The sequence below is a fragment of the Polyodon spathula genome, chromosome 9 (genome assembly GCF_017654505.1).
Source record: "Polyodon spathula isolate WHYD16114869_AA chromosome 9, ASM1765450v1, whole genome shotgun sequence".
NCBI classification, from domain to species: domain Eukaryota; kingdom Metazoa; phylum Chordata; class Actinopteri; order Acipenseriformes; family Polyodontidae; genus Polyodon; species Polyodon spathula.
This window is the reverse complement of record NC_054542.1, coordinates 40,799,309-41,023,196: the sequence shown is the minus strand read 5'-3', so window position 1 is coordinate 41,023,196 and position 223,888 is coordinate 40,799,309. Positions and strand designations below refer to the sequence as shown.

The 223,888-nt window shown below is 38.5% G+C and overlaps 14 protein-coding genes and 1 non-coding gene across 28 annotated transcripts; 7 read left to right on the top strand and 8 right to left on the bottom strand.

Annotated features, from left to right (window-relative positions):
* Nucleotides 1-1,137: 1,137 nt before the first annotated feature.
* On the bottom strand, nt 1,138-14,891 carry LOC121320853 (coiled-coil domain-containing protein 81-like). Its single transcript, XM_041259567.1, has 15 exons — nt 14,263-14,891; nt 13,310-13,371; nt 12,610-12,763; nt 11,820-12,076; nt 11,131-11,213; nt 10,736-10,845; nt 10,326-10,443; nt 8,672-8,798; nt 6,653-6,799; nt 6,237-6,341; nt 5,546-5,715; nt 4,300-4,378; nt 2,657-2,883; nt 2,312-2,437; nt 1,138-2,156 (listed from the first exon to the last, which is right to left on the bottom strand). The coding sequence occupies exons 1-15, from the start codon at nt 14,339-14,341 to the stop codon at nt 2,018-2,020; spliced, it is 1,983 nt and encodes a 660-aa protein (XP_041115501.1). The 5' UTR covers nt 14,342-14,891; the 3' UTR covers nt 1,138-2,017.
* Nucleotides 14,892-16,250: 1,359 nt separating this feature from the next.
* On the bottom strand, nt 16,251-22,462 carry LOC121320852 (protein Hikeshi-like). Its single transcript, XM_041259566.1, has 5 exons — nt 22,245-22,462; nt 18,766-19,003; nt 17,943-18,094; nt 17,467-17,585; nt 16,251-16,560 (listed from the first exon to the last, which is right to left on the bottom strand). Exons 1-5 carry the CDS (start codon nt 22,272-22,274, stop codon nt 16,506-16,508), a joined length of 594 nt encoding a protein of 197 aa, XP_041115500.1. The 5' UTR covers nt 22,275-22,462; the 3' UTR covers nt 16,251-16,505.
* Nucleotides 22,463-23,486: 1,024 nt separating this feature from the next.
* LOC121320851 (polycomb protein eed) lies at nt 23,487-29,986 on the bottom strand. Its single transcript, XM_041259564.1, has 12 exons — nt 29,834-29,986; nt 28,679-28,831; nt 28,325-28,417; nt 28,117-28,182; nt 27,731-27,856; nt 27,351-27,432; nt 27,108-27,199; nt 26,487-26,620; nt 25,443-25,548; nt 24,929-25,087; nt 24,435-24,508; nt 23,487-23,823 (listed from the first exon to the last, which is right to left on the bottom strand). Exons 1-12 carry the CDS (start codon nt 29,933-29,935, stop codon nt 23,697-23,699), a joined length of 1,314 nt encoding a protein of 437 aa, XP_041115498.1. The 5' UTR covers nt 29,936-29,986; the 3' UTR covers nt 23,487-23,696.
* A 30,491-nt stretch (nt 29,987-60,477) lies between these two features.
* Nucleotides 60,478-68,818, bottom strand: LOC121320850 (NF-kappa-B inhibitor zeta-like). Its single transcript, XM_041259563.1, has 12 exons — nt 68,499-68,818; nt 67,043-67,179; nt 66,575-66,611; nt 65,947-66,041; nt 65,205-65,836; nt 64,739-64,844; nt 64,148-64,294; nt 63,483-63,546; nt 62,932-63,101; nt 62,587-62,697; nt 62,308-62,475; nt 60,478-62,195 (listed from the first exon to the last, which is right to left on the bottom strand). Exons 1-12 carry the CDS (start codon nt 68,731-68,733, stop codon nt 62,142-62,144), a joined length of 1,956 nt encoding a protein of 651 aa, XP_041115497.1. The 5' UTR covers nt 68,734-68,818; the 3' UTR covers nt 60,478-62,141.
* An 8,021-nt stretch (nt 68,819-76,839) lies between these two features.
* On the bottom strand, nt 76,840-92,968 carry nxpe3 (neurexophilin and PC-esterase domain family, member 3). 6 transcript variants are annotated; one of them, XM_041259557.1, is made up of 7 exons: nt 92,813-92,968; nt 92,170-92,325; nt 90,841-91,035; nt 83,071-83,840; nt 80,029-80,114; nt 79,396-79,608; nt 76,840-79,203 (listed from the first exon to the last, which is right to left on the bottom strand). In XM_041259557.1, exons 3-7 carry the CDS (start codon nt 90,931-90,933, stop codon nt 78,650-78,652), a joined length of 1,716 nt encoding a protein of 571 aa, XP_041115491.1. In that variant the 5' UTR covers nt 90,934-91,035; nt 92,170-92,325; nt 92,813-92,968; the 3' UTR covers nt 76,840-78,649. The 6 variants fall into 6 exon arrangements, with proteins under 6 accessions (XP_041115491.1, XP_041115494.1, XP_041115495.1 ...); XM_041259560.1 differs by having other exon boundaries at nt 92,170-92,264; XM_041259561.1 differs by lacking the exon at nt 92,813-92,968 and adding an exon at nt 92,617-92,690 and having other exon boundaries at nt 92,170-92,264.
* A 2,825-nt stretch (nt 92,969-95,793) lies between these two features.
* Nucleotides 95,794-103,641, bottom strand: LOC121320847 (centrosomal protein of 97 kDa-like). 2 transcript variants are annotated; one of them, XM_041259553.1, is made up of 11 exons: nt 103,530-103,641; nt 102,069-102,211; nt 101,651-101,809; nt 100,781-100,882; nt 100,203-100,316; nt 99,592-99,758; nt 99,193-99,357; nt 98,550-98,680; nt 97,761-98,391; nt 97,305-97,380; nt 95,794-96,921 (listed from the first exon to the last, which is right to left on the bottom strand). In XM_041259553.1, exons 1-11 carry the CDS (start codon nt 103,585-103,587, stop codon nt 96,262-96,264), a joined length of 2,406 nt encoding a protein of 801 aa, XP_041115487.1. In that variant the 5' UTR covers nt 103,588-103,641; the 3' UTR covers nt 95,794-96,261. The 2 variants fall into 2 exon arrangements, with proteins under 2 accessions (XP_041115487.1, XP_041115488.1); XM_041259554.1 differs by lacking the exon at nt 103,530-103,641 and adding an exon at nt 103,004-103,230.
* A 96-nt stretch (nt 103,642-103,737) lies between these two features.
* Nucleotides 103,738-108,280, top strand: LOC121320848 (60S ribosomal protein L24). Its single transcript, XM_041259556.1, has 6 exons — nt 103,738-103,825; nt 103,953-104,028; nt 106,152-106,262; nt 106,850-106,986; nt 107,333-107,396; nt 108,152-108,280. The coding sequence occupies exons 1-6, from the start codon at nt 103,821-103,823 to the stop codon at nt 108,230-108,232; spliced, it is 474 nt and encodes a 157-aa protein (XP_041115490.1). The 5' UTR covers nt 103,738-103,820; the 3' UTR covers nt 108,233-108,280.
* LOC121321380 lies at nt 107,650-107,719 on the top strand. Its single transcript, XR_005950933.1, has one exon. It is a non-coding gene; the product is annotated as a small nucleolar RNA SNORD2 (small nucleolar RNA).
* Nucleotides 108,281-110,403: 2,123 nt separating the features above from the next.
* Nucleotides 110,404-111,712, top strand: LOC121321099 (isocitrate dehydrogenase [NAD] subunit gamma, mitochondrial-like). The gene has a single exon (XM_041260006.1). It carries the CDS (start codon nt 110,404-110,406, stop codon nt 111,460-111,462), a length of 1,059 nt encoding a protein of 352 aa, XP_041115940.1. The 3' UTR covers nt 111,463-111,712.
* A 792-nt stretch (nt 111,713-112,504) lies between these two features.
* LOC121320845 (zinc finger and BTB domain-containing protein 11-like) lies at nt 112,505-122,181 on the top strand. Its single transcript, XM_041259551.1, has 11 exons — nt 112,505-113,015; nt 114,220-114,461; nt 114,855-115,086; nt 115,401-116,323; nt 116,731-116,913; nt 117,636-117,893; nt 118,278-118,422; nt 118,822-118,939; nt 119,408-119,566; nt 120,661-120,836; nt 121,198-122,181. Exons 1-11 carry the CDS (start codon nt 112,706-112,708, stop codon nt 121,734-121,736), a joined length of 3,285 nt encoding a protein of 1,094 aa, XP_041115485.1. The 5' UTR covers nt 112,505-112,705; the 3' UTR covers nt 121,737-122,181.
* A 1,252-nt stretch (nt 122,182-123,433) lies between these two features.
* LOC121320846 (PEST proteolytic signal-containing nuclear protein-like) lies at nt 123,434-128,171 on the bottom strand. The gene is made up of 5 exons (XM_041259552.1): nt 128,071-128,171; nt 125,848-126,068; nt 125,306-125,380; nt 125,003-125,058; nt 123,434-124,072 (listed from the first exon to the last, which is right to left on the bottom strand). Exons 1-5 carry the CDS (start codon nt 128,114-128,116, stop codon nt 123,952-123,954), a joined length of 519 nt encoding a protein of 172 aa, XP_041115486.1. The 5' UTR covers nt 128,117-128,171; the 3' UTR covers nt 123,434-123,951.
* A 2,333-nt stretch (nt 128,172-130,504) lies between these two features.
* LOC121320844 (tRNA methyltransferase 10 homolog C-like) lies at nt 130,505-132,763 on the bottom strand. Its single transcript, XM_041259550.1, has 2 exons — nt 132,669-132,763; nt 130,505-132,003 (listed from the first exon to the last, which is right to left on the bottom strand). Exon 2 carries the CDS (start codon nt 131,975-131,977, stop codon nt 130,604-130,606), a length of 1,374 nt encoding a protein of 457 aa, XP_041115484.1. The 5' UTR covers nt 131,978-132,003; nt 132,669-132,763; the 3' UTR covers nt 130,505-130,603.
* A 222-nt stretch (nt 132,764-132,985) lies between these two features.
* LOC121320843 (thioredoxin-like protein 4B) lies at nt 132,986-134,312 on the top strand. The gene is made up of 3 exons (XM_041259549.1): nt 132,986-133,215; nt 133,727-133,780; nt 133,931-134,312. Exons 1-3 carry the CDS (start codon nt 133,066-133,068, stop codon nt 133,988-133,990), a joined length of 264 nt encoding a protein of 87 aa, XP_041115483.1. The 5' UTR covers nt 132,986-133,065; the 3' UTR covers nt 133,991-134,312.
* A 5,538-nt stretch (nt 134,313-139,850) lies between these two features.
* senp7b (SUMO specific peptidase 7b) lies at nt 139,851-170,342 on the top strand. Of its 8 annotated transcripts, none has more exons than XM_041259541.1 (23): nt 139,851-140,230; nt 141,861-141,934; nt 142,189-142,311; nt 142,777-142,892; nt 147,672-147,872; nt 149,805-149,911; nt 151,040-151,236; nt 151,755-152,112; nt 153,408-153,595; nt 154,205-154,351; nt 157,170-157,203; nt 158,486-158,671; nt 159,192-159,460; nt 164,431-164,561; nt 164,918-165,034; nt 165,654-165,773; nt 166,741-166,833; nt 167,495-167,697; nt 168,373-168,431; nt 168,646-168,689; nt 169,002-169,070; nt 169,592-169,742; nt 170,073-170,341. In XM_041259541.1, the coding sequence occupies exons 2-23, from the start codon at nt 141,875-141,877 to the stop codon at nt 170,202-170,204; spliced, it is 3,105 nt and encodes a 1,034-aa protein (XP_041115475.1). In that variant the 5' UTR covers nt 139,851-140,230; nt 141,861-141,874; the 3' UTR covers nt 170,205-170,341. The 8 variants fall into 8 exon arrangements, with proteins under 8 accessions (XP_041115475.1, XP_041115478.1, XP_041115477.1 ...); XM_041259544.1 differs by lacking the exon at nt 139,851-140,230 and adding an exon at nt 140,845-141,220 and having other exon boundaries at nt 151,755-152,031; nt 170,073-170,342; XM_041259543.1 differs by lacking the exon at nt 139,851-140,230 and adding an exon at nt 140,847-141,220 and having other exon boundaries at nt 164,434-164,561.
* A 4,920-nt stretch (nt 170,343-175,262) lies between these two features.
* On the top strand, nt 175,263-201,997 carry LOC121321098 (interphotoreceptor matrix proteoglycan 2-like). Its single transcript, XM_041260005.1, has 15 exons — nt 175,263-175,512; nt 178,240-178,406; nt 185,252-185,413; nt 186,318-186,376; nt 187,105-187,125; nt 187,892-188,145; nt 192,393-192,587; nt 192,864-195,442; nt 196,221-196,440; nt 197,463-197,673; nt 198,216-198,404; nt 199,272-199,494; nt 199,936-200,015; nt 200,697-200,765; nt 201,402-201,997. The coding sequence occupies exons 1-14, from the start codon at nt 175,263-175,265 to the stop codon at nt 200,734-200,736; spliced, it is 4,650 nt and encodes a 1,549-aa protein (XP_041115939.1). The 3' UTR covers nt 200,737-200,765; nt 201,402-201,997.
* The last annotated feature ends 21,891 nt before the right edge of the window (nt 201,998-223,888 follow it).

Genomic DNA, 223,888 nt, shown 5'->3' with positions numbered 1-223,888 from the left:
TTGTGTAACAAGGTTAAGAAAATTAAACACCTAGCCGAGCGTGTGTCTTCAGTGCATTCCTGTCAGTATAAATAAGTAAAAGACCAGAGAAGGGCCCATTTAATTCTTATTTAAGCTCAGTCTGCTATGTCCTCAGACCACAAACCAAGGTAAGGTAAAGTTGTTTTTTCCCACAGTCATGACAACCGCAGTCAAACTGAATAGCCATAACTTCGAGTCATTTTTTTACAAGTTTGTTTTTGTTATAGATGATTAGGTTTCCTAGTTGATGATTATTCTATAATTCATACAAATCTCTAAAATGTTTGTGTTTGTTACTGCTGTATCTATGTACTGTTATATGATTTTTCCATACAATGATTCCAGACACACATCAATAGCATCCAGTCTGTAGGCAGAGAGAGGGGTCTACTGGATGAGAACACCATCAGAGTAAGAAATGGGCTGAAATCAGGCTGTGACTTGAACTCAGCCAACAGTGGCATTGTTACACGAGAGCAGTTAAATAGAAAATACCAGGCTACTAGTTTACTCCCAGTTTCCTTTTTGAATGTTGTGCATAAAGTCTTTGGAGCAGGGAATAGTTTTTAAAAAGCACAATCAATGATGAAGTGAAAATCTCTAACAGGTCTCGAGCATCCTATATTCTCACAGCTGGGTGCTATATTGCCCTTTTTAAAATACAATTAAAAAATACAGTAAAAACAGTCAATCTCAAAATAGGGCTTCAGACTATGGCTGTTCATTTATATACAGTATGTATACTAGAATTTAATTTTATGACCCGAACCTTAGCATTTAATTACCAAGAATTATTACTGGGAAACCAATAAACTCTAATCATTATTATGTCACGGCCCCATTGGAACCTATAGCAACAATTACAGTTATGTGTAGATCTGACCCTCAGAATATCAATGACAAAAAATTTGAAATGATTAAACCACAACAGAATCTACATAAACAGATTAAATACGTCAACACATCAGCTTTTTGTCTTTTTTTTTTTTTTAAATACAGATTTAATGACTTCTGTTTCTAAATGTTTGGATGCTATCACTAATCAATTTGCGAGTGTATTTTTTCTTGTACTCTTTATATGACAGACACAACTCAGTTTGCTTACAGGCCTGACACAACAAAGAGTGACGAGAAATACACTGTCAACTTGATTAGAGGTAGCCACCGAACACTTCTAAACATACATTAACATGCACGGACAAGCAGGTCTTCGGCTCTAAACCCCATTGAGATGGTATGGCACGAACTGAAGAGGTTTGTGAGGAATGAATGGAAACCAACCAGCAAGGAGCAGCTAGTGGACAGGAGCAAGCATTTCTGACTGATGCACCTCAGTGTTGCCAGCTGTAATCGCTACATCCAATAACGGTGGTCTGTCCGGACATTAAGATAAATGGGTACAATAATCAATCAATCAATCTTTATTTTGTACAGCGCCTTTCATAGTGGACCAATAAGGTACTGCCGTGTTGGTTGCAAGCAATAACAATGGACTTGTGAATGTAATACCTAATATCTTGCTTACTGTAAATGTCTGATTTGATCAAAAAAAGTTAAGTCTGTTCATGGAAATGTTTGTTGTAGGCTGCTGAGAAGTTAAACAAAAATACAAGCCTATACTGCTTTAGTCACATTTATTGTATTTTAACATTAGTTCAATGATTCCAGTTCACTACGCAAACAGAACAGAATATTTTCTTCAAATCACCATGACTCCGTGGGATAATTATAGAAACTGATTAATTAAACTTTGAACATAATCTAAAAAATCCAGTCATCTGGAGAGTGTATTTTCTTGAGCGCCAAAATAATTGCATACTATTTGTAAACATAAAAAAAGCTAACCAGAAATAATTAAAAAAAAGAAAACCTTTGAATTTCACCAATAAATCAACACTAGAAATATTATGATCATGATTAACACAAAACATTGGGTTGGTATAAATCATCAGAAACTGTAATAAAGGGGAAGGGGTTATTTATTACTAGAATTGTTTTAAATCATTAACCGTGATCCCGGGATGTATCTGGATTCCATCCAGATATTGGATTCTCCGCAGTTGGTTGTGCGGCGTTTGCACCTATAGCAGCGTCCGTATTTTTGACATTGCTCCAATAACAGATGGCTACCAGACCTGGGGAAGAAAAACCAGTGAACCACATTAAGATGCAAACAGTACATTGGTATGGTGCCACATTTATGGCTAATCAAAACAGTATCCTGAGACTTCACCTGAAGCACAGAAAATGCTTGTTAAAGAAGTTACCACCATGGCCTATAAATTCTTACTTTCTGAACTGCTCCTCCTCCAAATCTCGTTGCCGCTTGGCCTCAGCGGTCTTAGCCCACGTCTCCTCCAGTGATGCCCGCCAGCTGCGCAGCTTGTCATAGTGAGCGACGCGGTCTGCAATCAGCCTGTGCAGATCAGCAGCACACAGGTAAGGAAAGCACTAGATTAATCAACATGAATGCACAATCCTTTTCACTATTAGATAATTTACAAATGTGGTTCACTCTCAGCTAAGCCATGTCTGCAATGGTATATAAGGACCTTCCACTTTTTCTCTAACCTCCATATTTTTTGACAGGTAAGTTTGTCCAAGGGGCTGAAGGTCCCTCCAATGATTCACTTACTCTTTCCTGTTTCTCTCAAGCATGTCCTGCTCTTTCTTCTGCTCCACAATGCGGTTAAGCAAGGCATCCCTCCTCTTCTTGGCAGACACCTCCAGCTGGTACCGATAAAGCTCGTGGGCACGTCGCCTCTGCTCCAGCAGCTTCTCGTCTGTCCAAACGGTGCTGCCAAAGATGGGATCCTCCAAGTTTGGCTCAACAGAGGGCAAACCATGAGCTTTTGTCTTCACCTACAGAAAAGCCAAGGGGCAGGGAAGAGTTGAGGTATGAGCAGCAGAAACACTACTTCTGAATCACAGCTTATTCTGATACCTTCTACCTAAGCCCCAAACCAGCTTTCAAGGTACAAGAAAGCAGACCCCTCCTGTGGTCCTCTTTTTGTTGTTTCCAGCATAAGTAAACTTTCAGTGGGGAGAAATGACCATTTAGTGCAGAATACATTAGTAGTCACAATGTTCAAACCAGTCCGGTTTCCTCTGTCACGGAGCAATTCGTCCATTACTGATTAACTGTGCTGTAACTACACTGAAGCTGCAATCCAGAATCACAATGATTAGTGACACACGAAACAGTTTAAGATGCTGTAAAAATGATCCCTGAAAGTAAATTAGCATACTCGTTTGTAACAGTCTTTCTAATATTAAAACATTTCTGTGACGTCACCCTCTGATCTTTTGATCGATTAATTATACAAATCTTCTAACTAAAAGTGGCTGAGTGGCTTTGAGGAGAAGGGGAGTGCGGGGCAGATATATTGTTGATTAACGAATCCACAGTTAGTGCTACAAATCCATAGAAAACTGCTGATTGGTGAACAAAACAAAAAACATTTTGCGCAACAATCATTTCGGCAATTAGTTAATTACAGTATTACACATTTCCAACGTAACACTTAAAGGGCTTGCAATGTCAGTTTAGCATTTCATATTGTTTGCTAAAAGTAATACATTTATTAACATAATGTAATAAAACATTTTTATAATTACAAATTGTGACAAAGCTTTTTTACTTCTAGTATAAGTATACTTATAGTATCAGGACGGCACCTATGTTTTTATTTGTTCCGCAGTCTCCGTTTTCCAGTGGGAAATGGCTTCTTTTAACAAGCAATGCAAAACTAAAATAAATCCAAGTCCTGTTCTGGAGCGCTAACTTCAGTCAGACCGCTAATCCGGTTTACTGACTTCAAATATCTTATTCACATATCACAGACTTAATATACTTTATTTTAACATGCACCGTATTCACTGACCTTATTGAACTGCAATAGTGACCACCAATGATATACTGTACATTGCCTTAAATCAGGGAAGACCAGTCAGTCATGGCGGGCCTGTCAACCCCAGGATTAACAGGTGAAATGAAATAATCAACTGCTAGAGTGGAGGTTTAATTGGCTCAATTCAACCATTTAGAACAGGGTTGGAACAAGACCAAGACTGGATCAGCCAACCCTGCCTATGTTTATCAAGTTGTGTATAATTACACTACATTCTTCCATATAGAAACATTCTGTGCGAAGAGCCGCTCAGGGTTTAAACTGAACATGGTGACTGTACAACAGGGATGAAAGTGTTAGAATTTCTGGTTGTTTTTTAAGAAAGCCCCTGTGTCTTTATCAATAACATTCAAATAGGTATTAATACCTGAGCATCCAATGCCTTTTGGTAGTTCATGGTTTTTTCAGCTTTATTCCTTAAATGCTGCTCTGTTTGGGCTGCTAAACTGAAAGAAACACAAAGAAAGTCTAAGCACATTTTCCCTCAATAAGACTTTACATATTACTGTGTTTCACCTTCTAATAAACATTTCTAGAACACAACATAACAATGTGCAACAAGGTGTGGTAAAACCACAGAAACACACCCCAGTGCTGTATCACCCCTCCATTTCAACCAGAAGAGTGCACTCTGAACAGTGCTGTATCACCACCCATTTCACCAGATTGAGTGCATTCTGAACAGTGCTGTATCACCCCTCCATTTCAACAGATTGAGTGCACTCTGATCAGTGCTGTATCACCACTCCATTTCAACAGATTGAGTGCACTCTGATCAGTGCTGTATCACCACTCCATTTCAACAGATTGACCAGAATGAGTACACTTTGAAAAACTCTTTCATGCCTTTTGTAATTGTTCCCAAGATAAGCACAATTTGGGGAAAAAACATTTCAGACATTTCTAGAGATTATTCTCTAGAATAATACAAAACATCCAAGATTTCTTCCTGCTTGGTTTAACCACATATGGCTACCCACATATTCAGTGCCACATCAATATCATCATCAATTTATGCCAAAAAACATATTTGAAATCCAACAAATCCCCTGATATACTGTATGTTAATACTACAGGATGACAAAGGAAGATGGCAGGCTTTATTACAAAATGGAAACCTCTCCTACATTATTTTCTTGATGTTAAAAAAATGATCTGAAGCTTCTATTTGAGTGTAAACAATGATCATTAAATGAACAAACCCAATATCTGCAGGATTTACTATATTATTGTAACGCTGCTGTTGTACAATCCTGTTTAGAATCATTATTATTGTTCACTGACTCGGTTTCAGTCAATTCCTATCGTAGGATGTGCTGTTTTATGTTATATTTTAAATAATTTAGGTAAGCAAGCTACCCCTGCAAAACATAAAACAAAAAACTAACTGCAAATGGAAACCCTGTAAAGTGTGGCTCGAGCACACTGGTAGGACAGAGCTTGCGCGTGCGTGTGTGTGTGTGTGTGCATGCGTGCGTGTGTGTGCGTTTAGTTTACAGTGAGCTGTCCTTTTCTGTATTACTTTGTTGACAACTAGAGAATTTTGTCCTCTCCATGTTGATTGTCTGTAATCTGCATTATGTATAAGCATGTATTAAAGAAATCTGTCTCACTCCTCTGCTAGCTGTGTTAGTTCGAGTCGGTCCAGAGACTCTTGGTCTTGTTTACTCTTGGCCTCTTTCTCTTTTTTCGCCTCTACTTGCAGGGACAGGCTCTGCTTGTACTCCTCCTGTCTGGGGAAGCGGCACAGCGTCCCGGGCCTCTTAGGGAAGATGTAGGAGCTCTGGAGGTAGAAACGAGACACGTCTGAGGGCAAATAATACAGACGTGAAAATTCCCTGAAACGGCTCATCATTCCAGCCTTACAAGCGGCTGAAGAGGAAGTTTCTCCACCAAAGCAAGCTTCAACCATGACATCCCATAATAACTCAGACTCCACCGCTATACATTCCATGATCGCCTAGTTACCACACTGCAGCAAATGAGTAGCAACTCTTTTAGGCACAGGCAGAGTTTACAGAGCCGTCCAAGATAGAACAGAGTTTGAAACTTTAAACAAATCACCATCAGAAGAAAAAGGTAACGTATTTGTTTATTGTCAGTTTCAATCATGAGCACATTTTTATCACATACCTAGTGATATGAGAACATAAGAAAATTTACGAACGAGAGGAGGCCATTTGGCCCATCTAAGCTCTGGTTCCTAGTAGCTGATTGAGCACAGAACTATGTTAATTTGGGCCTTAAGGATCCAAAACATGCAACTGATCAACTAATATTGTGAGTGAAAACATTTGACCTTACACTGAATGTAGGTTTTGCAGTTTTACTGGCTTTGATTGCTTCAGAGACTCCCAAATTGTAGGCTGCACTCTTCTTATTGTTTTCTCTTGCTGCCAGCATGTCATTCTGAGAATAAAGAAATGTGCAATGAGAATAGGTTAGTGAATTTGAGTGCAAGTCCAAGTCCTTAATTTTGCACCCAATCAACCAGCAGTACTGCACAGTCCATGAAAGCAGTCTTACAGGGAAGCATACAGGTCCACTGCAGCTGATAATTGTAACTCGGTTCAAAAGAATCACATCAAATGCATCCATAACTTTAAATAATCAACCATAAGAGTAGTACTAAAAAAAAACTTGGTAATAAAACGTATGCAGCAACATTGCAAAACGACAAAATACGGCCTCTAAATGTCCCATTGAATGCTTGTTCCAACCTGTTTCTTATCTAGGTAAGCCTGGTCTTTTAGTTGCTGGTACTGCATCAGCACTCTCTCTTCATCCTCTTGCTGACGCTTCCTCTCTTCGTGGAAATACACTGGCACATTCCTCCGGGCTCTCTGCATGCACAGGTAGCATAGCTCCTGCACAACACAAGAGCAGCCAGTCAGCACCCTCTCACAGCTTCACATAGCCCCAACCAAGCCTAACACCCTCCCTGAGATACAAGACCTGTTCTGCAAAGTTTTGTTCGGATTATGCAACACAGCATTTGTATAAACTGAACAGATATTAGAAGCCAAATTATTCAAAACTGCTGTTGCACATAAACTGTGTTTATTCAAATCTTGATCCCCTTAATGCCTGAATATAACCCTGTGTTCCACTGTATTAATTATCCAGTGTTTTTTTTGTTTATTGTTTTTTGTTTTTCAGAAAGGGCATGAAGCTTTTCTGTGCAAATAAACAATATTCACAGGGAATATGGGGCCTATGTTAGGTGGAGGTTGGTGGACACTGTAGACTATCCAAAGTATACCTAAATACTCAGAAAAGGCTTGCTTCCATCATACACCAATGTAGAGTACTGGTTGACAGTGGGGCTATAATCCCATGCCATGATGTCAGAGCCATGGCTGACTCACACCAGCTGATCACAACCAACCTGGAAATACTAGCTGCTCTCAAACCTGGGGGCAACAATTTTGCTGCAGAGGTAAAACAGATCTTTCCATTGGCATCCAAGTAGGAAACAGATATGGGATCCAGCCATTATTGTCCGGATTCCCAAAGACAAATCACATGCACTGAAGTTCTTTTCATTTATCAGCAATTCACCAGGTTTTCCCTGGGTGTGGATTTAAATATAAAAAGTGGGGTTTTGATTATTTGTATCAGTAGTTCAAAAGTGTTGTGGTAGAAAAGCTATGTTTCTGCAGCTTCAGAAGTGCACAACAGTTCAGCCAGCAGACTGTTACATAGCCACAATAAATACAGCCACGTCACAAGCACACACAGTGACCCAACACAAGCACGGATCCACATGTTTTAAAATCAGCACCGCTATAGTGGTCTCTCTCAAGGGCTGGGGCAGAGAAAACTAAAAGAAGGGATCACAGTGGCGCTGTCAAAAACAATGGGCTTCCAAAACAATGTTTTTTCAGTTCGGGAGTTTGCAGATTATCAAGATGAGCTGAGATGGGAAATCTGAGACGTGATGGGCAATATTTGCATCCACATTTCAAGTGCTTGTACATAACCGCTTTTTTTTCTTTTTTCTGCTGGATTTGCAAAAAAAAAACACCAACAAAACTAGGTATCATGGCTAAAATGGCTTAATTCTTACATTGCACAAAGGGTCAAATACTGTAACAGCTTCATTATTTTAAAATACTGTTTCATTGAATCTTGAAGTCAGATCTGAATTTTCCGCATGGCTGGTCTAGATTACTAAAAGAACAATCTGGCTGTAGTCTATACTGTTGATACACATTATTAATTAGATTTTCATGCATTTAATCTACCACAAAGCCTTCTTTTAAAACAAACAATGTCTTCCTGTTTCATGTTTAATTCTTTTTTTTTTTTTGGGGGGGGGGGGGGGGGGGGGGGGGGGGGGGGGGGTGGGGGGGGGGGGGGGGGGGGGGGGGGGGGGGGGGGGGGGGGGGGGGGGGGGGGGGGGGGGGGGGGTGGGGGGGTATAGTCGCAATAGAAAAGTTAAGAAATAATGTGCATTATACAGACAGGAAAGTATGTACAGTAGTTAACTGTGTAGATGCAATATTTCATTCCATCCAAACTGTAAATTGACTTAACATACTAGAAACAGCTGACAAACAGTACAGCTACAGTAAAAAGGTAATTTAAAGAACCCCAAGTAGGCAACCACACTTTCTATTCTCTTTGCAAAATGTTCATATTCTTTTCAGTCACTGTATTTTCATCTAGTTTCAGAATTTATGTTTTCATAACGATTAATGATCGAATGAAAGGCTTTCAGTGCTGCTTTGGTATACCTGTCCTGCTCTGCAGTGGTCAGCACAGGCAGTGACTGGGGTGCTCACTGCTCGTTTCGACGGGGGAGGCGTGCTCCCCTGCTGTTCTGTGTCATTGACTGCAGGAGGTGGGACTGGAGAGATCAGCCTGGGAAAAAATGAGACACGCAAATTCATTTGACCCATATCCTACACAGACTCAAATATGGCAATTCAGCTGTCATCAGAAGTGAAGTGAACTGTTTTACTGGTTACAAAACACTGCAACTTTGAAAATCCTCTTTGAGCTTTACAGTACATTATTCTTGTACTGGAATTATTCAGGGAAACAATGAAGTCTCAGTTTCCATCATGGTTGAAATTAAGAGGGCAGGGCAGGGAGGGTAGGTGCAAGTTGCTGGACTGTTTGCATTTTGCGTAGTCATGGCTGCCCACCCTGGCTCGTACAACTTTAATGAGGGCGGATCAGTCCCTGGGCTAATGACTTTCTCCTCTCACTTTACACAGAACAAAAGCAAGTGTTGAGTAAAGGTCAGGGAGGCACTTTGGAAACATGTGGAGCCTTTCCTGCCACTCCATTAAACATTGATCTGGAACACGTAACAGGAGCCCCAGCCAAGACCTCTTTATGCTTGGATTGTTACTTTCTCTCCTTGCCTGCCATGTGCAGCATAAGAAAACGGATCAGCCTACTGCCTGTCAGTGCTGGCTTTGTTTGCAGGAGCATCGCTTCCATTTAATACCCCCTGAAGAGGCTGTAAAGGATATTTATTGGTGATATTAGAGATGACAGGAAGAGAAAAACAGTAATCAGTTAGATGAGGATTTTACCATTTCCCTTGCCTTTGCTTCATTGCTTTATATTGCATCTGCTGATTGTCTGCACTGTACTCTTTATTACCCCCTGCAGAAGACTATGCCTGGCAACAAGGACAGAGTGGAGGTGAGCGCACTTAAAGACTGATAATGTAACATAATGTAACAGTTCCAGGGACCACTGCAGAGCAGGACAGGTCCCTGCATCTTTGTGCTTTCAGTGGAAAAAGAAACTCAAGCTTTTGAATGTTGATTTCCAAAAACTGACAGTGCTGACTCCACAAACTGAAAGTCCATTTACTTTCCATACCATAACACATGGGGGCGCACTTGCAGAACACTATGCTGGTAGTGGGTACCTAAGAATACAGTACTACTGCACGGTCAAAAACGAGCAATAGACTGTTAAATAAAATACTTATTCCTAGTTTGTTCTACACTCTGGGGAAAGCAAGGACTCATGTCTGTGTACAGTATAGGGGTAGCTGATTCCAGGTGAATATGTACAATAGTCATCTAATGAGTGACTAGCCTGGGGTATTCTTACGATTACAGAGCAAGTATCACCCATATGACCTGAAATCAGCAATTCTGTTTGCCACAAGTATTTTGTATTTAATCCTTATTCAAGCATTCTGCATTCTCAGCTAAATAACTGTTGTTCAGTGTTGTTTCTAAAAAGCTTGTTAGCAAATGCAAGCATTCTCATTTTTTACTTTTTGTTTCATGTTTAACAATTCATTAATTATTTCATGTATTACCAAATGTTGTACATGAGAATGGCCCTAAAATCAAGCCCTGATCTAAATGACTCCACCAGGCTTTGAACATAGCATCCCACATCCATCACAGGGCTTGCCTTTCCACTGGGGCTGTGTTCTTTATGCTCCTCTCCAGATCATCTGGCACACTGATCCCAGTCACTCTTGCTGGTGTCAATGTTTGCCTGGAGGGCAGCTGTCTGTTGCTGAGGGGCTCTGCAACACAAACCAAGCATCTCAGCATTGAACTACATTCTTATATTCATATGTACTATTGTGTTACTAAAGTCTGTATTTGGGTGCTGTTACTGAATATGATGATCACTGAGGGTCAACATATCACCTTTTTTGTGTGTCTTCTATTGTTTCACAGGCAATATTCATTATTAGAGCATAATAATGATTGTGGAATGTATGACAAGCAAGAAGACAAAGTAATTTAAAGGACAGTAAAATGAGATGTTGATGTAGAACGCAGACAGACAGACAGAAGACCCTGGTCACTCACCTCCTTTCACCGGTTCCTCTGTCACCTTTTCTTCTTCTCCTTCCCCTCCTGTGGCCATCTCTTTCCCCTCTTCTGGAACTGTCTCCATTCCCAGCTGCCCCAAATGAATCCTGAGTGGCAAAATACCCAGGATTCCCAGAATGGTGTCACAATTCAAAGACTAACCACAGGTAGCAGTACTGTAGCTACTTTCTTAGACCCTCATGAAAGGGATACAGAGCTTGCTATTTGTCACGCACACATTTGTGTAAAATTGACTTTCCCAGTACAGTATATGTTATACCTATATAGTTTAAAATAAAAGCAATAGATTTTGTGGCGGTGAACATGTAAATGGGGACGTTTAAATAATCAGAAAAGGGTGCAGAATCCCCTTTGCTGAAACAAAAGCTTACCTTGGAAGCAGGACTGTGTTGCTTGTGACTGGCCGTGCCTGTGACTCCCTCGCTGTTAACACAGAATCGCAGGTCCCTGGTCTCTGAGAAAACAAAACGTTTTCTTTTCTGATACTGTCGGGGTGTTGCAACATCTTAAGTCGACACAATAACTCCTTGTCTGCTACGCACTTCTATTAGCTCTATAGGTCTCATATGGGTTTGTATTTAATAGTATGATATAGATTAATACTTAGTTAAAGACATATATTTTTGGTTTCAAGCCACTTGCTTGGTCATTTCCCTTGGAAGGTGACATTTTCCCTACCCCTCCAATGGCTTCTTTCCTGTCATTAACCAATCAGCTGTTGCTTCTATTGCATGCTTTCAGCCAGTAAAGTTCTTTGACCCATAAGACAATGCAGAGTTAAAATGCCCCATGAAGTGCAGGTTTAACAGATATCCTGAAAACAAGGCATAGAAACCGAGAACTTTCTTTAACCTAAACTCGTACATATCATGTATTAAAATGAAAAACAAAAAACATGTTTGCAATAACAAGTAACATTTGAGACCTGTGTAGCCAAAGAAGTGCAAGAATTCTTTTGTTAACTACAATCACTCTTGCTGCTAAAATTGTTACTCAGCTGCTATTCTACACCTTTAACTCATTCCAACAATGAAGTCAAGACGCAACAGCTTAAGCTCACGTTTGAAAGAGCTTTGACCAAGCTGCCGCTACCGTCCATGGAGTTCAGAAAGTCCCGGTAAAACTTCATCTTGACTTTGCCCTCCCGGATAGAGATGACTCCGATGCCGTGGAAATAAAACAGGACGCTCCGCTTGAAGGCGATGGAGCGGGACAGGAGCAGAAGTGTCTCCCGCACACAGCCTTCCACCGTGTCCCGATCGAAAGGGCTCTCCAGGGACAGAGATGTGAAGTTCAGCTGGACCACGGGGACATCACCTGCCGAGGGAAAGGACTTACAAAATCACTGGGTCGCGTCAGGCTTTTACAAGGGAGACTGGATTCATGAAAAAGCCTTTCTTCTATGCAGAATAGGGTTCAAATCCAGCAGTGGTCCCACATTAGTTCTTAGAAGAAAAATAATAAAAAACATTTTTTTTTTTAAACTAAACACTATTTGGAACAGTTTGGCACAAAAAAGCTTTATTTTCAGGGCTGGACAGGGTGTAGTGTTAGAAGGCCCGAAATATACTTATGGAATTTTGCAGGAAGTTAGTGGAATCCCCACCCCTACCATGTCTACATCCAGTAGGACTGGATTGGGGCATTGGGACTTGACTGCTGTTTCTCCATATTAATCTAAATATGTCCTTTTACTCTCATCTACGTAACACAACGAGGCATACAGTAATGCAGTAACATGACAAGTTGTGGAATCCCAATGGAAGTGAATGTCAAGCTTGTCATATAAAACAGACCCATTGCCTAATGTGTTATTCACTGGGCATTGTTTTACAAAGAGGAGGTCTTACCTGCACAGAACAGTTTGGTTTGCTTTAGCCCATGAGTTTGTGCAAATTTTTCAGAAATCAGAAATATGGGTCTCTGAATTAAAATGGTTTTATTTCCCACATCGAGCTTTTGCTGTGAGAATGTAAAGGTCCCCAGTCCTGGAATACTGACACCCTGAAACAGAGATCAAAGGAAAATGATAATGAGGACACCAAACCATGATCAACAATCGTTCAGTAATAAACTATATTCCTAATTCTTCATTTACAGTACAGGAATATCATCAATTTGCAGAAAAGACGTAACCATCCAAAAATCTTGTTGAAACAATAGAGAAATGCTTTTCTACCTGACCATCAGCTCTTTAAATATCTCACTGGTTCACATAATTTAGCTTTTTTTTGGGGGGGGACAATTATAACCAAACAAGTTCTAACTATCTCAGTGCCTTACAAATCCTTCACTCAGTCCCAAAGGTTTGCATGACTAAAGCCCAACCCAAGGCTCTCTGGGTTATATTACTGGCTTGTAGTACATTGCACTGCAAGTAACAGCATAGAATAAAAAGTCTTCTATCAACTTGACTAGTAAAAGCAACAAGATATATTAATAACATAAATCCCCCTGCAAGTGATACATATACTGCTATAATAAATACCATGAATAGTTTAATCAAAGCTGGACAAGCCCCTCATAATGTGTCTTTGTACTGAATCTTACCTTCTGAAGGGACATCTGACGTTCAACAAATGCTGACACATTTGTCCAGATGCTGTCAACATCTAAAAAAAAATACAAATTATAGATGAGGAAAATGATGATATTACCACAATTGGAGAAAATAAATATGTGAAATAATGTATGTTTTGTTTTGTTTGAAAACATACATTCTTATAAATGTTATAATCTGAGACAAACGTACTTGTGCTTTAACGAGTAAGTACATACAATGACAATGCAAATTAATACATTTTGAACAAGGCAAAATATTGCATGAAGATTGTCAACACATTTTTTTCCAGAAATAACACTCCTTTTGTATAAATAATGGTAAATGTGTCCATATATATATATATATATATATATATATATATATATATATATATATATATATATATATATATATATATATATATATATCATCGATATAATCTGCCTTGATACACCCTACAAGTGAAATTCAAAAATTAACCCGAAATATAACTACTTACCAGGCACTATAGTTCCACCATCAGAATCGCAACAAAACGAAATTATCTTTACTAAACTACATGCTTATTGAAAACACAATTGTGTAAATAAATTATTCAAAAATGACTGTGAGAATTGGAGTGGGGGTCAATGATCTGCCTGGTAACCAAAACATTGCGCCCACACTACTGAAAATGCAAAAGACGGGAAAGCATTTTAGAGAATTTATTACTGTTTCTTTATTACTGTAACTGTAATATATATATATATATATATATATATATATATATATATATATATATATATATATATATATATTGTGTGTGTGTGTGTGTGTTGCTGTGCGTATATATTTACAATACTATATAAGGTAATACCAAATAAAACAGAGACCGCTACAGAACAAAGATAGTAATTTGCAAACAAAAACACACAAATAGTTAAACGAACAGCATCGAGACTCATGTGTTATACTCACTCACCATTATCCGAAATTCTAGAGAGAGTTGGGAAAGAACTTTTCCCAGTCTCTAAGTTCCCTGATATGAGCGTTTCAATCATGTTGGAAAAAAAAAAAAAAAAAAAAAAAAACACAATCTATCGGGGATGTGATGTAAATATTTTACATCTGCATTATTGACAATTTGCTTTTTTAGGACTTTCTACCATTAACCCACGATGTGTTCTCTTCCGTTTCAAACCACTCTGGTCCACTGCAGGGATTGCTCTCCGTCCCTGTCTCCAGGGGAGCAACCTCAAACATTTCACTGTTACCATGGGCGACGTCATAATAGAGCCTCCTCCTCCTCCTCTCAGCTACGCCCATATACGAGTGACACAATTGATTTTTTCCTTACAAAGCAGAACGTGTGATACGATGAAATTACAAATTTAAACATTGGATATATTGCACGTTCCAGCAGGCAAGCGCATCACAGACAGCGAAGCAATCCGCACACAGGCGGAGGAAGGGCGCGAACCCAGGACCTCTCGCACTAAAGCACTGCGCCGATACCGCTGTACAAGAGAATACGGTATAATAGTAGAAACTATTATACATTACTATAATAAGCACCATTTTTTTTTTCTGAAACGGGAGATCAATGAATCATAAGCCAGTTTGACAAATTCAGGTTTGTCCTAATAACTAAGAGTCGAGGAAAATACAAGTCGTAATTTATCTGTAGTCACTAAAAAAAAAAAAAAATCATCGTTATGTTTTTATAATAACTTCACAAAATAAATACAATAATAATTAAATAGTAATAGTTAGACAAACGGTTATACATGTTCATGTTATATGTTTACCAACATATATGTAAAAAGTTGTTCTAATGTATAGTTTAATGTATACTAAGTCTACTGGACAGGTTGTTTTAGTTTTTTTTTTTTTGGGGTGCAAATGTGATGCACTTTTTGCTATTGTTGTATAAGTCAATATAAAAATGTAACCGCTAGATGACTGCATTAAGGTGGATCTTTAAATAAAGCACTGCACTTTATTCATAAAGAGAACTGCAGGTTTCTCCTTTATTAGGCATGACTTAAACTAGTCTTAGCAGGGCTCTAAACATTTGAGTAAGCCTTTTATACATGTATAGGGGAACTTTCATCCCTGCTTGTTTATATTCCCTAAAGTATGTTTTAACTGCAGGAATCTGAGCTTCTCATCCCAATAAGACAGTGTACCTGCTTGCCACTATGTAGCATTTTCAGCTGCTGTTTTGAACATGGGTCGACCTTCTAAAATATGTAACTCTATGATTTGATTTGGATGCACTGATAATACATTACATCCTCAAGAATGATTCTATTTCATTAAGAGATTATGTTGTATTTCAGCTTTTAGACAGTTAAGCCCTTTAAAAGGCATTGTGTTACTGAAATAACTCCATCCATCTTTCCTGGAGTTCTTTAACATCTAATGAAAAGATCACATTCTAATGCTTATACATAAGTAAAAAATGTATGTGAACAGGCCAGCAGGCACGTCCATATTTCCATTCAGTTCATGTGATAAGAAACCTATTTGTAGGTGTTTAAAGTACAGTAAGTGTGACATACTCACTGAGGCATGGACACCACGTTAATTCATCTTTTAAATATCAGGGTCAACTATACTCAGCAGTGTTAGTTAAAGGATTAACACGCATAGAAATAGTTCAAATGGGACTAAGTAGGGCATTCTTTCTAGCACTCACTTATGAGTTTGCAGTGCTCTTGACATTGTAACTGCCTGCATCAAAGAACCCATCTATCCACAAATCCTGTATAGCATTCTCACACACGTTCTCCTCTCTAGAACAGGATAGTGTCTCTAACCTGTTCCTCAGGCACACCAGTTAATGGGTGAACAAGCAGCGCAATCTCCATACCACCTATTTGTCAGCAAATAGCCCCGTCGGTGAGGTGTCTGATGGTTTTGTGACCCTATTATAATTGAGAACTAATTTCACATGTACCCACAGTGGATCTGTCTGTTAAGCACCAATGAAGCATACAGAATGTTTAATCCAAATTTATTCCTATAGCAAACAAAAAAAATATAAACCACTTTTTTTTTTTTTTTGCATGAATGACATAATTGTCTTTTGTTGAAAACTAAAATCCCTATGAACTCAGATGCTGAGTGTTAGTGTGTTAGAAATCCAGCCTAGTGATATGGGAAAACAGGATTTAAATACACAAGGTTGTTTTAGACTCTTCATGGTTGTTGAAGGAGATTTTATGACTTCCAAAAATTAGGATTCTGGAAAATTCTTCTCTGAAAGTTTTCATACCTTGGGGGGAAAAAACAACAAAAAAAACCATGCATCAGTAACACAGATTTCCTGCAACTTCGTACAGACAACATTTGAATCCCCATGACCTACTGTGTAACCATTTTATGTGCGTGAAAAAGTATGACACAGACAGATAGTTCCTCCATATATTCCCAGATTCTGATGCTTTATTTGCCAGGCAAAGCAATTTTCTATGGTTTAGTAAGATTTACCTTTAAAAATATATAATTATAGTTATTCATGTTTTTTAAAGGATAACTAATAAATCATAATTGCAACACTGCAATACATCTCATTAGCATATTCCTATTAGGTCAGTCTCTTTACAGCATCTTGCAAATATTGGCAGACTGCCACTGTGCTGCAAAACAGTGTATGACCATACAGTGCACCTCACACTGCCTTTAAGACAACCCACAGAAAGAGTTTAGTAGTTCAGAAATGTCATTTATAGCACTGATGTTGCTTCTGCAGCCCACCTATGAGCCAACAATGATGTGAAAAATGTAAGAGGCGTGTGAAACACCAGGGAGTCCTATTTTAATGACAAATTTATATCCACTACTGTTTAAATCAATTGAATACAATCAATGGTCTATTTGGTAACACTAGCACATTTTTATACATGTAATTAGTTGGTCCCAAGGCAATTCAAAACACAACCATCATTGTGCAAACTATTGGCCTGGATTTTAAAAGGGGGTTATACATTATTACCTGATCATCCTATACAGTGTGTTGATGCTTAGTGGCTTAAATGGCCCCTTTACAATATTACTTTGCACAAGCCTGTCAATTTATTTAGCCTGGGAATAGCTAGCTTCTTGGCTAATTATGTCAACTGGTACAGTATCTCTAAGATACAGTTCTCTAAGATTCTCGTGAGAGGGCTTCACTCTTTACCATTTCAAAATAACACTGGCAGGGATGAACACCTCAGAAGGATTGGGAGTCATCTGAGCTTGCGTCACTGCAAACGACGAAGAAAAATTGTACAAGCTGTCCATCATCTTCTGTGTGAACTACAAGTAAAGGAAGAGTGACACGATTAGTTCAGACCAGCTACAATAAAAAGATTAAAGATGTGTAAAGGAATGATTTTTTCAGCCACCACATCCCTTAATACATACATGCTTCATACTGTATGTTAGAAATTAAATGCTTTACTTCCTAGAAATACAGTAGTTAAATACTTTTTACTATGTCTCACCGCAAAACCAGAACCACTAAATACAGTTTTAGTACATGTTTATAAACATGAGCCTATATGATCATGTTATTCATGTGCTAATGACTAGCATAGAAAAATATTGTTTTGGGGTAAAATATATTATGTTATCACTGTAAACCTTCCTTCCCTTTTTGTTGCCTTTAATTACCTGTGTGAAAGAGTCAACTGTGGATACAGCAGCACTGGCCACTGGGGTCTGCTGCAACAGCTGTTCCAGTGGTTCTATGGACACGCCCACCTGAGCAACAGAGGGAGTCTGCGGAATGCTCATCATTCCAAAGGGATGCTGGCCTCCTTCCCCTGCAGCGAGATCAGAACAAAAGTCTGTCAGCACTTCAATCACATCACTAATTTTTCCAAATTCATGTCGAACGTTAGCAGTTAAAAAAAGGAATGTGGATAATTTATTTATTTAATAGTATGATTTAATTTTGCACTTAAATATAATTACTAATTTATTCACAATCCCCAAAGGTATTTTGTCTGTCATTGAATTTATTAAGTTTCTTGTAGCATTTCTAAATTCAGCTCTACTGGATGCTTAATAGTTATGAATGATTGATTGTGCCCCTACAAGCTTCCTCCCCTTTAAATCTGTTTGCCACTAAATCACTGTGGTGGCCAGGGTGCCCAATCAGTCCTGAAATGAAATAATGTACTACTTTTGGATCTGTATGGTGGTTTACCTGGTTCAATTAAACAATTTAAAACAGGGTTGGAACAATGACCAGGACTGGAAGGGCCAACTTTGATCATCCCAGCTTTGAGACCAATAGGTTTGTATGTACATTATGTGTAGCAGTATGTACAGTACACATTGTAACATGTGTGTGAAATTATATATATGTGTGTTTGTTTGAGAATGTGTACAAAACTGATAAAAAACTGAAGGTACAAGATTGACAATTGTTTCTTCTATAGTTACTCCTACCACACACATGCTTGGCTTAATCAAGATATGTCCCGTTTACCAGACTTCAAGCCTGTAATTTTGAAGATGGCGCTTGGTTTCTCATTGGTGATGAATCCTAAGAGCTGCCACACTGGCAGCCCGCTGGGGTCAGGGTAAGAGAAGTACACAGCTCCTCCCATCCCACCAGGGAAAGGCACAGTCCCCAGCATGAACACCACCACATGGTTAGCAGTCTCGTAGTCAGGGAGGTTGAACACAAACTTGTCCTCTGCAACCTGCTGCACATCTGTCTGCACCTAAAACAAACACGATCTTGGCCAGTCAGGTAAGTCTGCGGTATTGAGTGTGGTTCAGTGGTAAAGCATCTAGCTGAATGAGGGTATATCATATTTATTCATATCTACAGGTAACCAGAGTCAGAGGCAGACAGGTAAGTGGTCCTGCTTCAAGTAATTAACATTAGCTGTATTTAAGTAACATTATAAATGTGGTATTTTAATTAGGTGATTTACTGTTTGTGATTAGTAAAAGGTGAGTGTGGTTAAATTGAACAGATGTTGATTTACAATTTGATTGGTTTCCACACAGCTTGTTGTAGTTGTGTGATCCTACTGAAGTGCATTAAAACTATTGTACTGCTTAAGTATTGCCTTTAGCACTGTTTAGCAGCTGTTAACCAGTTCCCTTGCAAAGTAAGGGTGGAGCCTACTTAAGCTGAGTGAATCTACTACTGGTCAGTCTACAGGCAACCAGAGTCAGAGGCAGAGGCAGATAGTTAATATAATAGACAGCTAGCTTATTTGTGCATCAGCGCACGAAAAAGCCTCTCTACCAGAGCTGGGAGTCTAGCTGTGGGAGTCCAGTGAGGAGAGACCTGTGAGGAGAGGCTGTTGGAGAAAGTCCAAACCTAGCAGCGCTCTGGAAGATGCCAACTACTAGACCGCTCCTGCCCCCACTACTACTGTACCTATCTGTCTCACCTGTCCTGCTATGACTGTCTCTCACATCCCTGTTATTCTGTCCTCTCACTCCCGTCCTCTGTCCTCTCTCCGCTGCGGCTCCCCTAACCCCTCATACCTCTGCCTCTCCCCCACTCTCTCTGGTGCCCCCTGGAACTGTCACTCCTCTGCTAACAAAGCTGATTTCATCTCTGCCTTTACCTCCCATCTCTCTCTCAATTTCCTTGCTCTCACTGAAACCTGGCTCTCTCCTGCTGCCCTGTCCTCTCTCTGCGTCCTGTTCCATACACCACGTCTCACTAGACAGGGAGGTAGGACTGGTCTTCTCCTATCTTCCTCCTTACTCTTTTCTGTCCCCTCTGACCTCTGCTCACTCTCTGTTAACACCTTTGAATTTCATGCTGTACAACTAACCTCTCCATGTCAACTCCTGCTATTTGTATTGTACCGTCCCCCTGGACCTCTCTCTCACTTTCTCAATGCACTCGACATCTCCTCTCCTCCCTCCCCTCTGTCTACCCCAACTGTCCCATTAGGTGATTTCAATATCCATCTCTCCAACCCCACCCACTCTGCCAGATTCTTTCCTCTCCTTCACCACCTCTCACTCCATCCCCTCCTACCCACAAAGCTGGCCATCAACTGGACCTCACCTTCTCCAGGGCCTGCAGCCCCTCCACCCTCTCTGTCACCCCACTGGACCTCTCTGATCACTATTTCATCTCTTTTTTTCTGCCTCTCCCCTCTCTCCCTACTTCACCTACCCCTACTGTCACCTGCCATCCTAACCTCCGCTCTCTCTCCCCCTCTGTCCTTGCCTCCACCACTCTCTCTCACCTCCCTCCTATTGACTCCTTCTCACAACTCTCTGTAGACTATGCTACCTCCACCCTCTTCTCCTCCCTCTGTCCCCTCACCTCCCAACCAATCTGGTTTCTGTTCTGCTCACTTCACTGAAACTGACTCTCTAAACTCTGCCCGTGCTGCTTCTCTCGCCTCTGTCCTAATTAACCTTGATCTCTCTGCTGCCTCTGACACTGTCGATCACTCTATTCTCCTATCTTTTCTCACTGACATGGGAATCTCCGGCACTGCTCTGGCCTGGTTGTCTTCCTACCTCTCTGACCGCACCTACCAGGTAACCTGGCGTTGCACAACCTCCACACCTCACCCTCTCTCAACAGGAGTCCCCCAAGGATCAGTTTTGGTTCCTCTCCCGTTCCCTCTCTACACCCGCTCCCTGGGCTCATCGTATCCTATGGTTTCTCATACCATTTCTATGCTGATGATGCTCAGATCTTCCTCTCCTTCCCCACCCCCCTCCCATATCTCTACCTGTCTGTCTGCTATCTCCTCCTGGATGCACTCTCATCACCTCAAACTCAACCTCTCTAAATCTGACCTCATCTTCCCCCTCCTCTGATCTTCCTCTGGAATCTACCACACTCTCCCACCTCCTTAGCCAAGAACCTTGGAGTAACCCAACCCCTGCCTCTCCTGCTCCCAGCAGATCTCCACTCTAGCAAGCACTTGCCGATTCTTCCTGCAAAACATACAAAGAATCCGACCTTTCCTCATCAAGTACTACACACAACTCCTCGTCCGGGCCCTGGTGCTCTCCCGCCTAGACTACTGCAGCTCCCTCCTGCATCTGCTCCAGCTCATCCAGAACTCCGCTGCTCGCCTAGTGTTCTCTCTGCCTTGCTTCTCCATTGCTCCTCCACTGGCTCATGATCACCGCTCACATCCAGTTCAAGACTCTTGTACTCGCCTACCGATGCCGTGACCAGACTGTACCCAGCTACTTCCACACCCTCATCTCTCCCTACACCCCCACCCGACCTCTCCACCTGCAGAAGACTGGCTGTACACCGCTACACTCCCGCCTCCAGGGCCCGCTCTTTCTCCACCCTTGCCCCGCAGTGGTGGAACGGCCTTCCTACAGATGTAAGTTCTGCCCAGTCCTTGACCACCTTCCAGGGTCTCCTCAGGACACACCTCTTCCCTTCTGGCCAATATAGCACTCTGCCTTTAATGAACTTTAACTTGCACTTATTTGCCCCCTATTTTACTGTATTTAATCCTGTACTTAACCCAATGTGTAGAATCTTGTATTTCACCTGCACTTGTATCTAATCCTGATGTAACAACACTTATCTGCTCTTGAACTGCCCCGATATCAAATCCTACTGTGTTCTGCATTTGCTCTTAGTCTGGTATGAATTGTAAGAACATTATTGATAACTATGCAATATAATACTGTTAGTAATGAGTGAATGTCGCTGAATGCGGATGGATGTACAAAAACAAACGTGACCATACCACAGCTGTAACAAATAGTAGCATGCGATCTGCATCTTACTAAACGTTGTTGTATCACTCATTTTTTTAACACGCCTCTAATTCTAAAACACGAAAACAGCAGTGGACTAGTGGTGTAAACAAGCGGTCATCCTACATACTATCAAAGAGAAAAGTGGATTTAGCTGCCATTTAATAAACTAAAGCATAAACGTTGTTTCACTAAATAAGTACAAAAGCAAACTAGGAAGTTCGACATTGTGACAACTTCACTTACCAATCTACCGGCCACTAAACAACCAAACATGTCTTAAAAGTCGCAGATTCTTGATGATTCGCGGTTTATAAACAGTATCACCACATTCCGAGGCTTTGTTGCGTTTTTTAACATTACATACCACTGGTTATTATTACTATATATATACCATGGTTACAGGCAGCATTGCCCCCATGCTACGTGTTACTGTTCAATGCTTACCCAGAGAGTGCAGAACCTTCTAGATCGTATGAGTCAATGTTAACACGCAGGAAATCAACTCTCAACTCACGGTAACCCAGGAAACAAAATACAGCCTTCACGCTCGGCGTGCAGATGCAGGGAAGAGTGAACATACTGAATGCACACCCATTGTACATTTTGTATTGGTTTCTGAGCAAATGATTACGTTGGACAGTACTACGTGATCTAATTCTCGAATTTAATTTAATTACGTGGCTATGTATCTGGAAATCTCCGTCTATAAGAAAAAAAAGACGCAATTTCTTGACATACATTTATTTTTCATTGATGTGATCGACAATCTGGTTGTTGGGTATGACGAATGTGAAATATCCACTATGAAATGCAAAATATATCTTTTTTAATAAATTGCTGTATTTGCTAAACTGCTTGTCAAGTTTCCACGGTGTATACCGCTCACATCTGACACCCCATGCACTTGCTCGCTTAGAAAACTACAGTAAAAGTAATACAACGTTACAGCTTCGGGATCAGGCTGCAAGTTCAGCTGCGAGACGACCTGTCATATTAAATGAAACCTTTATACTCTATCGAAAAAGTGAGCCATGACTATGACTAGAAGTTTGCTATTTCTGAAACTAACCTATACTGTGGATTTCTTTAATACCCAAGTTAAAACTGAGTTAATAGGGCCCTATTATTTAGCTTCATATAAATAAATGAAACCGGTTGCAATTTAATCATCCAGCTCTTTGGAACTTCAGATTGCCTCCATTTTAAACCTAAACATCAAAGTTTCGTTCACCACTATAGGACTTATTTGGTCTTAGAGAGATCGAGATATACAGTATATTTATGATACACATCCCGTCAGCAAACAAAAGGTTACATTTAAATCTGAACACCAGAAGGTTGTGTGATTGAAGGATAAGTTAATATCCACAACCCAGCTGTAAAACATTTTCAAAAGCGATCAGATGCTATGGAAAGTGGTGGGGGGGGGGGCTTTATTTATTTATTTATTTTTTTAGGTGCCATCAGTAAATACAAAGTTCAATATTAAAAAAATAAAATTTTATTTTAAGCAACAGAGAACAAAAGCAGGAAACAGGACAAGGATAAATGGACCACAAAACAGTGACTGATCTGATGCTTTCTAAAACAGACAGCTAAAAAGGGGCCCAAGTTGTTAAAATACATTGTCGGTAATCTATCAGAAGCGTGAAAACAACTAGCAGTCTCTGTAATACACCAACGAGCAGCAGCCAATCACCGCAGCCGGTCCCAGCGCCAGATGGACGCATCATCACACACAGCAATCAGGATGCTGCTGTCGCGGCTGAAGCTGGTCTGGCGTATGGCTGAGGTGCATTTTGGATAGGTCAAGGTGGTACACCTGTGAAAAAAAGAAAACGGCAGATGCAGGGTTTTTGGATGTGAAAGATAACAGTATAATTAAAACCTTTGTATCCCTTACCTCCCAGCATGGATCTTAGACTAGAACTGGACATAAGGTATGATTTAACATAGCTTTCCCTGCGGAGATTGTCAGTGTATTGCTGTGGTCAGTGCATGAAAATGTAAGTGTTCAACACCAAGCATGTAGGAGAGTAGCTTATTACAAAAGCCACTGCAGTTTCACCTAAAAACATTTCTTAAAACATTGCCTTTTAATGGCAGTCACCGTGGACTGCATGCACAGTATGTGGAATAACTTCTTGAAACAAATTTCCAAATTAAGTTTCAACAAAATGCCAGAAATCATGACTGACAAGTTTCTCTAGGATACATTCATAAAATACAAGTACGGGGGCTAAGTAGTGCAGTAGGCAAAGTCAGTAGCTTGTCATGACTTTTGAATGGTTTTAGATAAATCTAAGGTCACATGTGAAACAAGGTTGATGGTCGCCACCTAGCCTTCATGGGTCACTAGCCGAATCACCACGACAAAATTCTTTAAACCCAGTCTCTGCTTGAGAAGCTCAGTACTAAATGGAAGCTCCTTACTTTGCTTTATGAGGGTCCTCCACCTCCAAGTCCCAAACATACAGCTTCCCAGCTTGATTGCCCAAGGCCAGCATCTGCCAGTAAAAGCAAGAAATGTACCATCAGTCCAGTACTTGTACATGTTATACATAATGCAAATCACCAAGCTATAGGACTATTATATTGAATAGAATTTCATCTCTCAACCATAAATCATTTCAATGGAATGTCTCCTTTAAGACAGGTCTAGCACAGGAATAAGTCTGGTCGTTGCAGCTTTACAATAGAAAATGTTATGTCCGACACTGCAGGAATGGAAATAAATTCCTACTGCATAGCTGTTTCATCCATTCAAGGTTTTAGTCACCGTATATAGGTAACAAGCTCAGGTGTTTTTATTAAACTCACAGCAAAAGCAGGAATGGATCATACAGCTATGCAATAGGAGTCATATTTCCATTCCTACACTGTGAGGTATTCTCACATTTAATGTCTGAAAGCTCAGGATTCTTTACCTTCTGCCAGAAGTCCATGGAGAAGCGCATGTACCAGATATCACACTGACTGTAGTCAAACCTGCCCAGGATTGTCACGTTGGACTCATTGGGTTTGATCCGATCTATGTCATCTTCCATTTTCCCTGGTTTCCAGCACACTATGGCGTTTTCACAAGACTGTGGAGAGGCACGGGATATGAGTAACACTGCAAAACCTCCTCACAGCACCACAACAGTGTTAACAGTTAAGATGAGATTGTTCATTCTTTTATTGGATATCCCAGGAAACTAAGCCAAGGATAACGTAGGTCTGTAGTTCAACATTGTGTCATTTTTCTCTCTGCAAGTTGACAAAACTATTTCAGGCATGTACTGCTTTTCTTACTGGGATAATGAATGGAAATTGTTTCACATAAATATGTAAGGTGTCCTTTTAAAAGTACTGCAATTCCAAGTCTTAATTAAAAAAACATATTTTCCATTAATGGTTGACAATTGAATAAGAATTTGTAATCGTACAAAAAACCTGTACCTTAGAAAGTATTAAATCTCCAAGCCACCGTACACAGTCAACATAGTTTCTGTGGATATCTCTTGTAGAGAAATCAGGAAAATGGATCTTCTGGGAAACAAATGGCCTGTTCAAAGAGACAAATTCATTGTTATTTGTCAAGATAGGACACGAGGTAATGTGAGAGGTGCCCCATATATTCCAGAAAAAGTAATGACTTTCACAATTCATATTTTACTTTTCAAATATTTAATCCAACCAGTAACAGTAAAACATTTTTAAAAAAGTCTCAAGCTAAGGTATAATAATTTAAATAAAAAGGTATAACCACATTAAAAACACCACTTTAGACATCTATCCTAAAAACTCGCTCACTTTCTCTATTCCACACACACAGGCAGGCTCTGGCTCTCAGTCCCCTCACACACAGAGAAGAGAGTGGACTACTACCCCCCTGTGGGGGTGGGGGCACAGCAAGGGCGTCTAGATGACATTGTCCACACCCAACAGCGGCTCACACACACACTACCGAAACTAGGAATATAGTCCCACCCCGGGAAACAATACAGATAATATGAATGCACAGGACCAGATGAAACAAAAGTCTGCCAACCTGAACTGCCTGATAGTCCACAACATATTGAACTTACATTCATAGAGATATTATTTCAATTTGTTCAAGTCCTCGAGTAATAAATTAGTGTGAGTAATTATAATTATTTTGAGTACTTTAACCCACCCCTAGTGTACATCTAGGCTGTAGGGTGAAAGTCTAGCTCCCTAGACTTTTACCCTATAAACTATACTGTATTTACACATTGACCTTACATTGTAACCCTGTACTGCCCTGTAACACCTGTAAATCACCTTGGATAAAGGAGACTGCCAAATAAGTAAGGGCAAAGTACACACACAGCCAGCACCAACAGTCAAGACCAAAACTGCTGGTCCACAGTGTCCTATAAAGCATACGCTACAAATCTACCCTGAACCACAGTGTTATACGAGACAGACCTGCTGCTCACCTATACTGAAACTTTTCCCACAAAGCATGATTGGGATTACCTATTGGTTTTACTGGGGTTATATTCATATGAACCCTTAATGGCTTTCTGCATCCTCTCAGAGTTGATTCTCCACAGTTTGAGAGAGTGGTCCATGCCACAAGACATGATCTTCTCGCCGAGGAGATCAAAGTCCTAGAGAAAAGAGACTTGTTCACAATCAAATACTTTCTAAGCAGAGTAGTTTACATTGCACACACTCATGGAATATGTTGAGACACATACAAGCTGAAGGCTGTTCAATCCTAGCAACACATTGCACATAGCCAGTTCAGGCCGTGTTAAAATGTGCCAATTGTGTGCCACCCTCTGGGTGCTCCCGTCTACAATCGACAATAGAATAGCCTGGACTCAAACCGGCGACCTCAAGGCTATAGGGCGCATTCCTGCACTCCACTCAGAGTGCCTTTACAAGGTGTGCCACTCAGGAGCCGCCTTCAATGTTCTACCTTTTAAGGTACCAGCTGACAACCACTTACAAAATTTCGGAAAGAACTACATTTTATCTGTAGCATAAACACAATAATGTTACAAAACAATAAAGATTTAATTTATTTTAACTTGGATGTAGCTCATTTCCTATGAGAATTATAGAAACGGGCAGAGAAGGGCTGGTACTTACTGCACTGAGGACCTCATCTCGATGCCCCTCCACGCCTCCAAATATTGCAACTAAAGTGTCAGTCTGAATATTCCACAGCCTCACAGCATGATCTGCAGGTAGAACAAAGTCATTAAGGTCAGACCTGATACAACTCCTGATCCTCCCTCCTTGTACTTTTTTAAAAAACCTATATTTAATTTCAGTTTGTACTGCCAACAGAAGACACGGGCATGGAGTTCAGTGCACAAAAACATATTTTACCTTTGCTTACAGAGAGCAGGAGGTTCGGATCTCGAGGGTGAAATTTCAGCTCGTTAATTGCATTTCCGTGTCCTACATAATGCTGTAAAAATGTTAGAGTGTTAAACATGCCCATTTCAATTATTCAGATTTTGTGATTATATACCGATTTCAGACTACATTTTTTTTTTTTAAAAAAGGACAGCAACACAAAAATGAATCATTAAAAATAGCCACTCAAGGAGTAATACAAAAACAATTTCTATTTTTCCAACATTAACACTGGACTGGTTCTGCAGCGTGCGATATCACTGTGGTCTGCTTCAATAGGGTGCACCACATTAGAAACACCAATACTACTTAATTTCAAAAAGCACCAGAGCAAACCCAGAATTGCGCACCTTAATGCACTGCATGGAGATGTGGTTAATTATGCGGATGATGCCCCGAGATCCTGCCACAGCCAGCAGGGGGTGGCTGGTGCTGCTGTCAAAGGTCCAGGCGCAGGTGTAGAAATTCTCATCTGTCTGTACAGCACCCCCATGTCAAGGAGGAATAGTCATCAGCCAACACTCATGAGTCAGCATCACATACCGGCAACAGTAGGAGTTGATGACGAGTGTAAGCTTAGAGGTGATGCTCTTTCTTTTTTCTGCTATAACACTAAGTTACACTCTCTTACAATTCTCTTGGAAAACAGGCTTGAAAAAAAAAAAAGGATTAGATGTATGTTTCATGATTTAATGATTGGCTGTGCTAGCTCCTGTAAACACGACACAAAGGATACATCAGCATCCACATACGACTGCAGTAAGCGGATCTCACCCTGGGAATGGCACTCGTATAATGTAACCTGGAACACAAACAAACAACCCTTATCTATTGCCATCAGCCGGTGTTTTTATACCACATCCTGAAAGTAAGTGGTACCAATCAGAGCCTTGTTGGTACTGTGAGTGTCGCTTTAGAAAACACTGGTTTTACAGGCAACCTACCCTATTACTTCCCACCGTGGCAAACACCAGTGGGTCCCCTTCCTTACTGTGCCAGTTGAACTGCACACCAAATAGAGGCTGCCCATGGTCCTCCTGTAAACAAACAAAATACAATCAACACAAAACACCAGCACGCATATTATTATGCATGCCAGCTTTTTTTTTTTCATTAGGTTGTCTTGGTTCAAATACTTCACAAGATACAAACTGGCAATTAGGATTCAATTTATTGTACTAAAAAGCAAAGCTTTGCCTAGCAGCCATTACAGAGCCGTGTTCTGAAGCATATAATTATTTCTACCTGGCACATAGCATATTACATTTGTCACCTTTAAATTGCCTAGCAAAACTTACTTTGAGGCTGTTGACGCACTTGAAGGAGTATTTACATTTCTTTGACTTCCACTTGCCCTTTCCCCAGCTCTTCCTTCCAGGGGCATTGGGGGTGTTGGTGGGGGTGTCTGGGCGCTCAGTGTTGGTCCCGCTCTCTATACTGACCGCATCATCCTGAGTGCAGAAACGATTTACTCAATAATAATCTGTATATAATATACAGTATAATGTATACTGTATATAACAACTTATAACAATATAATCCTGTTAGAATTCCATAACCCGTTTAAAAAAACTGTGACAGAAATTCTGAAACTACTTCATTGTGTATTATTAAGTGTCAATCAGTGACAGTTATTAGTTTAGACTCACAAATGTTTGATTAACTTAAATAAATTCCATCTCTAGGTTCTGCACATTCTACAATCTCTGAATATATTTTTTTAAGAATGTATTGCTAGTATAACAAAAACACCATGCAAATAAGTTAGTTGAAGGAATGTAAACCAGCTAGATGTTCTTCCGTGTTGCCCTGCAGTGATTTGACATTCTTTTTGTATGAAAGGCGCTATATAAAAGTACTGACTGACCGATTATAAACACATGGGCTACTTGTCAATCCTGAAAAAATAAACCATCACCACTTTGCTTTATGACTCAAACGTGATCAATATAATTAATAATTAGTAAGGCGACTATTAACAGTAATACAAAACATTAACTAATACTTTACACTGCAATTTTTTGTTCAACTTTATGCTATTCCACTGTACTGACATCATAATTGTTAGGTGGGTAAGGCAAAATTCCTGTGTTTTTTTGTTTGTTTTGTTTTTTACAGAAGACGCAATTTACTTTCTTTTGTGAGTTTTTTTGTACAAAAGTGTGAAATCACAACATAACTTTCTGGAAGTACATAAAATAACTAAAATTAAAAAAAATTAAAAAATTATAAATAAAAAAACACCAAAAGTTCGGTCCCAGTACCGGTAAGATCACAACTCACACGCTACCGTGGCAACAGCAAGGCCTCTTTGTTACCAGCGTTTCCCACCTTCTCTCTCAACTTTCTTTTGAGGAGCTGAAATGTAGTATCAGTACTGCCAGCCTTCCCACACCACCGCTTCACCACCTCCAATAAACCACCCTGACACACACCACGAACCCCAGCCTTACGTTTTCGTCCCCTGAAAGATCGGGGTTACTGTTCTCGTCGCTGCTAAGTTTCTGCTTTTTCGCCGGCATCTCGTTTCCCGCCGCGGCTCGGCTCTCAGACATCTTCCCTCATCTTCCTCGTCCTCAAATTTCCCGTCCTGGCCACATTGTCGTAAATCATGTGTTTTACAATGTACCTGCTGGTGACGTAAAAACAATGCCACACTGCCGTAAAGCAAAACTGTCGCAAATAAACACAACTTCAACATGATAACCCTAAATGAAGTCAATAACTTCGTTCGCCACACAAATCAATTTTATATCATTTTTTTTTAAACTACCCATGTTTTGATATTATTACTCCATATCAACAATAGACTAAATAATTATAATCATTTGTCAAAAAAAAGATAAACATACAATTTAATGAAAAATATCAACTGTTTTGCCGCGCATTTCTAAACACGATGTTGGTACATCATTTATTTATCCTTTTCATATGTGTTGTCAGTACATAAGAATAGGTGCATATAGAGCTGTTTAATGTAGAAATAAGACATAATCAAAATTTGAACCCTGTGTTAGAAAAGCAAACTATGAAGGTATGAAACAGAGACTAACAGAAGTAGATTGGAGTAAAATAGAGAAAACACCCACAGAAGAAGGATGGTTATTCTTCAACAATGTAGTACTAGAGGCGCAAAATAATTACATCCCTAAAGTAGACAAATCTAAATGTAAAACTAAATTGCCAAAATGGTTTAATAGCTCAATTAAAAAAAATATTCAGCGAAAAAAGGCACTTTACAGAGCATTAAAAAAGGACCAAAAAGTACACAGAAAGAGTACACAGAACTGCAAACACAAGTCAAAAAGCAAGTTAGAAAGGCCAAGAGAGAAATAGAAATGAACATTGCTAAGGGTGCTAAAACCAATTCCAAAATGTTTTTCCAATATTACAACAGCAAGCGAACATTCAAAGAGGAGATTAAATGTTTAAGAGATAAAAATGGCAAAATCGTAGATAAAAATAGCAAATATATTAAATGATTACTTTTTACAAGTTTTTACAAAGGAAGATACTGACAACATGCCCCACATGTCATCCAGTTCCTATCCAGTTTTAAATAACTTTAGCATAACTGAGGTAGAAGTGTTAAAGGGACTAGGAGCTCTTAAAATAAACAAATCCCCTGGGCCGGATGAGATCCTCCCAGTAGTACTCAAAGAAATGAAAGAAGTAATTTACAAACCGCTAACCAAGATCATGCAGCAGTCTCTTGACACAGGGGTGGTACCGACAGACTAGAAAATTGCAAACGTAATACCGATCCACAAAAAGGGAAACAAAACTGAACCAGGTAACTACAGACCAGTAAGCCTGACTTCTATTATATGCAAACTTATGGAAACTATAATAAGATCCAAAATGGAAAATTACCTATATGGTAACAGGGTCCTGGGAGACAGTCAACATGGTTTTAGGAAAGGGAGATCGTGTCTAACTAACTTGCTTGATTTTTTTGAGGATACAACATCGATAATGGATAATTGCAAAGCATATGACATGGTTTATTTAGATTTCCAGAAAGCTTTTGACAAAGTCCCGCACAAAAGATTAATTCTCAAACTGAATGTAGTTGGGATTCAAGGAAAAGCATGTACATGGATTAGGGAGTGGTTAACATGTAGAAAACAGAAAGTACTGATTAGAGGAAAAACCTCAGAATGGAGCAAGGTAACCAGTGGTGTACCACAGGGATCAGTATTAGGTCCTCTGCTATTCCTAATCTACATTAATAATTTAGATTCTGGTATAGTAAGCAAACTTGTTAAATTTGCAGACGACACAAAAGTAGGAGGAGTGGCAAACACTGTTGCAGCAGCAAAGGTCATTCAAAATGATCTAGACAAGATTCAGAACTGGGCAGACACATGGCAAATGACATTTAATAGAGAAAAGTGTAAGGTACTGCACGCAGGAAATAAAAATGTACATTATAAATATCATATGGGAGATACTGAAATTGGAGAAGGAATCTATGAAAAAGACCTAGAAGTTTTTGTTGACTAAGAAATGTCTTCATCTAGACAATGTGGAGAAGCTATAAAAAAGGCTAACAAGATGCTCGGATACATTGTGAAAAGTGTTGAATTTAAATCAAGGGAAGTAATGTTAAAACTGTACAATGCACTAGTAAGACCTCATCTTGAATATTGTGTGCAGTTCTGGTCACCTCGCTATAAAAAAGATATTGCTGCTCTAGAAAGATTTCCAGATTTTTTGCCCTAAAATATAAAACCTGTCTGTAAGGCTGCCACCATACGCTAGCATAAAATCACCACTAGATGTCAGTAAATGTTAATGAAAATTTGCAGAGGTGTGGAGAGAAGTGACTGGAAGTGGAGAGGAAAGTTAAATTTTTATTTAAAAAAAATAAATAAATACAATGCAGATTTAAAATGTAAATATAAAACCACATATTCAATTGTGTATATATAAAAATATAAAACCTGGCTTTCACATACGACCACTATACACCAGCATAAAATCACCACTAGATGGCAGAACATGTTAATGAAAACTAACTGTTGTAGCAAAACAACGGTTATTACACAAACTTGAATATGTGGTTTGCATTGTATTTTCTTTTTTTATAAAAATTGAACTTTTTTTGTGAAAAACGTCTAGCTAGGAGCCAGTCACTTCCCTCCACAGCTCTGCAAGTCTCTACTTTTTAGTTCAGGGTCTCTCCACAATCTAGAATGTTCTGTGTCAAGGTTTTGTGATGTGGCTGGCCAACTGTCTTTCCAAATGCTAAATTACAGGCTATAACTGAACATAAAGAGGCACGCTTTAAAAAAAAAAAAGCCAAGTACAGTTTGAAAATGCAAACTTTATTGTTTGAAAAATAAATAAATTCAACTAAACATCAACAGGCGCCCATTCCTCTAACGGGACCATTAGGCGGAGATCATGTTACAACTTGGCACCCAGTGACAGAAGTTTGTGAACCAAAATTATTTTCAATATTGAAGAAATTGAGAAAGACTTTTGGTCAAAACATTTGTCACTGAACTTAATACATTTAGCTACATGTACTTTATCTTATGGTGGCTCATTAAAGACTGTAGAGAAACAAATGTGTCATGTTGAGATCAGGAGATAAATTATCTCAGGATCATGACATAACACATGTTTCTTTTATTTTTCCCCATGTCCTCAAAGCCACTATAGTATCAAATGTTTTCTAGCTATGGGTGATAAACTGTTCCATATGCAGTTTATTCTTCTGAGAATAAGGGCTTTCATGGAAACAAGAACATCTGAATACTTATGCCAACAGTTTTATATACACATCATACAGCTGCCAAAACCAAGCATTGCTGATACTCTGAGGCATGTTTACAAGCTGTATTGGTACCCTATACTTTTCATGACTTTAAAATAAAAGAACTCATCAGAATTTAGCCACTTGAGTGGTATATACATAAATGTATATCTGAACAGGTTAGAGCGCATGCCAGTGCTCCCCTTCCACAAGTTACAAACGAGCCAGAGCAGTAGACATGACACACACGTGTGCGTTTAAGGTAAAGGTACTGTGGTAACGCACAAGCTAGCAGGTATAAAGAACAATAAAGGATATATATGGTAAAAAAAAACCTCAACATGGTATGTGCTTGAAAAAGCACGGTGCACTTTTATATTGGAGTACCTGTACATGTAGCGAGGGAGTGGTACAATATATAATCATATCCTCTGAGCACAGTTTCTGATATTGCATTAGCAATTCCATTTTACCGTAACTATGAGTTAAAACCTTGCCCTTTAGTAAGAGAGGGATCGGCGGGGTTGGATCAGTCACACCCAGCACAATGACATCTCATAGGAAGACATGAGAGAACTTGTTTTGACAGTTCATGAAATCCTGTGTCATTTCCTTAGAAACAGAATGCAGGTTTATAAATGTTTTGCACCTTTTCATGTACTGAAAAATGACTTTGCGGTTCCAACCGCTGGGTTAAAAAAAAAAAAAAGGTGCCTGACAGTCAGCTGTGCTAATTCTCTACAAAATGTGAGCCCTGAACCCTCTGGTCTTACAACACAGACCCACAAGCAGAGGCCAGCTGTTATCTGGCTTTCCACCTCGTTTTATTCAGGACACAAACACAATGAATACCACTCTATATATCAAATCAATGAAGTGTACAATAGGGTTAGGTATGGCGGGGTTCAGACTGTGCATGAGGCAACTTTGTAACCCAAAGTATAACTAAGATTGTGTGAACTGGGCTGTAGTTTGCTTTTCTTAACTCTGATTAGCCATCTTTAGCAGGACTCAAAGCTTGTTTTCAATCACAACTTCTTTTTCTGTCTCTCCGTTTTCAGTTGTATACTTTCTGTTTCACAAAAAATGTGGTTTGTAAAACAGTTTTCAGTATTGTTCTCAAAGCCAGTGCCTGAGTGACAAATCAGATTGCAGATACCTACACATAGGTCAAAGGACAAAGTAAAACTCTAATACAGACTATGAAAGAAAAGCTTTGGAAATTGGAGGTTCCGACAGGTCTTGTAAATTATTTCAATGCAGTCTAATAGTTATGGGGTAGCCTAGTGTTCACCAAGCAAACAAGAACCACACAACTAAAAGGAGATGCTGTTCAAAGCTTTTGCACATGTATTGTTTGCTGACACACAATAAACAAGTTTGTGTCTCTTCAATGGGGGGATGCAGCTTCTCCTGACACAGACGAGCTCTCCAGCTGCACAGCTTCTGTTTTATTCTCAACAACCTGCACTTTTATCAACTAATTTGACAGCTTTTATGTCGGTGCCCCTTCACACTAAAATAGTGTGGAATCATTGGCTGTCACAATATATATTATACAATATCTTTCTACAGCCTTCTCCTGATAACAACACAGGTACACGTGAGACCAGAAGAATGGGAGCTGCAGTGCCAGCCAGGCCTCAAGCACAACATAATACTGGGTGTGTAACACTAGGGTCACAGTGCCAACTGGATAAGGAAGAAGGAAGCAAAAACCTAAATCTGTTGACAATGTTATTCTGTTTTCTTAAAATAGTATCTATAGCAATAAGAATTTTTAAATATATATATAATATATATATTATATATATATATTTATATATATATATATATATATATATATATATATATATATATATATATATATATATATATATATATAGATAGATAGATAGATAGATAGATATATATATATGAATGCACGCACCCACACGGCAGACGGCTACCCGGTCACAAGCGTTAATACCCTGTATCTTTCTAAAGGATTTAGGGAAACTCCCTAATAAAAGCTGAACCTCAAAACAATAAGTGTGTGAATATCGTAACTGTTACAGCTGTGTATAATGGGATTTAAAACAGGATTCATTCACTCGCCTTTTCACACGTCTGCCCTTACTCTACACCCACCACAGTCTGACAAGCGACAGATTACTGTATATACATCACCGGGCAATAGTCTCCCTCTGTCATGTGATTGGTTCACATCATTGTCAGTCCCGCCCCTTTTCAAAGGAACGCCCTCCACTTCCACTCCTAACAACAAGGTAAAATGGCTGAATGCAAAAACTGCTGAACGCCATTCTGTGACTTAACAGAAAATGAGTTACAAAACATACTACAAAAGAAAGAAAAAAACTGGTGGTATGAACTTCAAAAACATTTTCTGTTTATTTATGTTATTTAGTTATTTATCAGCTGTATCAGCTATATTTAAATAAAATACTGTAATGCCATAACTAATTCCCTAACATATTTGGCGAATCACACCCATAAAACCTATTTTACTCCAGAAATGTTGGCAATCTGTTGCACTGGTAGTAGTATATTATATGTATAGCACTAAGATATTCGTGACAAAACTGTTTACGTTTTTCAGAACGAAAAACTCATAATGAAAGGCTTGCAAATATTTATGGCTTTACAGTATATAAAGTCATATTTACTATCCAACCTTGCCTCTCTTATTATTTTGACTGATTCATATATTAAATATGTACTGCAGACTCAGCTCATAGTGGCAAATCAAATGCGAGCCCTGAACCGTGTATGTGTGTGTGTGTGTGTGCGTATATATATCTCTCTAAATCAATCATATAACATAATATATTTTAAAAAAGAAGGTATTCTCATGTGACACACTAAATTGATGAGTTTCGTTTGGACTTGACATTTTAGTATGGAAGCCTGTATAATTCAAACAGTATCTGTGTTATAAAAACATACATTCCCTATAATAAAAATGACTTTAGTAAAGTTACTAATTTAATTTACTATAGTTTACTATATACAACAGTATATTCTAAGATACTGTCATGTTACATTATTTTTATATGGGAAGGTCAGGGCTGTGCCAAGAACACTTTTGTGTGTTTGTGTTACTGGTGTACAGATTTCTGTGAGGTAATGCGGTTCAAACGGAACTGCAATTTTAAACAACTCGTGTTTAGCATTTCTGTACACGTAAATGTTAAAGCTGATATGTTATATATACGAACATACATTAATTCGATACCATTCCAAAAAAAAAGGTATTATTTATACAAACCAGAAAATTCCACGCTGTTTCTGGAGCACACTGATTCAAAGGGACATGTTGTTAACTTGTTTGGTTTTGTATTGTAGCTGTGGAATTCCCCTAATTATGTATTGTAAAAGGCTGTACTCTTTCAGTATAGCCAGGAGGGGGCGCCAAACATTTTTAGCAGAGCAATGTTGTTTTTGTAGCTCCAACACCGGCACCCCAGCACCAACCACATTTACAGTAACAATGGGCCGTATTCACTAAGCTTTTACTCATAAGCTATTGAAATAATACAAGTTTTATATTTGTAAAACAGTTCTAGACTTTTGCTGGTGCCTTTGACAACGCCCCAGAACGTATACAGAATCAAACTTTATTTTATTAATAAAAATAGACAGAAAAAAAAAAACATTCTTAAAAAAAAAAGATAATAATAATTAAAAAAAACTCCCAAGTTTGTGGAAAAAGGTTAATACTTGAAACTTCTCCTTGTGACCCCTGGTCCTGCAATCGCCAGTTTTTGGACAGAGGAATAATTAGAAGTAGTGCAAGGAATTCTCAATTGTAATACTTGAACTAAGCAGTATGTATCTATGCCTGTTTGGAGGGCTCATGTAAAATGTACAGGCATTATCTTCAAGCCCACGCTTCTACTCCTGTCAGATGGACAGTGGGTGTGCTTCATGCTGACAGGTCTTCCCAAGCTTACTGACTGGCAGTCCTCTCTTATTAAAGCTGATCGTGGAGATTATTTGGAAAGCACTAGCTGCCCCCAGCTGTAAATTTCCCATTCAAGAGAACTATTGCCAACGTTTTGACAAAAAAAGAAAAACCCAAGAGAGCAAGCAATTGGAATAATGTTGAAATCTTGTAATCTACCATCATGACCAATTGCTGGGTTGTAGGTGGGCTTGCATAATTGTTCATTGCTCTTCTTTGAGAGTTGAAGGAAACACGTGCAAACCTGTTTAGTAAAGTGTATATGAGTGGACTTCATTTCTTGTGACAAATTAAAATGAAATTAAACAAAAGAATGATAGTTCAGAATTTCTACGCGTGACAAAGCATTCAATTAAACAGAGAAGTTGACTAATATGGTGCGTTTCAGTTTTTACAATGCAGTGCACAGAGCTGTGGTTTCAATCTCAGATTAATAAAAGGCAGAGTGAAGTGACACTAAGCCATTCAGAGCTACAGCACTGTGAGTCAGTTATGCCCGGGGGGCGGTATATTAACTAGAAAACATACAATGAACTTGTGTAAAAGTGACTTTGTAAATCCGAAAAAGCAATAGAAACTAATATTTTAACAATTGCCAACTATTGTCCATTTGTTGCCATGGTTGTCCTTTTCAGGGATGGAAAAGATCACATGGCCCGTACTGAAACCTTATTAATTCAATAAATACACTGGAAGCTTTTAGACTGGTCCAGGCTTCCAACAGGAAGTCTGTATGTGGGAATATTAAAATAGGCACAGTTTTGTATTTCTCAGCTCAGAGGGGGAATTCATTAGGTAGTCCAAACTTGTAGACACTTATGGGCTGCGAAACCAGTCCATTGAGTTAAGGATAAGGCTGCCCGCCCATGTTGTATATGGGGACAAAGCAAAAAATTAAGACACGTCCAGGGTTGATATTTAAAAACACCATATAGCAAAATTTAAGGGCCCTATTTTGATGCAAGTAGTCTAAAACTAATAATACAATATGTGTCTCTTTTTTTGTAGATGTACTGTATACAATACAGACTAGATTCTCAAAGTCAGTTACTCTAAATTGTCATTAACAAGTAAAAACAGACCCAATAAAGTTACCACCCCAGAAGTAGACAACTCAAACTGGAGGGGCTTTAACATTATTTATTATTTGTTTTAGGAATGCAAAAATGCACTAATGAAGATTTGGAGTAAATAGCTTTGCAAATGCAGCCCTGCAAGTAGTTAAAACATGCCACAGGTAAAATATTACCAGAGCACATGCTGAGTAAATGTAATTGGAAGTGTATGTATGTTTTCTAAGAAAATCTTGTGACCACTTAGTGAACACTGAGTCATACTGCGGCATTGCTGTATTTTCATTATATCAACCATTATCTCATTATTACACTGTTCAGGCTTACTGATACAATCTGGAAAAAAAACAGGATTAACAGGAACTGTAACCCGATAAAAAAAAGGACAAAACACCACCCATGCATAATTGGTTTTCTAATAGTATTTTCAGCCGATAGTAATGGAAACACAAACTAGGCAGATCTGTAACAAAGACACAATTCCCTCTGGAGCTAATACAAACTATAATGTAATATACAACAAGTAACAGGGTCTGGGTGTTGGATGTATTCATTGTGTTTTTTAGATTGACCATGTATCATGTTTCAGTCATCACAGCTTAGTGGTTTTTTAGAAATATATTGCCCTCAGAATCATGTCTACATCTGGTACACCCGATTGTAACTATTAACCAGCTCCCCTGCAACACTGTGCCACCGGAGGATGTAAAGAAAACCATGCTTTTAAATTAAATGTAATTGACACACAAGCCAGTTTCCTCTTTTACACACAGGAACTCGACAGCAGATGTCAACGAGTTACTGGCCTCTGGAGGACTAAGGCCAGCCTTGCAGGTGACTGCTCTGAGATCATTGGGTGCCTGGCCAACAGGGTTCGCTGTGGCACAATGAGGAGAAACAGTCCCTTCCGGTTTTTTCTCCCTAACATGCAGGGGAGCCAGAACCAATGCAATGCTCCTTTCGGAATCCCCAGCTATAAGACTGGTGACCTCGCTACAGCCAGGAAACGAACCTGTGCCCCCTGCCTGTATGACTCACCCTGCATACCACGGGCTGTGCTTTCACCAGGTGAGCCACCCGGGGTCAGTTGACTTATTTGTCAACGCGGCTCTGAAAAGAGCATGGTGGTGACCGCTAACTCTTTCTGTTTTCAACCCTGCACTTTTTGGTTTCACCTCTACAGTTCACTGCAGGTTCAGTCTCAGGTCTCTGTGGCCATGTGAAAAAAACACAGAGGAGAATGATTTACAGTAACCTGTAAATAATAGCTGTCCTGTGGTTATAATAGAGCAGATTATTCTCCCCAGTGTTTTTCACGTGGCCACAGAGGCCTGAGACTGAACCTGTAGTGAACTGCAGAAATGAAACCAAAAAGTGCAGGGTCATCTCCTGTAAGAACCGCAAGAGAATGTCACCGATGTCATCCCAGTATGAAAGGAATGTTTCTGGGGATGTTCACCATAATGACTCAGCCTGCCTGCAATAGGAAGAATTCTGCATTTTGTGGGGATTTGTAAACATAGGAAATGCAATTCATGCAGTCACCCATATAAAGACTTTTTTTCCCCAGTAACATTTTTTTAATGTTACTTCAGTAAAAAATATTATTAATCAATACAATGCATACATATAAAAAACAACTCATAATTAAGCCTCTATATTGCTTTTTAGACACGTCACAAGGTTACGTGAAGCACGGTCAGCTGACTAGCACTTCAGTTACTGTGTGGTGTTTAGTTGTGGCCATATCTGCATCAATACAGCTCTGCAAATGAGTTTCTGAGAATGGTGTGATGGTGATTACATCTAAAATAATGCTATTTTTAAACCTTCCTGTTTCACAACTTACTTTACAGTAACTTTGTTTGGTGAGCTCGCATTGGCTAGCAATGAACAATCGGCATTTTGACTGATTCTGGCTTGAAAGAGAAGAATCATGAAATCTGCTGTGATATGTCGAGCTGGTTTGAGAAGTGTTGCCAGCGTAAACAGAATATTGATATTAGATGGTTCTTGAACAGTACAGTTGGAAGCATTTGACTGCAATCAGGAAAAGGATACAAAAACGTTCACACTATTGACAACCGGTCACCTAGCATTCAGCAGGTGTTAGAGGCTGAGAGTTTCAACAAATCCAACTGTGACAAGGTGTCAGCCTGCTAATAAATAGAGGCAGAAATGTAAGTTTGGCAGGGATGGAGTTAAATCTATCAGGTGTGGCCATTACCCAATTAGGGAATGGCCTCACCTGTGATTGTTGGCAGGGACAGGTTTAACCCCTGCCAAACTTAGTTATGCCACTATTTACACCAGCAGACTTCCACCGTGCCACACCTACCTGTTTGTTTGGTGTTGGGGTTGCCTACACTTAAGAGTGTTACAATTTCCAACACCCTCAAAAAATATATATGATGTATGTTGTATAAATAAAATACTCAAATCCGCTGAAATGGAGACTGGGACTGAGGGGAATTCATATTTGATTGTACAATACAGTATGCTTGCCCTTGAAACGAGCTAAAAGGAAGTAATGACATTATCTGACAATTAAGTAATGACATAAAAACAGGATCCCCTGACTAAAGTTAATTTCAGTAGGCAGCAGTGGGTTTTAATACAATTTAACTTAATATAGCGCAGCTGTGTGAAGTGTGGTTCTTAAAATATCCCGATGTACAGTAGAAAGAGTCACTGCTGGTTCTGGGAAACACCACCGAATGGAGAAGTGTGCGTGCGTTTTATAGGAAGTAGAGAGCTATAGAATCTATTTAAAGAAGAAAAGGCTCATCTCATCAATGCTGCTACCCTTGGGTCTCTCCAGGGTCTGGGGCAGTTAGACAGGTATGTCTTAAACGGTCTGCCTGTGTTTTACAGTAAAAAAAAAAAAAAAAAAAAAAGGAAGACAGAAGTTTTCACCCTTGATGGAACAAAAAACACCATCTTCTTATTTTTTTCAATTTCAAGCCCCTCTCCCCCTACCACTCCCGATTTGAAACTGGCATGCCGCCTCACTGCTGCAGCCCACTGAAGATCAAGATCCTTTGCTCTAATCTACGCCTAGCCTTTATAATGATCCTTTTCCCATTGGTCACTGTACCTTTAAGCAATGTCTACAGTTCATTTGCACCACCTCCTTGGGGTACTCTGTGGGGCATCTCTCAACTGTGAGGAGGCTGGAGAGCTGGGTAGATGAGTTGGGTGCCTTGAACTGATGGGTTAAATAATACAAGTACTGGCCTCTTACATGTATGTTAAAGAGCTTTGTGATAGTGGTCCACTGTGAAAAGCTCTATATAAAATAAAGATTGATTGATTGATTTATGTTATATAATAGAGCTCAGGAACAAGGCTATGTATGGTCTGAAGCCTTTTACTACTAAAATAAATGTGCTCTGTGCTTGTACCCACAATCCGTGTCTGGATTCTCTGTGATGCCTTCTATCCTCAATTAACATCAAGCCAGCCTGCCCATTATTATGCCTTGTCAGTCACCTGACTAGAAGGGATCATGGAAGTGTGATGAGGTGAACTATCTACCTGGGTGTTATTAGCTACTTGCCTTACAGACATGGATGGCAATGATACAGAATGGGATGATACAGAATGTTCTAACGTTGAATTCAGATTAAACCGAGGTTATGCTAGTGGGATCACAGAACCAACTAAAAGAAATTGTGGGATTACATGAGCTTGACCCTTGCAGTCTCTCATCAAAACATAAACTAGATATTACGTATTTGGGTGTCATCTTTGATCCTGATCTATCATTTGAGACTCATATTAGGAAAGTTACTAAAGTCTCTTTTTACCATTTGAGAAATATACCAATTATTTCCATATCGGATGCTGAGAGACTAATGCATGGCTTTATTTCATCTAGAATTGATTATTGTAATGCACTTTTTTCCAGCTTGCAGCTTGTTCGCATACTGCCACTAGTATTCTGACTAAAACCAGGAAAAGTGAACATATTATCCCTGTTTTGACCTCTTTACATTGGCTCCCTGTGCAGAATAGAATTGATTTTAAGATTTTGCTGTTAACTTACAAGGTCCGTTATGGATTAGCACCTAGTTATTTGCAAGAGTTACTGACCCCGTATCTTTCAAACCACACTCTGAGATCACAGGATGCAGGGCTGCTGGTTTTTCCAAGGGTCAACAAAAGCAACACGGGAGGTAGGGCTTTTTCTTATAGAGCGCCTAAATTATGGAATGTGCTGCCTTCATTTGTCAGGAAAGCTGGGACCGTTACAGTTTTCAAGTCAAGACTAACAACGCACTTTCATAGAATGGCTTTCTTATCTTAGTGGGTTGTAATGTAACTTTAAAATTGCTGCTTTTGTATTATGTGTATACTGTCATTTAAATGCTATAGAAATGTATTATGGTTTGTTCCGTTTTTTACTATGTACTTTACAGTGCTTTGCGATACTTTTGCATGAAAATCGCTACCTAAATGCAATAAATATAAAATATATAATATCCCAAGTCGATTTTCCGTTCAAACACATTGAAGCACAAAGCCCAATGCAGCACTTCCTGTGGGCCCTCAGTCAAAACCGGTAATGCACAGCAGTGTTATCTATCTTGTATCTCTCTTGGCTGGAGCCAATACCTTGCCTCCCTGTCTGCTGTCCTAAATGAGTCGGGCTCCATTTGTTGAGCAAACAGATGTGTATATATACACTGTGTCAAGTTTTCTTTCTACACAGCTGAAGAAGAGCTTTTGTCCTGAAATGAAAGATTTTTTTAATCATTTAAACCATTGTGTACATTGTTTGTCTTCATCCATTTCCGACCCCTGGTGCATTCCTGGTGTCAGTATAGATTGTTTCTCACTCAATTGTGTGTTACCATGTTAGCTGCAGATTCCCAACCTCTATATGACTTTATTTTATGGTGCTGCACAATCAAAGTTACCTCAAACCCTCACAGGTCGGGAGGAAGATTCATCACCAGAACTCATCTTTCTGTCACACCCTCAAATACTAAATTACTGGAAATCAACATTTGCTATTCTTCTGCAGATTAAAACATTATGTTACTTTCCAAAAAAAACCCAAAATCTGCATTTGCCTTTATTCTGCAGATGTTCACTTTGCTTCAGGGACATGCAGTCAGATTTCTTTTCTATTAGATATAAACATTGGAAGGCGAATGCTTGTAAAGGCAGTTAATGTATAACCCAAAGCATATTTTATTGAAAATCATTAACTATGACTTTGGTATAAAATCAGCGTAGTCATACATTTGATAAGGTGTTTCTAAAAACAGAAGTGTTATGTGTGCTCAGCACTGTACATGTTTTCAGACTCTTTCCACAACTATTCAAGTTTGCTAAGTGATGTGAACTGATAAACTAATGAATGTTTTCTGTTCATGCAATAATAAAATAGCCACAAATCTGCAACAAATTCAGTAAACAGATTAGACGTGGGTGCTTTTGTGAACACAATCAAATCAAGAAGCAAGAATGGTGAGAGGAGAATGTCACACTGATATGGGTTAAAACAGTGTGACATTGAAGCAGTTCATTGTTACTGGGCTTGCCAGAATCAATCAAGTCAATATCACTAAATCCTTAAAAGGTGTTGGAAATGCCAATATAAAAGTGTGCCGAAGTAAAAACATAGCCAAAGTGTAATAAAGCACAGTGATAGCATGGTAAAGCATGGATAAGCATTGAAAAGCACATTAATAAACATGACAAATGAGGGGAAACTATGGTAAATGCATAGCATAGCCATGGGAAAACATGGGAAAACTGCACAAATATTATCCATAAATACTGTGGTAAACTTTTATAAGGGTATGTCTTAATCTAGCAGGTTTAGGAGTTTTAGCTCACAGTACTTAGTTTATTTGCACAAGAAGCTGGTGTATTGAGTGTGTACAACATTTCAAATCATTCAGGGCTGCTGTGCTGATCATTAAGAGCAGGGCTCTGAATGAATGAAGAATTTTATAACAGTCACCAGTTTGTTTTAGTTTTTGGTACATCTCAATATTTTATTAAGAGAAAAGGGATTTGAATCAATGCCTGACAGAAATGCCCAAGAAATATCCTTTTTTGTCACTTTTTTAAAATATATTTTTTGCTGCAGTTTTGTGAGTGTCATGCATTTTTGAGGAGGTGATTCATTGTATACCACTGATCTAATTAATATTGTGTATATTTGAAGAGTCAGAAATGGCAAAAATGTTCTTGTGGAGGTACTTGGACAAAACAGTAAAACTGGACAACATGTTTAATAATTCATCAGAAAGAATGTTGCCTCCGTGATTGTGTTTACTCTGAGGTTATACATTAACTAATCCCTTTCACACAATATAATGTGCACTGTGTTGGAAACAGGTTTATCAACTTCACATTCAACCCTCTGAACTCAAATGCTTTTTTGTCCTTAAATTTGCAAGCCAGATGTATATTCCCTGCCTGAGTGATAGAGCCATTTGTAATTAAGTAAGTCTGCATCCCAGTAGATGCAGGATCTAACAAGCCCTTCACAGGACACTAACAGCACAATGTTATTTTCATATGCTGTGTCGACATTCAGTGACTCTTCTCAGAGGTGCTGTATACATGAATGTTTATTCATTTTAAGATCTGGCTGTTGAGTGTTTGCCATTTTGCTAGTGCAATACTTTGCTTGGGGCATATCCTCTTATGTCTATAAGTTCAAACTTTGGCAGTGCAACATTTCACTAGTCATACAGATCATATGAGTACAAAACCTGCCAAATGTTTTAAAGCACAAAGTCAACAGAAACGTTGATGTCATCAGAATACTAGCAAAGAGGATGCAAGCTTTGGTAAGCCAGTCAGCCTGATATTATTCTGTTAGCTTGTTTTCAGAAGCAGCTGATCCTCAGTGCTGGGCTTGGCCTTCGCTTTCAAATGATTTTGCTGCTGTTCTTGGCAGGTACCCAGGTCGTTATTTATTCGTCACTGTAGACACAGTGGTATGCTTGTCTTGACTTTTTTGGTTTGGCCACTTTCTGATTCAGAGCACCAGCCCATTATGATCTATAGCCTTCATACCACTTTTACCTAATGCATGTTCAAAGTTGATGGCAATTAAGAAGCAAGGTGTAGTACAAAAAAGATGGTGTAACAATCACATCTTGTGTGGGTGTAAAAAGAGAAGGGAACTAGGGCATCCCCCTTCAACCATCCTGAAGACTCCAAATAAACAAACAAACTGCCTATAGCAGGGTGTTGCAGCTCCATTAACCTACTAAAACAACATAATCATCTCAACAAATATAACAATATGTATAACATAACATTACTGTCAGTGCCGCATCCAAAAAAACAGACTTGTTGTACACGTGTGTAACAGTGGAGGCTGGGCATGAACTGGCAACCCCACATATTGCAAGCATCTAAACTTCAATGCAAAAGGGCTGGGTTCACTTGCATTCAAAGTTATAGAGCTTTTAACCTCATCTCATCTCACTGATGGGACAAGACAGTACCTGTAACGGCCACGTACCGCTCCCAGTCCTTCACCGCTCTCTTAAAATAGCACTCACTTATGTGAGGTGGTTAACAATTCTGTATAATAGAGTGCTGCGTGTATTTCTTGTATATTTAGCACATATGGTTTTTTGTAAATCCATTAAGTATCCAATGGAGATCTCCCACTCACAACCAGTATTCTGCTATTCCGTTAAACAGTGATGTTGATGCAGTGGTAATATAACTCCTTTGTAGGCTAAATCCCTCGGTTATTGTTTTTATTTTTGGAAAAAAGGAGAAATTGAGTATAAAATTATGTGTTTATAAAGTGGCTATGCTATTATTGTACCACACATGTATTTTAGGACTGCAAGAGATCCTGGCTCTTATAAAAAACAGCATCATACAGGTCTGTTTTGGGGAAGATTGCAGGTGTCTTTACAGGCTTTTATTTGTTATTAATATCATTTTTTTCTAGCTTGACATGTTGGATCACATTTCAATCCAGTGCACATGTAAGGGTGTGGCAGCTGGTTTTCAATTAATCGAAACCAAAATGTATAGGCTTTTATAAAACAGGATGCAGCTGCATTGTAAATATTGCCATTTTAATTCTGAAACGTGAAGTGAAGACGTTGTTAATGGCTGTGGTTTGTGGTCAAAGCAACCAAGTAAGTAATGCTGAGGAAGGTGGAATAAAATATATATATATATATATATATATATATATATATATATATATATATATATATATATATATATATATATATATATATATATATATATATAATGAAATTGGACCCAGACAGACTGGGTCTACAACAGTCTTAATGCTTTTTAAAGAGATTTTTAATGTCTCAGAGTAAAGGTATTTATATATTGCCAGTTAGATTGAAGCCTAAAATGTCTAACGGAAATCGCTTTTACATTTACATCGGAATTGGGTATTATTATGCGTTAATTAGTGTTTTGGGGACACATTCCCTAACAATTAAGCCAAAAATAACCCCCCCGTGTCCAATCTATTATCGGAAAGGATTGATGACAGATTGCCTGTAGCGAAAATGAAATGCAGCTCTTAACCCATAAGCTACGCAATTAATCACAAAAACCCCTGTGTATAGGATTGTTAATTCTGTGTTTTTTTTGGCACAGAATTAACACAACAGATCCAGATTTTAGGATCCACTGCAGTTTTGATAAATGAACACCCAAGACATGTCTAACATTGAGTTGGGTTATAGCATGTCAAATTAGTTTGAACGGCTCACATTTATAACTAGGGAACTTAGTAGTATGTAACTAAACTGATCTAAAGTTAAGCCATCTTAGAATGTAACGGGTTCTGTTTTCAAGAGGTTCATAAATCTGACATTTCCAAGTTCCAGTTAAGTTTTAAAAAGTTTGAGACCATGAATGAAGTTTGTATAAATAGAACCACTTCATTGTTTTTTTCTTGATATCATTGTTCTGCTCCATTGTCCGTTGAGAATGATGTTGTAAAACTGAACCTGCAAGAACATTACTAAAGGAAACTTGCTCATTGTCAGCTTCACTTTTTTTCTTTTAGAATACATGACCATGCCTCTGAGTTACAGAAAGTACATTCATTTTTAAAAATGGCAAACTTGAATTAATCATTCAAAATATCATTTTAAAAATTGTGAATAGTTTTGTGAATAGGAAACATAATGTACTGTAATTTCAGGGCTCAGTTTGTGTGACCATTCCACTGTCTTTCTGTATGACATTTTAGAGTTTTGCATATATTTTTGTTTTTTTGTATTTTATTTATTTTTTATTTTTGAAAATTTGGAATCGCCAATTATTTTTCAGATTTTCTCCACAATTTGAAATGCCCAATTATTTTTATTTCAACCCGGCCCACCGCTGCCACCCCCACGCTAACTCGGGAGAGACAAAGCCGGACACACGTGTCCTCCAAAACGTGCGCCGTCAGCCGTCTGCCTCTTTTCATTCTGCAGGGGTGCCATGCAGCCACCTGGGAGCTACAGCATTGGAGGACCACGCAGCTCTGAACAATTTACAGGCAGGCCCACAGGCGCCTGGCCAGTCTACAGGGGTCTCTGGTGCGCAGTGAGCCGAGGACACCCTGCCTCCCCCACCCAGGCACCGTTCGGCCAATTGTTCGCTGCCCCTGGGAGCTTCCGTCCACAGTCAGAAGTGGAATAGCCTTGACTTGAATCAGCGACCTCCAGATTATAGGATGAATCCTGTACTCCACGCAGAATGCCTTTATCGGACGCGCCACTCGGGTGCGTATATGTTTTTGATAAGGTGGTGTGGAAGGGGTGTGGGTAATTCACTGACTAGGAGACAGACAGGTGTACTTGAAAACACCACACAGGTGCCCAGTTTTATTTACAAACAGTTCTTGCTTTTTCCGGCAGAGGGCACTGTTGACCGTGGGCTGCCTATCAATGATGATAGACAGCACCACGGAAATACCACAGCTGGTACGTGAACAGCAAGTGCACTCGCAGGTGCTCAAAGAAATAATAATGAAAACAGAAGATGAAAAGAACAATGGAAAATATAACAGTAATAAAACTACAAATAAAAGGTGCTGCACTCGGCAGCGTTATCCCGGTCGTCGCTACCTGCACGACCCGGATCACCGTCCTGCTCTGTAGGCTAACTAGCCTGTTCTTTCACAATACATCGGGGTCTGTCCAAGGGTTCCCCCCTCTCTCTGTCTCGCTATGAAACACTTTGTTTCGCCTGATTCCCGGTCTTGGATCAGAGCTTCTGCACTCTCGTTGCGTCTAAGTGGGCAGACCTGAGGAAACAGCAGAGCATTTTTTTATAGGGCTAGCAATCTGCCAAGACTCGCCTCTCAGCCACTCAGAGAGGGGGAAAGTCCACACACCCACTTTGCCACCTCCCCGTGTCACTGCCATGACTCACAGGCGGTTGTTGGACGACTGTCGCCCTCCTCCTGCAGCCCGTGAACACGCCAGCAGAGTCAGCACAGATCTCTCCCTGTTACAGGTGGATATACAATTTTTCCTTGTATCGCAGAAGTATTAAATGTAACCGGATTGCCTGCAGCTCTAGCTATCTGAAGTGTTAGGGTTAGGGTTAGGGTTAGGGTTAGGGTTATCTAGGAATCTGGTCTGTTAAACAAATGTGTCCGTTTTTTGTCCTAGAAAAACAGTTACATTGTCTGACAAAATTACAAAGAAGGGGTCACAAATGGAGATTATATTGTATAAAGGGGCATTCAGAACAGAAAATATGAGCCACCTTTTTACACAGAAAATTGTGGGAGTTTGGAACCAACTCCCCAGCAATGTTGTTGAAGCTGACACCCTGGGATCCTTCAAAAAGCTGCTTGATAAGATTCTGGGATCAATAAGCTACTAACAACCAAACGAGCAAGTTGGGCCGAATGGCCTCCTCTCATTTGTAACCTTTCTTATGTTCTGATTTTCTTAAATAAACATGGTACACCTTGAGCATTTTGTGAGTCTTCTTTTTAAACAATGTTTGGGTATTTTTTGTATTCATTTTGTTTCAGATTAATTACTTGGGACTGTCAAACACCCTTTTGAATTCTTTTGAATTTATTATTTTTTTTCAGTGGATCATGGTCAACCTGGACAATGTTTTATTTTTTATTTTTGGCATCAGTTTGACAAGTTTGCCCCTTTACATCTGCCTATGTTGACTAATTTAGGTTATATAGCCTGAAGATCAATTATTTAGATGAGTAAGTGGTGCTGTTGTTTTATTCCAGAAATGCAATTTTGAAATACAATTTTGATCTAAATATAGAATTTCCTTTTGCATTTGGCATTAGATTGATCTTAGGTTGGCTGTGTCTGGAGTGTTTTTTTTTATCACCTTGTTTATTGAAAACTTGAAGTACCCAAGACTTCGAAGAACTCTGATACTTGTCTGACGTAGATTGCTTTAGTTGCTTTATTTTCCCACTGTTTCCTGATTTGTCCCTGATATATCTACCAACACAGGCCTTCCCTTCTGTTGTTGTTATGGTGATTGAGGTTCATCACATTTGATTAACAGGTATGTCAGTAACATACATCCTCTTCCATGGCTGCAAATTACCACGAAATGCATCAACAGTATTACAGAATAGTAATACCATTGCCTCAGAATGGTATTTCCATGCATGTTCTTGAACAAACAACCCTTATCCATTACATTATTGACCTACAACAAGCAAAGAAGACAGCTGAAAGAGCTTGAACATGAAGGCTGACTGATAAATAAAACCCTTATTATATATTGAAGGTTTGTTGAAGGGTCACTGATAGAGAAAACTTTCATTATGTATTGAAAGTTTGTTGAATGTTCAAGTTGCAGTTATAAAGTAATCAAGCTATGGAGATATAAGGCAAGGCAAAGAACAGAGGGGAAACTTCGTAAGTAGCCTTCTCCAAAACATAATTCTCACCTCATGTGACTGCTGTCTTAGAACTATACAGTGACTTCACTAGCTTACCTTGCCTTCATCGTGACTGGGATATTTACTCTCCAGAATAGCTTCATAATGTGTGATTGTTGGCCATACCAGAGTGTAGCAATAAGCAATATGTTACACAGGATTTTCCTTAATTGATAGTTTATTTCTATTTAGCAAAGCTTACAGTAGGTTGTGTAATGGCTTTCCAGTTCCTGAAATTGAGGGGAATACCAAACATGTTGAACAGGAGTTTATATAAGATGGTGGATGTACAGCAGGGTAGCTAAGCGTTCATGTCACATTGACTTCTGCTCACTGTTAAATGAATTGCACTTCCATTAGTTACTGTACATAGGTCTGAAATGCACAGTTCATGAAGAAATGTTGGTATACACTGCAGAAGCAGCACTTCTCTAAATTTCTCCTGCCAATCAGGAAATCAATAAGTTTCCCAATCCAATAGCTCTTTTGCTGACCACATGATTGAATTGACCAATCAGCAGGTTGGTTAAAATGACATTTTCCATAATTGTTATTTATCTTGTCATGGCTATTGTTAACCTTATCTCTGGTGTCAATGTCAATATAAAAGCTTTAATGCTTTCAAACTGTAGTGCTTGTGAACAGCACCAATTAAATCTGACATCACACAGAAAGGTTATGTCATATCTATGACATTGGCCAAGAGCAGACTTCAGTAGAGATCTTCATTATTATTATTTTTTTTAATATTATTATTATTTTCTTATTTAGCAGATGGCTTTATCCAAAGTGACTTATGGGGACTTGGGTGTTTGAACTGTGCATCAGCTGCAGAGTCACTTACAGCAACGTCTCACCCAAAAGACGGAGCACAAGGAGGTTAAGTGACTTGCTCAGGGTCACACAATGGTTTGAACCAGGGACCTCCTGGTTACAAGCCCTTTAACCACTGGACCACACAGTCTCATGTGGAACCCAGTTGATCACTTTGGACCAGTTGATTCCTTACAGCCCAGTCAGAAGTACAGACACATCGTGCTATGGACTTCCACTAACTAGCATTTCCAGGAGATGGTAAACATTGTGGGAAGCATTTTGGATTCATGGTCCACCATTAGATTCCATCAAAACAAGCTATGTAACCCATACCTATAAAATATATGTAGTAATGCTAAAAGAAACTTATTGACATTTCGACTGTAAAAAAAAAAAAAATTCCATACATTTATTGTAGTCTATTAACAGGGCATGTGCTTCAACTGTGGAGAAAAAAAAAACAAAAACTGATGCACAAAAAACACATTTCACAAAAATTTAAAAAAAAAAAAAAAAAATTGAGCAAAGCTTCCTGTGGTTTGAAGCTGAAGGGCTTCCCCAGTGCTAGGATTCTCCAACAGATGTAGTACTTTCTGAAATTCTGCCATTATGATCGCCTTGTAGGGAAGTAGGAAAGTTTGAGTTTGTTTATCCTTTCCTGCAATACTCCTAAAGTAGCTGCTGGATGAGTTTAACCCTCTTCACCGCCACCGCATGTACCAGTTATGTCCTAATAAAGTGTTTTTCCAGAGCATTCATTGTAAAAGGGAAGTCAAGTTCAAACAATTATAAGTTAGACAAACATCCTGTTTTGCCACAGTTGTTAATTAAAAATTGGAACAATCAGCGTGATAAAAAACGTGATCACCATGATGTGTACCAACAAGGGGACATGAGAGAAAAAATATACATTCTGTGTGCTTGTCTTACTATCTCATCAGATAGATTTCTCATGTGCATGTCTTACTATCTCATCAGCTATATCTTGTGCGCTTGTCTTACTATCTCATCAGATATATCTTGTGCGCTTGTCTTACTATCTCATCAGATCGTGAGATGTGGCCACGAAATAGTAAGACATGCTCAGAAGATATATATTTTTTCTCTCGTGTCCCCTCCCAGGCTCCATGCCAGCAGTATGTACATACTATTGTAAAATAAAAATTTTCAACAAAAATGGAAAAGTTAAGACCTAGATGTCATTAGGAACGCAAATTAGGTTTTAGTATGAATAATCAGGCAAGTGCAACACTATCTGAAAGCATTGCTGTCAGACACAAAAGATTTCTTTAACCAAGTTAGCACCATATTTCATGTTTTAAAATAAAAATACAAAAATGTTTTTGTTTCAAAACTGGACATTTGAGACATTTGAAATTAAGTTTTAGCATCATGACAAAGTGCATTAAAATGACCGTGGATGTTTTAAATGTTTAACTACAAATACCATTGCTACATTCAGAATGATATTCAAATGTTATTGGTTATTATGTTTCCATTTTTTAAAGGTTGAAAAGAACTATGACTGTGGGAAAGGAACCTTTACATTCAACACCTACAAATAAAACATTTGTTTAAAAGTAAAACTTGTAAATTTGCTGGAAAATTCACAACTCTTCCACGGTGAGAAACAACTACTAAAATAAGGATGTGGAGGTATAATAGAAAATCATATCAGAAAGTACAGTACTGTTCCTAATTGTAGTTAAAAAAAGTTAACCATCTTCATTCAATAGTGCTGAGTAAGTTTGTTTTGGGAGGCAGAGTGGTCCAGTGGTTAAAGCCCAGGGCTTGTAACTAGAAGGTCATCGGGTCACCTCTGCCACTGACTGACTTACTGTGTGACCCTGAGCAAATCTTTTAACCTCCTTGTGTTCCATCCTGTGGATGAGATGTTAAATCAATGTCCTATTATAAGTGACTCTGCATTTAATGCACAGTTCACAGCCTACCTCTGTAAAACGCTTTGTGATGGTGGTCCACTATGAAAGGTGCTATATAAAGATATAATTACTGTTGTTGCAACATGTCCCAGGAATTAGTTCTACTAAGCATTAATTAATGAAATACCTATTCAATGCATGAAATCTTATACAAGGGCATTATTAAAAAAAAAAAAACAACAACAGGTAAATTTACAGCATGCTAATGCTGAAAGTACGGTAAACTGCTAAATTACTGATTTACTATAATAGACTTCTATAGGTTGGACCGTGCATTTTTGTTGAACGTCTTTGGAGACACTGTAACATCATTTAAAGTTTGTGAAAAGTGTTGAATTTAAATCAAGGGAAGTAATGTTAAAACTGTACAATGCACTAGTAAGACCTCATCTTGAATATTGTGTGCAGTTCTGGTCACCTCGCTATAAAAAAGATATTGCTGCTCTAGAAAGAGTGCAAAGAAGAGCGACCAGAATTATTCCGGGCTTAAAAGGCATGTCATATGCAGACAGGCTAAAAGAATTGAATCTGTTCAGTCTTGAACAAAGAAGACTACGTGGCGACCTAATTCAAGCATTCAAAATTCTAAAAGGTATTGACAGTGTCGACCCAAGGGACTTTTTCAGCCTGAAAAAAGAAACAAGGACCAGGGGTCACAAATGGAGTTTAGAAAAAGGGGCATTCAGAACAGAAAATAGGAGACACTTTTTTACACAGAGAATTGTGAGGGTCTGGAATCAACTCCCCAGTAATGTTGTTGAAGCTGACACCCTGGGATCCTTCAAGAAGCTGCTTGATGAGATTTTGGGATCAATAAGCTACTAACAACCAAACGAGCAAGATGGGCCGAATGGCCTCCTCTCGTTTGTAAACTTTCTTATGTTCTTATGTTCTAAAGCTAAGCTTATTTAATATCTAACCTTGGTTATCTATGGTCACCTTTAGTCAGATTTCTACAAAACTACAGTAATGTGCTTATGATGCATTCTTACTTGTTGAGCATATCAATTGTAAAAATGATTGTTTGTGTACAGAATGGGTTTTCTCTTATATGAAAACAATTCGTTGTGTCAGCTTTACATTCCACCAACCTCAGTTTGAGTAAAGTACTGCTGTCAAGTTTGGTTTTATACGTTCCTGTATTTTATTCATCTTCAAACCAAATGTACTGTAGCAGTTAATCTATTCTTTTCTTTAACATCTTGAACTGTGTTTTCAGGAACCCAACCCTTTAAATCAAATCTCTTTTTATACTCTAGATAAGAACGACATTTTGATTTTATTCCCAACACAATACAAGCATTAATTGATCCATAGTTTAACTGATCACTTTGGGTAACATTTTACAGTGTGTCTCTAATTACAATGTATTTACATAGTAGTTAATAAATAAATGGGTACTTACACATACAGTAATTACAAGGTCATTATGCACAGTTACTCAATGTGTACATTTTTTTGCATGATGTAACCCTAACCCTTAACCCTCTATTCCTAAATCCAAACCTAATCCTAACCCTAATTCATTTCTGATACAATTGTGTACTTACATATATCGTGCAAAAAGATGTGCACGGTAAGTACATTGTAACTATGCATAATAACGTTGTAAGTATGTGTAAGTACACATGTATGTACTATGTAAGTTCTATGTCAATACACAGTGATTAGACACACTGGATGTAAAGTGTTACCTCACTTTGTCGCTGCTGGAATATGGAACTTTTCACTTTCATCAATAGAAACATTTAGCTGGAATTCCACTCTAGGCCCCATACATCAATAAGCTTTTTAATAGTTTTCGAATTAATGTAATATTGTGACATATAGAGCTAGATTATACAAAAGAGGAAGTTTAAAGAAACTGAAACATAAAAACAGGAAGTTGTGAAATTCATGTCAAAAACCCTTTTTAAATTGTAAAAGACATTCACAATTCAGCTCATTTGAAACTTGAGGATTAAAAAATAACTTTTTAAAGGAAGAGCAGCATGTTTATTTCATGTATTGTTAATATGTTAATGAAAGAAAGCCATACATTTTTTTTCTCTGGGTAAAACGGTGTGGAGAGTTTTTCATGCTCGATGATACATGGTGATTGTTTATTTACAAAATCATAGTTTTTTTTTTTTCATGAGCCACTTGGTATTATTACAGTAGATAAAAGGACAGCACTTTATCTACATTTACAGACTCCGATTAGAACTAGTCATGGATTAGCTAATGATAATTTAGGTAAGAAAACTTAGTCCAAGATTACTACTATCAGGGTGTGTAAAACCAGTTCTTAGTGTCTGTAACTAAACTGTAATTGTAGACCCAGATGTTGTTACACAGTAAATACACAATCACATGTGTAAATACATTCAAACTGTGTTTAAAAGAAGTCAAAAGTTAAAGATGAATGTAATCACTGCTATGTTAAACAGAGTAGTCCATATAGCTTGGGATTAAACTGACCTAGTTTTGTTTTACATGTTATTGCCTTTTATTGTTAAATGATAATAAAAGGCAATATAATATAAATTTAGTTAATCATTATTAACAGTTATTACAGCAAAACCAAAACTGTTAAAGGCTGCTTTATGGGTGTGTCTATAAAGGATGGACTGGGTTAACTTGCTCATCATTGGTGTAAACAGCTTTCCTGGTGCTGAGTGGTACGAAAACCAATTAGGAACCACTTTACTGCTTAGTAAATATCTGGAACTGCCACCCATCGATTTACAGCTTATTAAACCATAGCATCACAATGAAATACAGCTTTATACAGCTATATTCATGCTTGCCAATACAGTGTTCTGATGTTACTACATTTGCATTTACTATATCATTATTTACTATTATTATTTATTTTTTAAGCCTTTATCCAAAACGACTTACAGGTGTTCAGGGCAATACAGGGTTACAATGCAAAATCAATATTTAAATAGTTTCCAGTAAGTGCAAATTATACTACTAAAATACAATATAAAAATAAATGGAACAAGCTGTGATTACAGCAAGATAATCTATGGTAACATAATACGAGTGCAACAGTGCGTCAGCCGAGGATCTAGTAACATGGTGTCAGGCTAGTACAGTACATAGGAGGAGGAGTAGATCAAGAGATCTACAAGTGCTGTCTGAACAGGTGAGTCTTGTCTCAGTCACACCTGGAAAAATCTAAGACAGTTAGCAAGCAATTAGTCTAGTAATCTAAAACAGTTAGCAAGCAATTAATCTAGTAAACTGAAACAATTGATAAACTCATATCTGGTGCCAGGTATTTTGTCACTGAAGGTCATTTGGTAATTGGGCACAGATTTAGGCAATGCCCACATCTGGTGTTCCTTGTAAATGTAGCTTTCCCACCCACAATTATGAGTCTATTTCTTTCTTTCTAACCCCTGGTACTGTATACTACATACAGTGTGGTTTGTGAAATTAGAAATACAAAATAACATATTTGAAAGTGAGACAATATATTTAAATTCACTTTTAACCTTCCAAACAACCACTTTCATTAGAAGGTAAGTAACATGAAACTGCATTTTTTTCCATTACCTAGGAATCATATCTAAAGTAAAAAAAAAAAAAAAAAAAGCACAGTTTTATCATGCTTCTAGATGTTATCACATGTGGTGGTTTAGCATGAGTTTGAATGTTTTCAGTACAGGCATGTAGTAGATAGTAAAACATATATTTGCCTAAAAATTTGCACATTTTGTGTGAATGCAAATGCTAGGAGGAATGTTGAGGGTTACATTATAACTGTTTTAGTTTTTTTTAGACTGACATGAATGGAAACAAACAGAGCTTGTTACGGTCAGAGAGTAGTACAGTAACCAATTGTGAGAGACTGCAACCACCAACATAGGTCCAGATTCAGGCAGATACTGTATGCAAAAAGGTGTTCCATGTGTGGAGGGATGTCAGCTCTGCACAAAGATCAATCCTGATTGCTCAGTGGATGTGAGATAAACACGCAATGCATTCAAGTTTTTCGAGTTTTGATATCCATGCCAAAATCAACTGTATGGTATGTACAGGTAAAGACATCTCTGGAAATCTGTGGACTGTGGAAATAATATACTTTCTATGGTCAACAGACGTCTACAGATTTCAACTCTTCAAAAGAAAGTCCTGTAGAAAGCTTCACTATTCTATGTTATTCTGTCCATTGAAATCCGTTGATTGGTATATAAAGAACCTTGGCTTCTGGCCATAGGGATTCAACAGGGTCACTCCTAGCCTTGTCACTATCGTGGATTTATGCCTTGAAAAACCTTTCCTGGAAGTCATGTTTAACATTACAATGCTATCCACTGTGTCATGTCTGTAGTTGGGGTGATAACACAAATATTAATGCATTGAGTCAATGGGCAGGCAAGTTTTGGCAGCTCCATTACATAATGCCCATTTGCACTTAGAGAGTATACATATACAGTATTATGAATGAAGCTGACTTTTGAGGCTGATTAACTTGCATCAACAACTGCTGCTGCAGTCACTTACAATAGGATCCCGCTGGTTTTGTGTCTCATCTGAAGGACGGAGCACAAGGAGGTTAAGTGACTTGCTCAGGGTCCCACACAGTGAATCAGGGGCTGAGTGGGGATTTGACCCGGGGACCCCCTGCTGTCAAGCCCTTTGATATATCATGTAAAGGAAGAATGAATTGCTACACCCCTCATTCTAAAATGGTAAATTCATGGTAAACTGCAAATGCAGTCTGATACTACTTTCACACGCACACACCCACCCAGACCCATACATTTACTCAGACACACATCTGCCTCAAGAAAAACTACAGCAAAATTCTACATGTTACAGCTGAAGGAGTTCCACTGAGACCAGCTAAGTTCCCCTTTTGTCATCATCTGCGGTGTAAATGAATGCTTACGATATCACTTTATAGATACTACTACTGAGGTTTACTAGCAGAATACATTTTTGTACTTACTAATGTTTTTTTTTTTTATACATAGAATATTATATAGAAGCCGCAGAACACAAGCTGATATCCACTACAAGAAATCAAAGCTTCTACCCACGAGTGGGATTACTGGCCGCTCTGACCTCGAGCGCTCAAAATCTTCTTGTATCATTCAAAGCACCCTATCTAACCAGATATGTCAGCTTGTCCCAGTTTTCCTCTTTCTTGCTTTACTCTCTGTACTACCATGTGCAATTTTATTTTTACCACCCATAATAAAGAGCTAGTTTTTCCGCACCTTTTACTCAGTTCTCAACTGGCTTACTGTTAATTGCAAGTCTGTGGAGACCAGTGGTACAGCATTCCTTCACTTCACATTGGCTCCTTCATGTTTGCTGACACTCTACACATCAAATCATGTTGAACCAACAGAGGAGAAACTGCAATATATTCTTCTCCAGTGTGAGTGGATCTGATTGGGACTGTTGGCTTGCACAGTAAAATATTCTTGTGACAGTACTCTCTAATGGTTCAAGCAAAAAAAAAAAATCAATCACAAAATTCACATGCCAAACAGAAAAGCTGAAGAAAGGCACACATAGCTCATTACCATTCTAGTGTGTTACTCAATAATTATTACTGACTGTGAAATCCTTGTGTATGTTACATGTGTAAATAATGAGTATTGTGGTGGTGGTTTGCTATTTTGGATTGTATATAGTTAAGAATGGTGTGATCTTTACCAGCTGGGGGATGATTGATCCCCTGATTGTTAAAATCACCTGATCCTGATTGATGACCAATTGGCAATCAGTTCATTCAAGTTGATTCCCCTGCAAGGCAGGTAGATATAAAAGGCTGCAACGTGCTTTTGTTCTCAGTATGGTGGAGGCTGGAGCTTACTAACGAGCTCCAGTAGGGGGGTATTTATAGCAGCCAAAAGTCAAACTTTATTGTTGTTTGTTTAATTTTTGCTCTCTTTTGTTAAATAAAAGTACTTAACAGCATTGCTATTTCAATGGCTGTCTGATTTCCTGCCTTTTTGCCTGATCGCTTTTGCAAGCCTTTTACAATGGTATTTAAAATAAGAATGTGGCCCCGACAAGAGATGAGAAAATCACCCTAAAGACATTGGGCTAGATTCACTGAGCATTTATTCCAGTGCATCATTATACCAGGGAAGCAAACCTTACAAATGAAGCAACATATTCAATTATTTCTTTCACATTTTTCAATACCAGGTTTAGTTTTCCTTTTAAAAAAGCAAGCTGAAGTGAAATGCTTATTGAATTTGGCCCATTGTTATAAACAGAGCCTTTAAAACCCCTTTTTTTCATTTGACTAATCCTGCAGAACCTGAATATCTTCCTACCTACCTCACACGTTCTAGTGAATACCACAAACAAACTCACATGAACTCATGGAAACTTAGTGTAACATATCTGATGAATCGAATGTTTAATTTGCATAGCTGTCCATAAAGCATACATCACAAAACCAACAGAGAAAATACCTTCAGAGGGAGGAGGGGCATCTTGCAATACAGAAATGGAACTGTGGTTTGATTACAGAATGGATTGTGTAGGTACAGTATAAGCATAGTGTTTGTTTTTGTTTTGTAATACCTGTCCTCCTAGGTTGCGAGTCGTATATATATATGCATATATATATAATATATATATAATATATATATATATATATATAATATATATATATAGAGAGAGAGAGAGAGAGAGAGAGAGAGAGAGAGAGAGAGAGAGAGAGAGAGAGGATGAGAGCAGCAGTTTTTAGCCAAAACAAAGGATTTCATTTTTTCTTCTTCTTCAGGCATTTTAATTTGGTACTTAATGGGTTAAGCGAGCTAGTAGGATAGTCATGCTTTGCACTCCGTGATGAGACGATATAAGAACTTGATGCCAGTGTTAAAACCAGCAGAATTTGTCTTTTTTTTTTGTTCAATAAAATAGACCACTGGTGCTAAAACGTAGATGATTTTAGTTTGTGTGATTCCTGGCTGCCTGACCAGTCAGCTGTCAAACTGAAAAAAAAAAACGTATCATTGAAATTGCATCCATTACCCTGTTTAACAATATAATTGCCACATTTAACAATATATTAAGAGAACCTGGCTTTATGAAGGCAGTGAATAACTAGCCTGCACTCCTTTTATCCCTAGCTTGCTGTCAGGCTGTTGAAAAATTCTATTATTGCTCAAGAGCCTTAGATTATTACTGTGATGTGTGCCAAAAACTGGATTCCTAGCATCTGACATTCATAATATATAAAAGTCCCTGTTTTATATGTATAGTTAATCCCAGTTCAGTTTACTTAGATGTGGTCATTTCAACAGCAGCCAACAATCGACAGCTCTAATTTATCAGATTAGACACACAATTAAATAACACTGAAGCAGGTTGTAATTCTTGGTAGTACAGAGTAATAGTAAAAGGCATTTTGCACTAGTGAGTGATTGGGAGGTCAATATATTGAGACAGAAATCAGTCTTTTGTTTGTTATCCAGTGGTGGCAACCTTTTCTCCACTGTGCATGATTCAGTGATTCACTGATAGGGACAGAAAAAAAAGTCTACCTCCCTTTTTTCTGTTAAAATAAAATGCTGGTATCGCTAGTAAGCATACCTTAAAATTTCAGTTGACATACTGTAAAGAAGATCACTTCTAAACACAGGTAAGGAACATTGCACAAGAAATAAACAGAGGTGATTAGTTTAGAAATGTCTTTATTGGAATTATGCACAATTAACGACACAAAAATGAGAAACACACACACACACACACACACACATACAGGCTTGTACTGACTGTCTGTCACAATAAAGCCTGGATGAAGAAACATTGTCTACAAGACATACTTAGTCAATTGATGTGAGCTCTGAGTAAACAAACTACACTCTGAAAACTAACCTGACTATTTAAAATAAACCAGGATACGTTTTAAATGAAAACATCCTGCCACGTGCCGCACAAACAATTCAGAGAACCTTAAAGGCATAAATAATATTAATAAAAACACTGAAATCAATTTAATATCCCCCACAAAACCAAGACACATATACACTTAACATGTAAGCTAACAAGTCAAACACTACTTACAATAATCCAACAACAGCAATAGTAAAAATAAATCAATTACCGGTATGCTTTTAAATCTTAAAATGAATTTCCAAAACAATATGTAAATCAAACCTATTAAAAGGCTGAACGATTCATTACATACTGCTCAGTATCTCAGTCCCACTCAGTACCATGGTGAGGGCTTGTTGTCCAAACTAATATGCATTTTCATCAAATACTTGAGTTTACCTATCCGGCATTCTTTAAATAAGCATACTGTTCTGGCTGGTTTCACAGACCCTGATTCGCACTGGTCCTAATGTTACTTTAGGTACGGTATTCCAAGACTAGTCCCAATCTGGCTCAGTGAAACTAGCCCTGACAGTTTTAAGCTCACACTATTAAGATTATTTTCATGTACTGTAACACCCACGTCTAATGCAAATATGTCCTTATAATTCTCTATTAAAATCTTGAATAGGTACATAAAAAAATTAAAATTATACATTTATATCCGTGATGAAGTCCCTTAGATGTTTAAAAATCTGCTCTGTATTGTAAATGACTGCTTGTGTTGGAAACACACTTTGTTTATTCAAGCTAGCATTGTGATGACTGTGCAGCAGTTTGTTTCATTTCATTGTTACATTTTACATTAAATATTCTCCCTTCACTGGATTGCTACTGCATAGGCACAGTAGGTTCAATGATTCTGTATTAAATATGTACAGCATTATCACAACTAACTGTTGTTATTAAAATTCTTAGCAAAAGCAAGTCCGGTTTATCAGCGCGTCACAGTTGTGTCAACCAAATAATAAATGTAAGGGATGGAAGTAAATTGTAATCCTTGACAAAAGTTTCCCATTGTAAATGTGCATGCTTTTCCAATGCTTTTACTATACATTTAGTTTGCAACACAATACTATGCCTCCCTGTGTTTTACCATTCCTGCTTAATCTTTCTTTCGTTCACGAAGCTTTACAATTCTACGCCGTGCTTTTACCATGGCCTTTATTAAGGGAAATGTGGCATGGATTTGCATTTGCGAGATAGCAGTTTGGAACAACTTATCAGACAAAGCTATCTCTGATTCTACTGCAGATCATCTTGACGAACACTGTTATTGCAAGCTGATCAAACCGGGTCCTTGCTTAAATGTATCTCTCCTTTAACACACCAAACACTACACAGTAGTGAACAAAGGCTCATTTGTTTCATAGAAACAACACACATTTGCCTGTGGCAAATGGTTATGGACAAATAAACTGGACTGCCTAACTGACAGTGGTTGTCGACGAAATTCTGGTGGCTCAGAAAGGAGAGCTGCGTGACTTCACTGCTTTCCCCTTCAGAATGCGCCGGACCTGGGGACAGGAGAGAGAATAAGAGCAGGTTACTATCAATGTATCTCTGCTATTGGGTTATGTACTGTAATGCATATCAATGTCTAATAACAAACAGGAATATCCAGTCTACCTGCTCCCCCACAGGCCCATCCGGCACCAGATTTTGGGGCTGCTCGTTCTCCAGGTTCCGGGAGCTGGGGTCAGCCCCCTTCCTCATGAGCAGGCGCACCGCATCCAGCTGAGCCACACGGTTCTGCAGGCTGGCAGCAATGTGGAGAGCCGTGTTTCCATTATACAACTGAGGAGAGAAGGGGAGAGGGGTCAGGATACACAAAGCTAGAAACCCTGAGTTCTGTTATTAACTCTAAACACACTGCAGCAATGCCCTTATGTCTCAGACGCATCGTACCTTTGAATTAACGATTGTGAGGCAGTCAGGCTGGTCTAGGAAGAGCTGAAGCAATTCCAAGTTTGCCTCTTCTGCTGCGATATGCACTGCTGTGCGGCCACTCTTCCTGTCCTGAAATGACATCAAATAAAATACAAAGTTAATAACACCAATACAATCTCCTTGAAGTGACAACTACATCAAACGCTCACTAGGATAATGTAACTGTATATAGTTTCCAAGAGTAGAACTTTTGAAAAACATACGGTATCGAAGCCCCAATGATGTATGATGCAGCTTGAAGCAGTTGCAAGCTGAATGACGTCCATACAGAGGGTTAGGCAGGCTGCTGTGCACCATACTCACCTTAGCATGGATGGTTGCTCCCATCTGAAGGAGAGTCTTGATACAGTCCACCAGCCTCTTGTTCTTGATCAGCAGACCCTGGATGTAGGGAGAACGGGGCTGCAGGGTTTTCTGGAGCTCCTGCACCCCAGCATTGTGGGAGACTACTGCACGGTGCAGCGCTGTCATACCTGAAGCAAAGCAGAGGCATCTTCTTACAATCCCTTCATCACTGAGATTTCACACGGCTGACATGAGGGCCAAAGTGCGAGCTGGAAAAGTGTCTTCAAATAACTTAGCCCTGTAATGTCCAGGCATTTTTTAAACGAGAAAAGCGGCTTTATTTATGTCACTAGATTCTGTTTCTCCCCTGTGCAGCAACACATAATGTATTGCATATGAAAATGGTTTTATTATGAGGCTGGATTTAAAAAATAATATTATAGAGGGGTGGCTAAGCATTCTGTCACGATATGTGATACGGAAATGGGCATTACGGTGGGAATGATCCAGTTTCCTGGTATCAATTTTCTATTTTATATAATGAAAAGTACTGAAAAATAGAAACTCACCATCATAATTTATGGCCTCCAGATCCAGTTGCTGGCCATTTTCAAGGACTCCCTTCTGAATTGCCTGCCAAGACACAAAATAACTCAATGTGAAATCAAAGGTACACTCACTTTGCACTGCATAGTACAGTGAGATCTATGCAGCTATGCACATTCCAATTATTTAAACTACAATATATGAACTCATTTGACTCTCCCCTTCTTGATTTCTAAACATAGGGATTTGTGTGTTCAAACTTATGGAAATACTGTACATTACTGTCTATAATTGTCAAGACAGAATCAAGTTACCCAAGTGGACTGGGGAATGAGGAAAAAATTACAGCTCAGGGATTCATTTTTTATCAATGCAGAGTCAGTGGAAGTTCATCAATCTGCAATCCCTTGCCTTGCCTGCTCAGTGCATGTACAGTAATCCATCCATTAAACAGCAGCGAGCCCCCAATAGGTCAATATCTGCCTATGTACCACTTTTAATTTTTTATTTGTATATATTTTTAGATTTAATAAGGTTGAAAGAGTGACATTTCACTGTTGCATTTTTTATATTACAGTTAGGGAATTGATAATCTTACTATTATTATATGATATTTCGTGGTTGTGGAGTTGAGAATAGCCATTGTGCATTGTAAATCCTATTTAATTTGCATGGTGGCGGTTGTTACCTGGATAGCCTGTGCGTGGCCCTTCTCTGCACACACATGCAGTGGTGTCCTGCCCCAGCAGTCAGCTGTGTTTATCTGTGCACCAAGGCTCAGGAGATCCTGCACAATCAGGTGCTGGTTTGCTGCCACGGCAACCTGCAGGGCACTCTGCAGCAAAAAACAACAAACCATGAAAAACACTCTTATCAACACTCTACAAGGAAGTAAACGCATTTACTGGTAGCGACTCCCCAGTGATGCTTTGCCTTCCAGTAAATTAGTTTATTTGAGGTTAAACTCCATTTTAAGAACTGGTTAAATATTGACCCAGAATTCTGGACTTTGATTTGTTTGTTGCCTTTTTTTTTTTTCAACAGCAGTCCCACACTTTTTTTTTTTTTTTTTACTTGGCCATGGTTTCAATAACTGTAAAATAAAATGATGTTCAAGATCAAACTAAAGCAATAGCCATTTTACATTATTAAGTCACCCCCCCGTCACCCCCCCCCCATTGGGACTACAATGTTTGTCTTACTAAGAACCAAGCTAGAAGAATCAGGACTTGATCAGCAGTGTGTACTGGCAGTAAGATTACAGAGCAGGAGATCTTACCTGGCCATTGTGCTCCTTGACATCCAACATGCCAAACAAAGCCATTTTCCTGGCGAGCACGTAGGACAGTGCTCGTCTTCCTTGGGCCACGGCAATGTGGAGGAACCTGGGAACAAGAGATAAAGCTGTTAGCCTGAGCCAGCTACTAAAAACATTAGCATTAAACTCAATTAAACTCACCGCAGCGCTTGCAGAAAAGTTAGAAACATACCATTGGTATCATTGGCTACACTATTCTGTTACAGCAGCATGTGGTACTGCAATGGATGACATGTGTATTGGTTCATACCAGTGTTGTGTTTAAATGAGAAAATAATGTGGGATCAGTGTGAAAGAGCATGGAATTAATTTTTTTTTTTTTTTTTAATGCATACCTACAATTTTCCATTGCACATGTCCTAATTGTATGGTTTGCACTGGCTTTGCTGTGGGCTTTTGGAAGCAGTTTGTTATTTTGCTTACTTACGTGTCACCGTCAGAGTCTTTGGAGAGAAGATGCTCCCGGGTGATGTTGGCCAACTTCCTGTCCTCCTGCTCAATCTGCCACTGGAAGAACGACACGCCTCCTGGCTCCTGGGGAATCTGGGGACACTTTGAAGGAAGCTGTGGAGCAGAGAAGATTTGGGGGTCTAGCCGGGCGGCTGGGGAAGAGAAGATGCTGGCCATGTTGAGGGAGTTCTGTTGCTCTTCTTGGTTCCCAACCTGGCTTGGAATGTTGAACTTCAGGATATCTGGCTGGGTTGCTGGATAAACAGATGACTGGTCACTGACCAGGCATGGTGAAGTATAGGGGAACTCTTGCATCTGGGCTGAAGAGTAGAAGGGGAACATCTGGGCTGGATCACTGGCTTGGGGTGGGCTGCTAACCTGTGGCTCCATGGAAACTTGCCCCCCATAAGACTCATAATATTGGTCTCTCTGGTGATCCTGTGATGGATTACCCCCATTAAACTGCACTGTTGTCAGGGAAACCTTAGCGGCATTGGCATTGACCATTTGGATGATGTTCAGGATGTTAGGGTTTGCTTCTGAGCTTCTGGGTTCGTTCCTTTGGCCATTGTCCATGGTCTCAATGGATGTGGGCGTTTGGGGGGGTGTCTGGAACATTAAAAAAAACATAAGAGCCATGCTAGGAAAAAGATGGAATGGACTAGGTGAAACAAAGGAATAAAAGTAGGCATACGTTTGCAAAATTAGGGAATAGTTACCAGAAGATGGAACGGAGCAGCTCTTTTGTAACTGAAAGTATCGAACACGCTCTCTGATGCATGTCTCTTTCCTTCACACAGGATCGATTTCAGCTCTGTCAAAACCAAAGTACACAGGTATGTTACCAACACTTAGATAGGGCTCTGAATGCAGACCGCAGTGAGCTATGCTAACCTGCGGAAACACAACGAGGCAACAAGATTCTATATCTCCCGGTTTGTCAATACTAAAAATCTCAGACTACATTTCTAATCTAGAAGTTCTTATCGAAATGTAAGGGAATGCCATTTAAAAAGAATCTGGACAACCTATAAAAATGAATTATGATCTCCACATTTGATCGGTCAACCAAAGACACCACATGAACCCAGAAACAGTACTGTAAAAGTTAAAACATTAAAAAAGACTGAGTATTTTAGCAGCTCTCCTGGCTTATTTCTGGGTTATTTGTTGTTAATATTTCCCAGGTGAAAGGTGTAAAAAATGTATTAACAATGTATACATGCATTAAGTCAACGAAAACAATACAAGTTAGGAACGTGGTAACCCGGTAACAGTCTGAGGTTCTATTTCTCACTTTGTGCACTTGTTATTAAAGCTGTGTATAGCTCGACAATCAATACACACCTTTAAACTTCTCAGGTTCTGCGGTATTCCGCTGCACCTATTCACAAAACAGAACAGGATGGAGTTAGGGCTGATTTTCTCGCTTGTTAATCTATGGAATAGGTTACTGGGTGTCTTAGACTAGTTGACCAATCTAATAAAAAAAAAGTTAACAGTAACTAATAAACAGTACATAGTGCAGAACATACAAATGCTAAAAGAGACATGATACATTCAATGACAAGCGTTTCGACTAGAAGTCTTTTTTAAAGTCTTCAAATGATTAAATATTGAGTTTAGTATGTTTCTTTTAGTATTTCTAATCAAAACATGTATCTAAACTTATCAAAAACAAGAGGAACATCAAATCCTGCCTTTAAGGTCACCAGAACTAGAATGGTCAGCCATTTGTGTACCTGGTGTGTTTAACTGAGGCTTGACCAGTAACGGTGCTTGTGTTATTTGTCCCATTGAATCTCCCCTAGTTACCTGGTTGTGTTCCTGCCGAGGCCTCTGTGATATCTGGTTGCTTCGTTTGTTCATCAAGAGCTCCTTCACTGGGTTTTTCACACGAACTCCCTGGAAGGCTTTGCTCTGCTGCTTCCCACCACCCCTTGGGGACTGACCTGCCAAAACAACAGGGAGAGCAGGATTTAGTACTGGCTGTACTTCACGACGTTCTTCCTAAACCAGCTAAACACAGATTGCTTTCACTTTTTAAAATTTCCATTTTGGACCTTTTTTTTTTTTTTTCAAAACAAAGCTGAAAAAAAAAAAAAAAACTGAACAAATAAATAATTGTCAAGTTTTGTCAGCACCTCAACGAACATACGCCCCCCCCAGCCCCTGCTGTAGAAGAACCTGAAAACAACTGTCAGAATAAATAAACAAATAAAAATCAGTTAACTCAAACCAGCCCTGCCAACTTGCAGTAAAACGTGTGTACATACTGACACCTGCAACAGAGATTAAAAAATAAAAGGACAGGAAATGAGAAATTGAGCTATGAATTCAATACAGACAAGAGTCTCCATCAAGACAAGGGTCACAATATGAGAAATCTGGGTGCTTATGGTGAGGTTAGCAACCCATACATCTGTCTTTAAACGACAGCTACCAGCCAACCTGTATATTTTCACATTAGCTACTGATAAACCTAATAAAGTTCAATACAAATGAGTTCACAGGAGGCTACTGTAATCAGGTGGCTAAAATCACTGGTGAGCCTGAAAACATGACGAGTAAACAACAAAAACGCATACAACTTTCAAGAACTGTTTTAAGGAATGTTTTGTTATGGATTGTTTTATAATAACTGTTTTTTATGAATTAAATCAAGGTTGCAGTTCATGACCCCCCGTTAATCGTTAAGGTTAATTAGTTTAATCGCATTTGCAAAGTTAAATCAAGTTTTGATTTTTATAAAACCCAGCTGTATGTTATTAAAGAAAAAAAAAAAAGAATATTATTTATTCATTTAAATCAAAACACTTTAAACCCATTAGTTAATTTACTATAAAGTCAGTGCAACAAGGACAAATACACGTAATAATAATAATAATAATAATAATAATAATAATAATAATAATAATACAACAATAATAACCTAACCGTGCCTAAAGAAATTTAAAAAAAAGATATATATTATATATATATATATTCTATTATAACATATAGATTATATTATAATATATATATATATCTACACACACATACATACCACATTATTAAAATGTATGCGTGTACTAGTCTATGTACTTATTCATTGGAAATACAGTATCTATTAAATGTACCTGTCTCGTCATGTCGAACGTCTTATACTATAATTATGTAACACAAACTTGTTTATGTGTAAATTAGAAAGTCTGTAATTTATGCCGTACTGTCAACTGTGTTTTTTTTTTTTTTCCCCTCCGGGTGATAGAAATTTGGAAAGTCTGTTTACCGTTTTCAGTGGCTCCGTCTGTACGCGCGTAGCACCCGGCGGAGCTCCGGCTGCTTGAAGAATCCGAGTCGGAATTTGGAGAACAAGGGGAATAGTGAGACTGAGGGGAGCCGGACTGGTCGCTCGACGCGGGGGAGTCCCCATAGAAATAACCCAGATTCATGGGGCTTGTCATCAACCCACATTCGAGGTCCAGCAGGTTCCCACTGTGTTCGGTAATCCTGTCCACTATCATTTTTCAGAGCTTTTTTTGCTTTCCCTAACCTTGTATTTTGGGAGTATATTCTTCAACTCGCTCACTTTGATTCTCAACACTCCAGCAGTCGGGTTCAGTTAAGTGAACTTTAACGATAGAGGTTCTTCTTTCATACTGTGTTTAACCAATTGAAAAGGGGAAGTTTCGGATTGTAGAGACACCATTGGTTACCTCTGACCCAGGGTGGAACCAAAGGGGCGCCTACTGCGGTTCTGGAACGAAATGACTGCTTTACATTCAATACGTAGTGTAAATCATTTTGGGTTTGGCTATTTGCTGTTTATTTATTTATTTATATTGACATATTTCACATTAATGGCTCCTCCTATCTTGCACACAAATACACAGTAGACCGCAAGATAATGGTCCAAAACAAAATCTACCTAATGAAAATTATCATTTTTCCAGGTGTTTTATTCTCTGGCTTGACTCAGAATGAAGTGGTCACAGACTAGGAACACCTGGTCATGCTATTGAAGCAGAATCACTTGGGTCCTGTTTAAGGAACGGGTGAGCTAGTGTTTTTATGTTATTTATTTATTATTATTATTATTATTATTATTATTATTATTATTATTATTATTATTATTATATTCATTAGTTTTTGGTCATTCGTTTTTACAAATTCAACAACCAAACCATGCATCTGCCGGCATGGTATGGTATCACTGAACCATTTAAATCACACACAACAGTCCAACAATTACAAAGGTTACCATTAACACGGAAATAATAATAAAACACATGTATATAAAAAGAAAGCGTGTTGCAAAACCTTGTGTATTGATAAATAATCCCGTTCACATTCCTCGTGCTTTTCTGTACTGGGGTTGATGAACAGTTAATAGCCTTTTCATGTAAAGCTTTCTCTCTCTACCTGTCAGAATAAATACAGGTAGAGAAGACAATTTCAAGGGTATGGTGTTCTAGTGACGCCTTGCGCTAAAATTTGTATCAATGCTATGTACAGTTATTATTATTGAATTCACTGACATATTTATATTGTCCACTTCACTGTCACTACGGAATATTGCGTTGTACAGGGACTCGCGGTCCATATGCCGTACTCACTACCATTACAAACGAAACTCTTTCCTATCCGCAAATGCAATATCCCACTGGCCAGGCATCCTCTCCACAAGTACTACAGTACCAAGCTCACCCCGGGTTGCTCAGTCGGTCGTTATATGCTTAGAGCCAGCCAATATCTTGATTTACAGTCCTTTCCATATACTAATAGTACCGGACTCGGTTGGAAGTTGCATTTTCAATAAATACTCTGCTTTACTAACATGTCAATATTTAATGCATTTACATTTAACGAGACGTGAAAGAAGTACAGAAAAATCAAAGTAAATGGTGTTCACAATACCTTCATTTTGTTGATCAGCTGGTTTTGTTCATGTAAAAATAAACTTTTTGCTTGTGATAAAGCTCTCCCCAACGCTCACTTCACAATAGCTACTGTGCGTGGCTAAATTAATTATTTTCAATCAGATGTTTTTATTAAATCATTTCATTATTTCTGGTAACTGTAACATTTCCCTGTGCTACCAAATCCAACTTTATGGATCTCGTTATTCGCCTTTTTTTTTTAAGCTACTACATTTGTTTAACAAAGGACGGGCCTGTTAATTGTGTCTTTGGAATTTCCCAAGGAACACAACATGCCGGGAAGTGGGGATTCACTGGCTGTGATCAAAACCTGAAACACTCTGCAGTTCCGAGTGAGTCAATCTGGATCAAGACATCTGGCGAGTGTTAAATTCATAATTATGTTAGCGCTCTACATTTTTTTTTTTTTTTTTTGACGCAGATAATGTCCTATATTATTACAAAGTCCCTTAAAAATCACAGGTGCGACTCAAAATAAGGACTTAGGTGGTGCTACATTATTAGCAAATAAAACAAACACACTGTACAAAGGGTCTTTTTTCAAGTTTCTGTGCTTTTTTTTTATCAAGCCTGTTTTTTAAAGGTAGTTTCAAATGGTTTACGTCACCATAAAAAGCGTGTATTCATGATTTATTTTGTATACCGGCATGCCACAAATCGAGCGTATACAATACTGAGAACTTTGTCATGTACACGTTTGGAAACTATAATAAAACTCAATTTAGAAAATTACCTATATGGTAACAGTATCCTGGGAAACAGTCAACATGGTTTTAGGAAAGGGAGATCGTGTCCAATAAACCTGCTTGATTTTTTTGAGGATGAACATCGACAATGGATAATTGCAAAGCATAGGACATGGTTTATTTGCCCGCGGCAGCTGTTCCTAATATTGGTCGTGAACATATTGCTGGCGGGTCGTAGCGTGGGAAAATTAATACAGCTTTAAACACGTTTTCCAACAAAAGCGCCGCAACAGTCAGTTCATTCATGCTGTGCTTAAACGTAATCGACATTTTTTTTTTTTTTCGGAATGGCTTTTGCGATACGATCAACCAATTGAATATCTGCATTGTCTCTGCGGTAGCCCAATCATAAGTTAGCTGGGTGGGACATAAACGTTGTGTCTGTTTCAGGTGCAGGTACCGACTGTAAGTTTAACCAATAGGAGAGTCAAATATCTGCTAAGTTGTACGCAGCTGTCCAATCATAAGCAAGCAGAGGCCGTTCGCGGTATTCTGCATGAAAATTGAAGGCGACTGAGTAGCCAATGGGAAAGTGAAAGATCTGACAGCTGTCCAATCATTCGTCAGCAAAGGCGGGTGTTAGAATGCCTGGTAAGCACTGAATTTCGCCGAATGTTATTGAGAAAAAATAATTCATTTCAGTATTTAGGATTACATTTTCTATCTCTATTTTTTTATTTCACCAGACAAGGGAACATCGTAGTATATTTAATTACGTATCCACTTTCTCTGAATAATTGTACTGGATATAAGCGATCTTTAAAACAGCAGTGTTGACAAATTTGTCAAATTGAAACAAAGCGAGACGCTATGTGCACTTTTATTCACGGTTATCTGTGTAAACATGCTATTTGCATTGCGTATAATACCCCCACTAAAACTCTTAAAAGAAATAAGAAAGTTTACAAATGAGAGGAGGCCATTCGGCCCATCTTGCTCGTTGGTGTGTGTGTGTGTGTGTGTGTGTGTCTATATATATATATATATATATATATATATATATATATATATATATATATATATATATATAATGGCGCGCCATTCAAAATGATCTAGACAGCATTCAGAACTGGGCAGACACGTGGCAAATTACATTTAATAGAGAAAAGTGTAAGGTACTGCACACAGGCAATAAAAATGTGCATTTGAAATATCATATGAGAGATATTGAAATTGAAGAAGGAATCTATGAAAAAGACTTAGGAGTTTATGTTGACTCAAATGTCTTCATCTAGACAATGTGGGGAAACTATAAAAAAAAAAAAAAAAGCCAACAAGATGCTCGGATATATTGTGAAAAGTGTTGAATTTAAATCAAGGGAAGTAATAAAACTACAATGCACTAGTAAGACCTCATCTTGAATATTGTGTTCAGTTCTGGTCACCTCGCTACAAAAAGGATGTTGCTGTTCTAGAAAGAGTGCAAAGAAGAGCGACCAGAATTATTCTTGGTTTAAAAAGCATGTCATATGCACAGGCTAAAATAATTGAATCTATTCAGTTTTGAACAAAGAAGATTATGCGGCAACCTGATTCAAGCATTCAAAATTTTAAAAGGTATTGACAATGTCGACCCAAGGGACTTTTTCGACCTGAAAAAAGAAGCAAGGACCAGGGGTCACAAATGGAGATTAGACAAAGCGGCATTCAGAACAGAAAATAGGAGGCATGTTTTTACACAGAGAATTGTGAGGGCCTGGAACCAACTCCCCAGTAATGTTGTTGAAGCTGACACCCCGGGATCCTTCAAGAAGCTGAGATTCTAGTGAACAGCTACTCACAATCAAGTTTATTGTTGTTTAGCTGGCAATACACAGCTTTGCACTAGGTGAAGCTGGCTTTTCTTACTCACCCTTCACAGAGACTATAAAAGTTATGTATTACTGTGAGTTCAATAAATATAAAACATATTGATAATATATTTAAATATATTATGGGGTATAATAACACATGAAGTACTGGTTCACATGAAGATTTACAACAAAAAGGTTTTATACCTTTTAATAGGATCTGCTGATAATACATTATGAAGACATTTATAATATAGCTTTGTATAAATGTATACCATTAATTGATTTGCAATGTTTGATTGCTATATAATTCATATGTACTTCATCTGGCATTTTCCATCTACAAAAACTTTTATGTTATAAAGGGATTAACAGGGATCAAACATGTTTGAAATATGTTTTAAAGTTGAATAATTCCCGTTAGAAGTGGATTTCAATCACCCCATGCGCCCCCTACGGGTCATTAATGTAATTACAGAGTAAGTGCTTGAAAGGAGTTGCTCTTCCATTCTAGTTGCCTGCCATAGATGCCACCCCAGATCTGCAAAGTGTCTGTATAGAAGAGCCGATGCCATCTAGTGCACAGCTGTTTATTGCCAGCAATGCAAATAGCAACTTGACTTTGACTGAACAAGTTTGGGTTGCAGATGCTCTGAACTCAGGCTAACATCAGCTAAAAAAAAAACAACCAAAAACTATTCTGCAATGGTGGTTCTGTCTAAATTAAACGCTAATGTGTGTTTGACAGCTTTTGACGGTTCTTTTTCGAATAAAATCTGATGATACATATTTGTATTGTACAGAGTTAAAAAAAAAGAACCAATATAAAGTTGAAAATATAAGCTTTCAAGACCACATAGGTCCCTTCATGGGACGTGGAGGATGTCAGTACAATAAACGACATGAAGAATACGTAAACAATGAAAGATAATTATGTGTTAAGCATGATTTACAATGTTGAGTTTATCATCTTGACTAATCTATATCAGATATAAAAATGTGGTTTCATTTCATGTGCTATTTGTATTGACCCCACAACCAGCAGACATGCCAGTTTCATTTTATGAAGTCTTTTAAAATTCTTTAACCTAGTATTGTCACACTTTGTGGTAACCAGCGGTCAAGCACATTGATTGTGCACTTTTTCATACAAATGTGAAACGGCATACTTATACAACTTTAGGTGCTGAACATGTTCTGATACAGTACCAATTGATCAGCACCCCCTGGCGGCCTATACCGCCACCTAGTGACCGACCCAAGCAAGCAATTTACCAGTTGAAGGGTTTTCGTCCATAGTTTCATTACCATACCTCTTCTTCTTCTTCTTCTTCTTCTTTTTTTCACAGCCTTAGTCCCAGACTGTCCTGGGGTCAGCTGCTTTGGTTGCTCTTCTCCTCTTGTCTCTGTCGAGCACATCTTCCTCACTCACTTCACATACCTCCATATCTTTTCTCACACAATCTATCCATCTCTTTCTAGGCCTGTAAGATAAGTGCAGGAGCTGCAAAAGGACAGTGTGTGGCCAGGGATCTGCTCTGACTCACATGGTGAGAACCCCCCTGAAGGTAAAGGGAGGCTGATGCCTAGCCCTGAGGTCGGGGAAGTGAAACTCACTTGACCCCCAGAGACGACGATGCAAAGCCATGTATGAGAAGGTGGAGGAGGGGAGGAGGAGGAAAATGAAATACTAGACAGCGAAGGTGCAAGTGATCAGGGCTTCAATAGAGAATAGGTACTAATTGACAGGAAATTGGAAGCCCCCTGCTGCATGCCCCCTGAACCACGCTCGCTAACATAAAAAGCTTATCTCTCTCAAATTTTGTGCACAAATTTGTTTACGTCCCTGTTAGTGAGTGTTTCTCCTTTGCCACGATAATCCATCCACCTGACAGGTGTGGCATATCAAGCAGCTGATTAAACAGCCATTACACAGGTGCACCTTGTGCTGGGGACAATAAAAGGCCACTCTAAAATGTGCAGTTTTGTCACACAACACAATGCCACAGGTATCTCAAGTTTTGAGGGAGCGTGCAATTGGCATGCTGACTGCAGGAATGTCCACCAGAGCTGTTGTCAGAGAATTGAATGTTCATTTCTCTACCGTAAGCTGCCAGTGAAAACTCCAGTTCGCAAACTGTAACAACTACTTGGGTTTCAGTGTATCTTTTGCATACAGCATTGGCAAGATCTGTGGACAACTGCAGTATTCTGTCATATGAGCTGCAAATTCCAGGTTCAAACATGTTGTCAATCAGTTCACATTTTCTGGTATGTGCATACACCATCATTCCAATGTGGAGTAGGAGTGGTCTGTCCTGACTTTGGTCATGACGCGTATGGTAGATGATGATTTTCGGCGTTGATGTTAGATGCTGTTGTGCCGAATGAGCTGTGCTATGATCAGAGCTTCAGGTCGCACAGGGGTGGCAGTCTGTTTTGTTATGTTTGGACCTTCTAGGAGCATACACAGTAATGCCAGAAGCACTGGTGGAAGAGCTGTATCCTTGCACTGCTGTGAATTTCTCCTTAAGTTGAATTGAAGGAACCCTTTCTCCTTGGTGATTTCCAAACTGTCCAAATCGCAATCTATACATTTTCATCAAATCACATAACTTTAATAGTGGAGTGCCCATCTCTTCTTAAGTTAAGTTCTTCAACGCATATTACAAGTTCTGCAAATGCAATGCTTTTAAACATATCATTCTGCTGAGCTTCGAATGGCTGGTGACTCCATGGCTTTAGCATAGTTATATAATGATACCAAGCACTTCAAATGATATTTCATTTCAATAGCAATCACATCACCTGCACTAAGTTTAGCTAAAAATTTTGGTGTCACTGACCCGGATGGCAGCTGATCTGACCCTACAGTCAAGGTTAAAGGTACTTGCTTGATGTAGCTCTTCAGGTTTTCCAGCTTCATTCCAGAAGAAGCATTTAGTTTCCTCTGTCTGAGTATTGGTACTGTGAGGCCTTTTTTCGACAACGCTTGTTAATTCATTTGACTCACTGCATTTTTGCTTTTGAAGACATGCCGTGGTTTTATTTCATTTGTGGCATTTTCTGAATTTTGATAAAGGAAGGGTAGGGGTTAGGCTTTTGGTAAAATGGTCAATACAGAAACTCGAACTGGAACCTAGAAATCTAAAGGCCAAAATGAGCAGGAAACAGATAATATTATGCAGAGATTTCCGCTTATTTCTGTGATTGTTTTGCTTGCCAATTCAAGAGCTGACTAACTCTTGCTTTACTGATTGCTGTATGATAATCCTCACACTCATGCCAACATTTAGAGCCATCTTGAGGCTTAATTGGATTTTTTTTTTTTTTTATGAAACTATGGTCGAAAAGCATTCAACTGGTAAACGGCTTGCTCAAGTCGGCCACTAGGTGGCAGTATAAGCCGCCAGGGGGGTGCAGATCAATTGGCACTATATCAGAAAATGTTCAGCACCTAAAGTTGTGCAAGTAGGGGCTCCTAAGTGGCGCATCCAGCAAAAAGCACTCTACATGGAGTGCAGGATGTGCCCTATAGCCGCAGGTTCGAGTCCAGGCTATGTCACACCCGGCCATGACCGGGAGTTTCTAGGGGGCGGCACACAATTGGCCGAGCACTGCCCGGGTAGGGAGGGCTTAGGTCGGCAGGGGAATCCATGGCTCACCGCGCATCAGCAACCCTTGTGGCCGTGTGAAAAATGACAGATTGGCAGGAGCACGTTCCAGAGGATGGGTGCTCCAGCCTGTGGGGCAGGGCAGGGCGGTTGCAAGCAATGAGCCGAGAATAAAGATAATAATTGGGCACTCTAAATTGGGGTGAGAACTTTGGTAAAAAATTGGACCCAACTAAATTTTTATAAATAAAGTTGTTCAAGTATGCAAAGTTTCACATTTGTATGAAAAAGTGCACAATCTTGCCCATTTTTTGTGCTTATAAGCTGTACTACAAAGTGTTCTTTCAACTGTTACTGAGAATCAGTATAATTGGAAGTCTCCTAAGCAAGGTTGTTTGTTTTGCATTCTGTAACAATGACATAAAAAAATAAATAAAAAAAAAAAAACTATACATGGTTTAATTTATGTTTAAAAGCATGTTTTTTGATAGTTACAGAACATAGAGAAAAGTTATTTGCTAAGATTAGTTTCCCCAGACGAAAACAGATACAAAACAAAGATTTGAAATACATACAGCTGCATAGATTTGAGGTGTGTGAAAATCAATAGGGCTAGAAAGCAATAGATCACAAGTCGAATTTGTAACCAACTTTTTAAAACCACTCTACAGTGTTGGGAATATGGCATGTGGAATGGGACCTGACCCCATGAAGTCTTTTGCAGTAAAATGTGCAGGAACAGCTGTACCAAATAGGATTAAAGCTATATTTTAAGCAATATGGAACAGTTAACAATTAGAAGTAGAACCATTTGTCAAACAAGCTATTTTATGCCAAACAGCACTACAAGAAACACAATAAAGCCACTTCACTGTTTGTTGGGTGCACTATAATACATAATGGATCAAATCCTCAAAGCTATTTACTCCATATTGTCATTGGCACATTTTGTTGTCAATGTTGAGTTTTTCTGCAAAAATCCTTTGACTACAGCTTTCGATATGAACAGTGATTGTTTGGCATGCAAAGGCATTTTTGTCAAAGTTAAATGGTAATCAGCAGGCACATTATTGTAATCAAAACTTTGTTCTCAGTGGTTTATATCCTACTACTTCACCTGGTAGGCTATTCCATGCATTTCCAACTGGAAGAAAGTGCTTCCTGCCTTCTGTTCTAAACATACCTTTACTCAGCTTCCTCTTCTGCCCTCGTTCTTTTCTCTGTGCTAAATTTGAAGTCGTGTCTTGGGTTCACTTTATCATTACCATTTATGATTTTCTGTCCCCCTGTCTTTTTTTTCTAAGCTGAGGGGTGTCAATATTGTAACCAGTGCTCATGTCATTAAGTCCTGGGATCAGCTTAGTTGCCCTTCTCTGTGCCTTCTCGAGTGATGTATTTTTTGTAGTGAGGTGACCAACACTGCACACAGTATTCTAGGTGGGGTCTAAGTAGGGTACTGTATAATCTTAGTATAACCTCACTAGACTTGTAGTCCACGCTTTTTGCAATATAACCTAACATTCTACTTGCCTTTTCAATTGCCTCACAACATTGGTAAGCTGTGATGATGCCACTACAATCCTGAGATCTGTTTTAAAGTCCTCCTCCCATTTCCAGCCCATTCATTTTACACTTATAATTATATATAATTTAGAATAGAGCAGCTGTTGGTCTGTTTTGTTGGTCACTATGTGCTTCTGTTCAGTATGGCGGTTAAGTGCAGATAAATGTCAGTTTAAAAAACAATTACAAAAAAAAGAATACATTTATTTAATTTATTGAGTTTATATATTGTTTATATATTGTGAACATAACAAAATGTGCCCATAAAAAATGTGTGTGTCAAGTTAGAATTCATTCCAAAAACTTTCTTTGAACAGGCCATAATTCTGCCTTCATTAGAGAAACATGAACTTTGTGATAAACACCATATCATCCCCCTGCCTCAGGTCAACCAACCAAAACTGGACTGGACAGAAATGGGAGCCAGGAAGCAGTTTTAATCAGAGAGAAGCAGCTTTGTGTGGAAAAGACAAGTGAAACTCAGGTTTCCTGGATACAACAAGAAATACATACACAATCCAAGAATAAGGATCTGTCTGTCTTCAGCTTTAATCACTAAAGGACACAATTATTATTTTTGGAAAAGCTAAAGCTAAAAATTGCTCCATGTTTGCTTTTAATTACATGCATTCCTAAAGTCTGCTCCCCGTCATAAAAGGTAACTGAATTTGGCTAAACATGCAGCTAAACTCTGTCCATTAAGTTGGCCTTCAACCACGAGGCCAACATTTAAACCACAGGTCCACATTGGACTTGGGAGCAGGAGTTAGAGTCATAAGTGTCTTTTCTATTTGTGTTTTATGGGGCAAACGTGGGAAAGAAAAACATCAATTTGGTTCTTGACGATGACAGGTGGCGGGTGGAGGGCATGGGGGAGGTAGTGGGCCATGGTCATTTCCCAGGCATCCACCAGGAACACATCCAACCCCTGGAACATGCGACGCAGGACGGTGTCCAGCTGCAGAGAGAACCAGTCACTGTTGTAGAGGCTGTACTCGGGGTCCAAGGCCTGCGGGTTGGCAGTCCTGATGACCACCAGAGTCTCTGGAGCGCGAGCACGCAAGCGCAGCACGGCCTGCCGGATGTGGCGCAGCCGTCTGATGTACATCTGAACGGGAAAGGTGCTGAAGTGGGACCAGATGGTGAAGGCCACCACTACGTCCTTGCCGCCCGTGATGTTATCCAGCTCGTTGGCAATGTAGTGCAGCTCACTGGTCAACACCTTGGAGAAGCGGATAGGCGGGCCGTGGCAGCGGTACTTCAGGAGAATGTTGTGCTCGCTGTCCACTGCCAAGAATGGGCCTACGTTTTGGGGGCTGTTCAGGTTAATCTGCGTAAGGTCTGAAGCAAAGAAGAAAAGGAAATATTCATGATCAATTTCTTCCTCATTTTTTATTTGCTGCTATGTGTGACCTTTATCATTCTCTGTTGCTGTTTCTGCATATCATTAAGTGCCATGCTACTGAAAGGACTCCCTTACAGTTTTCCTTGAGAAGCGAGGTAGGGTGAAAGACACAGGGCCTACAAACACACCTGGAAGGAAGTCAGTCAAGTACTCAAACCACTGGCGCACAGTGGAGTCCCCGAAGAGGTGGACAGCCTTTCCCTGCAGGCACTCTGTGATGGAGGTGTTGTTGAACTGCTGAATCAATCCCGTATTAGACACCCATGCATCTTGGTAATAGAAGCCAGCAGGAGAGAACTTCACAGTGTTGTGGTGTGTTTGTCTTTCCAGTTTAGACTGATCTAGAGGAAAACAAACATTACAAATGAAGAAATGCAAGCAACATGATGAGGCTTTTTGGGTCAAGCTTTGTTCTTTGCGAGCACAAAATAAGTGTACTTATCTGTGAGCATATCAGAGATAACAAAGCAAAATATTTCCTTAAAATCACCATATCATCTCTCAAAACAACATGCATTATCTACAGTGCCGTAATGTAACCAGTCTCATCACACTCAAAGGCACCACTTCAAATTCAACAGCAACAGTTTTCAGAAACATAGTGTTTAAATTTCCAGCAATTTCCTTGTAGTGTATACATTAGCAACATTTGTACCACAACTAATTTTGCTCAATGCCCATTGTACTGTATGCTGGCCTTTAGCAACTTTATATTATATATCTCCGGATAGAACAAAAACATTACCATAGATTGTTGTTACCTGTATCTTTACCTTTATTATCAAGGGGTTCCACAATCACTTCATCTGAGCCCCAAGCCAATATGGGCACTTTGATGTTTACTTTACTGAAAGCAAGGACAAAACAGATTTCAGATTTTAATCTAATTTCCTCACTGATTTCTTTTTTGATAATTTGTTGTAAGATTAATATTATCCCCCTGTTTTTCTACACAAATTGAAATGCCCGGTTAACAATCAGGAGATCCTGCTGTGAAGCCAACTGTCTCTTTTCTACCATGACCCCCAAGCAACGAATGTGAGTAAAGTACTGATTGTAATGTACTGATTGTAAGGTACTGAACTCTTGAGACCTGTGTCCAGAGCCACAGGGGTGGGGGGACGACGACGGACGACTAGATTGTTCTTCTCCCATCCTTAATAAATCATTCATTTACAGTACAAATTGCACAGCTTTTCAGTGTGTTTCGGTCAACTTTGTATTTCTGCTATGACGTGTGTGTCTGCTGCAATATTTAGCCAAGTATCTTCCATTTTCAATGCCCATGAACAGCCAGCGAGCAGCTTTCAGGTCACGACAGCAACAACTCCCCAGGATGATTCTGTGGTGAGTGGAAAGAAGTAGTAATGAACACGTTTAATGCAAAAGGAGAGCAAAGGTTGCAGCTTTACTGAGGACATTAATGTGCCTTGCCTTTATATTTTGTTAATCTCTTAATAGTTTTTATTTGCTTATTTATGCCACCTGCTCTTTTATAAGAATATACAATATTTGTTATAAGAATATACAATATTTGTGTGACACACACACACACACACATATATACAGTTGTATGCAAAAGTTTGGGCACCCCTGGAAAAAATGTATGTTACAGTGAATCTTTCAGTGAACAGAAGTTGACCTGACCACTACATGGTACAAAATTAAACATGACACCTTTCAGCAAATTTTAATACAAGATTACACTTTATTTGCATTTATTACAGATTTAAAATAATAAACAAAATTGAACATGGCGTGTGCAAAAGTTTGGGCACCCTGTCAATTAGTACTTGGTAACACCTCCTTTGGCAGATATAACTGCTTCCAAACGTTTCCTGTAGCCAGCTAAGAGTCTTTCTATTCTTGCCTTTGGAATTTTTTCCCCCACTCTTCCTTGCAGAACTCTTCCAGCTCAGAAAGATTATTAGGTCTCCTTGCATGCACTGCATGTTTGAGATCTCCCCACAGATTTTCAATAATATTCAAGTCTGGGGACTGTGACAGCCATTCCAAAACCTTTCTCCTTCTTTCTTGTAAATATTTAATGGTTGATTTTGAGGTATGTTTTGGATCATTGTCAGACTGACTTTAGGACATTAGCTTCTAGGATTTGTTGATATTTAGTTGAATCCATTCTTCCTTCCACCCGCACAATATTTCCGGTTCCACTGGCTGCCACACAACCCCAAAGCATAAGAGCCACCCCCGTGCTTAACAGTTGGCAAGGTGTTCTTTTCTTGAAATGCTTCACTCTTTTTTCTCCAAACGTACATTATTTGGCTGTAGCCAAGCAGATCAATTTTCATTTCATCAGTCCAAAGCACATTGTTCCAAAAAGCTTCAGGCTTGTCAAGGTTTTCTTTTGCACACTTTAGATGCTGACTTTTGTGATGAGGTCGTAGAAAATGTTTCCTTCTGACAACTCTTGCATGCAGATCCTTGTTGTGTAAGTTACGCTGTACTGTGGACCTGTGAACAACTACTCCAGTGTCAGCTAAACTGTTCTGAAGGTCCTTTGCAGTGACCTGTGGGTTCTGTTGTACAGATCTGACCAGTTTTTGAGCAAGTCTATGTGAAATATTTCTTGGTATTCCAGATCTTGCCTTGACTTTAACCGTTCCATTTAACTTCCATTTCTTCACAGTGTTTCTGAGAGTTGAAATTGTTAGCTGGAAGTGTTTTCAAAGCCTTCTCCTGTTTTGTGAAAGTCAATTATCTTCATTTTCAAGTCCTCAGACATCGGCTTGGAGGAGCCCATGGTTGTTGAAACCAGGCAGAACAACCATCACAGTCTGACGGATTAGAAGGTATGAAGTTACTTCAGAGTAATAGTTCAACACTGGCATTGACTTTACCTGACTAATTGAAGCCCTAACGAGTGAATCAACCTTTCCGGGCCTTAGTAATCATCTTTTTAAGAAGTAATTAAGAATGGTCCAAAAGGGTGTCCAAACTTTTGCACGCTCCATGTTCACTTTTGTTTATTATTTTGAATCTGTAATAAATGCAAATAAATAGTAATCCTGTATTAAAATTTGCAGAAAGGTGTCATGTTTAACTTTGTACCATGTAGCGGTCAGGTCAACTTCTGTTCACTGAAAGATTCATTGTAATATACATTTTTTCCAGGGGTGCCCAAACTTTTGCATACAACTGTGTGTGTGTGTGTGTGTGTGTGTGTGTGTGTGTGTATGTGTATATATATATATATATATATATATATATATATATATATATATATATATATATATATATACACATATGGGCAGCATTCCATCAAGGGGTTTTGTGACATCATAAGCCAGCCTCCACAGAAAACATGGTGCCCCACAATGGTGCAGCTCCTGGCACCGGGTCTGCATATGCTAAAGCCTTGGAAGCCACATTGGGTGGATGACCAGTAGGAGTCGCTGAATAACGATAGATGAACACTCCCTAGTTGATACACCTCCCAAACGCAGCAGTGCCTTTACCCTGTGAGTCACCAGGGACCAACACAGTTGTTAAGTAGGTGCCAAGTTTTACTCTCCTTTAAATTGATCCTCTACGACATTAAATTCAAACACAATGTGGTATAGTAATTGATGATTTTGGACTGAAGGATTTATGTCAACTCTTTGTTAGCTTCATTTTTATTAGATAACACTGTCAATACTTTGCTTCTGTAAACCTTTACATCGGTTCAAATGTTGATTTGACAAAGGTCCCCCTTATGAGAAGACAGAAGAAGCTCAAGAAATAGCCTGCTGTTTCTTAATATTTAATTGACAGCTCAAAATAAATAAATAAAGGGCAGGTACCTCTGAAAAAACAGGCTCTCTCTGCCAGTGAGGAGGTGTTTCAAGTAGCCGCCCTTGCTGTGGTCGACGCGGGTATTGCAGGACAGCAGCTTGGGTTTGTAGCAGAACCAGGGTTCGCCAGTGTGGGGGTCGGTGAAGTTGCAGAGTGGCCGGGGGGAGGAGGGTAGACACAAGTTGCACTCGGTGGTCTCGAAGGAGTCCAGGGAGCAGAAGGTGCTCTTGAAATACACGCGGTCGGGCCGCTCCTCACGCAGCCTCTTTAGCACCTGCACGGCCTCGCTGGGGTGTACCAGGGTGACTGAGACCCGCAGCACGCCGGCCCACAGCAGGACAAAGTACACCGAGTAGAAGCCGTTCTGGTGGTCCACCACTTTGCCGACAGCCCCTGCCTTCAGCTCCGGGGAGTGGATGCGCGCCAGCAGGAAGTCGCCCCCGTGCTGCTTGGCCTTGCCCTGGAAGTCGTACATTCGGACCATCACCTCCAATTGCTCACCCACTCTGAACTGTATGCGGGAGTTGAGGATGAAAAAGGAGCTGGTAAAGGGGCTGGTACTCCACTTGAAGGGGGCGCTCCTCCTGGGGGAGTCGGGCCAGGCGATCAACCCCAGCAGGAGTTTCTCCTCGGTGATCTCATCTTGGCTCCGCTCCTGTGAAGGGTAGCTGCACTGAGACAAGTTCCTGATGCCCCGGTGTGGGCTCCTGGACTGCAAGGCAGTGTTGATGTGGTACTGCAGCTGGTTGAGCGCAGAGACTGTTTTCAAGTTAAGATTCTGATAATGAAGAAGAGACATTAGAAAGTAATAGAGAGCACTCAGGTTCAGACACTAAAGTATGTCACTACAGAGCTAAGAAGTTGTAAAGACAGCTTTTGAGCTGCAGACAGAGCTAAACCCAAGTCATACTTTAATTTACCAGCAATCACAATGCACAATGCTTTTCACAATGTCATTGCATTTTACTGTAGTGACTGGGTGACTGATGTAGGTGGGAAGACATTGTTTTTTTGTTGTAAAAGTGACATGATTTTAAAAGGTTTCATTTTGTTTTTATACCTGCTGACACGTTAAAGGGATTGTGGTGGAGTGTCCCGCCCCTATATACATGTGTGCGCGGTTTAATTATTATTATTATTATTATTATTATTATTATTATGGTTATTATTAGTGTTTTTAGTGTATGTATTTTTGTTTTGTGCGGACAGGCGAAAGCCGTCCGATTTATTATCTGTTGCTTTTCGCCAGTCATAATATAGTCACATGAATGGGGTTAAAATCCCCATTCATAAACACCTCTTGCAGAAGGTGGCCATCTCCCAAGTTTATTCATTGATTAATTGTTGCTAAATCGGGAAGTGGTCACCTTTATAAAAACCTGCAGCTGTCTGCGTCGGGACAGAGTGTCAGAGGAGAGATGTAAGTCTGTAGAAGAGGTAGTTAAAGAGAGTAAACAGTTGCTATACTTGCTGGGATATACACCAAGCAGTGACTGGCAGGGAAATTGAACGCAACAGCAGTCAGTATTTTATTAAACAGAAAACAAATAAAAGATCTCAACAAACAAAATACACAAAACAAAAGGCGCGTTGGCCAAACAAATAAACAAATAATAAACAGCAACAAAACAAGTATTGTGCTGGTGTATCACCCAGCAAATATAGCAATTGTTTACTCTCTTTAAATACCTCTTCTACAGACTTACGTCTCTCCTCTAACACTTCTCTCCGACAGTTGTATTGTGTTTATGTTGTATTGTGTTTGTGGCCGGCCATGCTAGCAAGATGTATGGTTGTGAAGATTATACCATAGACGTAAGACTATAGTCATATTTTAGGTAATGTGTCGCAAGTGACGCTGAATCAGCTAGGCTGGTCAGTAAAAAATTGAATCCTTTTGTATGGAGAATCTCAGTAGCTAAGGCTCATGGTTCATCAACTGATTCAGATTCAGTTATATTGAGTTTGCCCACCGATGATGATAAACAAACTACAAGTTGGGTGCCTGCTAATATGAAAACAGTAAGTTTTGGCCCCCTACTGTATTCTGGATGAATGGCATCCCTTCTAAAATGTCTCTATGTGAGCAGAAAGAAGTGTATAGTAACAATGTGTACAGATCCAGAACTATTGTACATGCTGCAGAAGCAACCCTGACACATAAATTAAAACATAATCCTCTTGTTAAATGTGCATGTAATATGTGCCAAAGCAAGTCATCAGTGACTGGGCCCAGACTTTGTCCGGCATGCAGTCATTTCACTAAACACTGTAGAATCTTGTTTGAATGCAATGATTCTGTAGGTGTTTCTTTCTATCATTTAAATGTAAACCCCAAAAGATATTAAGAGGATTGAATGCATGAGCTGTGAAAGGGTCACTTAGTAAAATGGGCACATCTGGGAAAATTAGAATTAGAATGTAAGGAAGGTGTCCCTACTAAGCGTGTACAAGTGTCTTGTAGGTACGAAGTCAAGGCCATGGCGACTCACACCTGTGATGCGAGACGATGGATTCGAGAGCCTATTGTCGTGTTTGCTGAGCCAACCCGAGTTGAACCTGAGACCGAAGTGGAGTCTTGCTGGGAGCGTGCTGAAACCCTGGACATGGATTGGAGAATTTAAAATGAAATGTATTAATGCAATAATGTGTTATAATCTTTTGTAGTGTTTGTATAATCTTTAGTTTGGAAAATTATGTAAATGTGTAATCAAATGTAATGTTTAATGCTGCTCTAATCAATAACTGAGAAAATCATGCGTTCTTTAGGTATAAAATAATGCAGTAAGAAACTGGTATAATTTAATACATAGCCAGCTTTTGGGCAGTGGCCAGTCTTTGAGCAGTTTCTTATCAAGATGGGCTTGATTCCCAGAATTGAATGCTAAGTTTCTGCAGCACCCTTTTTAGCCTAAGAAAATGTTGTTAAATGTTGAAATAAGGTTTAATATGCTTGCTTTTTACTATAAACTATTTGTGCGTGTAAGACCATATGCTTAACACTGCCTGTTATAATAATATACATGAAATTGTTTCTCGGCAAGATAGGTTCGCATTTAAAATAGTTAATAATCGTGTTCTATAGGGAATAAACTGTTTGGTTTGACTCTGAGTTAAAAGATGATGCAACATAAAGAGATGTTGTTTGAAATATAAAATAAAAAGTTTAAATAAATAATAAAAAATAATTTTAAAAAGAATAGAAGATTGGTTTTAAGAAGGTAAAACTTTATAACTTGCTGTGAGCCTGTCTTAAAGTCGTGCCAGAAAGCGGAGTTCTCTTATCAAACAGCATCAAGGTTAGAGAGTGTCTTCCCACCATAGAAAAATTGGAATAAACCTTGATTATCGCTGGAAATTGGAAAGCTAAGTGCACAGCTAGCGAACTGGTTTTAGCTGGTTTGTGTGCCACTGAAAAAAATAGGAAGTCGTCCGCAGTTCAGCTGAATTCGTGCCGTTAGGAAACTCATAGGACAGAGACATTACAATCTTACACTTAAATAAAAAACAAATAGATTATCCATGAAGAAGAAACTCTATATTAGAAAAACATAAGATGGAAGTTCCCTATAATATCTGTTAAGCACACGCCTGTAAAGAGAGAAGGAAAACTAATTTGAAGAATAGAATGGCATGAGGGAATATATTATTAGACATTAATACATATAATCAGTATAATCATAACTAATAGTGTTGTATATATTTAAAACAACACTCATATATTCAAAATAATATAATTTTCTTTGTTTCACCTAGCTTTTTAGATAGAGGAGGGGTCGAGAAATGAGTGGATGAGATCATGATCGGATGTGTAGACCAGGTGTCGTATCTTGAAAAATTGCTGACACACGGCTCTAAATTTTTAGGATGCTGTGTGCCAAAAAGATAAGGTTGGACTTGATAAAGATTCTCCATGTATTCCTATGGAGACGAATCGTATAAAAACTCACACTTTTCGCAAAGGGGTACCACATTCAAGACCTTTGCTTGACAGGGTGAAGTGGTCCATCACTTGCAGATCTCCACCAGACTGAATCCTTTATTCACACTACTTTTCCTTATAATAGGAGGTAAGCATATTACTAACATTGTTATATCTTACATGTATTGGCTGTATTCCTATAAGGTTTTGAAATTATGTTTTGGTTTTAAGAGAATGTTATATTGAATGAAACTGAAATATAGAAGTGGGTGCTTGTAGACTGCGTGTGTTGGAATTTGGTGGTCTGATCAACCTACCTTTCCAATATTAAAAGCATTTTAATAAACCGAAAGAGCATTGCTCTGATTCGTAAAACTTAAAATGAATGAGTCTTGAGTGTCTTTCTTTAAGATTAAATAAAGGTTATATGAACATGCATACAGCTTGTCCAGTGCTGTACAGTATGTGAAAATCTGCGAGACGCAGCAGACGTGACAAATGACATAATGTGGCGTCTCTGAACTGGGTGTTACATATGTATGTAATATATGTTTGTCTGTTGGCTATTACATGTTGACCTATTTTTGAGTTAGGACAACCTGTTAATAGGAAAATCCTGTTACACAAACTGTCACGAAGTGGGGCAGATGAGGGTATTGGCATAAAACTCTAGTTAAAGTCCATGAGCGCACCAAACAATGTGTAAATTTAAGGTGCAACGGAAAACAAACCATTAATAAAACCTACAAAGTAGAGTAACGTGTCATATTGAAAAATATTTGTAAGAAGTCAGTTTAGAATGAACATTTTATTAATAAATTGCTTGGGGTAGATTGGTTTTGTTTAACCAAAAGATAAAGCAACATTTGGGGAAAGACAGGTGTTTTGACACTATGTGACCTCTACATAAGTATGAGTGGGAACACGTAAACTGTGTTCACGAAATAGCAGAGTGCAGCTCAGACTGTGAAAAAGGACAGGATCTGTCACAGTTTGAGAACTGAAGCCAGCTTCAGTTCAGGAATTAATATAAGGGAGAGGATTAAAATAAAATATGGATCGCAATGACGATGCAGTAGGACTGGAAGCTAGAAGTTTAGCTCAAAGAAGCAGTGTAAGATAATATGCATATAAGGTGCCTGGGCAGTTGTCCAGTGTTAATAGTAGATATTGACGGCACAGCTCACAGCTGCAAAATCACAAGAAGTTTTAGAATAAATATACTTAAATATAATTTGTTGGGAAAGTGGGCAGATGGTCACCGGGAAATTGGATGGGGGATGTTCGACTCAAGAGGCTGAACTAATTGCTCTATTAAAGGCTCTCCTTTTAAATAAACAGGTAAACGTATGTATATATACAGACAGCAGGTATGCATTCGGTTTGCACACGATTACATGGCTACATGGGCCCGAAGGGGGTTCATAACTACTACCGGGAGCCACATTAAGCATCAAGGTTTAGTACAAGCAATATGGGAAGAGGTTAAGGACCGACATGAGAATGGCCTAACCACTGCCATACTAAAGGTTAAAGCACACCAGAAAAATGAATGCAGTCCTGAGCAGTTAAACAATAACAAAGTAGATGCAGCTGCCAAAGAGGGGCTGTTAATGGTAAGGAATGGCAGTTACACAAAATAGATTTACAAATCACAGCTCAACCAGGAGACATTGAAGTACATAAAATACAGCAGGAAGTATTAAATAGTCCTGAACTCAAAACAAAATATGATGCACTGGGATGTGAAATCAACACAGAAGGCATATACAAGGGCCACAGGGGTGTCTCCTTATGAGCTCATGACAGGGAGACAAATGCGACTCCCTATGGACCCCATCCTCATGAGTGATGCACCAATGACACTAGCCTGAGACGCTAAAGTCAAGTTCTTGAAAGAGCTTGGAGAATACCTACAGCTCCTAAAGGAGCTGACTAATGAACAACAACATAAGGTTAACAAAGAAAATGAAAAATGGCCCGCTCAACAGACGGAGTATGAGGTAGGACACAAGGTCATGACCATCCAACATATCCGCACAGGGCTTAGCCCACGATGGAACGGGCCCTATACGGTACTCGTGACCTCTCCCACAAGTGTGTGTATCCAAAAGGACAATCAGGGACAATGGGTGCACAAAATCCAGACTAAACTACACCAAAAGCACCAGGTACGAGGGACAGAGGCCACCATAAAGCACTCCCCCCTTGTACACCATACCACTGAATACTTACAGAGGGTCAAACTGACCACCGACGCAAAACTCCCTACAAGAGGGAGCGTACTGGCAGCAGGACTGGACTTACACAGTGCAGCGGACAGTCACATTCCAGTGGTTGGAAGACAACTGGTATTAACAGAGCTGCAAGCACAGCCCCCACCAGGACATTATCTGAGAGTAGCCCCTAGGTCGGATCTAACTAACAAACATGGAATCACGGTAGGGGCGGGGCTAGTTGACGCCAATTACACTGGAAATATCGGGGTAGTATTGTTCAATCACGGACAACAAGACTTTAGCATAAGAAAGGGAGATAGAATAGCCCAATTAATATGTGAAAGAATATGCTATCTGCAAGTAAGAGAAGTGGAGCAATTAGAAACCACACAAAGAGGGGCTAGTGGATATGGATCTACTGGTAAATAAATCTAAACACCCCACCCCTTTGTATTTTCCTGCATGAATAGATCAGTACACTCGCTCCAGGATGAGCGTCCGGAGCTACGACCAGAATCGGTTCCCACATGGCTAGGGCCATTGAGGGAATACCCATATAATGAAAAATGTGTTAAAACGTATTCCTTCCCTAACGAAACTAACCAAGCACATAATATGATGAACATGTCTAATCGTACAATTTATGTAATGAGATCTCTCTACCCGCAGTGTCAGGGACAAACACAAAATAATCACACTCAGGACCGATTAGTGGCCCTACCCTACCCCTACAAACCCTCCAATCCACACGGGGTATGGCAACTAGGAGTCTACATAGTAAACTCCTCAACAGACCCCAAATGCTTAGCATTCATCGAAGCAAACCACACATGGTGCCCCAATAAAAGTGCAACCGTTACAGGACAGTCATATCGGGGGGGATATGGATGTATAGATCTCCAAGTTGCCCCAAGTGTCCAGAGACAATGCCTCCTCCAAGACATGGTTTAATAGAATTCGGTGAACCCCTAGGGTTAATAGAAAATGTGGTGTGGCACCGAGTTACGGTGCATTGTAATTACTTTATGGATCTGCTCAAAGCAAACTGCTCACAGTTCTCCTTTCGCCGGTCTCACACAGCAGATAATAAATTGGACGGCTTTCGTCCATCCGCACAAAACACAAATACATGCACTACAAATACTAACCATAATAATAATAATAATAAAACAGTGTACACATGTATATAGGGGCGGGACACTCCGCCACAGGGAATTACAAGGAAATATTCATTACCTCATAATTGAACACATATTGCTTTGGTCTCAGATCTAAGTGGGGCTAGTCTAACTGTCTTTAATGGGGGGTCCAATTTGACATAAGTTGTCAACAAATGTACTGTATGTAGAAATCTGCAGTCTATACCTTTCTTGCATGCATTTCTCAAACCAGAACATATCTACAAATGAAAACCCAAACACAGGCACCAAGAATATGCCAGAGATGGAAATAAGACTGCATAGCAGTTTGATCCATTCCTGGTTTTACTATGAGTTTAATAAGACACATCTGAGCTTGTTACCTATACACTGGGGCAAATCAAGCTTGTAGTAAAACTTGGAATGGTTGTAACTGCTATGCAATAGGAGTCTTATTTTAATCCCTGTATGCACACAAACAAAAACAGCTGTACTCACCTCTATGCTCCCGATGTTTCTCAGCAAGAATATGAAACCGGAGAGCACCAGAAACAGAAAGAGAGGTGCACATCTAGCAAGCTTGTTCCACATGGTCGTCTACCTCTACCTCTTCAGCCATCTTATGCTGTGCTACTAGTCACAATGTACATTGACACCAGCAACACCCCCTTCGCTCCAGGGAAACTCATTTTGCTTTAAATAGGAAAAAAACATATGCGAAATTGTAGTAAATTGCTGAAGACAGACACACTGTCACCACAAGCCTTATCGTTTTCTTCTTCCTCTTTTGTATAAGGGTATAGGCATTTGGCAAAAATGTCGCCGTTAATAGGAAATTGTGTGCATGCTCGAAAACAATGTTACCAGCTGTACATTTGGCTGAAAAAAGGTGTCTTCCTATATTAAACTCTAGGCTTTATTTACAGCGTTTACTCCAACTAATCATATGTATTTTGTCAGAACGATGCAGCCAGTTATATATATATATATATATATATATATATATATATATATATATATATATATATATATAATTGAAACAAGATTTTAAACTAGAAATTAGGTATACTGAAGACTAAGTTAAAATCGATAAGGAGTGTTCTATTCGATTTTAAAAATTATATGCAAGGCACGCCATTTTGTTTTGTTATAATGGAAACATTACATTATGTTTTTTATATATTGTTTTATTCCCAGATTGAAATGCTCATAACACTACGACACTCTTATCACCCTGCTGCTGGGTGATTCGCTCATCTTAACGCGATCTGCGAGCAAATGCCAAGCTAATACACCACGCCGTGGAAGAAGCGATGTTGCAATTTATAGACATACAGCCTCTCTATTTAAAACAGTTTCTAAAAATAAAAGGTAACTTTTATTTGTCTACTGATGTCGTTTGTAGGATAAAACGTAAAATTTACGAGGAGATGGCGACATTGTTGTAGATTACTAGGGACCCAAGAAAATCAAGAACGTGCCACGACAACTACACAGCTCCACTACCCGCATTTAGAAACTGCATAGTTTTAAAAAAAAAAAATCTAAGAAAGCGAAAACATTGTAATCTTTTCGTTTTCTTAGATTTTTTTTTTTTTTTTTTAAAGCACGGTGTTGCTCGAGGATAGCAGCAACCAAGCTAAATGACTTGTCCCGTTATTCTCCTCCTCGTCGTCCACTTACCCTGCAACATGTTTTCGCACATTTGTCAAGGGTGTGGTTGTGTAGCCTGCATATCAGCTTTAGTTTTAAAATACCCTACTAGTTTGCATATACACTGCATGCATTGGTCTGCGTATGCTGTCAATAACACAAAGACAAAAATACCACCGGTTTTGGTGTGCTGTGTTTCCGTCTCTCGACCTCTCTGGTGTCTCGGGTTCCTGTCAGACGCAGCTCATCCACGGTGATCTTTGGAGGAACTGCAGAATGCATAGAATTGGCATCAGCGTGTGTGCATGTATGATATTGTCATAGCCACTCCTAAGATTTAAAAAAAACAAACAAACACAACACGTAAACAGTTTCAGAAACATCCATGGGGTTTATAGTTCAGCTGGTCCAAGGAAAAACAGGTCCGTTAAAAATTCATTTTTTACTGCCAAATTATCATTAATGTAGTTAACACTGTCTGAGATTTTTAAGCGGCGTTCACAGAGGCCACTAAAGTTGTCACAATTCACAATTTTATATGGTCAATATTGTTTACAATGTTTCTCTGAAACCAAGGCAAGAACGGGCGTTACTTCACCAGCCGGGTAAGCTAATACTGACTGTGATTCAGAGACCTCTGATTCGATACCCAGGATTTCACCTAAGCTAATGTCAAAAGACTGAACCGTTCGCAAATTACACAACACCAATCTTCACTGTATAACCGCCTGGAAATAAATCTAACAATCAGTGACGTGTGCTTTCCTGTCACCGTCCTTCCTGTTGAAAATACTTTTATTTTTTAAAGAAATCTTACCCAAACCAGTTCTGCAGTCTCTGCGTAACACAGTGGCTATGATGAAATCGAAGGCGTCGAACTAGTCGTATTCTTCAGGTAGAACCAATCGACGAAATGCAAAGCACAAAGGACATTAAGGTTGTGCATTTTCGTCCCGCAGATTCTTGCAGAGCTGTGCAGATCTGTGTAGGCGACCGTTCGCCACTGCCAGCTGCATAATAGCACACGCAGCTCAAGTGAGCTGACTGCAGCCGATCATGCAGCTTTTTTTGTTAATTTGTCTTTATTATTATTAGTCCCACAGGTATTTTACAAAAGTAAATACACTGTAATACAACAGAAGCATGTCTAACACCTAACTAAATAGACCCAGGTGAAGTTAGACACTTACTAATTACTCAAAATCCATGTATTATTGCATTCACTTTATATACAAATCACAAGGCTGGTTCAAGTGATCAAACAGCAATTTCTTAAAATGACAAAGTGACACTGTGGATTTGAGTTCTATTGGGTAATTTCTTCCAGTCCCAGGGGGCAGCAAAAGCAAATGCTTTCCTTCCCATAGTACTTCTCACTGTTGGTACTGTATTTTGAAATACTTGGTGTCACCAACATTTCTTCAGGAATAAACACATTTAAACTCCTGGAAGAGACTGTTTAAATAGGCAAGCAGTTTATTCTTTGCCTCATTAAAAAAAAAGATCTGGTTCCAGTAAAAACTCATTTTGTTCTCAGGTGACAAGTTTAACCTGGTGTTTAAAAATGCAGTGTTTTAATGAATCACACTGAAGAATAAATATAAAAATCCTGTTAAACATTTAATCTATTTTCTTTAACATCACTTTATTTGCAGTTGTGTATATCACATCACCATAATCACGAGTTAGAAACAGGATTTGTTTAGACGGCTTTAATGTGTTTTTCAAATTTAAGCGATGTATCAATGTAAACACGCAAGTATTTAAAACTGTCAACTCTCTCCAAGGGCATATTGTTACTAGTGACAATATCAGTATTCAGTGTTTATAACTCATTTAACTGTGAAGTTTGGCATTAATTAAAACATTCACAAGTAATGATTAGCAGGGATAACAGCGCATTTTGAAGCAAAATATGTTTAAAAAATATAGCCACACTATGACCTGCCTTTGTGTTGCATAACAAGAAGCAATAAAAGAGGCAGCATGTGCCTTTTCAATTAACAAGTCTTTTTCTGTTTTGGGGGGAGGGGAGGACATGTCTATTGAAAGAGTTAGAGGAAAAAAAAAACCTAAAAATTAAATACTTTATTTTAAAATGAGTCCAACTCAAAACTACAAACATTTAAATATGAAGGATTACAAGACAGGTTAACAAAAGCACAGGGCAGAGGTATTGGCACACTTCTGGAAGACCGACACAACAGGAGAGCTCCCATCTCAGAGTAACATCAGAATCTATACTGCTGCAAACCAAGGTGTAAAATCACAAGATTCTGGGCTTACAACTGCAGAAATTAAATGGAAATAAGAACACAGCGACCACCAAGAGCTGGACCACTTTGTTAGCCAACAAACGTAAAAATGACTTCTTACATTACAATGCAGAATGGAAATCTAATAATCAAAACCTCCCCTCCCATTTTTCATAGTATACTTTGGCGTCCAAAAAATGTCTCACAATACTGGCCCATTGAAAATGTTGGTCCATTTTTACACTGTCGTTATCACAAAATGACACAGCCCCAGAAGTCTTATTTCTTTCTTAAACAAAAATAAAAAACAGCAGCACTTTTATTTCATCAATTTAAAGAATTACAACATACAAACGGTAGGGATAATTTTACAGTATGATTGCTTGATTAAAAAAGTATTAAACACTCTGCAGGGCAATATCTGGTCAATCAATCAAATCAAACAGCACCTTAGTCCAAAAGCAGACCATGAAAGCATGCAACAGGGGGTCAAACTAGACCATAGGAATTACAACCTAGAGTGATTATCCCCAGTGTAACGTTTACACTAAACCAGAACAGATTACTGTGACTAGCCCCTTGGTGCTGTAGTTTGTTATTTGTGTCACTCAAACAACACCGGTATCAAGAATGTTTAGACTAAGATTCACTGCAAGCAGGAAGCTCTAAGCTCTAAAATCGGTCCCGATACTGCATTAGCAGTTTTCCTTTAGGATTATAAAGAATCCTTTCTAATGTTCTACCAGAAGTTACAAAAAAGTCTTTAACCTGGAGTCATCCTCAGAATCAGTAAACTTATTGGAGCATTTGGAAAGCGAAACATTTGAAGAGTCATCAATCACATTGATGATAGTATATATTCCACAAGTTGTTTCTAGCAGGTGAGGGTGGATTATTATCTGCATTAATACAGTAATGAGTGAGCGGATCGATATGAGCTCTCCAGTTCATTAAGTGTATCAGTCATTTTCACATCATGCACACACACCGCTAAATACATAAAGTCCTTTTCTTTTACAATAAAAACTGGCTTCTCTGCAAATTACACTTCGTTTTTAGCCACAGTTTAATATGGAAATGCCATGCAATGGTCATGCAATAGTAAAACAGGCAAAACTTCCAGTTCCAGCATTCTGGATGTGCATGAATTGAAGGAGGTTCTTCTCGATACAGACCATTACCAGTTTTAATCTATCGTCAAACTGGGGTGTCCAAGTTATTCTGGAAATAACTGGTATCTAGCTCATTGAGAGGCAGTGAATATATCAGTTTAATTTAAAATGAACACAAAACATGCACAGGTTTGTGTTTTAATTTAGCTTTTTAAATCAATACAGTTGTAAGCATAGGTATAGGAACAATAACAATTCATTTAATCAAAATCACTGCCTCTGCTAATTTTAATATAGTATGTATTCATAATTTTTATATATATAATATATATATATAGCTATCACTATCATTATATATATAATTATATATATCTATATATATATATATATATATATATACTATAATTTCTAAATTACATACATACTATAGTTCAAATGGTATGTAACAGCTGCACTGGCAACGGACATTCATAAGAATGACTATACATTTTTACAGACAATTTAACATCCTCAAGTGCCTTGGGTAGAAAGATTGCACCCCAATTCATGACAATTACTGTCCGTGATTGCCAGCATGCAACACTGTGTGGGAGCCATCGTGAAGGAAAGAGTTTAATGGACAGTTTAGCCTAAAACACTGAGAAGGGTATTGGAATGCAATGTAAACAGAAAGTACAATATATTTTTTTATTTATTATACAGGGTAGCCTTTTAGGCATGTGCGAGTGTAGTCTGAAATGTACAGTTTGTTCACCCCTTAGGCAACAGTTTGAAAATGTTGGCGATTCATTCCCCTTAGTTCTGTGCTTGGTGAGGGGAACAAACTGAAATAAGATAGTTCTAATGGCCCCAGTTATCTATGTTGTATCCATTGAAAGTTACAACTGTGGCAAGCACTTTTACACACCTGCTTCCACTGGCAGGCCTTGCAAGGCTGGCTCCACCCTCCTGTCCTGTACCTCTGGACTGGGAGTTTGGTCAGCCTGCAATACTGCCGATGTCTCTTCAGGAGTAAGAGGAGGACGTGGGGGGGTCTCTCTCACCTCTGCAGAGTTGGGTCTGGGGCTCTCTGTCCTCTCCCCAGCCCAGTCCTCTGCCTCCTCCAGCTGCTGGACAGAATTCAGATATTGCTCAAGTAGGCTGCTGTCCTGTTCACTCTGTGAACTCTCCTTGCTGTTTACCTCCTCGCCCAGTTCTGTGCCTTCCATGTTCTCAGTCTGCCCCTCAGTGAATGGTCGTACAGTCTCTATAGAGGCCCCAGTGCCAGAGCTCAGGCTCTCTTCCGTAGCGCACTGGCTGGAAAGCAGGGTGCGCCTTAGCTGCTCAGGTTCACCCCCACCAGCAGAGGAGTGAAAGCCAGAGTCAGGGAAGGACTGCTCGCAGCAGTGGGATGCTGGTCCTTTGGTGCTGAACGCCAGAGAGGTGTGGGGTTTGGAATCATAGAGATTTGAGGAGGAGAGAATGGATGGAGCCAAAGTGCTGGATGAAGGAATCTCTCGCCGGGAAACAGACTGAAGCTGCTGGTTTACAGACTGCTGCCACTGCTGGAAGTACTGAAGCTATATAAAAAAATAAATAAATAAAAAACAAATAAAAAACACATAAGATGTTACATAAGATTCTTCTACCATATTCAACAGACCTTTGATTTTATACGACCACCAGTGATTTTTACATACATGAAGATACATAATTTAAAAACGAGTGTATGTGAAAATTGGATGATTTTGAAGATAGTATGTTCAGAAATGTATACAAATTAACAACGAATGTTGTAACAGAAAGTAAAATTCAAAGCCTGTCATTTCCTGTTGTGCTTCAGCCAGCATTTACAGTCATGTGAGGCCAAGCCAAACATATCTTAAACAAAGACACATAACAGAAACCTGGATTTGAAAGAGGGGCCAGTAGTTAACATGTCCTAGGATCTATTGTGAAATACCTGTTTCCACATGAACTTTACAGCCTCTTCTTGCACAAGCCTCTGTATTCGCTCTTCTTCATATTCCTTTCTCAGCCTGAAAAATGCAACAGTAAGGCTAGTGTAAATGATCAAGAGATACTGGTGTGGAAAACAAGCTTGTTTATATAAAAAAAAAATGAAACAGTGTTATTCACTGACCTCTGATAATATTATAACTTACTGAAACCATATAGTTAAGTTGGTTAAAATAATCTTGAAATCCATAGATTCTTTTTAGCAATTCTAAATGATGCTGCAATTAAAGAATATATGAATGATGGATGATGTATTAATATATCCCAATGATGGGTAATTTATTGACCCCTTCACTAAAATTACTATAAAAATACAGTGGAATGAGGCAGTATTAAGCTTGCTGTTACAATGGTAAAACTACAGTGGTTTACCAATAACATATTAAATGTATTATCTTACTGTCTTAATTCATCAGACAGGAAAAGAATGTGGTCCTGCATTCTGCGCAGGCGGATTTCAGAGCGAACTTCCTTAGCCCTGGGGTTGAAACGCCTGGTCCAAAAGCCTCGCCAGCATGCCTGAATTCTGACGGCTGCTTCATTCAAACCATGAAGGATACCTTTCTTTTCCTCTTCCTCAGTAACGGTTTTCTCAGACCTCTCTTCAAAGGGCAGCGCTATCTCCAGCAGATTGCTTCCAGTCATAGAGGCTGCAATGTCACAACTGCTGTGACCCTCTTTTGCTGCCTTCCCAACAGTCTGCTTCTCTGTCCAGACTGGCTCCTTAGCCTCACTCACCCCGGTCTCTGCACTATTTCTGAATTGCAGGACTGTAGCATCAAGGTCCTTTTCTGACACCTCTTCCTTTTCAAGCTTCAGCTTGCAGGTAGGTGACAGAGGGGAAGTCACAGGCATGAATGTGGACTCGGAGGACAGGAGGCTGCAGTTCAGCTTGTCCTCGTCCGTCTGGACGTCTTCCAGGTATAAGGGCTCGTTGCGGGATGAAGAGGATCGTGCAATCTGCTCAGCAACATAGGGGTTACCAGCAGACACACTCCTTCCCAACCAGGTGTTGATCTGAGGTATAGGCTCTGAAGCACAAGGTGAAAATAAATAGGATTTTTTAAAGATAATTATTCATTTTGCAAATAAAAAGTGTGCAATGGTATGAGTACCACTCAGTGCCACCATTGCACATAAAGCCCTTTTAGACACTCCTTGATTGTGTGGTCTGGAGGGCAATTCCTACCTCTGTCAGCGGACCCCAGTGGCGTGTGTGTCGGACTGCAGTGCTCGACTGGTTGAACAGGTCGGTTTGGTGTGGATGAGCTGGTTGGACATCCTTTCTGAAACTGCTGCTGCAGCTGTTTCTGATGAAGTCTGGACAATATATATTTATATTTATATACAGATTAACATAATCCACAACAGACCTTTTTTTTCTTCTTTTTTTTTTTTAACCAAATCTGACTCAAACATTTAAGTGTTCATGTAGTGCTACAAAGTAAAAAATGTTGACAATGTTTATTTTAGCCTAACTACATTCTACGATTGAGTGTTTTATAGTTATGGGAGAACACTAAAGTGTCGGGTTATTATTTTAATTTATAATTAATAATCTGAATTATATAAAATTGTAATACTTGAGGAAAGTTGTGTGGAATTTGTTTAGTAGTATTTTTTTTACTCCTATTCTCATCCTTTAACGATAAGAAACAAGACACTTGGACAGCGTAACAGGACAAAAAAAGCAAACACAAATGTCGTTATTCTATGTGTATTTTGGGAAATATTTTCAAATTGGATTTCAAATTGAGCTTTACTTTACAAAAAAAAAAAAAAAATCTGATCTAATAGAATTGCCTGAGGAGCGAATATCTTCACAGTCCCACCTTTGTTTGTTTAGTATCTTCTCCAATTTGGCATCCTCTGCAGACTGCAAGGCAGGGGTGGATGACAGGGGGCAAACTGAAGCCAGGTACTGCACCAGCTGGATGTGATGCCCAGGACGGTACAATCGCCCTTTGCCTTGACTATAGAGCCATTCTGCCTTCAACCTGGAATAAAAAAAATATCAGAATTACCAGTGCCTTGTATTAATATAAAAAAAGAACAGCTTATGAACATGTATTGTTCTCCACTGACGATGCATATCATTGCCTGGGGATATACCGGAGGTGGTTTTTGCACATATATTAATACTTTAATACTTTCCCAATTATATCATGACAGACATCATATCAAGAGGTTTTCACTGACTGAATAATAAGGAGATACTGCCAAATGCATACCCTTCCTTCTGTGACACAATGTAGCCATCTAGGATCTTGAGGCTGAGGCACCAGCTTACTACGTAGGGCCGATAGTCGTACCCAGGAAGGGAGGGAGTAGCCATTACACAGGGGTTGCTCATAATGGACAACTGTTCCAGTTCAGAGAGGGAATTCAGAAAAGAAACCTAGAATAAGAAACATTGGTCCCGTGAAATTCAATTCGAGTTACAATGGCTGAGCTAGAGGGCTCAGAAGATTGGATTTTTACCTCCAACATCTGCTTTTGAAACTCTGTTAAATGTGGTCTAGTTGAATGAACAGTACTTTGTTCACTCTTTTAGTTACTAATAATCTGATGCCATACACTGGGCCAGATTAAAGGAGATAGTGGGCCAGATTAATTAAATATCTAAGTGTACAAGGTGCTTTAACCTTTAAAAATACTGTATATTATTGAAATTCTTTACTGAAACTAACCCTGGTGGTGTGTTCTTTGCCAATTCTACCCTCTGCTGGTGAGAATAAACTACAACGCTACATACATACCACAAAAAGTGATTTTCTAATACTACAGGGATGCATAAAATGTCTTTTTTTTTTGTTTGTTTTTTTTAAATCCAGGGTAATACCTCACTGAGATCACATATTTCATTTTCTGCCAAAGACAGGATGTTCAGCCCTGTAGGCAGATGAATTGGCACAGTGCGCAGGGTTGTTATGATGTTTCCATGAAGCAGGAGAGTCTAGTTAAAGAAGCAACAAGATTAAAGTAACAGATACAGATCAGCATGAATTTAAATCTGAATCCTTGAAATAAAAATACATTTTGAGAAGCTTGGTAATGAAACATGTCTACGTTTTTACAAAAAACATAAAAGACAAACAATTCTGTTTGTGAAAAAATAAAATAAATACACCAATACATAACTAGTGGCAAAAAACTGGCGGTTAATTTTAGGACTGAAAGGTGTACCAAAATTGATTTATACTATTTCATAAGAAGTGGTGAAAACTGTACTTCCCCTGTGCAGAAACACTACTAATAAGGCAAGAACAACAGTATATTAAATGCAAGACAAACTTTATATTTCGCAAAATATTGACCCTTCCATTAAAGTAAATGTCCCATTAAATAATGGTACCTGAACATTACAACAGAACCCCCACTTCTACTCTAGTTTACACAAGGTTACTATAGTGACTTTACCTTTAACGAGGGAAGCTTTGAGAGGTCTCCTATCTGCGAGATGTTGTTGTCAGACAAGTCCAGGTGCTTAAGCGCCACACAGCTGTTTATCTGATCAATTACCTGAAATATAAAAATAGGTCACTTAGCCAGCATGTGATATTTGTAACTGATCGATTACATTGTTTAAGTTGCATTATTCATATTCTTGTTGCTGCAATACGCTAAAAGGTGTAGTGATCCATAAGGGTTAACAAATACATCTGCATTTTGTATTTTGGAAGATTGATACTATGCTTGTATACTCAAGAAGAATGTCATTGACTGACAGGTTGAGTTATCCAACTCTAGCTCGACCTTTACCCACTTGTCCAATCACTGCATACAGCAAGCGGTTAATGAACAAGTCATCTAACTTGTGGAAGGAATACGCAGAGTTAAGTTGTCTGGGATCACTGCAGTGCAGCTGTACAGGAATGACTGAACCCAAGAAAGAAAAGCACTACTTACACAGCTGCATGAATCAAATCAATGCACAACTGTGAACTGTTAGGCTTTAATGTACTGTGTTTGTTTTTTCTTCTCTTGTGTGGAATGCTAGGCGCTGGTGTTTCAAATCTTGTATCTATATATGGTATCACTGAGGTACTCCTTTACAGATTAAAAAAACACCTACACTTATGCTTTAGTTTGATTTAACTTGTTTTTATTGTATTGAAAATTACATTGAAGAAATATATTTCAGAGTTATATTGAAATAGTGTCATTGTTTCAACCTTTTTTATGTTGTCCTTTGGAAATGGATTAATCTTTGACTTTCATGTTAACCTCTCACCTACAAATAAAGCCTCTAAACAAAATATTTCCTTTACATGTTAGCAAGAAAGCTACCTTGATGTTGTTCCCGGCTAAGTTCAGCCACTCCAGATGCCCCAGGTCCTTTAGCCCTTCGACATACCCAATGCTGTTGTTAGGCAAGTTCAGTACCCTGAGGTTCGTCAGTCTGGCTACTCCCATCATCCGCACAAGGCGATTGTTGGCCACAGACAACTGAAAGAAACAGAGTTTACTAAAAATAAGACAGAAAGATTAAAAGCAGAGTCAGTTTCCCTTCATTGTGTCCAATCTGTATTTAACCATGTAGGGAAGAATCTTGTAAAAACACAATTGATAGGAGAGGTTTAAATAGTGCTGAATGACGAGTCCCTGACTATCAGAAAATGAAACAGTCACTGCAGATAAAGAAAATAGAAAAATGGTTTTACAGATTTAGTGGGAGCATTAACCAGCCCCTTCAATCAAGCTGTACCTGCATTAACTCTCTACACTTATCCAGATGCTCCAGCTTTATGATCTGGTTCTTGTCCAGGATCAGTATGTGGGCTCCAGCAGGGCAAGGAAACGCTGGCTCCAGCTTCTGCATTCCCTGGCTTGACAGATCAACCACAGGTCCTGTGCACAGAATAAAAAACAACACATCTGTTTTAGGACATGCAGAAACATAAACAATGGAATTCCAACCACTGAGCCCAGGAAATACGCTTGATTTCCCATAAAGGTCGTCCAGGTTACATGGTTCTTCTCCACTTTTACAAGTACTGTACCTCTACATTTTCAATAATAGCTTGTCTGAACTCACAACCATGATTGCGTCATAAGAATCGCAGCAGATTAACATTTTTGCTTGCGCCTATGTGTTTATTGTGCAACTTCAACCAGCATACACAGGCGTTTTCGTTTTATTTCAGGCATCCACCAGTGTAAATATATCCACAATAACCATCTCACAGTATCTGGACTAATAACGTAGTTCTCCCTGATTGGATAATAAAGAAAACCTGATGTACAGACAGGGTACAGTATTTAAAACCAAATTAACCTGCAGCCAATGAGGTGAATTTCACATTTTTACACGCGTGTTTTGCTTGAAATGTTGCCACTGGTTTCCGTGATATGAGATATAAGATTAACACAACATTGAAGCTAATGAGATATGATTATAACGCTGCTTTAATTATAAATATTATGGTTGATATTCAGCAGTAGGATAAAAGTAACAGTGGCAAGTTTAGGTCAGTTAAAACGGACACAGTTAAACTGTCACAAGTTTGTTCCATCGCATAAACTACGAAGCACGGTCCACAGACGCACTGTCTGTACTTTAAATCTTTGATATTAGTAATCGACAAAATATGTCAATAATAATAATGATAACAATAATAATAGTAATAATACAAGTCTTACCATATTTGTCCACCGTGAGACTCGAAACACCCATTTAAGACTGTTTATCCAGTAATAACTGGTAGTAATTACATTGTTTTCCTATTTCACTGCCCAGTTCACGGTTCTACTTAGTTCAGGCTGCAGGTTAACTTGCTGATGACATTTACGCAACGTTGCTATGCCTGTCAAACAACATTTACACAGGATATATTTTAGTCCAAATGACAGAATCAGACTGTACAGTACCAAACCACATTTGGCCAACTGCCTGTCGCCAGGGAAGCGCAAAAAAAGCATGGGAGCTGTAGTTCTCAACTGAAATCACATCCATTCAATCAAATGATAGTCACATATTAACAAAACTACAACTCCCTTTGCGCATCGCGCGCCATTTGTCTTGCGTATTTCAAAACAAACCAGGGTTACGCTACAAAGTAACACACATTCCGAGTGACCCAGTCCACAACGTTTTAACGATAAACTCGATTTGTGTCATTAACACCATATTTACACAAAACCCTGTGCTGAATGCCCAGTAAGTTACCGCAGTTATCTTCACTCCGTGCCATATTACAGCCTTCTCCCCACTCAGATGCCGCCATACTTCCCGCTTGTATTAACGCCAGGCAACGGGTCTGTCAACGTAACTAGTTACATTAATTTATCACAACATAATTGTAAATCAACACTTATAAAACAACGTAAAATTACTATAATATCGTTTGAGAAAGGAGTTTGTATTTTAATTTAGTGTTAGAATAAATAATTATGTACCGATAGGTACTTGTGCCCGTCCCATGATCCTCTCTTTCTTTTCGCCATCTTACCAGCAGTCATGAAGTGAGTGATTCTGTTTGTTATCCTCAGGCATCGGCGTATAAAATGAATATAGTAACACCCATTAAACAATTCTATGGCATTATGATGTTTCGAAGTTTAATAATTATGTTGTATTTCTTGAATCCAGGGTCGAGCTGTGCAGCTTTAGCGGGTACAAAATCTACCCTGGGCACGGTAGGCGGTACGCCAGGATAGACGGAAAGGTAAAGAGAGACCAGCTTTCTAATCATTTGTTACAGTTTAGAACATTGTTAAAATAATAAAAGCCCAGTAAATATAGACATAATTTAAATTGTTAAAATAATAAAAACCCAGTGAATATCGACATAATTTAATTGCATACAGTGTTTTACGCGCTAGTTTATACTGTGTGAATATACGTGATATACGACTGTCCTTTGCCATGTGTGGAACACGTAAGTTCACCCCCAGTGTGTAAATCTACCAATAGTATTAACGATAAAGCGGCGAAGGAACGTTTCTGTGCGCTTATAGTATACTGATTCCGGATCGTACACCCAGTCCTCAAGTAATTGGTGCTGTTCATTAAAATACTTGTCCTTCTTGGTTGGCTGGTTAGCCAGGAGATCTGCGCTTAAATGGCACATATCTTTAATAATGACAGCACTCCACTGTTACACTTGCGTTGCGAATGTGAATTTTGTCAGAGGTCAAGTACCTGTAACTTTACTTGTTAAGCATTGGTGTATCGTGTTTTAAATTGAATTTCTGCATGGATGTGATGCGGCTTACTGGTGAGGGAATTGTGTAGTGCAGAGTGACATGTACAATGTTTGCTATAAAATTACTTGTTTTAGTTAGTGGTTTGTTTTAGTCTTTCACAACTTATTTTCTTATTGCCGATTGTAAGATGTAACTTGTCATATGGCAGATAACACATTGTTTAATGTTGGCCCTAATTATAATAGTTTGTTCTGATCTGTGCTTTGATAGAGTACCTACTGAGGTGGGGGTAACTAGTTTATGGAGATTTGATCTGTACCATGTATTGCGCACAGGGGTGGACTGTAAACATGACTAGCACTATGCCTGTGCATGAACTGCTAGTCCTTAAATGTCCATGTCATAATTTGTAAGAACATAAAGGCTACCCATGTTGCTCTTTTGGTTGTTAGTAGCTTATTGATTCCAGAATCTCATCAAGTAGCCAGGGTGATAGTTTCAAGAACATTACTAGGGAGTTGGTTACAGACTCCCACAATTCTCTGTGTAAAGTGCCTCCTATTTTCTGATTTTCTGGTTGCTTTTCTTTGCACTCATTCTACAGCAGCAATATCCTTTCTGTAGTGAGGTAACCAGAACTGAACACAGTTCTAGATGAGGTTTTACTAATTCATTGTACGGTTAACATTACTTCGCTTGATTTAAGTGAAACACTTTTCACTATATGCCCATGCATTGTGTTGGTATTTTTTTATAGCGTCCCCACATTGTCTAGATGAAGACATTTGAGTCAAAGTAAACGCCTAGATCTTTTTCATAGATTCCTTCAATTTCAGAATCTCCCATATGGTATTTATAATGCACATTTTTATTGTCTGCATGCAGTACCTTACACTTTTCTATAAAATGTCATTTGCCATGTGTCTGCCCAGTTCTGAGTGCTGTCTAGATCATTTTGAATGACCTTTGCTGCTGCAACGGTGTTTGCCGCCACTCCTACTTTTGTGTCGTCTGCAAATTTAACAAGTTTGCTTACTATACCAGAATCTAAATCATTAATGTAGATTAGGAATAGCAGAGGACCTAATACTGATCCCTGTGGTCCATTTTGCCCCTGTTGCTCCATTTTGAGGTTTCTCCTCTAATCAGTACTTTCTGTTTTCTACATGTTAACCACTCCCTAATCCACATGCATGCATTTCCTTGAATCCCTACAGTGTTCAGTTTGAGAATTAATCTTTTATGCAGGACTTTGTCAAAAGCTTTCTGGAAATCTAAATAAACCATGCCCTATGCTTTGCAATTGTCCGTTGTCGATGTTGCATACTGAAAAAAATCAAGCAGGTTAGTTTGACACGATCTCCCTTTCCTAAAACCATGCTGACTGTCTCTCAGGACACTGTTACCATATAGGACATTTTCCATGTAGATATTTTGTAACTGCTGGGTAACATCACTATAAATTTGAAATTCTAGTGAGTTGGTTGCTTTTATTATTCAAGGTATGGGAAATTGTAGTACACCCTAAAACTATCCTACAGTGTATTATGTGGATTAGAATGCTGCTGTACATGTCGTATTTTTTTCTTATTAATATTAATATATTTCTCTATTTTATATAATTTTATTTTTTTTCTAATAGGTTTTCCAGTTCCTGAATGGAAAATGCGAGGCTGCTTTCCTTTCCAAGAGGAATCCTCGGCAGATCAACTGGACCGTTCTGTACAGGCGCAAGCACAAGAAGGGCCAGTCTGTAAGTGTTTATGTGGCTTGGTTATTGAGCCTGCATGTCCATACAGTGGTGGGGAGTTAGAGAACCCCAGCTGTTCATATAAGGAATACAGTTACTCAACAGTAAATATTATGCTATGTATTTAGAATTGGAAAGAAAGGCTGTTGACCCTTAATCAATAAACCGGATTATGGAGTTTGACTTTGCATCAGCTTATCCTAGTGTACATTAGAAATTAAATTGTTGTCTATTGTAAGATTTTCAGTTACCCTGTGTGTACTGTGATTGCAGATGTACTTCTGATTTGAAAAACATATAACTTACATATTTAGTCTTAGCAATAACACAATGTAAATGAGAAATAGGTAAAAATGTCTGTTATAAGTTACATTTAAAGTTGCTGCTGGGAGGTTCTTGATTAAAACCAAGCAGTTTTGTATTTGTATTTTCAACTTGAGGGGACATTATGTGCACAACTAGAATCTAGTAAAAAAAAAAAAAAAAAAAAAAACCTGTGTGCAACATGATGGAACTGACAGGCAACTCCAGCCCATGTGATGGCTTATCAAACACCATTCCCTAACTATGCCTGTGTTTCTTCATTGTAGGAAGAGGTGCAGAAGAAGCGAACCCGCCGTGCTGTGAAGTTCCAGAGGGCCATCACCGGTGCTTCTTTGGCAGAAATTATGGCTAAAAGAAACCAGAAGCCTGAGGTGCGCAAGGCCCAGAGGGAGCAGGCTATCAGGTGAGAGAGCGCTGAATTTATGCACAGCTTCTGTGTTGGGTGGCGAGTTCACAAGTGACATTTTTGGTTCTGATTACAAACCTGTTCAGGTGAGTGTAAGCTAGAACCAGTGATGTACAAGTTACGGCCATGGAAGTCTCATGTTTTTGGTTCACTTCTGAAATAGGGAAAGCAGCACTGCTACTTTAAACAGTAACGCTGAGCATCTCAACTGTCATACATGTGTGGTCCCAAGTATCTTTGCAACTAACTTATTTTCACAATTAATTTAAAATAGGACTAGAGATTTACTATTGGTTTTGTAAATTAATTTAATTGAATTTAATGTTTGTTTGAATATAAACAGGGCTGCTAAGGACGCTAAGAAGGCCAAGCAGGTAACCAAGAAGACATCTGCCCCAAGTGCTAAGGTAAGATAACTGGAGGTTTCTTTTTTTTTTTTTTTGTGGACCATGTCTCACAAACTGCAATGTAGCTGTGTTAGGGTTAAAGGTTAAGTTTACTTATGCTTGCTGTTACATCACCATCTCGCAACAAAGGACAAAACTTGGACATGGTTTTCCTGATTCTGAATTGACTCAATTTGCAACCACACTCCAATCGTTGCCTGTAAGTGACTCTGCACTGCCTTGGCGAGTCTGCGTCGTACACACAAAACTAAATGAGTGAAATGATGCTTTACCATCTTTCGGGACTGACCTAAAATGGAGACAGCCTTTTCAACTGATCACTCATTTTGGGCTAAGGGGCCTTACTAGATGCCCTCAATATTATGTAATTTCCAGGGCCTTGTCTTTTTGTATAAATTTAAGTGAAACTCAGCTGAGAATAAAATGTAATTCTTCATATTGGCAATGCTGTAGGAGTTAAATTACAAATACCTGTAGATATTAGCTGTGTACTTTTCAGAACCCTAGAGAGAGAGAGAGAGAGAGAATGAATTCTGAAGTGTTCAGTAATCTGTGTAGGCGTACAGTCTTTTTAGTTGGTTCCAGATTTGCAAATGGATACTGGTTAGTTGTTGTTTTTGTTTGTTTTTTCTATTTTCCTCAGTATATTGTTGAAATACCTTCATCTTGTCCATTTCTATAGGCTGACAGTTTGGAAAGAATGCTGTGGATGAATGGGATTTGTGGAACTGAGCATTGTACTTTTCTCTTTGCAGGCTCCAGCTAAGGTGGCACCTAAACAGAAGATCGCCAAGCCCACAAAGGCCCAGCAACCACGTGTTGGTGGAAAACGCTAAACAAAATTAAGTGTCAAGGATCTGTAATAAAAAGTTGACATTTTCAAATACTGTGTCATGAGTATTTATCTGCAAGATGAATAAAACTTTTTAAAGCGGCATGTAGATCTAAGAGTTTTTGCTGCAATGGCAACACGTGCATTTGGACAAGACCTGGTCTAACAGTTTGCCAGTTAAGTTTCTTTTTAGCACTACACTAATGATTGAAGGCCAGTGCATCTTGGGATCTGCTCACAAATGTAACTAATGTAAATTGATATATATTATTACAGACATTGGATATTAGCTGGTACAGCTGATCAATGGGCTATGCTGTGCCACAGTTTTGTGATGTTTGTTTTATTAACATGCATTTAATATACCACTTCTGAGTTTTATGTGAGTCGCAGGCTAAATCCAACACTGGCAACAATATTAATGTTGGAACCTACAATGCATCTTGCTTTATACTGCAAAAAAGGACACTGCTTTACCAATGTTTCCAATAAAGGTCAGCTGCTATGTTACTATTCAATAATACAATGGTAAAAAGCATAGCTGAGAGGACATGTGATTTAAAACCATTGCTTACTAGTGAAGTGCTTCATGCAGTTGCTTGAACCCTTTCTGAAAGTTCACTCAGGACATGTCAGACAGGTAGGTACACAACTTCAATAAGTTGTAGTGTAATGGTGGTAATGGCATTGCTGTGCTGTGTTCCTTGTTAATGAAGGAACTCCCTTATTCAGATACTTTTTGTTAACTCTTGATTATTACATTATCACACCAAAGCAATGCCATTATCCTTTAAATAATTGGTCAGTGCTTTGCTGAAAATGTTTAGTCTTGCAAATGTCCTTACCGTATTGGTTTATAATTTACTCATATGCCCTCAACCAATTGAGCTCCTGATGTAATATATATTTGTTTTCTGACCAGTAAATAAGTTTTAACTCAAACTAGGGGGCTGTTTATTGCAACTAAAACTTTTATAACTAACACCTCTCGCATGATTAAGGCTTAGATCAGAGTTAGTGTTATCCTCATAGCAATAAGCAGTCGGTAAAGTATAGAATTGATCTCCAGGTTTGTGTTTGTTCATCTATCTGTATGTCGCATGTTTTTGCAGTTAGCTGAAGAATTTGTGGTTTATTCTACTATTCTGAGCGTACAGCTTTTATGTTCTGCAACGTCTATCATACAATTTATAGCCGTAGCGGCGTATCTGACATCGTACAATCCCCCAAAACGTTTTACACAGCATATACATCATACACTTAGTCAAATTTAAACTCTTACTGTTATTATATTTTATAAAATGCTCTCCTCATTTCTACACCGAACTCTTAACTTCTTAGGCTCTACGGTTCTACATAATTCTGCGTTCCACCAGACCACCCCCAAATAGAGAATACAGTTTTCACACGAAGTTATAAGCTTGTTAAGTCCCTTTGCTGCTCTTCGATCCATACACATAGTCCTGCTTCTAAAATTATAAATACACACATTCAAGCTTTGTAGGTCAGGAAGCAACATAAGTCCATTTGTTCTTCCAGCTAGCTGCTTTTTTTTTTTTTTTTTTTTACAGAGAAACATTTAACGTTTAATAAATAGTACATCTGTGTTTATATAATGTGTGTGTGTATGTATATATATATAAATATATATATATATATATATATATATATATATATATATATATATATATATATATATATACACACACGATAGCAGACAACATTATGGTTCTAGAAAAAGTACGTTGATACCCATTAATTTAATGTGACTTTTGCAATGCCGCACTGCGAGGGTGGAACAAAAGTAGTACCGTTCACCAGTAAATCTACATTTAAACACTGCATTAAATACTTAAGATTATTTGAAATACAGATGTATTTAATTTATTGAATGCGGTGATGAAAACAAATGGCGTGGTTTAAATACTAACCAAAGCACTGTAGTGATCGTGCGCTGTTTGGTTTTGAACCTTCTGTTTTCCATCTCCTTCACCACGTATATTTGTTTACTTCCAAAGCGCGCCAGTTGGAACTCCGCTAAATGTTAAAATGATACTGCTTTCTAAGCTTGTCGCGCTGTCTAAAAGCTCGCTTCCTTCCAGGGTTTGTTACTTACCTTCTCAGCTCCGAACACATATTTTGTCGGGAAATGTGCCCTCAACACAGCTGGGGCAGATGTTCACTCTGGACTTTTCCAAAGTCGCAGCGTCGCCACCTGCGCAGAAAGGAGGAAGATACCAAGCCACTTTGATCCCGGGTGACGGCATTGGACCGCAGCTCCTTGAACATGTCAGGCAAGTGTTTGTAAAGGCAGCTGTACCTGTAGACTTTGAGATTGTCACCATCAACTCCCGCACTTCAGATGACAAGGAAGTCATGAAGGCCATTGCCTCCCTAGAAAAAAACAGAGTGGGACTGAAGGGCAACATTCAGACAGATCACAACCAGCCCCCCAACCATAAGTCTAAGAACCTCTTACTTAGGACCAAGCTTGACCTTTTCGCCAATGTGATCCACCATAAATGCTTACCAGGGGTTAAAACCCGACACAGCGGCATTGACATAGTTGTAATTAGGGAGAACACTGAGGGGGAGTACTCAAGGCTGGAGCACGAGAGTGTGCCAGGGGTGGTGGAGAGCTTAAAGATTATCACACGATCCAACTCCCTCAGGATTGCCCAGTACGCTTTCGAGCATGCCCGCAAACATGGGAGAAAGAAGGTGACAGCAGTCCACAAGGCAAACATCATGAAACTGGCTGATGGGCTGTTTCTAGAGTGCTGCAGGGAGGTGGCGTCAGGCTTCCCAGATATCAAATTTGAACAGCTGATAGTGGACAACACCACGATGCAGCTGCTCACCAGACCAACTCAGTTTGACATGATGGTCATGCCCAACCTCTACGGCAATGTGGTGAACAGTGTCTGTGCTGGCCTAGTGGGAGGGTCTGGATTGGTAGCTGGAGCCAACTATGGTACAAAATGTGCCGTTTTTGAAAGTGGAACAAGAAACACTGGGAAGAGCCTTGTGAACAAGGACATCGCCAACCCAACAGCTATGCTTCTGGCAAGCTGCCTGATGCTAGACTACCTGGGATTAAAGGAGCACTCCAATATCATAAGAAAAGCCATCATGAGGACCATGGGGGAGCTGAACATTCGTACTTTTGATATCGGGGGCTCTGCTTCCACTCAGGAGGTGATTAACTCCATTCTCCATCAAATAGAAAAATAAAAAACAGGCAAAATCTACCAGGAAAACAGCCCTGAGGATTTCACGAGACAATTCTGTCTTGAAATGCGCTGCACCCAAGAAATAGCTCCTGAATAACGCAGTGGTGGAAAATAAAATGTAGCAATATATGTTTAGGAGTCTGCTGTGCTTATTATTGTGCTTGCTGTAGATTAAAACTCCTGGATAACTGGAGGACCAAGCTTTGCTGAATGCATGTCTTATTTATTTATTTTTTGAATGCCAATTTGGTTGGAAGGGGAAGGTTATTTTGAACCAAAAAACAAAAAAATGGATCAGAAGAAAAATGCATTAAAAGTTTTTTTTTTTTTTTTTTTTTTTATAATACACAACAATAATAGCTATTTTTAGTTTCTTAATTTTTGATTAAGTATTTTTAAATTGTACATCAATAGAAATAAGCAGCAGCATGGCTAGGGTGCATTAATCTGGATTAAATTTTTTTTATTTTTTTTTTTTACAACCTTGAAGAGATTTTGATATTAGACTTTGATTTGCTAAAGATTTTGCAAAATGCAAAACTTCCAAAGCCTTTTGAGATTCAATTCTACAGCATTAAAAAACACACACACACACACACACACACTTTTGTATAGTGTATATGATAACATAGCACTTTGCATTTTTATTGCATGTTTAGCCGCCACAAGCTAGGAAGGCTATCAAAGCTAAATTCAGTGTTATAGTGTGACTTAGACAGTACTGAGAATGAGTTAACAATGCACAAGTTAAACTGACAAGAAAAATCTTACTGCACTGAAGCCTTAGGCCGTGTGTGAATAACAATTTTTGCTGCAATTGTGTATCTTGAATTCACAGGAATAAAACACAATGTACTTTGATTTACCGACACACGAGTAACAAGACACTGCACACAAATTAGAGAACCATGTAACATACATTCCCTGACCCATAAGGTTGGTGTTTTTGCAGATAAAAAGTTCCAAACTTTCCGCTCAACATGGTCCGCCCATCAAACGCAACATCCGCTTGTGCAGCAGCCATTTTGTCTGTTCATGCAAGACTGTCCCGCACGTTCAATAACTGCAGTTCCCCCTTTGAAAACATAACATATATTTAAACATTTTCTCAGCCTTTTAAACCGAATGGAAATAGAAAAAAAGGTTGAAAAAACAATCGTATATTAGAGCAATCAAAATCGTTGCGCTGTATTTGTTTTGCTGTTATTGTTGCTGCTAAAGCGGCGGTTGGGGGTTGGTCAGGCATGTCCAGCGAGGAGAGCTACCTGGCCATCCTGCGCTACCTGACTGATGAACGTGAGCCCTACGCCCCGGGGACAGAGGGAAATGTCAAGCGCAAGATCCGCAAGGCAGCTGCCTGCTACGTTGTGCGGGACGGTACGCTGTACTATCAGCGGCGACAGAAGGGCCGGGAGAAGTTCGCCGAGCTGGAAGTAGTTTTGCAGGCCGGGCGGCGGAGGGGACTGATCGAGGCCGCACACATCACCGCCGGAGGAGAGCACCTCAACCGGCACCAAACCTGGCATCTCATATCGCAGAAGTACTGGTGGAGAGGTGAATTTCGCACCTTAAATTGAAATGTTATTTATTTATGTCATCGTTTAGCCCGAATAATAAACCTACTTTAGTTAATGTAATCAACTGGATTTTTATTTTACTGAAAGCCCTCGCCTGCTCCTCTTTTCTGTATTGTTGTCAAACAGCAAGGTCATACTTCCGATTTTCAGGTTTCAGTTATATTGTACTGTCACCAATAATAATATTAATAATTATAAGTTGCCCTGGCCATCATGTAAATTTGTGGTAATCACGGGCAAACGTGTTTTGTTTTTGTTCGTCTGTGTGGTGTTGTGTACCAATATTTTAAACCATATTTTCTTGCCATTACTGTGATTTGACAAAGCATCCGATCTGATAAACCAACTCAATTATAGAAGATTGACATAGTTTGCAACAAGCTGACATTTTGGTGATGCATAATTTATTTGTTCAAGTACATTTACGTCATGCTTGTCGCCAGGCCTGCTGGCTACAGTGACTTTTTAAAATAGTAAGTTGGGACAGCTGTGGGTGTAGTTTATCTCATGGTATTTGAAACCTGGAATACCCAATTCTCATTCCAATACAAACAGCATGCTATTAATGGTTAAATGTTATGAATGAACAAGTTGTTAATAATGGTACTGTGACAGAAACACCACAATGTGTAAAAAGGAATTGAAATAAAATATATAGGCACAGTTGTTATGTCCTTGTGTTACAGCACTTCCTCTATCAGAGCATCTGGGCTGCAAGGCAGTTTTCAGGCTGTAATCCAAACTCGTACTCAAGGAATTCCTGTTCAAACTGTAGTGCTATCGATCTGCTGTCGATAGAAAGAACAGAATCAGTTTGAAATATCTGTTGATTCTATTTTAGTGGCAGATGGAATCAAGGCATAGGTTTCTGATTGACCAAAGGCCAGGTTTTCATCCTTCATGCTACACCCATATATTGTGTTGTTGCTACAATGTTGTAATTGTGATTCTTTTTAAATCTTATTTAATAAGACACTATATTAGGACATATTTATTGGGTCATAATTTCTGAAGTAGACCAGAGGGGCTGAATAGCCCCCTTGCCTCTATGATTTGCCTTAATACTTGCTTTTTTTATGGAAAACACCCAGCTATAGTCTGCACTATTAGAAATGCTCAGATGTCCAGGCATATTGCGGATACACCACCCTGTTCTGTCTGCCCCCTCCCATTACCTATAGGTATATTAAAGCACGTGAAAGACTATATCAAGGAATGCAGCAGATGCCAGGAAAAGCAGGATCGCACTCGGGTGTGGCCTGATTCTGTACTCCTGGATGATTTCTGTGAGGACAGCAGAACCAAGGAGGATGATGAGGGCGAGGAGGAAGAAGAGGAGATTAGTATCTCTGAGCTGCAGACCAGTGGCAGACCCAGGCCCACCAGAACAGCCAAGCTTGTTTCCAAGCATGAGCTAGTGTTTGTAAGTAAACCTTGTGAGTCAGCCAAGATAAAACTGTCATTTAATGTTTTTCACTATAACATACTCTTATATATACTCTCTTCCTGTTTGAAAGAGCAGTTACCGTGATGCTGGTTATAAATGGCAGTCTTATCCCAGACTTGCCTCATTGTAGTCCCCTCCCATCTCCAAACATTCCTTTCACAAGTCTCTGCAAATAAAGCTCTGCCAGTGAAGTCTAATACACAGACGACTTGTGAATACCAACATGCAGCGAGAGTTCGTTTTTAAAAAGTGATCTCTCAGCAGTGCCATCCTTTTGATTTATCATCTTCATTGCTCTCTTCCCTCAGATAATCTGATGCTCCACTTGTCACGTTGTTTTGTTTTTTTTATATTTATAATTTCTTTTAGGTGGACAGCAAAGGCATTGTAAAGCAGTGCTCTTCGAAGCATGGGCAGGCGATGCTGGACAAGCTGAACTCGCAGAGGCTCAATAATCAGTTCTGTGACATCACATTGCTGATCGAGGGGGAGGAATACAGGGCGCACAAGTCCGTTTTGGCAGCCTGCAGCGCATACTTCAGTGAGCTCTTCATTGAGAAGGGAGCCATCTCCAGCCACGAGGCCGTAGTTGATCTATCAGGTACTTTGGCGCCTCTCAAAATTAAATATCATTTTCATCTGTATGAATGTCAAATTGTAGTTTGCTAAGGAAATCTTCATTTACCAAGATAGAGAGAATCTACAAAAACTGTCACTGTCAAAAAAATCTGTCAGTGTTTTAAAACAGATTTGCTCATCTGTAGATGTTTCATGCCAGGCAAGTAGATACATCTACTAAGCTTTTGCTAATTTGTAATGTCTCCACAGTTTTCTAAGTGGAAGGACCCCCCCCCCCCCCCCCCCCCCCCAAAAAAAAAAAAAACTAATCTGCATTTCTTTTGTCCACCCCCCCAGGCTTCAGCAAATCCAGCTTTCTTCCTCTGTTGGAGTTCGCCTACACTTCCAATCTGTGCTTCAACTTCTGCAGCATGGCTGAGATTGCCACTCTGGCACGCCACCTCCTCATGCTGGAGGTGCTGGAGATATGTGAATTTGTGCACAAACAGGTGGAGGAGAAGAAGCTGACAGTCTATCAAAAGGGGGACGTGCACACCGTTGTATCCTCTGGGGTTGTTCCCGAGGAGCACGAGGCGGCCCAGGCTTTTACAGAGGAGCACATAGAGCCGCAGCCTCCCCAGGAGCATGAGGTGGAAATGCCTGGGAGCAGCGAAGAGGGGCCTTTCCTGGTGACTGTCCAGGACGACGACGATACCTCCGGTGGCATTATTCTTAATGGGGAGACTGTTGCTGCAGTAACCAGACATCAAGCTGACATTCAGACCGTGAGGATAGCAGAGAGTACGACTCTAGCTGCTGTAATCCAAAGCACTGACTGTCCGGCTGCGACTGAAGTCATTCAGGATGACCCCCCAGAAAAAAGCCAAGAGCCTGACGCCATTGTGATAAATATCGAGACAGGCGAGGGTGCCTCAAAAGCCGTGGTGCATTTGGAGGCCAGAGCACCCCCTGTCCTAGAGGAGGAGGAGGAGGGGGCAGAGGAAGTCCAGCAGCCTGTTCCGGTCCCTAAACGGAAGCGCGGCCGTCCGGCCAAGGTGAAGCAGGAGGTGATTGTGGTGGAAGAGGTGGAGACGCCGGATGGTATGGAGGTCGCCGAGGACAGTGCAGGCCTCTGTGACGGAGACACAACAGCGGATGATACATATAAGAGCAGACTGAGGCAGCGCTCCCTGGAGGAAGGGGGCTACGCCCGGCTCCACATGGGCATGGAAAACAAGCTGCAGAACAGGAAGGGGAACCCCCGCTCGGCTGTCCAGAAGGCATGGTTTTACAGTCTTGTTTTTTGTGTTTTTGTGCGTCTGTGTGACAGGTGCGCAGATTAAAAAAAAATAATAAAATTGTGTGAGCTCCAGTTTTTTCCTGGGTCCACAAACCTAATTAAAAGCAGTCCGATCACAAGTTTTACGTAGGTTGAAAATAAAAAATACACACTTGGTGGCCATCTGTTAGCACCAGTTGACTCTAGTTTAGTTTACAGTTTGTAATAAATAGCATGCTTGGATCTGTTCTGTTTATCAATGGCAAGTGGAAAAGTAAACTTGGCTGTTGTATCTTGTTTCCCTTTGAGGGGTCTTCTTTGCAATATGTTACTCTCAATGAATGTGTCACAGAAAATCAGTTATAGCTGTTTCCATGTAGTAATTGAGGAGTTGCTGTCGATTTGTAGGTGGCCCAGCGGCTGGTGAAACGGGGGCGGCTGATGCAGCCTCCCAAGAAGCAGCAAGGAGAACAGGCTGAGTCGACCGAGAGTGAGCACATGTGCTCCGAATGTGGCATGGTCTTTCAGCGCCGGTATGCCCTCATCATGCACACACTGAAGCATGAAAAATCCAGAGGTTATAAATGCACGGTATGTATGGTACACATGTTGTTTAGGAGCGATTTTAACTTATTTCTTGTGATCACTGCTTTGTTCCTTGGTACAAGTAAAACAAAGGCCTTGTCAGAAGTGTATTTTGAAGAAAAAAAGTAATTGCCCTTAATAAATAACACACAAAAGTACTTTTAATTTTGAACCAAATCAAAGAAATTCTTTAAAAGTGCTAAAGTAGGCTAGCTTTGTGTACTGATTGAATAATTAATCATTAAAAATGTTTCCTGATTGTTTAAAGCCACATTCCCCATTCCCCAATTAACGGCATTCCTGCCAGAGTTAAATTCAAAATAATTAGTTTACTAAAACACACTATGCAAATGTGCAAGGCATCACAACAGTTCAAATTACAGAAATGATAATGAAAATACACCTGTGACTGATTTTTAAATAGCACTTACTATGCAAGAAGATCTTACGGTGCTACACAATTTCACACTTTTCAACTTCTGTAGGTTAAAAAGACGTCTGTAGTCCCTTGTGTAAAATGTACACAGAATAGTTTTTCTACAAAGTAAGAACAAGTAATTTTCATTGAGCGTGGTGAATGATGTGTGGGGAGGTTTAGAGCAGGTCAGGGATGGAATATATTTATTGGAAACACTCCAAGGCATGCAGAACACTGACTGGATACCCCTCTGCATATGTGAAGGATTAACAGGTGTAGGAAAGTACTTTTGATGATGTTTCTTCCGTAGCTCTGTAATAAGGATTTCCAGTATGCAGCCTCCCTGCGTGCCCACTTGGCCCGACACAAGCGCAAGAGTGAGACGGCACAGCCCAGCAGCAGGACAACCCCTGAAGCGGATGCAGAGGAAGGGGCAGCAGTGGGGAAGTCCAAGGGCCGAACCAAGAGGGAGTTTGTGTGTGATATCTGTGGGAGGACTCTGCCTAAGCTCTACTCCCTCCGTATACACATGCTGAATCACACAGGCGTCCGGCCGCATACATGCAAGGTACAGCCATCGATATCTCGCTCACATTTTTAATCTCGGAAAAAATATTGTATTCTTGATTGGTTTTGTCTATGTTGTTTTTTTGCCATCCACTATGCTACCAGATAGCAAACTACAGAGTTTAAAAACACTATACTGACAGACACATTTGCCACCATTTTGCTGCTTTTATGGCTTTGCTTTAAACTTTGGCCATATCAATAATACAGACCACATGCTTTGATGTAAGGTCTTTATAATTGGTACTTATTTGTATTTTCCTACTTAGAGGGGTATGGTCCAGTGAACATTAACCGTTTCAATGCCACGTATGTGACACAGTAATTATGTTTTCATTACAAAAAACAGGTAAATTACACCTTCCCTTGTGGTTTTACATTTCAGGTGTGTGGGAAGTCATTTGCCCACAAGCACAGTTTGAAAATGCATAAGGCCCTTCACGATACCTTGAAGCAGTTTCAGTGCACGTTATGTGATAAATCCTTTGTCACCAAGCGCAGCCTCCAGGAGCACATGAGCATCCACACAGGTAAGAGTGCAACAGAGAGCGAAAATAATTGTATTTAAAAAGAATGTAAATATAGCTTTCGTTTTATTTTATATATAATATTATATAATATATATATATATATATATTATATCTATTATAAATATATATATATATATATATTGATATAGTAAAACCCTTTCATTCCATTTCAGCTAAAAACCAGGGTGTACGTCCAGCTAGATCCCATGATGAGATCAAGCTAAATTAAACTCTGTTGATGTAACCTCATGCAGTCTGTTTGGAAGGTTTTTCTATTTTCCAGAAATGCAAACATTGGAAAACAGTACTACTTGTGCACTCATTCTCTGTGACTACAGAAGGTGTACGTACATATTATTGCACTTTACCTTAATACATTTTTGTTGAATTTGGGCACAGGAGAGTCCAAGTACCTGTGCGCCGCATGTGGTAAGTCGTTCCACAGAGCCTCGGGACTGAGCAAGCACTTAAAGAGGCACCAGCCGAAGCCTGAAGTCCGTGGATTCCCGTGTACTCAGTAAGTGTCATTGCAGTATCCCTAAAAAGATGAGTGCTTATCAGAATCAGTGAAACCTCAGTTCATTGGTTACACACACTGGGGTTAGTTAGTTTGCTCTTAACAGTAGCAGATGTAAATTCTGTTCCGACACTCAAAAATGTTTAAAACATGGTTATTGTGTACCAGGTTTAGGTAAAAAAAAAAAAAATCAAATATCCAATGATTCATGTAAAGCTCTATTAAGATCCTCCAGCACTTTGTTCACTGGCACAGATCACGCTGAATGTAATGTTTTTCTACTTAACCTTCCTCCTGCACTTTATCCTCCATAATGTCATAAATTGGTCAGATCATTGAAAATCAAAGACCAGTTTAAAAAATAAATCTGTATGGCAAACTTGAAGCCTTATTACAGCATTAAGTTACACAGTTGCAATGTGTTAGATGTGATACCCTCAGTAGTGAATCAAACTCTCTTGGTAACAGGTGTGATAAAAGCTTCTATGAGGCGAGAGACCTCCAGCAGCACATGAACAAGCACCTGGGCCTAAAGCCGTTCCAGTGTCAGGTGTGTGGGAAGTGCTACAGCTGGAAGAAGGACTGGTACTCCCATGTGAAGTCGCACTCTGTCTCAGAGCCCTACAAGTGAGTAGAACATCTGGTAAAATTGGTTTGTGTTGTACAAACTCGTGTCTCAATTAAAGAATTATAACAATTGTAGTCTAAAGCAGAGGTACACATAACAGTAGCTTGAAACCTTGTTTCAGGAGACTGGGAGACCTAGTTTGAGGCAACTTTGCTGTATCAAACCCAAGTCTCCCCTGGAGTGCCACGCAGTGACCTGAAACCTAGTCTCCTGAAACCAAGTTCCAAACCAGAAAATGGCTTTGTGTTTTCTCAGCTTAAGGGGTAAATAAAAAAAGCTTAACCAGTTCTCAGTTTATAAAGTACTGTAATCCTGAAAACATTGACTGACCTTGTATCGTGAGGTATCGTATAAGTTTCTACCACTTTGACTATTCCAGAAACGCAATATTAATATCCGTGTAAACAAATGATTAGGAATGCTGTCTTTATATAAACTGTTTCTATGGTTAACCCTTAACAGTCCATTTATTCAGCGCTTGTCAGGTGCGTCAGGTCCAATTCATTTCCACATGCGCTGTTTATTTTACAAGCGCTGTTTAAAATCTTTTTTTTTTTCCCCACCCAGAGTAAAACAGGTTTAAAAGGCACTGAATCGCAACAGGACACTCGGTACTGCATCTCCAGCCAAGCCCCCACCCGTTCGCTGTATTTTACACATACCTCTTTACAGACGTGCATACTGATAAATCCTCTCCTGATCACTCGTTTTGTCACCAAACTCCTCAATAATGCGATCCATGTCATTATTCTATTACCATAGAATCTCAAAAAGCACTGCAAATGTCAGTGATTTTTTCTTTGCGCGCATGATGCAGAAGCAGCTGTCTCCTTTGTTTGTGTCCGTGTTATCTCTGTGGTGCACGGGGCTGTCGAATATGCCCATTTTTTTTTTTTTTTTTTTTTTTTCAGCTTCATTCAGGTCCTATCCGTTTCACTCGGCCATTGAAAGGTTTTGTCGGCTTTTTTCATAGAAAAACGACTAGAGACCGCTGCTTTACATCTTAAGACATCGAACTGGAAAGGGAACATTGTATTGTCAGACCTGACATAGCACCGAAAAGGTTAATCTCCTCTTCTAATGGATGTTCCAGGTGCAATGTGTGTGGGAAAGAGTTCTATGAGAAGGCTCTGTTCCGGAGACATGTCAAAAAGGCCACTCATGGCAAGAAGGGCAGAGTGAAGCAGAACCTGGAGCGTGAATGCGAGCACTGTGGTAGGAAGTTCATGCAGCTCCGCGAATACAGGAGACACATGAACAACCACCAGGGTAAGAGACTGGGACAGACCACGGGTGCTTTCATTGGGTGGTGGATCACGTTAGTTGGAGAACCCTTATATTGCAGGTTACCGATCATGTTATAAAGCACACCCGGAAAAAATGCTAAAAATGACAACTGTATTTAGTACATGTAAAATTACTTTGGCACATAAAAAGGGGCAACACAATAACCCTCGTAATACTGTACTAAAGCACAATGAGGTAGGATCTTTGCAGTAACCTGTACACAAATTGGAGTAATTGTATAACTTTTATTCTTTATCTTTTGCTTGTTTTGTTTTTTTGTGCATCCTTTTTCTTTCCCTTTCTAGACTGGACGGTTCTCTAAGTTGCTGTTCTTTTTTTTCAGGCGTGAAGCCCTTTGAGTGTCTGACATGCGGGGTCGCGTGGGCGGACGCTCGCTCACTGAAGCGGCACGTGCGCACGCACACAGGAGAGAGGCCCTACGTGTGCCCGGTCTGCCAGGACGCCTACATTGACGCCCGCACTCTGCGCAAGCACATGACCAAATTCCACAATGACTACATCCCTGGCAAGATCATGCTGGAGAAGGACACGCTGCAGTTCCACAACCAGGGCACACAAGTGGAGCACGCCATCAGCATCATTGCCCCTGACCTGCCTCCCGAGCTGGGGGAACCGAGCGAGGAGCTGGTCAGTGAGGAGATCGAGACCGTCCTGGTTACTGAGGAGACCATTGAGGCCGTTGAAGCAGTGGCCGCCACTGAAGAGTGTGATGCCGTTTCCACCCTATCTGACCAGAGCATCATGCAGGTTGTCAACTACGTCTTGTCCCATCAGACAGGCCCCGCCAAGCTGCCTGAGGTTCCCCCTGAAGCCATTGAAACTGTGGAAGTGGAAGTGGCACATGTTCCAGAGACAGAGTGATATTGAGTGATACACAGCACTCCCAGTGATCAATATTTGTCATGGCTCCTGCAGACCCCATCTCATCTCCAGCTTGAGTTTTATGGCAAGAACAGACATGTGCTTTTGTTCTTTTTCCTTTTGTTTAAGCATAAGACTTGGTATACTAAATTGGGTTTAGCCTTTTGTGTAAGGGGAAAACACCAAACCTGCTTGAAAAGGGTAATGTTGCAATCTGTCAGTGTAAATAGCAAGGTGTTTTTTTTTTTAATTTTAATTTTTTACTTTTCAAACTTGGACAGAGTACAATGACAATACTTAAAGCCGCTTCGTCTGGAGGAAGTCCATCGCCTTGTTTTGACTGTACCTTGTTGGCTCCCTCCTGTATATGGCTGTATCAACCACATAATGTATGTGTGCTTTGTAAACCTGTTGAAGAATAAATGTGTATGAATTATGAAGACCATGCACTTGTTACTAGTCTTCTACCTTGATAAGATCTTTACCTTGAAACAATGGTTTCTAAATAAACCTTGAAAGATTGTAGTTGACTCTTTCTGATATAGGCCTTTTACTTTGTGCTCTTCTAAATAGGATGGTGTTTTGCTCTAGGACTATTACAAACTCAATAGAGAAATTTTGATATCAAAAGTATAAAGCTGTTACAGGTAAAATAAACCCAATATTAAAAGTTAAGATACAATTGCAAAGAGGTAAGTCAGTGCAACTGAATTTCAACAATTTTCCATATTTTATCTCAATTGTATTTAAATTCTGGATTAATTGACAGATACAATGGCATTTTCACTTCCCTGTGCTTATAACTAATCTGGCAATTAAGCCTCATTAGAAAAGACTGTATCCACACAATTTATCCGAAACAGTTTATTTAGCCAACACATTTGAGCCATCTGGAAAACAAAATGGGATGGTCACACACTTGAAGCATTAAAAAAAAAAAAAAAAAAGTACAGCACACAGTATATTTTCTTTTCATATTTAGTTTACATATCCTGTCTTACCTATTTAATAGAAACAAAATGCTATATATAATACCCGATCTCATAAAAAAACAAAAACTAAATAGTGTTGTTAAAGAAAGACCATCATTACCAGCACAATGTTGTACCTACTGACACGTTCTGTAGTTTTACGGCAGGGTAATCTTTGTGTGGTAACCAGAAATCTCAGGATCTCATGTTAAATTAAGACTTAATTAAAAACTAATAATCTAGGAAGTCTTACCTCACATTTCTAAAAACACTACATTGTCACATAAAATATTTTGTTTCTCAATTACATTAAAGCTGATATTTTCAACTGCTGCAAGGATGGTGTACAGCGTCAGCAATGTGTAGGCAGAAATACACCACAGCATCACATTAAAAACATTGAACAGTGCAGGCTAGTGTAGTTCTTGGCAGCTGAACCTTCAAAATGATTGTAGAAAGCAGAACTACACACTATTACACCAGGTAATAACTTCCAATTCAATGAAAGCATTATTTTACAGAACTCATTTTAAGATTGTGGGTTGCTATACAGTAATGAGAGGAATTGCCATGAAAGGGAATGTATAGGAAAGGTAATCAACCTGTTAGTTACTGAACAGGGTAAGGCTTTAGTGAAAACAAACCTTAACCACTGCAAAGTTGTAATACATTACTTTGTTGGCATTTTCAGTAAGTTTTGTTTCATTTTACTATCTTTCATTGTTTAAAAAAAAAAAAAAAAAAACTGCCTGGTTCCAGAATTGTATTCCATGCAATTACACAAAATATAATGTCTCATAATTAAAATGGTCAGTCAAGTGGTTAAAATTTGTTGACATAAAGCAGTAACAAATATTGTAAAACACACTTTTTTCACCTGAAATGGAATACAGCAATGAAATGGTAATTGCTATATAATTAGTCAGATTTTTTCACAGAAACCTGTTATTGGTAATATTTTTTATGAACTGGAATAAGAGTCCCCCAATTTGCATGTATTGTTTTTATCAATTATTATGGTACGAATGTATTATATAGTATTATGCTAGTGTATTATACCTGTGTTCAACAGAAAAAATGAGGCACGCCATTAAAGAAATAATTTAAGGACAGGATATTATAGTTGGTTTATTCTTTTTTATATTTACATTTGTTTTAATGTGATAACTAAACTAAAAAACCCTCTCCCCCCACCTCCCTCAAACCCAACCACACAAAAAAAACAAAAGTTCACAATATGTAATTTATTTATCTGGAGTCCTGTCTAGCTGTTTCTTTTGCTTCCTTTCCCAGAGTTTTTGGTGATCAGAAAAGCCATGCTTGCCCTTGTTAAACGAGTTGGGTCCTGCTGACGTAGGCGTATCCCTACAAAAGAAAATAAAAAATATTAGATCTAGATAGTAACACCGTGACAGACCAAACAAATGATACAATTCGAATGGTTAACATACAGCTGGTGTGGGATAGGGAGGTCATAGGCTCAATTCACTGGTAATGCACACTCACTGGATGGTTTTAAAATATTCACACAAGAGTTAATGCTTATCTTCTAGCATTCCGGACAACATAGCAATTACTGAAATGTTTACATCCAAAAATAACGGCACTTATAACACCAAGCCAGACTTCCAGAGGTTAAAAGCAAACATCATTTTTAATGAGTTGTCTTTCAAATCTTTTTTTTTTTTCCCCCCAGAAGAGACTGAGCAGGCCTATTGGAATACAAGCCACATAAAGCATGGTGGGTGGAATAGTTGTTGCTAGGAGGGATCTGTGACCTTGATTATCATTGAGGTTTATGGTCTTGGATTCCTGCACCCCTTTAATAGTTTATGCAACATGTAAATGTAACTACATCATGCCTTTGTGTGCAGTTGAGTGTGAAACGTCACTACGAGGTACTAATAGGAGTACAGTTGTGGAAACTGTGCCCAGTCTTCTTATGTTTGTCATTTTATTTAGTGTTCAGTGCAAGTTGGTTAGTATAACCAGACATGCAAGCCAGAAAACACCATGAGAGCTTCTGGCTGTTTGCATCAATGTTAGGTAAATAACATGTATGCAAGGTAAATGTACTGATGCATTCTGCAAGCATGGGGTCCAGAAACTTTCCAATAATGAGAAATCACAGGCAAGATTTATTTTCTGGTTCAGTGAAAAATGCCCTTCTCCTCCCCTTTTAAAAAAATTAATAAATAAAAATCAACTTAATTCTGCCTTTAAAATAAAGTGGTGAAACAACAGAACACAGCTCTAACAGCTGAAACCAAGTTTCTTTCTTTTTGTGTGTCATACCTGCCGATGTTTTTCATCCTCATTTTTGCTTCTGGTGGCATCTCTTCTGGTTCACTCTGAGGGGAGATTTTTTAAAAACAGAATACAATTAACCTCTTCCCTACAGTGCGGTGGAGACGGTGCCTATTAATTTGACCTTGGCTCTGGAAACATTTTGGCAAGACATTTAACAATATAAGGCAGCAGTCCTGATATCCGTAGTCTCTGGAATTCTTTATGCACACGGGGGGAATGGAGACAAATACTGCTTTGTGAAATCTCAACACTTATCCAAACAAACTGACATCTCAAGTTCTTACTTACATCTTCATCCTCGTTGAAAACTGCTGCTACTGCAGGTATCTTCGCAGGCAGATTTGGAGCAGCCTCTTTTGGTTTCTAGAATTACACATTTAAAAAATAAAAATGCCATTAATAAAAAAAAGCCCTGCTGGATCCATCAACAAACATTCACACCCACCCACAACTCCATAGGCAAATCCCTCCATCACTGCACTTCTAAAATTAAAGTATCCCTGTTCCTTGTCTCGATTTAATGGCACCCATCTCCCAATGATTATACCGATTATTAAGCTGGTTATGTGGAGTTTATGCTAAGGTTTCTGTGGAGCATTCAAAACAAAACTACAAGCTCTGAAGGATCTCAATCATTACCACAAAATACCCTCTCCTTTCTGCACTCACTTTGCCCTACAGCTCATAAAATGTATGACACAACATAAAGTTATCCCTGACAAATTGAAACTAGATTCAAAACAGGTAGCCAAATAAAAAGCACAACTTAAACCTTTTTTTGTCCCTTGTAAGCATGCAGAAGCAACAGAAAATGAAAAAGCACGACTTACACTGGCTCCCAGTTTGATAGAGATAGGGGCTGGCTTCTTGATCAGCTGACTGCCTGATGGGAATGCTATTTTAGAGACTTTGGCCGGTGCCGGCTGTGAGTTGGAGTCCCCTGCTGCCTCTTTGGCAGATCGCTTGTCCGCGCTCCGGCCTGCGCTCCCCCCTCCATTGCTGGAAGAGACAGTCTTAGTTTTCACACCTTTGCCTCCCTTCTCTTCGGGTCCTGGTGGAGTCGAAACAACTTACCAAGGTGAGCTACTTTATACCGAGCAGGGGAGCCGAAGCAGCAACTTCATTAAGTACCCGTTATAGCGAGGATCTCTGTGCAGCCTTTGCCCTTACTGACTCAGCTGGCTTGTCCACTGTTGGCTAGATACAGTAGATAATACAGCAGCAGCTAAGAACATGTTGCACAGCAAAAGGTTAAATCTAAAAACATAGATGAGGCTGACTCGGCTGAGTAATGCCAAGCCCCACTAACAGCTACGATCTATTAGGACTATATCCCATGTTTCATTGAACCATAGCATAACTGCTGGCTGCACAACACAGCCATGCTCCAGTAACTGGGCTGTGCTTCCAATGACACAAAAAAAATTATAAATTGGGCCAGAAACTCTTGAAAATGTAGCAGTGTACTTCCTTATAAGGCCCTGGAGGTTTGTCTTTATTTTTAACCTGCACCTGCACATTGAGCACTTTAAATGGCATGCCCTGAAAAATGAAACTAGGGCTCAGCCCTGCTAGGATCCCGCTTCCCAATAACATGCATTAGAATAAAACATACTTTACCCTAGCTACTTAAGACAATTTACATTAAATGTACTCCTCTTTTATGACTGAAGCTTAAAAACACCCACCTGATCAAAAGAGCAAATTATAACAAGCTGGTTTATGTGAAGAAAAAATAATAACCCACAGATGCATAATGCGTGGTTATCTGTTTAAAAATGTGGATGGAGGTTACAAATGTGGCTGCAAAATCTGGATGACAACCATGCTGAAACTCAGATGGGCTAAATGTTGTTACTGTTACTGAGCGGTGATGATCGCAATCCTTTGTGTGAAGCTGCAGTGTTGGTACTGGTAAAGCCAAACGCCTATCCCTGCACCTCCACACAGAGTATCAGAACTAATCTGACAGTCTAGGATATGGAAGCCCACAGCTTTCCAATCCCAGCTTCAGTGCTTATCCAAGTAACTTGGCAAGCACACCTATGGGAGTTGCTCAAACCTGAATTTAACAGATCAATGGTCACAATAAACAACTTCATAGCTGTGCAAGCTGCAAGACAAGGTTACATGATGATATATATATATATATATATATATATATATATATATATATATATATATATATATATATATAAGTTCATGTTTGGAACAGAGAGAAAATATTTGTCACAGGATTAATGGTTCGACAACCTTTACCCACGTCCTAGGACTAAGGTATGTGTACAATTGTTTGCAAATGGTTTAGGGGGTAAAAAACCATTCAAAAAAAAAAAAAAAAAAAAAAAAAAAACATAATTCAAAATACCTTATACTGTTTATTGTGGTCGTTGAAACAAAAACGAACTTCATTAAACAGTGGGCAGTCTTTCCAGTTAAGATCACCTAAATTTACTCCAGTCTTATCTAGTAATCACTTTTCCATATAATAACGAAAACACATAGCCTAATCGTTATATATTAATATAGGTCACAATTTGTATCCGATTTTTTTGGCGCTGTACAAATACTAATCATTTAGAGTGCATATTTAATTAAAAAAAAAAACATTGTTTACAATATATAAGGTAGAGCTACGTTATATTAATGCCAGCAGAATATCGGTAAATATAGTTGTTACTCTGCACCTCGAAAAATAAGTGAGACGTGTTTGTTGTGCGACAGTAGCGTATGATTTAGCTTAAATAAATTAACACAGATAAACAAACACTCTCTACGGCTGGCGTGCATTAGTACATATTGCATAATAAATATAAATATACTACAAATATATACATATATTTTTTCAATCCAAGTTTGTCATAATAAAACCAAATATCAAGTAGATTATTACTACGGCCAGGCCTGGTTATGCACACGTCAGTAATTGAATATTTTCTATTATAATGCCGTACAACATTACTTTGCCTAAATGCCTTCGTTTCAGATTCTTTACGCCTAACTTTTCTTTTTTATAATGCCATTTTAACAACAAATAAAATACTTATTTTCACCTCCGTCATTCAAGACACTTTTGCCAGTCTGCTTCTCATCAGCCATCTTCCTTAACAAAAAAAAACCCAGGCACGTCACACCGCCCCCACTCCTCCTTCACCCGACAGAGCAGAGGGAGGTCACGCTTTTTCTTTGTGATGGGGGGAAAAAAACCTGCCAAAAATGAACGATTAACTACAAAAATATTATAATGAAATACATGTGTTTATGTTGATATAAAAGCCTAAGCAATTTAATGTGGTTGCTGGTGGATAGAGCCTATTGAATTAATATTGATTAGTCATTTTATCTAAAGCGTTACATGTAATAATAATAATAATAATAATAATAATAATAATAATAATAATAATAATAATATGTATAGTGTATCTGCATTTATGTAAAAAACAAAATCACAAGATATTTAGCTGGCGTGAAGAAATACATTACAGCTTTCACTCCTTTAAAGATCCATTTTACATGAATATCCTGCAGGTTATTTTATGTTTATGAATAACAGTTTAAAGTCAAGGGTGGTGATGATATTGCTTTAATAAAAATAAACTGTGGGAAGGTCTGGGAAATGTTGCTAAGAAATGACTCTGACTGTGGGTGAAGACAGTTTGACTGTCGAAACGTTAAGTTGTTTTTCAGCTTTTTCTTTTTAATTACTTTATGCCCGGGAACCACATATAATATAAAAAAGATATGTAAAGTTCAGTCGTTGTTTGTGGTTGATGAATGGGAAAGTACAGTGTTTTCTCTATGGCAAGCCAAATGATCATTTAGAGATATCTCTAAATGCGTTTCAAGATATCTTAAATTGAATTGCAGATATCTCAAACAAACTCAATTTCAAAATATCTCAAACTCGGTTCGAGATATCTCAAATTCAATTTCAATTGACTTCATGTCTTGTTTGAGATATCTCAAATTGACTTCTGGTCCTGTTTGAGATATCTAGACTTGACTTCCTGTGAAAAGGCTCTATGTTTTGAATGGACTTCTGGCCCATTTCAAGATATCTCAAACTAGACAGGAAGGTACCTTTTCTTTTTTGGAGGTTTTAATACAGTATACAGAATTTTATTTCCTGGACACCCACGATTACACTATTTGACTAATATTTATTTAAGCGTGCAGTTATTTGTGTTTATTTATTTGGTTCTTTATGATTGATATGGTTTAGTCTTCATGTTAAATTACGTCAAGTAAAATTGTATTTAATTTAAAGGATTCGTATAATGGCTATGGTTTGGGATATGCAAACTTTGTACAGATCACAAACCTATTAAAAAAAAATAAAAATAAAATAATAACTATAAAAAAGAACATGCAGTTACACCAGGTTATTAAGTTTAAAGGGGTAGTGATCCAAAGGATTTTATTAATGGTTACAGAAAATAGCAGGTTATTAAATGTTTTCAGTAAAACAAAAAGAAAATTTGGGGGTGAAATGAAGTACTTTAATGACTTGCTTCCCTGGGCTACAGCAGAGCCTACAGGTAGCAGCAGATTGAGGCTGGTTTAGTTCACGGTGACAGAAGGCAAGGTGGAAACTTGTGTATGTGCAATTGGAATTGCTATTAAGGAATAATAAAATGGAATTCCCATAATCTCTAGTGCACAGAATAGAAAACAGTAGACTACCGTAGCAGAGCAAGGCTTATTTTTATAATGATTACATGCTCATTACGGTTCCACTGAAACTTTACCTTACAATGCCACAAGTGTTTACAACAGCAAATGTAATTTTGAAGATGACCTCAATCAAAATAATTTGCTTTAATCATACAGCAACTTGAACGTTATCCATGGGTGTAACACTGGTTGTCAGAGGACATAACATGTACCGTTCTGATACCTTCTGTATGCTCTGTAAGGAAATCTCTTAAGTTTGATCAGATAACTGGCTGAATGATCACATTCCAGTAATTAACTCGAGGATGTGTCTAGATTGTTTGAGCAAATAGCAACAGATGGGAATGTAGCTCTAGCTAACCTACTAATATTTTGAGTTACAACAGAGATAGCGAGGAGGTTTTCTGCCTGAGAATGTTGATAGGTCAGCAAATCCCTGAAATGGACACTGTGATGTACCCACACTCTTCATATGAAAGTATCAACCATTCAAGACCACTTACCAAGAAGAAAATACAATAGGTTTTCTTGTAAAATAAACTACTTAGGGTGAACACTTTGCACTGGAACATAACTTAGCCTATAGTATATTGAAAACTAAGGAACAATTTGCCAATATTTGTCTTGTCTAGTTTTAATAAAACAATCAACACTTAATCCAGGAAGGGGAGTCCTGACAGCAAATGAAAACAAACCTGATTATTGCCTGGAAAACCTGTGAAGACTCATCAATAATGAACTGATTCAATGAGGAGTCATATTTCTCAAAAACCTGGATACTTCTCATTGATGGAAATACACACTTCCAAATCGTTCAGCCCTCTAAAATTAACATTTATTTATGCATCAAATCACGTTGGCCAACATGTACATCTTGCTTTGAAATGCAACAGATAAGCAAGTTTATTAAGTTCAGTCTTCCTCTTCCCACCAATTCTTCTTCCCCTTGGATTTGCCAGCAGTTTCCCCTGACCTGCTGTCCTTAAGAAGTGTCTGTTGCATTCTGGGATTAAAGGCCTGATGACTGACGAAAGCACCTTGTGTTCTGCTGTTGTCCCTGCGAGCCTCTGCTTTCCCCCAGTGCTTGTGTTGACTTTGCTGAGGCTTGTAAAACCCTTCGTGTTTCCTGCTGGGAACAAAGCGCAGAGCCTTCTCCCAGCTTCCGGTGTCTTTGATTGTCAGTAGAATACGAATCACTTGGTCCAGGGTCAGATTTTTGGCCCCCGAATCCCAGTGTAGGTACTCATCCAATGGGAGCCGGGCAGTGGCTAGATTGAGCCGCTTGGCATTAGCCAGGGAAAGGCCGGTCTGGATGGACTTATCAACCATGGCGCCTACAATGTAGACCTTATCATGGTCAAAAGTCTTTAGCACGTGGGGTGAGTCTGCTGTCAGGTAGACCAGCTTTTCCCTGGGAAACACTTCCTGGTGTGGCCGGTCTGTGGCGCTCACAAGCAGTCTGTCCCAGGCCCCGCTGTAGCGTTTGATAAGTTCCTTGTGATAGGCGGCCTCCACCTTCAAGTTGCAGAAGTGGAGGTGGAAAGGGTCCAGGGCCCTCCGGTTCCAGCCTTCGCACTCCAAGAGCTGGGAGACTGTGTTCTCAATCTCTCTGCGGGTCATATAGCGGTCGTAGCTCATGTCGAACACCAGGGACTGTCCGAATTGCATGGCCTGGGCCGCCCTCCAGTTGTAGAGGGCGTCTATGGAGCGCTGCCAAAACTGGAGCAGGAAGGTGTTCTTCATGCGACTCCCCTCCTCTTCCTCATCCTCCCCGCTGCTCTTAGCATCCTCGGCTCTCTCCTGCTTCTTTTTCTCCTGCTTCTTTTTGCGTGCCTTCTTGTGGCCCTCTTTGAGGGCAAGGTATTTCAGGTACTTCTTTCTGGATGACTTGGTAGACAATTCCTCCAGGGTCTGCAGCTCCTCCTCAGTCATGTTTTCCGGGACCAGCTTGCCAGCCTGTCGCCACATCTCCACCAGCTCCCGCATTGCACCCAGAGGGGAGGCCTCCGTGTTTTCCTCTTCTTGTGTCATCGCTGTGCTGTCGCTTCCAGACTTCATCACTGATTTCCAGAGGTCCAGGTCCAGTTTGTCAGTGCTGGGCAGGGAGGCTGCTTTCCTCAAATGCTGGGCTGTGGACAGCGCACGGCAGGGCGGTGAATGCGGCAACAGCAGGGATTTGAGGCAGCACGTCATCAGCCAGCTCCTCTCCCTCTGCGCAAGGACTGGTGTCTGTTTAATGCACTGCCTCCTGAGAACGTTCACGAGATGCGTGTTTAGGACCCTCATAATGCACTTGTTCTGAAATCAAAAAGCTAGGCAAACAACAAAGAGAGGAATGTGTTCATTGTTTTTTGAAAAACGTATACATGTTTTGGCAAATACATTTTATATTTTTAACTTTTCATTACCAGTATAACTTTATGAAATGACCAGCATCACAACTACAAAGTAACTAAGCACAAGCAGATGCCACAAGTAGAGCTTATTTATTTAATTATTTTACTCAAACTGCCTTTCTGCTGGGAGCGGTTTTCTTTTTTTTTTTTGCATTGAATCGTGAAGTAAGATCTGCGGTCCTCTGTTTTCTGCAGTGGGAGCTGTAGTTCCGGTGTGCAATTATTGTGATACACTATTATTTTAAATAACTACTACATAATACCCGGACTTAGAGACATATCAACAATATGTATCTGTATATCCTGGCTTGACCGAGCACATATAACTGTCAACTGAAACACAATCACCACGTACAACATGATGTTAAACAGAGCACTGCCAAGGAAACGCTACGCGTACCGCTACAGTAAGATTTGTACTATAACTTAACAGAAAAATCATTCCTGATTGAGTAAGTACTGAATCAATGACAGAAAATCCTGACATAACAACAGCAGTATTTACTAGTTTAATTAAAGTCCCGTTTGTTATTAATAATACATTGCATTTGGGGTTATATTCACAACAGTGATACGCCTACCTTTGTTTGGTACATTACATTGATTCAGTTATGACTTGCTCCAGCCATGCTGTCAGCTCCACGAAAAGGTCATAATGATGATTGTGTAACCCGACTTATGTTCCCCCAAAACTAAAGGAATCTGACACCGACGGGACTTTTACAGGATATGTTTATTAAACATACAATATCTTTAGAACCTCGTTTTTTTATCGTCATAATTTTAATTAAACGAACTTACAAAATATGCTTACAAAGAAAAAAATAAACTAAAAATAACTATGTGTTTCCTGCGGGAATGTCTTTTACAACGGTAACTGCATTGCTTCCGGATTTTGAGCAGGCGTGTAAACACGAAACGTGACGCTTGTTTGTAATTGTACTGTTTATAACACATTTGGGTATATCGTATGTATGTATGTGTGTGTTGAGCGGCATGAATTTGTTTCTGCTTAAGCTGCCCTGTAAAAAGGAATTCGATGAGGTGATAAAGAGTGTTGCAGAGAAAGTCTTGGTTCTGAGATTCGGGAGAGATGAAGATTCCGTCTGTATGGAGCTGGATGAGATTGTAAGCGTTTTAATCACTTTAATCAAACACACGATACAATAAATATTAAATCCATGACCTTAAAATAACCAGACTCGAGTCAGCTTGGACAGCACAAGCACTCTGTATTTACCTGAAGAAATCATGTTTCTATATCTAAAGGCAAGACAATGAATTAATTAAAATTCAATCTGTTTTTTGTCCCCAAAGCTTTCAAAGACATTCCATGACCTGGGTAAAATGGCTGGCATCTACCTGGTTGACGTAAACAAGGTGCCAGTGTATACCCAATACTTTGACATCAGCTACATTTCCATTCCACTGTCTTTTTCTTCAATGGCCAGCACATGAAAGTAGATTCAGACTCTGCAGTCCTTCTAGTCCAGTCTGCAACCTCTGAATAAATATCTCTAGAGCCCAGTGGGCAACCCATTCAGGAGGAGGGATGTGTGATCATATTATAATTTTGCCCATCACCTCATTGTCCAGCAGAGTAATGCTATCTTTCCCTCATTCTCTCTATGTAATACAGATTCCAGTGCACTTAGACCCTCAAAATGGTGAAAATCTCCCAAATGCTGCCCTGGTAAGGCCCTGTTTGCTATTGCTCCTGGTGACGATTACAGTGCGTGAAAAGGGCACCTTGTTCTTGGCCTTCAGGGCTCTGGTGAATAATCTGAATACTGACTGTAGGCAGATCCAGGGGGCAGACTCATGACTGTCTGTGTGCCCACAGACACCTGAGGACAGTCCACCTTCACGAAGGTCACGGGGCAGTCAATGGGCCTGGAGCTGATCTCCCACTTGCGGCAGTGCCTCTGGATCCACTCCTGCGTCTTCTTGTCCAACACCTGGTGACACATATTGTGGAGAGAGCCAATAAAGGCCACCGCATAACCTTGTTCTGAACCTCCCGTCGCCGATGAAGCAGGAGGTCCACAAAGACCAATCCCCCCATACCCGTGGGCAATCACAGCAACATGCCTGGCCTCGCATTTGGAAAACAAAATGGTCCCAGATGTACCCACATGCTCTTCTGGAGTGCTGCTGCACCTTTTGGGGATCCGGAAAAACTCTTTGCCTTTAGGATCCACAGAGCTTGGAGAATTTGTACTTGTGTTCTAAGGGTCAGTGCAGTATTCCTCTTCTACTCTGATCTCATGGAAGTTATCATTGGGGTTCATCACAATCACCCCACATGAGTCTCCCAAAGTCTTCTTAATGAAGGGGATTTGGCTGCCTTGCTCTAGCCCTCTGTGAACTATCAGCTTTCTGCTCCACTGTCCAGCACGTATGACTCCCTGGTCTTGGATCAGAACCACCAGGCCTTTCGGGTTGTCTAAAGCCATGGGGCGCATAAAGAAGAGGCTCTTGGGCTCGTTCTCTTTGGCATCCAGAGGAATGCAGACCCTTTGCAGGTGACACTCCCCCTCCAGAAGCCTGTAAACGTGCTCTGTAATGACCTGCCCAAGGGCTTAGTAGCACTGGTGGTTTTTTTGTATTCACCTCTATGGTAGTTAAACACAAAGGCTTCCTGGGTTTCACTGTGTCTCAGCTGGACCTCTTGGTCAAAGTTTGTCAAAGACCTGAATGCGAATAAACAGAAACACACATGAGAAAAATACACATTGCATGACTACAAACATAACACTAGTAATTAAAGGAATACAAAGTGGAGCCCAACTTTTTTTTTTATTTAAATGCAGAAAGCTAACCATTAGGTTACACTGGCTTTGACCTGAAATTAGCCACCCAAGGGAGCCTGGAAAGTTACAAGAAAGTAAGAGACGAAGAGAAGGAGATGGGATACCTTTATTAACAATGTGAAAGAATGTGATGCTGGCACTGAAAGGGTGTCGCCACCAGCCACAATGTACCCATGTTAACATTTAGAAGAGTTTGTTCTAGAACACATTCTATTACTGTGCACCCAGCCCTATTATGTCTCATGAAAAGTAATTGTTTTATAAAATATCAATGAAAGTCTGTCAATAGTCGCAAGAACAAGTTTCATTAATCCAAAGTAATAGCCAAACTGCCAAAAGTTAACAATAAAACATTTAAATTTGTAAAAGTAGTCTTTGCAATATTTACATTTAAAGGATATCTATTAAAAAAAATACAAATGTATTACCCACACTACATGACTTTCTCAGGACTGATTGTTGGAAAAAGTACAAGTTAAGTGGTAGTGGGTCCTAGGGTCAGACCCTGCATGTAATCAAAATTCCATGCAAACCCTCGTTTTGCTTTTTCAACAAATTAAAGGATTTTGAGACTTGTCTCTAAAACTATATTTGTAATTTATGTACAAACTCAGCTTATAAATGAATATGTACTAATCGACTTAAGAAAGTTACAAGCATGAAAACAGATTAACAGTCAATGTAACGTAATGTAATCTCTAATATTTTGGTTATGCAGATTTAATGGGTACATTTTTCTCCCTAATAGGCAGGCAAAAATGTACGTGCAGGCTTGTGTTCCTTCAATCTATGAATGAGACCAATTAAAACGTAACGCAACACAGGTGATCGTGTTGAGAATATTTATTTATTTATTTATCTATTTAGTTTAAGCAAAGACAAGTACACTATTTAGAGGAGACAAACCCAAAACTTACCAGTCTTTCCCCCAAATGGCACTGTGGGGTGTTCTGTCTGTCTTGATTAAAAAAAATAAGTAAAAAATATATATATATATATACTGTGGGGTGTTCTGTCTGTCTTGATTAAAAAAAATAAGTAAAAAATATATATATATATCTATTTGTATTACGTTTATTTTGAGATAACATAAGTCAAAACATATTTTCACAGAATATATCAAAAATGAATTTATTGAAGTGGTGAAGCAGTTACCAAATATACTCTTAAGAAAACAGAAAAAAAAATGAACGACTACCGACTTCCCCACCTTTTATCACTGTTTTGACTGGATACACCCTCTGCAGTTAAACTAATTCACCTGTTTTGTTTGTTTGTTTGTTTGTTTGTTTTTTCCTACCTTCCTCCAAAAACGCAGTCTTGTCTATTTAAATGGGAGTAGTGTCACGTCTGCTGCTTTCACAGATTTTTACGTACTCTTTTTATTCACTCTGCACAAACTCTTAACTCAGGGGAGACGTTAGGAGGACAAAGATGTTATAAACTCTTAATGATTTATGTTCGAGCACTGGACGAGCTTGTATGTATGTCCATATAACCCCTATTTAATCAAGAAAAACACTCAATACTCATTCATCTGAAGTTTTACGAGTCAGAGCAGTGCTCCTTCGCTTTATTAAAATGCTTTTAATATTGGAAAGGTAGTTTGCGCATACCACCAAAATCCATAAACATGCAATAACAATTAACGATTCTAAGTTAGTTGCAAATTCAGCATTAACACTTCAATTGGCAGGATACATCTCCGTGCATCAGTGTAGCCACCGGGCCAGCTATACACGCGGTCTAAAAGCACCCGCTTCTATATTTCAGTTCATTCAATATAACACTCTCTCAATACTAAAATATAGTTTCAATACCTTATAGCAATACAACCAATACATGTGAGATATAATAATGTTGATAATATGCTTACCTCCTATTATAAGGAAAAGTAGCGTGAACAAAGGAATCAGAATTGTCTTGTGGAGATCTACAAATGATGGACCACTTCACTCTGCCACGCAGAGTCTTGATTGTGGTACCTCATTGTAAAAGACTTGAGGCTTCATAGGTTTTTGTCTCCATTGAAATACATGGAGAGACTTAGACACTTCTTATCTTTCTTTGGCACGCAACAGCCTAAAAATTTAGAGCCATATGCCAACAACTTTTTAAAATCTAACACCTGTTCCAAACACTTGACCATGATCTCACTCACTCATTTCTCAACCCCTCCTCTATCTAAAAAGTTTGGTGAAACATAGTTCACAAGACCTTTGCTATTCCTCTATTTTATATGTACATACAAAGAGAATAATGTTTTTTTGAATATATGAGTGTTGTTTAGAATATATAATTATATATATATATGTTGTTTAGAATATATATAATATATTAGTATATATATATCTATATATATATATATATAAGATATATATAGATTATATATATATATATATAGATGATATATAATAACATAATATATGGACCACAAAGATTCATATATTCCCTCATATCATTCTATTTTTCAAATTAGTTTCCTTCTGTCCTTACAGGTGTGTACTTAGCAGCTATTATAGGGAACCTCCATCTTATGTTTTTCTAACATAGAGTTTCTTCTTCATGGATAATCTATTTGTTTTTTATTCAAGTGTAAGACTATAATGTCTCTGTCCTATGAGTTTCTTAACAGCATGAACTCAGCTGAACTGTGGACGACTTCCTATTTTTTCAGCAGCACACAAGCCAGCTAAAACCAGTTTGCTAGTGGCACACCAATCTTCCTACTTTCCAGCGATGATTAATGTTTTTTAGCAATGTTCCCCCTTCTTCTAGGGTGAAAAGATAATTTTCTTCATTACATTTTAACCTTGACGCTATAATCCTTTTGATAAAATAATTCTCGCTCTGCGTGCCAACTATTCCTCCCTTACCAGGCATGGTTTTCTCTAAAAAACAGGCTCACAGAAAGTTCGGGAAGAAAGTTCACATAAAGTTTACCTTTTCAAAACCTATCCTCTACTTTTAAAATTACTTTTCATTATTTGTTTAAGCTTCTTATTTTATATTTCAAACAACATCTCTTTATGCTGCATCATCTTTTTAACTCAGAGTCAAACTAAACAGTTTATTCCCTATAGAACACGATTACTAACTATTTTAAATGTGAACCTATCTTGATGAGAAACAATTTAATGCATATTATTGTAACAGGCAATGTTAAGCATATGGTCTTACATGCACAAATTGTTTATAGTAAAAAGCAAGCATATTATATAAACCCCATTTCAACATTTTCAGCATTTCCTTAGGCTAAAAGGGTGCTATAGAGACTTAGCATTCAATTCTGGGAATCAAGCCCATCTTGATAAGAAACCGCCTAAAAACTGGCAACTTGTATCAAACTATACCAGTTTCTACTGCGTGATTTTATATAGAGAAATACATAATTTTCACATTTATTGATTAGAACAGCATTAAGTGTTACTTTTGATTACACACTTACATAATTTTCCAGACTAAAGATTATACAAACACTACAAAGGATTATAACACATGTTATTGCATTAATATATTTCATTTTTAAATCATCCAGTCCATGTCCAGGGTTTCAGCTCGCTCCCAGCAGGACTCCACTTCGGTCTCAGGTTCAGCTCGGGTTGGCTCAGTGAACATAACAATAGGCCCTTGAATCCATCGTCTCGCATCACAGGTTTGAGTTGCCATGGCCTTGACTTTGTACCTACAAGACACTTGTACACAGTTAGCAGGGACACCTTCCTCACATTCTAATTTTCCCAGATGTGCCCATTTTACTAAGTGACCCTTTCACAACTCATGCATTCAATCCTCTTAATATCTTTGGGTTTACATTTAAATGAGAGAAAGAAACACCTACAGAATCATTGCATTCAAACAAGATTCTACAGTGTTTAGCCAAATGACTGCATGCCAGACAAAGTCTGAGCCCAGTCACTGATGACTTGCTTTGGCACATATTACATGCACAATTAACAAGAGGATTACATTTTAATTGATGTGTCAGGGTTACTTCTGCACCATGTACAATAGTTCTGGATCTGTACACATTGTTACTATACATTTCTTTCTGCTCACACAAGGTCACTTTGCGAGGTATGCCATCCATCCAGAATACTGAAGAAGCCCAAAACTCACTGTTATTCATATTTTCAGGTATCCAATTACTGTTCTGCCTTACATCTTCAATTGGCAGACACAATACAACTGAATCTGAATCAATTGATGAACCATGAGCCTTAGCTACTGAGATTCTCCATACAAAGGAATTCAATGTTTTACTGACCAGCCTAGCTGATTCAGCATTACTTGTGACAGTTGTAACGGTTCCTTGTAATTTAAGTGAAGTGCCCCCTAGTGGTAATCTGATGTGACATCGTTAAATAAATAAATAAATAAATAAAGATAAATAATAACTGTATTTGTTTGTGACCTTCATTTAGTTACACGGAGCTCCCAACTCTGCTACAGCAGCAAGTTTTAACATTTCTGGTTCTAATAATAGGTAAGAAAGTAATTGTTTTTAAAACATCGGTTAATATTTCTCCAATGAGTAACTAGCTAAATTTATATGTAACTTGTTTTTGTCCCCTTAAATTGTATGCTTCTCGCAGGTAATCTGGGTTACTTTCTATTGGTATTGCAACCAATTACCCCAGTACTTTTTTTTGTAACCTAAAAGTGCGATTAATGTGCTTTGATCGTGTTGCCTCAAGTACCAATCCACAAATACGTTTATGAACTGAAAACGCAGTTGGAATTCATAGATTTTATTGGACAGGAAATTCAACCTATTTTGTTGTTGTTGTATTAAAACGTTTTACAGTATTGGCATTTGCATTTGAAAAGACTGCATTTGAAAAATATGACTTAGGCTAAATAATGATGCGTTTTATCACCTACTACTGCCATGTCGTTGTATCTTAATAAAAACGTCAGTCATACAGCTGGGTGTTTATTTGTAAACAAGTTTATACATTTTTATAAATTGACAGAATAACAAAACACACAAACGACGAATGTCTGAAAGAGGTACAGTTCAAAACGTCATTATCAAGCCCATTCGTGACCACCGGAAGAAAGCTTAAAAAGATGACTTCCGGCAAAACCAGGAAGTGATTTTTTTGTGTTATCTGCTTTTGAGAATTTGTTATCGCTGTCTCAAAATACCAAAAAACAAAACAAAAACAAACAAACAAACAAACAAACAAACAACAACAAAAAAAAACCTGCATTTTTTTTTTTTTTTTTTTTTTTCATTTTCGGGCAACTATCATTGAATTCATTTAATTAATTTGCATACAGACACGTGGGGCCGTTGTTGGTGTCTTTTGCGAAACTACATTCGGGTAAGTAGTCGTATTATTTTCATTTCGTATCATAATAAAGCCGCTTGCATTTAAGCTGGATACAGTAGGGTTCATCAGAACATTTTGCATTTTTAAGTGGAGGCATTTACATATTACTTTGGTTGTTAATTACTAATAATTGAAATAATAAATACAAAATTAGGCAGTTTATAATAATAACACCTACCAGTATTTTCAGATGTTATTTGATTTAATGCATTTGTGTGAACTACGGCTTGGTATAATTAATATAGCTTATACGTGTTGTTAAAAGGCCATTTCTGACCTAGTACAGTGCTCCTTTGTTTTTGTTTTATTGTAGACACAAAAAGGCCTCATGAGAAAATGTTTTTCTTTTTTATTAGAATAAGACACGAACCATTATACACGAGAATGTGTTATTTCCAAATGAAAAAAAAACAAATACGTACATATATATTTTTATCGTAGTGGATCTCACCTGTTTACATCTGTACCGATCTTATAAACAACAGAAGGCATCTGGGCAAGTGGTAGAAAGGAAGTACTGTATCTTTAATCTGAATTATCTTTCAGGTCTACAAAAAAAAAAAAAAAAGGTGTTCAGCAATTCATGTAAATACTATATATGAAAAGGAAGCTTTTTATATAGGAAACTTTCAGTAGAGTGCTTTCTGACGTCAGTGACGTTATTGAACATGACGTTTACAGGGAGCTCTAGCAGTTCATTACAGATTACGTTAAACGACATCATTTGCATTTAAATTAAACAGCCAAATGAGCATCATTCCAGTCACAGGGCAATTTGTGTTTCTAGTGTTTAATCTAGACCGTGTACATATAAAAGTACTGCAGTATATATGGGATTTGAAGCAGATTGCTTCAAAGTTGTCCACATTCAGGTAACGGCACTTACATTAAGAATATCTCTCGTTTGACAGGTCAGTAGAGTGCTGCTGATTTTGGTGAACGGGCACTGCGTCTGATTCCTCAAAATCTTCTCCCAATAAGGTTAACCTCTTAACAATCTATATGAACGGAACACTAACAGAAACTCACCAACTGTAACCCCCCCCCCCCCCCCCCAAAAAAAAAAAATTAAAATAAATGAAATAAGTAGATACAGTAAATGCATGTCAAGCCTTTAGTTGCTGGGAACAAATATGCCTTTATTAAAGTGTGTCTGTTGTAGATCTTATAGCTTTTGTCAGCACATGAGAACATAATGTATGTATATATTTTTGTTTTCCATATACTAAGAGTGTATTGGTAGTTGCTACCAATCTTACAGAATGTGAAAAGTAAATGGCATGCCTTGTACAGGTTGATAAACGTGATGCAAAAGTAATGTGTGTTTTTTTGCGCATAAAACGAAACCACCGTTGAGTAGCAAGACACTTATGAAATGCAGGTGGAATCAAGATAAGTTCTACAAGTTTACATAAAGCAAAAAAAAAAAAGAGCCTGTAAGAAGCCAAGAAAAGAAACTATTGTGCACTCATGTTTTAGCTTGTATTGAGATGTAGCATCTTGCTGCGCTAGAGTGTGTTATTTGAAGCTGTAATAAAAATGCAGGGCAGAAACAAAAAGAAACCAGTTTGAAACTCTGATGCCATCCTGCCGCAAATACAATGTCATTTGTTTCCTGCAGTGTTTACTGGTGTCATGGAGCCAAATGGCGTGCTCACTTTGTCTCCAGAACTGGACAAAGCTGAACCCCACAAGGTAAGAGTCTGTGGGAGTGTTGTACTTCTTTTGCAGTTCAATTAACAGGCAGTTATCAATACTTTCAGTCCCCCCCCCCAGGTACCCCCCCCCCCCCCCCCCCCCAAAAAAAAAAAAAAAAAAAAAAAAGATTATACTACAGCGCCAGGGATACTTTGTTTTTGTGTTTTGTTAAAAAAAATGGTTCAATTACTGTACTTTTTTTTAAAGTGCATTTTAATTTATTACAATAATGCAGTTCTAATTTGCTTCAGATGGCAGTAACTTTGAGAATACCTACGAGGAAACCATCTTCAGACTCAAAGTGCCTGCACATGCAGTCTTCTTTGTCATGTCTTTCTAATTCTGGATACGGAAGTGATAACAGCTTAGATAAGGTAGGCTGAAGTTCAGATCTTCCCCGTACTGCAGGGAGGTACATCCTTTACCAACGGGGGGCAGGTGCCACAGCGAATATTGAGAGTGGACATGTGTGGTGTGGAAATTGATGATTTTGTTAACTACACTCATGGTTGTCCTACTACTGTACTATATCAGTGTTTCAGATATGTCAAGTGCTGTTGAGGACCACTGATCTGAACACTTCTTCCTGACAATGTACAGTACGAATCTGATGTACGAAGTACAAAGCTGATGTTTTCTCTCAGGGATGTTTTATTGACCCTTGTTAACATCACTAAATACATAAAAACAGTGGGAGAGGTCTGAGGTTGAACATGTGTTAGTTTTGCGGCGGTGGCATTAAGGTCTGCCGCTCTTTATATCATTTAAATACTGTAGATCCCAATGAAGGGCTTCTAGTCTGTGGCACGGTCAATAATGCAATGTTCTCTGTTAAACAGGCGTGTTGGAGTCAGACCACTAATGATGCCAGAAGGAAAAAAGACTTGCCACCTTTCAACAGAAGTAACATTTTCCTCATTAACCAGGCAGCAAAAGACAGAGCAGCAAGGGCCTGGTAAGAGAGTGGTATTGAAGCTGGCAGTCCCTTGCCACGTTGAGTTTCAGTTTCTCTTTCTCCCTGCAGTCCACTCCTCTTCAGTTGTGTATTTAACTGAGTAGCTGTGGCTGGTCTGCCTTCTCTGAGTACTTACTCAGGGATGGAACTACTTAATTCTATTGCATAGCAGTTTGATCTCCTCCTGGTTTCACTATAAGTTTAAGTTGACACACCAAGCATGTTACCAATACAAAGTGGCTAATAAGGCTTGTATTAAAACCTAAAATGGGTCAAACTGCTATGCAGTAGGAGTCTTATATCCATCCCTGCTTAAGGTTGGTTCATACTTCTGTTGTAGATGAATGCGATACGTCAGGCGCAGACAGCTGTAAAATCTGTGCAGCTTCACTTTGACCATGCAGCAAATGTTAATGTTTTTCAACATTATCTAACCCTATGTGATTTCAGGCAGACGCATGAGAAAAGGCTGTACGACTTTTCAAAAAAGACGCAAGTTGTAAGAGTGTGGGTGCCGTAATTCTGACCTGCCGCACAGGGTCAGAGACCCTCCAATCCGACCAGAAATTAGGTCGGATACTGAAGTATGAACCAACTTTTACTGTTAACTGAGGCAGTTGTAGGCCTACAGTTAAGTTGCTGTCTGTAACCGTAGTAATACATGTTTGTAATAATGTGCATGACAGTCAGGATAGAGAGTGATTTTAAAGTGAAGCAAGAGAAGGAACAGATGAGAAGGAAGTTTAACTTTGTAGGTAGTGGGACACTGACATATCTATGGAGCACACACAAACCTAACAATGTCCAAGATCAGGGTAAAGGTAGGTGACTTCCATTGTCAGCTGTTTGTAATTCATGTTGAATTACCACCTTTTAGCCTCTGAAACTCCTTAACTCTTACAACATTGTATATCAGTGCACACTGTATACAGGTCTGCAGTGTTGTAATAAGACAGCGCTACTAGACTAGACTGTATCTAGTGTTATTGCCCAAAGCAGACCAGTAAAATAATCTAATATACTAATGTGTATATACATGCTTATGTGATGCTGAAGGAGTTAGATGAAGCTTAAAGTTTATCTTGCAGGTTTTTTTTTAATCACTGAAATGGATGCAGCAGTGTTTATTAAGAATATTAGCATTATTATTAAAAAAAAAAAAAAAAAAATGTACAGGCCACTAAAATGTGGATCACGGACCACACCTACCAAAAACACAACCTTCTTGTACCACGTGCCTCATGACGTTTCAAAAGGGAAACAGTTCTTGGCCTGTATGTCTGGCCTACAGGTTTGTGAGATAAAAAAAAATAATAGTAATAATAATAATAATATGGTGAAGACGTGCATGTGCGGGGGTTGCACGAACTCCAGCCTGTCCTTTGTTGCGCACACTTTCTCGACACTGTTTATCTGGGGGGCGATTTACTTGAATATAGCATGGGATTTAGAAGCAAGCAACGAGTCAGGTTGAAGTCAGATGCGGTACCTTCAGTGCGCGTCAAATGAGTGTGTTTTTTTTTTTTTTTATATATCATTGAGATTTTATAGGAAACCACCATGAATACACACAGGTATATAGCATCAAAAGAAACTTATCACTATTATAACATTTATTTTTGGAAAAAAATAAGGTATATACATGATGGACATTAAAGACATGTTTTTGGTTTCTTTTTATTCACTCGATCATTCATCGTTGAGCATGAAATTTGAGTGACCATGAGTGACTGTGACTGAAGCATATGCACTTAATAATCTAATTAGTGAGACAGTTGATTGGACAGTGGATATGGAGTGATTTCAGCTGTTGAATCGAAAGCTTGAATAAAAGCAGTAAAGAAAATCACAGAAAAAAAAAAAACAATATGCCACATCTGTCAAGAGAGCAGCGCCTTCATGCAATCGGCATGTTGGAGGCTGGACTAGGGCAGTGTACTGTGGCTTGCGTGTCTTGGGTGCTCACAACCAGCAATTTCAAACCTGGCGAGATGGTATAACCAGACACATTCTGTCAATGACAAGCCAAGAACTGGGAGACCGAGAGTCACAACACCTGCCCAAGATCGCCAGATCATTTTGTAGCATCTTCGTGATGCCAAATTTTAATCAGCACAGGTTGGGAATCAAAGGGATTACGAAGAGGTTATGATGAAATTAAGGTCATGGTTGTCAGAAAAGCAGATTCATCCAGCAATTATCGTGCTACTAAAAAAATCATGTTACCTTAAACAAAACAGGCGTGGACAAAACAATTACTATTGAACTCCCACTCGGAGGAAATAGTTTTATGGAATGTGGGTTGTCTGTTTCTTAATTTCCTTGCTTACCTAACAAATGAGTTACAGTACTTCATTTACATTACTGTGTTTGAGAGAAACCTACGGTCATATTATCGGCACTTGCTTTTAGAATTATATAGAGACTTTATTGTGTGCGCATCATCGGAATACAAAACATGTAAAGAGTTGTTATGGCATTACCATAGTGGAATATAAACCTGTATTTCTGGATTACAAACAACTACCCAAATTTTACTGCATCAGAAAATTTGTACCACTGATGTAATGGAGAGTAAAGAAACGTTTATTTTTTCCATATTCACTGCTTAAGTTGTCTTATCTGCTTTATACAATGCCGTCTTATCAATCCTTATGTCTAAGTACATTATTGTAATATTTATTATTGTCTTTAAAAAGATTTCACAGTGTCACTGTCAGTGGTCTGCTGTTCTGTGACAGTCTGTGGCCTGTGATCACAGACAAAGTTACAAAAATGGGTATTATAGCTCATAACAGACAATCGCTAAACTAATTACAGAGTACAGATACTGAAGCGTATATTATTGGTAATCAAACATTACAGTTTTGGAACTTGCACTCACCATGCAGTGTTGTCGTTCCGTCACAGGTTTTGGAGGTTCTACAACTCTATTTCTTGTTGATCCCCGCTTAGTTGCTGCCTCTGTTGATCAGTGGGATCCCTCTGCCTCGCCGGCAGGTCAGAAACATAGGGTTGTGGCCCCTGTTCCCTAAAATTCATTGGGTCTTCGACTTCATCTTCTATGTTTTTGGGGGCAGTTGCCATGTGTGTTTAGCTTTTCATACGTAACTTCCGGTTTTACTCCGGCCAGCGTGGTGTTTGAGTGGGTGTGGCCAAACACCACACAAAATCCATCATGTCTTGTTGTTTTAACCGCATAAAAACAATTTTATTTCTATTGATGACATCTATACAGAAATATGTTGGTGTGTTTGACCTGCAAGATACACTTTAATCAAGTATGTCAGTGAAATATATCCTCTCTACAGCTGTAAATACAAAATTAGAGCTATGAGTAAAATGAAAAAGTAGATTACAATGTCCTACATCCACTGTATGCACATGTAGATATGTAAGTTTCTCTCAATACAGTAATTTATTGTACTTGTTACAGCTGAAGTTTGATCATATGCACAAGAGCATGCATTTAGTTTATGCATCTCTGTCAGCAATGCTATACAAAGCACAGCTATAAAAGTCCTGAGCACTGTGTTCTTGGGTTGTGTCATACGCGTCCACTTCCTGGCCCTCTCACAAAGGGAATGTTGTTTCCTTCGATTCCAGCTGTCCCTGACCTTGCCAAAATGCAAGTATTTTTACCTGCCATTCATAGGTCCATTGCTGTACTCTGTTGACGGGGTTAATGACTGTTACAAGTGATCAGAATGCACACAGTTGTGCATAATGAAACTCTGGAATACTGTCATTTATCAGACAGATTTATTTTTCTTGGTTTATTTTTCTGCACAGAAAAGCTGTCTGGTTTTAACAGTTGAGGCAGACATTTATGATGTTAATATTAACAATATATATGAATGCACACATTTTCCACCAGATGGTGCTCTCTCTCTGTGTAGCACAAAGCATTATATACCTTGATATATTAGGTATCTTCTCTGTTCTAAAGCAATGATTGTTGTAAGTATGATCATGGAAGTTGTTGCCACAGAGGTTAACTAGATGAATGGATTGTAGGAAAGGAAATTGGTCATGAAGTACAGTAGGATCTTTTGTTTTGACTAATTAAAGGTAGGAACACTATTTTATACAATTGCAAATACAAGTACAAACTTGGTTACCCAGCAGGAACGGTGGCTTTTTTCTCTAAGCACTTCAGTGTAAGTGAGATAATACCCCTGGTTTGGTCACTGACCTTGCAAACTGTTTTTTGAACTCCTTTTCTACACAGTTGCGCTTCTGCAAGCTGTCTGTTGTCTGAATGCAAGTTTCATAAAAACACACAGTTGGCACACAAACGACCTTTTAATTTCAAGGTACCAGCATAAAATAACCAGAGGGTTAGCATTAGCACCAGAGTAAGAGAAGAAACATGACATACAGTACTTACTAGTTTAGTCCCTGTAGTTTAGATACCAAATTATACTCCTTATCTGCAATGTTATTGCGGTTTTAGCTGATTTTATTTCTGGGAAATTGCACCATTAAACACTGAGTCGCCCAACCAGAAAAAAAGACCTTATCAAGGTCTGTCTTGGGAACTGTTTGTAAACATGGGCATTATTGTATGAGATTCTGTTGTCCAACCTGGTCTGAATGAAATGACAGTTTTTGGTGATGTCATAATTATATATTTTTATAGTTACTATGGTACTATCATTTTGATTGAATCCAGAACTCTGTGGATATAGGTCATTGTGATATAGCTTTTCTTGGTACCAACACGTCTAATGTGTTTACCTCGGCAGTATGTTACTGACATACCTTGTATTTATACAGCAGGAATTCCAAAGTTGCATTGACGGATGTCTTGCTGACTGAAAAAGGGCGACATTATTTAAGCAGACAGCAAAACACTGATTGTAGTTTGACACACACTGACCGATCTGACTCTCAATCACCCTCACCCTCCTCTTCATGTGAGATATCAGAGCAGAGCATTGCACCGACTGCAGCTCGTCAAGCCTCTCCTTCAAAAAGGTATGTGATTTGTTGTCAGTGGCTGCGCAATCTAGTGGGATTGCAAATTTTGCAGTCCAGTGCTTTGCTTGTTTCATACTTGTTGATCTAATATATTTACTAAGAAGTTCGGAGAGGGAATTCCTAGACTGCTATGATGCAATGGAAATTGTACTGCAGCGCATAGCTCGTTTAATATGTTAAACCCACTGGTGTTTACCCCTGGGGGTTATTGACCCTTCAATAAAAATACTTTGTAAAGAGGTCTGTAATGGAGCAGGTGTACAACTTTATTAAAATCTGCTGTTTAGATTAATAAGTATTAACCGTCCGTTGATTTTAGAGATGCCTTAGCTTCAATTCATTTATTTTCAGTATCAGTTGAGTTTGGCTTTATCAGGTCCATGCATATGCATCAGAAAAAGCAAATACTGGGATTTTTCCATACATATGCAGCCTTTCTTATCTGCTTGGAAATGTAACACATGTTCTACCTATCTGTCATAAATTGCCCTAACATCAGTAAACTGACGGTTCGCACCATAAATAGAGTGGTAGTCATATCATCATAACAAACACATCATGTATCAAAACACCTCTTTTGACAGTTCAGTTAATGTAGCCTAGGTAGTTTTTATCAAATTTTAAAACGCTTTAGTCATTTTTGAGAGTTAAGTTTTAATAATATGCCATATATTGCATAGAAATGGGGAATCATATCTTTAATTGTTTAATGAGAACATTTCTATCTCCACCCTCATCACCTACATTAATGAAACTGCACATATCTCTGATTTAAGGCACAGAGATATCAAAGGAAATTTAAAGTAAGATATAGCCGTTTTTGCTGATCACTTGTTACTGTAGGCTATTGTAAGCAGAGCTACAATACCAAGGCACTAGAATGCCATTACTCAGTCTTACTAATCTGTTGTTTTAAATAAATATTTGAACAAAAAAAACGACTTGGTCTGATTGCGCTAAAACTTGCTAAAGACCAACTTTAGCATAAATCCGGGAGTATATGCAAGCTGTCTGTCACACGTACATTTTTGCATAAACTCTGCATGTGCAAAGGAAGATAAGTGACTGACAGATTCAATCCCTGCAGGGAATGCCTCCTTTAGCCTGTCCTTGTCTAAATAAGAAATGATTAATCATTATGAATCAGTTGAAAAAAAAAAAAAAATGAATTGATTGTGTGACACGGGTGTATATAGTGGAGCAGAGGCTATCACCTTTAGCTTGTGTGTAGCTTGTGTTTTCTGAGTTTTGTCTTCCGTGTTTGTCTTGCTCTCCTGTAAAGGGCAGTAAGCCCGTGGTGTTGAAGGGAGATAAGCAAGCAGTTATTTTTGCTGATATGAAGGTACGTTACGATAACCTGCTGCAGTGACGCCAGACCTTCAGTTCTGATGCCCTTTCTTTAATTTAGTCTGCTTATCTGGGAGTACGGCTGGCTTTTTGTTCGGTGGTTTAATATACACTTGTTTAATTTTTAACAGCCTTCCTCTTTCTGTTCCAGTCACAATATGACCTTTCAGTTTTGCCAGCTGTACCTGCTTTTGAGGAGTAGATGGGGAGTTGAAAGGCAGCATTATTGTATATCTTGATTGGAATGATAATGACAATATCGGAGTTACAGAACCAAGAACTGCTAATGGCAGACACTGTAAAATAGTATGTCAAAAAAATAAATAAAAATGCCATTTGAAGCAGCTTAATCCTTACCAGTTTATTCATGGAGTACAATTGGATAAAATGAATTTGTTTAAAAAAAAAAAAAAATATATATATATATATATATATATATATATATATATATATATATATATATATATATATATATATATATATATATATAATTGGGATTTAATTATACAAGTAAATGTGTCAATACAGGATAAAAGTGTGCTTGCTTTTAAATTTATACTGAATGTTTTGGTTTTGTTTCAGGGGACGGCCCAGGAGAGCCTCCGATTCCTTGGTACTTCAGAGGAATGAGAATTTGAAAACAAGATCAGGTTGTTTTCCTCTGAGGAGATCCAATGTGGAATCCAAAGGTTAGCACAGACAGCTGCTTATTTATTGTTCAAGTCATCTTGTACTGTGTGAGCACCCACTGCACTGTATGAGTGTACTGCAGTCCAGCTAGGCAGATCTCAAGGTATCATTTATGTCATCACCAACCACAGTTTGAGAAGTGCCACCACATGCTACTGTGCGTCAGTTTAGCTGAGGTGCTAAGCTTGCTGGACAGCCTTCCTGATGGTTCGGTTCTTTAATTACCCATGGACCATTGTTAAATTCCAGCGCCGCTAGGTAAATAGCACAATAATCCCAGTAATATGTGTCCCATTGACCTGGTTCAAAGTTTTTGTCTTTAAAAAAACAAAACAAAACAAAAAAAACATAAGCAGTTAATGTTTGTGTCTGTTTTGTCGCAATTAAATTGTGAATGTAAAGTTACAGGTAACATATATCTACGCTGTCTCCAATACTCTTTTGTAAATGAATGGAAAGCTCTGTGTCATTTTCCTGGCAAGCGATCTGAGGTAAATAAACAAAAGCAGCTAGCATTGTGGAATTGGAAAGGCTAAAGAGACAGAACTCAGCAGTGAACCCAACACTCTCTTTTGGAGTCCCACTGAGGCGATATGATTGAGCTAAAACCTCTCAAAAAAAAAAAAAGTTTCTCTCTTATTCTTATGCGTTCCTCCAAAAATTGTATCTTCTAAAATAAATGTTTTAAACAACAAAAAAGCTGCCTTTACAATAATCTTTTTTTTTTTTAACAACAAACCCAACCCCCTTCCCAAAATAACAAATCTTTCTTAAGTCTTAGTTGGGCAAACTATTATTCCAGTTGTTGGAAAATGTCTCCGAGTTTATCGGCCAATAAAAATGAAGTGAAGCATAAACAGTAGGTAAAGCACAATCAGCCTTTTCTGTCCAATGAAATTCCAGACTACCATACACTTTCTGAATAAAATACAATATAAATGAATGGATACAAATTGCTGTATTAATAGTTTGCTGTATTAAGTTTCTGTGCAGAAATTGAAGTAGTTATTCAGGTTAACATTATATTCTCTATAGAGTATTGGTTATCCTTATCTAATGAAGTAGAACACCCTTAGTTATATATACAGTGTTAGCCTAAAACGTTTTTCCTGTAACTATTTTGTCAGATTCTCCAGCAACAAGCAAGAGAAAGAGTGAGCAATCCAGTGAAAGTAAAAGGCCCAATGAGAAGTGCAGTGAGACTTCTTTTAGATTCAGTGAACTTCAAGATCCTTCCTCGGAGTGCCACAAGAGGAGAAGATCAGAAAATAGCATTCCTGATACCTCCATTAACATGGATCAAGACCGGACAGTGACTCCACACGTAGGGCTCTCTGCATTATGGGGGGTAGTGGCTTCTGCACACAGCACGAGTGACTTACTCTAGGATAACATTTTAATTAGGAAAATTACCTAGTGGCAGTCAGGTTTCAAGGGGGAGGCGATTTGTGTCCTTTCAGATCAAGTCAAATTTAGAGAACGTGTACAATACAGTACAGAGGAGGTTAAGGAAGAATGGTGTAAACCGACACAAAGGAATACATTTGTTAAGGATTAATTATTATTATTATTATTATTATTATTATTATTATTATTATTATTATTATTATTATTATTTTAAGCAAGTGCACATTTGTGAGAAATAAAATAATTGTAATGGTATAAAACAAGGAAGAAGCTACTCTTCCTGCTACTTATCCTGCAGAATGTTGTTTCCTACTAGTTTTATGCACAATTATTTTTACTTCAAAGTAGGACCCATTGGCAATATAAGGCTTGTATACTATATAGTATATCCATAGATTTTTACTTGCCTATAAAACCGTCACTTTGGTTTTCCAGAAAGAGAGAAAGTACAGCATTGAGGCCACATCACCGAGCAAGAAACAAGAAACTGAGAAGGGGCTCGATGGACAGCGAGCCCTGTGCAAGGAAAGTGTTCTGAAGGAGTCTGTACGAGCTCTGGGGATTGAAAGAAAGAGGCTGTGCTTTGAGCAAGAGGCAGAATCCCATCCCCTCGGACAACAGATGGAAGAACAACCAACCCTGCAAGAAGCAAATGCTCACAGGAAGCATTCTCCCGCAGGCAGCCCAGAGAGTGATGGAGAAAGACCAATGTGTAAAGAGAAATCTATTAGCCTCAGGGCACCGTGTTATATAACTAAGCCCAAGAAGCCCTCATCTTGTTCGATTGAGCCTAGTAAGTAGTATAGGGAAGCACCATTCATTTGAGTGCTGTTCCCTGTGGATTGATCCCCCGATGAACAATAAAAGGGAAATATTATAACCACTATACGTTTTTTCACATATCTGTTTTACATCATGTTAACAAACCATTCTAAGAGCTACATCATTCCCTTTGCACTGTGCCTGCAGCAATGCTTTTATTTCACATAAAACACCAAAGTCTAGTTATCTTCCCACAACTACAGTGTTCTACTCAATCAAAGGTTATTCAGACATGCTTATGACCAATGCTGGAAACCTGTGACTGAAATCTCTTGACATTGCAGCCTGACAAAGCAGGTGGTTGTGTGGCTGGTCCAGGAATTTTTGTCAGCCAAGCACATGGCCAGTGCACAGTGATGAGGATTTGATTTCTAAGGGCATGGATTGCCAATGGCTATTGTGTCCCGAAGTAATTTTGCCTCATTTATCTTCCTAGGGACCTGTAGTAATCAAAAAGCAGTAGGCGTAAGCTCCCAAGAACCCATTGCATAAATCAGCATTGAAACAAAGCCCAACTGAAAGAAATGTTGAACACTGTCCAATGTTTAAATATAAAGGACGATGCAATGTGAGGATAAGTGAACAGTATACATACAGTGCTATGAAAATAATTAGTATGTTTTTTCTAGTTTTTCAGATTACATCACTTTTAAAATGTGATGTACAGTACAGCTTTTGATGCCTAGGCAGGAATGGCACTCGCAATCCAGTTTTGTGTGTTGTTGTTATGCATGTCAGTCTACTCCAGTGGTTCAGAATTAAATAATCTACAGCAGCTTTCCTACTTGGTTGCAGCAGCCCCCCCCTCCCCAACAGAGGTTTCTGCCTTTGTGTTTCTGTCCTTGTTTGACAATGATTCTATTCATGGTAAACTCTTGTGGTATATTACTAAACTAGTGAGATTAATTCTGCCTTCTTGAAAGGTAAATAGTGGTTACTCATGTATTTTGATTTTAAATACATGTCTGTGCAGTCTGATATGATCATTGGCATTTTATTTATATTATTCTACATGGATGACCTTGATACAAATGTCAAAATCTCTTAGAAGTAAAAATGAAAACGGACTTGGCAACAATTTTGTAAAAAGCAACTAAAGATAGAAAGTGTGGAGTTGTATTAATATATTTCTCACTTACAGGGGAGTCTAGATGGCAAGGTTGTTTTGTTCTACACATTAGGATCTCGTGAATATGTATTTTCACCCTCCATTGTAGTCCCTATTGTGCCTTTTGTGAGTAACTGACTCATTTGCTTCCATTCTAGTTGTACTCTCTAGCGATGAAGAGGAAGGAAATGCCTGCCCCACCAGCTCTTCCTCCCTGACTCCCACCATCGGGTGCCTGCGGCTACATGCCAAAAAGACCCCCAACAGCAGAGACTCGGGCACAGCTAGCGAGCCCTCTGGCAGCGAGTCACAGACTGGGAACACAAACGAGAGCAGCGAGGGTCAGGTACAGGACATGCAAGGATTGCTGTTTTCTTTCACTGAAGTTTCTCTCCTGATTACATAGTAGCGAAATCTTAGATACTGCAACCCAGGGATCACCTTGTATGGCAGAGAACATATTACATTCCCAGGAAGATTTCAGTATGACTCAAGTCATTTTCAGTAATGACATGAGTAAAGCTTAAATGGTCATTTGATTAAGTGGTTCCTTTCCTGTGACACAGCAACTTCCACATTGGTTAAGCCTTTTAACTGTTTAGATGCATAAATAATAATTGCCTGCCTTGCCTCCCAGTGGGGGATGCATATCCCTTAATGTACAGATGTCAAACTTTTGAGAACTGCTTATCCAGCTGCTTTGGAGTCATTGTGAGTAATCTGGAGATATGAGTAGATGTCTATCCGTCCACCATTATGTAAATGGCTGTTTAATGTAATACGTGCCAAAACAATCCTAACAGTCTGTCATTTGAAGCCAGTGGGCTGTGTAAATGTGCCTAAATTGTCTGTGTGTGTATTTAATCACTTTGTCTAATATCTCCCAGGAAAAAGAAAAAGATGATGGCTCAGCTTTAGCAAGTTTTTTTTCTGCTCTTTTACTTTTATATGGCAGATGACAGATGTGAGGACAGCCAAGGGTTTAAAGACTCCAGTTCCTTGCAGGAGAGAGAGCACAAAAGAGAGGGATGCCTTGTTAGAACTGAATTTCACTGCTGTACATATGGGAAAAATAAAAGGGGTGGCGCATGGCTGCATTCAAGTAAGTGTACAAAAAGTAGTGTTTATTCCTTGTGATGGGGCAAAGTAATGCCATTCTGCGGTGTTGAGTGTTGCCTGAGAATTGTCCCACTGAAATCCTTGGGCAGCGTCTTGGATCACAAAACTATAATTTTCTGCAAAATCAAGCAGACAGATGGCTTATTATAGTTTTTAAAACTCAACTAATTAAGGTTTTGATAGTTTCAAATATACCGCTGTAACAAAGAAATCATAAGTTCCACACGCAAATTCATTGCCCCTCAGCTCCAAGCTAGTGCCACTGGAAGCACACCCTGTCACTTTGTTTACGCTAGATCAAACCCCAGACAATGCGAAATTGAAGAGTAACACCAGTTTGGTTAGTTCTTTGTGGTACTTCACCAAAGTGGCCATAAGCAGTGCTAGAATGCATGACAAATGCAACTTCAAAAAAATCTGCAGACACCAAAATGTTCTGCTTGATTCTTGTAGATCGAATCCATCTATCTATCATCTATCCAAAAATATCTTTGGGTGATATTTTGGAGAACCCTCCCACATGAGTTATTTCAGCCTAAACTTGGTAGAAATACCAAAAATTCTAATTTCAGAGGGGGTTAATGAGCAGTGGGCGGGGGGCGGGGGGGGCTTGAAAACAAAGGTCTTTCACAAAATTTAGAAGAGGGGTCCCTAAGGTTCTTACAGCAATACTAACATTGTAGGACCCGCATCCCCTACAGGGTAAAGGGTTGGGCTGAAGTTTGAATAAAACTCGTCACTTCCTTCTCGTCTGGCTACTTTCCAAAAGTGAGTTGGGTTCTCCTGATATTTTTTTCTCAAAAGCCCTATTCATTACGAGTTGAATGAGGTGCTACACATGATGGTAGCATCTAAGTTGAGCCCAGAGTGATTTTTCTGGTCAGGGTCACTTAGGTTGACCTTTGCCAGGTCATAGCTCGAAGGGGAAATAAATAAATAAATAAAGGATTAACATTTCTGAACTCGGCTGAACCCAGTTGAATTTTTCTAGCAAAATCTGAGACTGTCGGGCAACAAGTTCCTCTCTTCTGGTTGAGCTGGCGTGGAATGATCCCTATAATCATCATTTTAATCCACAAAAATACACAACATGGCCTGTTTATGCCAGAGCAGGAAAAAGCCTAGTTGATGCTTTTTCTTTTTCTTTTTATATATATATATATAATTTATTTCCATGTCCTCATCCAACCTTTTTTTTTTTTTTATTAGCCAGCTTACATTTCTCTTCCAGTTTATTTTAATAAGCAACATCTGTTTTTCCAGTGTTTTATTTTTATTATTTTATTATTACAGGGACACTGTAGCCTTGTGATGGAATAAATTATTGTAACTGAAAAGCAAAGTAACAATGTTTGTTGCTGCTTTGATTGTGAAATGCAAAGTTTTTTTCTTTTTTTTTTTTTTTTTTTTTGCAGTTAATTGTAAACCATTAATTTCGGTCTACAAATTACGTGCAAAGCTCTAAATAAAGTTTATTCTGTTTTTGTTTATCTTCAAGGTCCACAAGATCACATATGTGGTCACTGTATTACATTTTTTATGCCAAAATTATCCAGGCTCCCCAGCTGGTTTATGGTGCTGGGGGGGGGGGTTACAGGAACATATTGTGGATATCGTGGGGTTCTACATATTTACAATACTGATGGCTGTAATTGTGTATTTACGGCAGTGGTGAAACATTGTATCAAAGCTTCAAAAAAAAAATCTTAGGATGATAAGTAAGAGTTCCTTCAGTCACTGTGGTTGTTTCTAGCAAGTTCTGTTCCACTTAGATTTTCATTTAATAAACACTGTGCACTTTTTGCAAGGCGGTAAATGCTTTGTAAATATGGCTCTATGCATCTCACTTGCATACTTGTTTTAATTAGAAAGTGGCATGGATGATGTATTGATTATTAGAGCTATGCAGATACTTGGTTTTTCTGAGTAATTACCTTTTAAGATATGTTGTTAGGTGTTAATTAAAAGGAATAAAGCACTCCCTAGGTTACCCTTACACAACTCATTTTATCTGCAATTGTGTCTTCATTTTTTTTTTAAAATCATTTTGATATGAAATCATTTAGATTTTACTTTTCTCATTTCCTCAGATAGCGATCAGGTAATGCAAAGGAAAAGTCACATGTAGGTGACAAATCAGTTGCCTTTGTTAGTTTTGTGACTTACCTTCATTGTCAGTTTAGTAAAAGTGTCAGTGCCCCAAGAAAGGAAAATGAGTCTCCAAACGGCTTTTAATTTATTGCCATTAATTGCTAATTTATTATAAAGGTCAGGGAAAGGCAGCTTACCTTGCTGTGAAATTAACCTGTTAATTAATAGGCTTTATTTAGGTTTCATTCAATACCTGTCAACAAAAATGCGTTAAAGGGAAATACTCTGATAAACTGATTACCTCGCAGCCTGGTTGATTACCAGTGTGCCTGTTCAAATAAAATAGACTGCGGTTATTGCTTCCAAACCTAGACCTGTGATGTAATCGCTTACCGCATACAGGCTGCACATAGCAGTCACACTTTTATTACTCCCTGTTAAATACACTCTACTGGCTCTGCTGTGACAGACAAATTCTTCTGAGACAATGCAGTACCTTGCTGCAATTATTGATGGAAAATGTTTTTTCCACATTTTGACATTTTCGATGCCATACAATCTGAAAAAAAAAAAAACATTAAAAAAAACAAGCATCTCCTTATAAAGTTACCAGGCATACTGTATAAATGTGATACTCCCATGTTGTAAATTTTTAAAAATGTTGATGTTGGCTGTTTTTAATATATTCTACTCTTTTCTTTCCTTTGCAGTTTATGGCTGACAGTATTATAATACCTCTGAAAGGTAATTCATATTTATGTATTAATAAATTACAATTGAAATTTAAAACAAACACATGACCGTACATCTGGGTTACTTCCATGTGATGTCTATAGATTGTTTTTTGTATTCAGCGTTAGAGTGAAATGTATATAATCTATCTCATTTTACTGTCAGTTTGGAATCTATCTTGCAATCATTTAAATCCAGTGACAGAATGACGAAGAACAGTTTCAAAGTGGGATTCAATTTAGATATTTAAGGCTTCTACTTTCTTTTTTTTTAATACTTTATATAAACACTCCCATGAATGTTGGTGGAGTACTGTGTTTATTTCACTCATGAGGGTGGCCATCTTCATTCGTGAACTAAGTATGTTCATGAAATATCTGTATACCCCTATTGTAATTTGCAGTTGTTGTGGTCAAAAATAAAGAATAGTCAAATAAAGAACTATGACAAATAATAATGCCTTTTGGAAGAACCAATTTTTATGCTCTGGTAAATTCTTCTAAAAAAGGATGTAATAAAATCACTTGTCCCTTCAAATTTAAATTGTACAAATGACGTGAAACCCTTGATGTACTTAATGTGCAGACTGGCAGTCTGACTAATTTCATAATAAGCATTGTAACATATTGTAGTGATCCTTGGGAGGAAGGGAAGTAATCAGGATAGTGTAGAGTGTGTGTGTGTGTGTGCGTGCAGGGGGTTGGGAAGTTGAACTGGGAGTCGAAAATGAAAATAAAAATGATTGATCGTATTTGTCTTTCCTTACCCTACCCCTTTTTCTCTTTCCCTCTGTGTCTCTGTCTCCCCTAAACACACCCTTCTCTCACACTTATCTTTCTCACCCTTCATCTTGTCTTTCCCGAATCTCCCGGTCTTTTTCGCACACACCCTTATATTCCCTTGCTCCCTCCACCCCTTACGCAGACCTACGCCCCCATGTCCTTCATACCAAACCTGCACCCCAATTCCCCTACACCAACAACATGCACCCCCTGCCCGCACACACCACCATGCAACTCCCTGCACGCACACCACCATGAACCTGAAATGCTCAATATTAGCAGCACATCCGAACCTAAAGTATATCTGTTTTATATTATTAGGATTTATGGTTGTAATTAAACTCCCCTATTACAAGTATCTGTTTCATCAATGTTTCAGAATAGATCTTGGTGAACTGACATTTAGTCCTAAATTCTATACAAAAATGGTTTAAATGTGTGCCTTATATTTTTATTTTAATTAAGGTATAGATTATGTGCTACAGACAGTTCTTCTGTTCTATTCTGTTCAGATTCCGAAGAAGAGTGTCTCTCGTTGTCAGTGGTGATGTCCCAGTTACAGAAATATGGAATATGGAATCAAAGCTGTGGGGAACACCTAAGTGAAACTCACACAGTCATCTTCCTGTGGGTCTCTGGGGCTCAAGCACAGCTGATTCAAAAAGAGTTATCGGCAATCCACCCAGTGGAACAGCCCTGTAAGTGGGGAACACTTTCTCCTTTATTCAGTTATTGTTTTCTTTTTTATTATTATTATTATTTTCAAGTACATTTTTCACAAATTAAACTACAGGGTGCATCAAGTGCATTAGGAGATAGCAGTCTTCAGAATGGATAGAATATCACCAAAGACTAGCCAGCAAGGCTGTACACTAAACATAGTTTTAGCTTTTATGTATGTTTAAGTCTCTTTTTATAAAAAAAATAAAAAAATAAATCAAATCAACTGAATAGGTCACCTGGCATTGTGACAGACTGCTGTGATCTTGGTTTCATGCTGTACTGTGTCCTCCTATCGGAATAAAAAGTGATTACACCTGGCATATTGCATAAATATAAGCTCTAAAAAATAAAATCTAAGTTTATTAGGAAGTGATCTGCGTATGTTTCGTATGCATGTAAATTTTTATTTTGATTTACTTTTTCATGACCACTCAAACTTTGTTAACAACTGTGGCAGGAGATTTATGTAACTGACATGATTTTTTTTTTGCACAGCAAAATTCAGTGAGTTTCTCTTTGTTGAGCTGTGCACAACCCTTGACGAGGAGCAGCAGCAGTTGCTGAAGGAGCTGATGTGTGAAACAGGCAGGAGAAGTGAGATCCCCAGCCTCTGTGCCGCGGTGCCCTGGGAGGAGGGCCACTCTCTGCTCCAGGATGTCTCCAGTGACTGCCCCTTCATCTCCTTGTGCCTGAGCCAGCTGCAGGACCGGGAGCAGGAGGAGAGTGCCCTGACCCTGACCCCGCCCTCCACAGGCTCTCCACAGGTGAGTTAAGCACAGGCTACAGATTGAGAGGATCAGAGACACATGGCACTGAGTTAAGCACTGAAAATTAGGTTGTGTGAAATTTTCTTTTTCTTTCTTTCTTTACTGTTTAAACAAGCTTGTTAGTGACGTTCATCCTTGTTACAGACATAAAATTCAAAATTAGAGCTGTCAGTAACATGAAAAAGTAGATCACCATGACCTACATCCACTGCATGTGCAGGTAAAAATGTAACTTGAAATAAAGATGCATGGACAGATCTACACATACTCTCATGCCTTGTGCTAAAGTGTGTGCATGGAACAAAATAATTACATAATTAAATATTTTCTTGAGGGAGTGGTAATAGCAGTTGAAATGCACAAAGTTACCATTTGAAAGCATTTGTTATCACCGAACACTACAAATGAAAGGAGGTATTTTGCCTGGTTGTATATGTATACATAAAAGGTAAGTACTGTAACTTAAGTATGTTTGTACTGTGCCTAGGTGACTGGATTCAGTTGAATTTCAGTTTACAATTGGTTTGGACAGGTTTGGCCATGTGAACGTGTTTTCTGCATTTTTATGCATGCACAACGAAGCTTCATTGGAAGATTCTCATTAGGATTGCCTTTGGTAACGCCATTATTTAGGCAAGAGGCATGTTTCGTCAATGCAGTTTAGAAATACTTTTGCTTCCTTTTAATTACTGCAGGAATTAGATCGGGATCTCCTCCCAGTCATCTGGAAAACTGCATGGTTTCTGATCTAAGAAAAGGAATAAGCTACATCAGCTATAGTTAAAATAAAGTGCACCGTTTAATCTAATTGAGAGAAAAACAAACTGTTCTGGAGCCAGCTGGCTTAGAGAATTGGGTCAGTGCACACTTCTCATTATTAGTTGGTTAGTTCAGCAAGAAATATGGTTTGTGTTTGTATTAGTGCCTTGTAAAGGGTACCTTTTATGACTGTAAGGAACAGCAAAATCAGATTAAATAATTGACATGTGGCCCAATAAAATGTCAAGTGAGTTGTTTCTCAAGTGCCCTGATTTTAAGAAAGGCATACCTCTGTACTTGATTTCCCCAACCACTAGCAAATGCTAGTGCATGTTTTGGATGGTACACAGAACTTGATACCTCTTCTGGTATTACTGTCACGTTCACAAAATTATATGTGTCGCTATATGACTTGTCAGCAAGTGGTCCCCCCCCCCCCCCCCCCCCCCCCCCTTTTTTTTTTTTAAGGTTCTGTGAATTTTTTTTGTTATTTGCATAAACTTTGTTGTTTCAGAGTTCCTGTCATTACTTGTATGCATTCTTATTTCATTCCAACGGTGAAACTGTAGCAAGGAAAAAAGATGGCAACTCCCATCAACAAAATCCAGATCCGTAGAAGATATTTAATAAAACCGACTTTAAACATGTCTTCATCAGAGCAAATGTTAAAAAGGTGCATCTCGGGTATGTTATACATAGGGGTCTACCTAAATCTCGATTTCGCCAAAGTCGTGAAATTGCGGGGTCTCCGTGAAATTCACCTCTTTTGGGGCCAATGCATACCAGACAAGTACAGAGAGAAAAAAAAGAAACCTTGTTTAGATGAACTGCTGCACAACGCAAGCGACGCAAACTATGTATCTTCCTTCTGTAGAGAGCCCTTTCTATTCCTTAGCTGCCCTGTGTGCATTGCACTGAAACAAAAAACAAACAAACAGAAAATGTGCACAAATAACATTTACAAAAAAAATTCTCCACAGCGGTTGACGTTGGTGTTTACTATTCAAATGACAACAAAGTTTTAATCAGCCTATCTGTGCATCTGTTCTGCTTTCCTGTGACCTGTACTGTGCAGCTGGGGGTGGCACAAAGTTAGTGCTGCATTGTTTGTTTTTTTTAGGTTGCTAAAATCTAGTTTTCAGCATTAGAGGTAAAATAGTACAAATGGACTACAAAGTAAAAAAAGCAAAATGTATTTCGGTGGTTGATCGTGTCAAGATGTTTCCCAAAGAAACTGTACATGCAGGTGGAGGTAATTGTTTTGTTTATCTTAATGTGTCTTTGGAGAAAATACAATCATCGCTATTCAGCTTCAGAATCACACATTAAACAAAAGGCTACTACAGAGGCTGCTGAACAGAACGTAAAATAAACAGTTTTCAGAAGCCAAACTGGAAAGTCAGCCGAGACAAAAAGTATTTCTGTCGGAAAGTTAAGTCAGTACTACAGTGATCTAGCATAGCCACCTCGCTTCAACCTGCTGCTTACTTTTTCTCAGTTGGATCTGTATAACTTGGCAAGGCTTTGTCTTAACTTCCAACCGATTCAATGGATGCAGAGCGTGCAGTCTCAATGTATGGGCAATTCAACTGTAGGGGGATGCTGCGTGCTTAACTTTATCAAATGACAGCACTCTGTTTTAGTAAAAAAGCAGTTAGCACTATTTTTAGGCTTTATAGTGTTCTGAAATACTGTCAACTTTGGTTTATTTAAACATATCCGCAAAATCCTAATTTTATTCCACAACCTACCTGTGAAAAAAACGCAGATTTACAGCGATTGAAGTAAACCCCTAATTATACATACCGCACCTGATAGCAATGGTTAATCATTGGTAATTAAACACATGGTCTTAGAAAGTTTTTACTTATATAAATATTGAAGGATCACCAATTGAAGTATGTAGTACAACAGAATTACATCATAAGTATTTTACATCTTACTTGAAGTAAGTTCTACAATTATGTCACATGTACATTCAATATATTAGATTCCCAATTCATTCACAAATGTTTAATTTAATATAAATCTGGTTACATTCAATAAACACACTTAATAAACAATCATCACAGTGCAACAGAGTCAATTAATCACATATAACATTCGTATATCGCTATATGTCAGACCCTTCGTTTTATAGGTATAGACTCTTTTTTTAATGTTCATCTGGTTCACTCGTTTAAAATGTAACATCATATGTTATTTTTACAGATTGCAGAAACAATTTACATGATCAAGATATAACATAGTTAAGAACATAAGAACATAAGAACATAAGAAAGTTTACAAACGAGAGGAGGCCATTCGGCCCATCTTGCTCGTTTGGTTGTTAGTAGCTTATTGATCCCAAAATCTCATCAAGCAGCTTCTTGAAGGATCCCAGGGTGTCAGCTTCAACAACATTACTGGGGAGTTGATTCCGGACCCTCACAATTCTCTGTGTAAAAAAGTGTCTCCTATTTTCTGTTCTGAATGCCCCTTTTTCTAAACTCCATTTATGACCCCTGGTCCTTGTTTCTTTTTTCAGGCTGAAAAAGTCCCTTGGGTCGACACTGTCAATACCTTTTAGAATTTTGAATGCTTGAATTAGGTCGCCACGTAGTCTTCTTTGTTCAAGACTGAACAGATTCAATTTTTTTAGCCTGTCTGCATATGACATGCCTTTTAAGCCCGGAATAATTCTGGTCGCTCTTCTTTGCACTCTTTCTAGAGCAGCAATATCTTTTTTATAGCGAGGTGACCAGAACTGCACACAATATTCAAGATGAGGTCTTACTAGTGCATTGTACAGTTTTAACATTACTTCCCTTGATTTAAATTCAACACTTTTCACAATGTATCTGAGCATCTTGTTAGCCTTTTTTATAGCTTCCCCACATTGTCTAGATGAAGACATTTCTGAGTCAACAAAAACTCCTAGGTCTTTTTCATAGATTCCTTCTCCAATTTCAATATCTCCCATATGATATTTATAATGTACATTTTTATTTCCTGCGTGCAGTACCTTACACTTTTCTCTTAACCACATCTGTGTTGTACTGTGTATGATCATTGTACATTGGAAAGAAAAGGCAATGTTGCGATGTTAAACCAGTTTTGTCAAGTAAGTATCCCCATGATGTAATTACCAGTGATTAACCATTGTTGCCAGGTGTGGTATGTATAAAATGCTCGAGATGCATCTTTTTAACATTTGCTCTGATGAAGACATGCTTTTGTTGAAACGCGTTAGCAAACACATTTTTGATGTATTCATGTTTTATTAAATAGCTGCTGTGGATCCGGATTTTGTTGATGGGACTTGCTGTCTTTATTTCTTGCTACGGTTTCACCACTGGAAGGTATTTATTTGACACATTTTTCAGTTTTTATTTTTAATTAATTTTCTACAAATTTCTAGAATATTTTTTTCACTTGGAAGTTGTGGGGTAGGGTGAGTAGATAAATGAAAAACAAAACCTATTTTAATGCATTTTAATTCCCGGCAACAATAGGTGACAATTTTGAAAGGGGGTGTAGACTTTCTATAGGCACTGTGTGTGTGTGTGTGTGTGTGTGTGTGTATATATATATATATATATATATACACACACACACACACACAGACAGAGAGACAGACAGACAGAGACACACACACACACACACACAGACTGGAGGGTGGAAAAGAAATATGCAGTTCAGGAGGGGCTAAAAAGTCCTAAAGATTTCTTTGATACAGTCCGTTCCCCACCCCCCCCCCCCAGAATGCCACAGGAGGGAGCCAGAAGAGTTTCACCTGACTGTCCAATCTGTAGACATTATCACCTGCCTGTGATTAGCAGGCAGGTATATAGGATGTCAGAAATGTTTGTTCTAGCCATCCCATAGTAGTTAGGGACTGAAAGCAAGTAATCCATGTGCGAGTTAAAATTTTTCTTTAGTTTATCACCTTTTATTTCTGTAAATATTAAAATTGGCACTTTAAATCTTGTGTCTGGGTCTATTTTAAAGGGGCTTCGAACCTTAAAATCGGTGAATATATTGATCTCCCTCTCTTTCTGTCTCTCTCGCTAAATGGTGGTCTTGTAATTCTAAGCAGAGAACACTGTAATCAATGGACATTAAGTACTATATACCATTAAGTGCCACTGTTAACAGGTCTAACCAGTTGAAACTAAAGTTTGTCAAATTACAGATGAAATGCTGTTGAAAACATACACTTCTTACAGAAGGAATGGACTCAGCCCGCACCCAGCTACACTCTCTGTCACCGGAGAACGACGGATACCTACTCTGTTTCAGTTGGTTTGAGACCAAGCAAGCATTGGAAGGAACACAAGTACACGGGACCATTGACAAAGTTAGTGCTTAACATGGCTCTCTGTTTATTCTTTACAATACTTATATAGGAGATATATTTTTGAAAAAAGTAGGAAAGTAAAATTAATCTTAATCTCTCTCATGTCTAGAAAATCAATGAAACCTGAAAACTGTTTTGGAAAGTAGTAAAGTTTATGTTAAGAGCCTGTACGTGCAATGCAGGTGCGTAATACTTAATTGTATTTACTTGTTTAAATAAGCACACAAAATCGTAAAGTTTAAGTATAGGAGCCAGTTGGCAGGTTCCCAGGAGCTTTTGGCCACTTCCCTAGACAGTGAGTAAACAGAATCAGTCCTAGATAATGTAGTTAGTTTTTTTGTCTATCTCTTTCACAGACTGATTGTGTTCCCTCCCCCTCCTACCAAAGGAGGGATCGCCGTCACCACTGAGGATGTGGAGTGCCTTGACAATGGACAGTTTCTCAATGATGTTATCATTGATTTCTATCTGAAGTAAATATATGCCTTTTTACTAATGCAAGAGTGAGTTATGTATGTGTTTCTGTGTGCTGTCAATTAGCTGGCGAATGGCTATGTGTATGAAAAGGTGGTTGGTGTAGGTTAGACTGAATTCGAGTGATCTGCAAAAAAATACAGTGGTGCCCGTATCAATCAATATTTCAATATTATTTATGTGAAATGTGATTAAGGGGCGAGTGCACCAACATAGATTAAATAAAACTCAGTTTAGTACTAATCTGGGGTTATGCACCACAGAAATATAAATCAGGATTATTAAATCTTGGATTAGGCAGGTGTTGCTGGATTTCTGATTAGCAATTGGTCATTATTTGTAAACGCCATATTTAGTAAATGTAAAAGAAAATGTAAACAAAAAAAAAAGAAGCGTTCAAGCATAAGAAAAGATGACATTCAGTTAATTTTACTCATTAAATACTATTTCTTTGCTCAGGTGATGTTTAAATGAATTATCAAAAAATGACAGTAGGCCTCCCGCGGGCGGGTACTCAAGTCATGCTTTTTTTTTTTTCCCTCCGAATTGACGACCATTATGGGGAAGGGATGAGGAGTATTTCCAGTTGTAATATTGCTGTTTTTCTTGCTCTGGCAGGTATTTAATGATTGAAAAAGTGCCAAATAATGTTGCTGAGCGCACACACATCTTCAGCAGCTTCTTCTACAAGCAGCTGACCAGGAAAGACACCCCAAAAGAGGGGGCGGCAAACATCTCGTAAGAAACTGTCAATGGTAGTTTTCTATCGTTGTGCCATCACAAGAATTCATATGTGAACTCTACACGCACATTTAGATGACAGAAAACACAGAATTAGGGGGGACTTTGTAAAATCTTAAAAGGAGTTGATATAGTTACCATTACTTTAAATGCCGTACAGAGACCAGGACCAGAGGTCACGGTTGGAAATAAAGTGGAAATAGACTTGGGATAGTTGGAGGGGGCTGAGAATATGGAATGGGTTACCAAGTCCTGTTGTTGAGACAGAGTCAAAGTTTTGAGTTCAATTAGCAGCTAGGAACTGGATGAGCTAAGATGGGCCAAATAGCCTGTCATTTGTACATTTTCTTTTGTTCTTATCTAGTGCCTCCTTATTGCTGGGCTTCTCAAACATTTTGAAAAATATTTTTTGATTAACTTTCTTCTCCTGAGGACATTCTTTTTTAATTAAAGTAACAATAAAAGATGTAATTAAAACAGGATGTTTGCATCAAAGAGCTGTGCTCCAGAATAATAAATAAACAAAAAACAGCAGAGCCCAATGGTGAATGAGAAGGTCATTCAGTACAATTCAGGTGTCTGTCCAAACCAACACTGTTGTGTTATGTTGCGGCAGGATTGATTGCTATCTGTTTTCTGTTTTTCGTGATGTCCCATCACAGAATTGGAGTATTACCTGTAACTTCACATTTCTACACAACGGGGAGTATGGGAGTAAAAATATTTGCCCTGTTACTTGGCATACAGATATTCGTTATTACCAAGGCTTTGTAAAATCTGAGTCTAGCACAGTTTCAGTGCACTATGAGGTTTTAAAGGGGAACTTCAACTTTACAATATACATGTTTGTTAACAGTTAATAATCTTGTATTTAATTGCATAGTCCCAGTGGTTGCACTAACTGCCACAATACAGAATTCAAAAAATGAAATATGTTTTGGTAAGACATACCATGTGGTTACAGAGCTCAGCACAGGAGACACCAAAGAGTGAAAACCTGGACTCGCCATATAGATATCTTTGACAAGGATTTCATCTTTGTACCGGTCAATCAGGAGTAAGTATTTCTTAATTTTAATAAAGTTAAACATTAAATATGAGAGAGAGGTTTGCACACACAATGTATTGCACTTAAAAGTATTTCCATGCAGGTCTGATGAACCAGTGCATGTACATTTACTCTGAGATGGTTCATTCACTGCCCAAAAATGTAGAGAATCGAAGTAGAAAATCACCCACTCTGCACTGTATGCTTATATAAGTTGTGTGAAACTATGCAGCAAGAAGTGTCCATCAAAGTAGTCTCCCATGTGTTCCTGGAATGACGTTTGCAGGAATTTAGCACCGGAAAGCACAGCCCTGGTGGCAAGTTGGTATTTATGGATCAAGCCTGCAGATGTGTGTAACAGACGTGCTACCGTGTCCTTCAGCACTGGACGTGGCACATCTGTTTCCACATGAACAATGTCCCTGGGGCTACACTTTGTGGGCTTAGGGTAGCAAAGCACTAATTTTTTGCCCAATCCATACATGCTGTGGGTACTGTATGTTGTACGCTTATAATTTCTGTGCATTTTACTAAGCCAAAATAAAACTTTTAATATGGCAGAATCAAGAGATAGGTGTGATAGTTTGTGAGCAGTTGTAGTTATTAAAAAATGGAGTCACTTGAAGAGAAAATTCCTGCTTCTTAATAATATGTCTTTAATTTCTCGAAGGGCACACTGGTACCTGGTTGTAATTTGTTTTCCTGGGATGGAGAAACCAAAGTATGAGGACAGAAGCAACCAGTGCCCCAGGAAGAATGGAGAGAGGAGCAGTTCAGATGAAGAGGAGGGTACGGCTGGTAGAGCAAAAGCGTTGCATGGATTAATGGAAGGGAGATGTGAAAAAAGTAGCAGCAGTAACCAACAGAAAACAGGTGTGGACAATTTCAACTTGGTCATTACTCTGCTGTTCTCAAGCAGTGTGGGAGTCTGGAGTCCTATTCATAAAGCATTAACATGCTGGTAAATGACTGTTCCACCAGAGCTGCTGCATTTCTTATGAATCTTGCCTCTCTGTATGTTGTGAAGTTCCTTGAAAGCTGAGTATATTTTTGTGTGCAGAACATTTTCTCCTGAGAGAAACACAGCATATATGAAATATGGTATGGCTCTCCTAAGCTTTTGCTCTTGTCCAAAAATTGCACCATGCATTTTGAAATACATTTTGGCCTCACTGTTATAGTAAATTGTTAGCCTCTGTTTTGGGGTATGTGTGGTTTGGACTGAGTTACTGCTTACTGTTACTTATTTGAGCAGACAAACTGTTGCTTTGTGATGCTGTGTGTTACGACAGTACACCACCACAGAAGAGAAAACAATTGAGTGCTTTGAGTACATTTCTTTAATAAGAAATATGTATGCTTGAAAGAAATAAATACAGTGAAGTTTAAATTAACTGGGCTGCTTATTCAAGGTGTGCCTGTCATTCATTTGTGTTTTAATAGAAAGTCATTTGTTCTTTGTGGTTGGAGTGAGTGACAGCTTAACTCATAAGATACGTTCATCAGTATTTATGAAAAACTTTTTTTTTTTTTTTTTTTCTTTTAAAGGTAGTACAGAATTTCCCAAAGCTGCGTCATCAAGCGTGAATAATTTACAAGATTTACCGGTGAATATGAACTTATTTTTGAATAAGTTTCCATTGTAACATCACCAATGGCTCTTGAAGGTTGCCCTGCATGATTATAGTTGCATATTTTTAGTAGATTTAAAGTAACTAAAACATTATCGAAATACGTTATACATACATTTTGTGTGTATGTCTATGTATAACATGCATTCTTATACTGATTTTTATTTTTTAATATGTCTTTGTTTTGTAGGAATGTACACAAAAATACTGTCGAAGAACAAAGGTTTATAAAAGGTGAGCTAATCAAACCATCCGTTTTTACAATGTAGTATATAGTAATGTAGGTAATGGAAAATGCATGATCAGGATGCGTTATAGGACAGGTTGCAGAGCTGCTTGTCCCACGCAGGCTATGAAACAGAGGACAAGTTAGACCCTCTACTCAACATTAAATGATGCATAGGGGCCCTTCTAGGCAGGTAAACTGTTACACAAAACCCTAAAACATTTATCTTGGCTGGCCTTAACATATTTGCTCGAGCAAATGTATTATACCGTTGACTCATAACTGTAAAAACATCCCACCATGTTCTTTTTCCCCTCCAGGCCCTGTATTCTCATAATGGATTCTCTGAAAGTTTCATCACATGAGCGCACAGTCAAACAATTAAGAGAGTAAGTATGAAATCCTTGGGGGTCCCCAAGTAGCTCACCTGGTAAAAGCACAGCTGCGTGGTGTGTAGGGTGAGCCATACAGTCAGAGGAGCACAGGTTCGGGTCCTGGCTGTGCGATAGTCACAGGTCTTTGCAGGTGATTCCGAAAGAAGCATCACATTGGCTCTGGCGCTCCCATAGCTTAGGAAAAAATAATTGGATATTCCAGATTGGGGAGAAAATGTGTCATTGCCTTTCATAATATATTGTTCTTTATGTGCTTATACATTTATGCTTTTTGGCTAGAACTGACTGCAGGGATGTAAGTAAGACCCCCATTGCATAGCAGTTTGATCCATTGCTGGTTTTACTTGGAGTTTAATAGGACACCTGAGCTTGTTAGCTGTACACTATGACTAATCAGGCTCGTAGTGAAACCGCTATGAATTAGAAGTCTTATTTCTATCCCTGGACTGTATGTTGCTTGCACAGGATAATAATGAGTTCTGCCTTTTTAAATCAATGCCACCTTCTTCTGGTAGGTACCTGCAGGTGGAATGGGAAGCCAAGATGGGGACGCCCAGGAGCTTCACATCAGACCAGATGACAGGATCAAACTGCAGAGTACCGTTGCAGGACAACAGCAGTGACTGTGGGATCTATCTACTGCAGTACGTGGAAAGCTTCCTGCAGGTAAAGGCAGGGCTGTGTGTGCTGTGCTGTTTATCTTCTTAGTTACCACAAGTGTGTTGTAAAATCTACTGGATTATCTAGCTGCATGCCAGTTTTGACCTAACCCCATTCAGGTTTTCTTAACCAATAACTAAATCAGGACCTGTCATTGTATCCTCCTCTATCACTATCTATACCACCTATGCCATAATGATTTAGGATGAGTCCAGGTCCTGTTGTACAAACCTACTGTGGTATGAAGGTAAGTCTGATCATTTTAATAGGTAAGGCTGGCTGGAATTCTTTTTACAGCTCTTTTTTTTTTTTTTTTTTGTCGCTCTTGTATTCCAGAATCCCGTAGTCCACTTTGAATTTCCAGTTCAGCTAGAAAGGTGGTTTCCCCGACAGGAGGTAAAGAGAAAACGGGACGGGATTAGAGACTTGATTCTGCATCTCTACAGACAACAGAAGAGCAGCAGCTGATGAATGTGGTGGCTGAACCTTTTGCAGACACTGCACAAGCTTACCAGAAAGCTACTTCTCAGATTTCATTTTGTGCACAAACTGAAATGTGTATAATAGGTATAAATGTTATAAATAAATATTTAGGTAATATATCGGTGTTTTTTTTTTATTTTTGTTTGTTTTTTTTCTTCTGCCTTTTAAGTTTACCAGAAGCTCTTGAATTGTATTTCCTACACCTGTCAGTAGACACAAGTTTCTAAGTATAAGTGGAACTAATTTATTAGGAATGTGTTCCAGGACCCACTGAAGATTTCTAGTCTGGATTTTTGAGAAGCTTATTCGAGACCAGTTTCATAGGTTGCAAGTGGGACCGGACACTCATCATGGACAGTGTCATAAATGATCTTAGAAGGATGCGAGTCCCCTTCCATATGAGAACAAGGCCATCAAACAGAACACACCGATATCCTGTACCATGTTTCTACACACAACACTGTAATTGTAGCTTACAGAATAATTTCATAAAGCTTACCTGTTTTGCACTTACATCATCTAAAAAGATCTGAAATGTGTAATTTTAAAAGAAACCTGATTTGTAGCACACATGTATTTCATTTTAAAACATGACTATCTTGTACTATTTCAAGTTAAAGGAATCTGCAGTTTCTGTGTCTTATTCTCAGGTTATCTGTTTGCACTTCCTGAGTGTAGAGCTTTTATGAAACTATTTTGTTGGCTACGATTACTTTAACATGAGTTTAATGAGGGGAAAAAATGGGAGCATATTCAATCACATTCAAAATATTTGATGTGCTTTCAAAAAATGTTCCTAAAGGGCAGCTTGGTATGGCTAACTTTCTAAAAATGTTGATAAGGAACCTGTCACCTTAGTACAGCTCTGAGAATCCTATCTATAGAACATTTGCTCTGTGTCTGGCAATGTTATGTTATGAGTGTTTTTAACATCCACTTGGGAAGTAATGTAATATTATTCTGAGAGCTCTGCTGAGGCCGTCAGGATGTGATGACAAGAAGAAAGTATTAGTTAACAACTCTGGTATGTACTGCCAGTATCAAATTGCCCTTGTGATCACAAGGTACAAGCTGAAATGTGTACAATGTAATGTATTTTGTCTATAGACCTTTGTTCTATATGTAGGCTAATAAAAATAAAAGGATGGTAGGCTCTGCTTAAAAATCAAATTTCTGCATATACAGTATAACATCAAAATATATAGACAATTGAGAAACAGATGTCCCCTCCATTTGAGTGTTGTTTAAATCTAGATATAGGTGTATTTCAGCATGTAGACTTGCTAAATAGAAACCTGGCAAATATTAGACAAATGTTTTGTAATACTTATGATTGAGCATGTGCAGCTTTTTCAGTAATATATCATTTAATATTTTCTGAATGGAGGGGTCACATTGGGGCCTGAACTACAAAGTGATGGGCAACCACTGTGTTCAAATACAAGTAGCTCTAAATGTGTCACTAAATATGGTGTATAACTACATTCTATGAAGGAACAAAGTGCTAGCTGTGACCAAAAAACTCAGTATTGAATTGACAACATTTTTTCTCAGCAGCAGATGTCATAAGAAAGTACACATCTTGATCCTCTGTTTCAGTTTGACCTTGAGCATAAAGAAGGTTAGAATCAAAGTGGCCTAGCTACTGTAATGTTAAAGCTGCAGTAATGAGAGTCCTCAGTGGTAATATGTCAGAAACATAACTGAAGATCACCCACTTACTGTTTCTTCTGCTGCCTCTTCATGTTTTTACCACTGCAAGTGATACAACATGATTATTTATTGATATCACTGTTGATCACATCTTACAATGTTCTTGCAGGAATAGCACTGGTTTGTCATTCTCAAAATTAAAAGCTTCAGGCATCTTTCACTTGGGGTAACAGCAGCTTTATGAAGAGTAGGAAGACAGAATCCTCATTAGGAAATCACAAATTGACTGCTGTAATGTATTGGGTAGAGAGACTGAGGCTGTCAATAAAGATAAGAGTAAGAAGCTGGGAACATATGGAGGCAGGTAGATTTTAAGGGATTGGGAAGAGATTTTTGCTCACAAAGCCCCCCTCCCCCCAATCTCTTCCTGTTGATATTCAGCACTGCTACTGAAGTATGCCTGTCCAAGACTACAGCAAACATAAAGACCTAAACTGGATCCGCATTGGTTGTGATGAGATTAAACTCTATCAGAATGTGTAGTTTATTTGAAAGTAGTGTGCGAAACGCAAATGTTTAAAGTGGCCTCTGATGCCATTGAAAGCAATTGGTTTAATCTCAACCGTAATGGGCACTTGTTTACGTTTAATGCCACCAAGAATAGTAGAGTCATATTGTAATAAGGAAAGCATTAGCCAGAATGTTTGTCTAATTGCCCTAATGACAGATTCTCATAATTTTCCCTCAAAATTGGTTTATAGTTTGAAGTTTTGGGAAGAAGAATAAGAGGACAGCCATGCACAGCAAATTATGAGCTAAGACTATAAGTAACTAAAGGTTGGTTTGTTCGGTTTATACCTTGGCAGGATAAGCCATCCTTAGACTTTATTAGAACATTTAAAATAATTGGTGCAATCCAATGTGATTCTCCAATGCTATAAAATGTTCTAATGAAATAGTGGATGATTTCATAGGCTAATTGTTTTGATCACATGTTTTGACTAATAGCAAAGTGTCAGACCTCTCTGGATGTTAAGTGCACACTCACATGAGGTGATTGTTTTTATATTGCCTGTAAGTGTATAGCTGACTTGTACATTAAGTCTGTAGAGACGTTATCCACGGTAGGATTCTTCTATTATCATTATCAAAAGCATGGAGTAAGATTCAGTAGAGGGATGTTCCTTATAGAGAGAGATCCAAGTAAAATGGACTAAGTAGAGGGGGTCCTCCTAATAGAAGGAGATCCAGTGAAATTGACTAATTAGAGGGGTGCTCCTAATAGAGAGGGAGATCCAGATAATGTCTAAATTGAAAGGGGTTGACACAGAGTGGTCTTGTTGTCTTTCTGGTCTTTATATTAAACTGGTCGCAAGGAGGCAGCTTGCATAACAATCGGAAAGGGTAGACTGTTCAATGTTCTTTGTGCTGCCATCAAACAGGCTCTGATAATATATTGTAAGAATGGGTTGCACTTGCACAGAAGTGGATCAAATATGTAGGATATCTGCATATCTGCAACAACTTTACGCTTGTCTTATTAGTTTACATACTTTGAGTTTCATTGAAATGAAACAAAAAAACAACAACGATCCAATCAGCGCTCTTTGGAGTAGCCATTTCACCCGAAAAAAGCACACATGGTAATGTTTGCATTGTATTACAATGACAAGGTTAATCACTAAGATGAGCTGGATTGTAAGAGTACCTGTATTACAAACATAACAAGGGTAATATCATGTCTGGCTGTTGGTGTAGGCTTATTTGAACTGGAAAATATTGTGATTTACCTTTTAGAAGTGATTTATAAGTGAACATGTGAGCATGCGTACAACTATACTCTAAATGTTCCCTTTCCTCATCGCCAATGAGTTGACGTGTCTGTTGCCATGCGTGTTGGACAATCATTGTATGTAATTTAAATAAGTCATTGGGTCACCTTTCAACATACTGACCACCATACGAATATCTGACCTGACAGGAACAAGCACAGACATCAGAGAAGGGTTCTGTATATTGGTGAACCTATCATGTTCTGCACTGTTAATTTTAATTATTATTATTATTATTATTATTATTATTATTATTATTATTATTATTATTATTATTAATAATAAGTAGTAATAGTAGTAATACAGTAGTAGTATATCCAGAAGTTCGGAAGTGCACTTAGCAACATTAAATAAAGAAATACAAACTGAAGTTGTTGTTATCGCTATGAAACTTTATTTTGAGTATTCATTGTTCAATGGCACCTTGATTAATAATCTAGCTACTTATCTAAAGCAAACCCAAACGCCCAGCCTCAGGTTTCACTGTACCATGAACGTACTGTCGTGAGACATACTCTCTGAGCATCTATTTCATTGGCATGGGCTCAAATATGATCAATGGTTTACTTCGCAACTACAAACTAGACGGATCACCTGTATTGAATTCAAATGAAACAAGACGTTCAGACGAGTTGAGTGTAGCCAGTGCAACAGCTTTCCACAGATGCATTTTAACAGTCCTGACGCGCGTGTGTGTGTGTGTGTGTGTGTGTGTGTGTGTTTACTATGGAAAACGTAAGCACCAACTTGGATGTATTACACAGGGGAGTCTTGTCACTCCGTATTCCAACAAGTAACACACTCAAAGTTCAGTTACAACAATTACTTAATTGTATTTTAAGCGTCCTTGTGTAATCGGCAGAATTGTTAACTACATGACGAGCTGCTTTAAAGAGATTAGCAAAGGGGATTAAAGTTAAAAAAAAAAGTCCCATATGCATGTGGTACACGCGGAGCTGTCTTTCAGCACCATTGGCGTTACTTTGCATTACCCAAACGCATAGAAATACGCATCAAAGCCAGTGAAACGGTAAGTTATATGAAACATGCATAAATATAGTAATGGACAATGACTAAATGCACCAAATATGCCAACATGATTAAAGTTTAAAAAAATAGATAGGCGATGCTTTATGAACAAGTGCATTAAGCCACTTTATCTTTCATCATCTTCTGTTTATTTATTTTTTCAGGATACAAAATGTTGGATTTTTACTGGAAAAGTTTTCTGAGTGTCTTAATTTTCATCTTAACGAGAGGAAATCATCAAGCCAGCACGGGTATTATTATTATTATTATTATTATTATTATTATTATTATTATTATTATTATTATTATTATTTATTATTTAATAGGTGTGGGTCTACGTATATGCAGTATTATATATTAAAAACACGTTAGATTGTTTTAAAGCTGTAACCTATTGTCAAAGAATACAAATTAATCGTGTTTACATGGACCACAGTCCAGTTTTATAACATCACTTTGAAAATTAAACACAATGCAGTAATTTGTACTTTGGCATGATGACTATATAAATGCTCTCCTAGACTATGCAATGATCTATTCATCTGTTTCAGACACCAGCCCGGGAATACCTGTACAACAGGCACAGCATGGACAGCTCCAGTTGACAGGAATTTTGGAAGGACTTGTTCCATTCCCTGGTTTAAAAGCCACTACGGTGAATAAAAGTGCAAATCCCAGAAGGAAACGCAACGTGTTGTTTCCCAGTGGAGTTAAAGTTTGTCCGCATGAAACTGTTCAACAGGCAATAACAAACCATTTGAAATATTTCAAACTCGGAGGTAAGGGACCAATGCATCTTTTTTTTTGTTGTTGTACAAAATACAATCAATATGGTTAAGATCCTTTGGGGAGATTTGAATCCAAAACCTCTCGATTTATTTATCTTTAAAATTGAATGTAGACCAGTCTGGTTTGCAATGCAATGACATGTGGTACAGGACATGACGATATTATGTGGTTGACGTTGCAAATCCTACAAAACGACACACATACTACATTACTAAGGGAGCACTTAAAATAAGTAACCCACAGTTAGCGTGTTTAAATACTTCATGTATGTAAATTGATTCTTGCATCATCATGTGATTAACTGACTGTTGTAGATAGTGTATTTGTACAATAGGTTTAGGCCTATAAACATTGTTATAGGCCTATATTGTAAACTCATCAATGGAACAGTATCTTAAACTCGGCAATGTAATTTACAACACATTGGAAATTATGTATGTATTACATAATATTATAACTAGGAGCAACAAAGAGATATTGCCAGAATCCTCCCACTGAAAGTATTGCATTGTTCTTTTGTCTATTTATTTTTTTATTTAAAAAGTATAAACAAGCAGGTCCTTGATTTATAAAGAATGCAGTCTTTATTGGTAAGTTAAAGATCAACAATTTGATATGGGCAGTTAAATGGATGTCTTTATTATTGTTTTCTATTAAAGCAAATTTTATGGTCCCATGTTTAGTTATTGTGGCTCCAAGAAACTTTCAGGGTGCTTTGAGGTCCTTTAACAGGAAATGTTGGGAAGAAACAGTAGAGCCGACTGAGGAAATGGTTTTCAGAATGGTTGGTTTTGAGTGAGCTGTTTAGTGTGACGTCACTAGAGTGCACTCCAGTGGCTGAGAATGAAGTTCATTGTTGGCTGGAGCCCTGACATCAGTCAATAGGTGGAAGAGATAAAGCTGATATAAAGGTGCTGGGATAGGGCAGAGTGTTTGGAGGTGAGGATGAACAAGCTATGTCACAGTCAATGCTTTAAGAACTGTATCTTTCCACAGTTAGAAATTGTTATTAACCTTTCTGCAGCTCCAAGCTTCCTGCAATATTTTCTTAAATTGACAAATACTTAAATAGATTAAATATAACTAGGGTAATTGCACTCAACTTAATCATTTAGAAACAGTTTTATAAAATGCAGATCATTTTCCCATTCTCTTTCCCATATGCTACCAGTATATAGCTAATAAAAAGCTTATTTTGTACTGAAAGTAAAATTGTTCTTTTAGGTATAGTCAGGTACACCTGTAAGTATGTGCTCGAGCTACAGGGCTAGTTAATTGTTCTGATATTGTGGGTATAGAGCAGTATCCCCCCCCCCCCCCCCCCCCCCCACACACACACAAATGAAATGGTGCAGGGAATGTGTGTCTTTGTAAAGTAACCTAAAGCTTTCCTTGGTTTAAGTATTTAATATGCTTTACCGTATCCTCTTGGGTCCCTCTATTATAAGAAGAACTGACTTTAATAGTGAAAAATGAGGCCCTGGAGCAGAGGGGCAGTGAAATAGATCTCTCTTTTCCGCCTGAACAAATGAGCTGTGAGAAGTTAAGCACGAGGGATTCACAAACAAAAGTCTTTTGAAACTGTGCTGAATTTCAGTAATACAAACTGCTATATCATTTTATTTGGTGTTAGATTTCACCTCTAAATGGGTGATGTTATTTTCATTCATAAACCGTACAATGCATAATTTGTCAGGTGGGAGAACCTGGAATGAGTGATGTTTAAATGGTTACTATGTCCCAGCAACAAAAGAACTACTGTCTGTGATTGTCATATAGGAATCAGAAATGGATGTGTCCATTTAATTGATCCAGGGACTGCTTAAAGGTTACCATAAGGAGGACATTTGCCCATTAACCCCAGCGAGCCTCACTGTGCACCAGTCATAATTTCATTTAATTAGGAATTAGCCCAACCATGATCCAGCCTCACATTTCTAGTGGCATATGCTGTGAGACAAGAGTAGATGAGCAGGGATTTGAACCCACAACCGCAATATAATACCAATGAAGTGTAGGTGCTGGTAGCGTCAGACATGTGATAGAGTAGTTTCAAAAGTGCAAACCAAGGGACCTATTTTGATGAAAGTGCAAAGGCAAATTATCAGCAGCTACCAACACCAACAAGGCACGAAACCCGACCCACAAGCAGATGAGAAATTGAAGCATATTCAGAAGCTATTGTAAATAAAGATCAGTATATTAGTTCTAGAAACAAAATTGTTATCCCTCTTCTGTAATTATAAGATCTGATACCTTTTTGTTTACACATGAACCCCTGGTTATAAGAATACGACAAGTGATCTGGTACAGACAACATGCTATTCTGAATGGTGTATACCTGTCTGTATTCACTGTCTTCTCTTATCTGAACAAAGAAGACTATGCGGTGACCTGATTCAAGCATTCTGAATTCTAAAAGGTATTGACAATGTCGACCCAAGGGACTTTTTCAACCTGAAAAAAGAAACAAGGACCAGGGGTCACAAATGGAGATTCGAGAATTGGGCAATCAGAACAGAAAATAGGAGGCACTTTTTTACACAGAGAATTGTGAGGGTCTGGAACCAACTCCCCAGTAATGTTGTTGATACCCTGGGATCCTTCAAGAAGCTGCTTGAACAGATTCTGGGATCAATAAGCTACTAACAACCAAACCTGCAAGATGGGCCGAATGGGCTCCTCTCATTTGTAAACGTTCTTATGTTCTTATCTAGTGTGCCAAGAAACTGTGTGGGAGGCGTTTAAGATCTTCTGGGACCGACTGCCTGAATGGGATGAGTACCGGCGCTGGACGAAGCTCTGTGAGGACGGGACCATGAGCGTGTTTGAAATCGGCACCAGCTTCAGTCAGTCTGAGGAGCATCTTCTTCTGGTCCGGAACGTAAGTTTACTTGCCACTATTCTCCATGGTTTACTATAGATGAATTAGAATTATACTCTGTATTTCATTTAGAATTTCTGTAGTATGGGTTTTCAGTCGAGTTCAAAGTGTTTCCAAGATTCTGAGTAATAATGTAAGGATGTAACATACATGGCATCCTCTGTGCATTAATAAAGGCATATGTGCATCTATATCTTCTGGCTGGTTCATACATTTTAAAGTTAAACAAAAAATATGAAAATAGTGCTTTGTATATGCGAATGTATGTAGTTAAATTAAGTCCAATTAAATTCTCTACACATTAGTAATGCTCATTTATTTTTTTCAGCAATTGTCGTTGATATCACAAAACAGGTGAGGAGAGCCCTATATTTGCTCTTTTCCAATAATTGTACTTACCCCGGCAGTGTAATTGAGATTTATTTCAATGTGCTGTCTTTCACCCAGCCCTTGCCCTGATGCTTCCTGCAGGTATGTGAGCCTGACTTTATTTGTTTGTTTTGTTTTTGTGGTTTTAAATGGCATAGATGTCTGTAGTAGCAAAACCAAAAGTAATGCTTTTTTATTAATCCCTTATGTGTATGTAGTAGAGGGTGTTTGACAGTGGCCAAGACAGAGCCATGAGCACAACATAACTGAAAGGCTTTGATTGAATTTATTTCATTTAGAATACAGAACTGATGAAATTCAACAGACATAAAATTGTAATGGTTCTGGCAAGGAATGCACTTTAACCATAGATCAAACCACGTGAACATCAAGCATATTTTAGACTTTTCCAATATCAGATCAAATCTTGAATCCAATATCTAGCATCGTATTTGTCCTTCGATAAACAATACGTCCAATGATCGGCATGGAAAGGATTTCTATCTTACCTTAATACTCTACGCCCCTGCAGTGCTCCAGAGTTCACCCCCTCCTCCCCAGCCTCCAGAGCCTAGCCTCCCCAGAGGTCCTGGCCCCTGGCACAGCAGCAGACACGTGACCTATATTGAAGGGGTTTCTTTTAGATCATTCTTAAAAGTTGGAGTAATGGATTTGTTTATGAAGTACGTGAAAGAAAAACAAATTCCATTAACAAAAGCTCTCAGAAAAATGCAAGTCTGCGTTGTGGGAATCACTTGTTATTGTGGACAAAGAAGGAAAACAAGTTTTGCAAAACCCAAATTTTACATGTCAATTCCATTTGCTCTTGTGTTAAGTTTGTAACACAATCACACATTTACGAGATCATACTTCAGTTCATTTGATTTTCAGATAATGTGTTTATCTTTGCATCTTTTACACAAACATATATTTAATTTTACAGTCCTCTTTGTAGATTAATGGTGGAATAAACACTGTCTGTAGTTCAGCCAGATTTCCAGGTTGAGTAGAAAAAAACACTGCTTTAATACTGTATCTAGTCAGTGCACATACTGAGCTGGGGAAAGGAAAAGCGTGCCTCTGTTTTTTCGGGCCGGGTCAGATCTGGGTCTAATAACGAGAATTTTACATTGGGTTGGGTCCTGTAAATAATTGTTGGTTCGTGGTCGGGTTGATTAATTTGGACCTGTGAAAACCTCCAAATACAGGTGCATTAATGGCATGTAGTTACGTTGTAGTTACGCTGTAGTTACCGTGTATAAATATGTACTTCATGCATTCGGTGATTGTGAGTATGGAACTCGATACATGAACAAGACGTGTAACAGGGTGGAGGCAGGGTGCGAGCCACAAAACCCAGCAAGAGACCATCTAAACCACTTTGCAACAGAGCCAGGCTTCTCTGCAAGTGTAATTATAGAGCTTTTAACCTCTCACAGACAAAGGTTCAGGAAAATGTGGAACAGCAGTCCATACACAACCCTGTCCATTACACATATCTTCAATAAAGTTAATTTCCTGATCATATCATTTTGTTGTAAGTACAGGTATTACATATTGTGACCAATGTGTAAATACAGTGTAGCTGCAGTGTAGTTAATGTACCTGTATTTTAAAGTCTACAGTATCCTCACTTTCTGTAGAACCATATTCTTGTACAGGTCTGTCTGAATAAGTCAAGATGACAAAATATTAAGTAGGAAAGAAAGAATGAATCTGACAGAAAAAGTGGATGAAGAAAAAGGACTTTATATAAATAGAGAGAGAGAGACTGAATGGAATGCAACCAAGTTTAAACTTTTCAGATGGTAGACGTCAGAACTTTAATCCAGTCAACTGGGATCTACGAGGCTCACCTCTATCTGACTGCAACTTATTTATAGGTTAATGCTAATTGATATCCTCCTGAAAGACAAAAACCTACTGCGGTACTTGATTATAGAATCTATGCATTTATACTCCTTCCTGTTTCTGCCACCCTTTTGTGTAATCTCCAGTCATCCCACTAACCTGTGGCATCACTTGTGCAGGTAGGAAAAAAGAGTTAACATCTGGCACACAGAGTTCGCACTGTCGATCCAGCCCCTCAATAGATTCTTGTAGACCAATCCCATTGCACCATGTACAGTGGTAGCCAAAACCAGCTATAAAAATGTCAGAATACGGCGCGGTACTCTCTGCGGTAAAACTGCGCCATGTGCCTTTTAGAAACACTCTGACAAAATGCATGAGTGGCCTCAGTGCTTCATGCTGGTTTGTTTAATGCACTTTCTGCTCCCATTTTCCACCTGTAGTCAGAGGATTGCAAAACTGTGACATGTTTGCATTGTCACACAATGCCAGTATCGGGACAGGTGAATGGCTATCACTGTACAGTGGGGAAATTCACAATGTCGTTCACTCAAAAGAGTAAAGAGAAAAACTCCCTTTGAAGAGTCATTTAATTCAAGGGCTCTTACGTCTGTTTGTAGTTTTGTAACATTAAAGAGTATTTTTCTCTTTTTAGAGAAACAATGTGCACAAGGACACTTTGTAGTGGAAGGGTTTGTGAATTTCCTCCCACGGCCTAAATATGTGCTTGACAGTTACAGCTGTGGCTCGTTTCAGCTTTAAACAGGGTATATGTAGAACTATTAATAATTAGAGAAGGTTGATTATTACTCTACATTTCACCTGTGGGAAAATGATCCTCATCCCTTCAGGGCTTTCTCTACCACATATATACACACACACACACACACACACACACACACATATATATATCTATATATATCCCCATGTGTTTTCTGGGTGGACAATGTTCAATATAATCATCTCTTTATTATTAAAGGACATTATGACCTCTGGCTACTTTTTAACATGTGAAATGTAATAAAAATAACAACAACACAAATAGTCTGTATCTCAACACTATACTTTAAATTTATTAATAAACCTTGTAAATGAATCCAGGGTAGTCTTTCTAAAAGTGGGCATATGTACATTCCTGTTTTTGGAAACCTTGCCTCAACTCTTTTGGATAAAATTGATAAAAACTTAAGCGTATTCTAAAATACTTTTGGAATATGCTCATAATAACAGTGTTGCCCTGGAAAGCCCCTATCAGACCACCACAGCATTACCAGCTATGACAAGAAAATGAATTTGAAACAAATTTCACTGTGATTCAGTATGCCAAAATGTGAAAATGTTGCCATTGCGATACCATTCTACCATTGATCCTTACCTTTGTAACTGCCCCTGGGTTACCATTGCACCTTAGTATAGAGCCCCATTGCGTTGCCATTGTAGTGTCACTGCACTGTTATTGAAATCACTTGCTCAGGGCTTTCAGGAGCTTAGGAGTGCTTTCAGCATGCTTGCCTATGCTTTCTACCATGCTTAAGCTTGGTTTTAAATGTTTTATTTATTATTGCCGTGATGTACAGTAGAATGGCAGAGGCATGGAGCGTCAGACAGAAAATCATGTCATGTCATCTACAGTGGCTGCAATGCAGTTTGCTCTTTGATAGGAAGTCACAGTTGAATGGTGAAGTAGTACAACAGACATCAATCCTTCAGGGTGTGTTTGGAAAATTACCACAATTACAGTACATCCCAGGCTGAGTTACTCCTGGCTTTAGATCCCAACCTGAATTATGAAACAAGCTAAGATGCTCACAGAACCGCCTGTCAGCTATTGAAGTTCATAAAAAAAAAAGATAAATCTGTTGCAAAGTAAAATGTTGGAAATGCATGACCTACATTTCCTATCACAAAACAATTTTGTTCCTTGGTTCATAATTAGTTTGAAAGTCCTCGAGTGGACAGTTTTTTTTTACATTCAGATGAAATCAGAATCCAGAGATCTGATTGTAGTATCACAGGTTTGTTTCTAGAATATTAAATATTGAATGGGCTACAAATAATTCCTAACCTCACAATAAGCCCCCTAGTGGTGACTAAAGAAAGTGACACATTTTTGTTTGCACCCTGAATAGGCCCAATGTTTTTTTTCTCTTTCCAGCACACATCCAACAGCCTCTGCGGCTGAACATGACAATACTACTCAAAGAGGTTGGTGCAAATCTTTTGTTTATTTATAACTTTATTCCACTACAGGTGATCCCAATAGGTTGCTATGATATATTTCCAGTCAAAGTGACAGAGCGTTAGCGCATTCATGGAAAATTTGTCTAGTGAGTGGTCTTGGGTAAACCCCAATAGATTTCCATATAAGAAATGTTTAAGAAAGCACTATTTTTTCACAGAAAAAAATGCTTATTTTACTGTATTTATTGGTCTAAACATAGCGTGGTGCAGCCTGTGCAGTGTGTTCAATCACTGACCAGAAGCAAACTGCCAGGTTCCTCAATGCAATGGAACAGGCAGTGCATCAATAAGGAAAACGTTTGCTGGATTTATTTTTAAGTGATATAAAATATGTATGTTTACTCTGTTCTTTCAGAAATGGGAATTTTCACAGGGAACTACATATTACATGGTAATAGGCACATTTCACAGAAATCTTTGATAACTGTGAACAATATATAGAACTAATTAGTTATAGCGGGGTTGTCTTTTTGCAAAGTAAGTGCTGAAAGAGTGTATATGTATATATATATTTTCTAGTGCCCAAACTGAGTCTTCTCATTTCTGAGCTCTTAAGCACTAGGCCATCTCTGGTCATATATCTTGAGCAATCCCATTTCTGACAGTGGATTTCCTGGAGTCCAGCAGCTATGGCTGACGGAAATAGTTTGTAATCCGGATTAGCGACACTCTCTTGTTGTCGGTGCTGCAGGGTTTGCCTAGCCTGCAGAATGGAGGCGGCTAATAACTTCATGTTTCACCTCAGAGCATTGAGAACAGACCCTCATTTATGGGTCCAGTTATAACCAGGCTGGATGATAAACAAGCTTGAAGAAGCTGTTATAAAAAATAAAAAAAAATTAAAGTGGTTCTAACTAACAGAATAATTTTAGAAATGCTATCTGTAATGCACATGCAATAACTATATAAGTCTCACGTGTGCAATTTGAAAAGAAGCACATGTTATACCAAGAGTGTACTTTCAATGTAAAGAAAGCCCTGAGGGGTGATGACCATTATTCCTCAGGTGAAATGACCCAGGAAGTGCAAGATAATCTGAAAGAATATTTGGCAAAAAGAACCTCGGGTAGTACCACATTTCATGCTTCAAAATGAAAACACATGTTTGCTAAAACACGTTCTTATTTACAAACTACACATTTAAGACCCATATTGTGAATGGTTGTGCAAGATAGGGAACATGTATTGAACTATTTTGTTAGCTGCAATCGCTTGACTATAAACTGTCTAAATCCGATTTTCTATAAAGGAAGTGACTAAATCACGCAACTTAAACGTGTTAGTAATTGTAACACTATTTTCTGTCATAGCATATATCAGTTCAATGAGACAAGGCTGTTTCATTTAAGTCCAATGGCAAGTTATAATAAAATAAATAAATTCACTTGCTTTACAAACAAAGGCAACATATTTGTTTTTACGAGACAGTTCTCAATACGTATTTAGTAACAAAGGTGGACAATCACCCCAGCCAACAAAACAGTATTTGTTTTTCTAGTCAACAAAGGCCCTTAGATCTCAGTCCAGCAAACGCAGCTGAACTAGAAGCAACTGTCTCTTTGGATTTAATGATTCAGTTGGGTGTATCACTACCAGCTCCACTATAATGTGTTTCTGCCCCCAGACGCAGCAGCAAATGTTTCAATCCCGGTGGTCTCCGTTGAAGCAATCCTGCCCAGTGAAGACACTGTAAATGAGGAAAGTAGTGTAAGCATCTGGTTTCATTCTTCATTGACCTTTGTCTAACCATGCAGTTAATGCAATGTAGGAATGGACACACATTTATATGTCAAGTGTGTGGTCACTTTATTAGGACCTGTGCCTAATATAGGGTGGCCCTACCGTTTTGCCCTGCTCACATGACACAATATGGCATAAACTCCACAATATCCTGAAAGGTGTCACCTGGGACATCATTAATATTTCCCCCAGTTGGTGAAGAGAGGTAGGCAGAGGAGCGTGATGATAGATATTCCGTTCAAGCTGGATTAAGATCTGGGGATTTTGGTGTCTGAGGCAGATACCCGGAGTCTGTTCCATTTGTGCAGAATTCTGGCATTATTGTCATGAGAATGGTCGTTGTCACTAGGATACAAGTGTGGCATTGTTGGGGGGACTGGATTGCAGCATTGCTTAAGTAAACTATGACGTTCATACCAGCAGAACGTTCCCCATCACCAGGGTGACGCCAAATCCAATTAGGTAGACAAACAGTTTACCAGCTGGGTCAAAATAAAGTTCCAGCCATAGCAATAGCATTAGATAATGGATATTATTCAATCTTCAAACAAACCAAACAGGACAGTGACTTCTTCCCTGGACCTTGAAGAACAGCCTGTGATCCAGTATGAGGTTCTCCTTGCTGATTCTTGTCCTCTTCTCAGATCACAAACGAGATCGAAGATGTCACAGAGAGGCCAGTGAGGCCAGTTGCAGAGCAGGTGGTGGAGCTCAGTATTCAGCTGACAGGAGAGAGTTACAGCGAGGATCTGGAGAACCCTGACAGCGTCCGCTTCCAGGAACTCACTAAGCACTTCATCTACGAGGTACAGCTTCGCATAAACCCCAAATACTTACAAAACTTATTAAGGGTTTTCAGTCTCAATATTGAGATATTTCAACCATCAGCATATTATTTACCATATTACAAAGTGCAGTTTATAGTTGAACCTGCCTGGTCTGACACTAATAAAGAATAGTCCCATTGCAAACCAATGGTAGGCTATATAGAGACTTTAAAAACCAAAATAACCTTTCCCTTCAGGTTATACAGTATCATACTTGTAATGATTCTGAGGGGTTGCTTTAATATTGAGTTTTAATAATTTTTCTAATGGGACTAATGAATCCCAGGTTATGTTATGCTCAGGCAAAGCAAAAAAGAAAATTCTTTATTATGGTTCATTGAGGACATGGGGAAAAAAAAAAGTATAAAGTATAGGTTCTTAGATATTTTATCTCGTAATCTCGACATGGTTAGATATAGAAAGATCCAGATCGCTGGATATTTTAGAAAAAAATAAATAGAGTAGAATTCAAAAATGATTGAAGAATCAAAGGTAAGTGTTGATATGATGTGTGTCCCAGTGAACAGAGGGTTTGGGTTTTCAATCAGCACACCCACAAGGATGAAGGGAGGATCCAGGGGTATATAAGACTACTGGGAAAGAAGAAGACCCCGGCTCTTTAGACAGCACAACCTGTTTGGAAAGTCATCGAATGATGATGTGATGAGGAAATGCAGAACTGAGCATGCTGCTCCTTCAGGGTTCTTGTGAGAATCTGAGCCGGGATTTGTGCGCACAGCAGGCCAGAATCATTCATGTCAGTCACATCTGCACAGAGCTGTTTGTGAGAGTATTGTGAGTCGTGCAATTATTGGGAACTTCTACAAACTAATGGGTTTTAAACAATAGTCAAATGTTTCCTTTTTTTTTTTCTTCTTCTCAGATTCAAAATGCGTTTCAAAGGTTGCCAGGGTTCAAGAGTGTGAATGTGATTGAATTTAGGTAAGGGATTTTCAATCACCTAGGAACGGCATTTAAGTTAAACGTGAAACAAATATTTGAGTCCTCAACTTCTAGCAGCAGTGTCATGAAATTAAAAAAGCCACTGGTGAGCTATTTAGTTAGTCTGTGTATTTCAAGATCACATCAAAACTAAACAAAATACTGGTCACTAGTCCAGATATGAAATTTAACAGTACTTAGCAGGATTCCAGAAAATCCAGTGTTAACCCCCCCCCCCTCCTTTTCGTTGTTAACATCCTGGCAACTTTTTACACTTAGAACTTTAAAGTCTGTTTCAAAGATTTTTTCGAGGTCTGTCCTCTAAATCACGATAAAAAAAAAAAAAAAAAAAAAAGCCATTAAAAAATAAACATAACAAAAAGTGCTCTGGCTTTTCTGTTCCGTACCACATCGTGGCTCGTTATTGCTGTGTTACCTGTTCGACAGTGTGGCCAATAATCCTTACAAAATTGAAAAGAGCTTTGAAACAGACTTTAAAGTTCTAAGTGTGAAAATTGGCCAGGATGTTAACAATAAAAAGAAAAATGACAGGTATGTTATTTAAACAGCTGTAACAACACGGGGGGACGTGTAACGCTGTATTTTCTGTTACTTACTCTTTAAGGTCCAATGAATATGTGTCTACTTCTGATTAAGTGAAAGTACATCTTGCATGTTGCATGTATATGGTTTGTTTTATAGTTATTCTTTCTTTCTATTCTTTAAAGGCAGACACAGGACCCAGAGAGGTAAGACAGACACTTGGATGAAGCTCATTTGTAACAGGCGATTACTTGCAATGAGAAAGCACAATGAGCAAACAACACAATCAAGCATCCTCTTGTGAAGCGTGTTGTGCTTCGCAATACTGAAAATCGCTTTTTTGGGATTTATGTTAACGAGTTGTGTTATCACAAATGAACCTCGCAACACAACTTCTAATCATTTGCTGAACCTACAATTGCTAATAAAGTTTGGATGTTGGGCAATATTTAAAAAAAAAAAAAATTTCAAAATCCAGAAATGAGAATACATGTTGCCTGAGTGAGACGGAAGCGAAGCTGAATCTCCTGGAGAAAGCTGCAGTAAATACATTAAGAAGGATAACCATGTAATAGGCCTAATATTTATTTAGTTATAAAATGAATGCTGAATAAGATGTGTAATAAAGTGCCAGTGCAGCTTTTCTTCAGTTCAGATACTGTATCAAAAGGGAAAGACAGAAATGGAAGTTGGACTGAGCAATTAAACAACACTGTTACTGTATTTACGGTAGAAATATTGCATGAAACTCTAGTATAGGGAATTGGGGGACATGCTGTAGGAGTATTATAATTGAGAACCTTATAGCAAGGGAGCGCTGTACCTCAAACATTGATTTCTGACACATTGGCAACTTATTAGTTAACTTACTTAGAAATCAACTTCTGCAAAATCAACCCAGAGGTAGGCCATAAAACAAATAAGAAGAGCGCATTCAAATGTAATTTCCTGTTTCTGTGATGTGTCTCACAGTGTTAATGCAGTGGTGGTACATTATGGAGTGATCTTTGAAGTGGGTACTGGGGGAATCAGCAACGAGACCCTGGACTTTATTAACCTGCACTCCAACAAGGTAGAGGAGCCCTACCCAGAGCCAGAAGAGAGCCCCACTGTGGTTTACACCGTCACTGACCTCCGCAATTACATCGCTGAGGCCCTCAGGAAGGAAACCATTATTGGAAATGCAACTTTAGCTGTGGATCTGGACTCTCTTCAGCTTGCAAATGGTAAAGGTCCTTATCGTACTGTAAGGTGAAGTCCTTTCAAGCATGGTGGGATGAGTGAACCCTTTTAGGATACTGGTGTGCATATATTATAGAGAGTCATCTTGTTACCATCTTGTTTATTTTATACATTCTGGCCATGGTATGGATGGACCCTAATAAAGAAAGTGTGTTGCTATCTTGCCAGTGTAAATGGGGAGGTGGAACTATTATGTTAGCATTGAAAATTGCATTATTCAAACATCTGCTCACAGTAACAGCTGTTCAGAATGACTGAGAAAAAAAAAGATAATGCAATTGGAGCCATCGCTCTTGCAACCATGTCGGATTTCTTCTAGATTCCAGAAGCATAAATGAAAGATTACTTACTTGCCCCTTTGTGTGTTTGGCTCCCAGAGGATGGATCTCTTAAGGATTCAGAAACCACAGGCCCAACAGAAGTACTACCAGAAAGAATGGTGAGTGATCTCCAAGTAGGCCTGTGCTCAATAGGATAGACAAAGGGCTGGTGCTTTAACTTACTTGGAAACAAGTGGAATATCTAAAAAAAGACATCTAACCTTTATTATAAGCACGTATTTATAAGCGCAGTGTAATGCGCATGTTTCCATGAATAACAGGTATCTAAGGAGTGTAAGGAGCTTTGTGGTACAAACACGAGGAGGCAGTGCAGAAGGTTGTTTGTTTGGGCCTGTGACTGGGTAGCTGTGTGGTGATGTCAGGCCAGAAGCAGGAACAGAACACAGGCAAGGTACTGCAATGCAAAAAGTGTGGCTTGCGCCGTTTATTTAAATGACAAAAATTAATAAAATATTTAAACAAAACACACTGCTCACAGAGTGAAAATAAAAATTTAAACAAAAACAAATCTCTAACACAAAATACAACAAAACCCAGATCAGGCTGGGCAAACGCCTTCACTGATCCTGTACTTTCGTTTCTTTTTCTCCTCTCCCGCTCCCGTTTCTACTCCAAACACCCACCCTGAATGCAGAGAGCTGCAGGCTTTTATGCAGGTGACCATCTCCAAACTGACAATAAATTAAATAATTAATTAAATAGGGAGATGGCCACCTTCTGCACGAGTTTTTTAATGTGGACTGGTCTTCCCATCCACTCTGCAACACCATACAAAAACAAAACATACGGCTATGCCGTCACATACATTTTTAAATAAATACAAATAAACAATAACATGGCTTTTGCCGTCATTGAAATGCATAATAAATCATAATAATAATTATAACAATAATTATAATAATACAAAACAAATATGCTTTATAGGAGCAGGGCTTAGCCCTGCCCCCTTCTCATGTACAAGGTTCCTAGCCCTGTTACAGGACCCTTGCAATCTCAGTCAAATAAAATAAATATCTGAATTCCATTTATTATATATCTGGCAACAATCTCAGCTGAAGTAAGTTGTTATTCTCTTGTCATGGCAACGGCTTTTTACTGCCTTTCAAATTCTCGGTTTGGTAGGCCAGTCATGCAAAATGTCACGAGTGAGTCACTCGTCGTTCAGTCCACCTTTATGACCTTTATTATGGTAAATGGCATCACCAGTGGAAGAACAATTACTGTAGGGGACCAGCTTTATGAAGCTGCCTGGCACAGTTTCTTCAGTACATTTGTAACTGGGGATGAGAGTGGTCTCGGTTTTACAGAGAAATTGAAAAACATCAAAGATTTTGATAGTGTGGTATAAACATTTTAAATACATTTGCAGTAAACCTATTTATTACAGAGTCAAATATCTCAATATCTTAAGTGAATTTGTCAACATAATGCACACAAGTACACTATATATACAGGAATATATAAATATAAAATAACAAAGGATTTTATTAATTAGTTAGCCTTCAAGGCTTTGTATTTACCTAGTACACATGCCAGCCTCCATACTGTTTCTGTGTACTTGAAAGTGGAATGGGTTGCTTTATAAACAGACATTGAATAAAATATTCAATGTTATTGCTGTCATCAAGGCACTCTTGGAAAACAGATGTTAGCTCTGAAGGTTTTTACCAGAAAGATAAATCATTTTGTAAATCAGCAAAAGTGGTTGTAGAGTTGTTGCCTTAAGCTTCAGAACTCAGGAAACAGGGGCTTTATTGAGAGTATTCAACAGCTTCTATGTTGTGACATAAGGAAATGCTTACACAGCTAAAGACATTAAGGGATTCTTGCCAAATCCCCCTGAAATGGCCACCTGTGGATTCTAAAGGGCACTGTGTGGAACAAAGAGAAAATACAACTGATTAAAAAATTCTTTCCACATACTTCCCAATTTCCAAATCATATAAAGCACTGCTATGAATTCAGCTATCAGGCATGCTTTATATTAGGAATAAGGTCAGCCAAACTGTTAACCTAACCAATTCGTGTCAGTCATTAGAGGAAGATAATTATGCTTTTCTCTTAAAGGCAGAATATTTTGCTTGTATTATTTTGTCACAGGTTTCATTTAAATGGACATTGATAGATGAATGGCTACCTTTGAATGTAAACACCAATCTCTCTTTCCTACGTTCACCTGAAGAAGAGACCTTGAGGTCTTGAAAGCTTGTGATTAGTTATTATTTAGTTAGTCCAATAAAATGTATCACATCTCCTTCTTTTTGTCTATTTAAATGGACCAAATTCCATGATCAACCCCATGTTAAACAGTGTGTGAATGCAATACCCAAAGATCATGTTATGCAACATCCACTCACTTTGTCGAGGTGTCGGAAGAGGGCTTACGCTATTCTTAACCAGGGTTAAACTGTATGACTCTCGGCTTCAGAGAAAGTTTGTTACTTTCTGAATATAGTTCCCAGCATAATTCAGGAACTAGACGTCTACACAATGGCCAAAAGGTTTGCATGACCCTATAGAATTAAGGGTACTCCAGTTTCCTCCCACAGTCCAAAGACATGCTGACTAGGTGAATTGGCCTCTCTAAATTGCCCCTTAGTTGCCCTGAGATGGACTGGCATCCTGTCCAGAGTGTAGTCCTGTGTCTACTGGGTTAGGTCCCAGCTCACCGCAATGCTCTAAAGGATTAATCGAGTTTACCCAAAATGTACAGCAAACAGCAAATGCTATTTGTCCCATATATAAACGGGTGCCCAAAATAAGCCTAGATGATATAAGTGGTAGATACTGTGCTATTATGGCTTCCAGTAGAGTTTTGCGATATGCCTTTGTAGTTTCATTGATTTACTTGATGTCAAATAAAAGATCTAAATCGTGTTCATGTTGTTCTCTTTTAATTGCATTTCAATCCAAAAATTTTAGGTGATGCAAAACTTTTGTCCATAGCAGTATTGCTCATGTAAAGTTACAGCCTCGATTGTCTTGCAGTGTTATAGCCCCTTAAACATCATTTACCAGTATACTCATCATGCTGTTCTTTGTGAGGGTTGTGGGGCTGGTGAGGGGTTTAAGAAGAGAAATTGAGATCCAAATCGCAATGTCTTCATGGACAAAGGGCAGTGGAATTGACCAAAATTGTCTGTCCTAATTTATGTACTCATGATAAAATGCTTTGATGTAGGCAACTCAGTTGCAAATGCTATGTGCTCCGTAATAGAGTTTAAAATTGAACAACATTGGACATTTAAGGTGTTTTATACATTATAATGTCTTAAACAGAAATGTGTACGATAAGATAAAAGAACAAATGCACATTTTAGAGCTTCAGTGATGATATCAGCTAGACCATTGTATTATTCTAGCAGTGAACAAAATGCTTCCATTCTTCTGGTAGGAATCTGTTCTTATATTTCTGATGTTCATTTTGTACATGCTCCTATTGTTTTACTAATGCAACTTTGCTTGTTAGAGGTTTTTAAAACTATGATTAACCTTTGCAAGCTGTTGAAAATTGCCATATTGCTTTTATCTGTTCATGTTTGTGACCCAGCAATGTCTTTGTAGTCGGGGACAGGGGCAGACAAAGGAAACCCTTTGGAAGATTCATTCACCAATGTCCTAGCTTTGATCAACAGCCTGTATGAAAGAGCAGAGGCATATGACATAAATCTGTGGTGTACCATTTCTGCACTATGTAATTTGTAAATGCTGAACATATATATATATATATATATATATATATATATATATATATATATATATATATATATATATATATATTTATTTATTTTTTGTATTTTAGGAGAATATTCTGGGATCCGAGAGACCTCCTAATGGCTCTTCTTTGGAACTGAACAAAAACAACATATTTGTGAATGGTTACACCACAGGTGACATCCACTTTGACAATATGCACGCCAATGACCTGTGGGTGGAGTCACATACTTCTTTTGCTGATAAGAATGATGTCATAGTGCTGGAGGAGAGCCCCACTTCTGCATCCCCGTTACTCACAGACCCAATTACCACAGAGCCCACCTCAGGAGTAGACAGTTCTGTCATTACATCCCGGCCAGGCACAGAGGGTAAGGAGGGCTTTCTTGAAATATCATTTCATTTATTACAGGGCATCACCACTAGCATCCATGACACTTCCAAAGAACTGGCTTATTGTAGGGCTGCTGTAGGGATTAGCATGCAAATTCTGACAATGTCTTCAAAATGTAGAAAAGTTATGATGTGTTTATGAAAGATAAAACAAACCATTATATGTTTGTTATAAATAAATACATTTGATTTGTTTTTATAATCATTATAAGCATTATTCCCTGGCCTAAGCTCTGCTTTTATCTTTTTTGTAGATTCTGAGAATATAGAAGAAGAGGGCTTCCTGTTTATTCTGAAGACACCCACATCCAGTCCAGAGAAGGTAACCCCAAACACTGTGCTCAACATTGAACATCCAACCACTGTTGCTCCATCTCCTGCAACTACCCAAGCTGAAGGACTAGCTGTACCCACATCCGTGACAGGAACCCTGGTAACAGTAGCTCCGGAAAGTGGATTAAGTGAAGGGGCAGAAATCACAGGGTCCTATACCCATACTGCCCTTCCAAACCAGAAACCAGAGGTTCTGCTAAATATAGCAGATGAGATTCCCCTACCTGACAGCACACATTCCACAACAAAACCTGCCTCTGAAAGTGAAAGTGACACTGAAAGTAACACAGACGTACCAGCCATTGTGTCACCCTCACCAGATCCTCCCACATCTTCGTCAGTCGACAAAGCTTTGATTGTTACAACAGAAAGACCAGTGGTGGTCTCTCTGTCACAATATTCCACCACACCTTTTTCTTCAGATGAAGCTTTAGCAGTTGAAACAGAAAGTCCAGTCATAGTGTCTTCATTGCAAGATCCTACCACACCTTCTTCAATGAATGAAGCATTAGAAGTTGAAACTGAAAGTCCAGTCATGGTGTCCCTATCTGACCATCCTACCACGCCTTCTTTATCAGATGAAGCTTTGGTAGTTGCAACAGAAAGTCCAGTCATGATGTCTATGTCTCAAGATCCTATCACACCTTTATCATTTGATGAAGCTTTACTAGCAACAACAGAAAAGACAGCCATTCCAAGCAATCAGTTAGTTGAAGAAGGATCTGGTTCTGGGTTCTTCCACTCTGGACAAGAGCCGGGCCCTGATGTTTGGCCTTGGGTTCCTGTGACACCTGACCTTATTTCCTTGTTAAGTACAAACGAGGAACCCAAAGAGGAGTTCATTCCTGATTACATCATTGATCCCCCAGATTTTGTGGATGAGAATTTTAACGATGTCACGCCAATAACTGATTCATATATTGATTATGAACTGCCAAACATTGTATTTATTGATGACAGAACACTCAGTGAGGACCTAGATATGCAAAAAGAGCTTTTGGACAGAACTATTGCCACTGAGAATATAAGGAATAAGCCTCACTATACCCCCACTGATGTAGCCCCTGTTTTTTTGACAATGGAGACATTAACAGTGGCGCTCTCCATGCAGACCTCAGAGGCCTCTGATAGTTATGACTACTATATGAGTGAGCCAACCATCCCAATCACTGATAATGCTCTCCCTAATGTTCTGGAGGAACACACTACCATAGCTTATGTATTTGAAGGACCATCTACTAGGGGGCAACAATTTGTCACTGTTGGGGATACATTTAGCAATGAGGAATTATTGGAAGTGGTGCCAACAACAGAGCTGACTACTACAGAGAAACTTCCAGCACAGTCAGTCGCCATGGGTCCCATGGTCACCTCACATCCTACTCCAGAGGAACCACTCACAGATCTGTTTAATAGAAAGGAGGAAGAAACAAATTCACCCACTCTTACCCAACCAGTTACAGAGACATCTACATTAGGGATATACATGGGAAACACAATTACAGAAACATTCACAGCTGGGGAAGCCATTGTAGGACAGAGCACAAAGGAGCAACCTCTCATAGCGCCATTCAATGGAGATGAAGACCAAGGCGAACAGGTCACAGTCACAGAATCACCCGTAACAGGCAATCCCACCATCGATATCTCAAAAGAAAATCAACCAGCATTGGATTTGTCTGACGCGCATACTCTTGCTGTAGACTTGACAAGCAAAGAGACACCAGTCATGGAGTTATTTAGCACTGTACAACCCACCACAGAGTCCCCCAAAGATGAATCACTTTTCACTAAACACTCAGCCATTCCACCACCAAATGTAGAATCTGCTACCATGCTGCCTGTGCTAACGGAACCGGCAGCTACATTCCAGTACGTACCTGAACAAACCTCACTGTTCATACCAGATGAAATGCCTACAGCAGATATTGTGTTTGTGGAAATTGCAAATGAGCCAGAGGACATTACTGAGCAACTCGATGTAGCTCATACCCCTAGCCATCCTGTGACAGAAATTTCCATTCATAAAGATGACAGCAATGAAGTGTATCCATTTACTACAATGTCTCCCTTGCTGCAGTCAACTACTGAACCCACTGGTGACCTAATGGTAATATCAGTGTCATCTACTAAGAATCCCACCCAGCCACAGCTACCAGTGATTCCTGATGAAAATGAGGATATCGGTACGGCAGTGCTGGGAATACAGACATACAGACCAGCAAGACAAGACATTACTGACCTTGATCACCCTGACCTGGTCTACCACCACACTGGGGTTAGTCTTATAGAGGAGGAGAGCAGTGGGAAAACAGCAGTTAATGTACATGCTACAGACATGGCAAGTGTGGCCAAGTCTACAAATGGAAACATTACTCTGCCAACACGGGCGCTGGTGGTTTTCTTCAGCCTTAGAGTGACGAACATGATGTTCTCTGAAGATCTGTTTAATAAAAGCTCTCCTGAGTACAAAGCTCTTGAGCAACGATTCCTGGAACTGGTAAGTTAACATCTGCAGCAATGTCTGTCCACATTTAACTGATCAAGTTTATGAAATCTCATCAACAGCCCTTATGTAAACTATTTCTGTGCTTGGTATCTGTCTTTCCATGATGTAACCCCGTCTGTATTTCTGAGGCGTCTCTTCAACAGCTATAAATCAGCTGCAGACTATTTAGGAAGAAAACCTCCAGTAAATGGCTGAGTGCATCTGTATTCAATCAAATATGGGCAGTTTTGGGATAAGTGATTATTATGCTTTTCAACGTTTTTATATACTCAGGATAGACCAAAGTTAGATACAGCATACCGCATCAATTAGTGAGGGAGGCCCTGCAAAATGAACAGATGTGAGGCCTGCAGCACAAGAAGCCCCATGGGGGTTTAAACCAGTATGCTCAAGACTCAGTGTCTTTTAGTAGCAATTAATTGTTTGCTCAGTAAAACATGAGAAACCCATACCCTTTTCTTTATTGCCCTATGTCCTTAATAGTTGTTTGTACAGTATGGTTGCCTTACTTATATGAAGTCTGTATTGTTCTAATAAATATAGCCCAGACTCTTCTGGAAATGGGATATACAGATACAGATATTTTGTGTTTAAGATTACAGTTTTCTACTAGAGTTGGGGTTTCAGATGTGTATTCCACGTTTGCTGCAGTGCTTTTAATGGGAACGTGGTTAACATAAACTGTTTTTGTTATCAAAGGTTTAATAATTGTTAATTCTTGAGAAAACATGGGCTTTTTAAAACTACAAACCATTTGTTTGCTGCACAGCTGGTTCCTTACCTGCAGTCCAACCTCACCAACTTCCAAAACCTTGAGATCCTCAACTTCAGGAATGGCAGCATAGTAGTGAACAGTCGAATGAAGTTTGCTAAGCGGGTACCCCGCAACGTTACAAATGCAGTCTACGTAATTCTGGAGGATTTCTGCAATACTGCCTATCAAACCATGAACCTTGCCATTGACAAATACTCCCTGGATGTGGAGTCGGGTAATACTCACTTCTGTTATCTTAACATTGAAAGGTGTATGCTGCGGCTTGGTTGCTCAACTGCCATGACAGTTTATTGTGATAAAACAGGTATTTTATGTAATGTAAGACTATGCTTTGCAAGCTGACTGTTATCCAATATAGCATTGCTTGTAGATGATTGACTTGTTGTGATGATATGAAATGACAAGCTTACTGATTAATACATTGGATTCCATACAACAATTTTATAGCTATTTATCTATTACTGCTTTGTTTAAAAAAAGTGTTTGTTTGTTTATTTGTTTATTTATTATGTATTATTCCAACCATAAATGTTTGCACTTACCAAATTCATTGGCACTCAAAATTAACACCCCATTTTACAGACAACTAACAGCTAAATGGAACAGAAATAAGGTTCTGCCTTTTTGCATACAATGTTCTCATTACCTTCTGGACATGCTCATTTTTGTTTTCCAATGCCTACACAGAAATATACATGTTGACATGCATACATATCAAATTATAACAACATGACCTTCACGTGTTAACAGTTTTTCATGTGTATTGGGCAGGCAGGTGAATCATGTTCAGGTTAATTTTGAGCCATAGTTTAAGTAGTTCAGCTGAATGGATAATACCTAAGCTGTCTGAGGTATACATATAAAGGCAGATTGCACGAGTAAAGGTGTCTGTGTATTTATTCAGTACATACAGAAGAATTGTTTTGTAATCATAGTAAGTACAATGCAAACCATTAGACGTTTCTAAAAACTATATTGTAGAAATCAAGCCTGCTTCCAATTGGTATCCCCAGTGGCTCAGCCAGTAAAGGTACTGTACCATGTGCAAGGTGAGTCATACTATCAGGAACTTGCTGATGTGAATCCTACCGAAGCTCCTTGCCTCTTCCCCGACCCCTTGTGACACTAGCAGCATGCAAATTCTTTATTGAAGACTTGAGACTGCTCTAGACTTAGTATAGGTCCGAACTCACATATCCCGCCTACATCAAATAAACCATTTGCTTTTGTTTGTAGGATATCAGGCTGACCCGTGTAAGTTCCAGGCCTGCAATGAGTTCTCCCAGTGCTCAGTAAACCGCTGGTCGGGGGATGCGGAGTGCGTCTGCAACATTGGCTATTTTAGCGTCGATGGGCTGCCTTGTCAGAGTATCTGCGAGCTTCAACCGGACTTCTGTCTGAATGATGGAAAATGTGACATCATCCCAGGCCAAGGAGCAATCTGCAGGTACTCTTTTACCTTTACCTTTGATTTTTAACTAAGTACATTTAATCAATTTTATTTGGGATACGCCTGCAGAGGCATTATAATTATCTTTTGGTTTGCTTGGTTTCTAAATCCCTGTCATTAGGACAGCCTTACGTGCAGTCAAGGTCTTGAGATATGACATGACCTAATCTAAATCTCTGCCAAAAGAAATTTCCCTGTGCACAGTACAATTAGCGCTGGTGTGCAAATGATGCCTGCATCAAAGCAGACAGAATGCATTGCCTACCATGTGTATGCAGTTAACACTTCCAGACATCCCTATAACTAAATAATCCTAATTATGGACTGGAGTGCACTGTTCACAAAGCCTTAACCCTCATGAGAGTAATTTAAAGAATGTTTTTTTTTATAATATCTGATTTCATTTAGTCTATGAAAAACAGACTTTAATGCATAACATCTCATGAGTTAAAACTTGTGAAGAGAGCCCCTGTCTTGAAAAGATAATTGGGGGATTTTTATATTGTTGTTGCATTTTATGTCTTTTTTTCTGTGGTCAGGTGCCGTGTTGGTGAGAACTGGTGGTACCGCGGCGAGCACTGTGAGGAGTACGTCTCTGAGCCCCTGGTGGTGGGGATTGCCATTGCCTCGGTGGCTGGCTTCTTGCTGGTCGCTTCTGCTGTCATCTTTTTCTTGTCTAGGACCCTGCGTGACCAGTACAGCAAGAATGACATAGAGGAGCCTGTCGGGTGAGCAGTTTTAAAAAGCGCTTTTCAACCAAGAAAAGGGGGCACAGATCCTCACAGTACAACACTCTTCTTATGTCTGTTTGACTGTCCACCCATCCATTTAAAGATGATTATACAGGGTAACATGTGCAATCAATGCATTTTTGTTGGCAAGAACAGCTGTATTATTATGGTTATACATTATTATACCAGAAATACATTCCAAAGAGGCCGACAGTCATTAGTTCTATTCATTTTAGTATATTGATTTTCTCTTAGATTCTGACTGCTCCACAGATAACAGAGCTGACACTGCCCTTGCACAGCAGAAGAATGTAAGCTATTTTCCAAGCTGTAGTGGAAGTACCTGTGATCAGCCAGGGATTAACTAGATCAGCAATTGGTGATGGAATAGCCTGGGCTTCTATTTTAGTTAAACTGATATCTAAGTCATCTGACGCCAAAGCTGTTTGGAAGGTTAAGACTCAAGATTTTAATATTTTATTACTAACCTGTAAGGAGTGCCCCTTCTTATTGGATTGTCCTGATTCTAACTACATGTTGTCTATGCCATGTACTGTTTACATGCAGGTTTGCGTCAGGCTCCCAGGGCAAGATTGTGCACTTGAAGTGGCACAGACTTGTCCGTGGCTCAGGCTCTCCAGATCCTAAATCATATCTATCAGGGAATCTGGGTCTGCCACGCTTTTTAAAAAATCAGTTAGTATAATCTGCTTGAATAATCTATATCTCCTGCCTCTCTCAGTAAATGCATTATACTGTATATAATCTTCAGGATACACTAACAGGATATGTTAATATCAAAACACACAGTTCCTTTTGCTTCTGCTCCCTATATCTACCATTCCCTTTTGCTGAAGCCTTGAGTTTCTCTTGTGTTGGTAACAGGTTCGGAGACAGCCTGGAGTCCATGGAGAAGGCAGTGAAATACAACCCCATGTATGAGAGTGATGCCACCACGGGCTACAGTCACTACTACAGGCGCTACCCGCATATTCCTTCAAACAGCTCAGCAAGTGCTGACGCCTCCACAGACTTCAGCAGCGAGGAGATCCGACACATCTATGAGCATAGCGAGCTCACCAAGGGGGTACTGATCTCAACACAACATTATAAAACGTGTTTTAGTGCACTGCGTTGGCACGGGTTTGTACTGCCCTGAGTCTCCTCGGGTCTATGTGCAACACCAATCTTCACTTCTTGTATGCATGTCGTTCATTTATTTTACAGCTGGCACTGTTCTTTTTAATACAAATTATCTGATTGGGTGAATTTGAGTTTTTAAAAGTGTTTTATCTGTTTGTATTTGCTGGCAAAATTACTAAAGGAGCAATAATCAAGGTTTTAATTTATTTATTTTTTTAAGTGAGCCATCTGTATATTAGTAGAAATGTTAGTCAGTACAATTGGAAAACAAGAGTAAACACCATAGTTATTGCTTTCTTGTGTCCTTGTCCATGTAGGTCACAGCATAAACAGTTTGGCACAAATACACTTCTTTTTTTCATTTTTAATGATTTTTACCCCACAGGAAATTCAGGACAGAATACGAATAATCGAACTGTATGCCAAGGACAGGCAATTTGCTGAGTTTGTACGGCAGCATCAAATGTGAGTTCAGCTTCTGTTTTAAACTTGCATTCACAGCAATTGTTACACTTTCATTTGAACACTGCTATTGTCCAGTTAGCCCAGTAAAATTGTTTAAAAACCAATACAAATCTATACTTTCATTACTGTATTTATAATGGGAGCTGTAAGGGGATTGTTGGCTTGTGTGCAGTGATTTTTGACTTTTAAAGTTTTGGCAGGACAACTTCTCAACACAAACTGTTTTGAAATTGGACCTTTATTGGAATAGGGTCTGGCCACTGGGCTTCTGCAGTGTCTCGTGTATCCACTGTACTTTGCAGCAATTCTGCAAACACAGACATGGTTTATAAATATCCTGGTTTTAATCAAAGGAATGTTTGTGTAAAGAGTAAGCTGTGAGTGTTCTGCCATCAGACCCACCTCTGCATCCCATATAGCAGAAGCTAAAAAAACTTCACAGCGGAACAGTTCAATCTGGAAGTAGTTTAGTTATTATTGAAATCCTGAAATAAACTTAACATAACATTCACACCTACAAAAAACAAATACATACCATGCTGATGCAATGATTTGCTGCTATTATATGTAACAGTTCAGCCATTTGCACCTTTTCTTCCTTTAAATGAGGTACTCTGTCATCTGAAGCAGTCACTGAAGTGTTCCAAATTACGTGAAAAAATTCTTGTCTTGCTTTCACAGTCGGGCTTTGGATGTCAGACGAGGAAGCCCTTCCAGTTAGTAGCTCGGCAAGTAGCTGTACAAAACAAGGTGAGTTGTGTAGCACTTATTGCACAAAATACATGGCATTTCAAAAATACAGAACATGCACTAAAATAACCTTTTGGTACCATATAGGTTTGTCAAGGTTTATCATTGCATGATAATCTGTAAATGCTGGTAACTGTAAACATTAGCTACTGTGGGTAAGTACAAATGAAGCCGAGCAAATAAATGAAGCCTCTTTTAATGTTTAGAAAGCACATGAGCATGTTGGTAATTAATGCATTAACCCCTGGACCAAAACTGTGCAAGATAGAATTTAGGGTGTAGTTAGCTATATAGGCATTTTCAGCTTTTCCATACATGTGTTCATACAACTCAACGAGGAATTTAGCTTCATACTATTAGATGTACCACTGCACTTATTTAGTGAACAAAGGGTATGAATGTGGTTAAATGGACAAACCCCCCCCCCTTAATCTTTCTGCATTCCTTGCTTATTAAAATCACTTATTAATTAAAGAGGATACAATTATATTTTTAGACATACCAAGATATTTATTCAGCAAGAAGCCTGAGTAGGGTAAAATGGACAATGAATTACCCACCATAGTCATTCAGTATTTGTAGTGTATTCTACAGTGATGAACTAACAACACTGTTGATTTTTTCTTTTCCTTGTAGGAAAAATGAGGGGAGGGATGAGCAATGCTGTGTAATGTAATGTTTCTGCTGCCATGACCACCAGATCAAGGCCATTGTTATAGAATGTCTAGCTCTGAAGTGTTTGTGTATTTTGTTCAATTTTGTCCAGTTTTGTCTAAATCCATTAAGAAAAATTGACTAATGTTGCTCACCTGGTGAATGATACAAAAACATTAATGAATTTTATGTATATGTTTTTATTTATGGAGTGAACATGATTTGAATTGCTATTTTTTAAATGTGTGTTATTCGTGCTCTTTAATATTGCAGCCGTTACATTTCTTTTTTATAGTATTTCATGATGGTTTCTACACATGTTGTGTACTTTCCCCCTATTGCAAGACTTCTAGGACATCCCTGCTTTAAAGCATTAGAGGTTAGAAATGGTGGCCCATGTGTGTAAATGATCCTTCATGAGTGCAGCCTGTTAGTGCATTCATCTGGTTCTACAGCAAGAGCTGGCATACTTAGTGTTGGTCTGTCAGGGTCCTCCACAAGGGACAATCTCACCACTACATAAATGGATACCAGTGGATTTGAATCTTGAAAAATTCTTAGCACAAAAGGATTTTAATAATGAAGATCACAATACTACATGGAAGACGGGGGGGGGGGGGGGGGGGGGGGGGGGGGGGTGTGACATTTTCTCTGACGCTCCCAGGTTGGGGGATGGGAATCCGGCAGGGATTGCTTCTCCTCATCACTCAACAGCAAACCCTACTGGACAGACAGTGAGCACATTCAGAGTGGAGAAAAAGCAGGGCTGGTCTCTGTTCTCCGGGATCAGTAGTCCCGTGCACCTACGCTCACATGCCCTAAGAACGTCAAGTGGTGTGTGGGGACTTGCTGCGGTGAAAAAACATAATTGGACATTCTGAATTGGGGGTAAATAAATAAAAATAATAATTGGTCACTTTAAATTAAAAAAAAAAGATATATACATATAAAACAGTTCTTTGGCTAGTGTGAGTAAAAGATAAAACATGCTGGGAACACACGCTTTTATTAAAAAAAACTTACAAACAATTCTAGGAATGTATTGACTGCTCCCTTATAAAACTTTATAAAAGTTTACCATAGTAATCATCATAGTGTAATAAAGCATAAGGAGGCACAGTAAATCACAAGGTGAATCATGGTAAATACATATTATAACCATGGGAAAAGCATGTGAAAAACTGGTAAATTGGCATGTGTACATAGCAATAGAGTGTGTGTGTTAAAAAAATGTTTTTATAGTATTCTAGAATCAGTGTATTATTGATTGCAGTGTTATTTATCTTTGTTCTTTTTTAAATTAAGAAAGACATTTTGTACAAAGAGAACTTACCTTGCATGTGCAAGGAAACACAGCAGCAAACCAAATGTAGTGCAGTATAAATGTGATTGTTTGTAGTGGACTGCCACAGAGCGCTTATGTTTTAATACATTGCTTTAATACAAGTACATTCTGCTAGATTCGGGGAAACAGCAAAACTAGTATTTCACAGTTTCAGCAAAAGTAGTATTTCACAGTTTGTTCTTTATTGCAAAGGCAAGTGAAAAACAAGGTATTCAAGTAGGATTTCTAAACAGAAGCTAGATTGAATGTGTTGCGGTTGGGTGATGGCAGAAGAGTGTCCTTTTGTACACATATTGATAACATTACTTCAGCTCTCAATGGTAGCCAAGATATTTTGCATTTAATTTTATACAAGAAAATAGTTGAGATTATTAACAAGGCATAGCACTTAATTACATCTTTTCCAACTATGTAACTGAGAGTCAGGTGAACTGATAATGTCTTTGACACCAATTAGGCCATCATATTATAGACTATGCCATTTTAATAAACATTTTATTTAGCCATATGATTTCACTATAGAAAAAAAATAACAATATGCCACTGGAAAAAAAAAATGTGTGTAGTTAACTCATTTAACCAGAATGTATTTTGAAGTATTGTATAGCAAAATCCAGATTTCTTGGACTGTAAATACAATGTCTTTCCAAGAAAGTGTAGCAGTTTTGTGTTGCTTCTTGTATTACCTCTTAAATATCCTATTGATCTGGTCAGGTAACATTAAAAGACACATTTATTGTACATAAAATGGTCATTTTGTACCTAAAGCAATGCCTTGTTATTTTTACAATATTAAACATCTTTGAACTACTATGTTTTCCTTTGTTACTTTCTCTGCTAACGCTTTCATCCATTTACACTGCGGTTACTGGTTTTGCACAGACCCCAAAAAACAAAACAAGATCTGTACATCTGCAGTGAAAAGCAGGGGTAGGTCTAGATGTTTAGGTGTGGTTCAAAAACATTTACCAGCACTATAAATAATTACAGTTGATAACAACATAAAATTAGATTTAAGCCTCCTATTAACAAAGTTCATTTCTGGCAAGGTATATCAAGTTTAATTCTTGGAAGATCCTGATATTTTGCCAATTGAAAACCTCACTTTTTCAAAACTAGCTTTAAAGCCTATATTCATAAGAAACATCGGTCAACAACTGAAAGAATATCTCTAAACACCACTTTAACTTCATGTAACCATATTTTAACTAGCAAATAAGAGGCATATAATTCATCACAGCAATGCATGTATCTTAGCAGTACTGTAGGTGCTCTTTAGCCTGTGAAAAACCAACACACACAATAAGCATCTGGTAAGACACACTTTTGAAATTGAATTTAACAGTTTTTGTGATGAGATTACAATCCTTCCTTTGTACAAGTCAGAGTCTCTTCAGTTTTCTAAATACCAATGGCTTTTTATTTCACATTTCATGTTCATGCACTGACATAAAGAAAATCCATTGTACTGTGATAAACACAATTCAAACTATTGTTCCTAAATTCTGAATAGGCATTTAATATTTTAAAATATATTTAAAAAAATCTGCACACACCCAACTCTACAGTTACACAGCTTGAGAAAGCCATATCTGTCTGTTTGAAACTATAAAAAGCAGTGTGTGTCTGCGACTGGAATATCTTTTCTACAGATGTGTCGACATTTAAAATGTCCCCAATAAATTTTCAATGCACTCTGGGAAAACAAAGGGCATATCGACTGAGCATTAACTTCAGTGCTAAGTTTGCAGTATTTATTTGTACTGGGAAAATGAAATTACTATGGTGCATGTGATGAAGGAGATACCTGAAGCTTTCTAACATCAATGTTTTGGGATATTTAAAGCAATTAAGCAGGACAACTGTTTGGTGAACACGACCCAACATATTTCAATGTCCTTTATTAGCTTTTTAGTTGAATTAATGATAAGAAACGGTTCAATAGGCTTTTTTATCATTGGGTTACTAATATCATTTATCACCCCTTTAATACACAGATAGGAACATAAAGCAGACATTTTTTTTTTAACTTGATTTCATGTCATATCTGAATTAATGCCCACTTGCTGGTCTCAAAGCAACACAAGCACAGGGACCCAAGCAATGATGCAAGACACATGTGAAGGTGATTAAGAAAAGCATCTTGTGTGGATTACTGGGCCAGGATTTAAGGGCATCAGCCCTTCCTGAAAGAAACACGAGTCTGCAGTGGCCCCCGCATTAAACCTCTATGACAAATATAACTGGACACTAAATGCAATGGTTTACATGACCTCTTTGGTTATACTAGAATGTGGTGCTATTTATTGATGAAAAGGGGTTTGTTGTACATAAAGCATGGTTAAATATTATACACAATGTAACAGTCTAACAAATACAATATTAAAAATGTGTAATACACATTAAACCATAAGCTGTTATTATGACCAGAAGGTAGCAGCTCATTAGTGTTATTCAGGGGGCATAGCCAGTGATTAAAATGTCAAAGGGTTTGTTTAATTCCATGCAGTTCTGTGGATGAAATAAACCTGTTATCAGTATACTCTAGGATTCTAGCTGTTACAATCACATGATCTGTATATGTCTTAGTTGTTATCTTTTAAAAACTGTTTTTTATTAGCCAGAGATGCAACAGCTTTGTTTTCTTAAAATGGCTTTATTCCTCCTGGAAACACATGGAGCCAAACTAAAGAAAACCAACCAAAAGACAGAATCCCTAATAAGAAGCGGCACATAATCTAATTGTGAACCCTGGAAGAACGACAGCTGTTATTTGTGCTCTGTCAAGATCTTTGTGGTATCATCAGTTGGGGAACTCTTGAGTGTTGGCACCTGAGAAGTTCACTTTGTACTATACCTCCCAAGAGGCATCAAATGACATGTTTGTAACAGCTGAATAGAAGATATCCTCTAGATTATTTATAAGTCTTTTCATTGATTATGTTATAGTTTGTGCTTAGCCAGTTTAATCAGAAGTCCAGACAAGTTAAACCACAGCCATTTTGAACATGCTATAGTTTTCACTATCCTTCAGACCCATGGGCCTGCCAGAAAAACAAAGTTGTCAGACATTCACCCGAAACCGAAATCATCTGCCATGAAAACAACCTTCAGCAACAGAGTGGACTCTGATGCACAGGTCTGTCACAACAGAACGGGTTCTGATGCACAGGTCTGTCACAACAGAGTGAACTCTGATGCACAGATCTGTCACAACAGAGCGGGTTCTGATGCGCAGGTCTGTTACAACAGAGTGGACTCTGATGCACAGGTCTGTCACAGAGAAGACTGATGCACAGGTCTGTCACAGAGAAGACTCTGATGCACAGGTCTGTCACAGAATGGACTCTGATGCACAGGTCTGTCACAACAGTGTGGACTGATGCACAGGTCTGTCACAGAATGGACTCTGATGCACAGGTCTGTCACAACAGAGTGGACTCTGATGCACAGGTCTGTCACAACAGAGTGGACTCTGATGCACAGGTCTGTCACAGAGAAGACTCTGATGCACAGGTCTGTCACAACAGAGTGGATTCTGATGCACAGGTCTGTCACAACAGCACCCCACTCTTCAGTAGCGGCCGATGGAGTCTGGTTTGGAGACCCACCATCTGCCTTTCTCATTACTGTCCAATAGACAGGATTAACCCACTTTAGATTACCTGGTAGCACTTATCCATTTTAAAGCTACATAATCTCTGACCTTCTTCCTTGGAGATTTATTAGTTTAACAGTGGTAAAAGATATCCAAAGTAATTATGCATATCTGCATATCTATCTATCTATCTATCTATCTATCTATCTATCTATCTATCTATCTATCTATCTATCTATCTATCTATCTATCTATCTATCTATCTATCTATCTATCTATCTATCTATCTATCTATCTATCTATCTATCTATCTATCTATCTATCTATCTATCAGTTTTGCACAAATGATCCAAATTATCAATTGATCAAAATGATGGACATTTTTAATACAAACATCATTTTGCCTCAGGAAAACAAAAGGGCAATACAGAACTGTTTCGTCCTTTAATTTTAACTTACTTTTCTTTCATATTGCATGCACCTTAAACTTATAACTTAAATGACAGGTATATTTTCAACACAACCTAAGGTAAGGTAATATATCCACGCCATAGTCACTGTTGTAAACCCTTTATACATGCATTTTTTTATTTATTTATTTTTTAATTATCTTTTTATAAATGTGGGGGACATTTTCCACACTGTAATTTTTAAGTACTTGTGACTTGTTTAAGACACTGTGCTAATGTTAAAACAGAAGCAACCCTACAGCCTTAGATAGTTCACATTTCTTTTCACACCAGTGCTTGTGAAGGCATCTGCACTGCTGGTCAATCCAAGCTACTTGTGGTGAACTGGCTTAGCTCCTGAAGAAAAGAAAATCACAATAAAACACAGTTCATAAACATTACACGGTTGGCCTCAGTTATTGCAAATTGTTACCCAGTAGTTATACGAAGAGTGTTTTGGAGTCCAAGTTCCCTTGCATGCTGAAAAGAAAGTGTGACATTTTTCCCAGTGACTTGATCCAGAACACCTTCTGGGTCTGGAAATAAAGAAACACCACTGTTATGGTAATTAAAACCGACTCCAGTAAATTCTGATGCCAGGCTTCTTTCTTGATAATTGATGTCTCTGATACACTGAACCAGCTGGAAGCCATGTAAGGGGATGTTTATTTATTTATTTAAAAAAACATTTTTTACTACCAATTGATTGCAGGAACCCCCAACCCTGTGAAATTTGGCAAGGGATTCTTGGAACTTTCTACATGAATTCTGGATCCTGATATGTATGCTTTAACTCAGTAAAGATGGCAGCATTTTACTGCTGTGTGCTTCAATTCACTAATTGCCATCGTTATGACAATATCTACTAGACAAATGCAAAGCAATTATGTCGTTCCAAGCATCTGTGCAAAAACAGAGGGGACCCGGTCAAATCGTGAACTCTCAAACCACTACTATGGCATGGCCAAAAGGAGACATATGGAAACCAACATGTACAGCCCACTCAGCTGAGTTCAAGTTTTACTGATGAGAGCCCTACTAGCTCCAATACGACAACTAGAAATATATACAGTTTGTAAAGACTGCAGCCCTCCAAAATGTATTGTAGAGCAATGTTTATCCTTGATGCCAGCACTATAACCTATCAGGGCTGTATTAATAAACGGGCCAACCATATTCTATGGAATTAACTGAATCATTATTTGTGTTATCAATGCTTGCTTCCACAAATGAATGTCAGTATAAAAAGGCCTTTATTGAAGAATCTTACTTACTTTAAGGTCTGTTCCTATACCAGAGCAAAGCACAGCTTCCGAGGCCTTGGCAAACTAGGGAAAGGCACTGGCACCACCTTTGCAGTAACACATTTAAAAAATGTATTGACACAAATAGGACCTGGGGAGGACAAGTGGGGTTTACAGCGTTGAGTTCTGGGATAGAAGTATTCCAACACGAGTATCTCAGGTTATTTAAACTGCAATGATCTCTGCAAAGCTGCACTCGCGTTTCACTCGCCACTAGGTGTCTCTGCTTGTTTACTTATGAATACAGGAATACAGTGCAGGTATCAGGAATGCCATAGTTTATAGCCCAAAGTCACTTCAAAAATAGCCCCCAAAAAAGCCCAATTATTTGTTTTAACTGAAATTATTAACCAGGAGGCCTATACATAAAAAAAAAAGCTTTCGCAAGAAAAGATACCTGATATAAATTTGATAAAAGGTACAAGCCCCAGTACAGCTCATCCACACGTCACTGTCAACAAATTCGTACAACATTCAGATACTAATGTATCCCAAACAATATTGCAAACATAAAACAGTTTCAATCTTTTAAAATTATACCACTAATCTAATTACATTGTCAACCAGCGACTCCTTAATATTTCCCGCGGCTGTGTTTTTGAAGTTGCCCAATTCGCGAGAAAACCGCGGACCCGGCAATACTGGTGTGTGCCTGCGTGTGTGCGTGTGGTCATGCGCATGGTGGGTTTCACTGTTTTATTTTAAGTTCAATTATTAAAAGCAGCAAGTTCGATTCCCATCTGATCTCCCCGAGTCTTGTTTCCCTCACAACGCGCTCAGCGTTACAATATTGTGGTTTCAGCCTGGTGTCATATATTACAGTATTAAGTTATTTATAATAGTACTGCTATTTGTGACAGGCATTCTTTATAAAATGTATTACCAAGTACCATATGTGTCTACCAGTAAATATAATAGCAGATATTGATGATTAATTGATGTTTGAACTTGCCATTGCAAATACAGCTCATTACCATGTATTTCCATTCATGGTTCAGTGGTTGCCATTGGAACATTTTTTAAGTGTTGTATTTTCAGCTGAGCTCCTCCTGAGTAAATATATAAATTACCAAAAACTACACTAAGGCACTTCTTAAAGGTACAGTAGGTGCGATCTGAACACATCTTAAAAACAAAGCTTATATAAATAAATGTAGTTAATCTTACCATAAAGTGCTTAAACCCAATAAATTGTTTTTCTTATAAGCCTCTTTCTCCTGTTTTGGTCTTTGTAAACTTTTGAAATTACCTGTACATCAAATTCTTTTATAAACGAGTATTTTTAAAACACACAATCTTGAATCTATCTTTTCAATACGATTGTAACAAGAAAGGTCCTGGATTCCACCTACACAGTAGGATGCAGTAAATATCAATTTAGAAAACACTACTGTATTTTAATGGAAGGAAAACTTAACATCATTTCAGGCTATAAACAGATTGATGTCTGTCATTCCCCTCCATTGCCCAGGTTTACATGTAACTATAATTTTTTTTATATGTCTTGCTTGATAGTTGTTGCCTGTATCTGTGTTGGTGGTTTTGTTACTTTCTGTAGCTGCCTAATCTGTGCCATGGCACAGACATTGTACCTGTGTGACCTCTCTGACATGGTCACACAGGCGCTAGTCAGGAATGCTCTTTGGCACAGATCTATGCAGATCCAATCACTGTGGCTCCTTTGAGTCATGTGTAATTATACCAACCAACCAGAAATGCTTAAAACAATTTCTCAAATGTATGGTTCTATCTTAAAGAAATTGAAATGTTTTATATTCTAAACTTTCACTCAGAAGTTTAATCTGAATATGCTTTCTGGGATATAATTATGCTGAATGATGTAGCTCAAGAGATACAGAATATCTTGCAGATAAGCCAACTTTGCAGCCAATTTCCACCAAACAGCCTTTCAACACAGTGTCTTCTGACCTCTGGACATAACATCTCATATAACACTTTCTTATGTCAGGGTATCTCCAGCATAGTAGCTGTACATTGCAATGAGTAATGCTTATCTTTGAAACATAAATCATTGCTAGTTTGTACTACAACATGAAGGAGTTAAGGAGTTTGAAGGTTTGTTTTCACTGAGTATAATAACAAAGTACTACAATGTCTATTGTCTGCTGTATGTTACAAATCAGAGAATAAGCATACAGTATATACAGTACAATAAAAGCTTGAGCAGCACAAAATAACGTTTCCAGTGTTAGAAACACATGGCTGGACTATTCTCCTCTCCACTCACATGTATAGGCCCTTCAAGACAGATGTGGGGTTATAGAGGGTTCACAAAAGTAAATACTGTATATATTTACAAATTGAAAATACAGATTGGAGTTCAGTTTCTGCTTTTACCAGTCAAACTTAACCATTTGCTATAATAACTGTGGGGATTTCTTAACAATTGGATCTTTTGAGCAGATGTTTGTTATTCAACTTATTTAGTTGCACATATTTTGCAATGTTTCTCCCCTCAGGGGCTCAGGTAATTATTTCATGTATTTAAATGGTTTTCTGTGAAATGTTTCTTTAGATATTGTGGCATATTTTCAAAACACGAACTACAGTTATTTTTCAGTTCTGTTGTAAAGCCTACATAATCTGTTAGGCACACTACTTTAACCTAGTACAATTGAAATTGTTTGAATCAAAACTTTGTTTTATGTCCATGACCAATCTGGTTTTCTCTCTTTGTTTGTTTTTATTTTTACATTTCTGAGGTTGGTGGTTGACAATGAGGACTAGATTCCCAATGCCTTTTAGCCCAAATCTTTAGCGCAACTTTTTTATGAAAGGAAAAAAACACCATTACAATTCTAAAATTAATAAAAAATATATATGTATTTATGACTACTCCCAAGTCCCAATGTTAACTGTCTGAGTGTTATTCCTCTTTTAGTTTCTTTATTGAGTGTGTTTTCCATTTCTGAATAAAATGTGCTAATGACAAATTGGAGTATCTGGTTCCTAGAGTTTTACTGGTTCATACCTTTCATAAGTAAAATATAAAAATATTACCTGTTTGGTACCATTCTGCCAATGACTCATAGCATAACTATCATTGTTGAATATTACAAGAACCATAGCCATTAAAGAAAATTAAACTAGCATGTCTTCAAGGAAGAAACTATGGACTAGATTATCAAAGCTATTTATTCCAAAACATTCTTAGCATTATTTTTGTCTAAAGGAAAAAAAAAACAAAAAAAAAACACCATTTACACCAAACAACTTAAGACTACTCACAAACTCCAGCACCAGATCTCTGAGATGGTTTCTTTTTTTCTGGTTTGGTAACTTCATTGGGCGTGTTACTACTTTGTGAAAATAGCGTGCTAATGATTGTTCAGAGTAAAAAGCTTTGAGAATCTAGCGCTATACCTCACTTTCATTGTTCAGTGTTACTGTGGTCTAGTTTATCCTAAATATTGTATTATCTATCTTTTAACTGGTACATACCTGCTTCAAAATCATTTCTGGTGGCAAGACAAGGTACCAGTACTTACAAGGCATTTGTTTGTAATGGGTATTTATGATCAGAGTTGACACTGGCTGACCTTTTCAATAGGCAATGAGAACCCTTTTGTGCATTAATTGAATATTTTATATTTATATACATTTGAATAAAAAGAATTAGGAAACTAAACAGCTATGCTGCAAGGCGAGGATATGATACTACCATAATTACAGAGAATCAGTTTGCTAGTAACTGTGTTAGTGGCCCACTGTTCACTGTTTCCATAGCAGCAAAGTGGTCAACTGACTTTGTTGATAACCCTGTACTGTATATTCCATCTGCCTACAAGGAATATTTCTGTCAGACCTAAAACACATTAATGTTTGTCTCCCAGTTGGCTAATTGAGGAACAGCTATCTTCTCTCTCGGATGATCCACATCTTGTGCTTGGATATATGGATGGAACAAGTACATTTGTCATTCAGCACCATTTTCATTATGCCTGTTGGTTAGTAGAAAACAGTTTATTGTTAAATGAAAACACAAGCCAGTGTTGTTTGCAGCTCCTTGATTTCAGTAGACATGGAGACAGCTTGGCATGGCAGACTGAAGCACTGATTGCTGTCTGGAGCAGAGTGAACCTTTTAAATATTTTAGAAAGCCAGGATTTTGGATAATTTGATTTACAGGAAAACACTTGCACGATAATCTCTGCGCTAAATAATATAAACATTTAGCAATTTATAACAAGATATAACAAGATTCAACTTAAAAAACAAAAACGCAAGGAACATTTTGTTTTCATTTACTGCTGCTGTATTTTAGTCATATATCTCTTGGCACCAGACCACACTGTCATATTTTGACTTTATTATAGTTTAATGAGTAGTGGGATTAGGGGAATAGTCCTTTGCTATCACAACCTCTAACTAACAGGGGCTTGAGGGGCTGTCTGTATTTCCTGTTTGCTTTGTTAAAAGGTTCGAACATATGTATTTTGAATTTGGGACACATATCATCATGAAACTTTAAAGGACAACTTAATCTGAACGTAAAATTAGTAAATTGTGCATTCGTTTCACAATGTTAGTGTCAATGCCATAATTCATTTTAAAACCTAAGTTACATTTTTAAGAGATTGTTCGTTTGTACTGGTAGAAGTACCACTGCTTTCATTATGATTAGTGTATTTTTTTCGTCAGGATCATTTGGAAAAAAAATATGTGTATGTGCTATGGGCCCCCTGAAACCATCTCATGGCCCCCAAGGGGTCTCTGGCCCTCGGTTTGGGAACCCCTGATTTAGCTGCAATCACAAATCTGCAAATCTTTACAGATGATGAAGAATAGTAAAAAAAAAGTGAAGAACCCAAAGATTCTCAGCACAATAAAAGTGAGCCAGTAATAACATTAGTTCACACTCCTTCAAAAACTTACCTTTTATCCTTTCTGCTGTCTTTGTTTGACAAAAGCTGTACTGAAGCTGCACAGCTGTTTGTACCAGGTATCATACTCGATCAATCAACTCGATACTTAAACAGACCTTGTTAACAGTTCTTTCTTCGAATTGGATCAGAGAATTGCACAGGCTTGGGATGGCGTGAATAAACATTGATTTTTGAAAAGAAGAAAGCTACTATTGGAACCACATGGAGTAAAATGGTTAGATGACAATCTGGTTAAGATTTCCCACAATTCAAGCATCTGGAAAAGACATCAAGATGAAATCATCACATAACCAGCAACGGTAACCGAACAAAACATAAGCAAGTAAAAAAAAAAATTCCTCCTGGTTCCTTTGCCAAATGACACAGTACAACCCTGTTGCTGATATGGTACAATGCCAGTCAATGGATAATCAGTGCAGAACGATTCTACCAATGGATATTCCATTATACCTGCCCCTGCAACAGCCCCTTAGTTCATTGTACAGTTAATGCACTACAAAGGGAGATAATATTGTTAAGTTTGTCTAAACTATTGTTATTTTATCAAATATAATGTTAAAATGGGTTTTGGTCATACATTCACAATCAATTACACTGAAAATCCTTAACTAGAAGACTTGTTACTTACAGTCAATGTATTAAAAACAAATAGTTTCTACAGGATATGAATGGGGTATTTGTAGTTGCCCTTAATACGTGATCTCACAGCTTTTAGTATTTTGCTCTGCCCACTATACCCAACTACATTCCAAGGATCCTTTAAAACGACAAAAAACTTCTTAATTTCCTAAAGTCAGTTACTTTGTTGATTGACAGCTGGGAGAGATTGAGTCAAATACCATTCAGTATTTACATTGCGAGTAACCCTAAACCATTCTTAAACTTTACTAACCATAAACATGTTGTTTATATAAAGAAGCTTAACTATACTCTCAAATTATAGTGTGGTATCCAAAGCTTACATGGTAAAAGCCAGGCTGCATTTGAAAGTTCATTATTGCATAAATGGTGTGCTTGCTGTAGCTGACCAATTTTTGTCCCAAATTGGTATAATTGGTATTTAGAAAGCTGAACCCAAAGAGCCATATTATTCTCAGAACTTCAATATATCACCTTCAGTCCGTGGTTCATGTCACATAGCAAACACAGCAAAAATTGCATTGCTTCAAATAAATATTTATTTTACTTTATTGGGATCAAAACCCTTCATATAATGAAGTACCATCATATACAGTCTCAGACAAAAGTATTTGGGCAGTTTAGAAAAAAAGAAAAACCACAAAGAAAGTGATTTCTATAATTTCTAATTGTTCTATTGAAAGATATGAGATTCAGCTTTATAATAAAACAACAAATTATTACATAACATGCATAAAATGAAACATAACATGCAAAAAACGAATGTTATACTACAGAAATTCCTTTGTAGACTTCACAGAATGCTTAGGGTCATTATCCTGCTGGAATACGAATTTCCATCCAATAAACCTGCTAGCAGTGAGAGTGCAAAATGTTTTGACATTTTGCAACATTCATTGATCCTTCTGCAATACAAAGGTTGCCAGTGCCATACCAACACACAACCTCCACCATGTTTAACACTGGGCTTGATAAACTTTTCTTTAAATTCTTCTCCTCTCTTCCCCCAAACATATTGTTGCTTTCTTGGTGAAAAAAGTTCTATTTTGGATTTGTCTGACCATAAAATTTGGTTGAAGAATTCATCAGGCTTCTGCAAGTATTCAATAGAAAACTCCAATCTCTTTCCTTTGTGGATTGTTTTTAACAAAGGTTTGCATCTTGGTTTTGGACCAGGAACATTCTTCTTGTTAAACTCTCGTTGAATTATTCGTGCGTGAATTTCTTGACCATATACTCTCAATTCTTCTGTCAAATCTTTTGCAGTAATTCAAGAGATCAGTTTTAATCGGTCTCAGATTTGGCATTGGATTGCTAGATGAGCGGGTGCTAAACATCTGCAGAAAAGTAATAGGGATGTTGTTCCAAGTCAAATCAGAGACCTGATCCAATTGATTGTAAATTTATACCTGGCCGGCCCTCCTCCTACATAAGCAGGAGCCGGCAGATATGAACGGTCACACTGCGACATCATTTTATTGACAAGCAAACAGCATGCTGACAGTCAAGTAAAGACAGATAGAGAGACACATGATAATACCTTGATATTGTAGAAAACAGAAGCACACAGAATTGTTGCAAAAAACATACAGAAAAAAATCTATTAGGTATTAAAATGGCAATTCTGTTTCAACAGTCTCTTAACAATGACTATATAATAATACTGATATAAATGGCCAGATTACAGCCTCTACAAGTATAGCCTTGACAATATGATGACACAATAATAGAGTTTGTTTAGAAGCGACATTAAATATCATTTGAAAGAATCCTAACCAGACATTTTATACATTTTCTGTTTGCTCAATTAAGGCTTTCTTTTTTTTCTTTTCTTATTAAGTTACCAAAGCATGTGTCTCTGAGGTTCAGTTTCTATGGCACTAAATCAGTTATTTGTTTGATGAGGCCTCCTTGGAGTCTCTCAGGCAGAGTCACTTGTTCAGTCTTAATTGAAAGAGACTTTTGAGACTTCATGACACAAGAGTGTGTGCCTTCAGGAAATGAGCAAATGAGCAAAATACCCAAATAATGATGTATCGTTCGCACCAGAAAGTAACCAAAACCTAGAATGAGCCTCTGTGATGTTTTCTTTAGAGAAATAACTGAAGTTGTCATGGAATATCTCCTTAGAAACTGGCAGCATATGTAAACTTTAGAGTACAAAAAATATTGCTATTCATTTCACTATCTAAATTCAGTGTTCCCATTCAATAACTACTGTAGTCATTAACTCAATAAACATTTAATACTGGTACTAAGATATAAGTGTTAGATAAACAACAATTTCACAGCTTACAAAAAACAACTTTAAATAGTTGACTTTTGACAATGATGTTGGTCAGTAGTCGGTCATGCTTGGTTACTTAATTATTATTATTGCATTTATTTTACATCTGGAACTAATTACTTTTATCTGAATATACAGTGCCTATAAAAAGTCTACACCCACTTTCAAAATGTTCACCTTTTGTTGCCTTATAGTCTGGAATTAAAATGCATTAAAATATATATTTTTTTCATTTATCTACACATCCTACCCCACAACTTCCAAGTGAAAAAATATTCTAGAGATTTGTAGAAAATTAATTAAAAATAAGAACTGAAATAGCTTGGTTGGATAAGTGTCCACCCCCCCCCCCCCCCCCCCCCCCCCCCCCCCCCCCTTGTAATAGCAATCCTAAATTAGCTCAGGTGTAACCAATCACTTTCAAAATCACACACCAAGTTAAGTGGCCTCCACCTGTGTTAAATTGTAGTGATTCACATAATTTCAGGATAAATTCACCAATTCCTGTAGGTTCTCTCTGCTGGGTAGTGCTTTTCAAAGCAAAGACACAACCATGAGCACCAAGGCACTTTCAAAAGAACTCTGGGACAAAGTTGTTGAAAGTCATGGATCAGGGGATGGGTATTAAAAAAATCAAAGGCCTGGAATATCCCATGGAGCATGGTCAAGACGATTATTATGTAAGAAGTGGAAGGTGTATGGCACCACCAAGACCCTGCCTAGATCAGACCATCCCTCAAAACTGGATGACCGAGCAAGGAGACTGATCAGAGAGGCTACCAAGAGGCCAATGGCAACTTTGCAAGAGCTACAGGCTTTTATGACCAAGACTGAGCAAAGTGTGCATATGACAACAATATCCCAAGCACTCCACAAATCTGGAATGTATGGTAGGGTGGCAAGAAGGAAACCTTTACTCAAGAAAGACCACCTTGAATCCCGTTTGAAGTATGCAAAAAATAAAACACTCAGGAGATTCTGTAGCCATGTGGAGAAGTCCTTGGGGAAAACCTGCTGCCCTTTGCAAGAAAGCTGAAACTGGGATGGAAGTTCACCTTTCAGCATGACAACGAGCCAAAGCACACAGCCAAAGCTACACTGGAGTGGCTAAGGAACAGAGAGATAAATGTCCTCAGTGGCCCAGTCAGAGCCCCAACCTAAATCCAAACAAAAATTTGTAGCATGACTTGAAGATTGCTGTCCATCAACGCTCCCCAGGGAACTTGACAGAGCTTGAACAGTTTTGTAAAGAAGAATGGTGGAGTATGGTGTGTAGAATGGAAAAAAAAATCCTCATTTAAATGCATGAAACTCTGAGGCACTGATACAACAAAATGTGAAAAAATTCAAGGGGGTGTAGACTTTCTATGGGCATTGTATGTACTAAAACAAATGATAAGATTTGTTGACATATGATTCAACTAAAAGTTTTTATCAATGCCTATATGCTGAGTTTCCAAGATCATCAACTCCATTAGGATTTTAACCTCACAGTCAAATACTGTAACTCTGGTTCTTCTCCACATTGCAGCTTTTTAAACGTGAGCTTCTGGAGATATGATGGACTTCATAGCTGATATGATTCGTGAACTGGACTGGTGTGTTATGTTTAGATATGATATGGTTTAATAATGGTAAACAGCTTTACTAAATTAAAGAAATGGTTCAGTGATAGTATATGTGAATTCTGCCCTCAGAATAGGAAAAAATTACCCTGGCATTAAGGATAAAAGTTATTTTAAAATTCTATTTTAAAATTGTAAAATTCTTCAAAATATAACCATGTGTGCCAAATTCAGAGAAACAGACCCTGGAGTGCCAAGGGTTTTTTTTTGGAAGGTTCAGGTTGCCATTGACATTGGAGGTTATTGCTAAAATGACTAGGCAGGATATTGTTGAAACTGTGGTTTTATTTATATTACAATATGGTATTTTTTATGTGGAATACTGAAATACTGCATTGTATAATGCATTTGAAACACAAAACACTAGACCTGAATTCAATCCAAACCAGAAAGCTCTAATGGCACAGACTTTTTATAAACCAGGTTCCAACATTAACTAAATATCTCAGGCTTGCTCATATGAAAACTTGGACAATGCTGGATCCAAGTCAACACTGTTTGAATGAGCAGAACAGAGTTCAACAAGATATATCAGTAGCCTCATTTTGGCTAACATCAGCCAGCATTCGTTTCCATATGTATACATTCATTTTTAATTATAAATTGGTGCATGCAAAAGTTCAAAACATTTTAAGGTTTAAGTAACGTAACATATTCGTAGTTTTTAATTTTGCGTGTATTAATATTGTAATTGACCCAGTTACAATTAATAATCTTGATATCTTCTTCAAGTCCAATGATTACTCAGCTGTCCTAAGGGGAAATCCACTGTTTTTAATGGAAGTGGTACACACTATAGTACTTTGTGTTCATGTAATCCACAGGCAACTTCAGTAAACAAACAGGACTATATTAAGGATGATGTATTTCTGGGCAGAACAACGCTGTATGGAGCACTACTGTTTTTCACTCCTAATGAGATTCAAAGCTGCTCTGAAGACCAATTTATATGCGCCATGGTGTAACCATTAACTTCACTAATATTTATTTAGATTGAAATTATTTCAACAGAAACTCACTCAGCCCCAGATTTTACCTCCACTGAAGAATGGGAAATATGGCAGCCATCCAGCAAATTACCTCATAAAACATTACCTCCTACTATACCGTGCTTCTAAAATAGGTGTGGATAATCTCAGTTATTACATGTTAATAAACCCACATTCACAACCAATACAAATGTAACAAAACGTTTTTTGTTTTCGCAGATGCTCCTGCATTTTTCATCTATTCCTCACAATAAAAAATGAAACCCTATTAGACAGTCAGGCGAATCAGATGCAGAAATGCTAAAATTTGTTTTTACATTTTCTGAGAAATTGAATCTGTCCAAACTTTGGTATGTTAGGGTATAGAGCCTCTTAAAGCACTGTTCTCAAATTAGTTCCCAAATGGTAGGGACTTTGTTTCATTCAAAACAAACTTGAAGACTTATTTATATAGTTTAGCCTTTGCAACTGCCTAGGCCTCTATTACGTTTTAGCGGTGTAGTTTTGTGCTCAGTATGTACAGCACTCTGAGGTTTGTCTCACATGAAAAGCACTTTATCAGCCTAAGTTTGGTGTTGTGTAGTAGTCGTTTGGGATTTATAATACTTTTTCACATCGATACGAAGATCTTGGATTTGTAACATGGTTTGTATGCATTGATGTGGCACATGAAGTTCAGCCAGTAATGTTACATTTTTTCCTTAATAGATAAGGATTAGGACATTGAGAACATTCATGGCTGTATTGAAATTTATCACACCTAAAATGGCAAACACAGACTCCAGACTCAAGCCAAATGTTTTCTTAGTCTTCATATTCTCCAACCTCTCTAGTCCAATCCCGTACCTTTGATGTTTTCACAGTATGTCTTCCTTTAGCTGAAGCATTTTGTTTTTTAATTACACTTACTTAACTTGTAATGGAATGGCCCCTACAATTGGAAATGCCTACCCCATGTCTAATATATTATAACAGTTTTCTCTCAAATTATCATATTGTTTTGCATTATAAAATCACACCTGGCAATAACTGTAAACAAATTGTGTTTTTGTTGACAGAAAACAACTATGAAAAACAGACTCATCTGACACACAAGGCCACAAAATGCACATTTAAAATGTAATTTTAAACTCTTTTTTCTTTACATATTACCTACCCTAATGCCTAAGCTAATGTACATACAGTAGGCCATCATGTTATGCCATCCCATATATAAAAATGCTGAAAAAATGAGATTGGTGATACATTGAATCTTGTCTCTAAATTCAGTTCTCACTTATACACTGTTTCTACTAAACACATACTTATGACATCTGCTCCCGCTATAAATAGGGTAAAGTTATGTTTGTGTCCTGTGAAGAATAACACATATTACACCATGTGATAAGAAGAGAAAGAATCAATGTTGTAAATCTCCCTCCTGACCAGAAAGCATGCCATCTAAGGTTGGTAGCACACTTCGCTATAGACGGGCCGACTCGACAGTGAGAGGAAACAGGAAGTCGGCCATCTCGGATGGGTGCGTAGCTGTGCGTACTTGAAACGATTCCCACGAGATCAGCTGCTGGTCAGGCAGCAATTGGTTACACCGGGGCGCCGGACTCCTGTTGTTGCCTCCCGGAGGTCAGCTCCTGCCATCATTGCCTTAGAGTCAGCTCTTGCCATCATCTCACGAGGGTCAGAAAAATGAAAAGAAAAATTAAGCCCAAGAGGGGGGATGCAAAGACTGCACCGCCACTGTCAGCATTTCCGCTGCCAGCGTGGCCACTGCAGGAGGGCCTTGCACTGCTGTCAGCATTTCCGCTGCCAGTGTGGCCACTGCAGGAGGCCCTTGCACTGCTGTCAGCATTTCCACTGCCAGCGTGGCCAAAGGAGGAGGGTCTCGCACTGTGGCCGTGAGAACTGCCACCAGAGCTGCTGTAGCCTCTGCAGCTGGGACGCATAATGTTACGTTAATTACATACCGTGTTGTAGTTTTCCATGTACTTAACATAAAAACTGACAAAAATTTAAAAATGTGACATTTTGAAATCTAACATGAAATACTGTACTACTATTATGGCTTCCGGTAGACTTATAAGATATCATTTTGTAGTTTATTTGATTACATGATGTTAAATAAAAGATGTTACTAAACTAAATTATGTTCATGTAGTTCTTTTTTCTATTATGTCTTAAGGATCTGCTACCAGTGTTAAGGATCTGTTACCAGTATTGTAGCCAAGTTAGCTTGGGCGTAGCTGTGCATTTACACTTGGATAGGATAAGATTAATATTTAACAATACCTTGCTTACTTTTTCCATTGTTCTTTCAAAGAATTAGAACATTATAATATAGCAATATAATGACAGTGTTCTGGAAAGAGAATAAGACAGTATACTGGGTGGAAAATAATCCATAAAGAGATCTTGGTGCATGGAATCTCCACCATCTGACAGACAACTAACTCACCACAGTACAATTGTATTATTTACACTAGTTTCACAGCTTTTTCAAATGTTCTGCTGCTTAGAATTCCTTTTTAAGAATGTTATGCTTTTTGTAGAAGCTAGTAATACTAAAGAAGTGTCTTATTCATCCACACAGCAACCTGACTGATGGGGTTCAAACACATTACTAAAATAAAATCATTCTTAGAGAACAAATATATTCATTTTATAGCGAGTGTTTAAAATGAAGGAAAAACAGATCCCTTGTCAAATTAAAATGTGTCCTCCAAACAATAAATGACTACATCTGTTGCTAGGAGGACTGTTTCAGTTACATCATACTCAAAGTATCACACAAGTTCCAGCAGCTTAACTATGTTCTGGCATTATTGGTCCAGTCTGTGTTTAATCATTGTTTGGACCGTGAAGGCTTATAAAAAAGGTGGTAATGTTTTGATGTTTATCTAATTTATTGAACATATTGGTGTTGCAGATGATGCCACCATCAAACATGACAAAGCACTTCTTTGTTTCTACTTAATGTCAACCAAAAGTCTGAAAACCATCAGAATTGTCACATCACCACAGGCATGCATCATATTTGCAGATAAAGGGTCCCTACTATTGATATAATTAACTGCATACACTATATTGTATTACTTTACAAGTGGTTTCTCCTGTTTACATCAACATTGATAGGGCTTAGGTCGGCCAGGATGTCCTCAGTTCACCACGCACCAGCGACCTCTGTGGTCTGGCCGGGCGCCTGTGGGTTTGCCCACAAACTGCCCAGAGCTGCATTGTGCGCTGACATTGTAGCTCCGATGTGGCTGTATGGTGGACCTGCAGTGCATAAAAGAAGCGGAAAAAACAACTACTAAAAAAAAAAAAAAAGCTGTTTTGTTCTGTGTACAAACAACAATCAAAACTAAAATTGGTTTTAAAACCACTTACTTCTGCTAAAAGTGACGCACTATAACTAGATAAGTGTCACAAAACATCTACTAACAGACCTCCAGTGTAGAGGAGCGGGTCTATGGGCAGGTGCTTGATCGGTCATTTAACATTTGAACCGCCAAGGAAGTCATTTTGACAGTTTTCACTTGTAAAATTTTAACTACTCTGCGTGTGTTAAAGATCCACGGTTGTCTTTCTTGACTTTACCTAAATACATGTATTAAATATCCTGACGCCATTTGAAAGTCAGAATAGCAAAGATAAAAAAAAAAGTTATAAGCACTTTTACCTAGAACCGCCAAAAGCCGTCATTTTGACAGCTTATTACAATATATGCTTTTATTGTTAAAATGACTTACAATACGTTATTTTTCCGCTGAGTTTACAGCAGTATATATTTGAATAGAATATTGCTCTTGAAGTATAGATATGTGCTATCCAAATATCTATTGTAATCCTAGCAATTCCTTGGACGTCTGGCTGTCTACGTGAGCACATATAGTCTGCTGTCTTATAATATTACTATTACAAGAATTTTTCGAGAAATCTTGAGATTTTTGTGTTTTGATTTGAGAGCAACTACAGATTTATTTGCCTTGGCATTAGAAATTTGGAATGACTTCATTGAAAACAACACTGCCTGCTTCAAGCTAAACATAAAACATTACATGGACAAGCAGCTGTTTCCAATAAAAGCACAGTGTCGCTGGACACAACACATGTCAAACAAACCTGTTAAATTTGGGATCAAGTTTTGGCTACCCCTACCTGTGACTATGACTCTCCCAGTTGGTCAGAGACTGGGTGACAATAGAAATGCAGCTCAACCTCGATACAGTGCGCACCAAGTGACACAGACAACAGAAAACTTCTGATATCTATGCCCAGTGTGAAAGAGCGGTATGAGGTAAATGCACATGACAACTTGATAAGCGTTACATCTGTGTGGATTGTGCTAATATGGTGTTTATTTTGAAGTATGTTTCCCTGATGTTTCATGTTACACAATGGGGAATTGAGTTATTTCCTTTTTTGTTATTTTTTTTACAATGAATTACTTCATTTTTACAATTTTGTATGTACATATAGCAGTTTGCAGCCGTTTACACAATATTTTATTTTCAAATGTTTATTTTATTATAGTTTTTCATTTTTTTAAATCATGCGTTATATGCAGTAATGTGGGGGAAAAGCCTTTTATGTTATTTTTCTAAATAATGACTGTGTTTTTTTCAATTTTGTATGTACATATAGCAGTTTACACCTGTTTACACAATATTTTTGCGTTATATGTGCTAATTTTGAAAATAAAGCCCTTTATGTTTATTTTTTTCATTTAAATATGGTGTTACTTGTCAAAATGTGTTAAAGCTTGTAACAGGTATTGCGGGGTTCGGAATCCACCTGCCGAAACCTGGGAGTTTACTTGCAGCTCTATTTCTCATATTCCATTCTGTGAGACCTGGGAGTTTACTTGCAGCTCTATTTCTCATATTCCATTCTGTGAGACCTGGGAGTTGCTGCTGCTGTCGTACCCTTGATCTGTTTGTTCCTGAATAATAATACATATTTGGATTACAGCCTACATGAAAAATCAGTTATATTACAGAACACTGTGGAAAACAGCTAAAGGGATGTTGCATTCTGACTGACACCATGTTCTCAATATTAATTTTTACCCCATCTGCACAGATGCAATACTGCTTTCAGAGGAAGAGAGTGCACATAATACTATCTAACTCTAGAGTATAATTATACATACATGTTATTCTGTTAAATCTATGTAAGGGAAACTTAAATGTATTGTTGAAGTTTACTGGTAATTCTGTAATGATTATAAGTGAAGCCAGATGTGTTTTGTTGCATGGATTGGATAATAAACTTAAATTACAAAATTGGTAAAACTAATTGGAACCGTAATGAAAGCAAGGACTTTTAT

Bases quoted from the DNA above. Each gene is read 5' to 3' on its own strand.
- LOC121320846 (XM_041259552.1), bottom strand. From the start codon at position 128,116: ATGGCTGATGAGAAGCAGACTGGCAAAAGTGTCTTGAATGACGGAG. The intron at 125,059-125,305 runs GTAAGTAAGAAC...ATCTCCCCTCAG, and splicing joins TTTTCAACGAGGATGAAGAT to AGTGAACCAGAAGAGATGCC. The intron at 124,073-125,002 runs GTATGACACACA...TTTCTTTTGTAG, and splicing joins AGGATGAAAAACATCGGCAG to GGATACGCCTACGTCAGCAG.
- LOC121320844 (XM_041259550.1), bottom strand. From the start codon at position 131,977: ATGAGGGTCCTAAACACGCATCTCGTGAACGTTCTCAGGAGGCAGTGC.
- LOC121320853 (XM_041259567.1), bottom strand. From the start codon at position 14,341: ATGATTGAAACGCTCATATCAGGGAACTTAGAGACTGGGAAAAGTTCT. The intron at 13,372-14,262 runs GTGAGTGAGTAT...ATTTTTTTTTAG, and splicing joins CTCTAGAATTTCGGATAATG to ATGTTGACAGCATCTGGACA. The intron at 11,214-11,819 runs GTGAGCTTAAGC...TTGTTTTCTCAG, and splicing joins TGGTCAAAGCTCTTTCAAAC to AGACCAGGGACCTGCGATTC.
- LOC121320852 (XM_041259566.1), bottom strand. From the start codon at position 22,274: ATGTTTGGTTGTTTAGTGGCCGGTAGATTG. The intron at 19,004-22,244 runs GTAAGTGAAGTT...TGTTTGTTTTAG, and splicing joins GTTTAGTGGCCGGTAGATTG to GTGCAGACAGATGTGCAGCA. The intron at 18,095-18,765 runs GTAAACGGGACA...ATCTCGCTGCAG, and splicing joins AATTACAGGCTTGAAGTCTG to GGGAAGGAGGCCAGCATCCC.
- nxpe3 (XM_041259557.1), bottom strand. From the start codon at position 90,933: ATGTGGAACAAGCTTGCTAGATGTGCACCTCTCTTTCTGTTTCTGGTG. The intron at 79,609-80,028 runs GTAACAACAATC...GTTTTCCTCTAG, and splicing joins TAATAAAGGTAAAGATACAG to ATCAGTCTAAACTGGAAAGA. The intron at 79,204-79,395 runs GTGTGTTTGTAG...TCTTTGCTTCAG, and splicing joins CTTGACTGACTTCCTTCCAG to ACCTTACGCAGATTAACCTG.
- LOC121320848 (XM_041259556.1), top strand. The intron at 104,029-106,151 runs GTAAAGAGAGAC...TTTTTCTAATAG, and splicing joins ACGCCAGGATAGACGGAAAG to GTTTTCCAGTTCCTGAATGG. The intron at 106,987-107,332 runs GTGAGAGAGCGC...GAATATAAACAG, and splicing joins CAGAGGGAGCAGGCTATCAG to GGCTGCTAAGGACGCTAAGA.
- senp7b (XM_041259541.1), top strand. From the start codon at position 141,875: ATGGAGCCAAATGGCGTGCTCACTTTGTCTCCAGAACTGGACAAAGCT. The intron at 151,237-151,754 runs GTAGGGCTCTCT...TTGGTTTTCCAG, and splicing joins ACCGGACAGTGACTCCACAC to AAAGAGAGAAAGTACAGCAT. The intron at 167,698-168,372 runs GTGTGGACAATT...TTTCTTTTAAAG, and splicing joins CAGTAACCAACAGAAAACAG to GTAGTACAGAATTTCCCAAA.
- LOC121320843 (XM_041259549.1), top strand. From the start codon at position 133,066: ATGTGTGTGTTGAGCGGCATGAATTTGTTTCTGCTTAAGCTGCCCTGT. The intron at 133,216-133,726 runs GTAAGCGTTTTA...TATGTAATACAG, and splicing joins GTATGGAGCTGGATGAGATT to ATTCCAGTGCACTTAGACCC. The intron at 133,781-133,930 runs GTAAGGCCCTGT...GTGTGCCCACAG, and splicing joins ATCTCCCAAATGCTGCCCTG to ACACCTGAGGACAGTCCACC.
- LOC121320850 (XM_041259563.1), bottom strand. From the start codon at position 68,733: ATGATAGTGGACAGGATTACCGAACACAGTGGGAACCTGCTGGACCTC. The intron at 66,042-66,574 runs GTGTGTATTGAT...TGGTTTTGACAG, and splicing joins AGAACCTGAGAAGTTTAAAG to AGCTGAAATCGATCCTGTGT. The intron at 64,295-64,738 runs GTAAGATCTCCT...TTTTTGCTGCAG, and splicing joins TCAAGGAGCACAATGGCCAG to AGTGCCCTGCAGGTTGCCGT.
- LOC121321098 (XM_041260005.1), top strand. From the start codon at position 175,263: ATGATCTATTCATCTGTTTCAGACACCAGCCCGGGAATACCTGTACAA. The intron at 185,414-186,317 runs GTACAGCTTCGC...TCTTCTTCTCAG, and splicing joins CTAAGCACTTCATCTACGAG to ATTCAAAATGCGTTTCAAAG. The intron at 197,674-198,215 runs GTACTCTTTTAC...TTCTGTGGTCAG, and splicing joins GGCCAAGGAGCAATCTGCAG to GTGCCGTGTTGGTGAGAACT.
- LOC121320845 (XM_041259551.1), top strand. From the start codon at position 112,706: ATGTCCAGCGAGGAGAGCTACCTGGCCATCCTGCGCTACCTGACTGAT. The intron at 115,087-115,400 runs GTACTTTGGCGC...CCACCCCCCCAG, and splicing joins GGCCGTAGTTGATCTATCAG to GCTTCAGCAAATCCAGCTTT. The intron at 118,940-119,407 runs GTAAGTGTCATT...TCTTGGTAACAG, and splicing joins CGTGGATTCCCGTGTACTCA to GTGTGATAAAAGCTTCTATG.
- LOC121321099 (XM_041260006.1), top strand. From the start codon at position 110,404: ATGTTCACTCTGGACTTTTCCAAAGTCGCAGCGTCGCCACCTGCGCAG.
- LOC121320851 (XM_041259564.1), bottom strand. From the start codon at position 29,935: ATGTCTGAGAGCCGAGCCGCGGCGGGAAACGAGATGCCGGCGAAAAAG. The intron at 28,832-29,833 runs GTAAGGCTGGGG...TTCTGCACTCAG, and splicing joins ATCTTTCAGGGGACGAAAAC to GATGATGCGGTCAGTATAGA. The intron at 23,824-24,434 runs GTAAGGAGCTTC...TTTTTTTCACAG, and splicing joins GAGGACCCTCATAAAGCAAA to GTGTACCACCTTGACCTATC.
- LOC121320847 (XM_041259553.1), bottom strand. From the start codon at position 103,587: ATGGCGGCATCTGAGTGGGGAGAAGGCTGTAATATGGCACGGAGTGAA. The intron at 99,759-100,202 runs GTATTACCCTGG...TTCTTATTCTAG, and splicing joins AAATATGTGATCTCAGTGAG to GTTTCTTTTCTGAATTCCCT. The intron at 98,392-98,549 runs GTAGGAATTGCC...CTTGTGCTTCAG, and splicing joins ACTGGGGTCCGCTGACAGAG to AGCCTATACCTCAGATCAAC.